This window comes from Aotus nancymaae, unplaced genomic scaffold, assembly GCF_030222135.1.
Source record: "Aotus nancymaae isolate 86718 unplaced genomic scaffold, 86718_ANA_hifiasm-v0.15.2.pri h1tg000038l, whole genome shotgun sequence".
In the NCBI taxonomy this organism is placed as follows: domain Eukaryota; kingdom Metazoa; phylum Chordata; class Mammalia; order Primates; family Aotidae; genus Aotus; species Aotus nancymaae.
In genome coordinates this window covers 6,116,159-6,403,521 of record NW_026988452.1, presented here as the reverse complement: position 1 = coordinate 6,403,521, position 287,363 = coordinate 6,116,159, and the positions used below count along the sequence as shown (strand labels likewise).

The 287,363-nt window shown below is 41.6% G+C and overlaps 6 protein-coding genes and 1 non-coding gene across 39 annotated transcripts; 2 read left to right on the top strand and 5 right to left on the bottom strand.

Moving 5' to 3' along the window:
• Nucleotides 1-55,238: 55,238 nt before the first annotated feature.
• On the bottom strand, nt 55,239-55,556 carry LOC135268155 (large ribosomal subunit protein eL36-like). The gene has a single exon (XM_064360065.1). It carries the CDS (start codon nt 55,554-55,556, stop codon nt 55,239-55,241), a length of 318 nt encoding a protein of 105 aa, XP_064216135.1.
• Nucleotides 55,557-80,509: 24,953 nt separating this feature from the next.
• On the bottom strand, nt 80,510-85,828 carry EPM2AIP1 (EPM2A interacting protein 1). The gene has a single exon (XM_012455716.3). It carries the CDS (start codon nt 85,710-85,712, stop codon nt 83,889-83,891), a length of 1,824 nt encoding a protein of 607 aa, XP_012311139.1. The 5' UTR covers nt 85,713-85,828; the 3' UTR covers nt 80,510-83,888.
• A 286-nt stretch (nt 85,829-86,114) lies between these two features.
• MLH1 (mutL homolog 1) lies at nt 86,115-142,333 on the top strand. Of its 7 annotated transcripts, XM_012455708.3 has the most exons (19): nt 86,117-86,299; nt 89,073-89,163; nt 92,076-92,174; nt 96,654-96,727; nt 99,490-99,562; nt 100,740-100,831; nt 102,927-102,969; nt 103,118-103,206; nt 105,217-105,329; nt 107,654-107,747; nt 110,296-110,449; nt 116,769-117,142; nt 119,533-119,681; nt 127,696-127,804; nt 129,326-129,389; nt 136,595-136,759; nt 137,603-137,695; nt 137,990-138,103; nt 139,813-142,333. In XM_012455708.3, the coding sequence occupies exons 1-19, from the start codon at nt 86,184-86,186 to the stop codon at nt 139,978-139,980; spliced, it is 2,274 nt and encodes a 757-aa protein (XP_012311131.1). In that variant the 5' UTR covers nt 86,117-86,183; the 3' UTR covers nt 139,981-142,333. The 7 variants fall into 7 exon arrangements, with proteins under 7 accessions (XP_064216218.1, XP_012311131.1, XP_064216219.1 ...); XM_064360148.1 differs by lacking the exon at nt 107,654-107,747 and having other exon boundaries at nt 86,115-86,299; nt 110,301-110,449; XM_064360149.1 differs by lacking the exons at nt 137,990-138,103; nt 139,813-142,333 and adding an exon at nt 137,255-137,298 and having other exon boundaries at nt 137,603-137,691.
• Nucleotides 141,295-266,701, bottom strand: LRRFIP2 (LRR binding FLII interacting protein 2). 27 transcript variants are annotated; one of them, XM_012455690.2, is made up of 30 exons: nt 266,388-266,424; nt 264,868-264,934; nt 238,980-239,124; nt 215,762-215,848; nt 214,032-214,082; nt 209,500-209,556; nt 209,357-209,401; nt 205,990-206,058; nt 202,797-202,838; nt 200,656-200,721; nt 198,095-198,169; nt 196,742-196,792; nt 196,619-196,660; nt 195,734-195,781; nt 195,195-195,251; nt 191,890-191,958; nt 190,708-190,797; nt 183,179-183,223; nt 181,065-181,181; nt 178,143-178,214; nt 169,778-169,948; nt 163,283-163,375; nt 160,712-160,804; nt 154,055-154,156; nt 153,641-153,773; nt 151,658-151,707; nt 147,101-147,221; nt 143,750-143,829; nt 143,065-143,169; nt 141,295-142,636 (listed from the first exon to the last, which is right to left on the bottom strand). In XM_012455690.2, the coding sequence occupies exons 3-30, from the start codon at nt 239,067-239,069 to the stop codon at nt 142,526-142,528; spliced, it is 2,232 nt and encodes a 743-aa protein (XP_012311113.2). In that variant the 5' UTR covers nt 239,070-239,124; nt 264,868-264,934; nt 266,388-266,424; the 3' UTR covers nt 141,295-142,525. The 27 variants fall into 27 exon arrangements, with proteins under 27 accessions (XP_012311113.2, XP_021522248.2, XP_012311119.2 ...); XM_021666573.2 differs by having other exon boundaries at nt 196,742-196,789; XM_012455696.2 differs by lacking the exon at nt 178,143-178,214 and having other exon boundaries at nt 266,388-266,425.
• On the bottom strand, nt 184,553-186,827 carry LOC105719566 (prefoldin subunit 1-like). The gene has a single exon (XM_064360155.1). The coding sequence runs from the start codon at nt 186,463-186,465 to the stop codon at nt 186,097-186,099; it is 369 nt and encodes a 122-aa protein (XP_064216225.1). The 5' UTR covers nt 186,466-186,827; the 3' UTR covers nt 184,553-186,096.
• Nucleotides 222,293-222,401, top strand: LOC135268182 (U6 spliceosomal RNA). The gene has a single exon (XR_010336463.1). It is a non-coding gene; the product is annotated as a U6 spliceosomal RNA (small nuclear RNA).
• Nucleotides 241,946-243,236, bottom strand: LOC105719565 (glyceraldehyde-3-phosphate dehydrogenase-like). Its single transcript, XM_064360064.1, has one exon. It carries the CDS (start codon nt 242,948-242,950, stop codon nt 242,069-242,071), a length of 882 nt encoding a protein of 293 aa, XP_064216134.1. The 5' UTR covers nt 242,951-243,236; the 3' UTR covers nt 241,946-242,068.
• Nucleotides 266,702-287,363: the final 20,662 nt, after the last annotated feature.

The following is a 287,363-nucleotide window of genomic DNA, read 5'->3' as shown; positions in this document are numbered from 1 at the left end:
TGCAGTGATGCGATCTCGGCTCACTGCAACCTTTGCCTCCTGGGTTCAAGCAATTCTCCTGCCTCAGCTTCCTGAGTAGCTGGGATTACAGGCATGCACCACCATGCCCAGCTAACTTTGCATTTTTAGTAAAGACAGGGTTTCCCCATGTTGGCCAGGCTGGTCTCGAACTCCTAACCTCAAGTCATCCACCTGTCTCGGTCTACCAAAGTGCTGGGATTATAGGTGTGAGCCACCATGCCCGTTCCCTCCCTTCCGCCCTTTCTTCCTTCCCTCTTTCCTCCTTCCTTCCTTTCTTCTTTCCTTCCTTCCTCTTCCCTACCTCCCCTTTCTTCCTGCCTTCCCTCCCTCCTTCCTTCCTCTCTCTCTCTTTCTTTCTTTTTTCTTTCTTTCTCTCTTTCTCTCTTAAAAGTGACTCTTTCCTTTTCCCCACAGGACAGGTGCCACAGTCAGGGATAAAAATCCAAAGTCAGAATACATCCTACGGACTCCAATGTGTTTTGTTTTTTCTTTTTTTCTTGGGGAAACGGGTACAAATGTGGGAAGAGAACAGGATTTTCTTAAGAAACTCATTCAAAATCTATCAGAAGTCCCCTAGCAAAGTGTAAGGTGCTGCACCCAAGTCTTCCCTACCCAGTGCATTTAAGTAAAACAAAACCCGATCACTTTGCCACCAGCCCGCTCAGCTGTCTCACCATCCTGCCCGAACTGACCAAAGCCCAGTAAAGCGGCCTGCACTAAACCTGGGGCATTATCAGTGCAACTTATCCTCTTTGCCCATCAACTTTAACTTATTCCTCCTTTATTTACTGCCTCAATTACACCCAACTTACATGCACATCAAAGATGTTTCTACAACCAGTTTGACCAGTCCAGCTCCGAACTGTTTTTGTAAAATTTATGTTCTGAAAGTCATTCTCACAGCAAAAAGTAAACACCATAAATAATTATCTCCCTCCCTAATATGTGGGTATGTGGGGTCTCTTGACTGCATTTGGGTGGGGTTCTTTTTTTTTGAAACGGAGTCTCACTCTGTCACCCAGGCTGGAGTGCAGTGGCATGATCTCAGCTCACTGCAAACTCCCCCTTCCCAGGTTCAAGTGATTCTCCTGCCTCCGCCTCCCAACTAGCTGGGATTACAGGCATGCACCACCATGCCAGGCTAATTTTTGTATTTTCAGTAGAGATGGGGTTTCACCATGTTGGCCAGGCTGGTCTCGAACTCCTGAGCTCAGGTGATCCTTCTCAGGTCTCCCAAAGTGCTGGGATTACAGGCATGAGCACTGCACCCAGCCGGTTTCTTTCTTTTTTTTTTTTAAGATAAATTTTATTGAGGTACAATTTACAAATGATGAAATTCACCCATATTCAGTGTTCAATTCATTTAACAAATTTACAGTCATGTAACCACAACCACAGTCATGATATAGAACACCTCCACTCCCTCACCCGCAGCTCCTGGCAACATTTTTCTAGAATTTTTTATTTTATTTTTTAAATTGACATGTTAATAATGTGCATATTAACAGTGATGCTCCGATACCTATAATGTATATAGTGTGATCAGATGAGGGTGCGTAGCTTTTCCATCGTCTCCAACATTTATTATTTCTTTGTGTTGGGAATGTTCAATATCCTCCTTCTAGCTATTTGAACTATATGTTATTGTTAACTATCCTGCAATGATAAAGAACTACTTTTAATTTTCACACATCCAACACATAGGTGCCTTCCCACTGGATCTGGACTTTCAGCATAACTCAGTCCTATGGTTCATATAGCATCTACCCTATGCTGGGCATCAGGAGTCTGATGGTGAAAGGGTGGCCATTATCCTCACCTTCCAGAAGTTCATTGTCTGTTAGGGAGATGAATATTAAGTAAATCAATAATCACACAAACATTACAGTTAAAAGATTTTTCTTCTTACAAAGAAAAAGTAGAGGGTATAAGAAAGCATGTAACAGGAGAACACTGCTTAGATTGTAGAGGTCAAGGCAAGTCTTTGTTGGAATTGACATTTAGGACAAGATCTAAATAGTGAGCAGTTAGCCCAGTGAAGAGGAGGGTAGGTGTCCGGGCCATGAAACAGCACGTGCAAAATCTCTGAGCTTTACTGTTCAAGAACTGCCAGGTGCCTACGAAGCTGAAAGAGTAGGTAATTGCTGCAGTAAGTAGATGATGGATCTTGGAGGCCATCAGAGGCTCTTGGAATTCATCTAAATGCAACTGGGAAAGCAGCACTGTCCATTACAACTTACTGTGATAATGCAAATGTTCAATTTTACACTACACAATACAGAAGCTACTAGCCACACATGGCTATTGTACATTTGCACTAGCCATATTTCAAATGTACTTCTTTCTTTTTGTATGTTTATTTGTTTGTTTAAGGGAGGGCAGGAGATGTTGGGAGTTTGGTGGGAGCAGAGAAGGGAGAGATGAGTTTAAGATTTTCTCCAATTTTCTACCACTTCTTCCATTACCATGTATTTAGTAAACTTGGGGCTACCCCTATATGTATTAATCTGGAATTGGTTTTCTCTATAGCATACATTCTCAGTGGGGCAATATTGCCCCCAAAGGAAAGAAAATGGTTTTGGGGGGAGTAAAAATGTTTATTATTTTCAAATACAAAGCACAGATACACATACAATACAAAAGAGGATATACAGTATTACCTGTGGTATTTAAATTTCATGAGTAGTGGGGAAGCCAGATTAGCTACAAGTCTGAAAACGTTGGAAAGAGCTATAATGAAAAAATGCTTGAATAACACTGCCCTAGAGGAAATTGAGGGACAGAGGAAAAGGTGTTAAAAGTAAACAAAAGATCTACTGATGAATGTATAAACAAAATGTGGCACATGCATACAATGGAATGCTATTTAATCTTAGAAAGGAAGGAAATCTTGACACATGCTGCAACGTGGATGAACGTAGAGGGCATTATGCTAAGTGAAATAAGCCAGCCACAAAAAAAAAAAAAAGTATTTTATGATTCTACTTATACGAGATACTTAAAAGAGTCCATTTCATAGAAACAGTAAGTAGAACTACGGTTACCAGGGACTGGAAGGAAGGAGAAACCGGAAGTTGTTGTTGTCTAATGAATATGGAGTTTCAGTTTTGCAAATGAAAAAGTTCCAGAAATTGTTTACAACATATTAATGTGCTTAACACATTGAACTGTACACTTAAAAAGTGTTAAGATGGCAAATTATGTTTTGTGTTTTTTATCACAGTTAAATTTGTTTTTAAATAAAAAGAAAACAAAACAAAAACCCAGAAAGGAAAGGAAAGGGAAAGGAGAGGAGAAAGAAAGACCGATGTAAATGAGTATGTTCTGGACTTGGATTTCTACTCCAAGTTGGACAGAAACATTACTGATTTTCCTTACGCACACTATGCTACACCATGATAACCAAAAGACGACAGGATATTGGCCGGGCGTGGTGGCTCATGCCTGTAATCCAAGCACTTTGGAGGCCAAGGCAGGCAGATCACCTGAGGGCGGGAGTTCAAGACCAGCCTGACCAACATGGTGAAACCCCGTCTTAAAAAAAAAAAAGACGGCAGGATATCAAAGTCTCCCTGTTCATAGTAGGACTGATTTACATGCCCACCCAGGAAAGTAAACGCATCCAAGACACTAGTTACTCACGTAGCCCCACTGACAAGATGGCAGTTAAAATATCCCCCAGCAGGCATCACAGGCAGGTAGGTTTGCAGTATTCAAAATGTAATTTCTGTGACCATAAGAAAACTATATTACACAGTAAGTGTATTTGGGATTACAGTCAAATGGTCAACAACATACAGCAACAATTACTGTGCAATATTAACAAAAAGACATAGAGTAGAGGTCTGTCACATCCCATTAGCTTGATGGGCCCAGTTTTTTTTCAACATTTTTATTGCAGCAACACATAGTATATAATGTGTGTAACATGCACTACTCTTCAGTGTTCAACTGTATACCCATATAACTCCCACCTGGATGCATATATAAAACATTTCCAGGTCTCCAGAAGGTTCCCTCTTGTCCATTCCTAGTCCAAACCCACCTTCACCACTATTCTGACCTGTAAACCATAGATGAGTTTCACCTGTTCTTGAACCCCATAACACAGTGAGTTCCCTCTTTCCTTAAAGATTATGCATGTGAGACTAAGCTATATTGTTGTCTATATCAGTAACTCCTTTCTCTTACTGCTGTGTAGTGTTTGATTGCATGAATATGCCACAATTTATCCATTCTGTTGATGGGCATTTGAATTGTTTCCAGCTTGAGATAACTGTGAATAAAGTTGTTTTAAATGATCCTGTACATGTCTTTCAGTGAGTATCTGTCTGCCTTTCTTCCCAGGAGTGGACCTGCTGGGTCACAGGGGAGTTGTGCTATTTACTTTTAGTAGAGACTGCCAGTTTTCCAAGTGGTTGAACCAGTTTATACTCACAAAAGTAGTGTTTTCAGTATATAAACTGCCAACATTTCTGAATTCTGGGCACTATGAGTCTTTTTAATTCTAGCCACTGTGGTATCTCATTGTGGTTTTAATTAGCTTTTCCCGATGACTAATAATGTTGTGTGCCTTTTACTGGTCATATGAGTGTCCTCTTTTATGAAGCTCCAAATAGAGCCAATCCTAAAAGAGTTGTTTGTTTTGTTTTTAATAATTAACCACTAGATGACAATATGCCAGGCCCATTTTAGCTCACGTTCTTGCAATATTGCTAATAGACAGCAGGAGAAAGAATGGACTCTGACCTGGACACTTGACAGCCATCATTCAACTATACAATACACAAACTATAATAAGCTCAGGAAAATAAATTCTCTTAAAATGCTTTACCAATAAATAGCTAAGGAGATTTCATTGTATTATAGTGACAGAATGGTGCCTGGAAATATTCTCGTAGAAAACTAAAAACAGGTTAAACTTTTATAGCAGATACTTGAAAGCTGAACCTTAGTAACAATTAATGATATTTACAATTTAGGAAACTCTGACACTCTACCCATACCGTTCTTGACACCTTTAAAGTGGCCACTCCTTCCTAACTGAGTCCCAGTTTTGTTTCTGTTATCTGCCTCTTTCCTCAAGCTCCTTAGACTTAAGGGAAGCCGACCCCGCCCTTACTTCCTAAGGGTCTGATGAACAAATTGATCTCCCTGGCAGAAACTGGTTCAGTATTGAGTGTGGGACAAAATTCTGGCCCCTGAAATGTAAAAAGATATTTACTGGAGGATTCTGAGAAAGTGTTTTATCATTACTCTGGATAAGCTTCTAGAAGAGAATCGCTCTATGACATGGGGCACTGTCCAGTGTGGAAGTGAAGCTGTGAATCCTGACACTGAGATGTGTAAATGTGTGGTGCTACATTTCAGCTGCATTTTGTTTCTGGTGTAAGGATGAACCCAACACTCACAGAAGAGGACATGGCCCAAAGAAATAAAGGAAAAGTGTGGGTGGGGGGAGCCATTTATCTGGGAGAATCCTGAGTCCTGCCCTATCTCTGGACTTTCACTTACTTGAGTGTATCAGTTAGGATGCCTTTGGCCGCAAATGAGGAGTGGGGCTGTGTGTAATTTTCTCACATAATCAGAGGTAAGGGAGTAAGAGTACAGCCTTCATCTCTCTGTAACACCATCTTAAGCACACCAGGTTTGTGCCCTCATGCTTGTCCCCTCAAGGTGGAAGGCTGCTGTAACTCCAGGCATCACTTTAAAGACAGGAGGAAGGGGTCCCTGCAACCACTGGCTCCCTGGCACCACGTGTTTCTTTTCTAAAAGAGGAAAACTTTCCCAAAGCCCCCAAGTGGACTTCTCTGCATCTCACTAGTCAGAAGTAGGAATCTATGAAAACAAGTATGTGGTTCTATAATGGTAGGTGGCCAGGGAAGAGGAACACTGGTAGGAGCTGCTGGATTTGCCAAACAACAGGGTGAGCCAGTGCACATCCTTGTTGTTTAAGTCAGGCTTTCTGTTACTTATAACTAAAAGCACAGCAGGCCAGGGACTGTGGCTCACGCCTATAATCCCGAAACTTTAGAAGGCCTGGGTTGGAGGATCACTTGAGCTGAGGAGTTCCATACCAACCTAGGCAACACAGTGAGACCTCATCTTTACAAAATTAAAATTAAAATTAAAAAAATTAGCCAAGCATGGTGGCATGCACCTGTAGTTCCAGCTCTTTGGGAGCTGAAGATCACTTGACCCTGGAGGTCAAAGCTGTGGTGACCATGACTGTGCCACTGCACTCCAGCCTGAGTGACAGAGTGAGACCACATCTCAATAATAATAATAATAAATAAAAGCACAGCAGTTCAGCTCTGTGACAGTTACTGTTCTATCTGGCTATTACTATTCTACCTGGAACATTCTGTCCAATATGGTAATTGCAAGGTTCTTTGAATGGACTGCACCATGCACTAAGCCATGGTAACCCCTGTGACTCACATATACACCTCCAGATGGGCTCTGGAGCCAGAAAGTCTGAGTAAACCTTGTGACATTGGACCCTGTGACCTGATTAACCGACCTTGTGACATTCTGCCATTGTTCCTGCCTCAACCCTTCCTGCCTCAACAGATGAGTCAACTGTGACACTGGACCTTGCAGTTTGTGATACCCCTCACCCACAACACCCTTGACCCCAGCTTGCAAAAACCACCCTGAACTGTTAACTTCCGTAACTTTCCACTGCCTACCCCAAACCTATACAACCAACTCCTATCCCACCGTCCTCCGCTGACTCTCTTTTCTGACTCAGCCCACCCGCATCCGGGTGAATAAACAGCCATGTTACTCACACACAGCCTGTTTTGGGGGATATATTCATTCAAAGCATGCTTAACATTTGGTGTCAAAACCCAGGCAGGGGTACTCCTTTGGGAGACCGACCCCCCTGTCCCTGCTCTCCCTCTGTGAAGAGAACCACCTGCACCTCAGCACATCAGAGCAGCCCAGCAACCCTCTCGCCACATTCAGATCGGGTAAACAGTCTCTCCCTCTTTCTCTCTCTTTTCCTTTTGAGAAAAGGAGACAAGTCTCTCCCTGTTTCTCTCTTTTCCTTTAAAGAAAAGGAGACAGGTCTCTACTTCTTTCTCTCTTTTCCTTTAAATCCTTCTTCTAGGTAGAGAAAATGAGACAAGTCTCTCCCTCTTTCTCTCTCCTTTTCCTTTAGAGACAAAGGAGACACTCTTTATCCGTGTAGAGACAAAGAAGACAAGTCTCTCTCTCTTGCTCAAAAACTCCAATGTTGGTCACAGACTTGGGAAGACAGTCTTCCCTTGGTGTCTGGTAAATCACGGAGACACCTGCCTTGATCACTTACCCACATTACAGCACAGGATTCAGTCTGGGACACCTACTGAAAACCCTGATAGCTGCTCACTCCTTCTCCTCCTCTCTACACAACTTCTCTCCTTAAAACTTATCTCCTTCGCCAGGGGCAATATTCTGCCCTCTATTCTTCTGTCTTCGCCTCTAGCCTGCATCCTAAAAAACCTAAAACCTCTTCAGCTGTCCCAGATCTGAAAGCTAAGTGTCTCACTTTTTTCTGTAACACAGCCTGGCCTCTATACAAATTAATGGTTCCAAATGGCCAGAAAACGGCACTTTCGATTTTTCTATTCCGTGAGACCTAGACCATTTTTTTCAACAAATGGGCAAATGGTCTAAGGTGTCCGATGTCCAGGCATTTTTTTATACTCCAATCCCTCCCTAATCTTTACTCTCTTTTTTTTTTTTTTTTGAGACGGAGTTTCGCTCTTGTTACCCAGGCTGGAGTGCAATGGAGCGATCTCGGCTCACCGCAACCTCCGCCTCCTGGGTTCAAGCAATTCTCCTGCCTCAGCCTCCTGAGTAGCTGGGATTACAGGCATGCGCCACCATGCCCAGCTAATTTTTTGTATTTTTAGTAGAGACGGGATTTCACCATGTTGACCAGGATGGTCTCGATCTCTTGACCTCGTGATCCACCCGCCTCAGCCTCCCAAAGTGCTGGGATTACAGGCGTGAGCCACCGTGCCCGGCCCCCTAATCTCTACTGTCAATGCAACCTGTCCCAAATTTTCCTTCTCTCCCTTCTGTCTGCCCCTTCTGCCTCCAACAGCAACTCAGAATCCTCCTTGTCCATAGACACTTCTGACCTCTCTCCTCCCCGCCTGTCCGAACCAGACCCTAATCCAGGCCCTAACCACCCCCCACAAAGCCTCCTTCCGAATCTTCCTCTGCCCACAGCCCACCTCCTTATGCCCCTCCTGTCACCTCCCACCTCATACCTGGTCTGGCTTACAGTTTAGTCCCGTGGCTACCTCCTCGCCCCTGCCCAACAATTCCCCCTTCGAGAGGTGGCTGGAGCCAAAGGCACAGTCAGGATGCACGTTCCCTTCTCTTTATCCAACCTTTCCCAGATTGACCAACTGTTAGGCTCCTTTTCATCAGATTCTACTAATTATATACGAGAGTTCCAGTGCTTAACCCAGTCTTATAACCTCACCTGGAGTGACTGAAATGTCATCCTTACTTCCACTCTCACCCCTGAAGAATGCTTAATATGTATTTTATCACCCAATCAGCCCCTGACATTAAAAAGCTACAGAAATTAGAAACTGGCCCTCAAACCCCACAACAGGAATTAATCAACCTCACCTTAAGGTGTTCAATAATAGGGAAAAAGCTGCCCAGTGGCAGCGCATCTCGGAACTACAGATGCTGGGCTCTGCCGTAAGACAAACCGCAACCACACCACCAGCTCACAAAGACGTCAAAGCGCCAGACTGCGGCGTCCAGTCACCCCTCCCGGACCTGGCTTCAAGTGTCGGAAACCTGGCCACTGGGCCAAGGAATGTCTGCAGCCTGGGATTCCTCCTAAGCCCTGCCCCGTCTGTGTGGGCCCCCACGGAAAGTCGGACTGTCCGACTCACATTGCTGCTCCCAGAGCTCCTGGAGCTCCAACCCAAAGCTCCTGGACCAAATCCTGCCCAGATCTCCTCAGCTTGGCGGCTGAAAACTGACGCTGCCCAAACATCTTGGAAGCCCCCTGGACTATCAGGGACACCGAGCTTTGGGTAACTCTTACTTGAAGGGTAAGTCCACCCCCTTCTTAATCAACACGGGGACCACTCACTCCATGCTGTCTTTTTTCCAAGGACCTGTCTCCTTGGCCTCCATTAATGTTGTAGGAATTGACGGGAAGGCCTCCAGGCCGCTCAAAACTCCCCACATCTGGTGTCAATTATGTCAGCACTCCTTTCCACATTATTTCCTAATCATCCCAAGGTGTCCAGTTCCCCTTTAGGCCGAGATATCCTAGCAAAATCGTCTGCCTCCTTAACTATTCCTGGGCTACAGCCACACCTCATTGCCACCCTCCTCCCAGAACCCATACCTCCCTCAATAGCTCCCCTTGTGTCCCCCTACCTTAACCCTGCGGGACACCACCTCCCCATCCCTTGCTCACTCACCCCTTAAGACCTAACCACGCTTATCCTGCCCATCACCAGTACCCCATCCCAGCACAAGCCTTGAAAGGCCTAAAGCCTGTTATTACTCGCTTGCTACAACATGGCCTTTTTTTTTTTTGAGACGGAGTTTCGCTCTTGTTACCCAGGCTGGAGTGCAATGGAGCGATCTCGGCTCACCGCAACCTCCACCTCCTGGGTTCAGGCAATTCTCCTGCCTCAGCCTCCTGAGTAGCTGGGATTACAGGCACGCACCACCATGCCCAGCTAATTTTTTGTATTTTTAGTAGAGACGAGGTTTCACCATGTTGACCAGGATGGTCTCGATCTCTTGACCTCATGAACCACCCGCCTCGGCCTGCCAAAGTGCTGGGATTACAGGCTTGAGCCACCGCACCCGGCCCTCAACATGGCCTTTTATTAGTTCCCACTAACTCTCCCTACAGCACCCCCATCCTACCCGTCCAAAAACCGGACAAGACCTACAGGTTAGTCCAAAACCTTCGCCTTATTAATCAGATAGTGCTCCCCATCCATCCTGTAGTGCCAAACCCCTGTACTCTCTCCAACTTCTCTAAAAGTCACCTGAATTCCTGAGAAAACTTAAACGTCCTGCTCCTGTCTATCTTGCTGCTTCACCCTCTTCCTCTATTCTGTATGCCAAGACATTTCCTGGTGCCACCCCCCGCTGCCACCCTTAACGCTCTTCTAAAATGAATAAATACCCTTCTTTTCCAAGGTACCCCATGTAACTTCTCCCCCAATAAAGTACAACTGTTTACTTTCCTCGCTGTTCTTTGTCTGCCTGTTCCTCCTGCTTCCATGGCTGCCCCACATAATTGCACCTATTATTTCCAACTACCTCAACTAAACCCTTAACTTAACCCATTCTTTGCTAAACCAGCCCAACCCAACTCTAACAAAGTGTTGCTGGCTTTGCATCTCTCTATCAGCTACAACTTATATTGCTACTCCCATCCCAGCAAAAACTTGGGTTCTTAACTCACCTAACTTATCACCCTCGCTAAAAGTCTCGCTCTGTCGCCAGGCTGGAGTGCAGTGGCACGATCCCTTCTCACTGCAACTTCAGTTTTCCGGTTTCAAGCAAGTCTCCTGCCTCAGCCTCCCGAGTAGCTGGGACAACAGGCACGCACCACCACGCCCGGCTAATTTTTTGTATTTTTAGTAGAGACGGGGTTTCATCATGTTGGCCAGGATGGTCTCGATCTCTCGACCTCGTTGATTCACCCACCTCGGCCTCCCAAAGTGCTGGGATTACAGGCGTGAGCCACCGCGCCCAGCCCTTTCAACTCTTAAATATGCAGTCATCCATCACTAACATGATCAAACATACCCTAAAAGGACTCATAGTACAGCTTCTGCACTCCTACATTTCCAGCCTTCCTCCATATACAGGTAACAACAAACCCATACACGGTTCTGTAACCACAAATACTGTTTTAACTTTTGAGGCCCCTTCTTGCTTCCAACACAATCTATCCTCCGGCCTGCATCTCGGCCACCTCCTACCCCGTCAATGCAACTTTACCTTAAAACTCCAAGCCCCAACCATCAAAACTTTCTAGTCACCCAAACTGCTTTATTTAACCAAACTGTCCACTTTACAGGACCCCCAAAAATCAGCACCACTTCTTTGTTTAACAAATAATCAGGGTTTTATAATGCTTTCTCATATACCTTGAAAACAAGACCTCTCCTTCCACATAATTACCCTATCAAACCCCATTACAACCTTTAACAGCCACGGACCTTGCTGCTTCCCTTGGTATCTGGGTACAAAACCCTAGCTCCTTCGGAACACTTTCTCACCTTTTCAGTCTACACTTCCAGTTCTGCCTAAGCCAAGGACTTTTCTTCCTTTGTGGCTCTTCCACCTACCTCTGCCTTTCTACCAACTAGACAGGCACCTGTACCTTAATTTTCCTTACTCCCAAAATCCAGTTTGCCAATGGAAATAAACACCTCCCTGTCCCCATTGTAACTCCTACATGCATTCCATTAATCCCGCTGGCTTGTAGGATTAGGAGTCTCCACTGCTGCAATCGGGACAGGTACAGCAGGCCGCACTACTTCCATCACTACATCCTGCAGTCTCTCTAATGACTTTTCCGCCAGCATTTCAGACATAACTCAAACACTATCTGTTCTCCAACCCCAAGTTAATTCCCTGGTGGCAGGTGTCCTCCAAAATCGCCGAGGCCTCCATCAATTGACTGCTAAGAAAGGAAGAATCGGGCCGGGCGCAGTGGCTCACACCTATAATCCCAGCACTTTGGGAGGCCGAGGTGGGTGGATCACGAGGTCAAGAGATCAAGACCATCCTGGTCAACATGGTGAAACCCCGTCTCTACTAAAAATACAAAAAAAATTAGCTGGGCATGGTGGCGTGCGCCTGTAGTCCCAGCTACTCGGGAGGCTGAGGCAGGAGAATTGCTTGAACCCACGAGGAGGAGGTTGCGGTGAGCCGAGATCACGCCGTTGCACTCCAGCCTGGGTAACAAGAGCGAAACTCCGACTCAAAAAAAAAAAAAAAGAAAGAATCTGCCTATTCCTAAATGAAGGATGCTGCTTTTATCTAAACCAATCCAGCCTTGTGTATAATGCCATCAAAAGACTTTAAAGACAGGGCCCAAAAGCTCATTAATCAGGCAAATAATTATTCTGGACCTAGCTAGCCACTCTCCAACTGGGCATCATGGCTCCTTCCATTAGCAGGCCCCTTATACTCACTTTTCTCCTTCTCTTATTTGGACCTTGCCTTTTCTGACTAATTTCTCAATCCCTACAAAATCGTATCCAAGCTATAACCAATCAGTCAATATGACAAATGCTCCTTTTAACAACCCCACATTATCAACCTTTGCCCCAAAATCTCTCGGTAGTCTAAATTCTTTCCCATTTTTAGGTTTCCCCGCTGCCCCCAATCCTGCTCGATGAAGCCCTGAGAAATGTCACCCACCACCCTTCTGTACCACCCCCCAAATTTCACTGCCCCCCACTTTTTCTAGTTTTTACTTTTTCCTTTATATTATTAACATAAAAAAGGCAGGAATGCAAGGTTCTTTGAACTGATAGCACCATGGACCCCTGTGACCCACACGCATGCCTCCAGATGGGCTCCGGAGCCAGAAAGTCCGAGTCAACCTTGTGACACTGGACCCTGCGACCTGATTAACCAACCTTGCAACATTCTGCCATTGTTCCTGCCTCAATCATCCTGCCTCAACTGATAAGCCAACTTTGTGACACTGGACCTTGGAGCTTGTGACAACCCCTCCCCCCGGCTTGCAAAAACTACCCTGAACTGTAACTTCTGTAACTTTCCACTTCCTACCCCAAACCTATAAAACCAACTCCTATCCCATGGCCCTCCATTGACTCTTTTCAGATTCAGCCTGCCCACACCTCAGTGAATAAACAGCGATGTTGCTCACATAAAAGCCTGTTTGTTGTGGGGGGAGGGTCTCTTCATTCAAAGCACACTTAATAGTAACCACACATAGCTATTTACATTTTTTTTACTTTTATTAGTAGTAGTATTTTAATACAGACGAGGTTTCACCATTTTGGTCAGGCAGGTGTTGAACTCCTGACCTCATGATCCCCCCACCTCAGCCTCCCAAAGAGCTGGGATTACAGGCGTGAGCCACCGCCCTGGTGCTATTTACATTTTAATTTAACTAAAATTAAATATAATTAAAAGTTTAATTCTTCAGTCAATCTAGCCACACTTCAAGTACTCCATAGTCACACATGGCTAGTGGCTATCGTATCTGTGGAGTCCGATTTAGGAACAGAAAGTCAGGCTGGTGGGACCCAGGGAAAGCAAAAACAGAAATCAGATAAGCTAGAAGTCTGCCTTTCTTCATGGTCCAGGACACACAGCCCTCCTGCGCAAATAACTTACAATCTTCCTTCGCCAACTATCACCAGACACCTGCAAGTTAGCTCACTGCAACGTCGGTGTTTTATCGGTACTGCACGTAGCATCCTGCAGCCTAAGAACCATCCTATAAAACCCCCGGGAACACTCTGTTTCCCCGCAGGCGGCTCCTCTTCTGCTGATTCTCACCGTTGCACTCTTGCAACGTATTTTCCTAGTTTCTCTAATAAATCTGCCCTTCTTCACCTACAACTGTCTTGGTAAATTCTTTTTTTTTTTCCCTTTGAGATGGAGTCTCGCTCCTTGCACAATCTCGGCTTACTGCAACCTCCACCTCCCGGGTTCAAGCGATTCTCCTTCCTCAGCCTCCCAAGTCGCTGGGATTACAGGCGTGCGCCACAACACTGGGCTATTTTTTGTATTTTTGGTAGAGACGAGGTTTTGCCATGTTGGCCAGGCTGGTCTTGAACTCCTGACCTCAGGTAATCCACCCCTCTTGGCCTCCTAAAGTGCTAGGATTACAGGTGTGAGCCACTGCACACAGCTTTAGTAAATTCTTTTACCCCCATGCCACCGGCCTAGATCGTCACTGCTGACCCACAACATTTTGGTGGCGTGTAGGAGGAACTCCCTCTGGATGGGAACTCTCCTCACAGGAAACTCTCTCCCTTCTCTCTTTCCCTTTCTCAAGTTGGCACCCTCAGAGAACAGCCTCTAAGCATGGAGGCAACTGCAGGTCTCTGGCAGGAGCTACACTCCGGTGGGACTGAGGAGTCTGTGTGGAAGCATCTGACTGCCACTGCCCGGTTAGGGTGAGGGGCCTGGGTTCACTTACTCTTTTCAGTCTTTCAGCAGCTGGCTTCGATGGTAACCATCTGGCTGCTCTCCAGTGCTGCCTAAAGGCCAAAGGGTGAAGAGGGCTGGCTGCCTTGCCTGAAGAGAAGAAGACTCTCCTATCTTTTCTGGTCAAAAGTCCCTGATCCCTACAAGTGACGTGACTGGCAGCAGAAGCTCATCCAGAGCGAATTCACACATTTTGGAGCGAATTCACACATTTTGGAGCGAATTCACACATTTTGGGTAACTCAGGCACTCTCTTTCTCACTCTACATTCTCCTGTGGGGTCAGCCGGCCATCCTGTCTTGTACATTGCTAAATCAGGTGACCTCAGACAGCCTCAAAATGGTGAGGGTTCCCTTACCCACCCCTTCTCCTGGACGGGCACCAGGTGAGATCTTCCTTTACCCTTTTTTTCCTCGGACCTGGGCTGATCACCCAGCGTGAGTACCTGGACTGGCCGTCCGGCGTTAAAACCTATAACCAGCCAAGTGCTCTTTTCTAATCGGTGGAACCCCCTTCAGAAAGTACACCCAAGTCCGCAGATGCAAGCGGAACCCTCTTTTCATCTCAACAGGACGTCCCAAGAACAGGGGAGTTAGTGTCCTCACGTGGCATGACCCCCAAGCAGCATGTTTTCCAGTCCCACCATGGGACAGTTCCATGTATCCTTCAAACTCACCTCTAGGCTACACTCTAAAGCCTTAAAATGAATTTAACTCTCAGACTGTCAAAAAAGAGAAATGTCTAATTTTCTTGTGTAACACAGCATAACCCTTATGGAAAAAACAAAACAAAACATCAAATTAGCCTCCTCAGTCTTTTACAACCAAAGCAGAATAAGGAGAATGAGGCTAAAAAGACAGATGCAGAGACAAAAAGCAGGCTCAACTGCTGGCTGCTTCACAAGACCCCAGCCCCTTCCCGTTGCCCTAAGGACACTCCTCCAGAAAACTGCCATCGAGCAAAAGGCCAGGCCACTAAAAGGGAAAGCACCTCAGCTGAATAAATGAACAAAAGCCCCACATGCTTGCCCTCTCTGCCACAAGCTCGGCCACTGGAAACAGGACTGCCCTGAGAGCTAAAAGGCCTCCGGGACAGAATCCCAAACTCCAATGGCCTTAAGCTAAAGAGACTCCTTAACAGCTCACCTCAACCAGTAACTTGCAGAGGTGAGGAAGGATTCATCTCACCCATAAAGGTCTGGGCTGCTAAGGCTCTCCCTGATGGGAGATAAACAAGGGTGTTAGGGCTGTAGGCCTCACACTATGCAGTGGCTGAAAGGCTCACAACCCCTCCTGTAAAGCTTAACCTTTTCCTCTCCATTCCTTTTTCCTTTTTCTGTTCAATCTAGGGGTCCAGATTGAAAAGATAGTTTCTAACATCCTAACCCCTGATTTTACTGTTCTCTTTAAAGCTCCAGCTGGTTACATATTATGGCCTGTTTTTGTGCATATTTTAAACTAATGGGCAAACTACAAGAAAAATTCGGAGCTCAAATGGTTAACCTGCACGATAGGGTTAAGTAGAATCTTCTAAAGTTCTCTATCTTCCTCTCTTTCTTCTTTCCTGTCTGCTTTAAATCTACTGTTACTAAGTCACTGGTGCTGAGATAAGACTGGTTATTTATGGTCTGACTAGAATGTAAACATTGGAAACTCATTTAAAATTAAAGGAAAAAAAAGGTAAAAGCAGCTCTGTTAAACAAATAATCTAGAATTTTTTAACCTTCCTTAAAAGTTAATAGAAATGGTCCAGCACAGTGGCTCATCCTAGCACTTCGGGAGGCCAAGGCAGGTGGATCATAAGGTCAGGAGTTTGAGACCAGCCTGACCAACATGGTGAAACCCCCCATCTCTACTAAAAATACAAAAATTAGCCCAGCATGGTGGCAGGCACCTGTAATCCCAGCTACTAAACTCAGGAGGCTGAGGCAGGAGAATCACTTGAACCCAGGAGGCAGAGGTTGCAGTAAGCTGAGATTGCGTCACTGTACTCCAGCCTGGATGACAAGAGCAAGACTCTATATCAAAAAAAAAATTAATAAAAATAAGTCCTACACCTCTTTTGAATCTTATTCTTTGGTTTTTCTTTTGTTTTGTTTGTTTTTTTGAGACAGAGTCTCGCTCTGTCGCCCAGGCTGGAGTGCAGTGGCGCGATCTCAGCTCACTGCAGCCTCTGCCTGCCAGGTTCAAGCAATTCTCCTGCCTCAGCCTCCTGAGTAGCTGGAACTACAGACGTGCGCCGCCACACTCAGCTAATTTTTGTATTTTTAGTAGAGACAGAGTTTCACCATGTTGGCCAGGCTGGTCTTGATCTCCTGACCTCATGATCCACCCGCCTCAGCCTCCCAAACTGCTGGGATTACAGGCGTGAGCCACCACGTCCAGCCATTGAATCTTATTCTTAAAGCTACCTTTTTATTCAGTTCTACTGCAGGCTCTCAGTAGTCATCCAACTGCCTCTCTTATGCAGCTTCACCCTCTTAATACTGAAGTTTTTATAAGGAAGGTAGTATACAATTGCTATTTGCAAGGAAACTTCCAAATTACCCCCCAGACAAAATTTCTTTCTATTTGTCCCAGTAATGACGTACACCCATCACACCACGACAATGTGCTGAGGTACTTGGTGTTAAACTGCTTTTCTTATACTCTTTACAGTCCTTCTTTTCTGTCTCCCTGAGTTTCCTGTATATTGTTATTTTCCTTAAATACGGCTCTGTTTTTATTCTTCTATCATGGCTATTGTCTCAGTGGCTATACCCAGGCATCCGCTCCACTCAGTAACGTCACAGGTTGCTAACATAACACACAGCACTAACTGCTGGATGTGCCCTCGCAAACAAGCACTTGAGGACGACATCACACTCTTAGCTGTCCCATGATCTACATAGAAGAAATTGTTTAGCCCAGTTCTCTGGATTAGACTATACCGTTTACATGCACACCAAAAGCACAGGTCTAGGAGAGGGACCTAGGCCAATCAGTCCCTCATGGCGATCATCCACCGTGACAAAGCAAATAAGAGAAGGCACCAGAAACGACCTGTAAGGCTCGCCTCCGCATCAGAAACTCCAAGGGGTCTGGCCCTTTGCTAGGGGCTTTAACACAAGCCTGTCAGGCTTCCAAGTCCAAGCCTGGCCATTATAGCCTTGGTGACCCACACATACACCTCTGGATGGTCCCCAGGGGCCAGAAAGTAGGAAGTAACCAGGTGGCCACAGAAAGAAGTGAAACAACTTGTTCCTGCCTCAACTAATCGCTCTCCCCTTGCAACCTGCAACCATTGTTCCTGTTTAGCCTTGCAAAACCACACTGGGATTTTCAAAACCCCCACCCCGTAACTGTGTAGTTTACCGTACCCTCCCCTCTGATTGCAATCAATACACCCCAACTCTTATGATCACGCCTGTTTGTAACAAATGACCCCAATCCTTGTGATCATGCATCCTGTGATGCCCTTCCTCTCCCCAAGATAGATTACCACCGTTAGCTGACCATCCGCCCCAACCTATATAACCAATCCCCTCGTCTATACCCCCTTTGCCTAACTCGTTTCTCAGACTTGGCCCGCTTGCACCCAAGCACGAAATAAACAGCCTTGTTGCCCACACAAAGCCCGCCTGGTGGTCTCTTTAGGTCACCTGCCAAAGCCCATTATAATTACATCCTTAACTATAATCAAACACACCAGGAATGGTAGCCAAACAACTCTGACAAGTTCACTGTGTACCTCTGCAGGTTTTCTCTGTGGTTGGGAAACAACAAAGTTAATGTCAGCAAAATTTAGAGTGATTTCTTTATGCCTATAAATAGTTCAGGAAATGGGATGGAATATAGAGGAACAAGGGTTGAAACTGAGCAACTTCTTAACCTCACTAATGTCTCCATCTTTTCCTCAATTTTCCCTTATCCCATTAATATTTATCTACAGGCCCAACTTCTCTTGCCTATAATAATGCTTATATTAGTTTATTTGCACCCTGTATTGTTAATGAAATATCTTGTTAGCCAGGCACGGTGGCTCATGCCTGTAATGCCAGCACTTTCAGAGGCTAAGGTGGGTGGATCACGAGGTCAGGAGTTGGAGACCAGCCTGGCCAATATGATGAAACCCCATCTCTACTAATAATAGAAAAAAAACTCAGCTGGGCATGATCGCACATGCCTGTAGTCCCAGTTACTTGGGAGGCTGAGGTAGAAGAATCACTTGAACTCGGAAGTACAGGTTGCAGTAAGCCGAGATCGCGCCACTGCACTCCAGCCTGAGTGACAGAGTAAGACTCAGTCTCAAAAAAAAAAAGGAAAAAAAAAAGAAATATCTTGTTTTGTGTCTTCTAGAATACAACAACTTCAAACCAAAATGTTGCTGCAGTAAGGGTATCAGCTACTAAAAGAACTAATGAATCCCCTTTGGAGCCAGCAGAACAAAATTTTAGGCTGCAAATGCTGTTCCCCTGTGGTCCCACAGCAACTCTGCCCAATTTATCTCCCAACCAGGGATTTAGGCCCATGTAACCTCCTGACCGACTATCAGTCCTAGGTGGGGCCAACTCTACGTCCCTGGTCAGCAAGAAGGTGAAGGTAAGACCTTCACTCACATGCCAAAGATTTGTCATCGCTCCTCTGTCAGGGGAGGAATGTGGAGTCCTAATTACAGAGGTCAGGTTGATGGGACCCAGGGAAAGCAAAAACAGAAATCAGATAAGCTAGAAGTCTGCCTTTCTTCATGGTCCAGGACACACAGCCCTCCTGCGCAAATAACTTACAATCTTCCTTCGCCAACTATCACCAGACACCTGCAAGTTAGCTCACTGCAACGTCGGTGTTTTATCGGTACTGCACGTAGCATCCTGCAGCCTAAGAACCATCCTATAAAACCCCTGGGAACACTTTGTTTCCCCGCAGGCGGCTCCTCTTCTGCTGACTCTAACTGTTGCCCTCTTGCAACATATTTTTTTACTTTCTCTAATAAAACTGCCCTTTGTCACCTACAACTGTCTCGGTAAATTCTTTTCCCCCACGCCACCAGACCAGTCGCCGCTCACCCCCAACAATACCTGACAGTGCAGATCTAGAATATCTCAATCACTGCAGGAAGTTTTGGAGAGTGCAGTTCCAGATAGAATAATAAGCCAGGTGCACCATCTGAAATATTACTTTTCTACTCAGTGGAAATTTAGCCTTCAATCCCTTGTGTGTGAGAGTATGAGGGCTGTTTCCCCGAATTTTGGAGTGCGCCAGGGGTTGGGTACGTCCATGCTCCATCCTATTTCCACCTCTGAGAGCCATGCTGTCTTCTTAGCATACACAAATCTAAGATGTGAAGATGAATATCTGCAGTCAGGAACTAAATTCTCGTGGAATTACTTCTGTGCCACATTTTGATATAGAATGTGGGGTCACAGGTTGTGGTGAGCAAACCCAGCGTGTATCTCTCCAAGCATTCCCTGATGAGTGCCCACAGTATTACAACTGGAAATGGTTTACTGCCCCACAGCTTCCCATACATACATAATTTTAAGTTTCTATCTACTTGTTCCCTTGAAAACTAGAGCAAAGACCTGCAAAACCAAGGTACACCCAATAAAACTGCCATTGACCTTGCAAAGCAAGAATAAAGAAAAATTTCTGACATGACTTCATGAAGCAACTTGTTTTTTTGTTTGAGAAGGGGATGGGGGAAAAAAGTCTTGTTTTCTACTGATTTGATCCCAACTTGTCTAGCTGTTGAGAATTTTCGATACAGCCAACTTTAAAGTCCTGTTCCCTTGACATTCATATTAGGACTTCATTCACCACACACTGACTCACTCCTGTCCCTTCGCCAACCAGTACTTCAAAAGATGTTTTTCATTAAATTCTTCATTACACATGGAACATTTCACTATGGGAGAAAAGCAGAAGCAGGACTCCTGGGGGGTTTAATTATGTTAATGCTGCTTTATGATTTGATGTTTCCAGGATTAAATTAATACAGGACTAAAATAACTTGTATCTGTGTGACCTGAGGAAACAGACACAGATTTTCAAAGAAAACCCAAGGTAATAAGAAAATGTTAATTTTAAAAAGTATATATATAATTCTCATAGGAGTATTTTTTTAAAAGCTCCTTAGAAAACATGAACTAATGTCCTTAAATTTTCAAGACTTACATGGAAAAAAACAAAACCTTACTAAAAAAAAAGTATTTTTAAAATACTAACATGTTTTTGTTTGGACAAATTCACTATTATAAAATGTCAAGTCCTCCCATGTTAATGAATTAATATATATTTTCAGCAAAATTTCAATTTATAAAAAATAAAACATTTAAAGAACTTAATGAAGCAGCTCTCAAGATTATCTAAAAGAATAAATAAGCCAGAATTGCAAAGATGTTTTTAATAAAAAGAGAAGTATCAAGAGGGAATCTTCTTCCAGGTGAGGCTTATAGGATAACGGTAAATCAAATAAAACAAAACAAAATAAAAAATTTAAAAGCAGAAGAGGGAATAAATTTGTAAAACATTAAAAAAAATTTTTTTTTGAGACAGAGTCTTGCTCTGTTGCCCAGGCTGGAGTGCAGGTGCAACCTTGGCTCACTGCAACCTCCACCTCCTGGGTTCAGGTGATTCTCCTGCCTCAGCCTCCTGAGTAGCTGGGATTATAGATGTGCACCACCACACCTGGCTGATGTTTGTATTTTTGGTAGAGATGGGATTTCGCCATGTTGGCCAGGCTGGTTTCAAACTCCTGACCTGGAGCGTTCCATCCGCCTCAGCCTCCCAAAGTGCTGGGATTACAGGCATGAGCCACCGTGCCTGGTCTGTAAAACATTACATTGTTAAAGTCAGGTACTAACATGAAAGTAAGCCCATCAATGGAACAAAATAGAATATCCAGCAATAAATATATATAGTACAAAAAGCATTAACACATTCCATGTGTGATAAAGGTGGCTTTTTAAGTAAATCAAAAAAGAATGAATCATTTGGTACAACTGGCTAACCGTCTGGAAAATAAGTTAAATTCCTACTTGACTCCGTGTAGTAGGCCAAGTAATGGATTCCCCCAAAGATATCCAGATCCTCATCCCCAGAAACTATGAATATATTACATTACACAGTAAAAAGAACTTTACCAATGTAATTATGATTACAGACCGTAAGCTAGGGATAATATCCTGGATTATCAGGGTGAATCCAATGTAACGACAGGAACTCTTCGGCTGTCGCTCGTGGCTGGAGCCAGAGAAGCTCATGGAAAGAGGAGGGACTCAGAGAAGCTCAGGGAAAGAGAGATGCAGCAGCAGATTTTTTTTTTTTTTTCTGAGATGGAGTTTTGCTCTTGTTGCCCAGGCTGGAGTGCAAGGGCACAATCTCGGCTCACTACAACCTCTGCCTCCCAGGTTCAAGCAATTCTGCCTCAGCCTCCCAAGTAGCTGGGATTACAGGCATGTGCCACCACACCCAACTAATTTTTTTTTATTATTATTAGAGACGGGGTTTCGACATGTTAGTCAGGCTGGTCTTGAACTCCTGACCTCAGGTGACTCACCCGCCTCGGCCTCCTAAAGTGCTAGGATTACAGGCATAAGCCACTGCGCCCAGCTGAGATGCAGCAGATCTGAAGCATGAAAATTAATGGGTCCATCACTGCAGGCCTTGAAGGTGGAGTGGGGAAGAGTGATGAGGAATGTGGGTCACCTTAAGGACGAGGCTCCCAGCTGACACTCAGTAAGAAAATGAGGACCTCAGTCTTACGGCTACCAGGAACTGGATCCTGTCAACAACATAGTGAGTTTTGAAGCGGAGGTCTTTGCAGACTTTCCCAGTAGGATCCCAGCCAGCCAACACCTTGGTTTTGGCAGTGTGAAACCAGCCAAGCTAACCCACACTTCTAAACTATGGAAGGTGAGATGGTAAATTCATGTTGTTTTAAGCCACTAACTTTGTGGTCATTTATTATGGCAGCAATAGGAAACTAATACACATGGTATACCACGTATACCAAAGTAAGTTCCAAATGAATAAAAAAAGTGAGTGTGAAAATACCACAGCAATAAAAAGGAACAAATTGCTGATAAAAACAGCAACATGGATGGGGCGTGGTGGCTCATGCCTGTAATCCTGGCACTTTGGGAGGCCGAGGCAGGTGGATCACGAGGTCAGAAGATCAAGACCATCCTGGTCAACATGGTGAAACCTCGTCTCTACTAAAAATACAAAAATTAGCTGGGCGTGGTGGTGTGCGCCAGTAATCCCAGCTACTCCGGAGGCTGAGGCAGGAGAATCGCTTGAACCCTGGAGGCAGAGATTGCAGTGAGCCAAGATGGCACCACTACACTCCAGCCTGGAGACAGAACAAGGCTCCGTCTCAAAAAAAAAAAAAAAAACCAGCAACATGAAGAATCTCAAAAGTTTATGTTGAGCAAAAGAAGCCAGACAATAAAACATAATTCTAGAACAGGCAAATCTAAGAAATCAGAAGAGTAGTTGCCGAAAAAGAGGGGCGCAGACTGGAAAGGGGTATCAGTGAACTTTCTGAGAGAATGGAAATGTGTATTTTGACTGTGATGGTGGCCACACAGGCGTATATGTTTGTTAAAACTCACTGAACAGTAACTTAAAATCTGTGCCTTTTATTACATGCAAATATCTCATTTTTTAAAAAGCACTGAGATCCAGGTGATGCGCACAGGTGGGAAGGGTTAGGTGCCCAGCCACTCAGTCCCACACCTGGATCTATCATCATGTAAACGCGTCTGCTGTGCTGGCAGGCAGGCCCTGTGGCTGCTGGCTGAGGGTTCTGCTGTCCTGTGCCACCCCATTAAAGTGCAGCTCCCTCCAGCCAAAAAACAAAAAGCACTGAGAAAAAGAAAAGCACTGAGAGAAAATATAGGTACAAACTTTAGATAATCAACCAATCTAGGAAGAAATTTGCCAATACCTAACAAAGTGGCGTATGCAGATGGTCTTTGATCTAGCAACTGACTCTACTTCTGGGAATGGATCTTACAGACTGACTGCATACGTGGGAAATGGCAAATGTATAAAATTATTCACTGTCATGTTGCTTGTTATAAAAAAAGACTGGGACCAATCTTAACACCCATCGACAGGGGACTGGTTCAATAAATTAAAGAGCAGCTCCCACCAAAAACAAAGTATTAATCAAGCGTTAAAAAAAAGAGTGAAGATGGTTCTGTATACTGACCTAGGATAACCTCCAAAATATATTTGAAAAAGCAAATGCAGAACAGTGTGTATATTATGTTCCCTTTTGTGCAGAAAGAAAGAGAAGGGCCGAATAAGAATATATATTAATATGTGTAATCAAGTGCAGTGGCTCATGCCTATAATCCCAGCACTTTGGGGGACCAAGGTGGGTGGAGCACTTGAGTCCAGAAGTTCCAGACCAGCCTGGGCAACATAGTGCGACCGCATCTCTACAAAAAATGCAAAAATTAGCCAGGCATAGTGGCACACACCCACAGTCCCAAATATTCAAGAGGCTGGAAGCAAAAGGATCACTTGAGCCCGGGTCAAGGCTGCAGTGAGCCATAATCACACCACTGCACTACAGCCTGGACAACAGAGCAAGACCCTGTCACAAAAAGAAAGAAGGAATATATATTTGCATTTGCTTGTATATGTGCATAAAGAAATTCTGGGCCAGATGTGGTGGCTCACACTTGTAATCCCAGCACTCTGGGAGGCCAAGGTGTTAGGATCACTTAAGGAGGATCAGTGAGCTATGATCACACCACTGCACTTCAGCCAGGTGACAGAGCAGGAGAATCTGTCTCTTTAAAAAAAAAAAAATCTGGAAGGATCCACTAGAAATAACATTATTTATTCTTATTGGGAGGGTGGGGCAGAGAACACAGGAGACTTTTCTTCACAACCTTTTCATATGTTGTTAGATTATTGAATTACATAAATTCAAAAGAGCTTTAGTGCAGTTTTATGTAATCGTCACATTTGAGGTCATTCTAATGATACCAAAAGAAGAAATCATAAGGAAAGTAACAAACATGAATCCATGAAAATTACAAACTCCTGTATGTCAAAAGGCACTGAAAATACTTTAAAGCAACATGGCTATGGGTAGAGATTCACTCACATACTGCCATGGCAGGATAAAGCAGTACAGCATCTGTCTATAGAAATGTTCAATGCTTATCATCTTAAGGAGATTTAAGACGATAAGCAGCTTCAGCAAAGTCTCAGGATACAAAATCAATGTGCAAAAATCACAAGCATTCCTATACACCAATAACAGACAAACAGAGAGCCAAATCACGAGCAAACTCCCATTCACAATTGCTACAAAGAGGAATAAAATATCTAGGAATACAACTAAAAAAGGACATAAAGGACCTCTTCAAGGAGAACTACAGACCACTGCTCAAGGAAATAAGAGAGGACACGAGCAGCTGGAAAAACATTCCATGTTCATGGTTAGGAAGAACCAATTCGTGAAAATGGCCATACTGCCCAAAGTAATTTATAGAGTCAATGCTATCCCCATCAAGCTACCATTGACCTTCTTCACAGAACTGGAAAAAAACCACCTTAAACTTCATAGGAAACCAAAAAAGAGCCCACATAGCCAAGACAATCCTAAGCAAAAAGAACAAAGCTGGAGGCATCACACTATCTGACTTCAAACTATACTACAAGCCTACAGAAATCCAAACAGCATGGTACTGGTACCAAAACAGAGATATGGACCAATGGAACAGAACAGAGGCCTCGGAAGTAACGCCACACACCTACAACCATCTGATCTTTGACAAACCTGACATAAACAAGCAATGAGGAAAGGATTCCCTGTTTAATAAGTGGTGTTGGGGAAACTGGCTAGCCATGTGCAGAAGCTGAAACTGGGCCCCTTCTTTACACCTTACACAAAAATTAACTCCAGATGGATGTAAGATTTAAACATAAGACCTAACACCATAAAAGCCCTAGAAGAAAACCTAGGCAATACCATTAGGCACATAGGCATAGGCAAGGACTTCATGACTAAAACACAAAAAAAAATGGTGACAAAAGCCAAAATAGACAAATGGGATCTAATTAAACTTAAGAGCTTCTGCACAGCAAAAGAAACAATCATTAGAGTGAATCAGCAACCAACAAAATAGGAAAAAATTTTTGCAATCTACCCATCTGACAAAGGGCTAATATCCAGAATCTACAAAGAACTAAAACAAATATACAAGAAAAAAACAAACAACTCCATCAAAAAGTGGGCAAAGGATATGAACAGACACTTTTCAAAAGAAGACATATATGATGCCAACCAACATGGAAAAATGCTCATCATCACTGGTCATTAGAGAAACGCAAATCAAAACCACATTGAGATACCATCTCACACCAGTTAGAATGGCGATCATTAAAAAATCTGGAGACAACAGATGCTGGAGAGGATGTGGAGAAATAGGAATGCTTTTACACTGTTAGTAGGAGTGTAAATTAGTTCAACCATTGTGGAAGATAGTGTGGTGGTTCCTCAAGGATCTAGAAATAGAAATACCATTTGACCCAGCAATCCCATTACTGGGTGTATACCCAAAGGATTATAAATCATTCTATTATAAAGATTCACGTACACGTATGTTTATTGCAGCACTGTTTACTATAGCAAAGACTTGGAACCAACCCAAATACCCATCAATGATAGACCGGATAAAGAAAATGTGGCACATATACACCATGGAATACTATGCAAGCCTAAAAAAGGATGAGTTCATGTCCTTTGCAGGGACATGGATGAATTTGGAAACCATCATTCTCAGCAAACTGACACAAGAACAGAAAACCAAACACCACACATTCTCATTCACAAGTGGGTGTTGAACAATGAGAATACATGGACACAGGGAAGGGAACATCACACACTGGGGTCTGTTGGGGGATGGGGAGCTAGGGGAGGGATAGCAGGGGGTGGGAAAATTGGGGAGGAATAACATTAGGAGAAATACCTAATGTAGGTGACGGGGGGCTGGAGGCAGCAAACCACCATGGTATGTGTACACCTATGTAACAATCCTGCAAGATCTGCACATGTACCGCAGAACTTAAAGTAAAATTTTAAAAATTTTAAAAAGAGGCCGGGCGCGGTGGCTCAAGCCTGTAATCCCAGCACTTTGGGAGGCCGAGGCGGGTGGATCACGAGGTCAAGAGATCGAGACCATCCTGGTCAACATGGTGAAACCCCGTCTCTACTAATACAAAAAATTAGCTGGGCATGGTGGTGCATGCCTGTAATCCCAGCTACTCAGGAGGCTGAGGCAGGAGAATTGCCTGAACCCAGGAGGCGGAGGTTGCGGTGAGCCGAGATCGCGCCATTGCACTCTAGCCTGGGTAACAAGAGCGAAACTCCGCCTCAAAAAAAAAAAAAAAAAAAAAAAAAAAAAAAAAAAATTTAAAAAGAAAAAGAAATGTTAAATGCACAGCTGAGTGCAGTGGCTCACGCCTGTAATCCCAACACTTTGGGAGGCCAAGGTGGATGGATCACTTGAGGCCAGGAGTTTGAGACCAGCCTAGCCAACGTGGTGAAACACCCCTCTACTAAAGATGCATAAACTAGCCAGGTGTGGTGGTGCATGCCTTTCATCCCAGCTACTTAGGAGGCTGAGGCAGGAGAATTGCTTGAACCCAGGAGGTGGAGGTTGCAGTGAACCAAGATCGCGCCACTGCATTCCAGCCTGGGCAACAGAGTGAAACTCCATCTCAAACAAACAAACAAACACCTACGAGTTAGAGTTACCAGAGTGTCAAAATATTCAATTAAAGTGAATAAAACAAACTGGAGAGCAACGCAGAAAACAAGTTGAAGAGCTTAAGGATACATGTGTGTATGTACACTTGATCTATAGAGAGATTTCCGACTTAAACTAGTAAGAGCAGTGATCTTTGGGGAGCAGATCTGGGAACGGGGAGAATGCTAATGAACCATGAGAGAGTACATTTTTCTATTGTTTTAGGTCATCTGATTTGTGGTAATTTGTTATTGCAGCCCTAAGAAACTAATACACCATTCTGAATATATTCACAGAATCATATAAACAGAAAAAATTTAATAAAGTGAGATGGTTAGACGACAATTTCTACAGCAAAAAACTCAAAAGCTCAGAGATTAGGGGGCCTGAGCCAGGCCACACAGTAACAAGCACCAAAAGTGAAATTCAGGCTTATCTCCTGGCATCCACCCCAGCACCCTGGTCCACACCACCTGTCAGCTGCCATTTCTGGGTAGGCAGGAAAGACAGGCTGAGATCCCAGGGTTTGCCCCTGGTTCATGACAATTCAGGTTAATGGCACATGGGCCATGGTGATCCCTGCATGTTATTTGAATGTAATCCCTGCAACATTTACAGAACCTTTGCTTTGTTTACCCAGTAAGGAGAAAATATTTGGTAAAAACAGAGCCTTAGCATTTTCCTCTTTCTCAAAGGAGTTCCCTGAAATTACTAATCAATTAAGCAGCTACAACTGAGAAATTAGGTGGGACGCGAGACCTTGCCCTACTTCCCAGGCTAAGAGAGGCTGTGAGGACGAGAGGGGAGAGGGGAGAGGGCAGCACTGTGATGTCTGGAAATGGCCCCAAGTCTTTCTACCATGATTGTTCCTTTAGGAAACAGGGCACTTGCTCAGGGTCCCTAAGAAACTCTTTTCAGCTGGAGGGCAGTGTCACCATGGTCGGCATGCTCTAGATGGCTGCTCGGCTCACTGCAAAGGCCTTCCAGGGGACAGTCAAGGAACACAGAGGCAGGCCAGGGCCTTGAGTGTGCTCCCTGGGTCTGACCAGCCAGGACAAGGCCCTTTCCCTTGAATTTCTGAACTAGAACTTTGGGAAGAGTCCCCTTGTGTTGGAAGCTGAAACGGGAGGCTCCAGAAGGTTGCAGCCTTACTTCCTACCCTGAAAAGAAGCCAACTTCTGGGGGTAAAAGAATACAATGCCTGTGCCCAGAGAGAAGAAAGGCAGAAAGCGGGACTCTTACAGTCCCCAAATTCCACATTCCATTGTCCTGAGGCCCAGCTGTTCCCTACCCCTTCCTTGGTTACTAAGCACCCTTCCAGAACTTTCCTCCTTCTGACTAAATAGTTTGAGTTGTTTTTTTCTCTCATTCATTAAAAAAGAAGGAAGCAGGCTGGGCACAGTGGCTCACACCTGTAATCCCAGCACTGGGAGGCTGAGGTGGGCAGATCACCTGAAGTCGGGAGTTCGAGACCAGTATGACCAAAATGGAGAAACCCTGTCTCTACTAAAAATACAAAATTAGCCGGGTGAGGTGGCACATGCCTGTAATCCTAGCTACTTGGGAGAATCACTTGAACCTGGGAGTCAGAGATTGCAGTGAGCTGAGATCACGCCAATGCACTCTGGCCTGGGCAACAAGAGAGAGACTCCATCTCAAAAAAAAAAAAGGAAGAGTGACCTGTTTCACCTTCTCTATAACTTCACATTAGACAAGGGTCTACAATACCAGGGGTGTCCTACCCTCACCCCACCCTGGGTACCTCTGGTCACAGTTTCCTCCCTGCAGCACCTGACAAGGCCTCAGAACCCTTTGTGCAGCATTCATTCCAGATGGCCACATGTTCACGTGCCAGATGAATCCTAGGTGCCATTCCCAGTTTACATGACAACAAAGACTTGGGCCAAAAATCAACTTGTGCATTTAAGCAGAAGCATCCAGCGTGTCCTAGCTGGGAAACAACAAGCAAAAGACACACAGTCACCTGTTCTCGAGCTCATTCCCAGCCTGCCTCCCTTGGGAGGCACGCAGGCCCGAGCACAGCCACCTCTGAGCTGGGTTCACACACACCCTCCAGAGATATCTTCCTCGCCAGGCTGGACTAATACATCATTGGCCTTTTCACTGCTCTCCCTGGCCCAGCCTCACCCAGCTCCAGCTTCACCTCTTCACCAGTAAGACAGTCCCCAAGACCATCAGATCATGTGGTATGTGTACAAGTTAAAAAAGACTCCAAGATCACCCAGGCCCCCCACCCCATCTGCCTCCCAAGGACAATTTCCACGAAGATTGGCTCTTCCCCAAGGGACTTTCAGATTCTCCGGGCCCTTCTCCCTCCCTCCACTCTAAGCCCCTGCAAACCTCATTGTCTCCCCGCATGCCCACCCTGGGAGGGAAAGAGGCCACAGTCACTGCTGCTGCTCTTAACGCATCTCTGTAAGGTTCTGCGTGTAGCTTTTACACCACTTAATTCCCTGAATTATGATTTACTCTTCTTTTGACATATATTTCCCACTCTGCCTCTATGTTTTGGGCACTGTGCTAGTCTCGACAGCTCTGTGCCAGACAGTAATTTGTTTTACTGCTTTCCCTAGCAGCCTGAATTCTTAAGGCAAAAACCAAGTCTTAGTATTATTATTTCTGCAACCCAAGGGCTCAGCATTTGTTGCATGAATAAATGATTCTCTGGCCACTTCTTATTTATCAAGGCAGATGATTAAGCTAGGAGGACTAGGAAAGGAATAAAAATCTGGTGGATTTAGTTCTGACTAGATTATTTCACTGGTGCTATTGGATTTCTGGCCGTTTCCTGTAAAGACAAGAAATATTGAACAGTCAGCTGTTCCTTGGAGAAAGATACAAACCTTTAACAAAAGCCAGCCACACTAAGTTCAAACCAGAAACAACCAGGTAAGTCCCATCAAAATAAAATCACCAAAGCTGTTAGCTACTTGGGGAAAACAATGGAAAAAGCTGTTTATTTACAAATAAACACCTATCCAGAATCTAATGGTCAGCAAACAGGGCTACATACCCCGAGAGCAATTCTAGTCCTGGAGATTCGGAAATGCTAAAAGCAAAGAATAAAACTGGAGGATCAGCAGTTCCTAGCTTTTTGGAACTGGAGAACAGTAGTTTGCACACACAAAAAAGCAAACGGGATAGGCGTGGTGGCTCATGCCTGTAATCCCAGCACTTTGGGAGGCTGAGGTGGGAGGATGGCTTGAGGCCAGGAGTTCAATATCAGCCTGGGCAACATAGTGAGATGACATCTCTACAAAAAAATTAAAAATTAGCCAGGCATAGTGGTGTATGCCTGGGTCCTAGCTCTTCAGAAGACTGAGGTGAGAGCATCATTTCAAACAGAAGAGGTCAAGGCTGCATGAGCTGTGATCATACCACGGCACTCCAGCTTGGGTGACAGAGTGAGACCCTGTCTCAAAAAAAGAAAAAAAAAAGAAATTGAAGAGAATCTAACATAGGGTTGGCAACACTTCATTTTGACAAAAAAGACCTTTTTTTAAAAGTACCATCTAATGCCCCAATAATTTCACAAAAGGACAAATGTTTTAACTCCAAAAAAAAAAAAAAAAAAAAAACGAATGAAGAGGAAGGATGAGCTGAGAGCCTCACCTACATTTGAGTAATGGACAGTGTGCAGATGAGATGGGCCTTCAAAGACAGATGATGGTTGCAACTCTCTAAAACCAAGCTGGAAAATGCTCAAGAAATACTGCTAAAGGGCAGATAGGCCAGGCGTGGCCGCTCACACCTATAATCCCAGTACTTTGGGAGGCTGAGGTAAGAAGTTCGAGATCAGCCTGGCCAACATGACAAAATCCCATCTCTACTAAAAATAAAAAAAATTAGCCAGGCATGGTGGCACGCGCCTGTAATCCCAGCTGCTCTGGAGGCTGAGGCAGGAGAATGGCTTGAGCCCGGGAGGCAGAGGTGGCAGTGAGCCAAGATTGTGCCACTGCAGTCCAGCCTGGATGACAGAGCTAGATTCTGTCTCAAAAAATACATAAATAAATAAATAAATAGCAAAGACAGATCAGTTTCAACTCCTGGGTCTGAAGTGGCATCTCAGTCATTCAACCTCCAAAGAGGACCCTAAGGCTTCCCTCCCTTTGTGCAGCTAGTGGTAGACACATGACTTCTCCTTAGTGTGCCGAATGGTTCAAGGCAGCTGCATGATAACAAATAAAATGTATTCAGCACTTACTATGTGCCCAGCCCTGTCCTAAACCCATCCCAAGCAACTTCTCATTGAATGTCCCTAAGAATGCCATGAGGTACAAATATCCCAATTCTACAGATCAGGAAATAGATTTACGATTTACACAAAATGGAAGGGACTTCTCCAAGCAAGAAACAAATCTAAGTCTGGTATAAAAATCTGTGTTAACAACACATATGAGAGAAGAGGTGCACAAAGAGTGAAGGTTATTGGGAAAATCAGAAAAGAGGCCTTTAAAATTAAAATCAAATTCCCGCAAAAGCCAGCCCCAAGAATCACCAAGAAGTCAGCATTCCACACTGTCTCAAGACAAATGATTTAGTGAAGCATCAGCCAGCCACAGGTTACTCGTACATCTTGATTCACGTATCTGTGCTAGGCCCAGACTGCCCAGTAACTGCCATATTTCCTTCATTTAGGTACCCGTTGATTATGCAGAGTGCCCCAGGAGCTATGAAGTTGGGAGTAGCCCCAAAAAGGGAGTGCACCAGGCATTCCAGTGACAGCCCTTAAACAAAGATGCTTTCTACTCAAAGGAGAACTTGGGCTTTGATAACAGCAGCCCAGGCATCTCCCCACCCAGAACCTTCTCCAAGCCTCTCTGCAGCATTTTATTTAATTTATTTTTATTTTTTGAGACAGAGTCTCGCTCTGTCACCAGACTAGAGTGCAGTGGCATAATCTCCACTCACTGCAACTTCCGACCCCCTGGTTCAAGTGATTCTCCTGCCTCAGCCTCCCCGGAGTAGCTGGGATTACAGGCACAAGCCACCATGCCCAGCTAATTTTTGTATTTTTAGTAGAGACACGGTTTCACCATGTTGGCCAAGATGGTCTCATCTCCTGACCTTGTGATCCGCCCACCTCAGCCTCCCAAAGTGCTGGGATTACAGGCGTGAGCCACCGCTCTGGCTCTGTAGCATTTTAAATGCTAATTGCCATCATTCCACCTCCCAACCCCAAGACCACGGCAATTTACTTCCTCCTCAATCCAAGGGGTAACTCAAACCCAGCAGAGAGACTAAAACATTCACTACTGCATGGGGAGGGTCTGGAGGTGTCCAAGAGCTCCCCATAAGCAAAACAATCTCCCATGGACAAGGACATCTGAAGGCTGGTCCCTTTGCAGCACTGGGAGGATCGGAGTTCTAGCCTCTGGTTCTAACACTAGTTGATATTTTCCTGATACACAAACAGGGACTTGAACTTGACCTTGAAAAAACTGGACTTTGGCCAGACTGGAAGATGTATTTATCCACACTCCCAGCCTCCAGAGTCAAAACTTCTAAATAAAACACAGAGCTGCCCAGGTGCAATGGCTCACACCTGTAATCCCAGGACTTTGGGAGGCCCAGGCAGGCTGATCAGCTGAGGTCAGGAGTTCGAGACCAGGCTGGCCAACATGGTGAAAGCCCCATCTCTACTAAAAATACAAAAATTAGCCAGGCGCTTATGCCTGCAATCCCAGCACTTTGGGAGGTAGAGGTGGGAGAACTGCCTGAGCTCAGGGAGACCAGCCTGGGCAACATGGTAAAACCTGATCTCTACCAAAATACAAAAAAAATTAGCTGGGCGTGGTGGCGCATGCCTATAGCCCTAGCTACTCAGGAGGCTGAGGCAGGAGAATCACTTGAGTCCGAGAGGCGGAGATTGCAGTGAGCCAAGATGGCAGCACTGCACTCCAGCCTGGGAAACAGAGTGAAACTCCGTCTCAAAAAAAAAAAAATACGGCCGGGTGCGGTGGCTCACGCCTATAATCCCAGCACTTTGGGAGGCCGAGGCGGGTGGATCACAAGGTCAAGAGATCGAGACCATCCTGGTCAACATGGTGAAACCCCGTCTCTACTAAAAATACAAAAATTAGCTGGGTGTGGTGGTGCGCGCCTGTAGTCCCAGCTACTCAGGAGGCTGAGGCAGGAGAATTGCTTGAACCCAGGAGGCGGAGGTTGCGGTGAGCCGAGATCGCGCCATTGCACTCCAGCCTGGGTAACAACAGCGAAACTCTGTCTCAAAAAAAAAAAAAGAAAATACAAAAATTAGTCGGGCGTGGTGGCGCATGCCAATAATCACAGCTACTTGGGAGTCTGAGGCAGGAGAATCTCTGGAACCCGGGAGGTAGAGGCTGCAGTGAGCTGAGATCTTGCCACTGCACTGCAGCCTGGGCGACACAGCAAGACCTTATCTCAAAAATAATTAAATAAATAAAAATAAATAACAAAACACAGACCTGTGTGTATACACAGACACACAAACACATTTTCCATGGCCTCTAACCTCATCTGCAATAAAGCCCAGATAGTTTAGATTCTCATTTAACACACACACACACACACACACACACACACACACACACACCACACAGAGGCTTCTACTTACCTTCCTAATATCCTTTTTTTTTTTTTTTTTGAGACGGCATCTCACACTGTCGCCCAGTCTAGAGTACAGTGGCCTGATCTGGGCTCACTGAAACTCTGCCTCCCGGGTTCAAGAGATCCTCCTGCTTTGGCCCTCTGAGTAGCTGGGATTATAGGTGCCCGCCAGCATGCCAGGCTAATTTTTGCATTTTTAGTAGCGACAGGGTTTCACCATGTTGGTCAGGCTGGTCTTGAACTCTTGATCTCGTGATCCACCTGCCTCGGCCTCCCAAATTGCTGGGATTACAGGCATGAGCCACCGCGCCTGGCCATCCTTCTAGTATTCTCTAACACTGTCTGCCATGTTGTAGCCACATGACCCCAAATTCATGCGGCCCCCTCCATTCACATGACTTTGCACAGCCGTGTAACAGGGTTGGGACTAGTTCCAGAAGGAAGATGTAAGGATATAAGTGTTTTCCTCATAGAAGAGAAAGCCCAGAAATCTGGGATCAAGTCCCACTTTTCTTTCTTCCAGGCCTGGTGTCAGGTGGTAAATTCACTTAATTTCTAGGTTCTCAGTTTCCCTACTGGAAAACGGACAGTGTCACATACATGACTGGACTTCTTGTTTCCTCAGACAGTCAACAAATACTGATTGGTGCCTACTGTGTACCAGGTACTCTGCTAGACGCTTGGGATATGTGAAAGAGCAACACTAACAAAAAAACACTCCTGCCCTTTCATGAAGCTCACATTCTAGTGCAGGTACATCTGTAAAATGGGAATTGTTCAAAATACTTATGTGGGAATTAAATACGATAATATATGAAACACATTCAACATAGAGCCTGGCACAGGGTTAAACTATTATTACTATTATTATTATGTTGATGTTTAGGGTCTAAGCTCCTTTGTTCAACTTTTTTTTTTTTTTTTTTGAGATGGAGTCTCACTCTGTAGCCCAGGCTGGAGTGCAGTAGTGTGATCTTGGCCCACTGCAACCTCCACCTCCCAGGTTCAAGCGATTTTCCTGCCTCCGCCTCCTGAGTAGCTGGGACTACAGATGCGCACCAGCACACCTGGCTAATTTTTGTATTTTTCAGTGGAGACGAAGTTTCACCATGTTGGCCAGGCGGGTCTTGAACTATATACCTCAGGTGACCCACTGGCCTCGGCCTCTCAAAGTGCTGGGGTTACAGGCATGAGCCACTGTGCCTGACCCATCGTTATTTTTAATAAGAAGCTGCTCCTTTTACCTGAATGTCCCTCTCTCCCTCCTGGCAACCCTAATCTGCCTGTTAGAAGTGCTCTTCACCTGTTTAGGTACAGCTCAAAACTGACCTCCCATACTTCTTCCTGGGAAGGATTCAGGAGCTGGGAAGTCTCTTAGAGTGCTTGCCTGCACCTCCACTAATCCTTTCCCACAGGTCTACATGACATCAACTCTGTTCTAACACCATTAGCAGAGCCTATGTCTTACATATTTACATCCTCCATAGCCCAATACAGACCCTTGGATATATCTGAGGAGCAGAATTGACTTGAAAAACAAAAAGTAAAAAGAGGTGAGAAGCGGTAAGAAGAAAGAGCATGTTAGAGAAACAGTCTGGGGGACAGATTATCAATGGCCTTAATACCTGGCCAATGAGTTCGGGCCAATGAGTACCTAGAAGTTATCAATAATTGAGCCTCCAGGTAGAATGGACCTTCATGGGCAGAGGACAAACTAGTCTAAGGGTGAGCAAAAAAAGGTTGCCCTGGTGGCCACAGCTGAACATGAGGGATGAGCCATCCCAGGTCAAGGCTGCTGTCTGAGCATTCTTGTCCCAGTGAATCAAGATCACCCAATATAGTGCTATAATTCTCTGTATTTTCTGTGTTGTCCACTACTGGCCTGGTTTCCTCCAAAATAGCATCACTGATTTTTAGGACTGGGAATATTGCCCTCTTTCCAAGTGCTACGAGGGCCCAGTGCTTAAAAAATAAAAAACATCCCAATCTAAATGTTGCTGGAACTTCAAAGGCGGATATAGCTAAACCCAGAGTTGGCCTGGCTCCAAAAGACACTCAAGGAATCCCACCAGCCCACCAGGCTCTTGGGAGCTCAGGCAAGCATGCCATGGTGAGCACAGGACAGACAGACACTGAGGCGCAACATCTAAGCAAAAGATGGAATTGATTCATGTAAACCGAGGCCAGGGTGTCTTAGGCAAAGGTCATTCTCACTTCCAGATTTCCTTATGCAATTTTAGACCAAGAAAAATGTCTGCTCAGGCAGAATGAACCTCGCTAACCAAAGGAGTGACCAAAGAAGTAACCACTCTTGGCTGGGCACTGTGACATTTTTGTGTTCCAAAGTTGCCTGTTTATCTGGTTCAATACTTTCTTTTTTAAAGTTTAAACATAACCATTCTCCCCACTATCAATCTTTGCTGTGACTGTTACAGTGTCATCTTTGTTGCCCTAAATCTTTCTTTCTTGTAAAGATTTTCACAAGGGTGCTTTTGGCCTTGGGAACCTCAGGCTACACTCCAAGGAAATTTGTTTTAAAAGCAATGAGCCTGCAGTCACTCTAAGGGCAAGGCACTGATGTGTCAGGTCCACCTCCCCGTCTGGAAAGGCAGAGGAGGGTTCCTTCCTCAAGGTCAAGAAAATCAACACCACACACTTGATAATGGCCAGAGAGGTTCACACCCAACCTCCACTTCAGTTCTTAAAACCCTCCTCTTCAGATCACTTTACCACCCCCAAACAAGGGGGCTACAGGCTCTACTATGGCTGCTAAAATAATCTTCATCCCCAAAAGCAAAGATAAAATAATGAGGCATATACCATAGAAATGGGTCTTTGGAAGTAACTTCAGGAAAACAGAACCAACCAGCAAAGGTAAGTTTAATGATTTCGCAAGGGCAGTCTCTATTTGGTTCCTGAGAGCCATGGGCTGGGAAGTCAAGAGATAAGGTGTCTAATCCCAGATCTAACACTAACTTCTTGGTAATGACTAACAAGCAATGGTCGTTCTGGGCCTCAATTTCTTCGTCTATAAAATGATCATGGTCCAGCTGTTGATTGCAGCTGTAAAATTCTGAGACAAGACCCAAAGAATCGTTTTAGAAAACTATGAATCCATGGTCTGCGGTACTGTGGCAGCATCTTCGTTTCTTCTTCCTCCAAAAAAAACACACAAACAAAAACAAAGAACAGGAGCCATTATGCCCCTACCTCCCTAGCATTCATTCACACAAGGCCCAACCGGGATCCATGCAGGAGCCAGCTCTGTGTGGATGCATAGCCAGAACCAAAGTTATCAAAAGCATCTGTCTTTGTAGATGCTACTGGCCTGAACCACACAGCCGTGTCCTACAATATTCTAATTACTCAAGTATGGATTTCAGTCTCCTTCATCTCTCCTACACCAAGTCCCCACTTCCAAAGTTAATTCCCCAGTGAAATACCGACAGTCTCCTCATTCTCTTTGAGAGTAGCCCAAACAGAACCTGCAGTTGCCCCATAAAGCGGGTCAGTCGGTCATAAAGTGAGGTTAACAATTTACGACTTGCTTTAAAAAAAAATAGAATGGGCCAGGCCCCCTGGCTCCCCGTCTGTAATCCCAGCACTCTGGGAGGCCAAGGCAGGCGGGTCAGGACTTCGAGACCAGCCTGGCCAACATGGCGAAATCACATCTCCACTAAAGATACAAAAATTAGCCAGATGGTGGCGCCCCCTTGTAATCCCAGCTACTCAGGAGGCCACGGCAGGAGAATCCCTTGAACCCGGGAAGGGGAGGCTGCAGTGGCGCTCCAGCGTGGGTGACAGAGTGAGAATCCCTGGGGGGAGGCAGAAAGAATGGAAAATATCATTGTGCCTCACCCTGTAGAAAGAATAACTATACCATGAAGCTCTTGCTACAATTTTACACTTGTGTCTGTGTGTGTGTGTGTATATATATATAATGTTACGCACATATTATGTATATATACATTATACACACATAGGTAGGTGGGTGTGGGTCTTGGTCGAAAAAAGACAGAAATCCATACATAGGCCAGTGGCAATGGGACTCTGGGATGCCACACACACCTACCCCACCTCCACCCCTACTCCCCGCAGAGGATGCAAAAGTCAACAAAGAGCACAGGAACTCAAGCACCCATCCTGCAATTCTACAAAACAGACCTGCCGGGAAAACAGTTGAAACAAACTCCTGACCACCGCCCCCGCCCCCAACACACAGAAGGTAGTACTTTTTTTTTCTATAAAGGACCAAACAGGATGCCATCCAGGTAACAGCCTTATATCAAAAAGGATCCTGGCACCCAAAACGCTCAGCACGAGGCAGCATGAGAGCAGACCTATGCTGGCAACACAAGGCCTTTGCTCCCAGCTCTTCCTTCCTGCATAAGGACTAACTGAACCAGCAGCAACTGGGCTGGAGCAGGTCGTGGGACTAGAGACCTCCGAGTCCCATTCTCCTTCTGCTTTTTTTTTTTTTTTCTTTTCTTTTCCAAATTGCACACTTCCATAAAAATTTCCCTGGGAAGCACCAAAGCTTTCGACAGCCCAGAAACACCCCCATCAGGGAGAAGAGGTGGCCCACGCTGCACGACAAAGATGGGCTCTATCTCAGCCGGGCTGCAAGTGCACAGGGCTCCCCGCAGGACGGAGACAGGGAGCTGGGGGGAAGCGCGGCGCGCCTCCCAGGCAACAGCCTCCGAGCTCAGGTTCGGAAACGGCCCGAGGCAGAAACAAGGGCTTCTAAAGACGCGGCCTCTCAGCCTCGGGTCCCTGTTACCACCTTGCCTCTAGACTCGGTGAGCTGAGGCTGGTGGACCGTGCAGCCCAATTTGAGCCAGTCCAGCAGCCCACAATCCGGCGGGCAGGGAAGAAGGCCTCCTACCGCCGGGAAGAAGCCAGCGCGCTCCAAGTTCCCCGCAAATTCCGCCCTTCCCGCCTGGCATCGTTCCCGGGCACCGCTGTGCTCCGCTCCCGGGCGCCCGCCCAACCCGAGTGCGTGCCCCGGGGGCGCGTTCGCTGGTCAGGAACATGCTGGCAGCCCCCGGAACCCCAGAGGACGTGGCGCTAGGCCCGCGAGCGGCGGGTTCGAGGCCGGGGTGGGAGATAGGCAGGCCGCGCGCCGCCGCAGTCCGGTCACAGCGCGTGTCCTGGTCCCTCCGGATCGGAAAAGCCGGAACCGTCCCCCGCGCCCGACCTCGCGCGACCGGCTCGGCTCTGCACCGAGATGGATGTGGGCCCCACGAGGATGGCCCGGCGGGCCCGTGCAGCCGCTACCTCAGGGTCGCCAGTCCCTGCGCGCGGCCGCCCCCCGCCGGGAAGGGTGGCGGGCCCGGAAGGCCGGAGGTGCCTCCGCGCTTCCCGCGCCGCTACGCACCTAGCTGCGCGCGGGTCCCACATGGCTGCAGCCGGGGAGTCCGCACCCAGACCGCCGCCGCCCCCGCGGGAAGCGCTTCCCCGTAGGCAGGGCGCGGCGGGCAATGCGGAAGCCCGAAAGCTCCCGGAGCCCGGGGCAGGGGCGGCGCGAAGCGGCAGCGGCGGTCTGGGGTCCCCGGCTCCCTGCGGCTCGGCCACCCCGCGGAGACCAGAGGGGCGGGGGCGGGAACCCCGGCGCCCGGGCGCGGTGCAGTCGCAGACGAATTCCAAGTTTCCACGTAGTTGCGAGAGCCCAAAACTGTCACGTGCACGTCGCTGCTGAGTGGGAGGGGGTGTTTGTCATCGCGCTCAGAAGGGGCGTTTCGGTGTCTCCCATCTTGCAAGCGAGGGCTCCAATGGGGTGGCTCTCGGCCGCCTTTGAAAAAACGAGTGCTTCGAGCCCTTCACCACCAGGGGCTGCGCACACACCCACCTCCGACACTCCTCGGGCAACCGAGAACTGGGCCTTCCTCGGGGGGCCACGACTGTGGGCAGGGAAGTAAAGAAAGTAATCGGCCAGCGGCCTCGGCGAGCCTTTCCCCTTCCCTCGTTCCTCCCTCCAACAAAGGAAGTATGGAGAGCCAGCCCCCTAGCTCCCTCGAAGGAGGGGTGCAAGAGTCGGGCGAATATCGAGTACTCACTGTGCGCTCGCCCCTCCACTCTCGGGGCGCTGGGGGTCCGGGACTGGAGGGGGCAGCGAGCCGCGGGCTGCTCGACGCTCACCGTCGTGTCGGTGGCGAGTAAGCGCACGCAGGCCTGGACGGGCAGGCAACCAAATGAGGGTCTTGCCTCGTCCTTCCACCTCCTGGAAGGGCAGAGATGATTGGCAGAGTTGGGGGTCAGAGAGGACCACTCAAGCTGCCACCTCCCCCGCGGTTCTCGGCCCAGGGAGCTGCACGTCCATCGCCCTCACCGCTGCTGTTCGTCTGGCTTCTCTGGGGCCGGGAGTACTTTCCTACACTCCGGAGAATCCACCCAATCAGAGCTAAGCCCGCCGCCCTCCCCCGGGGCAAGGCTTCGGCCTACACTGCATCCGGGTGTCACGCCCGTTTTTTCTGGGGGGCCACCGCACCAGGCTGCCTGGTGGTGGGAAGGACACACCACCCAGAGCTTTGGCGAGGGGAACCACACATTTGAGTGAAGCAGAGAAGCTTTGGTGACACGTGGACACACCTAAGGCACAGTGCACAGGTCTCTGCACTGGTCATTCTGAGTAGTAAACTAGTCTCAGTCTAGCTAGTGGTCTCCTTGCTTCTAGAATCGCAGAGATTTCTTCTGTGCATTGATCTTCCCCAAACATCACAATAAATCACTTGCAGCTCAAAAGCCACCAGTGGCACTCCATCGTCTCCCAAAGATCAGGTTAAGTAGCTGGGCATTTGAGATTCTTCTTCACAATCTTACCCCACATTTCCAATCTTAGCTTCCTCATGCAAACTCTATACTGAAGTGTTTCCCAACCTTAGTTACACAATAAAATCATCTGGGGAGCTTAAAACACACGCGTGCGCGCGCGCGCATACACACACGTACACGTCAATGTTGGGTTCCTACTCCCAAATTGTCTAATCTGTATGGGTAGGTCATGGGCATCAGGATTTTTTTTTTTGAGACAGAGTGTGGCTCTGTCACCCAGGCGATTCTCCTGCCTCAGCCTCCCGAGTAGCAGGGATTACAGGCACCCACCACCACGTCCAGCTAAATTATTTATGTTTTGAGTAGAGACAAGGTTTCACCATGTTGGACAGGTTGGTCTCAAACTCCTGACCTCATGTGATCCACCTGCCTCGGCCTCCCCAAGTGCTGGGATTACAGGTGTGAGCCACCACGCCCGGCCACGTCAGGATTTGTGAAAGGCGATAATGTGTGCAAAGCTGGAGAATCACTGCTAGCCTCCCAATGGTTGGGCTACCTGCTATTTCCCAGACATCATTGGTCCTTTCAGTTTCAGGAGACTTTCCATATCCTTCCTCCAGTGCTTTTCCCAACATCCTCCAATTCCATATTTAGGAAATCCCATACCGCCTCCTCTAGCATACCGATGCTTTCTGTTTGCGGTTTTTGGTTTTGTTCAGTTTGGGTTTTGGGTTTGGGTTTTTTGGCTGTGCAGGAGAGTTGGTTTTGGAGATACTTTTGGTTTGGTTTTGGGGTATTTTTTTCCTTTTTGTTTTGGGGTTTGTTTTGATTTGTTGTTGTTGCCAACTGCAAGGAGTCTACTTCCAGAAAGCCTAACCAGGTTCTTACATCAAAAAGAGCAAGGCAGGGAATTGGTGAAGGAGAGGAGGATTTAAAAAAACAAAAAAAGGTCCTTCTGCACTTTGACCACCCTTTCACAAGTTTTCATAAGTATCTCAGTATCTTGTTGTATATCTTCTTCTTTTGATATCTTCACCATAGTCCTCAAAAGTCACATCGATGTTACCTTTCTTCTTAAAATTATTTATTCTCTGTCTTCTATTTTTAGATTTTTATCAGTTTATACATTCACAGTTAAAAGGGCAGGCCCCAGCAGGGCACAGTGGCTCACGCCTGTAGTCCCAGCACTTTGGGAGGCCCAGGTAGGCAGATCACCTAGTCAAGAGTTAAAGACCAGCCTGACCAACATGATGAAACCCTATCTCTACTAAAAGTACAAAAATTAGCTGGGTGTGGTGGCACATGCCTGTAATCCCAGCTACTACGGAGGCTGAGGCAGGAGAACTGCTTGAACCTGGGAGGTGGAGGTTGCAGTGAGCCAAGATTGTGCCACTGCACTCCAGCCTGGGCAGCAGAGCAATATTCCATCTCAATTAAAAAAAAAAAAAGGAGCAGTCCCCTTTTTCCCTTCCACCTGACTCTTTCCCTAGAAACAACCACTTTCACATCTTTTAGCTGATTATTTTGATGCCTATGCTCATGTCTCTAAATAATGTTGTTTGCTACTTCTTGTTGTTAGGGCTTTTTTCCCCTCAGTTTTATGCATCATCAGGTAAAATTTTTGAGACTGTGCTTGTCTGAAAACCTTTATCCTTGATATATCTTGGCTGGGTATAACATTATCAGCTAGAAATCATTTTCTACTGGGTGTAGTAGCTCACGCCTTGAACTCCTGACCTCAGGTGATCTGTCCTCCGCCAAGGATGAATCTGCGGAGGCAGAGGTTGCAGTGAGCCAAGATCATGCCACTGCACGCCAGCCTCAACAACAGAGGGGAAAAAAATAGAAATCATTTTCCTTCAGAATTCTGAAGCTATTATTTCAGTGACTTCTAGCTTCCAGTACTGCTGTTGAGAATTCTGAAAACATTCAATCACCAATTTTTTTTTTTTTTTTTTTTTTGAGACCAAGTCTTGCTTTGTCACCCAGGCTGGAATGCAATGGTGTGTGATCTTGGTTCACTACAACCTCTGCCTCCTGAGTTCAACTATCAATCACAAATCTTTTTATAGGACCTCTTCTTTTCTTAATCTCAGGAAGCATGAAGAATCTTCTTTTCCTCCATAGTGTTTTGGAATCACACAATGATCTGCTTTGATGTGGGCCCATTCATTGAGTCCACTGGGTGTTGAGTGGGTTCTTTCAGTCTCAACACTCAAGCTCTTCAGTCTGGGAAAATATCTTGAATTATTTTATTGATGATTTATTTTCCATTTTCTTTCTTTCTTTTTTAAATCCTATTATTCAGATATTGAACTTCCAGGACTGATCTCTGTGATATGGTTTCTTAATTTTCAAATCACTTCTCTCCTATTTCCCATCTTTTTTGGCCTTTTGTGCTCTAGTTTCTGGGACAGCTTCTCAACTTTATATTCCACTTCTTATTACTGAGTTTTTTCTTTCTGATATCATACTTAAACTTTTCCGAGAGCTCTTTTTTATTCTATGAGCATTCCTTTGTTGGAGTACCCCATTGTATTTTCATGATTACGTATCTTTTATCATCTCCTTGCAGATGTTAATAGGATTTTTTTTTCCTTCTGCATAGGCTCTGTTCTCTAAGATTCTCTTTCTGATTCTGTTCTATGTTTTGTTCCCCTTGTTATGGATTTTCCTCAGATGCTTAGCTACTCATTACCAACATAGGCAAACAAGATATCCGTCAACAAAGAACTGACTGAATAAATTATGGTACATCTACAGTGTGGGAAACTATGGAGCTGTACTAAGAAATAAGAAATATATGAGCTGGGCCTGATGGCTCACACCTGTAATCCCAGCACTTTGGGAGGCGGAGGCGGGTGGATCACCTAAAGTCGGGAGTTCCAGACCAACTTAACCAACATGGAGAAACCCCGTCTCTACTAAAAATACAAAATTAGCTGGGTGTGGTGGTGCATGCCTGTAATCTCAGCTACTCCGGAAGCTGAGGCAGGAGAATCACTTGAACCTGGGAGGCGGAGGTTGCAGTGAGCCAAGATCGCACCATTGCACTCTAGCCTGGGCAACAAGAGCGAAACTCCATCTCAAAAAAAAAATAAGAAAAGAAATGAGAAGTATCTCTATGTAAGACTATGGGATGAAGGCTAGGAAATATTGCTAAGTGAGAAAAATCTAGAGGAGAACAGTGTTTATAGTATGCTACCTTTGAAGTAAGAAGAAGTGGATACGTTTATGTCTTTGCTTATGATTTCTGAAAGAAACAATGGAAAGAAAACCAAAAATGAGATACATGGTTATAAGAAGGAAAGGAGTAGAGGAGACCAGGAGGGAAGCTGGGCTTCTTTAAATATGCCTTGTTTTATAGTTTTAGCTTCATAACCGTGTAGGCATTTAACATAATTGAGCAGTTGTATTTAAGTTTTAAAAAGCAGTTCCTAAATTTGAAAACAAATTTAGACAAACTAAACTGTATATCAAGTAGATAGCATAACTACACAAAGATTATTTCAAGTGACATTAAAGACACAATATTTTGACTGCAGGGATGTACACTAAGGGAAAAATAATAACAAAAATATTAAATTTAATAGTCATATTTTTACTAAGTAATACTGATACACTATTTTTTTTTTCTTGAGAGAGAGTCTCACTGTGTCGCCCAGGCTGGAGTGCAGCGGCGTGATCTCAGCTCACGGTAACCTCTGCCTCCTGATTCTCCTGCCTCAGCCTCCTAAGTACCTGGAATTACAGGCGTGTGCCCCACACCCGGCTAATTTTTGTATTTTTAGTAGAGACGAGGTTTCATCATGTTGGTCAGGCTGTTCTCAAACTCCTGACCTCACGATCTGCCCACCTCGGCCTCCCAAAATGATGGAATTACAGGCGTGAGCCACACACCCGGCCACTGGTACACTATTTTTAAAACATTTATTTAAAAATATTACTTGGTAATATTAGAATAAGCAAATAATTATGACAATGTGTCATTCAAAACAAACATTTTCAATATAAGAGAAAAACACAAATATAAAATCAAAGAAGTTGAGGGAAAACATCTGTAATCTGAAAACTGAATTAGACATACCAGCATGGATCTTTATGTCCTGCTCTAGTCCTTCTGTCCATCTTTGATATGATGTGTTATGACTGGTCTCATTAACAATGTGCACCTCTGGTACCCAGGAAATGAACTCTGAACAACATTCTTCTCTGCAAGAAACCAAGACTCTAAAGAAAACTACTGAGTCTAAGTCTGGGGCAGAAATGTACAAGTTGAGCCTGGGAGATTTTGTTGTTCCAGAAAGTGAAGACGTTACCAAAGAGTAAAGTTACCAAAGATCCTGCAAGCAGGTTTCCTCTGTTCAAACATGAGAAATTAAGCATTAAAAAGAAACAGGCCGGGCGCGGTGGTTTGACTAATCCTATGCCTGTAATCCCAGCACTTTGGGAGACTGAGGTGGGGAGGGATCACTTGAGCCCAGGAGTTTGAGACCAGCCTGGGCAATATGGAGAAACCCCATCTCTACAAAAAATACAAAAATTAGGCCGGGCACAGTGGCTCATGCCTGTAATCCTAGCACTTTGGGAGGCTGAGGTGGGCGGATCAGCTGAGGTCAGGAGTTCGAGACCAGCCTGGCTAACATGGTAAAACCCCGTCTCTACTGAAAATACAAAAATTAGGCAGGCATGGTGGTGTGCGCCTATAATCCCAGCTACTCGGGAGGCTGAGGCAGGAGAATCGCTGGAACCCGGGAGGCGGAGTCTGCAGTGAACCGAGATCGCGCCACTGCACTCCAGCCTGGGCGACCGAGCAAGACTCCATCTCAAAAAATAAAATAAAATACAAAATACAAAAATTAGCCAGCCATAGTGGCATGCGCCTGTAGTCTCAGCCACTCAAGAGGCTGAGGTGGGAGGATCGCTTGAGCCTGAGAGTTCAAGGTTGCAGTACGCCCAGTACGCCGTAATGACGCCATTGCACTTCAGCCTGGAGACAGAAAGAGACCTGTCTCACAAAAAAAAAAAAAAAAAAAAAAAAAAAAGAAAGAAAAAAGAAGAAGAAAAATCATTTCTCTAATTGTGTCATTCTTTCTGCATTTATTAGCTGGAATTATTTTATAAAGAACTGTCCATCTACAATCATTCGGTTACCCTGAAAAATAGTTCATATAGAAAAAGTGGGGTAAATGCTTTGCTCTCTTTATTTACCAGTTTTATAATGAGTTGGTACCCTAGAATTCAGCAAAGTTTCTAAATGACTCATGGATTTAAAAAAATACAGTTGGTATACTTTAATCATTACAGTCATTTTTTTTTTTTTCCTGAATGCTCTGATTGCCCATATTCAAAAAGTGGGAGCCCATCTAGTCGGTGATTATCAATGGAGCAAAAAACACTAGGAGGAAGGAGAGATCTGGCCGGGGTTTTTTAAAATCTCATTTACCAATCCCAACATCATTAAAAGTAAGACAGCCAGATTTTATGTGCCTCCTGTGTGATGCAAAAGGAAATACACAGCAACATGAATGAGGAACTTTTACCCAAAAATATTGAATCTGAATTTAAGCAAGCCTCTGAACTAGAAGTTCTTAACCAGAAATCCATACACAGAATTTGAGAAGTCTGTGAATTTGAATAGGAATATAATTATCATCTTCATCTGCACTATTCTTTAACTGAAATTTTGCATTGCATTCAATTATGTATGTAGGCAAAAACAAATGAAAAACTAAAACTACAATAAAAGCAGTATCCAAGGCTTTGTCAACAATAGAAATCACGGATTCTTTCATATTCCATTACATTGTTGTGGATACCTCAGAATATTGTTTTAAAGTAGATTCTTATCTACTTTATAATTATTAGACCTGTTAGATCTTATTGTTTAATAGACTAATAAAGAAGACATGTCACAAATTAGTTTTTAAAAATATGTTGAGAATTATAGTTCAATATAAATAGTCTTCTCTATAATCCTACTCATTTCATTTTATGCATTTAAAAATATTATCTTGAGCAGGGGTCTATGGATGTCATCAGACTGCTAAAAGGTTCATAACACATAAAAGGTTAAGAATCCATACTCTGGATCTATCATTTCTAATTTTTGCATTTTTAATAGAGATAGGGTTTCAAGATGTTTGCCAGGACAGTCCTGATCTCTTGACCTTGTGATCTGCCTGCCTCAGCCTCTGAAAGTACTGGGATTACAGGTGTGAGCCACCACGCCCAGCCTCCATATGCCTTTTTAAAATTTAGTGGGGTTTCAGGAGGAAGAAAAAGCAAATACTTGTTTTCAATTCACCGTAGTCCTACAATATGTTTTTCAATGGTTGAAAGTCCTGCCTTTTGGAGAACGCTCAGTAATGCTTTCTCCTCCCCATTCCACACCCCCGACTCCTATGCCTGTCTATGCTTCTGCACTGTGTCACCTGGTACTGCTCCTTAGGGCCTTAGATTGCAGAGACAGATCAAAGGGTGATTTGTCTGGGCAGCTGCCTATGTTACTCACCTCTAACAAGCCCCAAAACATTACTGGAAAGATAACAAGATGGAGAAGGTTTTATCTACCGAAACTCTGCAGAGAGTTTTATATGGGATTGGAAAGAGCATTTGGAAATACCAGTTGGCTTGGGCGCTGGGGGCAGGACTGATGGAGAACCAGTCCAAAGGACAAGTTCACTAACAAATAGAAGGTCACTCAAATGCTTTCCAACAGGAGTGGGTCTTATTAGATGCAGGGTTCTGCTTGTACTAAACAGTGTGGAGTCAGGTCTGAAATAAAATTCCATGAACCACAGAGGAAAGGCTGATATTCCAGCAAAGTCTTTGTCCACTGCCTTTGCCCAGGCACTGCTCAATCTATCCTCTATAGACAGACTGAACACAAATTTTAAAGTATTAATTTCAAAGGATAATAAAATCACCCAGCTGGGCTCAGTGGCTCATGCCTGTAATCCCAGCACTTTGGGAGGCTGAGGCAGGCAGATCACAACATCAGGAGTTCAAGACCAGCCTGGCTAATATTGTGAAACCCTGTCTCTACTAAAAATACAAAAATTAGCCAGGCATGGTGGCAGACGCCTGTAGTCCCAGCTACTCAGGAGGCTGAGACAGGAGAATCACTTGAACCCAGGAGGTGGAGGTTGCAGTGAGCCAAGATGGCACCACTGCACTCCAGCCTGGTGACAGAGAGAGCCTTTGTCTCAATTAAAAAAAAAAAAAGACTAAAACTAGAAAACAGAGACAAGTTCAGAATAGGCTTGGCTGTGTGTCTCCTGGACCCTGAGCTTAGTCCATCCTGGATTCTGATGCTCAAGAATGGTGTCACTGGAGACCACTGGGATCATTATCTATTACATATGCTTAAAGGCAGACAGGGTCATACGACAACAACAACAACACACACACACACACTGAAGCAGAAGTTGTTTTCCATTTCAACGTCGGTAGAGCTGATTCTTACCCTGTATAACATTCCCAGAATGCCAATGAGGTATGTCATTTATGACACTAATCTATTCTGATAACACAGGAGGGGCAGCATGGACTATTTACAGTTCAACCTTAAGATTTACACATATATATATGCCTTCAACCCAGATATCTTCACCCACACCGAGAATTGCACGTTCTCAAAAATGTATACATACACAAAGAGTAAACGAATGAACACGCTCACTCAAACCCATGCAGCTGCAACACACACACACACACACACACACACACAACTCTGTCTTGATTTCCTCATTTTGAATGAACACAGCCATTCATCTATGAACCAGTGCTCTATCTGACCCCTGCCCTTAGCAAGAGCTGCTTCTCTCAGTCTCTGAGCCAGCCCTGACAGAGGCAGATATATAATCAGTGGCCTTCACACTCACAGTCCTGACCACCTACTACACCCACATGGATGGACTAATTCTGGTACCTCCCAGACCCTTAGAACAGTGATTCTCAACCAAGGGTGATTTTTCTCCAGGGAATATTTGGCAAAGTCTAGAGACATTTTTGGTTGTCACAATTCTGCTGGAAGGGGAAAGGGTGCTTCTGGCATCTGTTAGATGGTGGTCGGGGATGCTGCTAAATAGTTTAGAATGGACAGGTCAGTACCCCACAACAAAGAGTTACTCAGCCCAAAACGTCAGTAATGCCAAGGTTGGGAAACCTTGTCTTAGAAGGAGCAATGAGCAACTCCCTGTCCTTAGCCACCTGCTAATAAACCATCTAGGCTGCCTCCCCGAGATAAACAGCCATGAATACCACAGACGCAGCTACTTGGACCTGAGTGGGCAGGCACCTATCCCTAGGGCAGCCAATATGCAGATTATCCATCTTCCCCTGAGGCAAACTGGTGAGAAAGCTATGCCAACAGAGACCACAGCAATTTGCTGGACCAGACTATCTCTCAGCAATTTGAACTGGAGGTTAGGGGCAACCAGTAGTGGGAGCAAAAGATGAAAAACAATGGAAGAGCAGCTATAGGGGCCACAGGGCCAGATTCAGCTGAAGCCATCAGGTGGAGAAAGAGATACACAGAGTGAAGGCAGGTGGTTGGGAAAGCAGCAGGAGTGCTTGAAGCTGATGAGTAGACAGGAGCGCTGTGCTATTAGATCATCAGTAAATCTGTTAGCAAGAGTTAATGAGCCAGGCTGGGCAACATGGTGAAACCCTGTCTCTACCAAAAATACAAAACATTAGCCAGGTGTGGTGGCATGCACCTGTGCTCCCAGCTACTCAGGAGGCTGAGGTGGGAGGATCGCTTGAGTCTGCGAGGTGAAGGTTGTAGTGAACCGAGATCCTGCCACTGCACTCCAGCCTGGGTGAGTGAGACCCCGTGAAAAAAAAAAAAAGAGTCAATGAGAACCAAGCTGTCCTGGGGAAATATCCATCTTGTTCCCAAGCCGTAGGAGGCCTGGCTGCAAGGTGGTTTCTGCAAACCTGTGAGTCCTACTTCCCTTGTCGGTGCCTGTGACTTGATGATAGACTTTCCTGTGAGTTGTGTCCCCCAATAAGGATACATATAAGTCTTCACTCCCAGTACCTCAGAATATGGCCTTATTTGCAAATAGGGTTGTTGCAGGTATAATTAGTTAAAATGAGGTCATTCTGGAGTAGGGGGAGTCCCTAATGTAACATGACTGGTATGCTTATAAGAAAATGGCCGTATGTAGACACAGAGAAACAGAGAGAACGCCAGGGAAGATGGAGGCCGAGATAAGAGTGATGTATCTGCAGGCCGGGCGCAGTGGCTCACGCCTATAATCCCAGCACTTTGGGAGGCCGAGGCGGGTGGATCACAAGGTCAAGAGATCGAGACCATCCTGGTGAACAAGGTGAAACCCCGTCTCTACTAAAAATACAAAAATTAGCTGGGCATGGTGGCGTGCGCCTGTAGTCCCAGCTACTCGGGAGGCTGAGGCAGGAGAATTGCTTGAACCCAGGAGGCGGAGGTTGCGGTGAGCCGAGATGGCGCCATTGCACTCCAGGCTGGGTAACGAGCGAAACTCGGTCTCAAAAAAGAAAAAAAAAAAAAAGAGTGATGTATCTGCAAGCCCACAACTGCCAGATGTCACCGGAAGCCAGGAGAGAGGCAGGGAATAGATTTTCCCTCAGAACCCTCAGAAAGAATGAATCCTGCCAACACCTTAATTTTGGACTTCTAGCCTCCAGAACTGGGAGAGAATACGTGTCTGTTGTTTGCAGCCACCCATTTGCGGTTCTCTGTTACAGTAGGCCGAGCAAACTAATACAGACCCCATTACCCATGGTAACCCAAGTGTGTCCCTGTGCCTGATGGTATTTCAGCCCTCACCCTCAAGTTTATAAGGCTCCAGGACTCTGGGTCTCTTCTGACCATGCCCCTCCATAGGGGATGAGGACTCTACCAGCCCAAGGGAATGTGCCCATCCAGAGTCCACACCTAGCTTCTAAACCACATTCGGGCTACCTAGACCCCAACATTTCCTGCCCAAACAGCTCTAAGAGTGATTTAAGAGCCTGGTCAGACCTGGTTCTTGAGTCTGTCTTCCTGAGAGTGGGCCAAGTACCAGCGCACATACCCCCAGGTCCAAGGGTTGACCAAGGGGCAGCTGTTTGCCAGCACCTAGGGAAGCTGTGGACAGATCCTGGACTTGTGGCCTGGGGTGTCTGCACACATGTGTACCTTATTCTGTGGGACAGAGTAAGGATAGGAAGAGAAAGAGAGCAGGCTGTGGGCTCTGGATCTCCATTTGAACTCTTGCCCCAGCTCCCAGGACAGTTAGGGGCAGACCTATCACTCTTACCCCCACAGGTCAGGATTAATGTCCAAGGAGTGGGTCCTAGCGTCTTCACACATCGCTCTGTTCCTCCTGCAGGCCCCAGTCACGGGACGGGACTGTGCCTTATTTCTCTTTCTGTGCTGTGACCCATCGCCCTCTGGGTGGCGCCCTACACAACCAACTTCAGCAGCTGGGTCAACTTCTGCTCCCCCTTCCTTCTTCCCCTTCATTATCACCTCCAGAAAGGGGATCTGCACCAGATTTCTGCAGATTTCTCCAGCATTCTGCACCAGAATCCTGGCCTACTCCTGTAACTGGGGCCCCCAGATGTATTAAAACAGAGGTCACATTCAGCTGTCTATAGAGGTCAGGCAAATATCACAACTAAATGTGTCTGGCCAGGTAGGTGTAAGTGCCCAGGAAAGGTAAGGTCTACAGCAAACTGGGATAGCTGGGCTCCTTCTCAAGTGGCTCCAGCTAATTGTTGCCATGGAGTTGGTGGGCTCGGTGTCAAAAAACTTTTGATTTTCTGATAGAGACTGGAAAACTTGATTTAATTATGTGAAAGTTCCTGTTCAACTAATTCAAAATTTCGACACAGTGTTTTACCAAATAAAACTCAGCCACAGACAGGCCAGAGAGGTGGCAAGTTTCTTACCACAAATAAAACCAAATACCTCTATCAGATCTAGCTGGCAACCTGAGGAAGCCTGAAGCTATCCTACACCTGCTTTGTCCTGACCTTACTGAACTCTAGATAGTCTGAAGAACTACCGGTATTTTCACGTGTTCTTATTTTTGTGGCCTGATATGACCTTTCCACCTCCTTCCATCTGGCAAACTCCAAAAGATCCTTTATGACTTATCTTTATTATTACCTCCCATGTGTAAACCTGGACTGTCCCAGACAGACAGCCCAGCCTCCCCATTTTCACCACTTCCTGCTCAATACTCCTTATTCATGCCTCTATTGCAGCCCTTATCACATCATTTTATAACTGTTTGTCATCTGTCACTAGATGGTGAGCACCTCAAAGTCCAGGATTTTTCTTGTTCATTCTATGTTCCCAGCTCCCTGGCACTTTGCTGACACAATCCTTGTGGAATGAATGAATAAACAGCACCTATCAGTAATGAAACCAATGTCATGAAGTTACTGGATATAATTACAAATTAGTATTCATGACAACAAGTTTATCATCATAAGAGCTTTGGAGTGGAGGAAAATAATATTCAGCAGGATGGCTAAGGAATTTGCATTTGACCTGGGAAACATTCTCATAGGGAAGGGGAGGAAAAGAGGAAGAACAGTCTGGAAATGAAATTAAAGGACTAAAGGACAGAAAGCCTGCAATGGTCTCTGATGGCGAGAATGCTAGGGTGGCAAGTAAGACAACAAATGAAATAAAATAATTATAATAGGGGCCAGGCGCAGTGGCTCACGCCTATAATCCCAGCACTTTGGGAGGCCGAGGCGGGTGGATCACGAGGTCAAGAGATCGAGACCATCCTGGTCAACAAGATGAAACCAAGTCTCTACTAAAAAATACAAAAATTAGCTGGGCATGGTGGCGCACGCCTGTAGTCCCAGCTACTTGGGAGTCTGAGGCAGGAGAATTGCTTGAACCCAGGAGGCAGAGGTTGTGGTGAGCCGAGATGGCGCCATTGCACTCCAGGCTGGGTAACGAGCGAAACTCCGTCTCAAAAAAAAAAAAAAAATTATAATAAAGTGTTCTTAAAGGGGAACTGTGGGCAGAGACTTGTGTAGGGACAATTGAAGTGGTGGGATAATAAGAATAAGAAAGTGCTTCCAGGACTCTGCTGACAGCTATCTTAAACCATGGCCACACTTGTAAAGGTGTTTGTTTCCTGGGGTGATATACTTGTTGCTTCTTTTCCCTAGCTAGCTTCAGTCCTGCAGGGACTTGTTACACCAGGAGCTGCTCCTTCCACTTAGGTATGCCATCACCAAGTGGCGGGAGTGTGCAGCTACACGACTTGCTGGCAGGTTCACATTTTATCTTAACACAAGTGGATGGAAACCGTACTCAGGCTCAGCACATTTACAGATTCAACTTTAATGACATCTAAATATCATACAGAGATTTATCTTTATATTAGCTGAGATCAAGCAAAGATGACTATACACCACTCAGTTCACAATCAATCAGGCCTTCCCTCATGTCTATTCCTTTGTATTTTCCTCCTCTTTAGGGATAGAGGTTCATTCATCTTTGCTTCCTCCATAGGGCCTTATATAATGCAGGTGCTTTAAAAAATATCTCTGCTTAGTAGACTTATATAAAGATGATATAGCAAGTTCTTTTTAAGTCCCAAAACCATTTTATCACTTTTTCAGAAAAGTGAGAGTAAAAAATTGTCACCCATAATTCCACCACCCTAAAACAGTGACTATTGATGATTAGCAAACAATTCAAAAGAACTAGCCTTGGCCGGGACCAATGGCTCACGCCTGTAATCCCAGCACTTTGGGAGACCAAGGCAGGCAGATCACTTGAGGTCAGGAATTTGAGACCAGCCTGGTCAACATGACAAAACCCTATCTCTACTACAAATACAAAAATAGCCAGGCATGGTGGCGCACACCTGTAATCTCAGCTACTTGGAAGGCTGAGGCAGGAGAATCACTTGAACCCAGGAGGTGGAGGTTGCAGTGAACCGAGATCACACCACTGCACTCCAGCCTGGGCAACGGAGTGAGACTCTGTTTCAAAAAAAACAAAACAAGAGAACTAGCTTTGTTTTTACTCTCCATGGACCATTAGCCATAAGAAATTGTTGGACACTATATGATATGGAAAGAGATATATTTCAGGATATATATATATCAAGAGATAATATATTAAGTGAAGGAAATTTAAAACAGGTTAAAATGCTCTTTCTTTCTTTGCTTCAAAATGGTTTTGATACAGTTTGAATGTTTGTGTCCCTCCAAAATTCATATTGAAAATCCCCAATGCAATAGTATTAAGGGGCGGGGCCTCTACGAGGTGGTTGGGTCATGACTAATCCCATCCATGAGGGATTAACATTATAGAATGGTTTGAGGGAGTCTGTTAGTCTTGTTTGCCCTTCTTCCACCATGTGAGGATGTAGCAAAGAGGTGCCATTGATGAAACAGACAACAAGCCATCACCAGACACCAAATCTGCTGGTGCCTTGATCTTCAACTTCCCAACCTCCAGAATTATGAGAAATAAATTTCTATATTTATTTATTTATTTATTTATTTATTTATTGAGACACAGTCTCAGGCTGGAGTTCAGTGATGCAATCTCAGCTGACTGCAACTTCTGCCTCCCTGGCTCAGCCAATTTTTCTGCCTCAGCTCCCCGAGTAGCTGGGATTACAGGCATGCGGCTATTTTATATTTTTAGTAGGGACAGGGTTTTGCCTTGTTGGTCAGGCTGGTCTCGAACTCCTGACCTCAGGTGATCCACCCACCTCAGCTTCCCAAAGTGTTGCGATTACAGGTGTGAGCCACTGCAGCCAGCCTTAAATTTCTATTATTTACGGGGGACTTCTTTCGGCTTTGGAGCACCCCCCTCCCTCTGTCCCTGTATGGAGGAGCCTCTGCTTTCTGCCTTCTCTTTTCTTTCTTGCCTATTAAATGCTCTGCTCCTTAAAACCACTTCACGTGTGTCCGTGTAGTTTTATCTAAACCATCACGAGGACCAGGAACCCCGGTGTTCTCCATTTATCGGAGCCCTATCATTTTGGTGCACTGGCTGGAAGAGGAAATTCAGTCATCAGACTGGTGAGTATGGAGCAGATTTCAACTTTAAATCTGTCCTTTAAAAAAAAAGAAAAAGAAGGCCGGGCGCGGTGGCTCACACCTGTAATCCCAGCACTTTGGGAGGCCGAGGCGGGTGGATCACGAGGTCAAGAGATCGAGACCACCCTGGTCAACATAGTGAAACCCCGCCTCTACTAAAAATACAAAAAATTAGCTGGGCATGGTGGTGCGTGCCTGTGATCCCAGCTACTCAGGAGGCTGAGGCAGGAGAATTGCCTGAACCCAGGAGGCGGAGGTTGCGGTGGGCCGAGATCGCGCCATTGCACTCCAGCCTGGGTAACAAGAGCGAAACTCCGTCTCGAAAAAGAAAAACTCGATGACACCCCTTTAACATTAGCCAATGTTTACACACAGAATTTCCTTTATAATCAACATTTTAAAACTTGTTTAGGCCTTCAAAACAAAATTTTTATTTTTAGTTTTTTTTTTTTAATGTAGGTAGAAATCCACATTTTATGTGGGTTTTTTTTGTTTTGTTTTTTTTTGAGACAGTCTCGCTCTGTTGCCAGGTGCCAGGCTGGAGTACAGTGGTGCAATCTTGGCTCACCGCAACCTCCGCCTCCCAGGTTCAAGCAATTCTCCCGCCTCAGCCTCCCGAGTAGCTGAAACTACAGGCGCACACCACCACACCCAGCTAATTTTTGTATTTTTAGTAGATATGGGGTTTCACCATGTTGGCCAGGAGGGTCTTGATCTCTTGACCTTGCGATCTGCCCGCCTCGGCCTCCCAAAGTGCTGGGATTAGGGTTTTTTCTTTAATTGGGTCAAGCTGTTCTTTATTTCAGGGAGAGGTTGGGGAGGGGCCTCAGTCTTTCTTGGCAGCAGCTTTCCTCATGGTGGCCAGGACATCGCTCAGCTCCTCCTGCTTCCTCTTGGCGTGGATGTGTGTCCCCACCCTTTTCTTGATGAACTTGAGGACCTGTTTGTCCTTGGAGACCTTCAGTAACTCCATGGCATGCCGCTTGTACGGGGCAAAGCCACACACCTCCCAGATCGTGTCCCGCAGGAACTCGATGTGTTTGGTCAGAGGCCTGCAGCGGCGGCGCTGCCTGGGCTTGCTCAGGTTCTTGGTCACCTTGTGGCCCTTATTGAGGCCCACAGCCAGAAGGTAGTGAACAGCCATGGCTGCTGCTCTCCAATGACCGCCATGGCGGAAGCGTTTTCTTTTTTTTAACAAAAAGTATATTTTAGTCTCCTTACACACCTTGCACATAAACTGTTTCTTCAATAGTTTTACATTCAGGAGGCCTAATTACTTTTAAATTATAAAACAATTCTTGCATAAATTTCCTTTTATACCATTTTTCACAACTTTCACAGACAATCTTCAACTTTCTGACTGGTTGTAAACATCCCTTTCTTTAAACAGCCAATTAATTTATTTTAGGACAAGAATTTACCATATAAGATTTTTTTTTTTAAGACAAGAGTCTCGCTCTTGTCACCCAGGCAACCTCCAAATCCCAGGTGCAAGCAATTCTCCTGTCAGCCTCCCAAGTGAGTAGCTGGGATTACAGGTGTGCGCCACACGCCCGGCTAATTGTTGTATTTTTAGTAGAGATGGGGTTTCACCATGTTGGTCAGGCTGGTCTCAAACTCCTGGCCTTGTGATTCGCCTGCCTTGGCCTCCCAAAGTGCTGGGATTACAGGCATGAGCCACTGCACCCGGCTCATAAAAGATTCTTTTTACATAAATTCTTTTTTTTTTTTTTTTTTTGTCATAGATGATAATGGTTCTTTTCCAAAGCAAACTTCTTTTTCTTGGCAAGATTAGAGAACAAACAAAGCAAATTTCTTTCATGTCTGTGGACCAGACTGCGTAAGGCCACAAGATTAGAAGTTAGGATAATACATATTACATTATTAACTTTTAGCAAACTTTATAATAAAGTGTCATCCCACAATGCTTTTGGGCCATCTGAGGGTTACTGGGTTAAGGATTTTTGATAGGAAGGCTACTGGTTGTCAGTGGCCTCCGTGCCTTTGGGCAAGTATTCCTAACGCCCTTGTTTACACTGACCAAAAGTTGGAATGGCTGCTTAAGGAGGTAAACTTTCCACCTGTTGGATTCCTGGTAATTGCGAAATGAGGGGGTTTAGCCTGTCTTGAGTGAGCATTTTGTATAAGGGCTTTATTTTTAGGGCATAAGAGTCTATCCATAGACAGTATCCAACTAATCCTAAAATTTTCTAAGTTCCTGTTTAGTCTTGGCAGAAGCAAGAATATAATGCCTTCGATCTGTTTAAGTTTCATTTTCCGTTTACCTTTGCTAATTAAATGACTTGTTCTAATATTTGACTAAATAAATTTGGAGACTCTGTAAACCCTTGGAGTAAGACTGTCCATCAGTATTGTTATTTTCCACCGGAGTGAGGATCTTCTCACTCAAAGGCAAATAGGTCCCCGCTGTCCTCTGCCAACGGACAAGCCCAGAAGCCATCTTTTAAAAAGGATTGGGTACAACAGAGTTTAAGAAACCCATCACCGAGAAGACCTTCAATGATCATTCATAGGTTTTAAATATACCCTAGCTTTTAAAAGAATAGGGCCCATTGCTTTCTCTTTCCTACTTCCGTCTCTTCCTTTGTCCCCCTTTGACTCTTTGTCTATCTCTCTCTCTCTCTCTCTGACTTCCTCTGTTCCCTCCGTCAGTCTTTCTCTCTCCTCTAGGATATTTTTTTTTTTTTTTTTTTTTTTTTTTTTTTTTTTTTTTTTTTTTTGAGACGGAGTTTCGCTTTTGATACCCAGGCTGGAGCGCAATGGCGCGATCTCGGCTCACCGCAATCTCCGCCTCCTGGGTTCAGGCAATTCTCCTGCCTCAGCCTCCTGAGTAGCTGGGATTACAGGCACGCGCCACCGTGCCCAGCTAATTTTTTGTATTAGTAGAGACGGGGTTTCACCATGTTGACCAGGATGGTCTCGATCTCTTGACCTCGTGATCCACCCGCCTCGGCCTCCCAAAGTGCTGGGATTACAGGCTTGAGCCACCGCGCCCGGCCTTCCTCTAGGATATTTTTTTCTCTCTCTTTTAGAAGCTTTTACAGGTTTATCTTTCTAGTTCTCTATTTTTTTTTGTAATTTCTTGTGAATATTTGGCCAATTGTTTGTTAGTGACAAAATTAAGTTTCAGCATTCCCTGCCCAAGAGGATCCTCAAGACCTAGACCAGCATATTTTCCTGCATGTTTTCTCGGTGGGATGCGTTGCTACTGTTCCACGGGGGTCTCGAGAGGGAAATTTTTGATCGCTGTAGGAACGTTTTGCGGGGGTCGGGGGTTGTTCACGTTCCTAGGCTCCCATAGCAGCTCTACAGATCCTATCTCTTTCTTCCCGTGAGAAGACGGGAAAGGGAAGTTCTGAATATGTTTTTTTTTTTTTTTTTTTTTTTTTTTAACATTGCTCTATCTTGTGTTGAAGTCCTTTTAGGGAAGGGTACTCAGGCTGGTAGTGAGTGGGCTCTTGGGACGATTCCCAGGAGGCAGAGTTACAAGGAGGGGGACAAGGATAGGAGAAGGGTCTGGGACAGCAGCTGCTTTTTTTGTTTGTTTTTCATCCCATTATTATTATTCTAATAGTTTAACATTAGGCCTAGGGGATTATTAAGGGGAAAATTATCGTTGCTAGCTTTATCTTTTTATCCCTTACCCTACTTGGGGTATTTCCCATTTTGGAGGTAAGGCTCAATTTTCCTTACTGGAAATGTCTTGCCTTTTGGGGTGAGCTTCAATTTCCCTTACTGGAAATGTGCTGCTTTTTTTTTTCTTTTCTTTTTAGCCCCACAGACACCCTGACCAATAAATACTTCACCGTCCCCCCCCGCCCCCCCGTGGCTTCTCTTACCTTGGTACGTCCCAACAAAGGTATCACTCCCCCGCCCCCCCCCCACGACTTCTCTTATCTTGGTCTGTCCCAACCACCAAGGAAATACTTTGCCGGCTGTTGGGTGTTTGCTTCCTCGGTCTGTGCACAGCTTTGTGTGGTCCCCAAGGTATGTGAGGATCCTTTACCTTAGGTTGCAGGCCGGTCTCCACGTTGCTAAGAGTACGCGCTTATTCCTCGCACGGGTCTTCACTCAGGAGGCCGCTGCAGTGAGGCAGGTTGCGGGGGAGCCCTTCCTCCTCAGGAGAGAGAACCAGAGACCGCTCTGAAGGGGATGGGGTCTCCCTATGGGTCACCAAGATTGTTATAAGTAAAATTTTCAGTGACACAAAAGTAGCACTCGAATACAATGCCTTCAATCTGTTTAAATTCCGCCAGGTAATGAAAGTGAGTAAAGTGCCCATAACCTGGAGGTTTCTTTGTTTGGGAAAATAAAACCAGGGAACTTCATAGCCCTCCAAGGTGAATTCTTTATCTTGGCAAGTACAATTTTAGATGGAAATTACGTACCACACCACACCTGTGGGAACTGCTGTCCACACTCTACTGTTTGCCATAGGATTATACATGGTAGCACCTTCTAACTGAAATATTGGGAAATTTCCATTGCTATCGTATTTTGCTTAATTACTGCTTATAGCAGAGATAATAGCTACTGACAAAAAGGAAACATGATAGTTTTACTATCACTGAGTCTTTTACGACTTTTTGTTGGGTTTAGTGATACAGTTTTTGTTTCTTGTTTTTTCTTTTCTTTCCTTTTTTTTTTTTTTTTTTTTTTGAGACAGAGTCTCACTCAGTTGCCAGGCTGGAGTGCAGTGGCGGCGCAATCTCAGCTCACTGCAACCTCCAACTCCCTGGTTCAAGCGATTCTCCTGCCTCAGCCTCCTGAGTAGCTGGGATTACAGGCATGCGCCACCACGCCCAGCTAATTTTTGTATTTTTAGTAGAGATGGGTTTTCACCATGTTGGTCAGCCTGGTCTTGATCTCCCGACCTCGTGATCCGCCCACCTCAGCCTCCCAAAGTGCTGGGATTACCGGCGTGAGCCACCATGCCCGGCCAGTGAGGCAGTTTTAAATGAAACATGATGCTTTTGGATTAATACCTCTAATAAAGTAGAGGAAAATCTAAGGTACTTAAAAATAAAATCAAAATTATTAACAGGCTCAGGGAAAATGCTGGCTTCAGCCCCAGGTGGCTACAAGGCCTTTTTAATGAATTCCAGTCTTCCTTATGGAATTGGTTAACCCCTTTATTAAGCCATCTCTTATTTATGGCTTGTTTTGATATTTGGACCCTGTATACTCAATACTATAACTCGAATTATTTCTTCTTACCTACAAGTAATCAAACTCCCAATGGTGCTGAAAACTGAACCACACATGGACATGCCATTCTTCCAAGGACCCTTAGATAGACCCCAGGAAGAGCCCTAGCTGCTGTTCCCCATTCAACGCCCCTTTTCAGCAGGAAGTAGCCAGAAAGTGTCACTGCCCAAACCCCCTAACAGCAGTTAGAGTGGCATCTCCACAGGGGAAAATGTAGGAGTTATTAATAAATTATTTTAGGCAGATAGAGAGGAAAAGGAGTCCTTGTGAAGTTTTTGTTTTGTTTTGTTTTTTGTTTTTTTGAGACAGAGTTACACTCTAGTTGCCCAGGCTGGAGTACAATGGTGCAATCTCACGGGAACCTCCGCCTCCCAGGTTCAAGCAGTTCTCCTGCCTCAGCCTCCCCACTAGCTGGGCAGGCATATGTCACCATGCCCAGCCAATTTTGTATTTTTAGTATAGATGGGGTTTCTCTATGTTGGTCAGGCTGGTCTCGAACTCCTGATCTCAGGTGATCTACCCGCTTTGACTTTCCAAAGTGCTGGGATTACAGGCGTGAGCCACTGCGCCCAGCAAAGTTTTCATTATTTATTTATTTATTTATTTTTGATACAGTCTTGCTCTGTCTCCAGGAGCCAGGCTGGAGTGCAGTGGCATAATCATCTCGGCTCACTGCAACCTCCGCCTCCCGAGTTCAAGCAATTCTCCTGCCTCAGCCTCCCGAGTAGCTGGGACTACAGGCGCATGCCACCACACCCAGCTAATTTTTGTATTTTTAGTAGAGACGGAGTTTCACCATGTTGACCAGGATGGTCTCGATCTCTTGACCTGGTGATCCGCCCGCCTCAGCCTCCCAAAGTGCTGGGATTACAGGCGTGAGCCACTGCGCCCGGCCTAGTTTTCATTTTTTAAAGCATCTCCGGAAAAGTTTCTTGTAAAGTCCCAGCTCTTGGAGCTAGGCTGGCAACATTTGATAGGCAAATGCAGGCCATTAGAAACTGGATCCATCCAAATATGGCGATTCCTGTAGCCTTCTTGCCCTTTACTCACCTGTTCCAGGCAACAGGGCCACCACCATATATCCCCGTGTTTAGAACATCATTGTGCCCTGCATTTGCATATTAAAAGGCTAGGGTCGGAAGGCCAGCTCTTTCACAGGCTATGTGAATAGCATGCCTAGTCAAACGAATCCTCTGAACCCTATGCAAATCGGACATCACCTCCTCCATCCTCTGCATATATACCTGGCTGGGAGCCCCCACCCCCGCATCTCTGTAAGGAGGAGCCTCCTCTTTCTGCCTTCTCATTTATTTCTTGCCTATTAAACTCTCTGCTCCTTAAAACCAAAAAAAAAAAATCTATTATTTACAAATTATCCAGTCTATGGTAATTAGAAGCTTTATAAAGCCTTAACAGACTAAGATAATAATTTTATTTTTATTTATTTTTTATTTTTTGGAGACAGAGTCTCGCTCTATACCCCAGGCTGGAGTGCAGTGGCGCTATCATGGCTCACTGCAACCTCCACCTCCTGGGTTTAAGCGATTCTTATGCCTCAGTCTCCCTAGTAGCTAGGACTACAGGCACCACCACACCCAGCTAATTTTTTTTTTTTTTTTTTTTTTTTAAGAGGGAGTTTTGCTCTTGTTGCTGAGGCTGGAGTGCAATGGTGCAATCTCGGCTCACTGAAATGTCTGCCTTCTGGGTTCAAGCAATTCTCCTGCCTCAGCCTCCCGAGTAAGTGGGATTACAGACATGTACCACCATGCCCAGCTAATTTTGTATTTTTAGTAGAGATGTGATTTCTCCATGTTGGTCAGGCTGGTCTCGAACTCCTGACCTCAGGTAATCTGCCTGCTTTGGCCTCCCAAAGTGCTGGAATTACAGGTGTGAACCATGGCGCCCAGTCTATTTCATTTCTTTTGCGCCCTACTTCGTTTCTTTTTATAGCTGAATAATATTCCATAGTATTTATGTACCAAAACTTACCAAAACTTGTTAATCCATTAATCTGTTGAAGGACTTTAGGCTGGTTCCACCTTTTGGCTATTGTGAATGGTGCTACTATGAACACATGTGTACACATGCTTGTGTAAGTACATGTTTTCAATTCTTTGGGCTATATACCTAGGAGTGGAATTGTGGAATCATATGACAATTTTATTTAACTTTTTGGAAAAATACCAAACTGTACCCAAAGTGGTTGTACCATTTTGCATTTCCACCAGCAAAATGTGAGAGTTCCAATTTCTCCATATCCTTGCCAATACTTATTTTTCTTTTTTGAAAATAACTATCCTAGTACATGGAAAGTGACAACTCATTGTGGTTTTAATTTGCATTTCCCTAATAATTAGTGATGTTGAGTATCTTTTCATATGTTTATTAGTCATTTGGATATCTTTGATGAAATGGCTATTCAAGCCCTTTGTCCATTTTCAATTGGATTGTTTGGTTGTGCTGTTGAGTTGTAGGAGTTCATTATGTATTCTGGATATTAATCACTTATTCGATACATGATTTGTAAATATTTTCTCCCATTCTGTGGGTTGCCTTTTCCTTCTCTTCATAGCGGCCTTTGATACACAAGATTTTCATTTTGATGAAGTCCAATTCGCGTATTTTTTTCTTAACCAAAACGTAGAAACAACTGAAATGTTCACCAACTCATGAACAGATAAACAAAATGTGGTACATAATGGGATATTATTCAGCCATAGAAGGAATGAAGTACAAACACATACAACATGAATGAACCTTGAGAACTTTAAGCTAAGTCAATACAGTCAGATAAAAAAGAGAAATATAATTCTATGCATATGAGGTACACAGAATAGTCATTTTCTTTTCTTTTCTTTTCTTTTTTTGAGATGGAGTTTCACTCTTGTTGCCCAGGCTGGAGTGCAATGGCATGGTCTCAGCTCTCCGCAACCTCTGCCTCCCGGGTTCAAGCGATTCTCCTGTTCCAGCCTCCTGTGTAGCTCGGATTACAGGCATGTGCCACCAAGCCCAGCTAATTTTGTATTTTTAGTGGAGACAGGGTTTCTCCACGTTTGTCAGGCTGATCTTAAACTCCCGGTTATCCACCCGTCTCAGCCTCCCAATGTGCTGGGATTACAGGCATGAGTCACCGTGCCCAGCCATAGAATAGTCTTAAGGACAGAAAATGGAATAGTGGTTACCAGCAGTTGAACAGATGGGAGTTATTATTTAATGGATATAGAGTGCTTTTTTGAATGATAAATAAGTTCTGGAACTAGATAGTGGTAATCATGAATGTACTTAATACTACTGAATTGTACACTTTAAAATTTTTAAAATGGGGCTGGGTACAGTGGTTCATGCCTGTAATCTAATCCTAGCACTTTGGGAGGACAAGGAGGGAGGATGGCTTGAGCCCAGGAGTTGGACGTTACAGTGAACTCTGATTATAACCACCCAATGGGTTCACCTTGCCTGCTGCCTAGACAGAGCCAATTTATCAAGACAGGGGAATTGCAATGGAGAAAGAGTAATTCACTCAGAGCTGGCTGTCCAGGAAACCGGAGTTTTATTACCCAAATCAGTCTCCCCAAGCATTCCAGGGATCAGAGTTTTTAAAGATAATTTGGCAGGTAGGAACTTGGGAAGTTGGGAGTGCTGATTGGTCACGTTAGAGATGGAATCATACGGGGTCTAAGTTTTTCTTGCTGCTTTCTGTTCCTGGGTGTGATGGCGGAACTGATTGGGCCAGATTCCCGGTCTGGGTGGTGTCAGCTGATCCACTGAGTGCAGGGTCTGCAAAGTATCTCAAGCACTGATCTTAGGTTTTACAGTAGTGATGTTATCCCCAGGAGCAATATGGGAAGGTTCAGACTCTGGGTGCCAGAGGTTGTATGGCCCCTAAACTGTAATTTCTAATATTGTAGCTAATTTGTTAGTTCAGCAAAGGCAGACTGGCTCCCGGGCAAGAAGGGGGTCTTTAAAGGAAAGGGCTGTTATTAATTTTGTTTCAGAGGCAAACCATGACCTGAATTCCTTCCCAAAGTTAGTTTGACCTACTCCCAGAAATGAATAAGGACAGCTTAAAGGTTAGAAGCAAGATGGAGTTGGTTAGGTCTGATTTCTTTCATTGTCATAATTTCCTCAGTTATGATTTTGCAAAGGCGGTTTCATGATCACGCAACTGCACTCCATCCTGGGCAACAGAGCAAGACCTTGCCTCTAAAAAAGTAAATAAAATGGTTAAAATGGAAATTTTTACATTATGTGTATTTTAGCACTATAAAAAAAATGAAAGAAAGCTGGTCTAGCTCTATTAATATGAGACAAAACAGAATTTAGGACAAAAAAATTAGAGAGGACCACTTAATTATGATAAAAGCTTCAAGTCACCAGGAAGAATTAACATTGGTACAAAATATGTATGCATCAAATATTATTGCCTTGACATGTATAAAGCAAAAGCTGTCAGAATCACAAAGAGAAACTCACAATGCTTGCAGGAGATTTGAACAAAATTATCTCAGTAACTGATAGAACAAGCAGTGAAAATTTTTCTTTCACATCAGAACGAAAACATATATACAAAGATCTTCCTAGCAGCATTATTCATGACAGCCCCACACTGGAACCTACCTATTCATAAATATCTGTCACTAGTAGAAGAGATACATACATTGTATTCAATTAATCCAATGTAATACTGAACAGCAGTAAAAATGAATGAAATATAGCTACATACAACAACGTGGATGAATTTCAAAACAATGCTAAGCAAATAAAGCCAAATTCAATATATGCTATTTTTGTTTTGTTTTGTTTTGTTTTTTTGAGACAGAGTTTCATTCTTGTTGCCCAGGCTGGAGTGCAATGGCATGATCTCAGCTCACCGCAACATCTGCCTCCCTATCGATTCTCCTGCATCAGCCTCCAGAGTAGCTGGGATTACAGGCATATGCCACCATGCTCAGCTAATTTTTTTTTTTTTTTTTTTGAGACAGAGTCTCACTCTGTCGTCCAGGCTGGAGTGGAATGGCGCAATCTCAGCTAACTGAAACCTCCACCTCCCGGGTTCAACTGATTCTCCTGCCTCAGCCTTCTGACTAGCTGGATTACAGGTGCATGCCACCATGCTCTGCTAATTTTTTGTATTTTTAGTAGAGAAATGGTTTTGACATGTTGGCCAGGCTGGTCTTGAACTCCTGACTTCGTAATCTGCCCACTTTGGCCTCCTAAAGTGCTGGGATTACAAGCATAAATTACCAGGCCCAGCCTATGGTTTTTTTTTTGTTTTTTTGTTTTTTTTAAGTAGAGACGGGGTTTCTCCATGTTGGTCAGGCTGGTCCTGACTTCAGGTGATCCACCCGCCTCAGCCTCCCAAAGTGCTGGGATTACAGGCATGAGCCATTGTGCCCAGCAATATATGCTGTATTATTCCATTTATGTGAAGCTCAAAAATAAGCAAACTAAATTGTATGTATAGAGAAGCATATTTATTTGATAACATTATTTTTAATAAAGCAAGAAAGTTATTTCCATAAAATTCAGAATTGTGGATATCTCTAAGAGGAGAGAGGAACATTGGAATTGGAAAGAGACCTGTGGGCCAAGGGTGGAAAATGTTGACGTAGACTTCTAAGATTTTGACAAAATTTTATTTTATGACCTGGATGGTGGTTATGCTGGTATTTACTGTATTACAATTCATTAAGATACACATTTGTGTTTTTGCATATATGTGTTCTGTTTCACAATCTTAAACGTTTATTAATGAATTAATGGAGCATATCTTCGGAGGCTATAGTGAGCCAACAGAGTGAGACCATCTCAAAAAAAAAAGAAAAAAGAAAAGAAAGAAAGAGAGAGAAAAGGCCGGGCGCGGTGGCTCACGCCTGTAATCCCAGCACTTTGGGAGGCCGAGGCGGGTGGATCACGAGGTCAAGAGATTGAGACCATCCTGGTCAACATGGTGAAACCCCGTCTCTACTGAAAATACAAAAAATTAGCTGGGCATGGTTGCGCGTGCCTGTAGTCCCAGCTACTCAGGAGGCTGAGGCAGGAGAATTGCCTGAACCCAGGAGGCGGAGGTTGCAGTGAGCCGAGATCGCGCCATTGCACTCCAGCCTGGGTAACAAGAGCGAAACTCCATCTCAAAAAAAAAAAAAAAAGAAAGAAAGAAAGAGAAGGAGAGGGAGGGAGGGAAGGAGAGAGGGAGGGAGGAGAGGAAGAGGAGGAGGAGGAGGAAAAAAGGTTACAGGTGGTTGTTACTAGGAATAGGGGAGAAAAGAAGTGGGTAATGGTACTGAAGCTTTTTATTATGTCTTTCAGTATTCTCTGATTGTTCTTAAACCATCAACAGATCTGAGTACGTAGACTAACAGGGAATATTTGGTGAAGAGATCTTTCACTATGTGCACTTGCTATGGATATGTTTATGCCTGCTGCTTGGTAGGCATCATTTACTAAGTAGGCCCCTGTTGCCAGGGAAACCAGCTCTCCACTGATACCAGAGATAATGCGGAGGCCTGCTGCTCACCAAGCAATCTTCCTCGTGAGCTATGCCCCCACCCTCCTGAACTGTCTCCTGCCCCTGTGTGATGCTGTCCTGATACAGGAAGTTCACCTTTGCTATCTCTCACTTCCCTCTTTGTCACCTGTGATGCTGGCTAAGGGAGCTAGGCCAGTCAGCAGTGACCTGTTGCCCTTGGTTTATTATAAGCAACCTGTTCACAAGAAATGAGCTGCTATTTGATAAATGACATGCATCACAGCACACAGAATCACATCAAAATCACATTAGTTTTTTCATACTCGCTTCATTGACCCCAAGGGAAGAAGTGGAGAGCAAGGAGAGGACTTTCTCTTCTTTTTAATACTAATTATGTTGAGGTATAAAGAAGATACAGTAAATTCACAGACCTTAAGTATACAGTTTGATGAGTCTTGGCAAACATATATACCTGTGGAACCAACACCCGAGTCGAGATATAAATACTTACATCAACCCAGAACCAACCCTTCTTGGACCTGTCTAGTCAGTAACGCCTCATGCCCCCATTCCCCTCACCCTTGGCCTCCCTGCCTTCCCGTCTCCACTCCCACCCCTCACTGCTCTGATGCTATCACCATTGTTTAGATTCTTCTGCTGTTGATTTTCATAAAACCAGTATATTTCCTTTTGTGTCTGGTTTCTTTTCCTCAGAATAATGTTTTTAACATTTATCCATATTGTTATATGTATCAGTCATTTCTTCCAGATTAGTACTCTATTGTATGGATAGAGCTACTTTGTTTATCCGTTTTCTGTTGACAGACATTTTTCGTTCCCAGTTTTTGGTTATAATGAATAAAGCTGCTATGAATATTCTTGAACAATGAACATTTTTGTGGACATATGTTTTGTTTTTTTTGTGTAAATTATCACACATGTCACTCATGTAGAGACCAGCAGGCAGGCCTTGTGTGGGCAACAAGGCCATTTATTTCATGCTTGGGTACAAGTGGGCCAAGTCCGAGAAAGGAGTTAGGCCAAGAGGGTAGGAAAGGGGATTGATTATATAGGTTGGGGCAAATGATCTGTTAAAGGTGGTAATCTATCTTGGGGAGAGAAAGGGCATCACGGGATGCATGATCACAAGGATAGGGGTCATTTATTACAAACAGGCATGATCATAAGGGTTGGGGGGTATTTGTTGCAAGCAGAGGGGAGGGTGCAGTACATTACATAGTTACAGGGGTGGGGGACTTGAGAAACCCAGTGTCGGGGGGGAAATTTTCACAAGGCTGAATAGGAACAATGGTTGCAGGTTGCAAGGGGAGAGCAATTAGTTGAGGCAGGAACAAGTTGTTTCACTTCTTTCTTTGGCCACCTGGTTACTTGTGGTTACTTCAGACTTCCTGACTCCTGGGGACCATCCAGAGGTATACGTGTGGGTCACCAAGGCTAGAATGGCCAGGCTTGGACTTGGAGGCCTGACATAAATACCTAGGAGAGAAATTATTCAGTTATGGGATAGGTTTATGCTTAACTTTATAAGTAAACTTGATTCTTTCATTTAAAATTATGATAATATACACATAAAATTGACCATCTTAACTGATTTTTAACGTACAGTGCAGTGGTGTTAAGCACATCACATTGTTGCACAACCATCACCACCAACCATCCAACATCTGCAGAACTTTTTTTTCTTTTTTTCTTTTTTTTCAGAGATGCGGTTTCACCGTGTTGGCCAGGCTGGTCTTGAACTGCTGACCTCAGGTGATCCACCCACTTTGGCCTCCCAAAGTGCTGGGATTACAGGTGTGAGCCACCACACCTGGCCTGCAGAACCTTTTTTTTTTTTTTTGAGATGGAGTCTCGCTCTGTCGCCTGGGCTGGAGTGCAGTGGCACAATCTCAGCTCACTGCAGCCTCTGCCTCCTGGGTTCAAGCGATTCTCCTGCCTCAGCCTCCTGAGTAATTGGGATTACAGGCACATGCCACCATGCCTGGCTAAATTTTTTTGCATTGTTAGTAGCGATAAGGTTTCATTGTGTTAGCCAGGATAGTCTTGATTTCCTGACCTAGTGATCATCCTGCCTTGGCCTCCCAAAGTGCTGGGATTACAGGCCTGAGCCACCATGCCCGGCCTGTAGAACTATTTTTATCTTGCAAAATTGGAACTCTGAGCCAGGTGCTGTGGTTCACGACTGTAAACTCAGCACTTTGGGAGGCTGAAACGGGGATCGCTTCAGCCCATGAGTTCGAGATCAGCTAGGGCAATATAGTGAGACCCTGTCTCTATAAAAATAAAATAAAAATAAGCCAGGCATGGTGGTTCATGCCTGCAATCCCAGCACTTTGGGAGGCCTAGCTGGGCAGATTGCCTGAGCTCAGGAGTTGGAGACCAGCCTGGCCAACATGGTGAAACCCTGTCCCTACTAAAAATAAAAAATTAGCCGGGTGTTGTGATGTGTGCCTGTAGTACCAGCTACTCAAGAAGCTGAGGCAGGACACTCACTTGAACCTGGGAGGCGAAGGTTGCAGTGAGCTGAGATCGCGCCGCTGCACTCCAGTCTGGTGAGATGAGACTGTCTCAAAAAAAAAAAGGCAATAAAAGGCATAATATAGGCTTTAAAAATTTTATATTTATAATGGGTTTGATGTATAATAAAGATACATTAGTTATTAAATAAGGTATAAAATAATCAAGGATATGGAAAAATAATGAAAAAATAAAATAGGAAGAATTAATTTTAAAAATAGAAGTCAATGAAATAGAAAATAATACTGATATATAGGCTGGGTGTGGTGGCTTATGCCTGTAATCCCAGTACTTTGGGAGGCCAAGACAGAAGGATTTCTTGAGCCTAGGAATTGGAGACCAGGAAATATAGGAAGGGCAATATAGGAAGACCCTATCTCTACAAAAAATTTAAAATCAGCCAGACATGGAAGTGTGTGCCTGTAGTCCCAGCTACACGGGAGGGTTGCTTGAGCCCAGGAGTCTGAGGCTGCAGTGTGCCCTGCTTGCACCACTGCACTCCAGCCTGGGTAATACCTCTATCAGGGGAGACCCTGTCAGGAAGGAAAGAAGAGAGGAAGGAAAGAAATAACAATAACAATAATAATATATAAATAGAGGAGCAGGCCGGGCGCGGTGGCTCACGCCTATAATCCCAGCACTTTGGGAGGCCGAGGCGGGTGGATCACGAGGTCAAGAGATCGAGACCATCCTGGTCAACAAGGTGAAACCCCGTCTCTACTAAAAATACAAAAATTAGCTGGGCATGGTGGCGCGCGCCTGTAGTCCCAGCTACTTGGGAGGCTGAGGCAGGAGAATTGCTTGAACCCAGGAGGCGGAGGTTGCAGTGAGCCGAGATTGCGCCATTGCACTCCAGCCTGGGTAACAAAAGTGAAACTCTGTCTCCAAAAAAAAAAAATAGAGGAGCAAAAGACAAAAATAATCTGCAGTGAGCCTAATTAAGAAAAAGAGAAAGCCCGTGAGAGAGGGAGCATAACCTGAGATACAGAGAAAACAAAAATGCTAAAAATAACTCAATAAATTTGAAAACCTTACTGAAAAACTCCCTAGGAAAATTTGTTAAAATTCAAATTAATTCAATGTATTAAAGAGAAGAAATGGAAAAGTTGTCAAAGAACTACCTAAAGTGAAGCTGGGTGCAGTAGCTAACACCTGTAATCCCAGCACTTTGGGAGATTGGGGTGGAAGGATCATTTGAGCTCAGGAGTTCAAGACCAGCCTGGGCAACATGGGAGAACCCCATCTCCACAAAAAAAATATTAAAATTAGCTGGACGTGGTGGTGCATGCCTGTAGTTCCAACTACTTAGGAGGCTACAGAGAGAGGATCACTTGAGCCTGGGAGGTCAAGGCTACAGTGAGCTGTGATTATGCCACTGCACAGCCTGGGCAACAGAGCGAGACCCTGTCTCAAAAAAAAAAAAAAAAAAAAAAAGAAGCAAACAAAATGTAAAATGGCACCATTCTCATTCTTTTTTAAAAAAATTGAATTATTGGCCAGGCGCAATGGCTCATGCTTGTAATCCCAGCACTTTGGGAGGCCGAGGTGGGTGGATCACGAGGTCAGGAGTTTGAGACCAGCTTGGCCAACACAGTGAAACCCTGTCTCTACTAAAAATACAAAAATTAGCTGGGCGTAGTGGCGGGTGCCTGTAATCCCAGCTGCTCAGGAGGCTGAGGCAGGAGAATCACTTGAACCTGCGAGGCGGAGGTTGCAGTGAGCCGAGATCGTGCCACTTGTACTCCAGCTTGAGTGACAGAGCTAGACTCCGTCTCAAAAAAAAAAGCAATTATTTTACTGATGTATAATAGGTGTACATAGATTTGGAGTACATGTGATTTATAAAGTTCAAATTGGTGTACTTGGGACATCTGTTACCTTAAATATTTATCTTTTCTTTATGCTAGAAACATCCAAGCTATTCTCTTCTAGTTACTTTGAAATGGTCAAGATTACTGTAAACTATAGTCACCCTACTGATCTATCAACCACTAGGTCATATTTCTTCTATAAACCCATATGTTTGTATCCGTTGATCAACTTCTCTTCCTCCCCTCCTCCTGATACCTTGCCTGGCCTCTGGTAACCATAAATGTACTCTCTATCTTCATGAGATCCAATTTTTTAGTTTCCACATATGAGTAAGAAGAGCATGCGATATTTGCCTTTCTGTGTTTGGCTTATTTCATTTAACATAATGACCTTTAGTTCCATCCATGTTGCTACAAATGACAGGATTTCATTTTTTTTATGGCTGAATAATATTCTATTTTGTATATGTACCACATCCACATTTTCTTTACCTATTCATCCATTGATGAGCACTTTGACTGATTCCGTATTTGGCTATTGTGAGTAATGCCGCAACAAACATGGGAGTGCAGATACCTCGTTGGTGTATTGATTTCCTTTCTTTTGGATATATGCTCAGTAGTGGAATTGCTAGATCATATTGATTGTTCCAGTTTTCGTTTTTTGCAGAAACTCCATATTGTTCTCCATGGTGGCTGTACGAATTTACATTCCCACCAACAGCGTACGAGGGTTCCCCTTTCTCCACATCCTCGCCAGCATCCATTATTGCCTGTTGTTTTGATAAAAGCCATTTTAACTGGGGTAAGCTGACATCTCATTGTAGTTTTGATTTGCATTTCTCTAATGATTAGTGATGTTGAGCATTTCTTCATGTACCTGTTGGCCATTTCTGTGCCTTCTTTTGAGAAGTGTCTATTCAGATTTTTTGCCCATTTTTAAATCAGAATTTTTTTTTTCTATTTGTTTGAGTTCCTTGTATGTTCTGGTCACGAATTTCTTGTTAGACGGACAGTTTGCAAATACTTCCTCCCATTCTGTGGGTTATCTCTTTGTCGACTGTTTCCTTCGCTGTGCCGCTTTCTAGCTTGATGTCAGCCCACTTGTCTGTTTTCATTTTGGTTGCCTGTGCTGTTGAGGTCTTACACAAAAAAAAATCTTGCCTAGACCAATGTCCTAGAGCATTTCCCCAGTTTCTTCTAATAGTTTCACAGTTTCACATCTTAGACATAGGCCTTTTTTTTTTTTTTTTTGAGACAGAGTCTCGCTCTGTCGCCCAGGCTGGAGTGCAGTGACTTTATCTCGGCTCACTGCAACCTCCTCCTGCCGGGTTCAAGCAGTCCTCCCGCCTCAGCCTTCCAAGTAACTGGGACTATAGGCATGTGCTATATAATTAGCTGGCATGTGCCATGCCCAGCTAATTTTTTGTCTTTTTGGTAGAGACGGAGTTTCACCATGCTGGCCAGGCTGGTCTCGAACTCCTGACCTTGTGATCTGCCTGCCTCAGCCTCCCAAAGAGCTAGGATTACAGGTATAAGTTACTGTGCCTGGCCTAGAGTTAGTTCTTTAATCCATTGTTTTTTATATGATGAAAGATAGGAGTTTAGTTTAATTCTTCTGCATATAGTCATCCAGTTTTCCCAGCAACACTTACTGAAGAGACTGGTTTTTTCCCATTGTATATTATTGGTACCTTTGTCAAAGATGAGTTGGCTGGGTGGATTTACATGTGAGTTCTCTATTCTGTTCCATTGGTCTCTATGTCTGTTTTTATGCCAGTACCATGCTAATTTGGTTACTAGAGCATTGCAGTAAATTTTGAAGTCAGGTAGTGAAATGCTTTCAGCTTTAGTCTTTTTGCTCAGGATTGTTTTATCTATTAGGGGTCTTTTCTAGTTCCATATAAATTTTAGGATTTTTAAAAAATTTCTATGAAGAATGTCATTGGTATTTTTATAGGGTTTGCATTGAATAGGTAAATTGCATTGAGTAGTATTGTCATTTTATTTGAGACAGTCTTCACTCTGTCATCCAGTCTAGAGTGCAATGGTGTGATCATGGCTCACTGTATGATCATGGTTCACTGTAACCTTGACCTCCTGGGCTCAAGTGATCTCCCACTTTGGCTTCACAATATGCTGGGATTACAGCTATCATTTTAACAATATTAATTCTTCTAGTCCATGAACATGGAATTGTGTGTGTGTGTGTGTCCTCTTCAATTTCTTTCACGCTTTATAGTTGTCCTTGTATAGATCTTTCACTTCTTTGGTTAAATTGATCCCAGGTATTTTATATTCACTGCAGTTATTGTAAATGGAGTTGCATTTTTTTCGAGATTGTTCCCTTTTGGTGTACATAAACGCTACCGTTTTTTGCATCCTGCAATTGTACTGAATTCATTTATCAGTTCTATTAATCTTTCTGGTGATGTCTTTAGGTTTTTCTAAATATAAGATCATGTCATCTGTGAACAAGTCTGTCACCCAGCCTGGAGTGCAGTGGCACTATCTTGGCTTACTGCAACCTCTGCCTCCTGAGTTCAAGTGATTCTCCTGCCTCAGCCTTCAGAGTAGCTGGGATTACAGGTGCCCACCACCACTCCTGGCTAGTTTTTGTATTTTTAATAAGAGATGGGGTTTCGCCATGTTGGCCAGGCTGGTCTTACACTCTTGACTTCAGGTGATTCACCTGCCTTGGCCTCCCAAAGTGCTGGCATTACATGTGTGAGCCACCATACCCAGTCCTTCCTTTTTTTTTTTCTTTTTTTGAGACGGAGTTTCGCTCTTGTTGCCCAGGCTGGAGTGCAATGGCGCATTCTCGGCTCACCACAACCTCTGCCTCCTGGGTTCAAGCAATTCTCCTGTCTCAGCCTCCCAAGTAGCTGGGATTACAGGCATGTGCCACTATGCCCAGCTAATTTTTTGTATTTTTAGTAGAGACAGGGTTTCACCATGTTGGCCAGGATGGTCTCCATCTCTTGACCTCATGATCCACCCACGTTCGCCTCCCAAAGTGCTGGGATTACAGGTGTTAGCCACCGCGCCCGGCCCACTCCTTCCTTTTCAATTTTTTTTTTTTTTTTTTTTTGAGACAGAGTCTCACTCTGTCACCCAGGCTGTAGTATAGTGGCTCAACCTCAGCTAACTGCAACTTCCACCTCCCGGGTTCAAGTGATTCTTCTGCCTCAGCCTCCCGAGTAGCTGGAACTACAAGTGCATGCCACCACGCCCAGATAATTTTTGTATTTTTAGTAGAGATGGGGTTTCACCATGTTGGCCAGAATGGTCTCAATCTCTTGACCTTGTGATCCGCCCACCTCGGCCTTCCAAAGTGCTGGGATTACAGGCGTGAGCCACCGCACCTGGCCTATTTATATTTTTTTAGAGATGGGGGTCTTGCTCTGTTACCCAGGCTGGTCTCCAATTCTTGGGCTGCAGTGATCCCATCACCTCAGCCTCCTGAGTGGCTGGGATTACAGGCACACACCACTGTGTCCTGCTAGTTCCATTTTTTTCAGTAAAATTTTTTTTTTTTTGAGACAGAGTCTCGCTCTGTCACCCAGGCTGGAGTACAGTGGCGTGATCTCAGTTCACTGCAAGCTCTGCCTCCCGGGTGCAAGCGATTCTCCTGCCTCAGCCTCCTGAGTAGCTGGAACTATAAGCACATGCCACGACGCCTGGCTAATTTTTGTATTTTTTTGTAGAGATGGGTTTCAACGTGTTGACCAGGATGGTCTTGATCTCCTGACCTGGTGATCCACCTTCCTTAGCCTCCCAGAGTGCTGGGAATACAGGTGTAAGCCACTGCACCCGGCCCTCAGATAAATTTTTTCAAATCCTCTAGAAACAGGTAGTATTTGTGCTTTTTAGACAATTCAGAATACACACAAATGTAACTTTTTTTTTTTTTTTAAATGGAGTCTTGCTCTGTCGCCCAGGCTGGAGTGCAGTGGCATGATCTCAGCTCACTGCAACCTCCGCCTCCCAGGTTCAAGCAATTCTCCTGCCTCAGCCTCCTGAGTAGCTGGAACTACAGGTGTGTACTACCATGCCTAGCTAATTTTTTGTATTTTTAGTAGGGAAGGGGTTTCACCGTGTTAGCCGGGATGGTCTTGATCTCCTGACCTTGTGATCTGCCGGCCTTGGCCTCCCAAAGTGCTGGGATTACAGGCGTGGGCCACCGCCCCTGGCCAAAATTTTTCTAATATTTATTATACATAGAACATATTGATTTCTCAAATAATTCTAGATTCCTAAAGGATTTCTGTGTAAGCACTGAGAAATAACATGTCTTAGCCATTGCTAGTCAGAACCAAAGAAAATACCATGAAGATTCTGAGGTCTTCCACCAAGAAAAGTTTCTTAAAAGAAATGGAGGCAGGCCAGGCATGGTGGCTCATGCCTGTAATCCCAGCACTCTGGGAGGCCGAGGTGGGTGGATCACGAGGTCAGGAGATGGAGACCATCTGGCTAACAGAGTAACACCCTATCTCTACTAAAAATACAAAAAATTAGCTGGGTGTGGTGGCATGCGCCTGTAGTCCCAGCTACTCGGGAGGCTGAGATAGAATTGATTGAACCTGGGAGGCAGAAGTTGCAGTGAGCTGAGGTTGCGCCACTGTACTCCAGCCTGGGCTTCAGAGCGAGACTCTGTCTCAAAAAACAAAACAAAACAAAAAAAGGAAATGGAGGCATGAAACCAGTCAGGCAATGACAGCAATGACAGAATGGGAAAAGTACTGCAACAGGTCAAAAAACTGCTTTTCTTCCTGGTTCTGCTACACAATTCAGGATAACCTTAACCACCTCTCTGGGGCCCAATTTCTTTACATTGCAAAGAAGTTGGAATAAATTATCTTCTATGGACCCTTTAATACTCAGTTCCATAAATTCTGACTCAAAGGGGCCAGTGAGAACTCTGATAATTGGAGGCAATAAACTCACTGGATGGCTTTGAGTAAGACGACTTTGGTGTGCCTGTCAGTGCAAATCCTCCTATAAAGTCTCCTATCTCAACCCACCCCAACCACAGGCCTGGAGGCCTGTAGCTGTATATTATAGATCTTTTTAGGAAAAAATACCTTGCTAGTCACAACTGTGTTCTCCCTTGAAGAAAAATGAGTAGGTGAAGCTAGTGTTGAGAGAGAATGAAGCAGATGTGCAGAGATCACAGACAACCATCAGGGTAAGAAATACATCTTGCTTTACTGCTGAATTTCCAGTACCTAGCCCTAGCGGGCTTTCATGAAATAATTATTGAATGACCACTGAATTCCATTCCCTCATGTGGCTTCCATGAGATACTTCTGTATTTCTCTAATCATTCCATTTTTCCTCCCCCTTAAGCTAATGCAAGTTGCTTTCTTAAAACCAGAAAGCCCTCCCAAATACATTGTGATATTCTCCCCTTCATAACCACTACTTACTTCACTACAGGTATATGTCGGGCCTGAGGAAAGACAACACCAAAGACTGTATCACACGTTCCCGCTCAGGAATATAGAATTGGCATAAGAGATTAGGTGGGTTTGTGAGTAGCACTGGAGGTGATGATGTCTTGGCCGGTAGGCGAAATAAGAAAGCAGATACAGAGAGGAAAGTAGACAATGGTGGTTCTGAGACATCCCTATATTTTCCTGCTGTGGACTCAATGTTTGTCTCCCACACCCCCATTATGTTGAAATTCTAACCTCCAATGGTATTTCGAGGTGGGGCCTTTGGCAGGCAACTAGTTCAATGAACGTGGAGCCCTCATGATGGGATTAGTGCCCTTGATCGTGATGGTTTCACACATTTATGTCAAAACCAATCAAATTTTATTCTCTAAATATGTGCAGTTTCTTGTACTTCAATTGTACATCAATAAGGTTGCAAAAAATGTGGAGTTCAGTTATTAACTGATTTCATTTAGAATAACCAATAATGTACCAATAATAGTACAACATTTAAGGCAGTCCCTTATGACTGTGCTATTTTGGACTTAATAACAGTAGTTACTGATTTATTCCACTGCTTTCCCAACTCCCTTCACCCTCTGCTCGCAGGCTCTACCTAGTCCTCATAAAAGTGAACGATTATGAATGTCATAACCAAACTGGTAAACTCAGGCCAGGCATGGTGGCTCACGCTTATAATCCCAGCACTTTGGGAGGCCAAGGCGGGGTGGATCACTTGAGGTCAGGAGTTTAAGACCGGTTTGGCCAACATGGTGAAACTCCGTCTCTACTAAAAGTAAAAAAAAATTATCCTGGCATGGTGGTACGTGTCTGTAGTCCCAGCTATTTGGGAGGCTGAGGTGGGAGAATTGCTTGAACCCAGGAGGTGGAGGTTTCAGTGAGCTGAGATCGCACCACTGCACTGCAGCCTGGGTGACAGAGCAAGATTTAAAAAAACAAACAAAAATTGGTAAACTCTAATTCAGAATTAGTAGAACTGGGATGCAAGATCTTACACGTTCCTCAAATTTGTCAAGGTTTTGTATTTTAATCTCTACATCCCTTCCAGGAGTCAAACATCAGTTTAAACTGGGGTAACTGATTTAACATATACCAGTGTCATAGCTTATGTCAAAATTATCTACTTAGATTACAATCCCTTTTAAAGACAAGGCGACATCATTAATTTTGATTCCCAGCTTTCCGAGCACCATGTCTAGTACAGAGGAGAGTGAGAAGGTACAGGGAAAGGGATAAAGGATACGAGGTAGGATAGGTAGGAAGAAAAATGGTATATGTGCAGAGTATGTGTGGGAGCAGATTATGCAGGGCCTTGTAGTCCATGATGAAAACACTGGACTTTAGTCTGATTGTGATACAAAGCCATTGGTGATTCTGAGCAAAGTGGCATGGTCTGATTTATATACATATCTATCTATCTATATATCGATGTATACACACATTTTTTTTTTTTTTTTTGAGATAGAGCCTTGCTGTCACCCAGGCTGGAGTGCAGTGGCACAATATCAGCTCACAGCAACCTCTACCTCCTAGGTTCAAGCAATTATCCTGTCTCACCCTCCTGAGTAGCTGGTATTACAGGCATGTGCTCCATGCCTGGCTAATTTTTGTATTTTTAGTAGAGACAGGGTTTCACCGTGTTGGGCAGGTTGATCTTGAGCTCCTGATCTCAGATGATCCACCCACCTTGGCCTCCCAAAGTGTTGGGATTACAGGCATGGGCCACTGCACCCAGCCTAATTTGTATTTTAAAACAAGGATCACTCTGAATGCTATGTAGAGAATATGCTATATGAGGAAAATATGGAAGCAGGGTATATACCAAAGAGTATACCAAGAATGGGTGCACATGTTCATTGAAAGACAGATGTGATTATTTTCATAGTAACTTTATTCATAATGACCACAAGCTGGAAACCACCTAAATTTCTATCAACAGTAGAATGGATTAGTAAGTTGTGATGTAGTCACACAATGGAATACCACACAGAAGTAAAACATGAACTGCTACTACATATATTATGGATTACTCTCACAGATACATTGTTGAACAAGACACGGAAGAGTGCATATAATTATTTCACTTAGTTTTAAAACAGACAAAACTAGTTTGTGGTGATAAATGGGGTTGGCAGGGGGCCTGGGGAGCACAGGAATACCTACTGAGGTGCTAGAAATGTTCTACATTTTAACCTGGGTGGTGCATTCAAGGGCATATATAAAAGTCCACTGAGGTATACACTTATATCTGTACACTTTTAGATTTTACCTCAATAAAAGGTTGAAAATATATTGGAAGAAAGCATGTAAATGAAGACGTTAATCAGTGGTGCTGTCCTCCAAATATTTCTGGTTTTCCTCCTAGGCATATGTAAGGATTACACTCCTCCTAGAACGTTAATGTGGCTAAGTGATTTGCTTTGGCCAGTCAAAGTGCTTGAAGGGTCCTTAAGTGATCTGCCATACTCTGTTTTTTCATTTCCCAGAGTTAGCAGCCACACTCCCAATGGTATCCCGCTTTGTTAGCGTGAGACCCAGAATGAAGGCAACTTAGAGCACAAATTGGTCAACTTTTTCTGTAAAGGGCCACAGAATAAATATTTTAGGTTTTGTGAGATGTACACTCTGTGTTGTGTTGGAACTACTCAACTATGACACTGTAGAACCAAAGTCGTCACAGATAATGAATGGACAAGGCTATATTCCAGTAAAACTTTATTTAGACAGGAAGCTAGACAGATTTTGCCCAGGGACCATAGTTTGCCAACCTATGACCTAGACCAAAGTCCCTAGCCAAGTTGCAACAGAAAAGTTATGTGAGACAGTGCGATTTTGCCTTTGTTATCCAATGGCAAGCTAGCCCATGATGACACAGCAACTGGTCCCTTGTTTTTTAAAATGCTAAAATACTGGACACTAGTTTAATGGTTAGCTGGCAGGCATTCAGAAAATTGTTACCAAGATGGAAGAAATAACCTAACTACGATAATTTATATTATGGAAAAGTGAAACTCCCCTTTGAGATAACCTGAAGGGCAGATCGTCTACCCTTACTAAAGAAATAGACAACAAAACAAAATATTTTGTAGTTGCTGTTTGCTGCACTTGACAAAATGTACAAAAAGAGTCTGAACTCAGAAAAGACTGGTCAGTGTGCAGGCAGAAATGAAAAAGAATAGAGAATTCACAAATTCAAGTACTTACTGGGTAGGATGAGGCAACATTTTAATGACAGAAGGATAAAAATGAAAAATCCTTTTAAAAATAAATAAATAAGAGGAATCTTTTAGCTAAAAGGTTGATTAAAAGCCAGTTTTGCCAGCCAGGTGCAGTGGCTCACACTTGCAATACCAACATTTTGGAAGCCTGAGGTGGGCGGATTGCTTGAGCCCAGGAGTTTGAGACTAGCCTGGACAATACAGCAAGACCCGGTCTCCACATAATAGAAAAATAAGCTGGTTGTAGTCGCGTACACCTGTAGTCCCAGCTATTTGGGAGGCTGCAGTGGGAGAACTGCTTGAGCTGGTGAGGCAGAGGTTGCACTGAGCTGAGATTGCACTACTGCACTCCAGCCTGGGTGACAAAGTGAGACCCTGCCTCAGGAAAAAAAAAAAAGCCAGTTTTGCAGCAAGAACCAAATAACTAGATGACTATGATACCTACTGTTAGGATCTCTGAATGATTTAATATGCCTCAGACTAAAAGTCCAACTAAGATTATACTAGTAAATCCCTTAAATTGGACAAAATGGCTTAAGGAAATAGACTAAGGGTATGGCTTTCCCACCTACGCCTGAAAAGCCTCAGTTACCCAGAAAATAAGTTAGAGAGGCATGGGAACAAAAAGGCAAAGATATACAGCAAATTTTAAAAGTATACATTAACTAGATGTCACTTTTGGGTCATCTCCCTTTGGGTGATAAGGACATTCTGCAGGTATAAAAACAAGTGAACCGAATATATAGTGACCAGAAAGGCTGAGTCATTCTTCTATTTTGTTAAATTTACTTACTTTTAAATCCCAGAAGAGCCAAAAATCATCTGTAAAGCAAAGTAGCAAGTAAATAGCATGCCATTTTCTCCTAGTGTTGATGCCTACAAAAGGAAAAATGATTATTAACTCTTAGGTGGCATTATCTTTTTCCAATACTAAATGTAACATTTTAATTACTTAAGTATTGTTTTAGTTCACTAAATATTTGTCCAATCTTTTCCCTCTATATGTAGGTTCCTTTGAAAATAAAATAAAAAAAGACTTAAAAGATTCTATACATGGATATACAAACTTAATATAACGGATTTAGATGTGTATATCTGGTTTTGAATTCTGAGTTTACTACTTACTATATTTACTAGGGAAAACTGCAACTTCAGTTTGTTTAACATTCACATAAATATTTGAGTCACATGCTAAGCACTACACTAAATTCTGGGAATACAACAAGATCCCTAGTTACAAAGAACTTAGCTTCATTTCTCAATTAGTCATATGCGGATAGAAGTTACCCAATGGACAGTCTAAGGCAGAATGACTGTGAAGGTCAAATAAGACTGTGAAAGAGCTTCAAAAATTGTAAAACACTACACAAATATTCGTTTATCCAAACATTTATTGAAATGCCAGGCATTGTGCTAAGCACTAGAGATATAACAGTGAACAAGGCTTATATGGTCCCTGCCCTTACAAAGCTTACAGTCTAGCAGTGATCAATAAGCAGTAACAATAAAGTGTGCCAAGTGTATGCTTAGGAAAGAACAGGGTATATAGGGAATGCATAGTAAGGGCACCTAATCTAGAGGGCATCAATGAAGGTTTCCTAGATGAAGTGGCATACTGAGACCTTAAAGATGAAGGTAAGTTTGTATTGTATACTAACAGCAATGGTGTAAGCGGTAGAATGATGATATGATCAGTAAGTCTTCTGGAGCAATTTGGCTGTAGTGTAGAAAGGAATAAAAATAAAAAACAGGGAGACTAATAAGGAGGCTGTTGCTATAATTTAGGTAGGTTAATGGCCTGAATTAAAATGGTAGCATTGGAGAGTTGGGAAAAGTCATGCACAAATCAGCTTTTGGCTTGGGTAAGGACAAACAAATGAATGGCTGGTAGTGGTAATGCCATTTAGTCAAAGAGGGAACATGAGAGGAAGAGCAGGATTGGGGGCAAGATCAATGACATGTAGTGTCTGAGACAGCAAAGAGGATTTGTTAGCAATCAGATATACGAATTAAGAAAGGTCTAGAAAGGAGATATGAATCTGAGAGTTATTTGCATATAGGTGGTAATGAAGCCATGGAAAGAAATGAGATCAGCTAGCAAGATGACATAGAATAAGGCAGTCTGAAACAAATTTTTTTAAACATACAAAAAACAGATATTTAAGGAAAGAGATGCCTACAAAGACTGAGAAAGCATACCCAGAGATGAATCTCCTCAAAGCTAAAGTCAAGTGTTTCAAGGAGGGTAAGACTATTAACAAGGACTTAGTGAGCTTAGTAGAGCAATTTGAGTGGCAATACAGGAGACTGGGAATACAAATTTGTCAAGAAAACTAGTAGGAATCAGCTATAGGGCAGTAACTGGTAAGGACATAAGTTTTTTTTAAAGGTACTCATTTTAACTATATTCACTGTAACAACAGGACCAGTAACAACTATATTTATATATATATATTAGAAAAGAAAAAAAGACTGCCATGCAGTTACAGAATTACTTAATACAGAAAACAGTAAAATACACTTTTTTTTCTTTTTTTCAAACAAGACTAGTTGATAGCAAATTCTCTATAGCTAAGGGTCAATTTAAAATCCTTGGCTTGTATCTCCCCCTCAATGACTATGTGATACAAACTAATTTCATTAACACCTTAAGCAAAACATACTGGAACTTCACAAAATATACAAGATTTCAATATTTGAGGAACTGGGGTTAGAAAGCAGAAGTGGCTTTCAGGTCTTCCAGTCTTTCTCTCAAGTAATAAAGCTCTGCTATGAATATTCAAAGCTATTGGGAAAATACTGGTGGATCTGGCTGTTTTTTCGGTTTCCCACTGTTGTTTTTCCAGATATGTAAGCTTACTCTATTAACCAAAATCTCAACTTGACCATTCTTGGTAAGTACCTTATCGACATATAACTTTTTGTCTTAAATATGTATAACAAGACAGAGCCCTTAAATCGGATTCAATATTAATTACTGATTTACAAGGAATATTGTGAGCTAACAGACCTTTATCAATGCCTTTATTGCACTTTACCAGCCAAATCTGGAAGGTTAGAATTAGTCTCTCCTATCTAGTATTCTGTCAGTTTGCCCAACTTGCGCTTTTAATTTTGCTTCGACCGGTTATCTGCCCTGTCCCTTGAAATAAAATAATCTACATTTTGGGAGGGATAATTCTTCACTGTGCCAGGCTATCCCATGCACTGTAGGGGGTGAAGATCTTTAGGCTTAAATGCCAACAGACGCTCCTAAATATAACAACCAAAAAAGTGCCCCTACACATTTCTCAGCATCCTCTGGAAGGACAGGTTGCCACCTCTGGTTGAAAGCCACTGGCACAACTTTTGTTTTTAGGCCCTTATGGAATTTATTTTGATTGCCCAGACAACAATTTCATCCAAATTCTTAGTTGTAGCCTGGTTCCTTGAATTTGCTGCATTAGTAACTACAGATTAAAGTGTTTCAATAATTAAGACAGGACTTTGGAACAAGAGTTTTTAAACTGCATAATACTTGAGAGGATCTATAAATATAAATTGGATCCTGTTTACAATTAGTTTTACATAGTAAACTTAAGATTGCCTTTTCATGGTTAACAGAAGTTTGGAAATTACTGTTTTGGCACAAAGCAGATATCTTACTAGAAATACAGAATTACTGCAATCTGTGAATAAGACTGCTTTTAAATATTTCTACTTGTGTGCTGTCTTAAATATAGAATGTGTAAGACAGTTGCAAATTCTAGAATAAATCCATTTCTAGCATCTAACAAAATCTGATACTATATCATTTTAAAACAAAGTGTTTCTTTTAAGCAGGATTTTAAAAAATAAAGCAGTAACACCCATGCAGATAAGACAAAAAAGCTAAAATATCTCACATCTCCTAATCCTGGAGTGCAAACATCTTTTTTCCTCATCCTTTTTGATAGGGCCAATTCTGTTTACAGTTAAAAAAAAATTACTACCTGGCAACCATTAAGTCTATACTTACCATAGTCCTTTAATAGGCAAGCCGATAAAATAGTCCCCAGCTATTAAAAAAATTCAAGGAAAACCCCCAATAATTAGTTTTGTCTCCAAACTGCAGGAAGTCTCCTATATCAGCAACTTAAAAATGATTCTAATTACTCCCTCTATCAGTTATGTCAGTTATCACTGAGGTGGGTGATGGGGAGGGAAGAGGAAAGAAATCTGTCAATATTACCTTCGGACCCAGAAATGTTTAAAAAAAAAGTCTCAAACATTTTGATGGTTAGACAAAACACCGCCACTGTATGTATGGTCTTCCTTTTTGGAAATTTATGAACTTGCTATGTGAGTTTCTGCAAATTGGTTCAAAAGCACATTTAAGGAGTTGATAATTTAAGATATGAATCAGAATTTTAACACTCCATTAAAATAAGAGCTGAAATTTTTGGCATATATCTTCAGAACACCTAAAAAACAGACTGCAAATTCAACTCACATAATTAATACTAAATCTCTTTAAAATTAACTATATCATAAAAGACAATAACTTTGTCATTAAACTAAGTTTTAAAAAAGGTGGCATTTTCATGTTTCAGTCCCATGCTGCCATTTGAGATGAAAAAAAAGGCAACTGTCAGAATTTGAATTGTGATCAGTTTGGACGGCTGGTACGTGGTGCTTTCTCACAATCCAAATTAGTAAACTTGAAAACTCAAACCAATTTTTGCTTTTAGAATTACATTCTTGTTGAGTTTCTCAATCTTGTACTACAAAGCCTTATGGATTCGATTCATTTCTTTCTCTCACAAGATCATCCCAACCGGGCTCCATTTCAGTTGTGGCAACCCGAAACAGGGCTTGGAGATGCTCATCTGTCAATGGCTGACTCAAAGTGTGTTGGTTTCGAGTCAAATATGAAAAAGCCTTTTCGCAGATTTGGTTACTATCAAACAAGGATGCCACCTTACAGGCAACCCCTTTGATAATTGGGTAAGATTCAGCAGACAATCCAGCATAAAACTGCCCCAAGTCTTTGATTCTGTATTCATTCCAAAGATTAGTGTTTGCCTGAAGTTTTGTTAGCTCCACCCTCACTGAAATAGGTGCATATTCAGGTTTAAAGTTAAATGGATTTGAAAACAGTTCTAAGTCCTTTTTAATGAACCTGAGGTCCTTAAAATGTCTCTCAAATTCTTTTTGTAGACGACAGATCACCATTTGATACCTATCAGGATCAAATATTTTTTGATCTTCCTTATTTTGCTGTTTTAGCTCATCAACAACTTCTTTGAGGGCAGGAAAGTCTGTTAGATTTTTTTCCTCAATATGTCTTTGAAATAAATTCAGCTTAACTTCGAAAGTACAAATATGGTCAAAGGCGGCAGCAGCAAAGACCTTACTAACTCGTAATTCTTCACTGAGTACTCGAAGGTGTTCCATAATGTCTACCAAGAAGCCAAAGTCACAAAGCCATTGTTTGTCTGAGAAGTGGACTGTTGTTGCCCCTACTGAAACCAAGAACGCTTCCATCTCTTTTCTTAGAGAGAATATTAATTTTAAAGTTTTCCCTCTTCTAAGCCAATTGTTCAGACATCGTCCATTAACCCTTTCGCCATGCTCTGATTCAGATTCAGTTAGTAAAGTCTGAAATTCAGGTCGCCTAACACCTCTGGTCTTAATCAAAACTATCCATTCGGATACGGTATTTATGATCTGATTCACATCTACATCATAGGAGCTCAAGAGTTCCAAGTGAAGAAATCCTGAATAATGAATCACATTCCAACAGTTGGGGCTGACAGCCTTTTCTCTCATGTATGAGACGAGTCCTGAGTTCTCACCAATCATCCTCAAAGTATGGGTCGTGGTGAGTCCAACCATTCTCTGCAAGCTAAGCCCTGCTGTCTGCAGGGCCTCTAGGATTGCCGACATGAGCGCACCAACACTGAAATGATGAGTCAGGTTGATTATGGTCAGAAGATCTTCTTGCACCTCCAGCTCAGCGCCCACACCGCGGATAAAGACCAGGAGGTAGTTCTCATAGGCCACAAAAGCCTGGTCGTCCAAGGCAAGAGAATAGGCTTTAAAATCCCTGGCTCGGTTAAAAAGCTGACTGCGTAGATTCCTGTCAATGCTCAGGATCCTCTGCCTTGTGCTCTCCGGAGATAAGTCAATGCCTTGCAGGACGCTTACATGCTCGGGCAGTACCTCTCGCAGCAATACCTCCATGCACTGGTATACAAAGTCCCCCTCACCCCAACCGCGACCCTTCAAGGCCAAGAGGCGGCAGAGCCCGAGGCCTGCACGAGCAGCTCTCTCTTCAGGAGTGAGCGAGGCCACAGGCAATTCGCCCTGACGCAGACGCTCCACCAGGGCCGCGCGCTCGCCGTCCGCCACATACCGCTCGTAGTATTCGTGCTCAGCCTCGTAGTGGCGCCTGACGTCGCGTTCGCGGGTAGCTACGATGAGGCGGCGACAGACCAGGCACAGGGCCCCGTTGCCCTCCGGTGGCTCCACAACCAAGTAACGCTGGGTCCACTCCGGCCGGAAAACTAGAGCCTCGTCGACTTCCATCTTGCTTCTTTTGGGCGTCATCCACATTCTGCGGGAGGCCACAAGAGCAGGGCCAAAACGTTAGAAAGGCCGCAAGGGGAGAGGAGGAGCCTGAGAAGCGCCAAGCACCTCCTCCGCTCTGCGCCAGATCACCTCAGCGGAGGCACACAAGCCCGGCTGTGGCATCTCTGTTCCTATTGGCTGGAAATTTCGTATTACCGAGCTGCTAAGAACGAACCAATAGGAAGATCGGACAGTGATTTCTAACGCGCAAGCGCATATCCTTCTAGGTAGCGGGCAGCAGCCGCTTGAGGGAGGGACGAAGAGACTCAGCAACCCACAGAGTTGAGAAATTTGACTGGCATTCAAGTTGTCCAATCAATAGCTGCCTCTGAAGGGTGGGGCTGGACGGCATAAGCTACAGCTGGAGGAAGAACGTAGGCACGAGGCACTGAGGTGATTGGCTGAAGGCACTTCCGTTGAGCATCTAGACGTTTCCTGGGCTTCTCTGGCGCCAAAATGTCGTTCGTGGCTGGGGTTATTCGGCGGCTGGACGAGACGGTGGTGAACCGTATCGCGGCGGGGGAAGTTATCCAGCGGCCGGCTAATGCTATCAAAGAGATGATTGAGAACTGGTACGGAGGGAGTCGACTCGGGCTCACTTAAGGGCTACGACTTAACGGGCCGCTCCTCTTAATGGCGCGGACACACCTTGCCCTGGGCAGAGGTGTGTACAGCGCATGCCCACAACGGCGGAGGCCGAGGGGTTCCCTGGCGCGTGCCAGCCAGGCCTTCTCCCTTTCTGCCAACCGTGTGTTTCTTTACCGCTCTCGCGAGACCTTGTAAGGGTGATTTGGGGTGCGAGTGGAGGAGTATACTTACTGTCGTCTTAATGGTACCGTTAACTAAGGAAGTCGCTTAATTTAAAATTATGCAGAAGATACAAAGTTAAAAGACGTATAAAAGTTTAGAATGGGGAAAAAATCTGTTTTTCAGAGGTTCCTGTTTTCTTGCTAATTCCAGAAATCATCTGTACATATCCAAAGGCACAATTCATTTTGAGTTTCATTCAGAACGAAAAATGAGTGTTAGAACAGGCTGATGCACTCTGGGCTTGACTTCTGATTACCTTGTTACACTATTAAATTAGTGACCCCACTTAGTGTTTTCCTGTCCTTTACTTGGGAGGGCGCACTTCGAAGTACCAGATTTTATGGATCATCCGTGGATTCTGAATCTTAGAACTGTCACAAAAAAATGTGGAGGGAAGAGATTTGAAACATGGGGAAGGAAAAATGAGTGTGGACTGTAAACCTCCAAAAATCCATTCCCAAAATATACCTAAACGTTACGTCAGATCCTTTTTGTTAAAACGTTATGTCAGATGTTAGTGAAGTCCGTACATTAATAGAAAAAAAAAATGCTTCAGTGAAGAGTGGTAGGTTTTTAGAGGGATTTATTATGAAAGTATAAACTATTCAGGGCAATGGGACTGAAAGATCAGTGGATAGAGAGGACCACTGAAGGAAAGGAAGAGAATTGGAAGGTAGATGAAAGAAGGAGCAAGGAACCTGGGGATGTTTTCTCCTTTTCACTTGTAATAGTAGTAGAAGCAGTGGCAGAGTGGCTTTTGTTTCTACTATGTTAGAATGCTATGACAGAACAGCTGGGCCTTTTATTGTACTGTGCCAGAATACTGTAAAACAAAACTAAACATACTAGCTTGGTGGCTTGTAATTAATTCCTTAAGTGGAGATTTTTATATGGAGTCCAGTTATGCCCTTTTTAGTATATAAGTTGAGATGACTAAATACAACTTCACTACAGGGGCTCAAGAGAAAGGTCTTTAATATTTAAGTAATTTACTGTCTTCTTTCTTTTGCTTTTTCTTTTTTTTTTTTTTGAGATGGAGTCTTACTTTGTTGCCCAGTCTGAAGGGCAGTAGCATGATCTTGGCTCAGTATAACCTCCACCTCTCGGGTTCAAGCTATCTTCCTGCCTCAGCCTCCCAGGTAGCTGGGAGTACAGGTGTGCAGCACCATGCTTGGCTAATTTTGTAGTTTCAGTAGAGATGGGGTTTTGCTGTGTTGGCCAGGCTGGTCTCGAACTCCAGACCTCAGATGATCCACCCATCTCAGCCTCCCAAAATGTTGGGATTATAGGCAGGAGCCACCGTGCCCAGCCTAATGTCTTTTTTCTGAATAAAGAATTGTCTGTGTGGGAAATAGATAACTCTTTCTCATGCAGCCCCTGCTAGAAAATTTGTTTTCTCTAGCAGGTAGTCTGTGCTTGTAGGCTACTCTTTTGAAAGCACAAAATGTTTATTGATTTCTTTTTTTTTTTGAGACGGAGTTTCGCTCTTGTTACCCAGGCTGGAGTGCAATGGCGCAATTTCAGCTCACCGCAACCTCCGCCTCCTGGGTTCAGGCAATTCTCCTGCCTCAGCCTCCCGAGTAGCTGGGATTACAGGCACGCGCCACCATGCCCAGCTAATTTTTTGTATTTTTAATAGAGACGGGGTTTCACCATGTTGACCAGGATGGTCTCGATCTCTTGATCTCGTGATCCACCCGCCTCGGCCTCCCAAAGTGCTGGGATTACAGGCGTGAGCCACCGCGCCCGGCCTGATTTCTTTTTTTTTTTAAACCGAGTTTCACACTCTTGGCCCAGGCTGAAGTGCGACGTCTCCATCTCGGCTCACCACAACCTCCACCTCCAGGTTCAAGCGATTTTCCTGCCTCAGCCTTCTGAGTAGCTGGGATTACAGGAATGCGACACCACGCCTGGCTAATTTTGTATTTTTAGCAAACATGGGGTTTCTCCATGTTGGTCAGGCTGGTCTCAAGCTCCTGACCTCATGTGATCTGCCCGACTTGACCTCCCAAAGTGCTGGGATTATAGGTGTGAGCCACAGTGCCAGGCCAAGAAATTTATTGATTTCTTAAAGATGTATTGACTTTCTGCATTACTCTTTTTTTCTTCCCTCCATCATCATATAAAAGGGAATAGTAGAGAAAAACATTCAGAATTTTAATTTTCTTACTGACATTTTATTAGAGTCACTTAAGAACCTGAGGATGAATAAAGTTCAGGTAAAAGTAAAATTAGTTGAGAAGGGGTATGTGCCAAAATAAATCTGTTTTTAACTTCACTTGCTGTCTTTCCCAGAGGAACAGAAATAGTGCTGAACATCTATTAGAAATGATGGTTGCTCTGCCCCCTCTTCCTTGTCTCTCACACAGTAAGTGAACTCATATAGTGTATGAGCCTGTAAGACAAAGAAAAAACACATTAATGAGGCACTGTTGTATTTGTTTGGAGTTTTTTTTTTATAATTGCTTGGCTCATTAAAATATGTACATTAGAGTAGTTGCAGACTGATAAATTATTTTCTGTTTGATTTGCCAGTTTAGATGCAAAATCCACAAGTATTCAAGTGGTTGTTAAAGAGGGAGGCCTGAAGTTGATTCAGATCCAAGACAATGGCACTGGGATCAGGGTAAGTAAAACCTCAGAGTAGCAGTATGTTTGTGCACTTCATGGAAGAGGCAGGACCTTTCTCTGTTCTGGAAACTAGGCTTTTGCAGATGGGGTTTTTTTCGTTGAAAAATGTAACACCAACAATAAATATTTGTTGAGTACCTATTTTTTGCTGGGCACTGTTCAGGGGATGTGGCAGTGAATAAAGCAGATTAAAATCATATCACTTCTGGTGCTTACACTGTAGTGGGAGACATAAATAGTGTGTCAGATAGCATTAAGTGCTATGGAGAAAACTAAAGCGGGGAGGAAGATAGGAGTGTGCAAGCCGGGAAGGATGGAATTAAATTGAGTGGTTCAGGAAGGCTTCAATGTGGATGTGATATTTGAGAGACCGGTCGAGGTCAAGTAGCAAGTTGAGAGGCTGTTTAAAGGTATTCTTGGCATACAGAACAATGTAAGCAAAGACTATTAAATGGAAGCATGCCTGACGTGTTGAAGGACTGTCAAGGAAGCCAGTTTGTCAAGAGGCTGAAAAGGAAAGAGTAATCGGAGATGAGGTCTAAGTAAAAACATGTAAGTCCTTGTGGGCCAAGGTAAAATCTTTAGTTTTTTTTTCTGAATATAGTGGGATACTATTAGAGTGTTTTAAGCAGAGGTTACATGGTAGTGGTGAGTTTTTTTTTTTTTTTAATCCTTTGTCTTTCAATGTGGAAAACAGACAGCAGGACAGGGCAGAAGGAGTCTGTCCTGCAGACTGCTTGGTCACAGTAGAGATGAAAGAAGCTGTGAGATTCTGGGTTGATTATGGAGGCAAAGCTCTCAGAATTTGCTGATACAGGGTGTGGGAAAAAGAGGAATCAGGAATGATTTCAAGGTTTTGGCCTAAGTGGAAGAAAGAGTTACCACTTACTAAGATGGGAAAGACTATGGAAGAAGCAGATTTTCAGAGAGATCAGAAGTTCATTTTGGGGCATGTTCAATTTAAGATACCTGTTAGTTGGATGTTTGTGAGTTTGGAGTGCAGGGTAGAGATTTAGGTATAAATATTTGGTAGTTGTCTGCATTTTAATGGTATTAAGTCATGAGACTCACCTGAAAAGATGCTCAACATCATTAGTCATTAGGGAAATAAATAAAAACCACAATGAGATACCACTTCACACCTATTAGGATGGCTCTTATCAAAAACAAAAACAAGTGTTTGCAAGGATGTAGAGATTGGAATTCTTGTGTGTTGCTAGTGGGAATGTAAAATAGTGCAGGCTGTGGTGATTCCTCAAAAAATTAAACGTACTTATCTTATAATCCAGTAATTCCACTTCTGGGTATATACCCAAAAGAAGGGACTCAGACAAATATTTGTACGCTTATATTCGTCGCAGCATTATTTACAGTAGCCAAAAGGTGAAAGCAACCTAAGTGTCCATCAGTAGAGGAATGGATAAACAAAATGGAATAATTTCAGCCTTAAATAGAAATGAAATGTTGACACTTGTTACAAGATAAATGAACCTTGAAGACATCATGTTAAGTTAAATAAGTCAGTCACAAAAGGACAAATATTGTATGATTCCTCTTATGAGTTTCCTAGGGTAGTCATATTCATAGAGATAGTAGAGTGGTGGTTGCCTAGGGCCGGGAGGAGAGGGGAGAACGGAAATTATTGTTTAATGGGTACAGAGTTTCCTTTGGGGAAGATGAAAAAAGTCTGGAGCTGGATCATGATGATAGTTGCACAGTAGTGTGACTATAGTTAATGCCACAGAACTGTATACTTAAAAAATGGTTAAGATGGAAATTTTCTGTTACATATATTTTACTGCAATTTAAAAAATTAGATTTTTTTCCCCCTTTTTTTAGAGGCAGGGTCTCACTCTGTCACTCACTGGAATGCAGTAGTGTGAGCATAGCTCACTGTAATCTTGAACTCCTGGGCTCAAGCAGTTCTCTCATCTCAGCCAGCTAAAGTAGTAACTATAGGCGCCTGGCTATTTTTTTTTTTCTATTTTTGTAGAAATGGGGCCTTGCTCTGTTGCTGAGGCTGGTCTTGAACTCCTGACCTCAAGCAATCCTCCTGTCTCAGCCTCCCAAAGCACTGGGATTATAGGCGTGAGCCACTAGACCCAGCCCTGGAGATTTTTAATAAAGAAGTTTGTCAATTAAACAAAAGCCCTGAGACTGAATGAGATAATCAAGAGAGTATGTGTAGATAGAGAAGAGGTCCAAAGATGGAGTCTTGGGTGACTCTGATGTCAAGAAGCGGTGACATGAGTCAGACACAGCAGTGACTGAGAAGGAGCCCCCTAGTAAGAAAGGAGGAATGCCAGGACCATGTGGCATTCTGGATTCCGAATGAGGAAGTTACTGCTAATTTTAAAGCTCTTCTCAGGCTGGGTGTGGTGGCTTACACCTGTAGTCCCAGCACTTTGGGAGGCTGAGGTGAGCAAATCGCTTGAGCTCATGAGTTCGAGACCAGCCTGGGCAGTATGGTAATCTCTATTAAAAATATAAGAAATTAAGGCCAGGTGCAGTGCCTGACGCCTGTAATCCCAGCACTGTGGGAGACCAAGGCAGGAGGATCATTTGAGTTCAGGAGTTCGAGACCAGAATGACCAGCACGGTGAAACGCCATCTCTACTAAAGATACAAGAAAAAAGTAGCCAAGCATGGTGGTGCGCACCTGTAATCCCGGCTACTCGGGAGGCTGAGATGTGAGAATCACTTGAACCTGGGAAATGGAGGTTGCAGTGAGCTGAGATCATGCAATTGCACTCCAACCTGGGTGACGGAGCAAGACTCTGTCTCAAAAAAAGAAAAAAAGCTCTTCTAAGAGGATTTTCTTCCTGGATTAAATCAAGAAAATGGAATCAAAAAGATTTGGAAAAATGAGTAACATAATTATTTACTCGTCTTTTTGGTATCTAATAGAAAGAAGATCTGGATATTGTATGTGAGAGGTTTACTACGAGTAAACTGCAGTCCTTTGAGGATTTAGCCAGTATTTCCACTTATGGCTTTCGAGGTGAGGTAAGCTAAAGATTCAAGAAATGTATAAAATACCCTCTTGTGATGACATTTGCCTGTCATTTGTTAGTATATATTTCTCAACATAGATAAACAAGATTTGGTACCTTTTATTTGTTAACTGTATGCAAATCTGAACAAACTTAATGAACTTTAACTTTCTAAGATAGAATTGTTCATAAATAAACACTTTTACCTACAGAGACCTCTGATACTGTATGTCTCTTGATGGAAGTACCCAATACCACCTATGAAGTTTCTTGTCAAAAAATCAAACGCAAATCTGATCATTACATGTGGAAAATACAGGAGACAAGGAAGCATCATAAATGATACTGAGATTGGGAAACTACATGAAAAAAGACTTGTTCCCTTCAACAGATAGGCGGCAGGGGAAAAAAAGAATAGAGAAAGGAGTAAAGAACCTGTAGATTAAAAGACATTTAAAGGGAATGTGGATAACCCCCCCATATAGGCACCGAGGAAGGAGAGCTAAGGAGAACCCTGGCACAATTAGGGCTTGAAGAATATCTCAGTTTATAGTGTTAATACTCAGTTATTTCCTTTTATGTAATCCTTTATACAGTCATATATTTTATAGAATTAGGGCTTGAAGAATATCTCAGTTTATAGTGTTACTACTCAGTTACTTCCTTTTATGTAATCCTTTACACAATCATTATTAGTTTATAGAATTGGGGCTTGAAGAATATCTCAGTTTATAGTGTTACTACTCAGTTATTTCCTTTTATATAATCCTTTATACAGTCATATATTAGTTTACACAATTAGGCCTTGAAGAATATCTCAGTTTATAGTGTTACTACTCAGTTATTTCCCTTTGTAGAATCCTCTCTATATAATCATATAATAGTTCATAGTTTGAGTGCCTAAAAATATTTCCCTACATATATATATAATTATATCTTAGTTCATAATCGAAGGAATGCCTAGAGTAGACACAGTACAGAGCATGAATTAAGAAGCACCTTATAATCAGAGGAATGCCTAGAGCAGACACAGCGCAGAGCATGATTTAAGGGAAAAACAGTTATACCAGGACAAGAATCCATGTCCCGGGTGGCAGCATTCAGTATCGTAAAGATACCCGCTGTATGGCAGGCTTGGGGCAAGAGCCACTCCTCCTAAAGGAGTTGTAGGACTTTGCTCCAGTTCTCATGGAAGGCTGCCCTCAGACCAGCAATCGCACTTTGGTGACTGTGAACTTTATCAGCTCTTGCTACTGTGCTGCTCGAAAAGCATCTTCCCATAGAACTCACTCGAAGCTGCCAGCAGGTGGCGGTAACCCTGACAGCTCTGTCACTACTGTGTGACTTAAAGTATCCCCCCATAAATCTTAGAAGTAGTTTGCCCATAGATAGATGTATTGCACACTGCACCCTCTTCACTGCGCACAACCCACCTTCAAGCCTCGGTGACCTAATGGGGGTGGACCCCTTACTGCACACGGCCCTTGCCTCAATGACCTAATGGGAATGGGCCCCTTGCTGTGCACTGTCCACCTCCTGGCCTAGGTGACCTATTGGGGGTGGACCCCTTTGTTTTATTGCTCACGACCATATCACTATCCTTAAAGATGATTTGACTCACTGCCATGCCCCCAACCTATACACAATAAATACTCATGCTTCTGGACATTCGGGGCCTCGCCTGACTCCGCTCATAGGTGGCGTGGCCCCCCCAGCCCAGCTGCGTTTTCCTTGTACTTCTGTGTCCTGTCTCTTTATTTCTTGGATTCTGCGCCTCAGTACAGCATAATGGACACCCCACGGCCCTGTGGGGCCTTCAGCCCTACATCGGCATATGAACCAGGTCCAATGTATAGATCTTACCTAAACCCTGATTGAGCAAACTATTAAAAAAATGTTTTTTGAGACAAATATTTGAATACAGGTTGACCATTTGATGACATTAAGGAGAAATTATGAATTATCTTGGTATAAAAATATTGTCATGGGTATATTTGTGGGTAAAATTTTATGACATATCATAGGAGTAAATGATTTAGAAAACAGATTAAAATATTTTGAAGGCTAAAATAGGATCTTATATTTTGTGACTCACTTCCTGATGGATATCTTTCCACCCGGGAAATACAGGCCTATCTAGTTTTTAATGGCGACACAGTATTCCATTACATGTATATACTGTAGTTTGTTTAAATGGTTTCCTGTTGAACATTTATGCTCTTTGCCATTTTTTCCTGTTTAAGGTTCTTTTTTTTTTTTTTTTGAGACAGAGTCTTGCTCTGTTACCCAGGCTGGAGTGTAAAGCCATTCTCCTGCTTCAGCCTCCTGAATAGCTGGAATTACAGGTGTGCACCACCATACCTGGCTAATTTTTGTATTTTTAGCAGAGACAGGGTTTCACCATGTTGGCCAGGCTGGTCTAGAACTCCTGACCTTGAGTGATCTGCCCGCGTTGGCCTTGCAAAGTGCTGGGATTACAGGCATGAGCCACCACATCTAGCCCTGTTTAAGGTTCTGATAAGTATTCTTATTGTACACTGTGTTTTGTATAATTATTTCCTTAGGATAAATTTATAGAAATAACATTTCTTGGTGAAAGAAAAATACGTATTTTTAAAACTGTGTTAGTTTCCTGTTGCTGCCAAACATTTTCCAGAAACTTAGTGGCATTAAACAATACAAATTAATTATTCTACAGTTCTGGAGATCAGAAGATATGGGTCTTACTAGGCCTCACTAGGCGAAAATCGAGGTTTTGTCAGGGCTGTGTTCCTCTATGGAGGTTCCAGGGGACCAAAGAAACTATTTTACAGTAGTTATTTTAAGGGAATGAGAGTGAAGATGGGGTTGGACTGTCAAAGAGGCTATTACTTTTCATTTTTGGCCTTGCTGTAGTTTGAATTTTTATCATGTACATGTATTACTTTTATTTAATTTTAAAAAGTAAAAGGCAGCTGTGACTCAGTTTCTGTAATTTAGATCAATTTACACCAAACTAGGGTGGTCTCATATATCATCTTGCTCACAGTGACTGCTAGATTATTCCAAAAAGGGACAATTTTCAAGACTTGGTTTACACTGAGACTGCCCCTGATTATAAGGATATTTAGTTCAAACTCTAGGAAGGAAATTTCATTTTGGCCTTGCAGCTCCCTGGGTCATTTTCCAAACCCATGGCCTCCTGGAGTCTTCGCCTAGCTGTAGGTAATCTTTGTGGTTATTATTTCACTGTAATTATACAGGGAAGATTTATGAGGGATTTCTGTGTACCAGTCATGGTTCTCAGCACTTTGTATTAATTCTTACTCCTGACAGTAACTCTGCAGAGGTTCTACTGTTAACCAGTTTTACGTGAGGGAAACATGGCCCAAGGACATAGTTAGAAAGTGGCAGAGTGGGGATTAGAAACTAGGCAGTTTGACTCCAGAGTCTGTGCCCCATCCACTTGGCTCCACTGCTGGGGAAGAGGCCTCTGAAGCAGCAGGATCTGTTGTGCCGTGTGTAGTGGCACTCTCTCTTCCTGGTGTGTTCTACTCTGCATTTTCATGTCTTTCCTTATACAGGTCTCAAAATCATTTACTGTTTTTTTTGTTTTTGTTTTTGTTTTTTTTTGTGGTGGAGTCTCACTCTGTTACCCAGGTTGAAGATACGGGATTTCACCATGTTGATTAGGCTGGTCTCGAACTTCTGAACTCAGGTGATCCACCCACCTGGGCCTTCCGAAGTGCTGGGGATTATAGGTGTGAGCCACCATGCCTGGCCTTAACATTTTTTAATGATGAAAATTAATTCAATTATGTTAACCAGAGAAGTCCAGCTAGGACCTGGTGATCTCTGAGCCTGACCCTTGTGCCTTTCAATGAACTGAACTTGCCACAGCTGTATTTACTGTCTGCGGAGATGCTGTCACACAGACTGCATCATGGCACAGTTCCTGAGTTACACCTTTACATACTGTAATATCCTTCTTGTTAAAAAAGATACAGATTCCAAAGGGCTGAGAAACCCGTCTTGGTTATAAAGGGGAAAAATGATCATGGGCTTTTAAAATTTGTTTTGTCTTAATTGCATAATTTTAAATTTGTATTTCAAAATATATAATTGCTTATATAAAAAAGTTTTGAGTAACACTATTTGGAGTGATTCCTTTATCCATTTCTGAAGGCAAGTTTTAAAAATTACTAGATGACAATATTATTAAACATGTCTATAGTTGTACCACCTGAACACAATTGCTTATTAACCCATTAATGTTTTGGTGTGTTTTAAACTTTTTAATACATATTTTTTACTTGTTCTAGTAATTATGCTACAGATTGTTTGATCCTTTTTTTTCAACAAGTCACCAGACTGAGTGAGTGAGCAAAGTGCTCCTGGTTGCCACATATTAATACAAAATGAAAGAGGCCATCCAGATAACCTTTCCCTTTGGTGAGGTGACAGTGGGTGACCCAGCAGTGAGTTTTTGTTTCTGTTTTCTTTTCTTCCTTAGGCTTTGGCCAGCATAAGCCATGTGGCTCATGTTACTATTACAACAAAAACAGCTGATGGAAAGTGTGCATACAGGTATAGTGCTGACTTCTTTGACTCCTAAATATTCATCTTGAAATGTATTTTTTGCCTGCATTTCAGAGTAATCCTGTTTTAACACCAGTGTTACCTTTTTTGGCAGAGATCTTGGGCACATTTTCTTTTCTCCCTATTAATAAATTGATAATCCACAAGGATGATTATTAGGTGATACTCTTACTTCATGGATTTTTTTTTTTTTTATAAGATGGAGTCTTGTTTTTGTCACCCAGGCTGGAGTGCAATGGCATGATTTTGGCTTACTGCAATCTCCGCCTCCTGGGTTCAAGCAATTCTCCTGCCTTAGCCTCCGAAGTAGCTAGAGTTACAGGCGCCCGCCACCATGCCCAGCTCATATTTGTATTTTTAGTAGAGACAGGATTTCACCGTGTTGCGCAGGCTGGTCTCGAACTCCTGACCTCAGGTGATCCACCTGTTTCAGCTTCCCAGAGTGCTGAGATTACAGGCATGAGCCACCACACCCAGCCCTTCCTGGATTCTTTAAAGATAGGATATAACATATTCCAAGTGCCTAGCAAGGTGTCTGTTACACATAGGTATTCCAAGTAAATGGTAACTGCTGATATAATTTCTGCCCCTTTGCCCTTCAGTTGAGGTATTGCTTTGGACTGATTAGAGGGCTGTGGTAGGGATGCTAAAGGTTCATGTTTCCTTAGCTGGCTCCTGAGCCACCAGCTCCCAGCACCTGTGTGTACCTGTGCTGGTTTGCCTTCACACAGTGGCTGCTGGCTATCTGTTATGCTGGCACAGTTTTCAGAAGCTGATGAATGGCCTTGGAACAGAACAAAAATGAGATTCAGGATATCAAAATCACACCTTTGTTTTTATAAGCACTGGCCATTCACTAGTTGAAGACTTGTAGGAGTTCCTAATTCATGCCAAAAAAAGATAATTTTTGAAAATCACACAGATTGTTCGTAGATTAAAAGGGAAAATAGGCTGGTTATGGTGGCTTTGCCTGTAACTTTGAGCGGCTGAAGTGGGAGGATTGCTTGAAGGAGTTCGAGATCAGCCTGAGAAACAAAGCAAGATTCTATCTCTACAGAAAAATTTTTTTTTTTTTTTTTTTTTGAGACGGAGTTTCGCTCTTGTTACCCAGGCTGGAGCGCAATGGCGCGATCTCGGCTCACCGCAATCTCCGCCTCCTGGGTTCAGGCAATTCTCCTGCCTCAGCCTCCTGAGTAGCTGGGATTACAGGCACGCGCCACCGTGCCCAGCTAATTTTTTGTATTAGTAGAGACGGGGTTTCACCATGTTGACCAGGATGGTCTCGATCTCTTGACCTCGTGATCCACCCGCCTCGGCCTCCCAAAGTGCTGGGATTACAGGCTTGAGCCACCGCGCCCGGCCCAGAAAAATTTTTAAAAATTAGCCGGGTATGGTGATGCACATCTGTAGTCTTAGCTACTCTGGAGGTGGGAGGTTTGCTTGAGCCCAGCAGTCTGAGGCTGCAGTGAGCTATGATTGCACCATTGTACTCCAACCTTAAAAAATAAAATAAAAAAGGGAAAATATCTTCCACAAAGGATAGTTCTGTTTCTCAGTCTTACAGATAAATGTGTGAAGTAATGGAAGATGGAGATTTCAGAGTACACAACATTAATACTAGGGGGGTTTGACTCTGTGAATTATAATTGCCTTAGATCCATATGGACTGATAAGGTTAGAATCCCCTGTCACTAACTGAAGAGAGAGTTGTGAGTTAATGCCTTCCTAGATAGCCTAGATTGTAGTGTGCCCCTGCATGGGACCGCTAGTGGGCCCCCTTCCATAGCAGTCATCATCTTGCAACCAGCCCCTTCCAGTGTGCTCAGTCTGCCTTTCCAGCGTCCTCTCTACCTATTCCAGGCTGCCTTGTATTCTAAAGGCTCTATACTTCCATTTTTGTTTTTGCCTTCCTGGATGGTTTTTCCCACTGTCTGCACCTGAAACCATTCCTCTCTCAAGAATGATGAATTGCCATCTCTCTGGGATGCTTTAGCCCACCCTCACTCCCACCCCAGGCTAAATGGACACTTCTCTAGATCACTTAGCATATTGTTCTACAGTTAGGTAAAAAGTCTACCCCTCACAATATCAAGAGCTTTCCAAGACCTTTCTTTATTACCAGGCTTCATAGACCTGACACATGGTAGCTCCTCAATAAATAATTGCGGAATTACTAAACAGTTTTACTGTTAACTTAGGCAGTGACAAAACTATTTTTTGGTAGCTCAGAAGTCAGTAAGTAAATAGCAACATTTGCTAGAAGAATAGATATTTTTAAAAAATTCAATTCAAAGGCCAGGCGCAGTGGCTCATGCCTGTAATCTCAGCACTTTGGGAGGCCAAGGTGGGTGGATCCAGGAGTTTGAGTCCAACCTGACCAACATGGTGAAACCCTGTCTCTACTAAAAATACAAAATTAGCCAGGTGTGGTGGTGGGTACCTGTAATCTCAGCTACTTGGGAGGCTGAGGCAGGAGAATTGCTTGAACCTGGGAGGTGGAGGTTGCAGTGAGCCCAGATCGTGCTGTTGCACTCCAGCCTGGGCAACAAGAGCGAAACTCCGTCTCAAAAAAAAGTCCAATTCAAATGATTATGGAAGTGGTGGAGAAATAAATAGGAAAATGATAAATAATTAAGACAATATATAACATGGCTATATTTTAATGTATTGTTGGTATTATTTTCTTTTGTCCCCTTTGGATTACTATCTATCTCTCTACTGGATATTAATTTGTTATCTTTTCTTATTAGAGCAAGTTACTCAGATGGAAAACTGAAAGCTCCTCCTAAACCATGTGCTGGCAATCAAGGGACCCAGATCACGGTAAGAATGGTACATGGGAGAATAAATTGTTGAAAAGAAGGTTTGTTTGTATAAATATTGAAATATAAAATTGTCTCTGAGTTTTCAGGATAATAATAAAATGAATTTGCACTAGTTAATGGAGGTCCCAAAATATCATCCTCTAAGCAAGATAAATGACTGCTGGCTTTTGTGGCATGGCAGCCTGCCACCTTGTCTTTTTTAAGGGCTAGGAGATTCTTTATTGGGATAGCAAAAATCAATGACAGGGTAGTTGTCATTGAAAGACAATTAAGCTTGATCCCAGAAGGCATGGATTAGAGCCCAGCCCTGTCACTCATTGGTTGTATGTCCAGAGGCAATTTACTTAACATCCCTTAACCTCAGTTTCCTCATCTATCAAATGAAACAAAGAATACTTACCCTCAGAGATCTTGTACCAGGGTGACCACAGTGTGATTTCTAAGAACTCCAAATGATCTAAGAAATTTTGTGATTATTCTTAGTTTGAAAAATATCTTTTTTTTTTTTTTTTTTTTTTTGAGATGAAGTCTCACTCTGTCATCCAGGCTGAAGTGCAGTGGCTCTGTCTCGGCTCACGGCAACCTCCGCCTCCTGGGTTCAAGTGATTCTCCTGCCTCAGCCTCCTGAGTAGCTGGGATTACAGGCATGTGCTATCATGCCTGGCTAATTTTTGTATTTTAGTAGAGATAGGGTTTCACCATGTTGGCCAGGCTGGTCTCGGACTCCTGACCTCAGGTGATTCATCCACCTCGGCCTCCTCAGGTGCTGGCTTTACAGACGTGTGCCACCACACCTGGCCTGAAAAATATCTTTGAATGCCATGTGATATTATAATTGTTTGTCAATTTACATGTGTGTCCCACTAAATCATGTACTCTTCTGAGCAAGATCATGCTTTGTCTTCATATTTTCTGCACAAACCAAAGATTCTGACACAAAGATAACCCCCAGTACATATTTGCAAAATCAGTGAATGAATGTGGGAGGCAGGAAAAATATTCTTTAATTTTTCTGTTAAGCGGCCTTATCCCTGGCCCCAGTCAGTGCTTGGAACTTTGCTGTTGGTAAATGTGATTGGATTCACTACCTTAAGACCTAGCTTCAGCTAGGACATCTTGGGTTTTATTTTCATGTACTTCTATGAATTTACAAGAAAAATTGATCTTCTGCTTAGGTGGAGGACCTTTTTTACAACATAGCCACGAGGAGAAAAGCTTTAAAAAATCCAAGTGAAGAATATGGGAAAATTTTGGAAGTTGTTGGCAGGTACAGTCCAAAATCTGGGAGTGGGTCTCTGAGATCTGTCACCAAAGTAGTGTGTTCTAGTACTCATAAGTTGTGAACAGTTGCTGAGCTAGATGGTGAAAAGTAAAACCAGCTTACAAATAGTTAGGTAAACTGTGACGTTTATACAGGTCAAGGTTTAGTCACCAATTTTGGGCTTTCTCTCATCTCCCCAGGGAAGAGCAGTTGGTTTTTAGATCAATGAGAGCTCTTTGATGGCAGACAAAACAAACTGGCTCTAGCCAACTTGAGCTAAAAAGAAATTTGTTGGAAGGCTAGGGATTATCACATGAAGTGTGTCCAGCTGCTCCTCGGAGAGAATAAGAACCAGGGTGCCTCTGGGACCTAATGTTGTTACTGTACTTCAGTTGTTTTCATTCTTTTCCTGTCTTTGCTCTAGAGTCAGTTTCTTAACAGAGTGCATCCAGTTAGGATAGTTTAGGTCACATGATCATGTGCCCATAACTATGGGGAGAAGGTTTCTTGATTGGCAATCTTACTAAGGGTGCATCAAGTAGAATGGAATAGAGGTAGTTTCCCAAAGGAAGATGAGAGGCCGTTACCAGAAGGCGGAGAAGGGATTCAGGACAGATGAAAACAATGTTATATCCATGATAGACTTACTCTGCTGGTATAGATGGCTTCAGTATAGGCTCTCCGAACCCACATGTTGTTGATTGTGATAGGGATATGTTAACTACTTTCCAGTATTTTTTTTTTTTTTTTTTGAGATGGAATTTCCCTCTTGTGTCCCAGGCTGGAGTGCAACGGTTTGATCTCAGCTCACTGCAACCTCTGCCTCCCAGGTTCAAGCGATTCTTCTGTCTCAGCCTCCCAAGTAGCTGGGATTACAGGTGCATGCCACCACGCCCAGCTAATTTTTGTATTTTTAGTAAAGATAGGGTTTCATCATATTGGTCAGGCTGGTCTCAAACTCCTGACCTCAGGTGATTTACCCACCTCAGGCTCCCAAAGTGCTGGGATTACAGGTGTGAGCCACTGCGCCTAGCCATTTTTCAATATTTCTAAAGAAATCTAAAATGTATCAAAAATTTCCTCTTATTTTATTGACACAGGTTTATACATCAAGTTTCTTTGCTTTTTCTTGGAATTTATAAATCGATGTCAGAATATTTATTACCTCCTGAAGATAAAGGAGTTCTAGTTGACTTTCGGTTCTGGGTGTGGTAAAGTGAAATACTGTTACCTAATAAATGCATTTTACTAGACACAATCCTTCGGTTCATGGGCTCCATAGAGAAAAGAGAAATAAACAATTGCCAACCAAGAAAAGGTTGGAAGATACTGGAACAAGACCCAGGGGCAGGAAGAAGCCAGTGAGAAGGAGGGTATGTTGAGGGCTCTGAGAGAGAATAGAAGTGTGCAGGGGTTGTTAGACCTAGCTTCTCAAGATGTCCTTGAGGCAAACCAGACCTTTGAGACACCCTGAAAATAAAACTGCAAGTGAAGGAGAGATTGTGGGCTAGGCATGGTGGCTCACGTCTGTAATCCCAGCACTTTGGGAGGCTGAGGTGGGCGGATCACTTGAGGTCAGGAGTTTGAGGCCAGTCTGGCCAACATGATGAAACCCCATCTCTACTAAAAATACAAAAAAAATTAGCTGGACATGGTGGTGGGTTCCTGTAATCCCAGCTACTGTGGAGGCTGAGGCAGGAGAATCACTTGAACCTGGGAGGCAGAGGTTGTAGTGAGCTGATATCGCACCATTGCACTCCAGCCTGGGCAACAAAAGCGAAACTCCGTCTCAAAAAAATAAAAAAAAAAAAATGAAAAAAAGAAGAGATTGTGGTGTGATATCCTTGAGTCTGTCAGCAACCTATAAAAGCAGAGAGGAGTCTGTGTTTTGATTCAGTCACGTTTAGCATTGATATCTCCCTGAACTCTACTGGTTTATTTTTCTGTGGGTAAAATATTAATAGGCTGTATGGAGATACTTTTGTTTATATGCACCTTTGTTTAGATTACTCAACTCTGCTAATTTATTTAACTAAAAGGGGGCTCTGACATTTAGTGTGTGTTTTTGGCAACTCTTTTCTTACTCTTTTTTCTTTTCCAGGTATTCAATACACAATTCAGGCATTAGTTTCTCAGTTAAAAAAGTAAGTTCTTGGTTTATAGGGGATGGTATTGTTTTATGGAAAGAAAAAAGGGAATTTTTAATAGTTTGCTGGTGGAGATAAGGTTACAGTGTTTCAGTCTCAACCATGAGACAGTAAGTCCTTGTGTCTTCTGCTCTTTGTTTATCAGCAAGGAGAGACAGTAGCTGATGTTAGGACACTACCCAGTGCCTCAACCGTGGACAATATTCGCTCCATCTTTGGAAATGCTGTTAGTCGGTATGTTGATAACCTATATAAAAAAATCTGTTACATTTCTTGTCTTGATTTATCATTCCATCACATTATTTTGGAACCTTTCAAGATAGTACCTGCCTTAAGACTGAGTTTGCTTTAGTCAAATACATAGGCTTATTTTTATGCTTCAAATTTGTTAATGGAGTTCTTACTTCATGTAGTCAATACTTCCTCGGTGCATGTAATCTCCTAGATGTTGTGGCTGTAAGTCATGTGTTCTTTCAAGGTCTTAGTCTTCAAAATACAGTGTAGTAGAATTATTTATCCTCCAGCGCTCCTTCTTTTCCTTGTATTTCCATTATCATCACTTTAGGATTTCACTTACTTATCATTCAACATTTATTGCCCCTCATATTCCAGGCTTTGTGCTAGAAGTTAGGGATATAAAGACAAATAAAATATTTCTTGCCCTTAAAGACTAGATTTGTAAGTGGCAGATCTTCATTATCAAGGAAAGGATAAGAGGGGAAAGTGCTTGCATTATGGATTCCTTGTAGTGCTCCCCTCTGCGTGTAAAAACCACCATTTCCATCATAGATTCCTAGCTGTCTCAGGACTTTATAAACCCCAAAGTGCCTATGTCATAATGTGAGGGGAAGAATACTGAGACCCTTCCATGTACGGGAGGTATATGGATGAGACAGCTCCTAACTTCACATTTCCCAGAAATCTGAAAAGCAGCAGCCGTCATTTCAGTACCCAGTTTCTACTTTGAAGGACAAATAATTTATTCTTTAATCTAAACCAACTAAGGAACAACTAGTTTGCTTTTAACTTACTATTTTCCTTCTAACTTAAATGAATTAGTTTTTTAAAACTGTGCTCCTAGAGTGACAGAACTCTGTTCTACAGTGTAACTTTTCAGAGCATCTTTGACTAGATCTTAAGACTACACTTAGTTGTTATGAAATTCTAGGGACAGTACAAGATTAGAAATCCTCTAGAGCAGCATTTCCCAAAGCAGGCTTCCAGCCTGTTGAGGCATTTTGGGAAAAAGAGTTTGCTGGTTCAGTGTGTATGGGAAATGCCACAAGCCATACCCTCGATTGAAGACACTCAGAGCACATATTACTGCATGAAAAGCTTCCACCGGCCATTCAGCACACCCTTATTGAGTGCCTGCTATTTCCTGGGTATTGTACTATATGGTAGAGATACAGTAGTAAACAAAGCAGAAATGATTCCTGCCCTCAACTGACTTTTTAGTTGGAAAGACACATTAAATAATTATGCCATTCATTAGCAGATTGTGCTAGATGCCTCCCTGGAAAATAAAGGACATGATGGGAAACTCAGTAGGGTCAGAGAAAGGGGATCGTTAGAGAAGGTTCTTTGAATAAATAATTTTTGAAATATGAAGGATAAATAGGAATTAACTAGGTACCAATAGGTTAGAGGTAGAGCTTTCCAGACAGAGGGACTAGTTCTTGGGAAGGTCTTCAGACAGAAATAAGTGTGGCTTGTCTGAGGACCTCTTTTTCGCCTATTAACCTTCCCTCCCCAATAAACACTCTGAGGAACAACACACATTGTAGAACCACACTGTGGTGCTATTCAGTATAGTAAGTCATTCAGCAGAGATAAGTTCTTGGAATCGGAATCTCATCTTTGGGATTTAGTTACTAAGATACATTCAAGTTTCAGCAAAATAAGGTTTCAGACATTGGACTCAATTGTTCTATTCCAGCAATTAGAGCAGTACCTAGCATATAGCACAAGTGCTTGAAGACACTGACTGAATAGGGTGGGTGGGTGGGTGGGTGGATGGATGGGTGGATGAGAGGGTAGGTAAGTGGGTGGATAGATGGATGAACAGACAAATGGATGAATGAAGGGACAGGCACAGAGAACTTCAAATGAACCAAGTCTCTGGGCCCTCATTTCACAGTTAGTTTATGGGAAGGAACCTTGTGTTTTCTGATTCTGATTTTTGTATAATGTTTGAGTTTTCTAGTATTTTCAGAAGCTTCAGAATCTCTCTTTTCTAACCAGAGAACTGATAGAAATTGGGTGTGAGGATAAAACCCTAGCCTTCAGAATGAATGGTTACATTTCCAATGCAAACTACTCGGTGAAGAAGTGCATCTTCTTACTCTTTATCAACCGTAAGTGAAAAAGAACCACATGGGAAATCCACCTACAGGGAATTTTATGGGACCATGGGAAAATTTCTGATCAAGAGGTTTGATTACACATAGAGAAACCTCATGGCAAAGTGTGGTTTTATTGGGAAGCATGTATAATTTTTGTCCTAAGTCTGTGCTCAGCCCTCCCACATGTGCTCATTGCTGGTTCACTGTCGGAGTCTGGTTCTCACCTCTAAGAGGAAGCCCAGGAGAGGGCGTAACAGGCCCCCTGTGAGCAGCCCACCATCTTCACCTGCTGGTGTCAGAGTCATTACAAGCAAGCCCTAGCCAGAGCATTGCTGGAAGAGCCACTGTTTAAGGGCCACTGTTTGAAATTGCACAGCAGGACACAGAAAAGGGGTACCTTGGGCATAGGCATTGTCATTGAAGTAAAGAAATTGCTGAGATATTTGAGATTTTCCTATTTAAGGAATAAGCTTTAGGATACAAAGAGCAGTTCTAGAAATTATGGAGGAAATTAACTGAATTAATTAGGATTTTTCTTAAATTCCTTTACAGTTTTTATCTCTCCGCTGACATAGAGTTTACATGATTCTTATCTACTAAACAGACGCTATTTTATATTCTGCTTCTTATAACTTAATTGTGTATTACAAGGTTTTGATGGTGACCTAGCAAAAACAAATAATCCCAAACATTTTTCATTTTCCATCCAGAAATAAGATGCATCTTTCCATTTCCACGGTTTCAGTTTTCATTTTTATCTTATAGGTTGTTTATCTTTATTGTTTTAAAGGATTTCATAATAATTTTATAGTTTTTGTTTTGTTTTGCTTGTTTGCTATTGGAAATGGAATATTCCGTCTTTCCATTTATAGTGCTGACCAGCTGTAAATGTCTCAAAATATGCAAAACTGTTATATGTAAAGCTGTTTTACAGCAGTTGTTCAAAGCAATACGGAAACAATAAGAAGAGAGCCAATCATTTACAAACAAATTCTGTTAAACTGATTTTTGTTAGCAGGGTTTTTCCTACTTCATTAGGAAAGACTTAACACTTGATGCATAACAAAGCTTGTTTTAATCAAGGCTCAGAAAAAATGTTTTTTATTAGTTTTTTTCTAACCATGAAGAATAATTGCTTTGTAACGCGCATGCTGGCCGTAAAGCAGACAAAAAATTCAGTGTAGGTGCTGTCTGACCGGCCTCTGTCTGTTATTCTGTTGGGGCTGCCTGCCACAGCCTCTGCATTATGATTAGCTAATGTGTTCACAATACCAAGTTCTCAGTAGCAAAGAAAGGTCAGGTGTTTATGTGTGCCATTCCTTCGTTTATCTACACTGTGCAGGCACACTCAGTGGCAGAGACAAAGAACACTCCTTTGTCCCATCTCAAGTTCAGAATTCTCAGCAGAGGGACTCCAACTGTTCTTTTGTCAGGTGCCCATGCCTGCTCCAGACCTGTGTGGTCAGGACACGTGTTACAGAGTATAGTGACATTAATGATGGGGCCATGAATGTGGTGAACACTCAGAGAATGTTAATCTCTTCATTGAGAAAGTCACAGCCACTCTTCTTGTTGGAAATAAAAAGATTTGACATATCCTTGGCTACAACAACAAAGGACAACAGATAATCAGCAGGTCATCTAAAATCTGTCCACTGAGAAAGGAGAGCTGTGTTTCTTGAAAATATATCTTTCTCTGATTTTAGTCTTATTTTTTTCCTGCATTTATTGCTTTCTACCCTCTCCAAACCAGCCTCATTTCCTAAATTACCTTAAATATGCATTGACACTTGTACTGCCTGAAATTCTGGAAAACTCTGTGTTGCTACTCCACTGTTGAAACTTCCTGAGCAAAGTTAGTTGCTCTCTCTGCTCACCATTTAGCACACACACCTCTATAATAGTGCTGACCACTTGGGGTTGGAATTAGTTTATTTACCAGCATGTTGTCTACCAGTGCTTGGTGTGTGTAGTATACAGTATATACTTGCAGAATGAAAAGTCTGAGGGCTGATGTCATATTTCGCACTGTGCCCAGCAAGAGCACAGCTAGTCTACATGGGCTAATGGGGGCAAAGGGAAGTGAGGAGGAAGAATGTATTGCTTTATCATGATTTCTGTTACTTGGATGAAGGAAGAGAGTTTCAAGCAAATAGTAAGATACTGGGTTGGAAAGTGGCAACAGAGAAAGGTGGCCCTTTCTTCCTGGGGATGTGATGTCTTATTACTCCAGAAATGTTTTTCCTGAGGAAATTTCATGACTTTGTATGAATGTACACCTGTGACCTCACCCCTCAGAACAGTCTTGAACTGGCTGCTTTCTTTTTATTGTTTAGATCGTCTGGTAGAATCAACTTCCTTGAGAAAAGCCATAGAAACGGTGTATGCAGCCTATTTGCCCAAAAACACACACCCATTCCTATACCTCAGGTAATGTAGCACCACACTCTTCAGCCAAGACTAACAAAGAGTAGATGTTCTGTGAGGCTTCCCTCTTTGAAAGAGATGAGCATGCTAATGGCACAGTCAGAGTGAATCCTATACACCACTGGCAAACGATGTTCTGTCCCTTCTCATAGGTATGAGGTACAGTTTTCCTTCATTTATTCACTAATTTAGCAGAACGTCACTAAGAGCCTCCTATATGCCAGGCTCTGCATTAGCAACACAAAAATGAATGCCATGCCTCACCCCTTAGGAGGTGCTGACAGCTCGTAGGCAGAGTAGAAACAGATGTGCTCTGGAGTCTCTAAATACTACTTCTGCTGGGGTCAGTTGGGAAGCCACAACAGCTACTGTTTTTTTTCATAAAAGACAATCAGCCAGGTGCAGTGGCTCTAATCCCAGCACTTTGGGAGGCCGAGGTGGGTGGATCACAAGGTCAGGTGTTCATGTGACCAGTCTGACCATGAATTTTTAGTAGAGACCAAACCCTGTGTCAAAATTAGCCAGGCGTGGTTGCAGTCGCCTGTAATCCCAGCTACGCGGGAGGCTGAGGCAGGAAGATTCGCTTGAACCTGGGAGGTGGAGGTTGCAGTGAGCTGAGATACTGCCACTGCATTCTAGCCGGGATGACAGAATGAGACTGCTTCTCAGAAAAAAAAAGAAAAGAAAAAAAGACAGTGTTTTGCTCTGTGGAGGTTCTTGTCTTAACAGATACACTGTTGATTGCCCAGATGTTCATGTTATTCATGTAAATAATGTAGCAGTCATATTTTAGCAGTCATAAATAGTTTAGCACTTGGATTAAATAGACCAAACTCCATAGTAGGTGCTTGAAATACAGAATAAATGTGAAGTACCCCCTCTCTAAAGGAATTTATAGTCCATAGCTTACTTATGGAGGATCTCTTTCCATTATTTCTGCCTCTGCTACTAGTTTGTCTATTTCATATACTTAGCATTTTTATCCCAGCATGACAAAAGATCGCTCTTAGTAACAGCACTGTATTTGTATAGGACATAGTTCATACTAAAATCTCTTAAGTCTGAAGCCTTTTCACTCTGAATAGAAATTGTGTTAGAACTAATTTATCTTTGTTTTCATTTTGATTGAAAAGGGAAGAGCATAAAAATTATAGTTAAAGGTAGTTTTATTTTATTTTTTTGAGATGGAATCTTGGCCTGTTGCCCAGGCTGGAGTGCAGTGACACAATCTTGTCTCATTGCAACCTCTGCCTCCCAGGCTCAAGCGATTCACCTGCTTCAGCCTCTTGAGTAGCTGGGATTACAGGTGTACACTACCACACCTGGCTAATTTTTGTATTTTTAGTAGAGACAGATTTTACCATGTCAGCCAGGCTGGTCTGGAACTCCTGACCTCAGGTGACCTGCTCGCTTTGGCCTCCCAAAGTGGTGGGATCACAGGTGTCAGCCACTGTACTCAGCCTAAAGGTAGTTTTAGATTAAATGTTTTCAAGTTTTCCCTTGCAAAGTAACAAACTGGTCAAGTTATCACCTTGTTCCATCTCCATATTAATCAGGGTCCAAACAGGAGATAGATACTGTACAGCGATTTGAACAGAGGAATAAAGAATTACAGACAGGAGGTTAGAGTAATAGGGGATTTGATAGCAAGAGGTGAAGAGACAGGAACAGCAGATGTAAAGAACAACCCATTTCCTCCTAGGGCTGAGATAGCATCCCCTCACCACACTCCCTCACTTCTGACTGAGATGCAGACCTTGTTGAAGAGAATGTAACTGACTCACTGCAAGGTAAAGTCAATGAGGCAGTCCCCAGTACCACTCTGAGGGGATGCTGGAGAAAACTGCCCGTGAGAAGAGGGCAAGTGCTGCTGGTCACCTGTGCTAAAGAACTTAAAGTCTGATAAGAGTGCACCCTAACCTGGCATAGAAACCCCTTCCTCCTCCTGAGTCTCTCTAGCACCTTCTACTGGCAAAGTTTCGCATTGCAAGCCTCCATTATCACAGGAAGCAATGAAAGATGGACTCGGAGCTAAGGCAGTAAGTTGATAGCTAGCATAGCCTCTAAATTGACTTTTTGTATCACATTTTATTGACAGAAAGTGTTCTTGCATATATTGTTTCCTCATATAATAGGGGACTTATTCATGGCTGCAGAGGAGAAAGCAGATACTAAGAAGTTAAGTGATTTGCCTAAGGTCACATAATAAAAAATGTCACTAGTTCTACATATAGTATATGTGGCAGGTACATATAAAGCACTTGGCATGAATTTAATTCCCACTATAAACCTGTGAGATAAGTAATTCTGTTATGTCCACTTTACAAATGAAGAAACTGAGGCAAAGAAAGACGATATAACTTACGCAAAGCTACACAGCTCTTAAGTAACAGGGATAATAGTGAAACTCACTCACTCAGACTTGATCCTGAGGTTTTGACCACTGTGTCATCTGGCCTCCCCAAATTACTGGCCACCAAATACACGATATGTGGACTTTTTCTCCCCTCTCCCACTATCTAAGGTAATTGTTCTCTTTTTTTCCTGCCAGTTTAGAAATCAGTCCCCAGAATGTGGATGTTAATGTGCACCCCACAAAGCACGAAGTTCACTTCCTGCATGAGGAGAGCATCCTGGAGCGGGTACAGCAGCACATCGAGAGCAAGCTCTTGGGCTCCAATTCCTCCAGGATGTACTTCACCCAGGTCAGGGCGCTTCTCATCCAGCTGCTTCTCTGGGACCTTTGAAATGTGCCCTGCCAGACATGAGAGCCCAGATTTTTGCCTGTTACTTAGGAACTTTCTTCGCAAGTATTACCTTGATAGTTTTGACATTTTCTTCTTTGAATCTAGTTATAAAGGTATTGTGCTGTTGTTCCTGGGCTTAGAGTCATAAGGCCAGAGCTCACTTCCTCACTTTGCCTCCATCTGGAACCTTAGACCAGCTTCCTAGGAAAACGAGCTGTCTGAAAACAGAATAGGGTGCCTCTTCAGTGCACTCTTCACTAGAGATGTTCAGGAGGAGGCTAGTCCCACCTACATAGGGCACAGTGGAGGGGCGAAGCCCCAGGGAGGCTGCAGGAAGAGTAGAAAGAGTGGAGGCTCTACTGTTGGACAGACCTGGGTTACCAGCCATATGACTAACCTTCCCTGGCCTCCATGTCTCCCTCAGTAATGAAGGAATGGGGCATCCCCACATCCAAGGATAGTTACAAGCAGTCAGTGAATAGCAGATGTCTGGAAGAGCTTCTAAGTGCTTATTATTTTAAGTCACTTCACTTATCTGAGTTCTGTTTTCCTATCTGTAAGATAAGCAGGTTGGATTAAATGATCTCCTATATACTCTCCTGGTTCTGAGATAATGTGGTTGTCGGCAGGCCTTTATTCATGGTGAGAATGTTCATCATAAGCACACTGAAACTACAAAATAGAAGTATTTTCTCCATTAGATTATGCTGGGTCCTAGAAGCAGAAACTGGACTTCTGTGAGACCCTGCTTCATAGAAAACAAAATTCCCAAGCAGATGAATGCTTCTCAGAAGGACATTCACAGTTATCGACCTGGAAAGAATCTAGATGGAAGGTGGCATGGGCACTAAGTGAGATTAAACCCAGCCAGGGCAGCCCCAGCAGCCTTGGAACCCACACACTGGAGATTGTTGATGCAGAGAAGAAGGGAGTCCTCACAGCTTCCTACTGGTGACATCTGAAAGGAGTATGTGGCAGGTGGGAGGAAGAAGTTCTGTCTGGAAACCAACCCTTGTTCCTCTGTTATTGATTGACTCCTGGTACCACCATGAGCCCCAGGTCTTATAGAGGCCATAAGTCCCTATACCTTGTAGTGCCATGGACAAGATGAGACCACACACGCCCCCAGTGGGTTGACATGTCTAGCAAGGCTCTTGGAGCACTGTCTGGTACACAGAAAATGCCCAGTAACTGTTAGTTGGTTTGATGTCTGTCGTCTTTGCTCACTTCAGCTCTGTGCCCCTTTACTGCTCCTTTTATTCTGCCTCCCTCTGCACATGTGCATCCAGACTCCTCTCGGAGACACATGCTGCGTTGAGTGCCCAGGGATGCAGCATAGATGTTGCTGCCTTCCACAGAGGCGCTCATGGTCTACTAGAGAATATATCCCATGGGAGAGAAAAAAAGACTTGGGAGAATATAGGAGGGGTCCCTGTCCTGGACTTGGGCAGTCACGAAAGGGAGGGAAGAGACATGGAGGCTGGGACCTAAAGGCTAAATAGGAATTTGGTGGGCCAAAGGGGAGGGGAAATGGAAAGAGTGTTTCTGGCATAGGAAATGGCAAGGATAAAGGCCTGGAGGTGCAAGAGAACATGTGTTTGAGAATCTGAAAGTTCAGTGCAGTGGGTCCAGTGTTCTCTACCCTGGCTGCCATTAGAATTTCATGGGAAACTTTTAGAAAATTCCAATGTCTGGGCCCTCCGCAAACCAATAAATCATTCTTGGATGGTGAGGTCTGGCTATCAGGATTGTTTAAAAGCCTCCCTAGGTACTGTCCTATGCAGCTGGGGTTAAGCTGTGCTGGGGCCTGAGTATGTTAGGATGAGTGGCAGTGGTGGAGTTGAGGCTGCAGAATTCAGGCCAAAGAGAGAGATTTTCATCAGGAAATTAAAGAGTTTCGATTTCAACTTGATGGGAATGAATGGGATCTTTTTTTATTTTTATTTTTTGAGAGAGAGTTTTGTTCTCGTTGTCCAGGCTGGAGTGCAATGGCGCAATCTTGGCTCACTGCAACCTCTGCCTCACAGGTTCAAGCATTTCTCCTGCTTCAGTCTCCCAAATAGCTGGGACTATAGGCATACGCCACCATACCCGGCTAATCTTGTATTTTTAGTAGAGACAGGTTTCCCCATGTTGTCCAGGCTGGTCTCGAACTCCTGACCTCAGGTGATCCACCTGCCTCAGCCTCCCAAAGTGCTGGGATTGCAGGCATGAGCTACCGTGCCTGGCTGGATGGGGTCTTATTTGCCTTTTATGAAGAGCTCCCTGGTTGTAATATCAGAATGGATTGGAGTGGAGCAAGATGGAAACCTAATATGATTTGGGAGAAGTGGTGATGGGCTTGAGACATAGGAAGTAGCCCCATTCACTAATAGTTGAGCATGTAGAATTGCCAAGATCTGGAAATGGTTTGGCTAATGGAGAGTACATTGCCTAGCCCACAGTGATTGCCATTTGCTCTGTCCTAATTGAGGTCTAAGGGGTTTGCCGGAGATCATTGAGTGTGTGGCTCCACGGGGAAAAGAATCTCTCAGCATGCCTCCTTGTCTTATCCTGGGTTAGTCAGCTTCGTTTAGTTAGATTACATTTTATTTTCCAGTAGAACTCTGCATAAGTCCTGAGCAGTTTGTCTTCAGAGGGATCAAAGGACCTGCCTCTTTCAGTTGGTGTATGACGCCAGCTTGGTGGTCTCCTTCCTACTCCCTGTTTTCAGAGGGGTTGTCAGAATATCTTCTCTCCCTGCCAGCAGCAGGTCACACTGGCTCCTATCTTTTTGGCCATGGAGCCACCATCTTTCTGCTCTTCATCATGTGCCTTGCACTCCACTGATCTTGGCCAGTACAACAAAAGCCCTGGTTTGCAGTGAATGCGTTTGGTATGGAAATCAGGAACCCTGGGGATTCCACTCATCATATTCGGTTGCTGTGCTTTTCCTCCAATCTGTCACCATAGTAACAATCAACTCAGAAGACTTCTATGACCGCTTGTGTAGGGGTTTCTCCCCACATAATAAACAAGCAGGCAGTTCCACAGTGGACACCAGCTGGCCTCCTCCAATTTAATTCCAACACGTCTACTTGGAGATAGCATCAGATCCCACAGGTTGAGGGTGCAGTCCTTAAGACTGCCCCTAGTCTCCTGCTTCAGACACTAGTCACAAGTCCAAGACTCTAGAAGTTCTGACTAACCAGTTTCAAGTTGGGGTTCTCATGATCCCCGACTTTGTTTTTGATTAATTTGCTGGAGTGGCTCATAGAACTCAGGGAAACACTTAGTTTTCGGGATTTATTACAAAGATTTTAAAAGATGCCAATAAGGATGGGCGTGGTGGCTCACGCATGTAGTCCCAGCACTTTGGGAGGCTGAGGCGGGTGGATTACCTGAGGTCAGGATTTTGAGACCAGCCTGACCAACATGGAGAAGCCCTGTCTCTACTAAAAATACAAAAATTAGCCGGGTGTGGTGGCACATGCCTGTAATCCCGACTACTGGGGAGGCTGAGGTAGGAGAATCACTTGAACCCAGGAGGCAGAGGCTGCGGTGAGCAGACATCATGCCACTGCACTCCAGCCTGGGCAACAAGAGTGAAACTCCGTCTCAAAACAAACAAACAAACAAACAAAAGATACCAATAAATAGCCAAATAAAGAGATACACAGGCCTAGGTCTGGAAGGGTCTGGAGCGCAGGAGCTTCTGTCCCTATGTAGTTGGCTCCCAGCACATGAATGAGTTCTTGTTCATTTTCCTGTCAGCCTTGACGTGTTCAACTCTCCAGAAGCCCCAAAACACTATCTTCTTGGGCCTTTTGTGAAGACATAGTTAGGCAGGCATGATTGAAGAATGGGCAACAGGGTCAAAATATGATTGGACATATAAAGGGTATGGTCTAAACCCAGTAAGTCCTGTTTGTTCAGTGCAGTTTTCTTTACCCTGGCTGCCATTAGAATTACTTAGGAAACTTTTAGAAAATTCCAATGTCCAGGCCCTCTCCAAACCAATAATATGTTTCCCCTTCTCTTGGCCTCTCTGTGGCCATTCTTTCCTCCATGGTATGGGGCAGGACCCCTGTGGAATGGGAGTCTTATGACCCACAATCGGATTAGAGTCCTGCCTTGGACAAGTGAAAGGAACAGGTGTTATACTTATGTATATTAAGTACATACTTGTATGGTATATATATATTTATAAAATTTACACGTGGGTTTTGGGAAGCAGAAATTAACATAACTACTCTTAAAAATCTTTTAAGTCTCTTTGAAGTTAGAAAAGTCACTGTACCTTTTTGTTTCCATTGGCCCTGTAGTTCCTATCATACCCCAGCAGGAGGTGCATGATGTCTTATTATATCATTTTGGTACTAAGATTCATCAGTGGGTTCAGCTGGTGACCGCCTGATTCCCTCATTGTAAACTTACTCATCAACATTTAGCTTAATGGTTTCACCTTTAGTTGGTGACCATTACCTGAATCAGTTATTTCATTAGATTGTAAGATTATGATTTTCTGATTTTATAATTTCTTCTGTATTGACTATAATTTTTTGGTATGGAAGAACTTTCCCTTCTTATAGCTATTTGGTTATCCTGAAATACAGTTCTTACTAGAAAATAAGACTAAATGCTGAATTATATCCCTCTAGCTATCAATTTTCGAAGGAATGAATGGTGTCCTAGTAATTTCCAGTGGTATGTAATGATGTTTCCCTTTCTCCCTCTGTTATTCCTTCCCTCTCCTCACTTTCACTTTTTTGCTCTTTCACTATTTTGTCATAGCTGTTAACAGAGCAACATATTTTAATCAATTGTAGTCATTTTTCTTTTTGATGTTCAAATTATCCCATCTTACTCCAATGGAAGCAAGCCGTTGGAGCTGGTGCCCTCTACCTTTTAACCCAATTCCATTAGTCTTGATAATTGCCTTGTTTCTGACAAGACAAGATGTTGCAGTCACATTTTATACTGTCCCAGCCCAAGCCCTGGAGTAGGCCTTTTCTTTAAGGAACTCTAGTTCATTTTAGTGGGGAATGGTATTTAAAGACTATAATCTGGGATCTGGGAGTCCTCATTGCTACTGGGTAGTCATTACTTTTAGGCCTTTCCAGTGGTCAGAGCTAGGAAATATGTATATTTAAAATAGACAGTTGAGTGGTTGTTGCCAGGAGCTAGGAGGAAGGAGAAATGGGAAATTATTGTTTTTTGGAGTTTTTTTTGTTTTTGTTTTTGTTTTTGAGTCAGAGTCTCGCTCTGTCGCCCAGACTGGAATGCAATGGCACAATCTCGGATCACTGCAACCTCCGCCTCCTGGGTTCAAGTGATTCTCCTGCCTCAGCCTCCCAAGTAGCTGGGACTACAGGCACACACCACCACGCCCAGCTAATTTTTTGCATTTTTAGTAGAGATGGGGTTTCGCTGTGCTAGCCAGGATGACCTCTCCTGCTTGTGATCCACCCGCCTTGGCCTCCCAAAGTGCTGGGATTACAGGTGTGAGCCACCGCACCCAGCCGGAAATTATTGTTTAATGGGGGGCACAGAGTTTCAAATTGGGGAAGATGAAAAAGTTCTAGAGACAAATGGTGGTTGCACAACAGTGTAAATGTACTTAATGCGACGAACTCTCACTTAAAAATGGTTAAAATGGTAAATTATATATATATTTTACCATAATAAAAAAGTCTTCTACTGCTGGCCACAGTGACTCACGCCTGTAATCCCAGCACTTTGGGAGGCCACGGTGAGCGGATCACGAGGTCAAGAGATTGAGACCATCCTGGGCTAACACGGTAAAACCCCATCTCTACTAAAAATACAAAAAAAAAAAAAAATTAGCCGGGCTTGGTGGCACACACCTATAGTCCCTGCTACTCGGCAGGCTGAGGCAGGAGAATCGCTTGAACTGTGGAGGCAGAGGTTGCAGTGAGCCAAGATTGCACCACTACACTCAAGCCTGGGCGATAGAGCGAGACTCTGTCTCAAAAACAAACAGACAAACAAAATCTTCTTTTGGCAGCCCCTCGCCCAAGACAAAAATATGAGAATTTTACACTGATATTTCCATTTAAAGATAATTTTATGATTATAAGGATTTTGCTTAGTTCTTGAATTTTATACCTATAAACCTTTTATACTTCACATTTTAGGCAGGATTGCTTCTATAACAATGAGAATTATACCTCATTCTACCTTCTTTCTTAGTACTGCTCCATTTGGGGACCTGTATATCTATACTTCTTATTTTGAGTCTCTCCACTATCATTTTATTTATTTATTTTTAATACAGACTTTGCTACCAGGACTCGCTGGCCCCTCTGGGGAGATGGTTAAATCCACAAGTCTGACCTCCTCTTCTACTTCTGGAAGTGGTGATAAGGTCTATGCCCACCAGATGGTTCGTACAGATTCCCGAGAACAGAAGCTTGATGCATTTCTGCAGCCTCTGAGCAAACCACTGTCCAGTCAGCCCCAGGCCATTGTCCCAGAGGATAAGACAGATATTTCTAGTGGCAGGGCTAGGCAGCAAGATGAGGAGATGCTTGAACTCCCAGCCCCTGCTGAAGTGGCTGCCAAAAATCAGAGCCCAGAGGGGGATACAACAAAGGGGACTTCAGAAATGTCAGAGAAGAGAGGACCTACTTCCAGCCCAGGCAATCCCAGGTATGGCCTTTTGGGAAAAGTGCAGCCTTTCTCCTTTATTCTGTAATAAAACTGCCTTCTAACTTTGGCTTTTTATGAATCACTTCCATCTTCTCTTTGCCTGACTTGCCCTTTGCCTTCACTGGAATGGTGCTGTGGCCTTGTTTACTGTCTGCCTTTGACTATGGGAGTCACCCATCATGGTGTCCATTGAAATTACTAAAATGTCCACAGTTCCAAGTATGAGTTAAAAACACTTGAGATTGTGGAATAGTTGCCCAATTTAATAAACACACATACTAGAAATAAAGCAGGTTTATCTTTTATTTTTAGTAAGGAATTTTGATAGAGCCTCAACACCAGAAATGGCTAGAGAGAGAAGCCTAACATATCTGGAGGATTCTTTTTCATCCTACCCAAAGCTGCTTTCACTTTTTTTGGAAAAAAAAAACAAAACACTTTCTGAATCTAATTTATAAAACTCCCTGGCTGGGTGCAGTGGCTTACGCTTGTAATCCCAACACTTTGAGAGGCTGAGGGGTGGATCACCTCAGGTCAGGAGTTTGAGACCAGCCTGACCAACATGGTGAAATCCCATCTCTACTAGAAATGCAAAATTATGCAGGTGTGGTGGCACATGCCTGTAATCCTAGCTATTTGGGAGGCTGAGTCAGGAGAATTGCTTGAACCCAGGAGGCGGAGGTTGTAGTGAGCAGAAGTTGTGCCATTGCACTCCAGCGTGGGCAACAAGAGCAAAACTCTGTCTCAAAAAAAAAAAAAGACAAAAACTCCCTGAAGTTTCTGAGCTAGTGGTGAAAGAAAGCTGGAAAAAAGAAGCAGGAATAATAATAATTATTATTGTCATTTAATTTTGACCACTTTGGATATTCTTTATTTAATGTTTACTCATATGAAACCTGGAGCTCAAGATGAAGGAAATTTCCTAAGGCTGCACATATACTATCATGGCACTAATTAGCCATTTGAACTGGAATGTGTTACTTCAGTTTGCTCAGTTCTGAGTAAGCCCAGCAAGATGACTTTTAAGTTTTTTCCAACCAGGCTCATTGGCCTATAATCCCAGCACTTTGAAGCTTGAGTCTAGGAGTTACACACACACACACACACACACACACACACACTTACAGAGAGATTAGCCAGGCATAGGAGTTACACACAGACACACACACACACACACACACACACACACACACACACACAGATTAGCCAGGCATGGTGGCAAATGTCTGTAGTCCCAGCTACTCAGGAGACTCAGGTAGAAGGATCACTTGAGCCCAGGAGGTTGAGGCTGCAGTGAGTGGTGATTACACCACGGCACTGTAGCCTGGCTGACAGAGTGATACTCTGTCCTAAAAAAAAAAAGAATATTTTCCAGGGAATAATAAAGGAAGCTAATATTTATTGAGCATCTACTGTCTACCAGATGCTTTACATACATTATCTCATTTAATGCTCTTATCATCCCTGCAGGGAAAGTATTACATTTGTTCATCACTTGCAGAACTAAGTGATATTTACCACAGAGTAGTCAAAGAAATATTTGTAAGCCCCACATCAAATTATATCACTTTTCTGCTGAGAACATTTCCATGGTTTTCTTTGCATTTGGGATAAAACTTAAATCCGTCACCCCACCCTTGCTCCGCCCACCACTTTCCTTCTTCCATGTGATGCTTTGGCCACACAGCTCTTGTGGCTGATCTGAACTGGCTGAGCTTTTTGCCCTTTTTGCTGTTGCTATTCTCTCAGTCTGGGAAGCCTCTGGCTTCCTGTCACTCAGGTCTCAACTCAAATGTCACCTCTTAGCTGGGCGTGGTGGCTCACACCTGTAATCCCAGCTACTTGGGAGGCTAAGACACGAGAATCTCTTGAACCTGGGAGGCGGAGGCTGCAGTGAGCTGAGATCATGCCACTGCACTCCAACCTGGGTGACAGATCACAAAAAAAAAAAAGTAAGCATTGTGAGGGTAAGTATCTTATCTGTTTCGTTCATTGCTGAGTGTAGTTAGTGCAGTGTCTGATGGATGGATAGATGGAGGAATCAATGAATGAGACTTGACAAATTCAGCTCACTTGTTCAAGGCCCTGCAGCTCTATGGGCCTTGAGCAGGCAAGCTCAGAGGCTGCAGAAATGCATCAAAAGCTATACTCAAAAGTCCTGCTACATTGGCTGTGTGGCCAGCTGCTGGCATCTGATGGTTGTCAGATAAGCAGTCACCAGAGAACAGACTGATCTTCTTGGCCTGCCACCAGCACAGGTTTATCCACAGATCTGTAGAACCAGCACAGAGAAGTTGCTTGCTTCTCCAAAATGCAACACACAAAATTTGGCTAAGTTTAATAACAAAAAAGAATAGTAACGATCTGTCACTTCCTTTTCTTCATTGCAGAAAGAGACATCGGGAGGATTCTGATGTGGATATGGTGGAAGATGATTCCCGAAAGGACATGACTGCAGCCTGTACGCCCCGGAGAAGGATCATTAACCTTACCAGTGTTTTGAGTCTCCAGGAAGAAATTAATGAGCGAGGACATGAGAGTATGTAAACACTGCGGCCTCAACTGCTAGGGTTCTGGAAATGCAGAAAGCAGTCGTGTTGTCAGAATGGCCACTAGTTTTGCTGGGCAAACTCCTCTTCCTTTACTAACCCACAGTAGCATCAGCTTAAAGACAATTTTTGATTGGGAGAAAAGGGAGAAAAATAATCTCTGTTTATTTCAGTTAGCATTAATTGGTATTCTGTTAAACCATAGGAGTCAATAAAATCAGTCATTTCACCAGTTTTCAGTTTGTTTCTGTCTTAGCTAAGAGCAGTGTAATGGTCAGCAAAATTCTTATCTTGTGTACTGAATGGCATGTCCTGTTGCTGAAAGTGCACAGGTTTGGGAGGTAGCCATGAGCTTAAATCCTGGCACTACCATGTCTCTTGTGTGACCTTGGAGTCCTGACCTAACGTTTCTATGCCTCAGTTCTTTAAAAAGTGAAATTAATTTTACCCTTAAAGATCATTGTGCTGATTAGAGATAAAATAAATAATAACACTTGTTACAGAGCAAGTAGTTGATACTTTTATATCCTGAAGACAAAGTAATAAATCATTATCGTCTTTGTCAGAAATAGCTTTTGAGAATATCTGAATATAGAACTCTATCTTTGATCCCTGTTACTTCAAAACTAAAATAATGGTTTTAGGAATTAAAAGGTGAGGCTAGTCACCTCTAAGGGATGAACTAACCCAGTAATTGAGGTATATAACAGTGAATTAGCCCAGACAACAATCCTGACCCCACTTTATGAGTGAGACAGTAATGCTCTAAGTGTAGACATCATTGTCCAGGGCTCTGGTAGGCAGTTCTGTACTTGAGAATTTAGCAGTGACCTTTCTATTTTTCATCGATTATACTTTTTTTTGACACAGGGTCTCAGTCTGTCACTCAGGCTAGAGTGCAGTGGTGCAGTCATGGCTCACTGTAGCGTCAACCTCCTTGGGCTTAGGTGATCCTCTTACCTCAGCTTTCTGAGTAGCTGTGATTACAGGCATGTGCCATCATGCCCAGCTAATTTTTTTTTTTTTTTTTTTTTTTTGTAGAGACAGGGTTTTGCCATGTTTCCTGGGCTGGTCTTGAACTCCTAGGCTCAAGTGATCTTCTCACTTCTGTCTTCCAAAGTGCTGGGTTTATAGATGTGAGCCACCACACCTGGCCTATTACACATTTCTTAATTAAAGTAGTCAAATTTCAAAACTGTTACAAAGTGTATCTTAAAATATGACAATCTGGTTTAATTTTTAAAAGGAAAGAGTAGACAAGGAGCAGTTCTGTGCCTTTCCCACTAGTCCCTAACCTTTTAAAACAGCTGCTTCTGACTCAGTGGTTTCTTAAATGTTTTCTGTCTCAGTCACTTGTCTAAGCAAATTCAGAAGGCTTCAACTTGCCTTTTTACATTCATTCCCTTTTCTTAGCATTTTGGGCCTTTGTTTTCATGTGGGAAAAGACCCACAGGTCTTCTCTCCATTTGGGCAGGATACAAACTTCGTGTGACCGAGGTTCGACAGTTGTAGAAGTGGCTGCCAATTGGCTTCTGTTTTTTATTTCCATGATTTACTCCAGTTGCTCTTCCCTTCCATCATTGTTAGCTTTCAAGCTGGGAACTTTTAAAATGCTTTTACATAAAGGTGAGCTATTACTTGATGCAGTTAGCAGTCTTTCTTACAGTGGTTTTAATGGACAGACTCCCTCAGTTTGGAATTTATGAGTTTTCTTTAAGGGTCTCCCTTATGCATAGCAGGCTGGGGTGAAAGTTACAATGTCAGTTACTTTCTGAATAGTATCAAAGTGTTTTCAGTGCAATGTATTAATAAAACTAACCTGCCTCAAGTTTGGTCAGCTTTGGAGTCTTACTGAGGCTAAAATGATACATCTAAATGATTTTAAATTTTGTGTTCTTACACAGTGTCTCATCTAATTAAAGAATAGTCTTGTGAGGGAGACAGAGCAGATGCCGTTTTCTCTATTTTAAGGATGATGAAAGTGGAATAGAAAATGGAGAGGACAGACTAATTGCAACATCCCCACAATCAAAAACAGGCCCAGGTTCATGCCTTGTTGATGGTGGGTTGCTACTGGCAGTGGCCTTCATGCAGGAAGCCCAGATGTATAACCAGGTCAACAGCCTGTGCAGTACAAGCATGCCGTGTAATTCTGATTCCATCAACTGAGGCTTTTCAAACATGCTGGTGTTGGGTTTTACAGACGCATTTGTTGTCTGTGCTTTGGGGAATGGAATGGGCTCTTGCTTTGGAGCCAGAACTCCTCTGAAGCTCCCACCACCTGCACCATTCAGAGGCCAGACAGAAATTTGTTCACTATTTTGGGCGTGATTTTCGTGCTTTGTAAAATGTGCTACACTGCAGCCCTTACTGGGCTGTGGTGATGAACACTTAAGATACTATGTGTGTGCTTTATAATCTATAAGACACAGTTTAAGGGGAGGGACTTCCGACATGAACCCTACCTGCTGATAATCTGGTTGACACCCAGAGCCCCAAGCTGGGAGAAGCTGATTCTCTTTGAGTTGACTGCTGTTTAGGGATTTGACTGAGACTCAGATTTGGCGAGGAAGACCACTAACCTTAATAGACCAACAGGCTGGCTACTCCCCAGTGAAGTTCCCAAGGCCAGGAAAAATGTAAGAGACATTCCTTGTAACAGTTTTCTTAGTTGCACCTGTGTGATTATTTGATCAATGTGTTGTCTGTGCAGGGATCATGTCTGTGGAGCTCAACACCTTGTCCTTGGTGCCCAGCAGAGTGTCTGGCTTGTGTACTCAGTAGATATCTGCTAAGGGAGCGAGTCAGTGATTGAAAGGAGCAGCCTGGGAGGTAAAGCCCTAGAATCTTTATTTTAAAGGGATATCAAAGTTGAACATTCAGTTAGACAGCTCTCTTGAGTCTAGGGATTTATCCATCCATGGTGGACACACTTGCAGTTCACAAGTGAGGGTACTTTTGACAGGTTCCAGTATCCAAGCAAGCATTCTATGGAATAAGGCTCATCTCAGGGATTAGTAATGACTGAATTTACTTACTGCTAGTCCCATAATTGTGATCTGTTAATTAATGGGGTTAAGAAATGTCATAAGCTATTTGCTACCATTTAAAGTGAAAGCGCCCTTAACATTCCAGATACCCACACTTCATTTTATTTTCTTGCTCTTTGGTGAACTGTCCTCAGTCTGAATGTATATACTCGTGGTTCATTACCAGGTAACCGGTGTTTTTGGTATAAGAAATCAGTTCGGTGAACATTTGTCAAATATCTTCTCTGTACAGAATGCACAATGCCAAGCTCAGAAGTAGGAAGTTAAATGGATAAACAGTGACCCCTGCCTTAAAGAATATCATGCTGTTGTATGGGAATTGTTTAATAAAAAACTGGCTGCAACATTAGGTAGAATGAAAGAAATCCTCTAATAGAGATATAAGGCCAGTTCAGCAGGAAGCCAGGGTGAGATCTCCTGAGAGGAAAAGAAGGGTGTCTTGATTATCTCTGGCAGCAGCAAAGACACTGGCATACAGTGGCCACTGGAAGGCAGCCAGCAGGAGATGGGGGTGTCTAGCCTGCAAGTGAGCATTAGGAACTAGAGGACCAGTTGCCCTTTCTTCAGGTTTGGTTTGCCTTGCTGCTTCTCAGAAAAACATGCTGAGACTCAAGGCCTTGGTTATGAACTCAGATGGGTGTTTAGGCTTTGAAGCACAGATAGATTTTGTCCCATTTTGCTGTTCACAGAATGGCAGGGAAATGCCTATGGACCAGCACTGTGGGGACATTTAGGTTAGGGACGAAATATAGGTTGTTTAAGTCCTGCTAAGACGCTGTGAAGAGGTCCAAGAAGTTTCCCAATGCCCAAGGAAGAAAAGGCCTGTGCTTGGTGGTGCCACCTCCCTTCCCCGTCCTGCTGGCAGGGCTGCGCTTCAGTAGCTCTGGATGCGTCAGAGTAGTCTGTGAACATTCTGTATGGAAAATTTCTCACTGTTTTAGTGGATTACACTGCTGTCCCTTTCCTCCAGTGCCTCATTATTCAGGATTATTTAATGTTCTCCAGCTTTTAAAATAATCATTTTCCGCCTACACAGAACATCCTGTAGAGACATTGAGTTTCCATTGGGAACAGAGGGGAATACTTATTCTAAAAATGAAGAAAATAAACCTCTTTTTATGGAGGAAGGGATAGTATTGCTGAACTTCTATAATACTATGAGAATTCACTTGGGATGCCTAAAAAACAAGTATATTAAAACCATGATATATAATTGCTGTGCTATGACCCATGCCCTATTTTCTCCAGCCTCTCTTGTCCCCTCTCTTCCTTTTAGCTGGTGATATTTTTACTTAGTTCATGAAAAAATACATATATATGCACACATAGATATATGCACAAGTATATATATGTGCATACACACATATACAGATACATTGGTAAATTTAAAAATCATGTTTATAAAACATATGTAGCAGCTATAGAAAAACATGAACACTTGTGAGAATAGCACCTTTCCAGGAAATCAGCCATTACCATCATCTTTGAGGCTCTTATGTGCTGCTTCCCTGTGCCATCCCCTGCCCTTCTTCCTTAAAGGTGATTACTATTCTAAATTTTGGAATTATTATTTCCTTTCTTTTTATTATAGTTTTATCACCTGTATTTGTATTCCTAAAAATTTGTTTAGTTTTGCAAGCTTTAGATTTTATAAAAGTAGAATTACACTATAAGTTTCATTTTTCTGCAATTTATAAATAGCTACACATATATTCCTAAGATTCATCCATCTTGTTATGTACAGCTCTGGTTTACATTTTCTGTATAATATAGATTCTGCTTCATGAATATACAGTTCATTCATTCTTCTGTTGAAGGGCAGTGGGAGCGCTCACATGGCCTCAGTCCCTGTCTCTCCATATGCTACCCTGGTTCCCAGCTTCATATGAGTTGATCAATGGCCTGGCATACTGGATGAGAAGCTCTAGGTTATCTATTTAAGAGAGTTATTGATTGCTTTCCAGAGGGGTCATATTTATTTATATTATCACCAACAATTTACAGATGTGGCATTTGCTCTAATTTCTGTCCATTATTTTATATTGTCAGATTTTTACTAGTTTGGTGATTGTGAAACGGTATCTGATGGTAGTTTTTATTTCCATTTTCTTGGTTGTAATAAAGTTAAGTGTATTTCGTCTAGGCACGGTGGCTCATGCCTATAATCCCAGCACTTTGGGAGGCCAAGGTGGGCGATTACTTGAGGCCAGGAATTCAAGACCAGCCTGGCCAACATGGCAAAATTCCATCTCTACTAAAAATAGAAAAATTAGCTGGGTGTGGTGTCGCATGCCTGTAATCCCAGCTACTTGGGAGGCTAAGGCACAAGAGTCATTTGAACCAGGGAGGTGAAGTTGCAGTGAATTGAGATTGTACCACTGCACTCCACCCTAGGCAACAGAGCAATAAATAAATAATCAATCAGTTAATAAATAAGTATATTTCCTCAACTGGCAAGTACCCGTTCAAGTTTTTTACCCATTATTTGATGGTTTTTTTTGGGTTTTTTTTCTGGGCTTTTCTAATTAATTTTTGCAGTTCTTGATATAGTCTACATAGTAATCAGTTACATGAAAATATCTTCCCCTAGTTTAGGGATCATCTAGTAACTTTTTTAAATGAATACTTGTTTTAGGAACAGAAATTATTAGATTTAATATAGGCAGATTTTCTCAATTGTTCTTTATAGATTGGCTTTTTAGCTTAAGAAATCCTTCCTAACTTCGCGATAATTAAAGATACACTCTTAGATTGTGTCCTAAAAGACTCATACTGAAGCCTCTAGCCCACCTGGAATTGATTTTCACAGATACTGCATTTGTTACTGGTTGAAGATTGGCCCCTTCATACAGCAAGTCTGTTAATAGTGTGGTATAAACATAAGTTTTATATGCATTGAAAAACAAAATTTCACATGACTTAAAAGACTCATACTGAAGCCTCTAGCCCACCTGGAATTGATTTTCACAGATACTGCATTTGTTACTGGTTGAAGATTGGCCCCTTCATACAGCAAGTCTGTTAATAGTGTGGTATAAACATAAGTTTTATATGCACTGAAAAACAAAATTTCACATGACTTGCTTTATTGTGATATTGACTTTATTTCGGTAGTCTGAAACTGAACCTGCAATATCTCAGAGGTATGCCTGTATCTACTTGTCTTTGATACTTGTTATTGTCAGTTTGTTTGGATTTACCACATATTATTTGATCATAATTCTTTCCTGTAGATGTTTTATGATCTTCCTGAATCTTTATTGGGGCCTTTGGTGGCTTAGTTTTTTCAGGCTGCTGTAATAAATTACCTTAGACTAGGTGGCCTATAGACAATAGAAGTTTATTTCTCACAGTTCTAAAAACTGGGAAGTTCAAGATCAAGGAACCAGCAGATTCAGTATCTAGTAAGGTCCTGCTTCCTTATACACAGCGCCTTCTAGCTGTATCCTTACGTGGTGGAAGGGGATAGCTAGCTCTCTGGAGTTTCTTTCATAACAGCTAATCCCACTAATCACAGTTATGAGGGAAGACCTAATCATCTCCCAAAGGCTCCACCTCCTAATAATATCAACTTGATTTTTAAATCTGCCCGCCTCAGCCTCCCAAAGTACTGGGATTACAGGCGTGAGCCACCGTGCCCCGTATTTTTCATTTTTAGAAATTTTATGTGCTCTTTTGGAAATCTTGATCCCAGGAGATAGTGGATAGTGTCCTGCTGCTCACTCATGGTTTTAATACTTCTTGAGTATGCTGACATACTTATTTTATGTCTTTATTTGCTGATCTTTCTAGCTCCTGAAATCTGTTTACAGATCTCATTCTGTGGATCCTTCTGGATTCTAATTCATGGGGTATTTTTTGTGATTAAGTAATTTTGTAACTGTTAATTCCTTGTACTTTATCTGTGGGGAATTACTTGAAGCCTGGATTGACAAAGAATTTCTGCAGAGAGAATTTGCATTTGATTAGACTAGGAAATTGGAGGAACAGTTAGCCCCAAATCAGTTTAAATTAAAACCTCCACTTAAGGTGTTCCGGCAACCTGTTTAGCATGAATTCTGGATGCAAAAGCATGTGAAGACCAGTTTATGATTACAGATTCACGGGGTGTCATTTTTTTCTTCCATCATCAAGGCTAGAGGTGGCAATTTCGCTTAACTGCCCTTTGAGGAGCCCCCACCATGGGCATAGTAGTACGGCCTTCTTTTTCACTGGGGTGCAGCCCCTGGAGTCTCAGCTTCACGTGTTGGGGAAGTGGCCTCCTATTAGAGTTCTCCATTTGAAACCATTCCATGCTTCTGTCCTCCTTTTGCCACCTTCAGAGCCTGTGGAAACTAACGTTCATGATTCCTGAGGTTTCTCTAGTGTCTGGATAAAGTTGACTTCTTGACTTCAGAGATCTCATTACCTCTCTGAGTTCCTGCTTTGTCTTAGATTTTGATCCTTGAGTGTTCTTTAATCTTTCAGCAATTCCTTGTTGCATGTTAAAAGATTAGTTGGCCAGGTATGGTGACTCATTCCTGTAATCCCAGCACTTTGGGATGCCGAAGTGGGCAGATCACGAGGTCAGGAGATCGAGACCATCCTGGCCAACATGGTGAAACCCCATCTCTACTAAAATACAAAAAATTAGCTGGGCGTGGTGGCGCACACCTGTAGTCCCAGCTACTCGGGAGGCTGAGGCAGGAGAATTGCTTGAACCCAGGAGGTGGAGGTTGCAGTGAGCTGAGATTGCGAGCCTGGTGACAGAGCAAGACTCTGTCTTAAAAAACAAAAAAAAAAGATTAGTTATATTTAATTCTTCATTTGTGTTTGTTTTCAGCAGGAATCTCAGTTCAGGCCTCTTTGCTTATTTGGTGTCTCTCGTTCTGGTGCTTGGTGCTTTGGGCTGTGAAGTGATGTTGGTAGGATCCCATTACTTACCTGTTTTTTGTTTTTATTTTTTGTTTTGCAGTTCTCCGGGAGATGTTGCATAACCACTCCTTCGTGGGCTGTGTGAATCCTCAGTGGGCCTTGGCACAGCATCAGACCAAGTTATACCTTCTCAACACCACCAAGCTTAGGTAAATCAGTGAGTGTGTGAACAAGCAGAGCTGCTAGAACAGTGGTCCAGGGAGCATAGGCACAGAAGCTAAGAGCAGCATGAGGTAGTTGGGTGGGCACAGGCTTTGGAGTCAGACATGTAGTTTCAAATCCAGGCTCTACCATTTCCCATTTATTTGGCTGTAGACAAGTTACTTTCCTAATCTATGTCTCAGATTTCTCAACTGTAAGTTGTGATATTACTACTTAACATGCAGGGGTTTTGTTTGTTTGTTTGTGAAGGTAAGAAATAACCTAAGAAGCCTAGACCTAGGTAGTTGCTCAGTGCCCTATAAATGTTGTGAACCAGTTGGTGAGGGTTTGATGCTGCTAGAGAATTCTAGTATCTGCTGTGTGCAACAGAGTACTGTGGGTGATGCAAGAGAAAGACCTGATACCTTCTTTCCTCCCAGCTTTGAGAATGGAGTAAAGGCTTACTCCAGCCACCAAGTGAGCCAGTGGGCTTGATCAGAACAGGAAAGGTGACCCCAGCAGTTTCATTTGACTATTGCATGGCTGGCAACATTTCTGTTGATTGTTTTCAGGGACCTTGGTGGATGAGCTCCTATTGAGTCTAGAACCTGTATTAAATCTGTTCTCAAGTAGGTAATGCATATGGGAGGATGCTGCTACCTTGCATCTACTAGCCATCACCTATCTACTGTGAGACTCTCCCTCTAAGCCCTGCTGTGGCCTCAGAGTGCTTATTGGCCCTGTGAGTGAGGCAGCCACTATACATTGCTTGGAGTTGGTACATGAGATAGAAACCTATTCACCATCCCTTGAAACTGCCCCAGTTCAGAAGCTTCCTGTTAGCACATGTACCTCCTTGTATGTATTCAGAACTCATTCCTCCCAGGCTCAGAAACCCGTTTGGTGCAGCTCGGTTCAAATTCCTTGTCTGCTTTGAGAATAATTGGGCTTGTATAGTGAGCTGTCACTTTTTAATTTGTTGGGAATTCTACTCCCCTTGCTTTTTTCTTTTCCAGCATGTCTAAGGGAATGACCTCCAAGGCCCCAAATCACAGTTGCATTCATGTTCTTTCATCTTACAGATACAAATCCAGGCCAGACCCAGAGTTGCAGCTGTTAATAAATGTGGATGATCTTCCAGTAAGGAGGTAGAAAAACATAAGGAGAGAACAGGGTTCAGGATTCAGTATCTGGATTCAAGTCCTTCCTTTAGCACGTTACTAACTGACATGGAACACATCAGCTACTCAATAGGTGCTTCAGTTTCCCCACCAAAATGCAGGCATAGCGGGTACTTTGTCTGCTTCGATGAGAAGAAGTCTTTAAGCAAGTTTATGTGGTTCAGTGTGTTTTGAGAGCTATGAAGGGGTTAGAGATTTTGTTAGACTGTTAACCAGATTCCACAGCCAGGCAGAACTATTTCTGACTTATCCATGTTTCAGGGATTACTTCTCCCATTTTGTCCCAACTACGTGTATCTCAAACATGAATTCAGCTTTTCCTTAAAGTCACTTCATTTTTATTTTCAGTGAAGAACTGTTCTACCAGATACTCATTTATGATTTTGCCAATTTTGGTGTCCTGAGGTTATCGGTAAGTTTAGATCTTTTTCACTTCTGAAATTTCAACTGATCATTTCTGAAAATAGCTCTCTAAATTTTTCTAAAAATTCTTAGGATAGTTTCTGTATTGTATGATTTGCATATGGAGGTATCTTTAATTAGAAAATTTTATACTTTTTAGCAAAATAGTCATTTGGTAGCCAACTTAAACAAATGTTTATTAGTATAGAAATTAATAAATATCTACTGATACTCGGCCCGGTGCGTGGCTCACGCTTATAATCCCAGCACTTCTGGGAGGCCAAGGGGGACAGATAATTTGAGGTCAGGAGTTCAAGACCAGCCTGACCGACATGGTGAAACCCCATCTTTACTAAAACACAAAAATAAGCAGGACATGGTGATGGGCACCTGTAATCCCAACTACTCAGGAGGCTGAGGTAAGAGAATTGCTTGAACCCAGGAGGCAGAGGTTGCAGTGAATTACACCACTGCACTCCAGCCTGGGCGACAGAGCGAGACTCCCCCCAAAAAATAAATATCTACTGATACTTAATACTTGGAAAGGGATAAAAATAAACATTTTCTAAAGCCATGGTCTAAACACAACCCCTACCAACAATTTTAGTCCCTTTTTACCAAGACTTTTTTGTTTTCTTTTTTTTTCTATGCCTTTTGTAAAAACTGTCAAAGACTTTCAATGCCGAATTTTAGTTGAGTTAAAAATCATACTACCTGTTTATATGGTTTCATATCTTCTTTTTCATTTGATATACTCTACAAAAAAGACTGCTGAGATTTTGATTGGGATAGGTTGAATCTAGATCAATTTGGGGTGAAAAACTTTTGTTAGATAAATCCCTTAGTAGTTCACATTTTTTAATGCTAAATGGCATTTTTCAAAAATTTTCTTTCTTTCTTTCTTTATTTTTTTTCCGAGACAGAGTGTCTCTCTGTTGCCCAGGCTGGAGCACAATGGCACAATCTCAACTCACTGCAACCTCTGCCTCCTGGGTTCAAGCCATTCTCCTGCTTCAGCCTCCCAAGTAGCTGGGATTACAGGCATTGTGTCATCATGCCCAGCTAATTTCTTTTCAAATTTTTAGTAGAGATGGGGTTTCACCACCTTGGCCAGAGTGGTCTTGAACTCCTGACCTCAGGTGATCTGCCCACCTTGGCTTCCCAAAGTGCTGGGATTACAGGTGTGGGCTACAGTACCCAGTTTCAAAATTTTCTTCTTCTTCTTTTTTTTTTTTTTTTAAAGAGACAGGGGTCTCACTCTTGCTTAGGCTGGAGTGCAGTGATGTGATCATAGGTCACTACAGGTCTGAACTCCTAGGCTCAAGTAGCTAGGAATACAAGTGCGTACCACCACGCCTGGCTAATTTAAAAAAAAATTTTTTTTTCATAGACACAGGAGTCTTGTTGTGTTGCCAAGGCTGGTCTCAAACTCCTGGCCTTAAGCAATCCTCTTGGCTCAGCCTCCTAGAGTGCTAGGATTGTAAGCATGAGTCACTGCACCCAGCCAAAAAACTTCAATTTCTGACTGTTTATTGCTAGTACATAGAAATACGTGTAGTTTTGTACATTGAGACATTGAGGCTGTATGTTGCAACCTTGTTAAACTCACTTATTAGTTCTAGTAAATTTTTTGTAGATTGTATCAGAAAACCTGATAGAATCTACAAAAAATGATGATCATGTCTTCTGAGAATAAAGAAACTTTTACTACTTCCTGTGCAATCTGAATGCCTTTTATTTCTTTTTTTGTTTTGCTTCGTTTTGTAATGGAGTTGCACTCATGTCGCCCAGACTGGAGTGCAGTGGCACGATCTCGGCTCACTGCTGCCTCCAACTCCCGGGTTCAAGTAATTCTCCTGCCTCAGCCTCCTGAGTGGCTGGGATTACAGACGCCCACCACCACACCCAGCTAATTTTTTTTGCATTTTTAGTAGAGATGGGGTTTCACAATGCTAGCTAGACTGGTCTTTGAACTCCTGACCTCAGGTGATCCACCTGTCTTGGCCTCCCAAAGTGCTGGGATTACAGGTGTGAGCCAACCACCTCGCCCAGTTGCCTTTTCTTTCTCTTGACTGATTTCACTGGCTAGAACCTCCAATACAATGTTGAATAGAAGTGGTAGGAATGGGCCAGGCATGGTGGTTCATGCCTCTAATCCTAGCACTTTGGGAGGCTGAAGTGGGCAGGTTCCTTGAGGCCATGAGTTTGAGAACAGCCTGGCCAAAATGGTGAAACTCTGTCTCTACTAAAAATACAAAATGTAGTTGGGTGTGGCAGTGCACGTCTGTAATCCTAGCTACTTGGGTGGCTGAGACAGGAGAATCGCTTGAACCTAGGAGGCGGAGGTTGCAGTGAGCCAAAATTGCACCACTGCACTCCAGCCTGGGCAACACAGTGAGACTCTGTCAAAAAAAAAAAAAAAAAAAAAAAAGAAAAGAAAGGTAAAACGAAATGGTAAGAATGGAAATCCTTCTCTTGTTCCTGATCTTAGGGGGGAAGTATTCAGTCTTTTAACATTAAGTATGCTGTTAGCCATAGTTTTTTTTTTAGATGCCTGCTATGAGGTTGAGGAAGTTTCTTTCCGTTCCTTATTTGCTTAGAGATTTTATTTAGGATTGGATGTTGAATTTTTTTCAAAGGTTTTTTTTTTTTTTTGCATCTCCTGAGATAATCATATGATTTTTCTTTTATAGTTTGTTAATATAGTGAATTATGTTAATTTTCATGTTAAATCAATCTTTGCATTCCTGGGATGAATGCTGCTTGGTTATGATATACAATCCTTTTTATATATTACGGGATTTGATTTACTAAAATTTTTATTATAATTGTGTTTATGAATGTTATGAGTTTATAGTTTTCTTTTAGTCTTTGTGTGGTTTTGGTATCTGGGTAATGCTGGCCTCATAGAATGAGTTGGTAGGTATCCCCTCCTTTTCCATTTTCTGAAAGAGTTTGTATAGAATTGATGTTAAAATTATTCCTTAATGTTTGGTAGAATTCAATAGTGAAGCCATCTGGGCTTGGAGATTTTCTTCAAGGGAAGATTTTTAAATGCAGATTCTTTTTCTTTAATAGTATAAATCTATTCAGATTATCTATTTCTTCTTAGGTAAGCTTTGGTATTTTGTTTCTTTGAAAAAATTTTTTCCATTTAATCTAATTTTTAAATTTACTAACATAAAGTTGTTTGTAATATTTCTTTTATTACCTATGGATCTCTGGTGACATAACCTCACTCATTCCTAATGTTGGTAATTTCAGGCTTCTCTTTTTAACTTGGTCAGTCTGGCTAGAGGTTTATCAATTTTATTGATCTTCTCAAAGGACTGACTTTTGGTTTCATAAGTTTTTCTTTTCTTTCTGTTTCATTGATACCTGTTCTGACCTTTATTCTTTCTTCTTTCTTCTACCTATTTTGGTTTAATTTGTCTTCTCTTTGACATTTCTTTCTTTCTTTTTTTTTTTGAGATGGAGTCTTGCTCTGTTGCCCAGGCCAGAGTGCAGTGCAGTAGAGTGATCTCGGCTCACTGCAACCTCAGCCTCCCAGGTTCAAACAATTCTCGTGCCTCAGCCTCCCAAAGTAGCTGACATTATAAGCATGCACCACCACACCCAGCTAATTTTTGTATTTTTAGTAGAAATTGGCTTTCACCATGTTGGCCAGGCTGGTCTCGAACTCCTGACCTCAGGTGACCGCCCCCCCCCACCACCACCCGCTTCGGCCTCCCAAAGTGCTGGGATTACAGGTGTAAGCTACCATGCCCATCCTGTTTCACATTTTTTAAGTTAGAAGCTGAGGTCACTGATTTGAGACCTTTCTTCTTTTCGAATACAGGTGTTAAGTGCTATAAATTTCCCTTAAGCACTGCTTTAGCAGCATCCTACAAATTTTTATAGTTTTCATTTTCTTTCTTTTTTTAAAGAAAAAAAAAAGGAAGAAAGAGAGAAAGAAAAAAAAAGAATGAAGAGGAAGAAAAAGGAAGAGAAAGAGGGAGAGAGAATGGGAGTATTGCTTTATTGCCCAGGCTAGAATGCAGTCTAAAAATGGGAATTGAAAACCTCTTTTATGCCAATAATTGTGCTTAACAATGGAGACTGGAAGGAATAAGGGAAGAAAATAACAAACAAGCAGCCAACCAATATTTCATTTAAACCTATGAAATACTATGCAATTATTGAGGAGTGATTTACTTCCAATTATGTAGTCACTTTTGGAATAGGTGTGATATGGTACTGATAAGAATGTGTGTTTTGTGTATTTGAAGTGGAGAGTTCTATAAATGTTTATTAAGTTTACTTGTTCTGGGTCTGATTTCAAGTCCTGGATGTCCTTGTTAATTTTCTATCTCGTTGATCAGTCTAATATTGCCTTCTTTGCCTCTTTTGATCTTTGTTGCTTTAAAGTCTATTTTATCAGAGATGAAAATTGCAACTCCTGCTTTTTATTTATTTATTTATTTTTGCTCTCCGTTTGGTTGGTAAATCTTCCTCCGTCCCTTTGTATTGAGTCTTTGTGTGTCGTTGCATGTGAGATGGGTCTGGATACAGCATACCGATGGGTTTTGGCTTTTTATCCAGTTAATAAATATTTAATACTGCCATTTGATGCTAGCTGGCTGTTTTGCCCATTAGTTGATTTAAGTTCTTCATTATGTTAATGCTGTTTCCTTTTTGATATATTTTTGGAATATTTTTGGAAAGGCTGATACTGGTTGTTCCTTTATATGTGTAGTGCTTCTTTCAGAAGCTCTTGTAAAGCAGGTCTGGTGATGGCAAAATCTGTAAGTACTTGCTTGTTGGCAAAAGATTTTATATTTCCTTCGCTTGTGAAGCTTAGTTTGTCTGGATATGAAATTCTGGGTTGAAAGTTCTTTTCTTTAAGGATGTTGAATATTGGCCCCCACTCTTTTCTAGCTTGTAGGGTTTCTGCTGAGAGATCTGCTGTAAGTCTGATAGATTTCCCTTTTTGGGTAACCCGACCTTTCTCTCTGGCTGCTCTTAGTATTTTCTCCTTCATTTCAACCCTAATGAATCTGATGATTATGTGCCTTGGGGTTGGTCTTCTTGAGGAATATCTTTGTGGTGTTCTCTGTATTACCTGGAGTTGAATTTTGTCCTGCCTTACTAGGTTGGGAAAGTTTTCCTGAATAATATCCTGAAGAGTATTTTCCAACTTGGATTCATTCTCTTCATCACATTCAGGTACACCTATCAAACGTAGATTAGGTCTTTTCACATAGTCCCATATTTCTTGGAGACTTTGCTCATTCCTTTTTATCCTTTTTTCTCTAATCTTGACTTCTCGTTTTATTTCATTAAGTTGGTCTTCGACCTCTGATACCCTTTCTTCTGCTTGATCAATTCGACTGTTAAAACTTCTGCATACTTTGCGAAGTTCTTGTGTTGTTTTTCAGCTCCATTAATTCACTTATATTCCTCTCTAAATTGTCTATTCTCGTTAGCATTTCGTCAAACCTTTTTTCAAAGTTCTTAGTTTCTTTGCATTGGGTTAGAACAAGTTCTTTTAATTCACAGAATTTTCTTATCATCCACCTTCTGAAGCCTACTTCTGTTAATGGAACGCACTAGTTCTCCATCAGGGCTTGTTCCGTTGCTGATGAGGAACTGTGATCCCCTGTAGAGGGAGAGGCATTCTGATTTTGGATATTCTCAGCCTTTTTATACTGGTTTCTTCCCATCATTGTAAATTTATCCACCTGTCGTCTTTGTGATTACTGACTTTCAAATTAGGTCTCTGAGTGGACATCCAACTTGTTGATTCCCAGTGCCGAAATCTGAGCAATCCACTGCGCCGGCCAAAACAGCAGTGTTAAGATCGATGGTGCTTTTCTGCCTGGGCATCTCCTGTCTAGCTCCCTTCTTGAGTCTGTCCTTCAATCAGCTGAATAGGTGACTCTGTCTTCCCGGAGCTCCAAACAACATCGGCCAAAAGGGGACCCAGTCCCGCTTGCTCTGCACCAAGAACTGCCATGCCGAGGCGCCAGCAAAACCGCCACACCGGCCACATGAGTCGTGCTAACGACCCGTGGGGCTCCTCCACTGGGAATCTCCTGGTCCGTGAGCAACAAAAATTCGTCTGAAAGTGTGGCGTCCTCTCGTTCTCTGCACTTTCACTGAGAGCTACAATCCCGAGCTGCTAGTGATCAGCCATCTTGGATCTGTCTCCCCTTCATTTTCATTCAGTTCAAAACACCTTCTAATTTCCCTTTTGATTTCTTCTTTGACCCACAGGTTATTTAGAACTGTTATTTAGTTTCCAGTCTCTTGAGGATTTTAAAAAAATGTTAATTTCTGATTTAACATCATCTTGGTCAAAGAACATACTTGCCTTTCGTTTATACTTACTGAAACTTTTTTAATGGCCCATATTATGCTCTATGTTGATAAATGTTCCATGAGTACTTGAAAAGAATTTGTATTCTGAGTTCATTGAGTCAAATGTTCTATCAAGCTGATAGTGATGTCAGAATCTCCTGTATCTTTACTGATTTTCTGCCTATTGTATTATTGAGAAAGGGGTATTGAAACTTCCAACTGTAATTATGATTTGTCTGTTTCTCTTTGCAGTTCTTAGCTTTTGCTTTCATATATTTTAAAGCTCTGATATTGAGTGCATAAACATTTAGGATTGTTATATCCTTTTGATTAATAGACTGTTCTATTAATATGAAAAAATAATGTACTGTGGGTTTATAACATGTAAAAGTATGAGTGCCAACATCAGAAGGGGGGAAATGGAAGATAACTTAGGGATCTTATTTTTAACCATAGTTTTCGCTTTGTTTCTGCATTAGATGATTTACCTGAAATGTCATTCAATTTAACTTACTCTCTAGCCTCATCCCCCACTTTAGTCATGAGGCAGTAGAAAGGAATGATCTGCCTCATGATTTTCTACAAATATGAAAGTTGAGGCTACACAGAAGGAGAGTACCCTCCCCAGGGCTTCACCCTTCCCATCCGTTCAGCAGGCTTTTTGTCATATCTTCTCTGTTGAAATGGCCATTGACAAGGAGGAGGAGGAAAGGGGTTTTGTTGTGGATTGTTTGGGCACTTCCTTTGGGGATTATGGGGGATGAGTGTTAATCTGTGGTTTCTCACCTGCCATTCTGATAGTGGATTCGTGGGAATTCAGGCTTCATTTGGATGCCCTGTTAAAGCTTGCTCCTTCATGTTCTTGCTTCTTCCTAGGAGCCAGCACCGCTCTTTGACCTCGCCATGCTTGCCTTAGATAGTCCAGAGAGTGGCTGGACAGAGGAAGATGGCCCTAAAGAAGGACTTGCTGAATACATTGTTGAGTTTCTGAAGAAGAAGGCTGAGATGCTTGCAGACTATTTCTCTTTGGAAATTGATGAGGTATGACAGCCATTCTTACACCTCTGTGGTATTCTTAAAATAAAAGTTCTGGCCAAGGGTGGTGGCTCATGCCCGTAATCCCAGCAGAGGATTTGGGATTTGGGAGGCCGAGGTGAGTGAATGACTTGAGGTCAGGAGTTCAAGACTAGCCTGGCCAACATGGTGAAACCCCATCTCTACTAAAAAAAAAAAAATACAAAAATTAGCCAAGCGTGGTGGCAGGTGCCTGTAATCCAAGCTACTGGGGAGGCTGAGGCAGGAGAATCAGCTTGAACCTGGGAGGTGGAGGTTGCGGTGAGTTGAGATTGCGCCACTGCATTCCAGCCTGGGCGACAGAGTGAGACTCCATCTCAAAAAAAAAAAAAGTTCCAAGATGAGGACTAGACCTCCCCTCAGAAGCAGCAAGTGACATACATGACATCCTCTCCACTCCCTCTTTGCATTTCTAGGTTACGTAACTGTACTATTATCCATTCATGCCTCTCCTGTTCCCAGGGTGAAGGACCCAGACGTGGAGAGCTGAACCCCTGCAGGCCACTGTAAATGAGTAAATTATGCCATTTGCTCCCATTTCTTCTTACTTCTTGATCTTTGGGGCTCTCCATCTTGATACACTCTTTGGATCGTGAACAGATCAAAGAAAAGGTTGTTCTGCTGTGTGTCAGGATGAAAAATTCTTTTTAAGTGTTTCGCTCTGTCCCCTGTGCCCAGCCCAGTCAAGTAACATGGTCACCCAGAGTGGCAGGTATGAGGACAAGGCCTGGGAAAGCACTGGAGAAATGGGATTTGTTTAAACTATAACAGCATTATTTTTTGTTCCCTTGTCCTTTTTCCTGCAAGCAGGAAGGGAGCCTGATTGGATTACCCCTTCTGATTGACAACTATGTGCCCCCTTTGGAGGGACTGCCTATCTTCATTCTTCGACTGGCCACTGAGGTCAGTGATCAAGCAAATACTAAGCATGTTGTACATGCATGTGTGCTGGAGGGAAAGGGCACCTGACCACCCTTTGATCTGGAATGATAAAGATGATAAGGGTAGGACAGTTGAGGGCCTCCTCTCATCCTCACTAATACTCATCCCCAGCAGTATTCAGCAGTCCCATTTATAGTTTTAATGCCTAAAATGTCACACCTAGATTTTTAGCTTTAAGTAGTCTGTGATCTCCATTTAGAATGAAAATGTATTTAAATACGTACCTATTTTGAGGTATTAAATTCTTTGGACCAGGTGAATTGGGACGAAGAAAAGGAATGTTTTGAAAGCCTCAGTAAAGAATGTGCCATGTTCTACTCCATCCGGAAGCAGTACATATCTGAGGAGTCGACCCTCTCAGGCCAGCAGGTACAGTGGTGATGCACACTGGCACCCCAGGACCAGGACGGCCCCCATACAATCTTTAGGAAATGAAACTTGCCCATCTCTAAAATTTTGGGATTTCTTTGTACCCAACAAGGTTCAAACACAATAGTCAGCTTTTATTCATGAGTTTTACTTCCTTCTGCTCATGGAGAACATACCTGCAGAGTGGCCTCAGAAATTGTCAAATATAAAAACACAAGCCATCACAGTGAGAAATGGGAGGCTGAGTTAGATTGTCTGAGGCTGGAGAGTCCATATACTCCCACTGTTAGGTCTGAAGTGTGTAGCTAGTTTTCAGATTTTGGGTCAGTTGCACCAGTCTGTCTTAGCTTTTGCCTTACTTTTTATCTGACCACTGCCTTGCCAGGAAAACAGGGCTCTGTAACTCCTCTTACAGGTCAACTTGACACAAAAGGTTGTCTAGATTCCTAATGTTTCATTGACACTTTTTCCAGTCAGATGATAATGCTTTTCAAATTAACATGTATTTTGGGGGAGGTTGGAGAGGAGAGTTGAAATATTCTAAGAATCAAAGGGTAGCCCACTTTAATTAGCGTATGACCCCTGATTGTTCACAGTCATCTCCTGAGCAGTGTGAGCCAGTTTCAGATGGGAGGCTGAAGTCCAGCTGGCATGCTCGAGGATTCCAAGTCTGTGGGTCGGAGGGTGGAGATTCAGTCCTCTTGGCCAAAGCCTCTAGGGAAATTTCTCATTCCAGTGGCGAAGGCAAGCAACACACTTACCAAACTATGTGGCAACTATCTCATTTGATTGGAAATTTTACTTCAATAAAAGGAAGTACAGCTGAGAAAGAACTTTTTTTTTTTTTTTTTTTTTTGAGATGGAGTTTCGCTCTTGTTGCCCAGGCTAGAGTGCAGTGGTGCCATCTTGGCTCACTGCAACCTCTGCCTCCCAGGAGCGATTCTCCTGCCTCAGCTGGTCTCGAACTCGCGACCTCAGGTGATCCACCCACCTTGGCCTCCCAAAGTGCTGGGACTACACATGTGAGCCACCGTGCCCGGCCAAAAGAGAACATTTTCTTACACGTGAGATAGCTAAGGCTCACATGGAGGAAAGGAATAATGAGGCAGAATCATCCCCAATAGTATTTTCATTCCTTCCCTGGGGATTAGAAAACAGGACTACTTACAGAGCCCTGTTTTTCATGTAAGTTAGGTACTTCCTACTGTTGCCATCCAAGTACAGGATCAGACATTATGTTATAGCTTCTGCTACAAAAACCATTTTCTCCCTGAATGAAAATAAAGGTTCCACAGGAGACAGTCCCACAGAGCAGTGGCTTCTTTCTCCCCTTAAAAAGCTCGTGTTGGCTGGGCATAGTGGCTCACACCTGTAATCCCAGCATTTGGGGAGGCTGAGGTGGGAAGATGGTTTAAGCCCTGGAGTTTGAGGCTATATTGAGCTGTGATCACACCACTGCCCTCCAGCCTGGGTGACAGAGCAAGACCTTGTCTTTAAATAAATAAATAACAACAAAAAAATCCTCTTGTGTTCAGGCCTGTGGCATCCCTGAGAGGCTGGCCCACAAGATGCACTTCAAAAGCGCTAATAACACAGCCCATTACAAGCCACCAAGTCTTTCCAGGCCCAGTGCACATCCCATCAGCCAGGATGCCAGTATATGTTGGGATGCAGTCAGGGAGACTTATGACATCTAATGTGTTTTCCAGAGTGAAGTGCCTGGCTCCATTCCAAACTCCTGGAAGTGGACTGTGGAACACATTGTCTATAAAGCCTTGCGCTCACACATTCTGCCTCCTAAACATTTCACAGAAGATGGTAATATCCTGCAGCTTGCTAACCTGCCTGATCTATACAAAGTCTTTGAGAGGTGTTAAATATGGTCATTAGTGCACTGTGGGATGTGTTGTTCATTCTTTGTATTCTGATGTTGTTGGGAGCACTTAAGACTTACACTTGCCTTCTAACTAACTGGTAGGGTTCTTTTATATATGGTGGATTGATTATAAATAAATAGACGTGTCCTAACATAATTTCTTATTTAATTTTATTATGTATATATTGTGTCAGTTCAGATGCCTTTTAAAAGAGGTCCTGAACATGTCACAGGCTCTGATGGCATTGACCGTGGAGAAAGCTTGACTTGATCATCTAGTGTATTCAATAACCAAAGCTGATTATTAAGGAAAAAAAAAAAAAACTTGAGGAAAGGAAGAAAACAGTCCTTATTTCATCTACAGTAAGTATGAGTTGTTGTTTTTTTTTCCTTTCTTGAGACGGAGTCTCACTCGCTAGAGTACAATGGTGCGATCTTAGCTCACTGCAACCCTCCACCTCCTGGGTTCAAGCAATTCTCTCGCCTCAGCTTCCCGAGTAGCTGGGATTACAGGCACGTGCCACTATGCCCTGCTAATATTATATTTTTAGTAGAGACGGGGTTTCACCATGTTGGCAAGGCTGGTCTCAAACGCTTCACCTCAGGTGATCTGCCCGTCTCGGCCTCCCAAAGTGCTGGGAACACAGGGGTGAGCCACTGCCCCCGGCATAAGTATGAGTTAGTCATATTTATTGTGCCACAAAATAGGCAAGGTCAGTTTTGAACAATAAGAACTCCATAAACTAGACCAGGGCATCTCAGAAATGAGGTTCCATGAGCCCAGGTGGGGCACAGGCTGAGTGACCTTGAGTAGAGAGGAAGAGGGGTTTTCTGAGCTTTAAGAGCTGGGTCACACAGTATGTTGCTTCTGGCGGGGATGGAGTTCTAGAATAAACCTGCACTTTAGAAAACCTTTCCACCCACCCCCCCAACCACACAACTGTTGCTACTATTAGAAAAGGTATAGGCCAGGGCACGGTGGCTCACACCTGTAATCCTAGCACTTTGGGAGGCAGATCACTTGCTGTCAGGAGTTTGACCAGCCTGGACAACATGGCAAAACCCTGTCTCTACTGGAAGTACAAAAATTAGTCGGGCTTGGTGGTGCACACCTGTAGTCCCAGCTACTCAGGAGGCTGAGGCAGGAGAATCGCTTGAACCCGGTAGGTGAAGGTTGCAGTGAGCCAAGATTGTGCCACTGTACTCCAGCCTGGGTGACTGAGCGAGACTCTGTCTCAACAGAAAAGAAAATGTATAGGAAAATCATCTAAATTCCGGAGATTGGTATCCATATTTTTTAAATGAAGGGCTAAAGAAAGAACAAATTATTATTTCATTCACTTTTGAGTTACCTTTTTAAAGTCTAGTTTTATTATCTCATGTGCCTTTAGGTACTAGATTTTCCCCAATATGTTTTCTGTGTAAACACTTTAAAGATAAAATAATAATTAATTTCAATAAAACCACCTGGGTACTGACAGCAAAAGAGAATCAATCATAAATCCTGCAAAACAGTTGCACTCCATGACTTAAAAAAACCTCTTGGACAGGGTACCTCTAAAGATGAAACTAAAGTCTTTAAAAGTTCTACATTCCAGATTATTACTCCTTGAGAAGGAGACAAAAGAAGACAGATGTGGTTGCCATGATTTGTTTTAAAGTCTCCTGTAACAAAATGAACATGTCAGTAGCCAACTGTGGTTGGCAAAAGGGTGTATTTAATAGAATCTTCAGGCAGATTTCCGCCCTGCCCGCCCTGCCCTACCCTCCCACTTTGGGTTTGTTTGAGGTTTCATTCCACACATAAGCAGCAGATAAAATACTTTACCAGGTACAGCACAGTTGTATTGAAGAATAAAGGACCTGACTCTTACTTTAAGAGTATTAGGCCTGGACTTCACCTGCCCCATGCAATAAAGCAAGTTTTATATACACTCCCCATATTTTTTTCTAACATTTTCTTATATAAATTTAAATATTTTACAAAAAAAGGCTTTTTTCCTCCAGACATATAAATTTGAGTGAAACACAGATTCCTCACCCATGAACTTGTTTCTTCACCAAAATATAAATGTTGTCTGATATTAAGGGTAAATGTCTTTTGACCACTGGAGATCACTGTAGTCTGAATTGCACCGTGGAGAAGGCACTTGTGTTTTCTGAGGTCTCCAGCAAGTATTATCTCAGTGAGCACTCATAGAATTGCTGTCTGTCCTCCAGAATCTGTGCCAAGGCCTCCGAGTGCCCAGTTACTGAGGCAGCTGGGGGAAGATGTTAAGTAAACATGATTCTACAATTATGGAGATAAAAAATAAAAACAGCATGGACTGGTTCTTAGTCTAGAATCAAACTCCCAACAAAATCCAAAGTGTTCATTCACGAAGATTCAAACTGGCTTCATTCGCTCATAAATTATAAAATACAGAGGTGGCTGTTTTAACGACAAAACTCAAAACAGTACTAGAAGGGGTTTGTGTCAATGGACAAGAGTCAATCCCTCCAGGTAGGGCCCCAAGGAGCAGCACCCAGGTCGAAGGGTGGTCTTCCTACTGTTGGGCCAGAAGTGCTGTCCTGTTGGCCTTCATCTTCTCCAGCCGCTTGGCCAGGTGGCTGTTGGTCATCTCCATCTCCTCAATCTTGTCCAGTGCTGTTCGTAACTGGAGACAGGGAGAGTGCAGTCACTACATGTGGTCAGAGACAACATCAGTGCTACTTTATTTTCAACTTCCTGGAAAATGAAAGCACTGCTAATTGTGATGGCCTTGTGCAGGACCCACAGCCTCATTTTTTCTGTCAGGTAGAGGTATTAAATGATGATACTGAGGATTATTTATTTGTTTTAATCACAGAAAAGATGAAATTGGGGAAATAGCCCTGATCTGAAGCAAAAACAAAAACTGTCTTTTTACTTACTATCTAACTGACCAAAACATGAAAGTAGATGGCAGTCAGTATGCAGGTCAAAACCAACACAAACTAGTGACTCCACTGCTGTTTCCTTAAGTATCACATTTCTTACACAGCTAAGAATTTATTTCCAAAAGATATTTTTAGGAATGTATTTTCCAAGAAGCCTATTAAGTACCTCTCGTTGTAGCTTCCTTTTTTCTGCTTTCAGTTCATCTTCAACTTTCTCAGCATTCTCAGCAGCAGTTTTGTATCTCATAACCTGTCCCTCAAGCCGGCTAATCTGTAAGTATAAGAACACAGGCCTCTAGCACTGGGCACTAGAAGTCACCACTTTTTGGTAGCCAAGATGGAAATACAGTGTCGTTATAAATGCCAAGTAATGTAACACTAACAAGTCCCCTAAGGGTGAGTCATAGGTCCTCTCAGAACTCATTGCTATTTATAAATCAAGAAATGTCCCCAGAGAGGATTACAGCTGTAGAGTCATTTTAGGGCCAATTTCCCATGCTAAGTTTTATGATGATCATATTGTTTAAGTGCCAAAGAGACTCACTAAATGGAAAAGTTCTTAAGACTTTCTGGAATGTATACTAAGGGATTTTGTTGCAAATGATGATCTTGAATTCTCTTGAAATATCTACAAAAAACAATGATAGTTATAGTTTCCTATGTTTTTAGAGAAAACAGAAGGCCAAAATGCCCCACCAAGTGCTCCCTGCTGGCTTTTCTATTTTAACACAGAACTTTAATGGATCCAACTGCAAAGGCATCCCAAGGCAACCCAGGCACTCATGGGGCTGTTAGCCACTTAGATGCAGGAAGGACGTTTAGATCACCTGGTACTATGTAAAAGTACTTACACTTTGCTCCAAGGTGGTTATATCCTGTTCTGCTTTTGAAAGCTTAAATTTGTATTCGCTAATTTGTCTGTTGGCATCTCCTAGAACAGAAGATAACAACGAATTATCTTCACCTGTCAGAGATGGACAGTATGAGCCATCAGGCAGTGCCTTTGTGGCACCGAGAGGACCATGCAGTCTTAAGATTACAAAATACAAATGCACACACAACAACCACAGCATCTTCAGCTACAAGATGCTCTAGCACATGCGATACTACAGTATAACTTGCAGCAAGAGTCAGAAGAAAATTCATTCTTCACCCTATGATGTGTGTGAATAGAGCTGGAGAAAGGAGCCCTGCCAATTCAGCAGCAGCCCCTGCCAACCTTATGTGTAGCCTGTGGCGCCTCCATGGCCATGGGACTGGGCCCTCTGGTTCCTTGAACCCGGCCCCATACCTTCCCATCTCCCAGGTTTTGCTTCCGCTGTCCAATACCCTAAGGGTCCTTTTCTCCCACTTTTGACTTAAGTCATAAACAACTTTCAAGGCCAAGCTCAATTTTCACCTCCTACATGTCTCTCCTTAGTTAATTATAACTCTTTCTCTTGCTGTATTTTATTTGCATTTTATGACATTTATCATGCTTTTTAAACGTCATATATGTATATAAGGAGAGGGGGCCTGTCTTGGCCTTCTTAAATCTACCTCTGTACCTAGCCAAGTGCTTTGCACATAGTGTATGCTTAAATAAATATATGTTGGAATAAATGCTGTTCAGTAACATGATAATGTGTTATGGGTAGAGCTGTAAGTTATCAGACGAACATCTGACCTAGGAAGTAAATCACTTAAAATGAAAAGTTCAGAAATGATAGGGGAGGGACTTTTAAAATCCCTCCAAGAATCCAAATTTAGCAAAAACCAGTCTCTGGCATGATTAGAGTAATAACATTTCCAAAAGATAACCAAATCTAACCTACCATAGGAAATATTCAGATTATCTAACTTAACTTTGCTACATTTCCACATGACCAAGGTTACAGTTATCTATAGTCTTCAATGTGAGAGATTTTTCTAATTGGAAGGTTACTGTCACCTTAAAAGTAACAGGGTTACCATCTCCCCAAAAGCCATATCTGGTAGCGAAAGAGAACTATTCCTATTTCTGAACTCTAAAAGAAGCTTCAGGATCTGATTTTTAAATTGTTAACCTCAGCAACCTATTGATTATCCAAATGTGCTGCTTCCTTCTCACTCTCCAAACCACCTTTCCCTTCTTGTTTTCAAAAGCTTAAGTCCTTTGTCTCAGTAATTTCACTTGTGTTTTGAAATCCCATTCCAAAACACTCTCATAATAAGCAAGGCACTGTCCAGATCTGAGAGTTGCTCCACTCCTGGCCTTCTGGTCCAGGGGAGCTGCTTGCTTTTGTCTCTGCCAGCTTTCCCACAGTTCTGCAAAGCTCACCTTGTTCTACACCTCCTCCCTGGGTACTTTACCTTCTTCAAATACCAGCTATTCGACACCTACCTACCTAGGAAGCATTCGCATATAAATGCCAGCCCATTCCCCCTCAACCTGTTTCCTTTTAAATTTGCTGCATAAGGACAATCTCTCAGATCTGTCCCCTACCCTCTCTCTGAGGCTGCTGACAGCCACTGAACTGGTTCAGGCTCACCATCATAGTGGCTTCCTGACTAGTCAGTCTGCCTCTTCCTGTGTCCCTGTCCTCATCTACCCTCCACACCAAAATGGCATTTTTGAACAAAATATTCACCAGGAAATGTCACAAGTGTCCCAACTGATGTCTAACAGAGGAGATAATACCAATATCAAAAGTTAATAAGCCTTAATCCAAAAAATCTTTTCTCTCTTTTTTTTTTTTTCTCAAAGAGACAGGTTTTCACCACATTGCCCAGGTTGGTCTTGAATTTCTGAGCTCCAGCAATCCACCACCTCAGCCTGGCCCCAAGAACTCTTTACTTGGCAGCCTATCTCAGAAGATTTAGATGAAAAGTTCAGGGAATAAACAAGATTTTAATATTAGTTATCAGAAAAGTCACTATTTTTATTGGAAAAATAAAAATCTCTGTCCGAGAATTATACAGAATCACTAACAAAGGCTAACTATAAATTGCTGCTGAAATTTTCCTACCATGGAAATTAGTGTGAATACAGTGATCATTTTATTATGAGATCAAAAGTAGAAAGTGAGAAAAACTGGAAAAATCTGAGTAAAATGAATAGATGTTTATTTTGTGGACTTACTTTACATTTCATCTAATAAAGATTAATTTGGATTAATAAAAATACTGCTAGGAAAATTCTGAAACTATTCAATTTAGTGTAAAGTAGTTCCAAATATATTCCTCCAATTATAATCCAAGATAAATTCCAGAGAAAAAAACTTTAATGGGGAAGGGAGCTTACTGTATGGGAACTTAAAGATGACACATGGGTGTGGAAAAGGATAGTGCCAGGTTGTCAAAAGCCGTTTCACTATGTGCAAGAAGTTCCTGGAGATCACTTTACTCAACAAGAGTAAGAGCAATAAGCCTCATCATCCCCTGAAGCACACAGGCTGGGAGAGCCTCTATTCAGCTGTATTGCTGACTAGGACTGTTTCTCTGGACTGGCCAAGGACTAACCAATCTATGTAGCATATCTCTTAAGAAAAGTGTATTATGGCCAGGCGTGGTGGCTCACGCCTGTAATTCTAGCACTTTGGGAGGCCGAGGCGGATAGATCACCTGAGGTGCCAGGAGTTCAAGACCAGCCTGGTAAACATGGTGAAACCGGGTCTCTACTAAAAACACAAAAAATCAGCTAGGCATGGTGGGAGGCGACTGTAATCCCAGCTATTCGGGAGGATGAGGCAGGAGCATCACTTGAACCTGGAAAACAGAGGCTGCAGTGAACTGAGATCGTGCCACTGCATTCTAACCTGGGCATCAGAGTGAGAATCCAGTCTCGAAAAAAAAAGAAAAAAGAAAGAAAAATGTAAGCTGGTGGCTCACGCCTGTAATCCCAGCACTTTGGGAGGCTGAGGTGGGTGGATCACGAGGTCAAAAGTTCAAGCCCAGCCTGGCCAAGATGCTGAAACCCCGTCTCTACTAAAAATACAAAAATTAGGCAGGGGTGGTGGCAGATGCCCCCAGCTCCTCAGGACAGGGAATTGCTTGAACCCAGGAGGCGGAGGTTGCAGTGAGCTGATGATCACGCCACTGCACTCCAGTGTGGACGACAGAGTGAGACTCCTCAAAAAGGAAAAAAAAAGTGTATTACAAGACTCCAGCAGCCTGCTGACAAACCCAACTCCTGGGACACAGTCTATATATAGACTGGTACTGGCCTGTCCCCTGGTACCTACTCTGCATTTCAATGAACTGCAAGTCTGAGCCATTCTGCAGTCCTGCCAGGTCACCCACTGTGCCATCATTCCTGGAGCATTTCTGTCGTTCCTCTTCTAACTGAAGCTTCAGTTTTCTAATCTGAAATGAAAATAAAGGTTCATCAGCAAGTTCCAGTCTCTCAAATGAAGCCAATGCTTATTCTACGGCCACATCATAGAACAAAGCAGACCCTTATAATAATAGCCACACAAATCATTAATTCATTCAAAACCTGTTTTCTTGAGTGCCTAATAGGAGACACGCTGTCCTAAGTGCTAAAGATAAGCTATGAACAAACATCGAAAAGAGCAAGCCCCAGGACCAGGTGTCCCAGTAAAAGTAGCCATATTTTAAATTTGTGTCTGCTTATGGAACAGTACATCTTTGGGGTAATTTTTTGTTACTTTTATTTAAAAAGGAAAATTCCAGCCAGGCACAGTGGCATGTGCTTATGTATCCGGCTACTTGGGAGGCTGAGGCATGAGAATCACACGAGCCCAGGAATTTGAGACCAACCTGGGCAACACAGTAAGACCTCATCTCTAAAATAAAATAAAAATGTAAACAGTTAATTGATGGGATATATTCAAGGGATTATTTTTAAAAATGGAAGAGTCCATGAGCAGTTTTTTGTTGTTGTTTACTTTTAGACATAGGTTAAATTTTCTTACTTATAAAACTTTCTGTATATAAAAATAATTGGATATATCAAGATGGCTTCCCAGCTGTCCTTAACTCTATCAAAAGGGGTCAAAGAGAAGCCTCTGCACTAAGGTTAAGTTTGCTACTCCCCAGTGGGAAAAGGATGAGCTCTGTATTGCGACTATCTATAAGTAAATCTATACTTCCCAGACACCTCCGCCCTTTCAACACACATAGGGTCACCATCTTTAGCTGCCTTGAAGGAACCAGGACTAATCTCATCTCTATCATTACTATTTACGTGCCTCTTGCAAAGGGTCATGTCCTTCTTCTGCACTCTTTCTCACAAGGGTCTGTATGCCACTAACCTTATCTCCTAACCTTTCCCAATGCCTGAAACTTTTCCACTGTGCCTTCTAGAATGACCAGTCCATTATCAGCAGACCATCTGCTCTCAATCTCTTCTCTGAGCATCCTCCCTTTACCCTCATGCTCTGATGAGAACGCTCTCCCTTAAGCATCCTGCTTCTGCAGCTCTCACTTTTTTTTTGAGACAGGGTCTTGCTCTGTGGCCCAGACTGGAATGCAGCGGTGTCATCTCAGTTCACTGCAACCTCCACCTACCAGGTTCAAGCAATTCTCCCGCCTCAGCCCCCCAAGTAGCTGGGATTCCAGGCACATGCCAGCAAGCCTAATTTTTGTATTTTCAGTAGATGGGGTTTCACCATGTTGGCCAGGCTGGTCCTGAACTCCTGACCTCAAGCGATCCACCCGCCTTGGCCTCCCAAAGTGCTGGGATTACAGGCATGAGCCACCATGCCCAGCCAAGCACTGGCTTTTTACTTCCACAGCCTCTTACCACTGAACCTAAAGATGGAATAGGTGTCCTCTTGCTTTCCTTAATGTTATCTTCCCTCCTTCTTCCCTAAAAGTCCCAGGTCTTAATCTCATCTCTTCAAATTATATATACTAACTACTTATCATTGCCATAATCCCATTCCTTCATTACCATTTATTAAATAGCTCCCAACTTGCACTCCCTCTGGACTATTCCTGTCTGAATTTTTGGCAATTTCTATGTATATCTAAGTAGAGGATCTCCCTTACAAATGATCTCTCGATTTCTGGAACACCACCTCATAAGGTTTGGATTTCTGTCCCCTCCAAATCTCATGTTGAAATGTAATCCCCAGTGCTGAAGGTGGGGCCTGGTAGGAGGTATCTGGGTCGTGGGGCAGATCCCACATGAATGACTTTGCACCATTCCCTTGGTGATGAGTGAGTTCTTGCTTTGGTAGTTCACACGGTATCTGGTTAAGAGTGTATGTCACCTCCCCACTCTGGCTTCGGCTCTTGACTTGTGTCTACTCCCCCTTCACCTTCTTCTGCAATTAGAAGTTTCCTGAGGCTGGCTGGGCATGGTGGCTCACACCTGTAATCCCAGCACTTTGGGAGGCAAAGGTGGGCGGATCACCTGAGGTTAAGAGTTGAAGACCAGCCTGGCCTGGGGCCTCAGGAAACAGCTCAAAAGCTGAACAGATGCTGACACCATGCTTCCTGTACAGCTTGCAGAACCATGAGCCAATTAAACCTCTTTTTCTTTTCTTTTTTTTTTTTTGGAGACGAAGTCTCGGAGTGCAGTGGCTTGATCTTGGCTCACTGCAGCCTCTGCCTCCCTCCTGCCTCAGCCTCCCAAACAGCTGGACTACAGGTGCCTGCCACCATGCCTGGCTAATTTTTGTATACTTTTTAGTAGAGTTGGGGTTTCACCATGTTGGTCACGCTGGTCTCGACACTCAACCTCAACCACCTGCCCCAACCTCCCAAAGTGCTGGGATTACAGGCATGAGCCACTACACCCAGTGAAAACGTTTTTCTTTATAAATTGCCCAGCTTCAGATATTCCTCTATAGCAAAGCAAAAAATGGACTAACCCACCTTCCTTCTAAGGATCTTGCCATCTATCCTTTCTTACCCTCAGCTACTCACTCTCACAGTCAAATACCAGATCTCATCATTAGACAGTTGTAGTCCCTACACAATTTAGTTCCATGAATCCTCTAACCACTATTCCTCATCTTTCTAGGTCATTCTTTCTAGACCAGAATTCCAACAACCCTTCAACCACACTGGTACCACTAATCTACAGATTACATCTTTCTACTATACCTGATGTGTTCCTGCATATCTCCCAAATCCTCTTCATCCAGTTTAATCTTAAGGTCCATCATTATAATCATTTTCTTACAAACTCCCTCACCTCTCCTGCCCCATTAATACTGTCCTGGTAAAATCTAGCTCTCTACCCACGCCATGCCTGCCCCTATGCAGCAGAAAGTAGCCAGAGATACACATGTAATAAATGCATTCACACAAACGTTCTCTATCATATATTGTTTATTGTCTGATGTTTTCGTACTAGAATGTCCCTCAGGCAGGAATTTTTTTCTAAACTAACTTATTCACTGAAATATCTCAAGTGCCTAGAATAACGCATGTTAAATAGCAAAATCTCAACATTCGTTGAATGACTGAATAGGAGTTCCAAAACAGTGAACACAGAGGATATGGGAGGGAAAAAAATCATTAACAAAATCATTCAATTTCAAAAGAAATTTTCCCAGAACTAAAGAATAGGTGCTCCTAGAATTGACAAGGGCCCAGCATCACACATGAAAACTTCAACTCACATCACTATCTTCAAATTACACCAGAACACTAGAGACAGAATAGGACACAAGCTTCCACAAAGAGGAGAAAAATAGATAACAAATCAGAAAAGATCAGAACTCAAAACGTTCATGAAATCTCAATAGCCATACTTGAAGCCACAGCAGAACGAGGAAATGTCTTTTTAAAAAATCTTAAAGAGAACAATTACAACTCAGGATTCTATACCCAGCTAAACTATTTTAATCAAGAAAGAGGGCAAAATGAAGACATCTTCAGGCCTGCAAGGTCATGAAAAATTAACAACCCTCAAACCCTCTTCTCAGGAAGTTACTGGAAGATGTACCAAAATAAGAGAATAAATGAGCAAGGCATAAGACACCAGAAAAAGGAAACCCAACCCAAAGAAAAGCCCCAGATGTCAATGAAGGGTGACCATCATCTATGTAAGGAGAGAGCAAGCCATTAGTTCAGAAAGGACAAGTCAGATGCACCAAGATTCAACAAACTGGAACTGAAAGAATGCCATGTGCATCTGAAAATCCTGAGTGGGTTTAATCTACTGTTGGAGACTGGCTAAACTGATGACAGAAAACCAAGCAAATACAAAGAAAAACAGTAACGTTAACTTTAGAGGAAACTAATAGTTGTGAAGGAGATAAACTGTGATCCTCAAATGCAATCTGGCTCCACTGTGAGTAGTGTTTAGAGGGTCCTAATGACACAAGCAGACTGGAATCACACTGTTCCTTTATTAGGAGGATATGGGAGTGGGAAATAATGTGTATGTGTGGCAGGGACAGAGGATGAAACAGCTAAATCCTCATCTTCCTAAAGGGATGTCGATATAGAATGCCTGAAGCAGAACGATCAAGAAGCAACATAAGTATGTTATACAGAGATACAAGGACAGTACACAAGAATCAGCTAAAAGCACTTAACAGAAATGGTCAGGGTTGAGGACAGAAGAGCCAGGGCAGGGGACTGCTATGCTCATAACAAGCTTTGTAGAAAACTATATGACTCCTTAAACTATGTGCCCTTAAAAAATTTTTTTTAAGAACATAACAGAGGCAAAATACAAATTATCTATCCTTCAAATCTCACTTGAGTACTGATGTTTGAAATAAGCATATTTCTTTCTAATGTACATTTCAGTTAGCTAGTATTTTACCATGTAACTTCGTTAAAAATATATTACATTCCAATAAGAATGCCTTTACCTGTGACAGCAGGTCTTCCTTTTCTCCAGCAAGTTTTCGTAGCCTTACATCTAAAACAAATGAAAAAGATCGTAAACTAAATGTGACGATATAGTATATAAACAATTAAAAATTGTTCAAACTCATAAGCTAATATTATCTGATAAGCTACATTACTTACAGCTATGAATATCTAAAGAAATAAAGGCTTTGGTAGCATTACAGAACAGTTCCTAATTATCTAAAACGTACTTCCACACAACTGGTACTTGTCAGGGCACCAAATGCAACATTTGCTCCCCAATGCAGTGATTTGCCACTTAAAGACAAATTGAAGGACAAAGGAAGTCATTTCCTTGTTTCAAGTTTTCACTAGTAGACAACTCAAATGTCAAGTGTGTTCCCACAGGCTGAGCCCTTAGCGGAAGAGAGCCAAATATGTGAAAGAAGATGGGTAACAGCAGGACTGGGCGAAGGAAGCTGGAGGAGAGAAAAGAGAGGAACACAATGCTGGAGGAAGCAAAGTCCCCAAAAGCCAGTGGGGAGGGAAGGGGACCCACTCCAAGATGTGGGCAGCTGGGCCAGGCGTGGTGGCTCACACCTGTAATCCCAGCACTTTTGGAAGGCCTAGGTGAGTGGATCACTTGAAGTCAGGAGTTCGAGACCAGCCTGGCCAACATGGTGAAACTCTGTCTCTACTAAAAAAAAATACAAAAATTAACCAGGCGTGATGGCAGGTGCCTATAATCCCAGCTACTCAGGAAGCCGTTTGAACCCGGGAGACAAAGGTTGCACATTGCAGTGAGCTGAGATTGCGCCACTGCACTCCTGCCTGGGTGACCAGGTGAGACTCTGTCTCAAAAAAAAAAAAAAAGATGCGGGCATCCATGGGTGATCTGAGGCTTGGTAGCAGCATCATTAGGGCTTACTCCTGGCCTCTGGAGGGGTTGACTCTTCCCAAGCCTGCATTAAAACAGGCCCCTTCAACTGAAGAGATACCGTGGTTCAGTTAAAAAAGCAGCTGACACCTGGCCAGCCACTACCCTCTATAAACAGTTAGGGTCACAGCCAAATATAGATCCTGGTTTATTCTGCACCTTCCAAGCAGGTCTGCCTGTTTGGACCTGCAGACCAGGGAAACAGCCGCGGGGAACACCCTGGGCTGCCTATGGCCGTGTTCCCGTTCCATTCTCCAGACCTCTCTTGCTCACCCGGCATCCTGCTTTATTCAGAGTGCCCTACAATGCTCCACATTGGAGAACGTGCTCACTTTTAAAATGTTTTTCAGTTTGCTTCACACTTAACATCGCTCACTCCTCTAAAAAGCTAACACATATATGAAAACAAAATGAAAAAAGGAAAAAAGATTTTTTTAAAAAAATAAAAGCTAATAATACAGAATCTATCTGTGCCATTTTTCTTCCTCTAGAGTAGATTTCTTAGTGGGGTCAATGGATGGGCGGCTTTGGTTTCTTGGAGAGATGTCAGCAACTTTGGAGTTTCCTGGAGAGAGGTGTCAGATTCTCAAAAGGTTAAATTTAAGAGGTTTAGACTTGAGTCTGGGAAGCCCTGCTCTGGCAGTCGCACTTCTCTGATACCTATCTTTTTGGTTATCTGTTTCTTGGCTTAAGAAATGTGCTGGAAAAGAGGTACAGAACCCTGGGGTAAGTAGTGGAACGTAAAACCAGATGTTCCAAGGGCAGTCTGCCGGCCTTCTGCTCCCGTAGCACAGGTATACTAGACTATCTCTTCGCAGAAAGTTTGCAGTTAAGTAAAAACAATGTGTATAGACCCACAATACTTCCATCCACGGACCTTACAGTTACACTTATTGCCTTACAATGACTCAGATGCTGCTAATGTGCCCAGATTCTTCTGGTTAAGGATCCACTTGAGTCTCAGACAGCCTTTATGCTGTTTCTGTTTTCCAAGTTGGGATATGAAAAAGCAGAAAACCCATTAGGGCAACATTCATCCATGTCAACACAGCAACCAGTATCTTACCTAGCGGCCCTTCTCCTGCTGACTCCAAGACCTGAGCAGCTTCCTGAGACACAACAGTGATGGCTCCAACCACTGGTTCATGACTGACATCACCATTGGGAGTGCCATCGGGGATTATAACTAAGCCATGTTTCTGCAGGGGGAGGAAAAACCCACCATCACAAAAGGCCCATATGGAAGCAGTAAGCTCTGTGAGGTAATTCTGCAACAATACATGTTTGCCACAGGTAAAACCTGGTTAGAATCAGTTACATGGAATATAGCTCTGTAGAAGAAATAACTTAAACCTACCAAATCTGGATTAGGGAATAAACATTGTAGTTTGTATTCAGGCTAGGAAAGATGGCAGGGTGAAAGGAAGAAAGCCAGACTAGAGCAGCGAGGGACCTGAGGTCCAGGCTCATGCTAACATACCTCTCCCGTCTTCACTGTCTTCTGCAGGTCAGCCAGCTCCTCTCTGAGCATATCTCGCTCATTCCTAAGGCAGGCAGTGTATTCTTTCTGTTTCTCTAGGGCCTGGTTTTAGGTAGGGTAGCAAGGAAAACAATGGCACAGAAAAAGAGCAGGTGAAAGGTAGCAGAGAAGCACCTAATTCAGGTAAGCAAAGATCAAGGCATCAAAAGCGAGGAAGCAGTCAAAAGACTGGAAACAAGCAGTCGGATATGAGAGGAAATAGAGTTACATGGATATACATCTCCAGAAGAGAGTCCTCATAGAAACTGGCTCTCATGCATCAATTTGGCAAAGCATGTTTAATCAAATCAAGCAGGGAAATAAATCTTTCTTTTCCAGTCAATGAAACAAAACAAAACAAAACAGGAGAAGAAAGATGAAGACAGCAGCCAGAGTAAAATAAAACTTTCCATACTGCCTCAGTCCATTTTTATTTGGCGAACAAAACGCACATTTCATGTTTAACTAAAATAGTTTATTCAAGAATATAGCTGACTTTAAAAAAAATATTCTGGAATAAAAATAACTATTATACACAAGGTTTTCTAACTAAATACTGGCTATAGATTGTTCTCCAAGTAGTGAGGCAAAATACTCAAATACCACTTAATTTAAGATAGTTAACCTCCAAAAGGATTCAAGGATCATTTCTGAAAATTTAATTATATATAACTGAGACTCATTTGGCTTTCTGTTATACTCCCAAAATGTGAAAAACAAAACACTGACAAAATAAATACAGCCAAGTTATAGAGAGTTACAGAATACGGATTTCAGAATCAGGTTTGGGTCCTGGCACATACTTGTCCTATGCCTCAGTTTCCTTACTGAAAAGCAAGGGATAATAGCACCCAACACAAGGGCAGAGGCATAAAGTGGGCATAAATCAGGGTAATGCATTGCCTGTTATGCCTAGATAGCAGGGACAGTTCAGGAGGAGTAGGTTGGTGATTTCATTTGTAAATTCCCTGCCATTTCCTTAATCTCACAACTGTCAGCTGAGATGTTCCTGCAGAAGCAGGAACATACTTTGGTCATCAATGAAAAATAAAATCTACTATGAAAAAATAAAATCTATTGTAAAAGAAAATAACCCAGAATTAAAAATACACCCAAGGGGCTGGGTGCAGTGGCTCACGCCTGTAATCCCAGCATTTTGGGAGGCCGAGGCAGGTGGATCACAAGGTCAGGATATCAAGACCATTCTGGCTAACATGGTGAAACCCCGTCTCTACTAAAAATACGAAAAAATGTAGCCAGGCATGGTGGCACATGCCTGTAGTCCCAGCTACTTGGGAGGCTGAGGCAGAAAAATATCTTGAACTCGGGAGGCAGCGGTTGCAGTGAGCCGAGATTGCGCCACTGCACTCCAGCCTGGCTGATGGAGCAAGAATCTGTCTCAAAAAAAACAAACAAACAAAAAAACACCCAAGGTAAGTAGCCTACGCAGGAATCTGACAACTGGCTTATTTGAAAAAGCCTTTCCCCACATATTTTTGTTCACATATTTAATGTCTTCTGAAAGCATTCCCATTAACCCAAGAAGTTAAACTACAACAAGTAACTTTGCTCTCAGTTCAGTGGATTTGGAAGTGGGACAACTAACTGCTGAGTTACTGATGGCTGAATAATTGGGCAATAAAAAAATCATTATAATCCTATTTTGCAACCAAATAGGGAGCAAGTAAATAAGGGATGAGAGCAACTACCATTTGTATAGCACAGATCATATGGCAGGCACTATTTCATATAATTTCTCTCATGTTATTTTATATATGAAACCTCTACATATCCTGTGAAGTACCTGTATTATCACCGTTTAGCAGATCAGAAAATTGAGGCTCAGAGTGGTTATTTTTTGCCCAAAGTCATGGTAAGTGGCAAAGCCAGAAAATGAATCTGGTTCTTTTTGTTTCCAAAGCCCTTGTATAGTTTTTTAAATATCACAGCCCTATGAAGGCCACATTATATTCCTTTATTGTTAGCCCAGATGATGCTAGGAAAGCAGTCCATAGGACAAATCCTACTCTTCACTTATCCAAACTGCAATGTCAATGTCTGACTTCCTTTCAACAATTTACATTCACACTATACGATGTGTCTCAAGTCTGCCTGTGAATTAACAATGTGAGTTTCTAGCACCATCTAGCTAGTATTAACACTCCATTACATTAATTAATAATAAATGAAACACTGGGAAGACAAAGCACAATACTTTCCCATATGTTGAGTGTCACTTTAATCTCTATGGGTTAGGTATTTTTGGTTACTTCTATCTGCATGCATAGTTATGCCATGTGTCACCGCACATTACTGGGTAAATGATCACTGTCACAACGTGCTCTAGATAAACACCACAACTGAATATAAAAGACCTCTGAGGAACAGGCCAATTTGAAACTGGGAATTCTAGCAAATTATATACATGACATTTGCTCCTCGTCCACATCTTATTGCACTGGGTTTTATTTTTACCTTCAGGCTTTAAATTTCCTCTTCCCATAATTATAGATGGGAAAATAAAATATATCCTGTAAATTCACCCATTTCACCACAAAGTTTGAAGACTACTAAAATACCTTATAATTTGATCAAATGTATTCATGCTAACTCTAAAATCTTCCCTATTACCTGACCATATAACCACTATCCTTGTGTTTACATGCAACAATAGCTCCTAGAGAATTTTTTTAGGGTAAAAAGTACACGCTGGTAGAGTTCAAAATAATTCTTTATCCCTAACCTAACCTCAAATTCTACCATCCAGAAGCCAAAAGGATGTGTGTAATGGGCTGAACTTTTGGGCAAAAGGTTAATTCGCCACATAATTGTATTGGGGAACAAACATCTTTGGTCAGAATGGAAGTGAGTCTCTCCTGGGCCTGGGCTATAGAGACAGGCAAGTTGTTTGCATGCACTTATTCTATACATGGTCTCCAGGTGTTTAGAGCCGCAGTGGAGCTAGAGTTAAGAGCAGCACTAATGAACTGCACTTTAACCTGGGAATAACGGACATACGTCTTCATCCTAAAAATGAAGCTAGAGACAAATGATTCATTAAGTAGTCGCTGACTATACTGAAAATGTGTCTTTTAAGTCAAGGGAGGACCATTGCCCTTGTATTATAATGATAACAGATGCTGGCAAGGACATGGAGGAATTGGAACCCTTGTTCACTAGTGGTAGGAATATAAAATGGTACAGCTGCTACAGAACACTAGGTATAGCTGTTACTCAAAAAAATTAAACACAGAATTACTGTGGGGAGGGAAGGGGACCCATCCAGCAATTCCACTTCTGAGTACATACCTAAAACAACTGAAAGCAGAGTCTCGAAGGCTTATTTGTACACCCGTGTTCACAGCAGCATTATTCACAATGGCCAAAAGGCAGATGTGTTGATACATCAACAGAAGAATGTGGCATATACATAATGGAATATGACTCAGCCTTAAAAGGGACGGACATTCTGACATAGGCTGCAACATGAACCTTAAGGGCATTATGCTAAGTGAAATAAATCAGATACTGTATGATTCCACTCATATCAAGTACCTACAGGATTCAAATTCACAGAGACAGAAAGTGGAATAGTGGATGCCAGGGGTTTGGGGAAGGGACTGAATGGGGAGTTGTTCCATGGGTACAGACTGCAGTTGGGGAAGATGAAAAAGTTCTGATGGTGGTGACAGTAGCACAACATGAATGTACTCAATGCCACTGAACTGTACACTTGAAACTAGTTAAAATGGTAAATTTTATGTTATTTGTATTTTAGCACAATTTTTCAAATTAAAAAAAGAGAGTCAACTGGTGATTCAACAAATTGGACAAGTCTTGAGGGACTTATACAGAGTGAAAAGGGGTGATTCCAAAAGGTTTATACTATATAATTCCATTTTTATCACATTCTTAAAATGGCAAAACTATACAAATGTAGAAAAGGTTAGTGGTTCTCAGGGCTTGGGAGGGAAGGGGAGATAAAGGTTATGACTATAAAAAGGCAAGAGGAAGAGAAATCCCTTACAGTGATGGTGATGGAAACGTTCTATATCAAGGGCAATATCCTGGTTGTGATATTGGACTGTAGTTTTGTAAGATGTTATATTTGGGGAAAATTGAGCAAAGAATATATAGGATCTCACTGCTAAGTTTCTTTTCTTTCTTCTTCTTTTTTTTTGTTTCTTTGAGACAGGGTCTTGCTGTGTTGCCCAGGCTGGAGCACAGTGATGCAATCTCGGCTCACTGCAACCTCTCCCTCCTGGGTTCAAGTGATTGTCCTGCCTCAGCCTCCCGAGTAGCTGGGATTACAGGTGTGCACTACCACACCAGCTAATTTTTGTGTTTTCAGTAGAGATGGGGTTTCACCATCTTGGTCAGGCTGGTCTCCAACTCTTGACCTCAAGAGATCCACCATCCTCGGCCTCCCAAAGTGCAGGGATTAATGGCATTAGCCACCGTGCCCAGCCCTGTTTAATTTCTTAACAACTGCATGTAAATCTAAAATTCTGGTCGGCAGTGGCTCATGTCTGTAACACCACCACTTTGGAAGTGGCTCGTGTCTACCACCACACTATGGAAGGCCAAGGTGGGCAGATCACTTGAGGTCAGGAGTTTGAGACCAGCCTGGCCAACATGGTGAAACCCTGTCTCTACTAAAAATACAAAAATTAGCTGGGTGTGGTTGTGCATGCCTGTAGTCCCAGCTACACGGGAGGCTCAGGCAGGAGAATTGACTGAACCCGGGAGGTAGAGGTTGCAGTGAGCCGAGATCATGCTACTACACTCCAGCCTGAGAAAGAGAGAGAGATTCCATCTCAAAAAAAGAATACTAAAATAAAATAAAATATTCTCCAAATAAAAGCCAAATAATTTATATTTTGAACGGAGACATTTGAGGGGTTTCTATGGCTGGTCTAAGATTATCAGTTTAAAATACTAAGGCACTCATACAAGCTAGAAATCCTGGACATACAGATCTATGTTAAAGAAAATTATGTAAAGTCCTAAAAGAAGCCCATTCTAGGCCGGGCACCCACCTCAGCCTCCCAAAGTGCTGGGATCACAGGTGTGAGCCACTACGCCCGGTCCAAACTTTTTTTATTTTTAAAGAAAGGGTATCACTCTGTTGCTTAGACTGGGGTGCAGTGGCACGATCATAGCTCACTCCAGCCTCAATCTTGTGGGCTCCAGTGATCCTCCCACGTCAGCCTCCTAAGTAGCTGGGGCTACAGGTGCATGCTCTGCAAATTTTAAAATTCTTTTGTAGACACAGGATGGGTCTCTCTCTGTTGCCCAGGCTGGTCTCAAGCTCCTGGCCTCAAGCAGCCCTCGATCTTTGGCCTCCCAAAGTGCTAGGATTACAGGCATGAGTCTACAAACTCTTAAGAGGTAATGGGATGTGTATATTAATGACAGAGGTCCTTGGAGTGATGAAAAAGACTGGACCCTGCTGACCACTGGTTGGGCTTCAGAATGTTTGTAACAACATGCTGAGGGTATGATCCAGAGGGTTTCATATCCAGGCATGTCTCTCAGAGATGCTCTCAGGGATCTTTAACAACTATTCCCTATCCCACCTAACCTTAAGCAGAACAAGACTTTTCTTACATGTTGTTTCCTCTGCCTTTCCCTGACAAGGTAAGCCTCTGGCAGCTATGGCTAAGTGGTTCCCCTGCTGCAGAACAGAGCTCAGCCAGGTGATGGGACTGCCAATCAAAGTCCACATGAGATGAACTGGAGGGAATTTTTTCCAGCCTTTGGTGTATGTGCAAATCTACCTGCAGGACTTAGCAAAACAGCAATGAAGACATTTCATTTATCTGGGCCCTTACTTGGGGGAGTTCTGTGGTTATAATTACAGACAGCCACCCTAGGAAGTCTTACATTCCTATCCATTTCTGTAATTAAATTGATTTTAATCTCTTCCTATTTTATTCACCAAGGATTTACAGGATGCTAATAACTTTCTCCCACCTACTCTCTTCTTATCCAAATTCTTGTAACGTAAGGATATCAAGTTAACCACAGAGTTTGAACTGAATGCCTGTGGCTGCTTCTGGATAAGAATCCTATCCAAGCACTTTGGGAGACCGAGGTGGGTGGATCACCTGAGGTCAGGTGGTCAGGAGGAGACCAGCCTGGCCAACATGGTGAAATCCCAGCTCTATTAAAAACACAAAACACTAGCTGAGTGTGGTGATGTGTGCCTGTAATCCCAGCTACTGGGGAGGCTGAGGCAGGGGAATCACTTGAACCCGGGAGGCAGAGGTTGCAGTGAGCTGAGATCATACCACTGCACTTCAGCCTGGGGGACAGAGTGAGGACTCCATCTCAAAAAAAAAAAAAAGGAATTCTAAGGGAATACAGAGAAATTTCCTTTAAAAGTTCCTACTTACACATTTTACAAGCCTAGTGTTGGCTGAAAAGTAGAGTTCTTTCCAGGCACAACATCAGGTTTTCCCATGGAAGTCTCTATCTCCTGCTTGTTCATTTTTCATACTGTGTAAATGCTCGACAATAATCAAAAGGACAGGTTTTTTGAATCTCTAACTTAAATTCCATTGTTGTTAGTCCTCATCAATGAGCTTCTAACCAAAGCCCAATTTCATCTCATACCCCAATTTTTTTATCTTTCCAAAGAAGTGTCTCCTGGAGGTCAAACACCTCTTTTGTCATGGTGTCTATTTTCTGCTGCATGTGCTGCTTCTCCTGCAGAGGAAGAGGGGAAGAGAAGTAATAAAAGAGCAGAAAGAAAAGGGAGGGGGTTTGAGGGAAGAAATAAAAATAAAGCCGATAAAGAAACTTAACCAAAAGGGAAAGTCTGTGATGAACAGGAAAAGCAAAATTGGTTTGCCAAAAGAAAAGATGACATTCACAGTCTTGGCCACACGATTCCCACTGGCTTGCCCCTACAAAAGTAAGCAAAGGAACCAGGAATAACTGTTCCAACCACAGCTACGTGGCAGCAGCCCAGCTAGAATTTCTGTGTACACACAGCTCCGTATGTGTATTCATTCTGTGGTAACTGCCTTTTTTCAAACAAGAATTTACATTCCTAGAGAGGGAAATTTAGGTTTGCTTATGAACAAATGATCTTTTATCTTAGAGAACAAGCAGTAGTTTTGAATTTTATTATTTTTTTTGAGACAGAGTCTCACTCTGTTTCCCAGGTTGGAGTGCAGCGGTGTAATCTTGGCTCACTGCAACCTCCACCTCCTGGGTTCAAGTGATTCTCCTGTCTCAGCCTCCTGAGTAGCTGGAATTACAGGCATGCGCCACCACGCCCAGCTAATTTTTGTATTTTTAGTAGAGACAGGGTTTCACCATGTTGGTCAGGCTGGTCTCAAACTCTCGACCTTGTGATCCACCCGCCTCGGCCTCCCAAAGTGCTGGGATTACAGGCGTGAGCCACCGCGCCCAGCTTATTTTTTAAGCAGAACTGATCATTTTGAATTTCTGTTAGCAAAATCTATGATAGGCAAGAACACCATGAATTTGGTATTATTTTAAAGTTATTTATATTATTTTAAAGCATTTAAATTTAGCATTTAGCAATCCATAAATGACCTTTCCAATTAAGCAATGGTGCTTAACAGGTTTTCTTCTTATGCATTATTGGTAAATTATCATCTCCTACTTTCCTACTCACACATTAGGTACTTTACCATGGAATTTTCAATTGCAAAGACCAAAAGCATTATTTGTAATATTTAAAGTTTTTCAGCATAACCATATATACTAACATCTAAAAGATGTTGATTCTAAATGTAAACAACCTCTAAAACTAGTTTTCAAAATCTGTATGCCTAGCATCTAAGCTACTAAAGAAGCCACGGTGATGAACTATAGAAATCAAGCATTATATTCTTCTTAAATGCAATTACAATTAAAAACTAGAACACTTTACCAATCCTAACTTAAGCTATTGAATTTGAGAAGCAGCCCCCAAAGCAGGCTTATTTTATGAAATCGTAAAAGTGGGAAAGTATATGTTTTAATTAGAAAAAGAAATAAAAAATGGTTGGCATTTTGGCACAAAAAGATATAAGAACAAAAAGGGAAAGAATTTCACATTATTTTAAAATACTAGCAGGATACAGATTCTGGAAAATATGCTTCCTAACTCATATGGAGAAAAACTAAGAAAATTAACTTCACATGTAATCTGATAGATCCAAAAGGTTATCTGTATCTGCAGTTGAAATCCACAAATTCTGGGTATGTTCAATTATTCTTAATAATGACAAAACACCAATCTTCCAAATTTAAAAAGTCATTTCTTTTTCTCTATTAAATGGTTTTTTAAAAGTCATTTGTAGAGAGAGATATTAAGAGGTAGGTCTGAGGGGAAAGAGGAAAAGAGGGAGAGAAAAAGAAAGGCCAGGGTCTGAGTAGCCAGGAGTGTGGACAAGTGTGGTACGCGAGCAACCTCCCCTGGATCATTAACATCTATGCTTCCTGACATCTCTGGCCTGTCAACACTAAATTAACATTAGAAGCCTTTGATAGCTACACCTAGATAGTGGGCAGGATCCCCCCTCAAACTTATTTCCATATTTATGTAAAAGCATCATCTCAAGAGGGAAAAGCACATTTAAAGAAAGAAGATGCATGCAATGGAGTGGGCCTACAAGGAGGACAAATGCTGTCAAAGAGTTCCTGGTGTTCTGTGCTTCATTCCATTCCTAAGATGCTGCCAACAATGTGGGCGTCCCTTCGCCTGCAGAAACCTGAACCTTCAGACTAGCCATTCTTGACCTTTTTATACAGAAGGTATCTTCACATTACTTCTTTTTTCATTTAGCCACCTCAGAAATGTATCTACCTGAGTGAAAAATCAAACTTATTCCCCAAGAACCGTGCATTCACTAATTTCAAATAATAATGTTACTCTCTAATTTTTCCTTTTGTCCATTTCCTAAGATATCTTTAAGAAACTGTGTGCTGAGGAATAAGAGACACAAAAATTTCTGCTACCAAAGGGGGGTAATGTTTACAGGATTTATAGTATCAATTTTTAAGCATGATCTGGTTTATGTTTGAAAAATTTTAGTGTACAGTCAAATGTAAAGAGACAAGTAAACTCTTTGATGCATCTTAACTCTCCTTCCCTCCCAACACACACATCCTCATCCCATTCAGCTCATTTTTTTCAAAATTAAGTATTTCCACAGTTCACGTGCGTACCTCAATAAGCTCATCTCTTTGCCGAAGGCCTTCCTTAAGTTCTTCCATCTTATGCTGCAGCACACTACACATATGTTTCTGCCTTTCCAACTCCTGTTATTAAACAAATGATATCATTTACACAGGTCATGGCACACAAGAAATTTGAAAACATGCAATACAACACACAGGTTAAGTATGACCTCCAGAAACATGCCCAAACTCCTGATTCATAGTAACTTAGAAAAATTGTGTAATTATTTATCTGGAAAACCTGAACTAATCAATGGCAAAATTATTATAAACAAAAGATAATTTAGTAAAGTAACAGGTTATAAAATGAACATATACAATTCAATAACATTCATAGATACAAATAAAAATTTAAAGAAGGAATAACAAATGCAATATCAAAATAAAATAAATATTAAGTCAAATATATACATGTAAACTTATAAGATATATCAAAAACCTCTATGAGGAAAATTATAAAAAACATTCCCAAAAGACAGAGAGGTACAACTGAATAAATGGAAAGGCATACCATCTTCTTGGATTAAAAGTCTCACAACATTATAATAATGCCAGTACTCCCTAAATTAATCTATAATTTAATGCTGTACAAATAAAAATACCATCAGGTTTTTATTTTCTCATCAGAGTAAGGCAAGGTGATTTGAAAGAAAAACACAAGAAAAAGTAGCCAGAAAAATACATACTGAAAAAGAAGAAAGCCGGCCTTACCAGATAGTAAAACATATTATAAAGTTTCTATAATTCAAACAATGTTGTTATGGCACACGAATATAGACCAAGAGAGCAGAATAGAAGATTCAGGAAAAGACCCATTTACATATACAAATACATTTAAAAACAACAAAAATAGGAGCATCTCAAATCAATGAGAAAAGAAAGACTTTTAAATTTGTAATGTCAGGATAACTGGATATCCATTTGGAAAAAGATAAAATTGGAAGCATACCCCACACGACAGACCAGGATAAATTCCAAATCAATCAGAGGTGCACGTAAAGAAAGAAAGTCAGGGAGTGAATGGGGGAGAGGGAAGGAAAGGGAGAACAAACTGCACAGGAACTAAAAGAGAAGTAACCAAGGAGTAGAGCAATCTTACTAAGAAAATGACTCAAAAATCCACAAGCAATGAGGTAAAGCTACAATAAATTAGACTACATAAAAATAAAAACTTTGCCAGGCACAGTGGCTCATGCCTGCAATCCTAGCACTTTGGGAGGCTGAGGCAGGCGGATCACTTGAGGTCAGAAGTTCGAAACCAGCTTGATCATCATGGCGAAACCCCATCTCTAGTAAAAATTCAAAAAATTAGCTGGGCACAGTGGTGTGTACCTGTAATCCCAGATACTCAGGAGGCTGAGGCAGGAGAATCACTTGAACCTGGGAGGTGGAGGTTGCAGTGAGCAGAGATCACTCCAGCCTGGGTGACCAAATGAGACGCCATCAAATAAATAAATAAATAAATAAATAAATAACTTTGGGCTGGGCCTGGTGGCTCACAACTGTAATCCCAACACTCTGGGAGGCGAGGCAGGTGGATCCCTTGAGCCCAATGATTCAACACCAGCCTGGGCACAAAAAATCCAAAAATTAGCCAGGCTTGGTGGCATGTGCCTGTAGTCCCAGGAGTCTGAAGGCTGCGGTGGAAGAACGACCTGAGCCTGGGGAGGTCAAGGCTACAGCGAGCCATGATGATGCCAATGCACTCCAGCCTGGCAACAGAGTAAGACTCTGTCTCCAAAAAATACATACGCAAATAACTAAAACTTTTGAATGGCAGAGACTCTCTAAAACTAGAAAGAAAAAAAGCACTAACTGCATAGAAAAACAAGCTACAGAAATGGACAGTTTACAGAAAATGAAATGAAAATAACTCTGAATATGAACAGATACTCTTACTAAGAGAAATGGAAACAAACTATTTGTCTCACCAAAACACTAGTAAAAGTTCAAAAACTTGACAACATATTCCAGGACGGAACTATGGGGAAGGAAACAGGCCCTCGTACATTTTGGTGAGAATGCAATAGTATAAAGCTTACAGAGGAGACCTCGGCAGTATCTTGCAAAACTACAAACCTTTCCACACAGCAATATCACTCTTCATCATAGATACATTGGCCAAAATACAAAAAGGCCTATGCAGTATGTTATTTCTACAGGACTATTTTTAACAGCAAAACATGACAAACTTGAATATCTATTAATAGGGAACTGGTAGAATAAAGTATGGTACATCCATACTGTGGAATAATTATGCAGTGGTGGCCGGGCGCGGTGGCTCAAGCCTGTAATCCCAGCACTTTGGGAGGCCGAGGCGGGTGGATCACAAGGTCAAGAGATCGAGACCATCCTGGTCAACATAGTGAAACCCCGTCTCTACTAACACAAAAAATTAGCTGGGCACGGTGGCGCGTGCCTGTAATCCCAGCTACTCAGGAGGCTGAGGCAGGAGAATTGCCTGAACCCAGGAGGCAGAGGTTGCGGTGAGCCGAGATCGCGCCATTGCACTCCAGCCTGGGTAACAAGCGAAACTCCGTCGCAAAAAAAAAAAAAAAAAAATTATGCAGTGGTGAAAAAGAATGAGCAAGATACCTCTATACTACATTCATCATAAAGTGATAAAATATAGATGCAGAACAGCATTTATATTAATAGTATGCTACCATTTTCTAAGAAAGGAGAATAACAAATACAATATTTTGAATGATAATATATATATACACACACACATATATATCTTTTTAGATTAAAAATGGCTACCTACTATATCTTTTGAGATTTGAAAAATGGAAAGATAAACCATTAAATTTTTAAATTCCCTAAAGGAAGGAGAAAACAGGGATAAAGAGACAGAGATAGAAGATTAACTTCTTTAAATATATTTTCTTTGTTAACTTGACTCAAGATCTATGTAACTATTCTACATAATTGTAAAACAAAATTAAATTTAAAAAGCAGTTCCTAGTGGAAACAACTTAAGTGGCCATCGATAGATGAATGGATAAACATAATGTAATATATACACAGTGGAATATTATTCAGCTTTAAAAAAGAAGAAACTCTTGTCACATGCTACAACATGGATGAGCCTTAGGACATTATGCTAAATGAAGTAAGCCAGTTTGAGACCAGCCTGACCAGCATGGAGAAACCCCGTCTCTACTAAAAATACAAAATTAGCTGGGCATGGTGGTGCATGCCTATAATCCCAGCTACTCAGAAGGCTGAGGCAGGAGAATCACTTGAACCTGGGAGGCAGAGGTTGCAGTGAGTAAAGATTGTACCATTGCACTCCAGCCTGGGCAACAAGAGCAAAACTCTGTCTCAAAATAAATAAATAACATTAAATAAATAAACTGGTAATGATAAAATCAGAACATCCCATTTTGCAGCCCCTATTCAATTAAAGGATCTAAGCACTCACCTACAGCATAACAGCTAGCCACACATCTGGACCTCCTGAAGGAAGACAACTGCACCATCTTTGAAGCAGACTTTCCAAAAAAAACTAAAGTCATATTTATTAAGTCTCTATGCCTTACTACCTATGTACAGAGAATACAGAGGAAAGGGGAGCATGATGAAGACACTACGGGGATGAAAACAGACAACGTGTAAGACTGGGAAATATTAAGCAACCCAGTTTCTTCAACATATATATTATAAGAAGAAAAAAGGTGAAAGGGAACCTATACATGAAAAGAGACTTAAAATTTTATCAACTAATTCCAAGGTGTGAAACTTATCTGAATCCTGACTTTTTTAAGTGTAAAAAATAAAAATCATTTATGGCATTTTGAAACTGCTAAATATGTAATATGAATTATTGTTAATTTTACAGGTGTGAAATGGTCTTTTGATTATGCTTTAAAAGAGAAACAATGGGCTGGGCACAGGGGCTTGTGTCTGTAATCCCAACACTTTGGGAGGCCAAAGAAGGAGGACTGCTTGAAGTCACGAGTTCAAGACCAGCCTGGGCAATACAGCAAGGCCTCATCTCCACAAAAAGATTTTTAAAAAACAGCCAGGCATGGTGGCATGTGCCTACAGTTCTAGCTACTCAGGATCGCTTGAGCATAGGAGATCAAAGTGAGCTATGACTGTGCCACTGTACTCCAGCCTGGGGAGCAGAGCAAGACCCTGTCTGTAAAAATAATAAAATAAAAATATAAAACAAAATAGTTATTGTAATTCCAAGAGGCACTAAAGACATTTAGAAAAATTTTATTAATACTGTATAATAATTATTGAACGGTCCTTCTCTACTCTTACTACCTGCTTCTGTAATGAAATACACCAGAGTGCCTGACCTCTTTGTTTATCACTGAATATAACATTCTACTGTACAAAGCAATAGTTGTTTAGAACGAGAGAGCTTGGAGTAAAACTATGTTAGAAAGAGATACTGTCACAAAGTCTTCTGCAACATGGTACATGAAGCAAATTTCCAGGGTATTAAAAAGATTTAATAAATTTTAGGTTTGAAAAGTATAAGGCCCATCACGGTGGCTCACAACTGAAATCCCAACACTGTGGGAAGCTGAGGTGGGGAGATTGCTTGAGCCCAGGAGTTGGAGACCAGCCTGGGCAACATGGTGAAACCCTGATTCTATAAAAAAATTTTTTTTTTAATTAGCCAGGCGTGGTGGTACACGCCTTTAGTCCCAGCTACTCGGGAGACTGAGGTGGGAGGATCACTTGGGCCTGGAGACAGCGGTTGCAATGAGCTATACTACTGCCACTCCACTCTAGCCTGGGCTACAGAGTGAGACCTTGTCTCCAAAAACACGTACGAGATTAAGAAAAAAAAAAACTATGCATACTAAAATAACTATTACCTTCTAAAATAACCAAGAGAAAAACTAAGTTGGTTAAAATAGCTAATTATAAGGGTTTTCTTTATTTTAAAAAACGCTCAAGAGTATTTGAGATGATGGAACGATAATTCATTTTAGTACTGACCATTATATACTTAGCATGAGATTTTACTTTAGTCTGATAGAGGCAAAGAGCCAAAAATAGATATGAAAAAATGTATGGGACGGCAAAAAAAAGGAGTCCACAGGACTCTAGGAAAAGCATGATGGCTTAGAATCTCCAAAAATGGCCTATAGGGTTTACAAGAAGAATCAGAGAGGAAACCACCTTTTGTCAGCACATAATGCTCTTCCACAGGCCACTGTCAGTCCAATATGAAAACAACTAGAAGACTCCTAAATAATTTTAGAGCAGTTTTAGATTCACAGCAAAATTATGTTTAAAGTACAGAGAGTTTTCATATACTCCCTGTCCCCATACATGCACAGTCTACCCTATTATAAACATCCCACACTAGAGTGGTATATTTCATTCTATCAGTGAACCTGCATTGACAGATCACTGTCACCCAAAGTCCAGAGATTACATTAGGGTTCACTCCTGGTGCTGTACATTGGTTTTGGACTAATGTATCAATACATGCATCCATAATAACATGTATCCACCATTATAATATAATACAGAATGGTATCACTGGCCTGAAAATCCTTTGTGCTCTGGTCTATTCATCCCTCTCTCCTCCAAACACCTGGCTAACACTTTTTGAATGTGACCAAAACAGGCTGGAATGGGCATTTCTAGCCCTCAAGGAAAGAAATTCCTATAAAGACTATGGTAGTAATGCTGGCCTCTTGGAGATTATATAAACAGCTTCTGTCCCTTTGTTTTGTGCAAGTTCAGATTGTTGTTTCTAATAATTTATCAATACACGTTTCCTAAATTATTTTCTGGATTTTTTTATATTAGCAATGTAGTAGCAATCCATTTCTGGTAATAATACCCATTTGACCTCTGCTTGAACTGACATCAACACTTTAAAAAGTCTGAAACATATGCTTTTAAAAGATCCCAATTTGTTTTCTGCAGTTGTCAAAGAGCAAATCCCGGTCTTGGGCAATGAGTTTTATTCTCCATCTGCACATTTTAACATTATAGCTTATAAACCTCTAAAGAAAACATCTTTCGATTTCTAACGCACATCTCCAAATTGCTGATTTAAAATAACCGATTAAAGACATCTATCCAATTATTTAGAAAATGAATTTTCTTGAACCGTTCAGAAGTTCATAGAAAAGAATGAATCATTTTATTGAGAGTCTTTGGAGCTTTGCAGGAGTTCCAGCCACTTATAACTGGAAGAAGTAAGTAACTCACTGTAACTGACCCAATTAAGAGATAGAAAATGAAGATAAAACTTTAGTTCTATTCTATTTTCAGAAACTTAACAGAAGACATAAGCTTTTCCTCAGGAAAATAATTTTTAAAAAATAGAAAAGGAAAATATGTCAGGGCCTGAAACCTCATGGTGTTCTTTCAATTTCCTTGGGCCATTCAGTTTTGACTGAAACATCATTCCTAAGTAAGTATGCCACAATCTTCCACCACTTTATAAGTGGCAGACTTTTATTTTCTGTCCCAAGAGAAATATCAGATAAGCATTACCTTTGATTTTTCTTCATTTTCTCTATAAAATTCCGCCATCTGTTCCTCCTGCTCTTCAATAACATCCTTGAGTGTATCTACCTGGTAGATCAAATTGTTCTTCTCATTGTCTAACTGTGCATTGGAAACCATGGCTTTCTTGTATTTTTCTTCCACTTCAGACAAAGATTCCTAAATGAGAGTTGAAGTCATCAGTCTGATATCTAAAATATGCTAATTGTATATATGCAATATAACAGGAAATTATGGCACGGCCACAAACACATAAAGATGCATTTTCATAAAATACAAGTGGTTTGGGGAACTCCTCGTTTAGTAACATGCACATGAAACAGGAAGACAACAATAAGCCGATAATGCCTTTATAAGAACAGTATGTGCTCTCTGTTCCCCAAGAAAACAAAATTAAGCAGCAATATAGCTTCTGAAAGATGAAAGAAGTACAAACAACATATATCTGTAAGTCATGAAATGAATCAATATTTTCAGAAATTTTACTCTTACAGTTTTAATAACAAACTGGTGGTGTTCAGAATGCAGTGATACCACAGAATATGGCCTCTCTTTACATAAGTGAACTTCACACTCATTTGAATTTTGCCACTTTCTAGACAGTTGTTTCCAGTACTTTCCTGTTCTGCATAAAAATACCGATAAAAAGGTAAATATTTTTTCCCAGCAATTACCCACATTTCAGTCATGTTTAAATAAGCAATACAAAATGAGTATTTAAAAAAAAGCTTGGCTAGGCACAGAGTTTCATGTCTGTAATCCCAGTACTTTGGGAGGCCAAGGTGGGTAGATCTTGGGCCCTGAAGCTCAAGACAAGCCTGGGCAACATGACAAAACCTTGTCTCCACAAGAAAATACAAAAATTAGCCAGATATGGAGGGCCACCTGTAGTCCCAGCTACTTGGGATGCTGAGGTGAGAACACTGATTGAGCCCAGGAGGTCAGGGCTGCAGTGAGCAGTGATCATGCCACTGCACTCCAGCCTGTTTAACAGAGCAAGACCCTATCTCTACCAATCAATAATTAAAATAAAACAAAATAAAATAAAGAGTTTGATCTAGAGTTACAGTTTTGAAGTAAAAAAAAGAGAAAAAGGCACCATAAAATGCCTGAAATGTTATATACCTCAAATTTTTCTGCCTAAGATACACGCTTGTGTGTGTGTGTGTGTGTGTAACTGTATCTAATTTGGTAATTACTACTGCTTAGTGACTTTTTTAAAGCTAAAAAAAAATGTTTCACATAGGAAAAGTAATCATTTATGGAAATATATTTAAAAAATACTGGTGCAAATGTTTATCAATGAAATGGAATTAAGAGCCCAGAACTCTCACATTTAAAATCAGTTAATTTTGGACAAAGGGGTCCATATAACTCTATGGGAAAAGAATAAATGGTATTGGGACAAGCATGGATACCCACAAACAAAAGAATGAAGTTGGACTCCTACCTCACACCATACACAAAAATTAACTAAACATGAGCCACGGATCTAAATGTGAGAGCTAAAACAATAAAATGCTTCAAAGAAAATATAAATAAATCTTCATGACCTTGGGATAGGTAATGGTTTCTCAGACACATCAAAAGCACTATAAACTAGCAGAGTGCGGTGGCTCGCACACGCCTGGATGTAATCCTTGCAGTCTGAAAGGCCGAGGCAGGCGGATCACTTGAGGTCAGGAGTTCCAGACCAGCCTGACCAACATGGTGAAACCCCATCTTTACTAAAAATACAAAAATTAGCAGGGCATGGTGGTGGGTGCCTGTAATCACAGCTATTCAGGAGGCTGAGTCAGGATAATTGATTGAACCCAGGAGGCAGAGGCTGTAGTGAGCTGAGATCATGCCACTGCACCCCAGTCTGGGTAACAGAGCAAGACCCTGCCTCAAAAACAAACAAAAAGCACTATAAACCATAAAAAGATAAGACTGCATCCAAATGTAAAGCTTTTCTTTTGGCTGGGCACTGTGACTCATGCCCGTAATCCCAGCACTTTGGGAGGCTAAGGCGGGCGGATCATGAGGTCAGTTAGTTCGAGACCAGCCTCGTCAACATTGTGAAACCTTGTCTCTACTAAAAATAAAAAAAAAATTAGCCAGATGTGGTGGTGCGCACCTGTAATCCCAGCTACTCGGGAGGCTGAGGCAGGAGAATCACACCATTGCACTCCAGTCTGGGTGACAGTGCGATACTCCGTCTCAAAAAACTTTTTTTTTCTCAGCTCACTGCAACCTCCACCTCCTGGGTTCACACAGTTCTCCTACCTCAGGCTCCTGAGCAGCTTCGATGACAGGCACATATCACTACACCTGGCTACTTTTTTGTATTTTTAGTAGAGACAAGGTTTCACTAAGTTGGCCAGACTGGTCTCAAACTCATGACCTTGTGATCTGTCCACCTCAGTCTCCCAAAGTGCTAGGATTACAGGCATGAGCCACCTCACCTGGCCCAAATGTAAAACTTTTATGCTGCAAATGATATAATCAAGAAAGTAAAAAGACAACCCATAGAATGGGAGAAAATATTTATAAATCCTATATCTGATAAGACACATATGCAGAATAATATATAAACAACTCTTACAACTCAACAATAAAGGACACACAAATTAATTTAAAAATGGGCAAGGACCTGAATAGATATTCTCCAAAGAGGATATGCAAATGACAAATAAGCACAGGAAAACATGCTCGGCATCATTAGTCATTAGGAAAATGCACATCAAAATCACAATAAGATACCACTTCACATTCACTAGGATGGCTATAATCTATAGCAAAAAATACAGAAGACAAGTGTTAGTAAGGATGTGGAGAAACTAGGTCTCCTATATATTGCTGGTAGTAACATAAAATGGTGCAGTTACTTTGGAAAACAGTTTGACAGTTCCTCAAAATGTTAAACATAGTGTTACCATATGACCCAGCAATTCTATTCCCAGCAAACTACCAGAGAGAATTAAAAAGATATGTCTACACAAAAACTTGTACACAAATGTTCACAGCAGCATTACTCATAATAGCCAAAAAAGTATAAACAACTCAAATGCCTATCAACTGATTAATGTATTAACAAAATGCAGCAAATCCATATAGTGGAATACTATGGAGCCATTAAAAAAAAGGCTGACAGTTATTATGACATAGGTGAATATTGAATATATTATGCTAAATGAAAGTCAATCACCTATTGTATGACTCCATCTGTATGAAATCTCCAGAACAGGTGAATCTCTAGAGACAGAAAGTTAGTGATTGGGTTTCTTTTCTGGGTGATGAAAATGTTCTACAGATGAGTTGTGCTAGTTGCACAACTCTGAGTATGCTAAAAAAACACTGAATTAAAATTTTAAGTAAATTTTTATGGAATGTGAATTATATCTAAATAAAAATACATACACACACACACACACACACACACACACACTTTTTTTTTTTTTTTTTTGAGACAGGGTCTCATTCTGTCACCCAGGCTGGAACCTCCCCAGACTCAGGTGATTCTCTCACATCAGCCTCCTGAGTAGCTGGGACCACAGGCACATGCCACCACACCTGGCTAATTTTTTTTGTAGAGACAAGGTTTCATTATGTTGCCCAGGCTGATCTCAAACTCCTGGGCTCGAGTTATCCACCTTGCCTTGGCCTCAGAAAGTGGATTACAGGTATGAGCCACCAGGCCTGGCCACACACACTTTTGATTATGCTTCATAAACCAGAATTGAGTTGTCAGGCAAGATTTAAACTAGGATTAGAAACAAATTTGTTTGTTTGTTTTTTGAGATGGAGTCTCGCTCTGTTGCCCAGGCTGGAGTGCAGTGGCGTGATCTCAGCTCACTGTAACCTCTGCCTCCTGGATTCAAGTGATTCTCCTGCCTCAGCCTCCTGAGAAGTTGAGATTATAGGCTCCTACCACCTAATTTTTATATTTTTAGTAGAGATAGGGTTTCACCATGTTGGTCAGGCTGGTCTCGACCTCCTGACCTCAGGTGATCCCAGCACTTTGGGAGGCCCAGGTGGGCAGATCACGAGGTCAGGAGATCAAGACCATCTTGGCTAAAACAGTGAAACTCCATCTCTACTAAAAATATAAAAAATTAGCCGGGTGTGGTGGTACGAGCCTTTAGTTCCATCTACTTGGGAGGCTAAGGCAGGAGAATTGCTTGAACCCGAGAGGCAGAGGTTGCAGTGAGCTGAGATTGTGCCACTGCACTCTAGCCTGGGCGACAGAGTAAGACTCTGTCTCAAAAAAAAAAAATTGGCTAGGCATGGTGGCTTACATCTGTAATCCCAGCAATCTGGGAGGCAGAGTGGGAGGACTGCTTGAGCCCAGGAGTTGTAGACCAGCCTGAGCAACATGGTGAGACCCTGTTTAAAAAAAAAATTTTTTTTTTAAAGAACAGCACTTTCTAGAAGGACTTAATTAAACTTAAAACCAATAAAATTGAAGCAAGTGCATATTTCAGACCCATATATGAAATATATATTCATGTGATACCATCTATATATAAATGAGATTTTCTTAAGGTTAAACTTTTTTCTTGAATGATTCAGGTGGGTTCCTGACTAATATCATAACACCTAATAATAATAATAAACATTTAGATTTTCTTTACATGCCTTATTGTGTTTAATTCTTTCAGTAACTCCAACAGGTAGGTATTATGTATCATCATGCCCATTTTACACGAGAGAACTGACAGGGACGCTAAGTCACTTGAGGCTGGTCAGTGTCAGGAAGAGGTAAATCTAACTTTTTCAAAAATATTTTATTTATTTTATTTTTTAGACACAGGGCTTCACTCTGTCACCTAGGCTGGAGTACAGTGGCACAATCATAGCTCATTGCTGCCTCAAACTCCTGGGCTCAAGCAATCCTCCCTCCTTGGACTCCCAAAGTAATGGTATTATAATAAATGATATAGATAAGGCAAAAGTCTTCCTTGACCACGCTCCCTCCAGAGGCACAAGCACTACTGGTTTGGTAGAGTATCTTTCAGGCCATTCCTTATTTGTTTACAGTATAAAATATATACCCTTGACTTCATAGGTATTTTTAATACAAATTATATATAGGTATGGCCACTATGCCTAGCCCAGAATATTTTTAATAATTCTCAAATGTTATCTTATCATTGAAGTAACAGCTGCTTTAAAAGTACCTAAGCAGGGGCCGGGCACGGTGGCTCATGCCTGTAATCCCAGTGCTTTGAGAGGCCAAGGGGGAGGACTGCTTGAGCTTAGGAGTCAAGACCAGCTTGGGCAACATAGCAAGACTCCATCTCTATAAAAAACGTAAAAATCAGCCAGGTGTGGTGGTGCACACCTTTAGTCCCAGCTACTCAGCAAGCTTTAGGCAGGAGGACTGCTTGAGTTCAAGGTGGCAATGAGCTATGATTGTGTCACTATACTCCAGTTTGGGTGATAGAGCAAGAGACCTTGTCTCTAAAAAAAAAAAAAAAAATTTAAAGTACCCAAGCAAAACATAAGATTTTCATTGGAGGTAAAAATAAATGATATAGATAAGGCAAAAGTCTTCCTTGACCATGCTCCCTCCAGAGGCACAAGCACTATTGGTTTGGTAGAGTATCTTTCAGGCCATTTCCTATTTGTTTATAGTATAAAATATATACCCTTGACTTCATATATATATATTTTTTTCTTTTGAGACAGTCTCGCTCTGTCACCAGGCACCAGGCTGGAGTGCAGTGGCGCAAGCTTGGCTCACTGCAACCCCCACTCCCAGGTTCAAGCAATGCTCCTGCCTCAGTCTCCCAAGTAGCTGGGATTACAGGTGCCCACCACCACGCCCAGCTAATTTTTACATTTTTTAGTAGAGATGGGGTTTCACCCTGTTGGCCAGGATGGTCTCGATCTCTTGACCTCGTGATCCGCCCGCCTCAGCCTCCCAAAGTGCTGGGATTACAGGCGTGAGCCACCATGCCCAGCTGACTTCATACATATTTTTAATACAAATTATATATTCTACATTTTGTTCTATAGCTTGCCTTTTTCCAATATTATCTTGGAAAGCTTTCAATCACTATAGATTTACTATTGTTATTTATTGCTATAACTCTCTACTTAAATTTAATAAGGTATTAATTTTAATAGTTTTTAAAATGGGTTAATGGGTTTAATCCTTTGATTTACAGAATCATTAATCTTTTATGAAATAGATCACTTAAATTTTACAATTAATATTTTACTACATTTTCTGGGTAATAGTACACACGGGCAAATACTGTATTAGCAATAATAATCAACTTTCCTGATAAAAGGAAGGACGGAGGGGAGAGTGGCTGAGAGTATCCCAAAGGCAAACATAGAGTAATGTCACAAGCAATGAGCCAACATCCTTCTTCAATAGGATACATCACACCACCATGCTTGGTCACCAATCAGACAATTTTGCTTTATTTTTGTGGGGTTTTTTCCACTTCAAAGTGTCAAGGATAAATGTAATCCGAAGTCAAGTTCAATTATACTCTAGCATAAATTAGAAAAAGGGATCTCCTCTGTTCAAACCTCAAATCTAATCCGTTCTTTGGTATTCTTCAAAGAATGCAATAAATGGTACCTCTAACACGTAAGGAAAAAATGTTTTAAATAAAGTAAAATGACAGTAAGAATGCCCCTGAATCTTCAGCATGATTGCTTTCCCGATACGCTGTTACACATGTGACTTCAATATTAGCATATTAATTCAATGTACCAGATTTGTTTGATCCAAGATATTTCTAAAAGTTGTATCTCTAAAACCTTAAAAGAGAGATCAAATTCTGAAGATTAAAGCAGCAAGATTAAATGAGAACATCAACTAATTCTGTAATTCTTTTTGATATTTACTGAAAAACGCATGCTGCTCTATCAGCAACTTTCAGACTTCCCTCATGGGCACTTCCCATTGGAGGTCTCACCTTTGTTGGTCCTAAATCTTACTCTGTTTCTCATGGACCATACCACTTGCATGAAGGGGTACGATAGCTGGGCTACTTCAAATCATGCCATGGAGGATGACAAAAGCCTTGCCCATGAAGTCCATGCTTTGCCCTTTGGATATATCCTGAGTCATCTTTCTGAACGTCTTGCTTTTTGCTTTTTCAGAGGTGTATTGTGTATTTTGCTTTTTTGTTTCTGTGTGTGTTTGTTTTGAGACAAAGTCTAGCTCTGTCACCCAGGTGGGAGTACAAAAGCACGACCTCAGCTCACTGCAACCTCCACCTTCCTGGGTTCAAGCAATTCTTCTGCCTTAGCCTCCCAAGTAGCTGGAATTACAGGCGCCTGCCACCATGCCCAGTGAATTTTTTGTATTTTTAGTAGAGACCGGGTTTTGCCATGTTGGCCGGGCTGGTCTTGAACTCCTGACCTCAGGTGATCCACCCACCTGGGCCTCCCAAAGTGCTGGGATTACAGGCATGAGCCACTGTGCCTGGCGTGCAGTGTGTATTTTGATTTCAAATCAGGACATACATGTGTTCAAATAAACTGGTTTCTTCATAATAGGAGGCTTGAACTTCAGAATGAAACATACGAAAAAGAAGAGCATGATAATCAAATGCTATTTACAACCAAATTGTCTGCCTCACACATTTATACAGAAAAACATTAGTCATCCTTTCTGGGAAAAGATAAAGACCATTTAGATTTACCTTCAAATTCTTTAAGGCACTAGATCTGTGTCATCCCTTTTGACCTATAGGTTAAGAAAATCCCAGCCAAAAGAAAATACAGGCCTTATGCCTTCAGGTTCCTTCCTCTAGGGGGCATATTTATAATAATGATGTCTCAGTTGCTACTTCCTCCCACATTTAATACTGACAGTCTGGTAACAGAAATATGCAACATTTTTTCATTTAGCATGGAAGAATTTTGAGGTCCAATTCTCAATAAAAATATTCTTAGTATTTTTTTAGCTGTTTGCCCAATATAATGTTTTATGGCTAAGACACAAGGGATATGCATGTATTTTTACAAGGTTTTAAAACTGTAAAGGAGGCTGGGCATGGTGGCTCACACCTGTAATCCCAGAACTTTGGGAGGCCAAGGCAGGAGAATGGCTTGAGGCCAGGAGTTCGAGACCAGCCTAGGCAACATAGTGAGACCCTGTCTCTATAAGAAAAATAAATTAAAAGGATATCTTCTGCTGAATATTCAAAAACTGTACTACACAATTAAACATAAGCAGAGATTGAAAGTTCACCATTCCTATGCACTGCAGGTTAAGCACATGCTTAAAAGACAAACAGTGTTAGTAAAGCTATGTGCAGTAGGTTAACAGAACTTGCAAAGCCACCATTGCCAACACTTCTGCATACAGAGCATGCTTGGGCTGCAGAATGGGCCCTAATACCTTTAGTTCTTTAAGCCCCTGCATGTATCTCCCTTCTACATCCTGTATCTGGTCCTTAAGGTCATAGATATCCTGCAGGACATAGGAATGAACCATTGCATAAAACCATGCACAAACATATCTTAAATCACAAAGGATTCAGATGAAACATGACTCATTTTTGTATATTCCAGACTAAAAGCAGAGAAATCAAAATACAAAAACATAACTCCCACTCCAAACCACTGAAAGGGTCAAACAGGTCAGGGGATAGTGGGACTGGGGGAAGGTCTAGAGTCATCAATCTAAAGTTAAATATTTTCTTGGCATTAAATTTTGTTGACAACAGCATAGCAAATGGAGACAGGGCTATATATAAGGGAAAAAGCTATATAAATTATAATACTTAAAATCATGCATTTTTTAATATTTTATAAATCACTTTAAATTTTTTAGTATAATGCTTCACCTAGAACTAGTAAAATATACAGTAAATTAATAAGAGGCAGAAAATTTTAATGATTCATACACAAGTTTTAAAAAATATAATAAATAAATATGAACAAAGTTTTCTTTCAATGACTTGGTTACCGGCCACAATTAACTAGAGAGAGAGGGAGTAAAGGGAGGGCAGTTAAGCACAAACGTTTTGAACACAATGTCAAATAGATACCATTTAAATGATGAGAAAAGTACTTGCTCCAAATGTTACCATAATCCTTATAAGAAAAGGGAAACAGGTCAAATTTTAAATGGAAAATACTGTTTCCCTCGTGCCTGACCTTGTTATATAAGGTCTATTCTGAATGCTCGATTTATGTCCAAAATAACTGCACAGGGCCCTAAATAAAATTCTGCAATTATAAACAGGATCAATTATTACAGGCTGATCATACACATTTTTGGTATTAAACTTTCCCTGCTCCCTTCACTGCTTCTCCAGTAGGTTTGACTGTCTTTTACTCATTGATTCATTTAATAGACATTTATGAAGGACCTATTAGGAGGCAAATGATAGGATACAAAATATCAGTTCCTTCAAGAAGGTCATTCTCTCAAGGAAGAAAAACAAGCAACAAGTAGTATGACAAAAGCAAGCTAAGTCTAAAGCTGGAGGGCCTTGTCCTCATATCCTTTTGTTCCACTAGAATGTCGTACCTAAAGGCAACTTATTCAACTTTCCACCCAGGCACTTATGTCAGGTGCACAGTAAGAGCTAGTAGGAGCTCAATTAATACTGATACCTTCAAAGCCATGGCCATGCTGGCCGAGGTGCTCTCCTTCTCTCACACTGTTGCAAGCCTCTCCATCCTCCCCAACCCCCAGCCCATTTCCACAAGTAGCCCATTTCACAAGTCAGACTCCTTTTCCAATCTTACTGACAATTTTTTTTAAGGCTAGTCAAGTGAAGCAATGAAAGGGGAGAAGGAACAAAGAAATCTGTAACTGATTGTGATTACTTGTAAACACCACTGCACTCAGACCAGCCCCTACCTACAATCTTACTCAGTCACCACCTGTCCTACTTCGTCTACTGTGTCAGTGAAGAGGGGACCTCCAGTCCAGGCAAGCCCATCCATCCAAGCCCTGGACTCTCCTCTCACCCACTCAGGCACTTTGATCTGTCAGTTACCCTCTCTCCTTCCTCAACCTTCATCCTCTCTCTCCATTGGCTCAACTCAACCAAAGAAATAAATAATCAATCTCATATTTAAAAGAAAGCTAAAAACATTTTCTTAAATTTCTCTCTCCCTACCTATTGCCCAACCAATTCCCTGTCTCTCGTATTCAATCCAGAGCAAGTTTCTTACATTTTCTCCCCTGGCATTTTTGACTTGCTCACCTCATCCTCACTGTTGAACCACAGAGTTACTGCTCTTCTGGCCTGCAATGCTTCCTCTGACTGTGATCAAAGTTATTTTTTAAGAATACAAAGCAGATAGTATTGCTCTCCTGTTTAACATCCCATCGTTGTCAGGGTAAAACTGAATTCCTTTCAGGCTAGAATACAAGATGCTTTGTGATTTGACCCCGCACTACTCTTCCAGCCTTCATTCTTACTACTGTTCACTTCTCATCCTACCCTCTGGCGACTTTGCTATACAGCTAACTTTATGGGTTCTCTGAATGCATCTCTTCGAGAAAGACTTCCCCCTTCAATTTCTTTGCCTGGTTTATTTTTATTTTTCCTTCAAACCTTAGCTCAAAGCTGTCTTTTCTGAAAAGACTTTTGTTATCTCTTCTCCTAGTCCAATTTAGATGATGCTTTTCTTAATTACCTTAACAGCCCTATTCTTGCTACTATTGTATAACACCACCTGGTTTTGTATCAGTTTGTCTTCCCTATGAAACAGGGAAATCCTGAAGGCCAGAACATGTTTTGCTGCTTAAATCCCCAAGGCCAAGTGCTCAATAAACGTTGAATGAATGAAGGAATGCAATTTCTCTGACTACCCCTTGCCTCACAAATAGCAGGTTCTGTTACCCAAATATTATCACACTTCTATTAGTATGAAAAACTGAGAGATAACTATATTCAAGCAGCTGAATACCATCATGGCTCAAAAGACTAATAATTCCCACAATCTAGTTCTTTGTTCACCCACATATTTTCCATTTAAAACATGGCCAGTTGTTTCTGAGAGAATTACTTTTACATACATTACAAAGTGCTTTTTTTGGCATTTGCAAATTAGCAGAAATTCCAACACCATCAAATTTTCAGAAAAGGGGACAGAAAAAAGAATTAACTAATCTCCTTCCTTTCAACTCTGAAACACCTGAGTCACACTTTTTAACTGTACTAATTTGAACTGTACTAATTTTTTAAAAAAGAATCATATTCCTTATTTCTACTAAGTCACATTAAAGGTTAAAAGTTGTCATATATTACCACGAAGTCAAAAAACTGCTTTTAAAAAGAAAACCAAAAATTTCAGTTACCCGTAATTCACTTAATGAGGTGTCTGGATCTATTAAGCTGCTGGTGTCCCCACTTCCTCGTCTGGATGAGTTTCCACTTAGAGGGGTTGTTGCTGAGGCAGAATTTCGAGATGACGGCTACAAAAAGAAATATGACACTTCTAAGTCTCATTTCTTTAAAAATATGTTTGCTGTGGAAACTAAAAACAGGGCAGAGTGGTTGGGGGAAGATGTGGCCTTCAGATGAGTAAGTTATCATGTGCAATCAATGGTCAATTTAGATTGGCTTTGTGGGATGAGGCATTGAGAGAAGGGCCCAAGCATACTAAGCAAAATTTCATTAACACAAATACCTTATCAGAATCTAGAATTCATCATAACCAAAAAGAAAACAGTTTTTATGAGTGTTTATTTTCTAAGTTTATCTTTGCTATCCACTGAAGTGAGCACATCAGATTAAAGCAGTTGTATAATTTTATAACTAATATGCTAATCAGCACTTCCCCTTTTTAGTTTCTGAACTGCTTATGAATCTCTTCTTTCTCTAATACTTTGTTGATAAAGATGAAGACACTATTTGCACTGGAGAGCAGCAACACTGGATATTACTATGAATATAGACTGTTCTTCCCAAAATTAGCTTAAATGTGAGATTATGCTATTGATTAATAAACAGCATGAATCTGTGCTGTCCAATATACTTGCAATTAGCCACTGAGCACTTGAAATGTGGTTAGTCCAAATTGAGAGTATAGGAGGCATACCAGATTTTAAAGGCTTAGTGTAGAAAAAAGAATAAAATATAATAATTTTATATTTATTAGTTTTGTCTCTTTCTTTTTTTTTTTGAGGTGGAGTCTCACTCTGTTGCCCAGGCTGGAGTGCAGTGGCAAGATCTCGGCTCACTGCAACCTCCACCTCCCAGGTTCAAGCAGTTCTCCTGCCTCAGACCTCCCAGACTGAGGAGTTGCTGGGACTACAGGCATGGAACAGCATGCCTGGCTATTTTTTTTTTTTTTTTTGCATTTTTAGTAGACACAGGATTTCACCGTGTTGGTCATGCTGGTCTCGAACTCCAGACCTCAAGTGATTCACCCACCTTGGCCTCCCAAAGTATTGAGATTATACGTGTGAGCTACTGAGTCCGGCCTAGTAATTTTATACTGATTATATGTTGAAATAGTTTGGATATTTGGATTAAATAAAATATATTACCTAAATTAATTTTACCTGTTTCTTTTTACTTTTTTTTTTTTTTTTTTTTGAGACGGAGTTTTGCTCTTGTTACCCAGGCTGGAGTGCAATGGCACGATCTCGGCTCACCGCAACCTCGGCCTCCTGGGTTCGGGCAATTCTCCTGCCTCGGCCTCCTGAGTAGCTGGGATTACAGGCACGCGCCACCGTGCCCAGCTAATTTTTTGTATTTTTAGTAGAGACGGGGTTTCACCATGTTGACCAGGATGGTCTTGATCTCTTGACCTCGTGATCCACCCGCCTCGGCCTCCCAAAGTGCTGGGATTACAGGCGTGAGCCACCGCGCCTGGCCCTCTTTTTACTTTTTAAATGTGGCTACCAGAAAATTTAAACTTACATACAAGTTCAGATTTGTGGCTTGCATTATATTTCTACCGGACAGAGCTAATTTATCTTTCTTGGGTATAGCATAAAATTAATTCTGATAAATCATTTCCCTAATTGACTTTCTAAAAATATTTTCAGAAGAAAGAGACTTTAACACAAAGCAAATCCTAGAAAGGAGTATTTTACTTCAATAAACAATTTATATATAAAAGAAAACAAAGTCTCAGAGTTTGTCACCACCATTTCTAAAGAAACTTCATATTCAGTGTTTACTGGCTTCTTCTCAGGATCAATTTCTAAAGGAATGAAAATCAAAAAAGCAGACAAAAGCTAAAGAGGTGACATTCAAGGAAATAAAATGCAGCGCGTGTTTTCTTCCCAGGGCCTCACATGATTTAACTTCGAAGGAATTTTGGAGGGTCAAGGACAGGAAATAGATGAAGGGAGGAAAAGCAGCTACATCAGACCAATTGTTGTAAAATAAATAATGAACAAGTCACAGATAACAAGTTTAATTGACCTTGATAATTTCCCTTAGGAATTTATATACTCACTCTTGTATAATTTTCAGCATACTGTTTGTCAGATTTTTCATCCAACTAGAAAAGAACAAAGATAAAAATCAGGAAAGATGCTTAGCAAGCTGATTTTTTTTTAGGAGAAAAAAAGTGATCTTAATTTGAGTTTTCCAAGTTCAGTGATATTTGAAGCCTAAAAATAAACATATTAAAAATGAAATAAAAATTCCCATTTAACATAAGACAAAATGTCAGCAACTTTAATTTTTATCCTAAGGAAGACATTGAGTAAGCAATCTATGTTTATGCTTACTCAAAAGTTTAGAACTTAGATAAATTTTCTGTTTAAGATATTTAAAACACATTGAAGAAGGCTACATATAAACTTAAGTTTTAGCACTGCAAATGTTAATACAAAAAAAGCATGTACATATTAAAAGGAAAAGTCTGATAAAACCAAAAGTGAAAAAACTTTATTTCTAAACATTGTTAGGACACAGGACACATAGATAAAGACTAGTACACTCAGCCAAAAAAGTTCAGATTGGACTAAAGCATGTTAAATACGTCACCAAAATATTTTCTCTCACATCATTAAGGATTTTTTTTTCAGTAATACATGCACATGTGACCTCCCCAAAAAAAAATCAAACAGCACAAAAGGATATGAGTAGGGCTCTCTCCCTACCATGCCATACCCTGACCACCCATCTCTTTAATAGCAACCAATCCCAAAGTCTTTAAAAAATTCTAGTAAGTGTCCCATATATGTTCTCTATCTTCTTTTTCCCCTTACCAAGTCTCAGAGATTTGAGAAAGTACTTCATCTTTCTTCATAACATTTATTACTCTCTGACACTATGGTATTTATTCACTTATTTATGGTCTGCTGTCTTTCTATAATGTAAGCTCTGTATCAGTATGTTCTTTCTGTACTCCTAGTACTAAGAATAGTGTCTGGCATACAGAAGGACTCAAAATTTGTTGGATGAATAAATAAATCATACCCCATCTGTACTAACAGACTTCCCTCATTTATTTTAAACAGCTTCATAGTAGCCTGTTGTCTCACTTTGCCATCATTAAGTAAACCTATCTTCTGCTGATAGGCCTTAAGGTTGTTTAAGATAGTGCTTCAAGAAGGGAGGAACCTTAAAAGTCTAGTCCAAGATCTTGACTTTTATAATAGCTAGGGAAAAAGAAATTCAGAGGTGAAAGATTTTGCTGAAAGTTGCAGAGTTAAATCCAACTCCTAGTTTTGTAAATTTTCAGTTCAGTGTCCACATTGTTTACCTGTATATGTGTGTGTGTGTGTGTGTGTATATATATATATATATATATATGTGTGTGTGTGTATATATATATATATATATATATATATATATATATATATATATATATGCTATTCCAATTATCAGGAGAAAAAAGTCACATAGAGATTTAACTAAATGAAAATAACTCTCGGGCTGGGTGCGGTGACTTACACTTGTAATCCCAGCACTTTGGGAGGCCGAGGTGGGCAGATCACAAGGTCAGGAGATCCAGATCATCCTGGCCAACATGGTGAAACCCCGTCTCTACTAAAAAATTAGCCAGGTGTGGTGATGCGTGCCTGTAGTCCCAGCTACTCAGCAGGCTGAGGCAGGAGAATCGCTTGAATTCGGGAGGCAGAGGCTGCAGTGAGCCGAGATCGTACCACTGCACTCCAGCCTGGGCTACAGAACGAGACTGTGTCTCAAAATTAAAAATAATAATAATAATAATTCCAACTCCTACACAAACCTTCTAGTCCCAATCTAGAGACGAGATCTGAAAACCGTTCTCAGTTAATTATTAAAACATGAAACATCATTTCTGCCTCTACTCAGATCACTTTTACCTTAACTTCCCTATATCTGAAAGTTCTTAGTGTTCTTTTTATTACCCACACTTACGTTTATGAATATTTATTATGATGAAAATATTACATCAATAATATAAACACTATTTTTAGACACTTAACTGTTATTTCTTGCTGTAAAAACTCTCAAAAAGAAACTAATTTTAGTTCATTTTCTTTTTTTTAGTTTTGAATATTTATCGTCCTTGTTTTTAACCTAATTTGCACATTTACATAATTATAATGGCTGTGTTTAACAACTGGCTTGCAACCAAATTCTTAAAAATTGAATAATTGGTCCACCTGGGCTGGGATGAGCCAGCTGGAGCATACTGCTGCCCTCAGCCTCTAGGAGGCCTCAGGATTACAGCGTCCATCTTATGATACTGGCCTGAAGGAGATAGTCTTGGAGGTGCTGCTGACTGTTGAACTTCCTTTTGAAATGTATGGGAGAAGGCAGGAAAAGGAATCTTGAGGCAGACTGCCATCCAGGGACTGCTATCCTGTTCACTTATTCAGCTGTGAATGTCAGTGTTCTTTCTTCCTCTTCTGTCTACTACATGCAGGCCCGGAAGCTGAGGGGTTAGTCAAAGGTACAGGAAGGGAAAAGAGAAGCAGGCAAGAACCCATCCCCCAAGGAAGGAAGGGCTCCAATGCAGAGGGAGCAGGAGCTGAGGTGGAGATGGCCACTGCCTCTCTAACCCTCTGTTCCATCCCTCAGCTCAAGAAAAGCAGGCTTAGCAGAGTGGACACTTTTTACTGGTCTGGCTGGCATGCCTAGTGGAAAGCTCAGGCAGAGCTTCCTATCTGCCCTGGCTCCCATCTTCCCTTTCCTGGGAGTTCATCACACACCCTGAGAGGGAAGAGTGTCCTGGGCCGAGGTGGGAGGTAAAGCCAGGGTAAAAACTCCAGGGCTGGGAAGCAAAAGGGGCTCAGGGTGATGCAGAAAATGTGACGTTGCCAGGCCATCCAGATGAAGCGTCCATGGGGCAGAGGAGGAGCTGTTTCCCTGCAGACTCCTCTGCCCCCACCAGGAATGGGAGGGGCAAGAGGAAGAGCTTCCCCAAGAGACTCCCTACCGGGCCCTTCGTGCCATCGGCATCTCCCTGATGTTGTCCTCAGCTTCCTTAATGCTCCACTCCAGGTAGGACTTTTTCTGTTCTAGTTCTTTAATTTTTTCTTCTGCTATTTTTTGCGTCTCTAACAGTTGATTGTGAATTGCTTCCTTGGACTGAAGAATAAACATTCTTCCTACACCTTCATACATGTTAGTCTCATCTACCAAAGTCATGATCTCTGTATCTGTAAGATGTGTATGCTTTTTCGTTCTGTTTAGCTGCTCAATCTGTATGTCTGCCAGCTTCACCTTCTGTTGAGTGTCGATAACTTTGGCTTGAAGCTCTGTGAAGGCCTTTTTCAACTCAAGATCCACGGGGGCGGCCATCTTGGTGCACTTTAGGCCTCATTTTGATTTTTTAAACAACATATAAATGTTTCAAAGCAGGTAATGACAGTGACCGAAATGATTTTTTTAAATGTTAATTTTATTTTTTTTGAGACGGAGTCTCACTCTGTTACCCAGGCTGAGGTTCCGTGGTGCGATCTCGGCTCATTGCAGCCTCTGTCTCCCAAGTTCAAACTATCCTCCTTGCCTCAGCCTCCCAAGTAACTTGGATTATAGGCACACACACCACCACACCTGGCTAAATTTTTTTGTATTTTTAGAAGAGATGGGGTTTTCACCATGTTGGCCAGGCTGGTCTCGAACTCCTGACCTCAAGGGATCCGCCCACCTCAGCCTCCCAAAGTGCTAGGATTACAGGCATGAGCCATCACACCCAGCATGAAATTTGTTTTTAAATACTATATTGCCAATTATTGCCATAAAAAATCCTTTTATGCATCTATAGTGCATTGCCCAATATTTAATGTATTATTCTTCAAGGTGAAATAAATATTATATTTGAATAAACTGCCTTATTTTCCTCAGAATATTTTCCAACTCTTTTCTGCCAATGTATTAAAGAGAAAAGCAAGTAGTATTCAAAATTCTAAGTTTATTTGAAATCCTTCCTCATACCCACTTCTCACAAAAATGACCTCCAAACTCACCCAGTTTTTAACAGGCTGACCCTGGAATAATCTTACATTTCAGAGGTCATATCACTGAACGAATCCATCACAATGTTGACTCTATTGCTTTCACTATCTTCTGACAGATCCCAATTGTCAAAACCCAAACTGATCATACACCAAACCTCAGAGATTGTCAAACCAGCAAAAATTACCCAAAGCCACCCTGACACAGTTCTCTTATTTTGGCTACACTAATTTGCCCAGTTCTCACTTTTGAGACTTGTACTATATTATGTGCTGTCTTCCATTTAGAAAAATACCTAGCTGAAACTTGGTATTCTAAAAGCCCAAGAGGATCCAACAGCCAGGAGTTCCACATGGCTGCAATGCAATGACAAGCTAATGTTCATAATGATGATCCAGAGTCTGCCAGATCCACAAAAAAAGCTTTTAAAATGGAATAAAATTAATCATATTTAATAAATTAAGGTATAAAACTGTAATAAAGTATTTACAGTGTAGTTTCTTTAATGCAGTCATTGGATCTTGATCCTTTATTAACTTCTAATTTATATATATACTAACTTGATAATGCTACTCAAAAATTGTTTAAAAAATATCCGATTCTTCAACCACAGAAGGGAAGACATCAATCAATTTTAACAATTTCCTACTGCCAAACTGGCTAAGAATTCCATTTAGAAATGGGTTTAATTATTAACAATTGGCAAAATTTCAGTTTTACTTAAAACACATTTACATTTGTTTCCTTTATTGTAGCCTGACTTACAAAACAGAAATAAAGCCAATGAAGAAGAAACTAAGAGTCTAGAGCCACCAAAAATATTACATAGGCTTGCAGAATCATGACCTGGCACCCTTTCTCAGCACCTGCTAGCTCAGAAGTTATGAACTATAAGTTTACAAACATACTTAGTACACAATGAGGTAACCAGAAAATGTATTTTAGAATTCTGAATTCATTGCCAATATTTTAAAATCAGAATATTTCATGTTGAAATGGAGATTTCCAGCTCATCTTTTTATAAAACTGGGAGGGGAGGGGGGTCTATTAACATCAAGTCTCCTTTGTATTCATCTACAAGATGAGCTGGACTACAGCATACCCTTTAAAAGAAATACTACTAGAGAAAGTTATTTGCTCCAGAGAGAGGCCCAGAAAATATTGTAGGCTTTGCCAGGAGGCAAAATTAAGGATAAGGTACTTATATATAACCATTTAAAAATATACAAATTGCCTGTAATCCCAGCGCTTAGGTAGTCCGAGGCAGGAAGATCACTTGAGTCCAAGAGTTTGGGGCTGCAGTGAGCTATGATGGCCCCACTGCACTCCAGTCTGTAAGACAGAGCAAGACCCCATCTCTAAAAATATATATATTTATGTATGTACATATACATACATATATGTATATATAAATGTGTGTCTGTGTGTGTATACACACATACGTATAAATAAACCAGTGGCTTGAAGACTGTAAAATAACAGGGAGCTAGCCAGATTTGTAAATCCCTGCTCTAGAAGACCTTTTGCTTATGTTAAAGAGTTATATTTAACTAGTAGGGGCAGGGGGAGATTTTTTAAACTTTCAGCATTTTCACTTATATGTAATTACTAAAGTGAATCACCACAAAAGAAATATAAGAAAAACATAACTAATATAAGAATAACATAATTAATTCAGACGTTATAAATTAAGAGGCTGACAATTCAGTTTTTAAGAGAACAGATGTAAACAATAAATTTATCTATACTTATGGGGGCAGGGGCACAGAGAAGGGATTACTAGGCAACTTAAAAAGGGCAATATTTCAGGGGAATGACTTGGAATCCCGTGTTCTAACTTTGTATGCAGAGAGAGTTTCTCATTTGACCCACACCAAGATGATACTGTTGCATAGCCAGATTTGAGAACCAATGATCTGGAATATTTAAGGACCAAAAATGAAATTATCTTCTAGAATTAAAATAGTTCAGAAATAGCTATTTAAATATGATCAGTGAAATGCTAATTATAAATAATTATTTCTTCATTAAAAAATGAATGTCTAACTCTTCTGTTAAGAAATGTTGGCCAGGAATGGTGGCTCATGCCTGTAATCCCAACACTTTGGGAGGCTGAGGCAGGTGGACTGCTTGAGGTCAGGAGCTTGAGACCAGCCTGGGCAACACAGCAAAACTCCGGCTCTACAAAAAATATAAAAATTAGCTGGGCCTGATGACGCACACCTGTAATCTCAGCTACTGGGAAGGCTGAAGTGAGAAGAAAAAGAAAAGGAAGGAAGGAAAGGAAGAAAGGAAGGAAAGGAAGGAAAGAAGGAAAGAAGGAAGGAAGGAAGATGCTGCTTCTCACACCCTCCAAATGGTATAGTCTTAGTCTATGAACAAAACATCACTAATGTCATCGAGAGGAGACGTGCCACAGAGAAATCAGGCTGTTATTTTGAGATGAGCAGGTAGATCCTACGTTGCTGCCTGGAGTTCATTCATTAAGACAAATGCCCCAAGGACAACCTTTCCTAAATTTGGTTCCTGATGAATATGGAAGCAATGGATAGGCACACTTCTTCAGAACAATGCCATAATCCAAATGTTTAAAATCAATTCAGAGTCTTACAAGTTAGTACAAATTAGTGACACTTTACTAAGTAGTATATTTCATTATTCAACTTTCAAAGTCTACCTATCACTTTATAGATTCACTAAAACCAAAAAGGAAAAATAATTTTTTAAACCAATAACGAATGTCTGAATAAGGGCTAGGTATTAGATGATACTAAAGATTTACTTATTCCGTTTTCACACTACTAAGAAAAGAATAACGAAAAAATTTTAAAAAAAATAAAAAAATTACTTAGTTCATTAGTTATGATAATGATATAAAAGATCTGAAAAAATGTTCAGTTAAAGATACATATTGAACTATTTATTGGGAAATGACATGATGTGAGATTTGCTTTAGAATAATTCAAGGAAAAGAGGGAAGGGAGAAGAAATCCATGAAACAAAACTGGCAAAATATTGCTAATTGTTGCAGATGCTGATGGGTTCTATGTAGAGATATTTTCGCAGAGGGGGAAAAGGTTTTTTATAAAAAGGACATATTAATAAATCCATTCCAAAACAGAGCAAATGTATTTGATGTTAACATGTTCAAACAATTATTTCTTTTTTTTTTTTTTTTTTAGATGGAGTCTCACTCTGTTGCCCAGGATGAAGTGCAGTGGTATGATATCAGTTCACTGCAACCTCCACCTCCTGCGTTCAGGCAATTCTCCTGCCTCATCCTCCAGAGTAGCTGGGATTACAGGTGTGTGCCCTAACTCCCAGCTAATTTTTTTGTATTTTTAGTAGACACAGGGTTTCACCATGTTGGCCAGGCTGGTCTTGAACTCCTGACCTCAGGTGATCTATCTGCTTCAGCCTCCCAAAGTGCTGGGATTACAAGCAGGAACCACTGTGCCTGGCCCAAACAAATATTTCTTGAGACAATAAATCAAGTTCCCACTTTTGTTATAAACTAGCTAACATATTAGCTGTTAGTCACAAGCCTAGGACAATATAACCAAACACCCCATGCAATACACTCACGCTGGACAAATCTGGGATACTGATGTTATCCACCTCAGGGACAACACTTCCCCTACGATCGGAGCGACTAAAATAATCGGCAGCAGAAACCTTTCAGTCAGAAAAAAATGAGATGCTTTAAAAGTTAAGAAAATAAAGAAGAAAGAAAAAGATAAGAATACTGGTCAACTGGGGAAAGGTTTTTTTAAATTTTGATGTGTGATAAAGTATCAAGAAATAAAATGAGGAAACTGCTGCAATTAATAACCTACTCATCAAAATAAAAAAGAAAAGGTTCCTAAATGAACTCACAGCTCTATAATCAGCTTTTTCACTCATCTTAACTAGAGTCCTACGCTACAGAGAACACTTACTTCCTGAGGACTAGAAAATCTCTCATGTTTAAAACATTCATCACCCTAAACAGAGGCATTTCTAAGATAGTATCTACCTAAAGCCTCTACTATAATTCTCAAAACTTATAATTCATTATAGCTAACAACTGTTAAGAATATATATGCTGAATGCAGAATTATTTGCAGGGTGTTTACTGAACCTTTTCTCAGTTTACACAGTTTTCTCTTTTTATATTCCCAAAGACCAGGAAACGTAGGACAAAACAATGAAGGAAATGAACTATACTGGCCTCTTTTTGGTTTCCCAAACACACCCAGTTCTCCCTCACCTTAGGCCTTACCTTAGAAGGCCTAGAAAGCTCTTCTCCCAGCTCTTCAGGCAACTGGCTCCTCACATTTCAGGTCTCAGCTCAAAGATCAATTTCACAGAGAAGCATCTCTAATCGCCCCATCCAAAGGGTCACCCACACACATACTGACCCCTCCATGTTCCCTATCACCTTATCTGTTCTCTTCACAGTCCCTAACATTTCTTTCTTTTTGTTTCTTTCACTACTAGCTTATTTTCCATCTCTTTCACTAGGATATAAGCTCCATAAAGTCAGAAATCTAGTCTGTCTGGCTTAAAATAGAATTTCTAGCACTTAACACGGGGCTTTGAATATAACAGGTACTCCACAAGATGCACTCTCAACACATTTTATAAGGCAAATTACTTATATAACCAAATTTGAGGAATATGCTCTTTTTGTCAAATGGAAATTTCACTTCCCAACAGATTTCATGTGATCACACATTGTTGTCACTTACAACTCATTTTAAATTTTTGCATGCAAACCATGCTCACCACACTTTCCCTTCGTCCACGACTGGCACGATCAGAAGACACAATGCTTGCGGTGTCATCATTGATAAACTATAGATATTAAATGCAGATAATGAAAAATGCAATTTTGTATGATATTAGCTCATTATAAGCACATTAAGGAAGGTTTTGAGATGCATACAAGTATCTATATAAGCAGCATAATTGGAACTATTGTGCACCCTTATATATTAACAGAAAAACTGGTACAAGGCATAATAAACTGCCATTAAAAATCAGGAGACATTTCCAAAAAGCATAAATAAAGTAAAACCTTACATTTTACTTCAGTTAAATTAAATTAAAGGTAAAGTGACTCACGCCTATAATCCCAGCACTTTGGGAGGCCAAGGCGGGTGGATTGCTTGAGGTCAGGGGTTCAAGACAAGCCTGAACAACATGGTGAAACCCCATCTCTACTAAAAATACAAAGATTAGCTGGGCCTGGTATTGGGCGCCTGTTAATACCAGCTACTTGGGAGGCTGAGGCAGAAGAATTGCTGGAACCCAGGAGGCAGAGGTTGCAGTGAGCCCAGATCACACCACTGCATTCCAGCCTCAGGGACAAAGTGACACTCGTCTCAAAAAATTAAAGAAGGGGAGGTGCATAAGTAAGCCAACTGAAACCAGCTAGGGATTTCATACTTTTTAAACCTCTGGGCCCTTTGGGATCCTATCAGGGGTCAATAAATATACTTAATGTTTTGCGTGGGAGAGAAAAAAAAAGAATATTTTCAAGCACAACAGTGTAAGTCAACAACAGAACTTCCTACAACAAGGACAATGAAGTGATGATTCTTATTTTCCCTTCTTTATTCCTATGCAACTAGTGGAGATGTTGCTAATATCACCCTACATGGCTCTGTCATCTTCCTGCTTTACTACCCAAAGACTCAACTTCAGTATGTGTAGTTTATCTCCATTCTAATATCACTAAGAAACCATTCTGGCATCACTAAAATAGTTATTCTAATCCCAACCTGCAAATGAAATAGGATCTAGCCAGCCTATAAGAACAAGATCCTACACTTGACTGAAAATATAAGCTGGATACAGTAATACATATTTGCAGTCCCAGCTACTCAAGAGGCTGAGGCAGGAGGATTACTTGAGCCCAAGAGTTCAAATCTAGCCAGGACCACATAGAAAGCTACCCTCTCTAAATAAAAATTAAAATTAGACTGGGTGCAGTGGCTCACGACTGTGTTCCCAGCATTTTGGGAGGCCAAGGTGGGTAGATCATCTGAGGTCAGAAGTTCAAGACCAGCCTGGTCAATGTGATGAAACCCCATCTCTACTGGAAAAAAAAAAAAAAATTAGCCAGGATGGTGGTATGTTCTTGTAATGCCACCTACTTGGGAGACTGAGGTGGGAGAATTGCTTGAACCTGGGAAGCGGAGGCTGCAGTGAGCCAAGATCACACCACTGCACTCCAGACTCTAGGCGACAGAGTGAGATCCCGTCTCAAAATACATTTTTTATATATATATATATAAAATACACATATAAATTTTAAAAAGTGTATGTGTGTATGTATAAAATCAAATTTTATTTGCAAGGGACCACCACACTCAGGAAACTAAAAGTGCTACCAGGCCCAATAATTGCCAAGTGAATTTTTTTTTTTTTTTTTTGAGACGGGGTTTTGGTCTTGTTGCCCAGGCTGGAGTGCAATGGCAATGGTGTAATCTCGGCTCACTACAACCTCCACCTCCCAGGTTCAAGCGACTCTCCTGCCTCAGCCTCCCAAGTAGCTGGAACTACAGGCGCACGCCACCACACCCAGCTAATTTTTGTATTTTTAGTAGAGACGGGGTTTCACTGTGTTGACCAGGATGGTCTTGATCTCTTGACCTCGTGATCCGCCTGCCGCGGTCTCCCAAAGTGCTGGGATTACAGGCGTGAGCCACTGCGCCCAGCCGCCAACTGAAATTTTATTATGAGGTGGGTTAAAAGTAAACATCTTTCTTATGTGAAAAAAAGCTCTTATCTTCTTAAACATCCCTGTGTAACTTTTGTTAAACATAGCAGTGGCATTTTTGAGCAGTGCCACTTAGAAATGGTAGAACTGAGACAAATGTATATATAAAAGAAAACCCATATAGCTCGCGTATTCCACTCCACAAAGTTACCTTTGATAACTTTCAAAAAACTCCTTCAATTATTTCTCTAGTTTTGACATTATCAAGAATAACAAGGTAGCCTGTAAAGTCATCATTTGCCATTGGGAATGTAAATTAGTACAGTCTTTTTGGTAGGCAACATGGTAATTTACATCATAATTTAAATGCATATCCTCTTTGACCCCATCATTTCATACTTGCAGATTTACCCATTTAAGTACACAAAAATATACTTGGTAAGAATGGTCATTGTGTAAGTGTCTATAGTAGCAAACATATGACAACCTAATGTCCATCACAGTGAAATGACTTTTAAAATGTAATCTTATGCACTAACGGAATATATTGCCATTAAAAAGAATGTGCTGATATGAAACTATCTCTAAGAGACATGAAGTGGAAACATTAAGGGTCACAGCCTGTTTAAAATTTTTATTTAAAAAAAGAATGAAATAAATCTATAGGTGCTGATACAGAAAGCTACTTTAAAGAAAATATATTGATGAGCAGTATGTATATGAACCCACTGGCACTCAAAATAAAGAGCACTCATATATGCATAAAATATCTCTGAAGTGTTACTGAAGAACAGAGGTTACATTTAGGGTATGAAAATGGAGAAGGAGGGGTCTGGGGAATCTTGGATTTTCCTTAACTGATGTTACTTTTATAAATTAAAAAAAAAAAACACTCCAGAAAGATTAGGTAATTATAATTGTCTCAGTTTTGTCTTTTGTATAGCAATTTTTTAAAAATCAGCTTGCTTTATTTCTTCTGCTTTCACTGCACTGATAGAAGTGCTGGCAAGCAGGTGAAATGGCTCAATGTGCAGAAAGTAAAGATGGAAAGGAGAAACCTATACACTGAATTCTCATCACTGAAAGACAAAAAGTTCCACACAAATGAAAATTAAATATAAAAACTTCAAAAATTCTAATGGCACTGTTTGCAGACTCGTTTAAGAAATTACATGCTAAGTCACATTTAGAGAGAAATCACCAATTATTAGAACAAATTAGTGCTTGTGTTTGTGTTCTAAGGGTGCACCAAAATCCATGCACAACAAAGTGAATCACACCATATCCTCAATATTCTAAACGGTGAGTACAGATTAACGCAACAATCGAAAGTTTCTACAAAGCATGCAGAGACTAGACAGCTCACCACTGGACTGCTTCGGGCTGAACTTGTTCTTGATGAGTAATAACTGCATTCAGATGGCTATAAAGTTTCCAAGAAGAAAGGTTTTACAACAAAGATCACCTCCTTTTTCTAATGAGAATACATTAGTGATCATGGACCTAACTTGCCCCTGGTTCTCAGAATAAAGGTTACTGTTATCCTGTGGTTCTAGAACTCTACCTCATCCCCACCCTCAAGATCCACCAGCCCTTGGATAGAGGGAGAAAAGAGGAAGGGGATGCCCTGAGAAGTGCTGCTCAGAACTTCTTCAGGAGGAAATAATGAACAAGAAAAATGGTTTTTATATGTATTTCCCTAATACTTGAAGCTATGATTTCCAGCAGGCATTTTATCACAGCTTGGGTGAGTCACAACTGGCTAGCTGAATGCATAGAGTAATTACAGGTCAGATTAAATGACTTTTTCTTTGTGTATTTTTCATTTTTGACTTTTTCTTTGAAAGTAAACTGTGCCCACCTACATCTCCCTCCTCTTCACCACCTTCCCCTATTTAGACTTACAGTTCGAGAACCATACGGGTTATATAATCCACCATTGTACAATGATGCCTAAGGAACAAAGGAAATATCACTTAGCTATTTAACATCAAGATTGTTTTGAAAATGACTTAATGTTTTCGCAATACTTGGTACCAAAAAAGTTTTGGAGAATGGCCTAAGTGTATAGCCTCCCAAAATGAAAACTCTGAAGGCAGTAATACTCATTTATATGCACATAAATTGCTATCAACTTTACACTTCATTTTTTAAAAAACATCCCTGGTTATAGTATTTTCTTTCACCATTATGTTATGAAACTGGGAGAATTAACATGTATAAATTTATTTTCTCAAAAAAGGAAATAGAGCAGGAAAGGAAATAGGTACCAAGAGCATTTAGCCCACTACAACAATAACATTAAGTGATAAAACATCAGGATCGCGTTCACTAGAACAGGCCACAACACAACAAACAACAGCTTGAAAGCAACAAATTCCCAGCTCACACATTACACAGAGCTATTGCTTTTACTTTTCTAGTCAGCTTGCTTTATTAGAACCTAGTATCAGAGGCCAAGATCATAACTGTTCCAAAGAAAAACAGCATCATTTCTGTAAGCAGTCATCTCACAGAAGTACGTGAGTGTAGTGGGACTCAAGCAAATCTATCTTCTCTATAAAAAACTGATTCTAAGCAAGGGCTACCAACAGCCCTCTGTAAAGGGAATATACTCATTTTTAATACCCTTAAGTTTTATATTTTAAGCATAGGCAGCACATTCTGCAATACATGACATTAAAGTCATGTGTCCTTAACTATTTTGGAGAAACGCTGTCAAGCCACAGAGTTAGCACCATGACAGTTACCCCACCAGCAGTGCACACACTGGAAGAAGAAAACACAAACCAGACTGGCACTTCTCAGCAGACCAGAATTTGCAGGAGAGGCCTATGAAAAAAGTGCATTATTAAACCTGAAGAAAAGCAACTGGTAGCTCTGAAGGCAGAACATTCCTCAGAAAGTACTAACCCTGTCACTCTTAGATGTTGCCAGAGGGTCACTGTACAGGGAGGAAGACTGCTAAGAGACAAAAACAAAATAAATAAGCAAAAACAAAAGCAAAGATGAACTGGTCTCACCATCATGAACGCAGAGGACTTAAGTTTATGATTTTATACTCCATAATTCATTAGCAATTCCTGAGTGCTTAAGGTAGTTAAGAAAACACAAGAAGAAAACCTTAAGTCATTAGCAATTGTTTTGAATATCAATTTTAAGGGATAAGAAAGAAAAACAGTTGGAACAGTTTTCTATAAATTATAAACATGTTTATGTCCTATTGGTGGTCTTGGAGCGTTATTGTTAGGATATGGAATGGCAAGTAAGAAAACACTGAGGAAAAGAGAGCCGTGGCACCAGGAGCGTGGCAAACAGTGGTCACATCTCACTCACCCAGCTCCTACGATATTTTCAGCAATTTTATGACCGACTCCTAATTGGCTTAGACTGATTTTTGGAGAACGAGATAAATAAGCTCCAAGTTATCACAACAAACACTTTTTTCCAAATTGATTAGAAAAACTGTTCTTCAAAACAAGCTATGGACAAAGGGCTTTAGTTGAATGAGATAGATTGTACTAGTCAATAAAGCCATGCACTAAAAGGGCACAGCATGTTTTTAAAGGAATTAAATCTTCCTTTTTCTGATGTCATCTGAGGACATAGTTTTCAAGTTCTTTTTCACCAAACCCAATCAGGATGAAAGTAAGAGTACTTAAATTGTGTGTGCAGGTTTTTTAAACAACATTATTTTAAACGTACTGTGTGCCATATATTTAATGTGTCTTACATGCATGATGTGTTAAATGTCTTTTTAAAAAAACGAGATTCTAACATTACATAATTATATTCTTCTCATCCCATGTGTAGTTTACATTTTTATATGTAAGCTTTTTTAAAAGGGTATACCCACTCTGAAGTAAACTGATGCTTGCAACTTATTTTGAAATGTATCAAAAACTAAGATGAATTGATGGTTAGAGGGACAAATAGATAATTACATGATAAAGGAAATATAATGACTTGTATAATCTAAATGATAGGTATGTGATGTTCACTATATAACTCTTTGAATTTTTTTGTACATTTAAACATTTTCATTAAAAACAATTTTAATGGTACTGATTTATAAAGATGGTGATTCAATAGTTCCCACTGTTTAAAGAGACTCTCAGACTATATAAATAAATTCATTTATCAAAAACTAGTATATACATAGCCACTTACAGATTAGTTACAGCTAGTCAAAATGTAAAATGGGGAGATTAGAAATATGTTAAAAGTAAATCAAACACATAAAGCCAAAAAAGACTTTGGACAAACCCGAGTGTAGTAGGCAGAGGTGGGTTTGCTATGTCTAAGACTGCTATAGTTTCTCTGGTCAAAGTAGAGGCCACTCTGCAAAAAGCAAAATTATACACATTTTTCTCAGGTTAAATGTTAACAACCTAACAACACACAAAGTGAACACACAAAGGCAAAATCTGATATTGCCAAATCCCTTCTTCTCCAAAATAATGTTTTAAATTGGATCACATGAAGTCAAAGTAACAATTATTTCAAGCCCCTCAAAAAACACTGGTATTACAATTTGTTTTCAAACAAAGACATCACTTTTTAAATTTAAAAACAAGACAATAAAGCCTCAGACAAAATGGAAGGGAAACAATTTATTCTCATGTCATACTTGAGAACGTCCTTGAACACTCCTGGACAACTGAATAATTACCAGTTTTATAATCCATCTTTAAAGCCACAGAAGTGATTAAAGAGCTTTGTATTTGGTTCCGAATATTTCCTAGTCCCATTCCTTGTCAAAATAAACTGACAAATTAAATTACCAAAAAGAAAGAGAGAGTACAGGCTGGGCACGGTGGCTCATACCTGTAATCCCAGCACTTTGGGAGGCCGAGGCAGGTGGATCATGAGTCAAGAGATTGAGACCATCCTGGTCAAGATGGTGAAACCCCGTCTCCACTAAAAATACAAAAATTAGCTGGGCATGGTGGCTTGCACCTGTAGTCCCAGCTACTTGGGAAGCTGAGGCAGAAGAACTGCTTGAACCCAGGAGGCGGAGGTTGCATTGAGCCGAGATGGCGCCACTGCTCTCCAGCCTGGGAAGCAGAGCGAAGACTCCATCTCAAAATAAATAAATAAATAAAAAAAGAGAGAGAGAGTATAATAAATTCGGTTTGATATAAAACACCTATGGCAGGTTCATTTTCAATACAATGCACATAATAAGCAATAATAGTATACATTACAGCTAACTGAGGGAGAGAAAACCATCTATAAAATTCCCTTCCCAACTTTTCTAGCCACCTTTTTTACTCAAGGTTAAGCAAATTTAGGCAATCTCTGACTTAAAGACTCCACCAGTGTTGACACTGAAGTTGAGGATGCCCCTAGTCCCACCCCACCCCTACCATTCCCGGCCCTGCTGTCCCACACCACTTCTCACTCCCCACTTACACCCTCAACTAGGCACTAAGGCTCACCTTTCCCTAGACATTCCAAGATCCTACCTTCCAGGGCCTCTCATTAATGTCCTCCCCATTACATTCTCCCTTCTCTCCTCCCTTGTACCAACCAAAGCCTTTCAACCCTCTCCCAACCCAACCCATGGGAACCCTAAATTAGCAAAGAGTTGAGACTGCACTTCCTTTGCTAGTACTGTTGCAGCCTAATAGAACATGGGTGTTCCTAATGTACCAAGTGAGCATTGTGGAGACATTATTTTCCTCACAGAAATTTGTTTAGTGGCAGGACACTGTGGCTCACGCCTGTAATGCCAGCACTTTGAGAGGCTGAGGCAGGCGGATCATCTGGACAACATGGCAAAATCCTGTCTCTACAAAAATACAAAAATTAGCCAGGCATGGTGGCACATGCTTGTAATCCCAGCTACTTGGGAGGCTGAGGCAGGAGAATCGCTTGAACCCGGGAGGTGAAGGTTGCACTGAGCCCAGATCTCGCCATGCACTCCAGCCTGAGAGACAGAGTGAGACTTTGTCTCAAAAAAAAAAAAAAGAAAAAAGAAATGTTGTTTCGCAAAATAGAGAGTATATTAATTCTGCAGTTTAATTACATTATAGTTTAACGAGTTTTCAGCAAGCTAGCATGGGAACTTTGCCATTATATATTTACTGCAAAAACCAGAAAATGCATTCCAAGTTCCCAAAACACAAACTTTTAGAATGAAACCTATTTGTGAGTTTAGTTACTGCCCATAATACCACAACTAAATCAATTTGAATTCTAAAATAAAGATGAAAATCTTACTAAACCTATTCTTGAGGTATATTCCAAAGGACAATTAATAAATGAAAATACTTGTTAATGAGCTTCTTGTGATATATTACTAACTCTGGCTGCCAGGGTTTGCATATGTTAACTTGAGATTAAAACTTGCAAATGAAGGCCCGGTGCGGTGGCTCACGCCTGTAATCCCAGCACTTTGGGAGGCCCAGGCGGGTGGATCACGAGGTCACGAGATCGAAACCATCCCGGTCAACATGGTGAAACCCCATCTCTACTAAAAATACAAAAAATTAGCTGAGCATGGTGGCGCGTGCCTGTAATCCCAGTTACTCAGGAGGCTGAGGCAGGAGAATTGCCTGAACCCAGGAGGCGGAGGTTGTGGCGAGCCGAGATTGCGCCATTGCACTCCAGCCTGGGTAACAAGAGTGAAACTCCGTTTCAAAAAAAAGGAAAAAAAAAAACTTGCAAATGAAAGCAAAATTATTTTAAAAATTTCTGATACATCATGTTTCAGCAGATTATCAAGTTTCAGTAATGCCTTAGTAGCACACCAAAGCAATCATAATTCTTAAGTTTCCTAATAGTACTCCATGCACTGTGACATGTGACACAACAGAACTAACCAGTGGGTCTTTATGAGAACCAGAAGACCTCTTCTTCATTCCATGAGAGTGACTATAAGAATGATTCTGGAAGTAAATGTTTCAAGTTAACTTTAATAACTACATAGTGAAGTTATGAAAATAATTTAATAAAATTCATCTTGAAAAAAACACAAAGGTCTCTATAAGAAACACAACAGTTTACATGCAATTTATTTCCCAAAGGTTAGTAAACGATTCACTGCACTTTACTAGCTAGGCTACCTGTCCTGTCTACACATCTGCATTCCTCCGTCACCTCCCTCTGTGCCAAGCATCTGTGTGTCTGGCCAGCTAAAGAAAACTTGATTATGACTTAGAGCCAGGCAGGATATTTGTGGAGAGCTTCACACCACACTTGAGTCCCTCTGACTTCTTTCTTTTTTTTAATTTTTCAACAGAAACAGGGTCTTGCTCTGTCACTCAGACTGGGATATAGAGGCACAATGGTGACTCACTGCAGCCTAGAACTCCTGGACTCCTGCCACAGGTTCCTGAGTAGGTAGGCACACAGGCTTGTACCACTACACCCAGCTAATGTGGGGTGGGAGGCGAGTAGAGACAATGTCTTGCTATGTTGCCCAGGATGGTCTTGAACTCTTGATCTCAAGTGATCCTCCTGCCTCAACCTCCCAAAATGCTGGGATTACAGGCATAAGACACCATTCCTGGACCCCCTCTATCTTCTTTATAATGGTACGGGTAACAAGATAGTTCACTTCCTCCTATAGTCTTCCTTACCTAAAGGTCAAAAAGCAATCCTTTGGAACAATTAAAACAGGACTCAGAGAACAAAGAACATGACATTACATTGTCCCAGAGAGTACTCTTAACCCGAATTAGTGAACCCACAGTATGTAATGCTCAGGAGGAAAGCAACCAACATGGTATGGATCGCCCAGCATACCATAAATGGTCACCTTATGAAACGGTCCTTTGAAGACAGGATGGTCTCAATACCTAACTTTTCCTAGGAGTACAGAGCCAAGTGCATACAGGGAAATTAAGGCCAGGAAGACTACTAAATAAGGTAAGTTGGTAGATAAGAAATCTAATCTAGGTGCGTACTACTTGCCTGAAATAAGAGGGTGAGGCTAGACGTACCCTACCTATCAACAGCCAAAGGCAAGAGACTGCTCTAGGCAAACCACCTAACATATATACAGCTATATCCTCAATCAATGATTAAAAACTCATTTTTCTTTTTTTATTATGCATCTTTTTATATATTACTCTGAACATATTAAGAGATGTCTACATAATTTAGAAACTCAGGCAACCTATTGATAAAATAGTAACCCAAGAAAAACAAGCTATAACTTAACCTCCTTGAATAATGACATACCGAAAAAACTAACCAAATCAAACCAAAATGTTTGGACAAAACTGATGTCTTAGGTGTCCTCTAACACTATGGATGTTTTCTACCTAGCAACTTTACACCTGCTAGCTTGTGACACGCGACATAAAACAGTTTGGGCTTGTGCTCAACATGAAGACCTGTTTCTAACAGTGTTAGAATGACAATGAGTATGTGTTAGGTGAGTGGCTCATCATTTTAAGAAAAGATATACCACTACCAGCTGGGCATGGTGGTTCACACATGTAATCCCAGCACTTTGGGAGGCCAAGGTGGGAGGATCACTTGAGACCAAAAGTTTGAGACCAGCCTGGGCAGCATAGCAAAACCCCATCTCTACAAAAAGTATAACAATTAGCTGGGCATGATGGCACATGTTTATAGTACTCGCTACTCAGAAGGCTGAGGTGGGAGGACCCCAGGAGTCCAAGGCTGCAGTCAGTAAGCTATGATTGCATCACTGCGCTCCAGCCTGGTTGACAGAGAGGGACCCCATCTCTAAAATTTAAAAAAAAAAAAAAAAAAAAAAAAGATATTACTACCAATCCTAGTCCTCAATAGAGAAGAATAACTTGTATCTGATTCTGAAAAATTACTATTCATGCCACAACCACAAAACATTAGTTTTTTTGCTTTCTTAGTCACACATTTTCCCCAAAAGTTCATAACAAAGCCATGAAAGTTAGTCATATTCTATAATTAGCATCAACAGATGTTTATAAAGTAAAACTCCACATGTAACACAAAGTCATGCACTACATACTAATGATGAAAGTCTTGATGATCTATCCTTGAACATATCACACTGGGTTTCAGCAAAACATGAAAGTTGGTTTGTTTCCAAATTCAGATATACAAAGAAGAGAAGAAGTAACATTTGAGGTTATTAAAAATCCAACACTATTATAAAGAAAAAATTATTAAACATGAAAGCTAATCCAGTTGAATTAAAAAATATTCTTCCTCCTACTCTTTCCTAGTATAAAGTATTACTAAACTGTATGTGTATTCAAAACTACATATTTATTTTTCTTTTAAATAACAAAATTCATAATCAGTAATAGTGATATGAATTAATCTCAGTACACTATAGCACAAAACATCCTAAGGGAGCCTTTAAATACAAGAATTAAGCATTCTAAAGTCAAAAATGCTTTTTAAGAAAATTATCATCACTTTTAACATCATTTCCTATTGTTTGAAAAATGGCAAAAGCAAAGAATGAATAGGCAATGAGGCAAGTGCACATAACTTGCATAGTCAAGCTTACAAAAGAACAAATGCAGCACCAAGATGGGGAGCATTCCTTTGGATATGCTTGTGGACAAACACCTAAAAACGTCCTTCCTCAAGAAAATGCTCATTTCTCATTTTGGGAAATCTGGTCAACTCCACAGTACACACACAAGTGTGACACTGAAAATAAATCAAAGAAAAATATATAAAACTTATGATAAGACCAAAACACCCAAATTTCATGCAGGATCCTTTTAAAAAGTGAGATAATATGTGTAAAACCACATTGCAAATCCAGGAAAAAAAACTAAATAGTAATTTCATAGATTCATGGTTTTCACACATCATTTCAGAATGTTTCAGAAATGATGATCTATATAATATATATTATAAATGATATATGTAAATTAGAATGCTTAAGAAATATATATGTATATATACATATATACATACATTATATATATATATATATATATATATATTTTTTTTTTTTTTGAGACGGAGTCTTGCTCTGTCGCCCAGGATGGAGTGAAATGGCACAATCTCAGCTCACTGCAACCTCCACCTCCTGGGTTCAAGCAATTCTCCTCCCTCAGCCTCCCAAGTACCTGAGATTACAGGTGTGTGCCACCATGCCTGGCTAATTTTTGTATTTTTAGTAGAGACGGGGTTTCACCATGTGGGCCAGGATGGTCTTGATCTCTTGATCTCGTGATCCACCTGCCTCGGCCTCCCAAAGTGCTGAGATTACAGGCGTGAGCCACCATGCCCGGCTCTGGTTTATATTTTTTAAGCTATCTACCCAGAAAGTCAATATATAAAACAAATAAAAGCAATGAGCAAGTTCCTCAGGTGGTTTAAATACTAATTGTTTGGTAAAAAATATCTTTCTTTTCTAACTCTTACACTAAAATTTATAATTTTAAGGAATACTATCCAAAAACCCAATTTAAAGTAACGTTTTCCTAAGGATAGATTGGAACTCATCAGTAGTTTATAAAATCAACTTAGTAGGTTTAAACCAGCTTTTTCTGAGACAGAGTCTCTCTCTTTTGCCCAGGCTGGAGTGCAGTGGCTTGATCTTAGCTCACTGCAACATTGAACTCCTGCATTCAAGTGATCCTCCCACCTCAGCGTCTGAAGTAGCTGGAACCACAGGCACATGCCACCACACTCAGCTAATTTTTTTTTTTAATTTTAGGAGATGGGGTCTCACTATGTTGCCCAGGTTGGTCTCAAACTCCTGGGCTCAAGGAATCTTCCAACATCAGCCTTCCAAAGTGCTGGTATTACAAGCAGGAACCACTGTGACCTGCCCTCAACCAGCGTTTTAAAAACTAAACTAGAAGAGCAAATATTAGAGGCTGTTATGTCAAGTAGGTGCAAATATTATTTTGTGAAACTTGTTTCAATAATGTATTCTCTATACTTAAATATATGTACAAATCCACATGCATGAATCTTCAAGTGCCTACTGATTTACGGTGTAAAATGTATTTCTTGTTGTAGAGATCACAATTTTTAAAAAGCTTAAAATATATTAGAAAATCAAATTATATAATCTAATTCTAATAAGACATTAAAATAATAGTTTAGTCAGAATAAAGTCCTTCCTTTCATGCCTAATTAAATGGTCATTTACAAAAGACATTGCAGAAACCTCAAAAAATAAATTTCATAAGTATAGGACTAAGTGGTACCATTTTACCACTGGCATAAATTAATTGAAAATGTTATTGTAATAAATACCAATTTTATTGGAGCAAAATATCTGCACCTGCTTGCTTTTCTTATATTATCCTGAAACTGAGAGAAAATACAAGCAATAAAAAATGTTATTATTGCATGTGTAACAAAACCTTGTTACAAAATTTTCTATAATGCATGATAGTATGCACTTGTTAAACTGTGTAGTGGTAAAATGTCACTTACCATGGAGTGACACTTCCCCAAAAATAAAGTTCCTTCTCTATAAAAATTTCTAAATTAACGAAATATCTAACCTTTTTGTTTAAAAAAAAAACAACAACTTCCATGAACAAAACACATATTACTCAAGTCACATATTCTAGCAGATAAGCTATTCCATCCTCTAAATCAGGTAAATACACGAAAAAGAGTAGCTGTCTACTCTCTCATCAACTTCTCTGTAGCACCAGTGGCATTTTAAACAGGCATAGGATTTAACAAGCTAAATTGAAATTAACCTGTTTCAATTTTCCTTTTCCAAAATATAATGCAGAATTCGGCTGGCTTAAAAAAAAAAGTTGAATGTATCAGGTAGGGAAATCAATAATTTGGACACACCTATTGCTACTACAACAATGGGCAAACAAAAAGAATCACCCAATAAGTGTAAGTTGGCATTTATATTGTTAAAAAAAAAAAAGATTCATCAAAGGAAGTAAAATTGAAAATAGTAAGGGCTCATCTCCAAATTTTTGGTGCCATAACCACAAAGAAAAAGAATTTTTTTAACTTAAAGAGTTAAAAAAATTTCCAAATTTGCTATTTTAATCTTTTAAATAATTTTTTTTAACTGTCAAACTTGCCTGAAAGTTTTCTTTAGGAAACAAATTAGAAAGAAAGTACATACGGCAAGCAAAGTTCAGCAAGTGTCAATTCCTATTAGAATGTACCTATTACTCAAATATTCAGGACACTGAAAGTCAAAAGTGAATGCATAATACTAATACCACACATTTTCCTGGGCTACACACCATGGGATCTTTCCTTTTGGGGATACTGGCTCTGCTCCAAAGTGTCCCAGTTACATCCTTCGATGGGTTCTTCAATGGAATTAAAAAGTGCAACAGTAAATGATAAAACACAAAACTGTAAGTATATTTTAAAAATTAAATTCATTAAAATTATACCAAGGCCACTGGTATATAAACAATAACTAAATACATGCAATAGTTAGAATAGCCACCAATGAGAAAAGGTGATGTATCCCCACTGCTCTGATTCAATCGAGATTACTTTTTCTTTGTTTTTATGCTGTGGCACAATCAAGGCTTACCACAGTCTCTACCTCCTGGGCAGTTCAAGCAATCCTCCCACCTCAGCCTCCCAACTAGCTGGGACCACAGACATGCAACACCACACCCAGCTATTTATTTATTTATTTATTTTTAATTTATTTATGTTTAGTAGAGACAAGATCTCACTACACCGCCCAGGCTGATCTCAAACTCCTAGGTGATTCTGCTGCATCAGCCTCCCAAAGTGCTGGGATGAAAGCATGAGCCATTGTGCCTGGCCAAGATCACTTCATTTTCTAATTTTGGATCTCTACCTTATTGTCTTCTCATATTTCAATGTATAAAGCAGTGACCAAGCAGCTACTAATGTTCTGCACTATTAACAATCCAATCATTATACAAAACTAATAGACATAGATTGTTTCAATTCTAAATTTATAACTTTGTTTTAATCCTCCCTCCCCAGTCCTACCAATCACACTCTTGAACTACCTTTGCTGTTTTCATTTTTATACATAATGTCTATAGCACTGACACCAACATTTCCAGCCCAGATAGCTTCTGGTAAGCTACCTTTCAATAACATCATATATGAAAGTTAATTGGACAAAAGGAGAAATCAAAAGTCCTAAGAATGCAGCATAAGACCACTATATTCACCTCACATTCAGGTACTGCTAATGTTCACACATCAAATACTATGTTCAAAAAGTATTAGACCTCTTAGTACATGGCCTTAAGTTTTTAAAAATAACTGGCTGAGATATGCATAACTCCAAAATTATATAGCAAATCACAAGGAAATTTAGATCAGGGTTTTAGGCCATCACATTTATTTCTACAGAGGACAAAAGTCGTCTAGCATATTCAGCTTAAAGGAGAAGTTATTTTAAAAGCAAATAATCTGGTGAAAACTTAGAACTCTCAATATTATTTAGGTAAAAGAGAAAAAGTTTTATCTCAATTATATTTCTTTTAAATGATATTAGTAGTGAGCTTTCAGACTTGTTTCCAGGGAAGTCTAAACATTTAAACTGTGTTAGATGTACACTCACAGACAGTAATGTACAAGAATCACCTCTAGGAGGTAAAACTCTTATTAATTTTTACATTTACACACTGACTTTTTTAAACATTGGGAGTTTTATTCTATCTCATAGTAATAAGTTTTCGAAATTAACATAACAAAATTAAATACTGGAGTTATATGTTAAATTTGTTTAAAGATACAAATGCCATAAAAATAAAATCAACCTGATTAGTTTATATACATTCTGGGTAAACAGTTATTATCAGTTTAACTGCAGATTTCTTTTTTGTTTGCATATTTGTTTTAAAGGCCCCAAATGTTCAAATTTTGTTGGTTTTACCCTTAAGTTAAACAAGTATACAATCGAGTTTCCCTAAGGTCACATACAAATTTACAAATAACCAGCTTGATAACAACTGTGTGAAAATACACACTATGAACATTATAATGAAAAGCAAAGGAAAAAGCCACAAATTAAATACAAGAAGGGGATTATTTTCATAACCTTTGAGACTCAACTTTAAAGCTCTTATTGACTGACTCCCTATGATTCTTTACAAAATATTTATTTTATTTTATTTTTATTTTGAGACAGTCTCACTCTGTCACCCAGGCTAGAGTGCAGTGGCATGATCTCGGCTCACTGCAACCTCTGCCTCCCAGGTTCAGGCAATTCTCATGCCTCAGCCTCCCAAGCAGTTGAGATTACAGGCGTGACAACTACACCCAGCTACTTTTTTTCTATTTTTCAGTAGAGATGGGGGTTTTGCCATGTTGGCCAGGTTGGTCTGGAACTCTGGATCTCAGGTGATCTGCCTGCCTCAGCCTCTCAAAGTGCTGGGATTATAGGAGTGAGCCACCGCATCCGACCTTTTCAAAATACTTAAAGAGAAAAAAAACAAAGTACTATATCTCCAGGGAGAAGTATGATGGATTCACTATTAAAATTTTTCTCCTCTAAAATCATTTGTAGGCTGCCAATTATCTTAGATTTCTGTAAATATCTGTTAATATTCTTAAAATCTAAAGTTTTATAATTAAAATATTCCTGATTTAATAATTTGTTTTCTAAAAAGATAGTATATTACATTCAAGAAAAATAACCAGCCTGGAGAATTTATTTATGAATATAAACATGTCAGTAACTAGTATGCCAAAGCATACTCAGTTTTTCAGAGCCTACTTTTATCAGTTATACAAGGTAGAAAGAAAATTACAGTTGGGGAAAACAAACATAGACCTTAACATGAAAGATCATTTTAGTGATTTAAAAAACTACACGGAGGTGTACATACAGTATCATTACCAAAATGCACTTGTACACTAAAAGCTATTGAAATTAAAAAAAAAATTTTTAACAAAATGGAAAAAATATATACATACAACATTATCAATGTGCAAATTAAAAGTGCTGCTTTAAGGTTTGAATATATACTTCTTCAAGAGAGAAATTAGGGTATTGAATATACTTTGAATATATACTTCTTTAAGAGAGAAATTAGGATCTTGGCACAATATGAGGGTTTTTAAGGAGCAACTTCTCCTTTCTCCTGACCTATAACAATCCATGCAAAAAAACCTGGGATATTCTATAAAATGTTAATCAAAATGTCAAAGCATGTACATATTCAGGGAATTTTTCAAATCAGCTGTTCAAATTTTCCACATAATTATAATTAATCATCCAAGCCCCAAAACTATTTCTCATTTAATATACTGTCATTTTCTAAGATATGAAAGTAGGAAAAGCATGAACTTAGAACCAAACAAATGTTATTCTACAAGATCAGTCTTAATTATTTTGTGATACATTTCCAAAATCAAAGGTCCCTCTATAGAAAAAGAGACTAGATTCCATGTTAATAGATTAAAATATTCATGATTTTAGAGCTGATTTACTTATGATAATAATTTGGAAGAAAGCATTATTTTCAATGAAAGGTCTTTGCCAATATTTTATACTTTTTTAAAAAGGCAAAGAAATACATTAATATTGTCAGATTGTTTAGGCAACAGTATTGAAGAAAGCTCACACGTAAGTTTTGCATTGTTTAGACAAGTTAAAATACCAACCCTGTGACTGCCAAGACTTTGAATGGACAATGCATCCTCAACTCCCTGATAAAAATAGAAATAAACAGAGGAAAAGTTTGTGAGTGACTGCATTAAGCTAATGAGGAAAAGTATTAGATGCAAGTTTACAGGTTATTACAAACCAGATAAGGACGATGGTGACTGGACCGATGGGAATACCTGGCCCTTTCCGAATCTTCCTGGGAAAGGAGAAAGTACATGGAGAGTTAATCACTGAACTTTGTCAGAACAACTGAGCAAAGAGCAGTCAGTTAACATCACAGCAACAACTCCTGAGAGCAGACGGGTTTGGACAACTTATCTTTGGGGCAGCCACATTCTTTACTTGGAAAGAAAGTAGAAATAATCTTGGCAATGTTCTTATTTTATCAGGAGTATGTATGTCAGACCAATTGGAATGGTCTGTATAAGACCAAGAGAGTTTAATATACCAAGATAAAAATATGCAAGTATACTTAACAAAGAGAAGTTGAGTTCAGCATTAAAAAAAGACATTAATCTATTTTTTTCATTGTGATCATTGGTTTATGCAGGCAGGAAGAAGTGTTTACATTATCAATGATGTATTTTAAGAAGACAGTATATGGTTCTAAAAATACTTGGGTTATAATTTTGCACTTACTGTAAAGATTTCTTTTTTCTTTCTTTCACCATTCTAACTAGGAAAGAACTAAGTGAAACAGAGCCTGTGTTGTTAATATGAAAAACTATTTATACTTAGAAATAATTACATAAATATTTTAGAGTTGGTCAAGTTATCTCAAGTAATGCCATAAGCAGATTATTTTTAAAAAATGACTGCAGCCTGACAGTTGACTAAATTAAATGTAATTCTAAAGTTTTCCACATTTAGCTATTAGCAATGGAGTATTAAGGCCTATGTCATGTTAAATAAAAATGGCTAGTGCCTAGAACCTAATCATCTGAAACAGTAAGGAATTTCTCATATTTCAAAATTTCCAAGTCCAAAGTATTAAGTAATTTGCACTGACTGAAAATCTAAACCTTACTGACCAACTGGGTTCATAGCTCATCAATGCTGTATTTTGCAAAACAAATCGGTGCCTCAAAACTCCCTGGTTGACATCTGCTGTGACTGATGCCCTTGACCAAAGTTGTTCTGAAGTCTGTTTATAAGCACTACTAAGATTCAGTTTCTAATTATGTATTCTGATCTTTAGGAATTCATCACTGATTTACATTTTTTGTTGTTGTCATCGTTTTTATGAGAGTCTCGCTCTGTCACCCAGGCTGCAGTGCAGTGGTATGATCTCGGCTCACCACAACCTCAGCCTCCCGGTTTCAAGTGATTCTTGTGCTTCAGCCTTCTCAGTAGCTGGGACCACCGGCACTCACCACCACACTCAGCCAATTTTTATATTTTTTAGCAGAGATAGGGTTTTGCCATGTTGGCCAGGCTGGTCTCAAACTCCTGACCTCAAGGGATTGGCCGGCCTCAGCCTCTTACATTTTTTGTTATGCAATAGACACAGGTAGTCTGCAAGAAGCCAAGAAAATTTCTTCCCTTTCTTTATCAAGTGATACCACAAAAGTTTTGAGGGCATGTGTGTTAGCCTAGCAGAGTGGGTACAGCTTATTAAATCAGGTCTAGGTTACTTAGTTTGGTTAGTTTAAAAAACCTTTACTATAAAGATGAGTTAACTCAACATGCTCCTTTCAATATTATTTGGGGTACTAGGGTAAATATATGGTTTAATATCTAATCTTCCCTTTATTCTAGCCTTTTTCTCATTCCATCTATCACACAAGAGCATTTTCTTTTCTTTCCTTTTCTTGTTTTGAGACGGAGTTTCACTCTGTCACCCAGGCTGGAGTGCAGTGGCGCTATCTCGGCTCACTTCAACCTCTGCCTCCCAGGTTCAAGTAATTCTTCTGTCTCAGCCTCCCATGTTCAAGCAATTCTTCTGCCTCAGCCTCCAAGTGCTGGGACTATAGTCGCGTGCCACCACACCTGGCTAATTTTTTATTTTTAGTAGAGATGGGGTTTCACCATGTTGGCCAGGCTGGTCTCAAACTCCTGACCTCAGGTGATCCGCCCACCTCAGCTTCCCAAAGTGCTGGGATTACAGGTGTGACCCACTGCACCTGGCCACAAGAGCATTTTCAAAAACCTCATCTAAAAAGCACATCCCATTAAAGATGCAGCAGAGACAGATGAATTCATACTTTCAATTATGCCCCTTATATTGACAAAAAAATTATAAATTAAAATATCTTATTAAGTATTGATATGAAATACCTCTATATTTAACCAGCTTTTCTTTTTAGCTCCATTTCAAAAACTGGCCAAAAAAGACTTAAGAAAACTACAGAACAAAATATAAACCTCCATATGGGTCAGTTAATATAGACAGAGAATAACTATAGATATTTACTATAGCATATATAGTAAGCTATATAGCATAATATATAAACTATACCTTAAATAAGTGCTGTCCAAAAAAACTTTCTGTGACCATGGAAACGTTCTATATTTGTACTAGTGTAGTAGCCACTAGCCACATGTGGGTCTTGAGCTATTGAGCACTTGAAATGCAACTGAGAAACCAAATTTTAAATTCTATTTAATTTTAGTCAATTTAAATTTAATTACCTACAAGTGGTTACCATACCTGATAGCACTTCTCTAAACCTACTTGACAAATATATTTAGGTAAAACAGTAAGGCAAGCTCAAGGTAAATTTTAATTACACCAAAAACATTCAAAACGCATATTTTACTAAGAGCCTGCCAAGTAGGACCACCCTCATAAAGAAAGGCAAAACATTTGGGTCGTTTTTAATTACTTCTACCTTGAATACTTTTGCATAGTGGCAAACATGAGGGAAACAGAAGGAAACTCTTGTATAAATGACCCTGGTAGCAACTCTTTTTTTTTTTTTTTTTTGAGACAGAGTCTCGCTCTGTTGCCCAGGCTGTAGTGCAGTGGTGTAACCTCGGCTCACCGCAACCTCCACCTCCTGGGTTCAAGCAATTCTCCTGCCTCAGCCTCCCGAGTAGCTGGGGACTACAGGTGCACGCCACCACATGCCCAGCTGATTTTTTTTTGTATTTTTAGTAGAGACGGGGTTTCACCATGTTGACCAGGATGGTCTCGATCTCTTGACCTCGTGATCCACCCGCCTCAGCCTCCCAAAGTGCTAGGATTACAGGCGTGAGCCACCGCGCCCGGCCTGCAACTCCATTTTTAAGAGCTAGAAGAGTCCTTAGAGATCATCTAGTCTGATCCCTTCACTGTGCAGTAAGAAAGCTGCAGCACAGAAGAATTAAGTAAGAATCTTTAAGGTCACAAAGCTGGGACCAGCATTTAGACATTCTTACTCACCAGACAACTGAATTGTAAAGATAATATCCTACACTGGCTACATTTCCACTAATTACATAAGAAAAAGAAAGAAAGAAAATGGCAAGGTATTCTGGTTTTTACTCAGAGATTCTTCCTTCTCTGAAAGAATAAAAAGCTTCATTTTCCAGGTATTTCTGGAGTACTATTTATATTGCCAATTGGTTTCTCTTGAATAAATTATACCAGTGGACAACTAGAAAAGATTACAGCAAACTGTGTTCTTAGTTGCCAGTTACAAGGTGTATCCCCTCTATTCCATAGTGAGGAAAATAAGACATCATCATTATCCCAAAAGTCCTTATTAGTACTAAAGAGCTAAAGAATGAACAAATAGTATGATACCTTAATTTGTTCAAAATGATGCTTTGATACATTTAATGAAAATGAAATATACTCTTTGTTTTTAAAAGTTCACCTGAAGGAAGGATGAATGGTTTTATTAAAAGAAAACCACAGTCCCATGAATACACCTGGCCATCTTATCTGTCAACAAATGGTATTTATTAAGTTGAGGCTAAAGTCATTCCTTCAGTTTCAAATTAGCAAACTTCAAAAACTGTATTTACTCTTTCAGACATGCATTTACTCTTTCAAATACACCACTGATTAAGACAGATACTCAGTTTAAAAATAGAATCATTAGGTTCATGGCAAGTTGACTAAACTAACACTAATGGGAGGCCCAGGAGGACGTAGGTCCTTTTCTTCCTGGTCCTCTCACCTTCCAACACGTTAGCAGGTGTGGCACCCTCTCATACCTTCAAATACTGGTTCTGCAAAGGACTATGCAAGTTATTTATTTTATCAATTCTTTATAAACATATAAAATTGAGACAGTAATACCTGTCTTATAATATGAAATAAAAACCTATGTAAAAAGCACTAGCACAGTGCTGGTATATAGTATATACTCAAAATTGAATTCATTTCTGAGCTTCCTATCTTTTCATTTCCTATTCATGTCCCAACAGCACACTCCCACCCAAAAAGGGTATTATAATTAGAGGAAATTGTAAATACAGAAAAATTTCCTTCATTCTAGTAACTGACAGTTCTATTGTGGATTGGATTGTGTGTGTATGCATCATTTATTTTACTATAAATATTAGCCATTTATATTTTGTATTGTAACTATTACACACCAACTTCTGCTTATGTGATCACAATAAAGCAGCCAGAGAGACAAGGATAAGTTTACTTTGCAAACTATTAGTTAACGTTTTACTTCAAGACTGCATTATTTCAGCAACTGATCACAACATGCAGGACAGGCAATACTGGCCTACCAGCCACTTCTGAATCTGTCCCCATTTCCGATCAAAGGAATGATGAGAGTACTAGAAATGCAAAAGTTTCATAAACCAAACAGTTTCCATCATAGTGCATTCTTCAAAAGCGTTAATCATACACATTTTCCCTAAAGAGCAACGATAGCTGACACAAAGTCACACATTCAAAATACAGAAAACTAGTAAGCTAAATATGTTCAATAATAAGAGATGCATGATTCCCTGTATTTTGGAGAACTGTGAATAGAACTTATATTTAATAACTGCCTCATTCATGTATTTATTTATATGTATTTTTTGGAGACAGGATCTCACTTAGTTGCCCAGGGTAGAGTGCAGTGGTGCCATCATAGCTCACTACAACTTCAAACTCCCAAGCTCAAGTGATACTCCCACCTCAGCTCATCCACTTACTATTATATTTAGTATAATTTTAGGAGTGAAGCGACAATGAATTGTAACACTTCCAATTCACTCCAAGAACTGCATTCCATATTTGAAACTATACACTAGGTTAAAAGAAAATTAGCAACATGTCAAGTGTTACTGTTTTACTTGAGCTGTGACAATATAAAATATTTATATTGCTTTTTAACCTGCTCACAGAAAATTCAGCACCAAAATTAAAAGAAAATGTTTAATACTGTCCCATTGGCTTTTGCCCCTTCATACTACTACAACATCAAAAATATTATGGAAATTTTCAAGGCCAAGTCATTGTCAGAAAAGTGAAAGCATATTTATTTCCTTTTAATCAGCCCAATTACCCCACCATATGCCTTTTTCTTTTTTTTTTTTGATACACAGTTTCGCTCTTGTAGCAGGCTGGAGTGCAATGGCACAATCTCAGCTCACTGCAACCTCCACCTCCTGGGTTCAAGAGATTCTCCTGCCTCAGCCTCCCGAGTAGCTGGAATTATAGGCATGTACCACCACGCCCAGCTAATTTTGTGTTTTTAGTAGAGATGGGGTTTCTCCATGTTGGTCAGGCTGGTCTCAAACTCCAGATCTCAGGTGATCCGCCCGCCTCGGCCTCCCAAAGTGCTGGGATTACAGGCATGAGCCACCGTGCCCAGTCCCATATACCTATTCTTAAAAATTTTTTTTCTGCTTTCCTTCTGATGATAAAAGCATATTGAAAGCTTTTAAATTATAGAAGAGCATAGAAAGAAGGTAAAACCAACAATAATTCCACCACAGACAAACCACAGTATTAATAATCACTTCTTTCTAGTAGTTTTTAATGCTATATATGGATACTAGTTTTTGTAATATAAAATTGGAGTCCTACCAATTTTATTGTTTTGGTTTGCTTTTTTTTCATATTCTTACATATTTTCCTCCATTATTAAATATGCTTTAAAACTGTAAGTCTGGATGACTTTATAGTGTTTTACTATATAGGTATCATAATTCATCCAAATTTTAGGACAATTAGAGCTATGCTACACTTTGTCATCACTAAAGTTACCTTACTAATATAAAAAAGCACTCATAATACTAATAACTTATAACAATGTACATAATAACAGCTATATATGTGTTTGTTACTACTTAAACAAATACCACATTTAATTTGCTGGCACAGAATGGGTTGATAAAATGCACATAGCAGTTTATACTCTTCTCAGTGTTTCAAAGGAAATGAGATTCACATCAGAATAACCTAGCCAAGTACTGATTCTGGGGGAGACAAGCATGAAATTAGGGTTTTTCCCTCAAATTACCTCTTTCTGTTGCCGTTCCAGTTCTCTCATGCGTATATCTCTTGCTTCTGCCCGGGCAGCCCGTTTTGCTGCCAGCCTTGCCTCTGCCTGAAAAGTAAAATAAAACTCAGCTTTATACAACAAAAACAACCTGTACATCAGATTTGAAAATAAAGAACAAATGGGACTTTGCAAAGGAGATGGGGAGGACAAGACATTATCTTTCAGCAAGTTTGATTGATCGCTTCAATCAGCTCTTATAAAGTCATTTCTTTCTCAAATTCCTAAGTCTCTCCTCAAATCTGGGCCTTTACCTTTAACTTCTTGATTACACACTCAACACATTTCACACAGTTTGTTATATGCCTCTCCAAACTTGCTCTTTTTCCAGCACTTTTTTCACCATTAATTCAGTCATATAAACTAGAATTTTCAGAGCCAACCTTTCTTTCTTTTTGGAGACTGCCAATAATCAGTCTCCAAGTACTGATAATTCTCTACCACTGAGTCTCTATCAAACCCATCTCAGCTTTCTTTATCTCACTGTTCCTGCTCATTTCGGGAACTCTTCGTCTCCCCATTGCCCACATCTCTCTGTTTTAAAATTAAGACAGAATTCACATATCATCAAATTCACTATTTAAACATATACCATTCCAACTGGGTGCAGTGGTTTAAGTCTATAATCCCAGCACTTTGGGAGGCCAAGGCAGGAGGATTACATGAGGCTAAGAGTTTGAGACCAGCCTAGGCAACATGATGAAACCCCACCTCTACTAAAAATACAAAAATTAGCCAGGTGTGGTGGCACATACTTGTAATCCCAGCTACTCAGGTGGCTGAGACAGGAAAATTGCTTGAATCTGGAAGGTGGAGGCTGCACTGAGCCAAGATTGTGCCACTGCACTCCAGTCTGGACAACAGAGTGAGACCCTGTCTCAAAAATAAATAAAAGTATACAATTCTGTGGTTTTTAGTATATTCACAGGACGTATAATGATCGTAACTAATTCCAGAACATTCTCATACCCCAAAATGAAACCTGGTACCCATTAGTGCTTCTTCCCAGCTCCTGGTAACCACTAATCTACTTTCTGTGTCTATGCATTTGCCTGTTCTGGACATTTCATATAAATGGTATCACACCATAGGAATTTTTCATCTCTTGTTTGCACTACTGCAATTACCTCCAATCCATCTACCTACTTCCAGAATCTGCCTTATAATTCATCTTCTACATGGTTATATGATAGACAAATCAGCCTTTCAAAACGTATTTCTGATCATGTCATCCCACTGTGTAAAATCCTCTGCCAGCTCTTATTACTTATGGTTAAAGCAAAAATTCCACAGAACAGCACAAAGGGAAGAACAGAAAAAAGAAGAGAGGCAAAACAGAAATAGGACTCCTCATAGTCAGGTCCCCATCTTACTTCCTAGTCCAGTAGTCTCCCACTTATCTGTGGTTTCAGCTTCCCATGGTTAACTAAGGTACAAAAATATTAAGTGAAAAATTCGAGAAATAAACAATTGATAAGTTTTAAATTGCACGTCATTCTGAATAGTATGATAAAGTCTCTCAGCACGTGAATCATCCCTTTGTCCAGCACATCTATGCTGTCTATGCTACCCATCTGTTTGATAACTATCTCAGTTATCAAATCACGGTGATTGTGTTAAAGTAATCCTCACCTTAATTAATAATGGCCCTGAAGAGCAAGAGTGATTCTGCCAATTAGGTAGGCCAAGGAGAAGCCATAAAGTGCTTCCTTTAAGTGAAAAGGTGAATGTTTTAAACTTAATAGAAAGAAAAAGGAATCATGCACTGAGGTTGCTAAGATCTATGGTTAAGAACAAATCTATCCATGAAATTGTGAAGAAAGATAAAGAAATTTGTGCTTGTTTTGCTGCTGCACCTCAAACTGCAAAAACTACAGTCACTGCATGACAGCTACGATGGAGAAGGCATTACATTTGTAGGTGGAAAACATGAACAGAATCGTGTTCTGACTGATGGCAATCAGGTTTGGTACTATCCACAGTTTCAGGCGTCTGCTGGAGGGCTTGGAATGTATCTGCCATGGATAAGAGGGGACTACTCTACTTGGTTCACATGTACTGGATGCATCCCATCTCTCTCCACTCCTGGACTCTATTGCGTTCTCTTCACAAACTATTTGGCAGCAGCTCTTCTCCCTTCTCTTACCCAGTAAAATACCACCATCTATGAAGATTTCCCCCATTCCCTCTTTCATAAAGTAAGGCTCTATACCCACAGCTCTATTGTGGCTTTATTATGTTGTATTAAAATTCCATGCTTCCCTCACCCCACAACTTTTGTGCCTCAATGTCTACTAAAAAAATAAATGAAGGTCGGGCATAGTGGCTCACACCTGTAATCCCAGCACTTTGAAAGGCTGAGGCAGGAGGATTATCTGAGGCCAGGAGTTCGAGACCAGCCTGACCAACATGGAGAAACCCTGTCTCTACTAAAATTACATAATTAGCCAGGTGTGGTGGCACATGACTTTTGTCCCAGCTACTAGGGAGGCTGAGGCAGACAGAATCACTTGAACCTGGGAGGCAGAGGTTGCAGTGAGCCAAGATCACGCCACTGCACTCCAGCTTGGGCAACAAGAGCGAAACTCTGTCTTGGAAAAAAAAAACCAACAACAAATGAATTGTAGGCCATAGGTCACAGTATCAAGGAAATGAGATAAGGAAATAGCTTAGAAATCTTCTCTCTGGTTTCTATATGGTAGTGGAATGATTTTTATCCTTCTAACATTTGTCTGTAGCCAATTCTGTACAATCTATACTAAAATGAGACTTCCTTCATAAAACCCAACTTAGAGATAATTAAAATCTATTCTTTAATAAGACATTTTTAACTATGAAAAGGAAGGGAACAGAATGAACGTGGGCTTCAGAGACACAAACACCCTTCCCTCTGTTACTTAGCCAACTAGAGTTGTATGTTACCTCCCTTGGAGATTGTGTTAAAAGAGAGGCCACTAAAACCACATGCTTTAAAAGAAATAAACAGGATTTAAAACTACTTTATCTGGTTCTTTCTATACATTGTTACTACATGCTTGAAACAACATGGATAAGCAACAGTAGCAAGGAGCCAACACCGATTCCAACCTAGTAGATGAAATATATGCTCTACAATTTATTGTGATATATTTTTAAATTATTTTTGAATAGACAATTATGGATACATAAAACATACTTCAAGGTAGTTACCACTACCATTTTCACCTCGGAATATAATCAGATGAATGAGCTGCTATAGATTAAATTTTAATATACACCTCATACATACAAAATTAATGGGATATAACAATAAAGGACAACCAAAATTTAACTAAATTCAAAGTAAAGGCTGGGCGTGGTGGCTCACACCTGTAATCCCAGCACTTTGAGAAGCCAAAGTGGGTGGATCACTTGAGGCCAGGAATTCAAGACCAACCAGGTCAACATGGCAAAACCCTGTCTCTACTAAAAATGGAAAAAATTAGCTGGGTGTGGTGGTGGACGCCTGTAATCCCAGCTACTCAGGAGGCTGAGGCACAAGAATCACTTGAACCCAGGAGCTGGAGGTTACCATGAGCTGAGATTGCACCATTGCACTCCAGCCTGGGCAACAGAGTGAAACTCTATCTCAAAAAAGAAACAAAACAAAATAAAGTTGGCTAAAACACAGAATTACCATTTGATCCAATAATTCCATTTATGGTTATATACATACAAAAGAACTAGAAAGCAGAGACAACATTTTTTTATTTTGTCGCCAGGCTACCCCCATCCTTACTATTCCATTGTTGAATTAATTTACCTGAAACACTAAGGAAAAAGTGAGGTAAAAATGTCTTGAAGTAAAATGTGATTAGTTATATTCTGTGATGCCCAATACTCAAAGCATTCTTAAACTTCCTGAATTTTAAATTTGGATTTTGTTACTGCTTCAGTTAAATAAACAGAGGGGAACAGGCTAAAATAAACTTGCTGTGGCTCATGGTGGCATTCCAAATCAGAGACTCATGCACCGCCAATCAATCGTATTCTAAATTTTCCATACATCCAGTGGGTCTACAAGTAAGAAGGAACCTATTCAATGGGTTAGACAGTGCTGTTTCCCTAAAATATAATCCATAAACTGAATTTCACTTGAGACTACTATCTGGAAAGAGGGGAAGGGTATGTATATTTAAGTACTGTATGTAATGAACCACAAATAAGTGTATTTCTTCAGGATGTATGTACTCTAAGTATACAGTAGTTCCTCCTTATCCAAAGGCGATCAGTTCCAAGCACTCGTATAGTTGCCTGAAACTGCAGATGGTACCAAACCCTATCCCACTGTCATAAATCAGAGCATGTTTCTGTTCATGTCTTCCACTCAGAAATCTAGTCTTTTCCATCATAACTATACTTATCACACAGTGGCTATAACTTTTGCAGTCTGAGATGCAGTAGGAAACCTAGTACATATTTCTTTTTCTTTCTTCACAATTTGAACAGAAGATGCATTCTTGCCACAGATCTTAGCAACCTCAGCACACAATTTTTTTTCCTTACTGAGAACTTTCATCTTTTCACTTAAAGGAAGAATTTTATGGCTTCTCTTTGGCATATCCAAATTGCCAGAATCCTCTTGCTCTTTGGGGTCATTATTAAATAAAATAAAGACTACTCAAATACAAACAATATGATACCATGACAGTCAATCTGATAACAGAGCCGACTCCTGTGAGACTATTTGGCAGGTAGCATATAGAGTGTAGATGCACTAGACAAAGGGGTGATTCATGCACAGGACGATGCAAGATTTCATCATGCGACTCAGAACAGCGCACAATTTAAACAAAAACAAGGCCGGGCGCAGTGGCTCACGCCTATAATCCCAGCACTTTGAGAGGCCGAGGCAGGTGGATCACGAGATCAAGAGATGGAGACCATCCTGCTCAACATGGTGAAACCCTGTCTCTACTAAAAATACAAAAAATTAGCTGGGCATGGTGGCGTGTGCCGGTAATCACAGCTACTCGGGAGGCTGAGGCAGGAGAATTGCCTGAACCCAGGAAGCGGAGGTTGTGGTGAGCCGAGATAGCGCCATTGCACTCCAGCCTGGGTAACAAGAGCGAAATTCCGTCTCAAAAATTAAAAAAAAAAAAAAATTGTTTATTTCGGAAATTTTTCATTTAATATTTTCAAACTGTGATTGAACGTAAGTAATTGAAACCTCAGAAAGTGAAACCACATGAAGAAGAGACTACTGCACAATGTACCGTACAAGGTTTTTAAAAACAAAACGGGTACCAATTAACACTGTGTCACAGTAAAAACGTGTAGCCTATTTAAAAAACAACAACAAAACCAGGAAGGTATTTCCAAGATACATAATGTAAATGATCTGAATTACCAATGGAAAAAGTTTCTCTGTAAGATCTTACCAGTTCAGCACTTTTTTCATGATTCCAATTCTGATACTTTTAGTATTTCCACTCCTGTGCCAATGTTTCCATGACAAGACATTTTAAGGTCTTAAGAAGGCATTCCCTCCACACCCGACAAAGCCACTAATAGACTTCCCAGTCTTACCCTTCTTCTTACTTTCCCTGTGATTCTACTAAACCCTTCCAAGCCCCCACAACACACATTCACACACATGCACACCCTCCATTTCATGATGTCCTCCCTAGAACTTTGTCCCAACTATCTGATCTCTCTTCCTCATTACCCAGGCTGGAGTGCAATGGCACAATCTCGGCTCACCGCAACTTCCGCCTCCTGGGTTCAGGCAAATTCTTCCTGCCTCAGCCTCCTGAGTAGCTGGGATTACAGGCACGCACCACCATGCCCAGCTAATTTTTTGTATTTTAGTAGAGACGGGGTTTCACCATGTTGACCAAGATGGTCTCGATCTCTCAACCTCGTGATCCACCCGCCTCGGCCTCCCAAAGTGCTGGGATTACAGGCGTGAGCCACCATGCCTGGCCCAGTCTCTCGGATCTTTAAAAGGCAAGTGAAAAATCTCATCCTGGTCCAATTCTACCCTGTCTTCTCTTTACTGCTAAGTTTTTTCACATCTCCCTCCTCACTTCTCACTCTCTTCAAACGGCTGCAATCTGGCCTCTGCTCACATCACCTTACTGAAATTGCTCATTGCAAAAGTCACTAATGACCTCTAACTATCAAACCCAATAGAATTTTTCTATTCTTAACTCGTCTATCCTTTCTGGACTTCTGATATCACTAAACACAGATTCCTTCTTAAAACTCTCATCTCTTAGCTTTCCCCAATACTGGTGCCTCCTGGTTTTCCACTTTATTCTCTGATCTCTCTCCTTCAGAATTCTTCATAAGCACATTTTTCTCTTAGTATCTTAAATTTTAATATAATCAAAGCTTTCAAGCTTGATTGATCTCTTGCTCTTTTCATTCTATATTCTCTTCCAGGTCATACTGTTAGTCTGTAAATCTCTATGCCCAACCTAGAATTTTCTTCCACGATCCTGATCCAACTGCCTATAAAAAATTGAGGCTGTGCACTCAATTATGTGGCAGCACATGTACTAAAATTGGACAGATACAGAGGTTAGCATGGCCTCTGTGCAAGGATGACATGCAAATTTGTGAAGCCTTTTCTTTTCTTTCTTTTTTTAATTGAGGCTGGAAGCAGTGGCTCATGCCTATAGTCCTAGCACTTGGGGAGGCCGAGGCAGACAAATCACTTGAGCTCAGGAGTTCAAGGCCAGCCTGGGCAACATGGCAAAACCCCGTCTCTACTAAAAACAAAAATTAGCCGGGTGTGGTAGTGCACACCTGTAGTCCCAACTACTCAGAGGGCTGAGGCACAAGAATCACTTGAACCTAGGAGGCAAAGGTTGGAGTGAGCTAAGATCGTGCCACAGTGCTCCAGTCTGGGCAACAGACTGTGACTGTCTCAAAAAAAAAAAAAAAAAAAAAAAAAAAAATTGAGGCTCTCCCACTAGAATCTCAGACTCAATACAACCCTAATTTAATTTATAATCTTTCCCTTAATCTTCCTCTTTTTTATATTCCCCATCAACTACCCCATTACCCAAAATATGAAACAAAGATCATAAGAGTCCTCACTCTCTTCCATCCTCCCTCCATATTCAGTTGCTAAGTCTCAACTAGCTTCCATCAAGATTCTCTTCACTATTTCTTCTATCCAGACTTTCCTCTGTATTCCTACTGTCACTGTCTTAAAACCCGTCTCTGTAAAAAACACAAAAATTAACCAGGTGTCGTGGTGTATGCCTGTAGTCCCAGAACCCAGGAAGCAGAGGTGGCAGTAAGCTAAGATTGTACCACTGCACTACAGCCTGGGCAACAGAGTGAGACCCTGTTTCAATCAATCAATCGATAACTATAACAGCTTCCTAACTGTTTTCTGCCTTCTACCTCCTACCACTCACTCTCCACTGGGTAGCTAAAGCAATTATACTGTAATTCAAATCTGAAAAAGGATTTACCCTTTAATGGCTCCCCAAGCTTTGAAAATCAAATGTAAATTCCTCTGCACACAAATCCTTTCATGATTGGTCCCTATTTCCTCTCTAACATCACCTCCTCCCATTTCCTAACCCCGCTCCAGCCATACTGAACTACTTACTATTCTGGCAGTTTCCCATCATAGTGCTAGCTGTTTTATACACCTGTGTCTACAGAGCTCTTAGAAGGCAATACACGAAAACCCATTAAGCAAGGCTGTTTATGGTGATACATATTAAAACTTTTTCTTGAAACCAGACAAACATTTATTTGCATTTGGTTTCACTGGTTCAAATGTCTAAAAGCTGGAATAAATCCACCTGCCTCCCTTCCAGGCTCTTCCTCCAACGTGTGTTAAACTGGCCAAGTATGGCATATGCCATTGCTGATTCCTGGTTCTCCAAGGCCTAAGAGGCTCACCCCCGGGCAGGGCCCAGAGTCAAAGCAAATGCAGAAGGTGGCCACAGGTACAGTCTCAGTGGCATCAGACATTGTTTGGGCTGAGGGACCCTAAGAAGTAGCTACTGGTTCACGATCATATGATTACTGCAGGAACACCAACCCCAGCAGGTCCCAGCTCTAGCCGGTTTCCTCTGGGCAGCATATGAGAATGGGCTCCCTGCCTTTTGTTTGTTTGTTTGTTTTAATTTTTATCATCCAGATCGAGTTTCAAAGAGCCCCAAAATGTCCTTGCCACATGCGGACCTGAGAGCAACACATGATTTTTCAGAGCCATATTCTTGTTGCATTTGGACAAAATGAATCATGTCTTTCATAGGTTCTTTGTATTTCACTTCAGTTGGCAGTTGACCCAACATCTTTCCTAGTTGGTTGTTTTTTTTTTTTTTGAGACAGAGTCTTGCTTTGTTGTCCAGGGCGTGATCATGGCTCATTGCAGCCTCGACCTCCGTGAACTCAGGCAATCCTCCCACCTCAGCCTCCTGAGTAGTTGGAACTACAGGCACGTGTCACCATGTTGCCCCAGCTGGTCTCAATTTGTGAGCTCACACAATCCACCCACCTCAGCCTCCCAAAGTGCTAGAATTACAGGCGTGAGCCACCATGCTCAACCAACCCAACATCTTTGCCCTATGCAATGAAAATACCAAATACAAAATGAGAATACAAAAAAATGAAGCATTACATTTTAAAAATGTAATTGGTACAAAATATACTTAAATAAAATACACATTTCAATAAAAATGTCTACAGTGAAAGGCTCTATGCATTCTGAGAAACTTCACAACATCTAGACAGGGTCAACATTCATGGAGGATACTAAGAGCATTTGCACACAATAACAGTTTGTAGCAGGTTTCTTATTCCAATTTGCAAGTTACACTGAACACATCATGAGCATCACTTGGGCAGAAAACCAATTTTGTTTGCAAAAAGAATAAAAAAGCTCCAGCCTCAATTTTGAGTTCATTATAACTTCTAAAGAATTTCACCAACAGCCTAAACAATACGAGTTCAAAAAGTCAACATGTTAAGGTGATATAGTTTAGATGTCTCTTCCAAATATCATGTTGAGATGTAAACCCCAGTGTTGGAGGTGGGACCTGGTGAGAGGTGGTTGGGTCATGGGGGTGGATCCCTCACGGTGTGGTGCTGTCCTCACAACACTAAGTTCTCACGAGACCTGGCTGTCCCCCTTGCACTCTCTTGTTTCTGCTCCCACCACATGTCGCACCTGCTCCTGCTTCACCTTCCACCATGAGTAAAAGCTCCCTGAGGCCTCCCCAGAAGCCAAGCAGATGTCAGTGCCATGCTTGTACAGCCTGCAGAACCATAAGCCAATTAAACCTCTTTTCTTTACAAATTACCCAGTCTCAGGTATTTACAGCAATGCAAAAACAGCCTAAAACATAAGGTAAGCAGATAACTCTTTAGAAACCCAAATAAGTTTTCTTGCTGTCTTTATGTTGAATTCTCCATCTACAATGGGCAGTCATGAGGATGGTCTTCTTCAGAACAACGTGGTCACAAGACTGGGACAGTCCAGGGGGACTGAGAGGAAGAGTCAGGGGACGGGAGAGGAGGCGCTGCCTTTTGCCGCTGTTTCAAGTTAGAAACAAACTGTAACACGCAGTCCACGGGTCTGCAATCTTCTCCTTTTATCATCCAGCGTAACACTTGATGAAGTCATCTACTTTACTCAAGAAGCCCTCCTTGTCCCACTAATGATGTTCTGCAGCTTCAATATTCAGTGGATCATCAAAATTCAGAGCAGTAAACAAAGAATTAATCTCCAAACAACATCTTTAATGTTCTCATGGGAGCCCAGCCAGTGCTGTCAATCGAATGTCCTCAGTAAACTTTAGACATATCTCCCCCATCTCTGTGATGTTGGGGTAGCAGATCCTGGTCAGGCATTTCACTTTGGAAGGCACCACGTTGTATGCATCAGGAAGTCCAGTTTCAAGTTGAAATTTTCCACTCTGGTAGTAACCCTCATCTGGGGCTACGGTCAGCAGAAAGCAATGAAGCTTTTTAGATCAGGAAATACACTTTAGGGTAAATTAGCTTAAGTTCTGCAACCTTTTAACAATCAACTTGTCTCTCACAGAACCCTCTGAGTGGGGCTAGATGCTATGGCTGATGTCCCAGACCCTTTGAGACTGTTGTCACACTTCAGTTTGCTTAGAGGAGTTACCATTACTCCTGCCTTTACCCTGGGCACCCCAAGACAGGTGAGGCAGGCCTGGCACCCAACACCATACCCAGCATGGGCAGGGTTGGCAAGACATGGTCCCTCATAGCTACACAGTGGCTCCAGGTGGCGGGACCAGAAGTTATTAGAACTTTTAAAACATGAAGAGGAAGGACAAATTTTTATTTTATCACACTGATTCCTTAATAGGAGGAGGGTGAGGAATAAGCCTGGGGAGTGAAACAAAGGGCCTTAAACTTGGTTTCTGTCTCTTTCTCTCTTCCTTTCTTCCTAACATTTTAAAGAAAAGATCTGAAACAACTATGACAAAATGTTAACGTTTGTTGATGCTGGGTGTTAGACTCACAGATACTTGTATTATTGCCAAAATCTTTCTGTGTTCAGTGTTTTTCAAAAACAAGCCAGGCATGGTGGTGGTGCCTGTAATCCCAGCTACTCAGGAGGCAAGGTGGAAGAATCACTGGAGCCTAGGAATTCGAGTCCAGCTTGGACAACGTAGCAAGACCTCGTTTCAAAAAGAAAAACAAAACAAAATAGTACAGTATTACGTGAAAACACACTCAAGTGACTTTAAAAGAAGAAAATCCTCTAGCTTTAAAACTTCTGTATCACAGTGATGATGGTGCTAAAACTGCTGTTTTAAAGGAGACAAATTTACAATTCACAATTTGACAGAAATGCACTGAACTGAGCCAATGAAGTCTGGAATAGCCAGCCTGCACATATATCCATAATATAAAACCTATGCAACTGGCATGGAAAAAAGAGAGATAATGTATAATCTGGGCCTTTGTAGATTATGCCTTAATTTCAAGAAATTGAAAATATTAAATTTGAGAAAGTAAAACATCCAAAGAAAATGACTAACTAGGCTGGGCGCAGTGGCTCACACCTACAATCCCAGCACTTTGAGAGGCCAAAGCAGGTGGATCACCTGAGGTCAGGAGTTTGAGACCAACCTGACCAACATGGAGAAACCCCGTCTCTACTAAAAATAAAAAATTAGCCGGACATAGTGGCGCATGCCTGTAGTCCCAGCTACTCAGGAGGCTAAAGCAGGAGAATCGCTTGAACCTGAGAAGGGAAGGTTGCGGTGAGCCGAGATCCTGCCATTGCACTGCAGCCTGGGCAACAAGAACGAAACTCCGTCTCAAAAAAAAAAAGAAAAAGAAAAAGAAAAAAAGAAAATGACTAACTCAGGTAGCTAAGACTCAGAGTTCACTGTGTTTAATTTTGTTTACTCTTCCATGACACTCATGCCAAAAGAACACTGAAAGACAAATTAAGAGACATAATAAAAGAAACATAATATTTACTGTGTTGCCATGGTTTCCAAATTAACAAAAATTATTGCTCTATTTCCTAGCAACTTCCTTTTTCTTTTTTTTTGAGACGGAGTCTCGCTCTGTCTCCCAGGCTGGAGTGCAGTGATGCGATCTCGGCTCACTGCTATATCCAGCCTCCCAGGTTCAAGCAATTCTCTGCCTCACCCTCCTGAGCAGATGGAGTTACAGGTGCCCACCTGGCTAATTTTTGTATTTTTAGTAGAGATGGGGTTTCACCATGTTGGCCAGGCTGGTCTTGAACTCCTGAGCTCATGATCCACCTGCCTTGGTCTCCCAAAGTGCTGGGATTACAGGCACGAGCCATCATGCCCGGTCTCAACTTCCCTTTAGTACAAAATTTTTAAATTATATCTTACAACATAATTATGTTTAACCACTTTTAAGTTTTTGGTAGTTGAGGACAAATATTTAAATTTTTCTGAGCATAAACACCAACATGTAGTAGATAAAATCTTAGATTTTTTGTTTTTGTGTTTTGAGATGGAGTCTCTCTCTGTCACCAGGTTAGGGTGTAGAGGTGCAATCTCAGCTCACTGCAACCTCTGCTTCCCAGGTTCAAGCGATCCGCCTGCCTCAGTCTCCTGAGTAGCTGGGACAACAGGCATGTGTCACCACACCCAGCTAATTCTTTGTATTTTTAGCAGAGATGGGGTTTCACCATGTTGGCCAGGATGGTCTCAATCTCCTGACCTCATGATCCGCCTACCTCAGCCTCCCAAAGTGCTGGGATTACAGGTGTGAGCCACCGTGCCCAGTCAAAATCTAGGAATTTTAACTTATTGTTTTCCGATATCAAGCAACTACATCTGCCATTTACTCAGAGACATTCTGATAGCAAAAATATTCTTTTGGAATGAGAGAGGACTTTATACAACCCAATAAACAGTTTACAAAATATGAAACTTTGGATCTGCAATGACATTTTTAACCAAAAATACAAATTTGGGGCCTAATACAAATACTTTCGAGAAGGGGGAAAAAGATGTTGCTAAGTAATGTCTTCGCATTTAGGTTGACGATACTGTACTATCTGAATTTTTTCTCCAAGTCCCTGTAAGTCACAGAAATGGCAAAGATTATGACAATGAAAATTATACCAAATACTTTTCAGTCACATTAAGACAAAACTAACTTTTAGGGCTCAATAATCATTCCTTAATTCCAGTATGTCTCACAAAACAAGAGATAGTGAGATGCTGAGAATAACACTGGCTGTCACAAAAACTGTCCAGGACCAGGCTGTACACAGAAGTAGGGAATAAGTACAAGCAAAGTGCTACCCCAGTCACATCCCCTACCCTCTTCGTTCGCCTTAGTTCCAGTGTGTAAATGCAGAAAACACTGAGTCTGTACTCAAAGAAAATTGGTTGAGGGCCTGTAATCCCAGCACTTTGGGAGGCTGAGGCAGAAGGATCTTCTGAGCTCAGGAGTTGCAGACCAGCCTGGGCCACACAGCAAGACCCTGTCTCTATTTGTAATAATAATACTAATAATGATAGTGACAAATAGACAAAGAATTGGCTGAACTCATGCACTAATACCACCTGAAGGAATCCTAAATGACTAAAACCACAACTTAGATTTGTTCTTTCAAAGAATTTGTCTAATAAAGACAATAGGCACAAAGGAAGAGAATTATTTTTTAACTGAGTAGAAATGGAAAGAAAAACATTCACTTTTTATAATTAAAAAAACTCGTATTTCATATGAGTTTTTTTAAATTGTAAAAAACCCTGTCTTTTTTAAGAGATAGGGTTTTGCTATGTTGTTGAGGCTAGTCTCAAACTTCTGAGCTCAAGTAATCCTCTCACCTCAGCCTCCCAAGTAGCTGTGACTACAGGTATGCACCACTGCACCTAGCCATTTCATAATCTTCTATGAATTGTTGTTTACCACCACTGAGAACATGAGCATTTTAAATAACAGTAATTCTGCCTCCTGTGGAGTTTCTTTTCAGACAAATCCCATTTGCTGAGAATAACCTGAACCAAACACATCGGATAGTATCACTGAATTGTACACTTAAAAAAAAAGAAATCCGGGCTGGGTATGGTGGCTCACGTTTGCAATCCCAGCACTTTGGGAAGCTGAGGCAGGTGGATCACCTGAGGTCAGTAGTTCAAGACAAGCCTGGCCAACATGGTGAGATCCCATCTCTACTAAAAATACAAAAATTAGCTGGGTATGGTGACATGCGCCTGTAATCCCAGCTACTCAGAAGACTGAGACAGGAGAATCGCTTGAACCCGGGAGGCAGAGGTTGCAGTGAGCTGAGATTGTGCTGCTGTACTCCAGTCTGGGAGACAGAGCGAGATTCCATTAAAAAAAAAAAAAAATCCAAATCCAAATGTTATAGCAAACACAAATGTGAAACAGCCATGGAGCTTCCTTTCTTACCTCTTATAAGTAAATTTGCATATCATATTTTTAATTTTTTTTTTTTTTTAATATTTAGAGGTGGGTTATCACTCTGTTGCCCAAGCAGGAGTGCAGCAGCAGGATCACAGCTCAGTGAAACCTTGAACTCCTGGGCTCAAGCAATCCTCCCACCCCCGCCTGCTGCGTACCTGGGACTACAGGCACATGTCACCACCCTCAGCTAAACCAAATATGTTTACATGTAAATTCTGCTCAACATAACAATCTCTGGACACTTTTTACTAGACTTCAATTCTTATTATCCTATCCTGAATGAGCTCAGGAATTAGAGACCAGCCTGGGCAACAGAGCAAGATCCTGTCTTTATTAAATATAATTGTTACTTAATAATTATTATAATCATAGTAAGAGGTTAAATGTACAGACTCTGGAGCCAACCTTCATGAGTTTGAATCCAAGCTCTGCTATTTCCTAGCTATGTTACCTTGGGGAAGTCACTATTGACTTCCTCATCAAGATCCTATCCTCTAATCTAGAAAAAATAATCATATGTCTGACATTCATTCTCTAGATTTAACAGAGCTGTGCATATGGACATCAACCTTCTTTGGGTCTTGAACTTTGGAAGAAATCACAGAATTTTAGAATCAGGAAAAAAATCACAGATTATCAGGTACAAAAATCAGCAACATTCTTGTGGCTAGGCATGGTGGCTCATGCCTATAGGCCAAAGCGGGCAGATCACCTGAGGTCAAAAGTTTGATACCAGCCCAGCCAACATGGTGAAACCCTGTCTCTACTAAAACTACTAAAATTAGTTGGGTGTGGTGGTGCATGCCTATAATCTCATCTACTCAGGAAGCTGAGGCACAAGTAATCACTTGAACCTGGGAGATGAAGGTTGCAGTGAGCCAAGATGGCACCACTGCACTCCAGCCTGGCTGACAGTTAGACTCTGCCAAAAAAAAAAAAAAAAAATTCTTGTGACTTTCACTTAAAGAAATATGCATAAAATGTATTTTCTTCATAATTTCAGCTCTTAAACAAGGGAAGTGATAATACTCCAGGTTTCCATGATGCCTTTAAGACTTTGCAAACCATTCAAGAAGCTTCAATTTCTTCTCAAAAGGAAACTCACCATTAACACTCATGAAACTGACTGTGGTAAGGCAGCTTAACTGGCTTTCACTCTACTCTCATCATTCTCCTTTTGAGAGGCTAGGTAACTAAGGGTCCCCAATTTGATACACCAGGTATGTGCTTTCAGACAATTTTCATTGAAAGTCATCTCTCCAATTGCATTTTGTCTATGAAAATATCAAAGTCAAACACACACAAAAGGTAAGCATTCAGATTGGTCTTCTGAAACCCTAGGGGACTTGCTAGTGATCCCTTCCAGCGTGTGCTCTTTTGAGATCTTCCTACAGATGTAACAGCTTGAGCTCCCAGAGCAAACAGCAAGATGCCTATTACAGACGTGACAGGACTTATAAATCTACCCACATTCCTGCCTTCACAGAATAGTCTTCAAATAATTCAATATCTTTTAAAAATGCACTCAGAGGAGGCCAAGGCGGGTGGATCACTTGAGGTCAGGAATTCAAGACCAGCCTGACCAACATGGTGAAACCCTGTCTCTATTAAAAATACAAAAATTACCGGGTGTGGTGGCAGGCACCTGTAATTCCAGCTACTCTGGAGGTTGAGGCAGGAGAATTGCTTGAACCTCGGAGGCAGAGGTTGCAGTGAGCTGAGATGGCACCACTGCACTCCAGCCTGGGCAACAGAGTGAGAGACTGTCTCAAAACAAAAACAAAAATAAACCATACACACTCAGAGGCCAGGTGTAGTGGCTCATGTTTGTTATCCCAGCACTTTGGGAGGCCAAGGTCGGCAGATCACTTGAGGTCAGGAGTTTGAGACCAGCCTTGCCAACATGCAAAACCCTGCCTCTACTAAAAATACAAAAATTAGCTGGATGTGGTGGTGCACATCTGTAGTCCCCGCTACTCAGGAGGCTGCGACAGAAGAATCTTTTGAACCCGGAAGGCAGAGGTGGCAGTGAGCCAAGATCACACCACTGCACTCCAGCCTGGGCAACAGAGACCTTGTCTCAAAATAATAAATTAAATTAAAAATAAAAACGTATTCAGGTTTTTCAAGATGAAAAGCATTCTGTATGTGGATGGTGGTGGTGATGGCTGTGCAACAATGAAAAGGTACTTAATGCCAGAGAAGTATACCCTTAATGGTTAAAATGGTAAAATTTATATGATGTTTATTTTACTATGATTTTAAAATGCACTCACTTCCACATTTTAGCATACAAACTATCCAGTTTGTACATCATTTTGCTTCTTTTCCTTTTTATTCAGATTATCTGCTTTTTGGCCAATTGAGAAGCATGGAAACCTGAGCAAATACTAAGCAGCAAGAAGAAAAAGAGGCTATTTTTCTTTATTGATGGCATTCCCTGTTCACTTCAAAAAACAATCTGAAATTAGGAAAAGATAAATTAAACTCTTCAGATTTAACAACAACAACAAAAAAGATTAAGCAGATTGTCATTTTTACTGTTGTGGCAATTTTGTTAGTTTTTCTTTGCTTCTAACTTAAGGCAATGTTTTTGGTGAAAGGGATAATCCTACTGTAGAAAATGAGGATTAGGAACCATATGTGAATGTCAACCATCCAGTGTATGAACAAACAGTATATGAGTGTATGGCTATGAAAACTTGAAAGGCAAAAGAGAGACTAAGAAGGAACATATGAAAGAACTATTAAAACAGCTAAACATATTTCCTCTGAAGTTTTACAACTACTGTGTCACATATTAGGTACTCATCATGCAAATAAAGTCTTGAATCTTAACAATGAAAACTGGTCCTTTCAGGTTTCAAGTTAAACTTGAGCCTTTTTATCTTGTTACTAAAGTTGCCATATGCATGTTCAGAGTTCTGAAGATAGAAATAAAAACTAGAATTATTGGGTTTTTAAATGTCTTTTTATAGTAATATTTTTATTATTACAGTATACATTCCTAGTAGAATAACTATTAAACTCAGTTATTTCATAAAAAAATAATAGCATAAAGGAAGGAAAATAACCTGGAAGTATTAAAAACTGACCATTCAGGATAGGATCATCTGTATATTTTGGTTCATGGTCCCCAAACCTGGCTGGCCATCAGAATCTCACAGGAAAGAGGGAGAGGGGGGGAGAGAGAGAGAGAGAGAGAGAGAAAGAAAGAGAGGGAGAAGGAGAGAGAGAGAGTGTGTGTGTGTGTGTGTGTGTGTGTGTGTGTAAATACAAATTTCTACCTGGGTGGTGTGTGTGTGTGTGTCTGTTTAAATACAAATTTCTACCTGGGTGTGTGTGTGTGTGTGTGTGTGTGTGTGTGTGTCTGTTTAAATACAAATTTCTACCTGGGTACAGTGGTATGCACCTGGAGCCCCAGCTACTCAGGAGGCTGAGGCAGGAGGATCACTTGAACCCAGAAGTTCAAGTCCCACCTGGACAACATAGCAAGACCCATTTCCTTCAATCAATCAATCAATCAAGATTTCTGGGCTCAACTCCTACAGATTCAGATTTAATAAGTACGGGGTACAGCTTGGGAATATGTACACTAATAAGGCTCCCTGGGAGATTCTGATGATCAGTCATGCTTTAGAAAACTTAAACTAAGTTTCTTTTGCAAAAAGAGCCTGTTTTACCTTTCTACCAGTCTTCTATTATCACTTTCAATTTCTGCTTTTTAATAAGCAACAAATAGCCTACTGCAAGCCTAACACTGTTCTAAAGGTTCACATACATTATCTCCTCTAACCATCACAACTCTGTGAGACAGGAAAATAATATTATTCCCATTTTACAGACAAGGAAACTGAAGTCTAGAGAAGTTACTTAACAAAATTATTTAACCAGCAACTAGTATAGCCAGAATTCAAAGTCACACTACTAAGACTCCAAAGTCCACCTCTCCTGGAACATGAACAATGACTTTAAATGGCAGAATGTTAGCCTTGTTTCTGATACATTTTAGACAGTCATCTAAACATCGTCTGTTTACTCAGCTGTAAACATGGCTAATGATAACACCTATCCTACTTAGCTCAAGACTTTTGGGAGAATCAAGATGTGAAACTGCTTTCAAAGTCATGAAAAGTTACTGAAAACAACAACAACAACAAGCTATTAATGGTGGAATTAGAGAAGACTGATTGAGAAACAACGTGGCATAGTAAGAGGTTAAATGCACAGACTCTGGATCCAAACTTCAGGGTCTGAATCCAAGCTCTGCTATTTCCTAGTTATGTAACCTTGGGGAAGTTACTTAACTTTTCTGTGCGATGGTTTCTGCATCTGTAAAATGCGGATGGAAAAAAAAAATGATTGCAGAATTTTTTGAGGATTAAATGAACCAATGTATGTAAAATGCTTAGAAGACTGTTTACCACATAGTAAGCACTCAACAAGTACTGGATGTTAAATACTACACATTTTTTAAAGAAAGCATCACATTAAAAACAAAAAGTCAAATACTTAGTGACAACACAAACAGAGACATCCTCCCTTACAGAAATCTGGGTAAATCTCTCCAATTTTGAAAGAAAACATTCTGGATAGTTTCAATTTTCAACTATAACTATGTTGCTTCAAAAATGCTTCATTTGTGCAAATACTTAAGATCACTCACTATAAAGTAGTATCTACTTTTTCACTTTTAAATATCTTTCATCTTTTTTTTTTTTTTGAGACGAAGTTTCGCTCTTGTTACCCAGGCTGGAGTGCAGTGGAGCGATCTCGGCTCACCACAACCTCCGCCTCACGGGTTCAGGCAATTCTCCTGCCTCAGCCTCCTGAGTAGCTGGGATTACAGGCAAGCGTCACTATGCCCAGCTAATTTTTTGTATTTTTAGTAGAGATGGGGTTTCACCATGTTGACCAGGATGGTCTCAATCTCTTGACCTCGTGATCCACCCCCCTCGGCCTCCCAAAGTGCTGGGATTACAGGCTTGAGCCACCGTGCCCGGCATCTTTCATCTTTTAACTGAAAAATATCTCACTGGTTTTTATTTCATTTTATTTTAAGTTCTGGGATACATGTGCAGGACCTGGAGGTTTGTTACGTAGGTAAACATGTGCCATGATGGTTTGCTGCACCCATCAACCCATCACCTAGGTATTAAGCCCCACAAGCATTAGCTATTTATCCTGCTGCTCTCTCTCACCCCACCACAACCCCCCACCACAGGCCCCAGTGTGTGCTGTTCCCCTTCCTGTGTCCATGTGTTTTCATTGTTCAACTCCCACTTATAAGTGAGAACATGTTTGATTTTGTGTTCCTGTATTAGTTTGCTGAGGATAACGACTTCCAGTTCCATCATGTCTCTGCAAAGGATAAGATCTCATTCCTTTTTACGACTGCATAGTATTCCATGGTGTCTATGTACCACATTTTCTTTATCTAGCCTATCATTGATGGGCATTTGAGTTGATGTAAAACGCAAAACTATAAAAACCCTAGAAGAAAATCTAGTCAACGCCATTAAGGACATAGTCACAGGTAAAGATTTCATGATGAAAACGTCAAAACCAATTCCAACAAAAGCAAAAATTCACAAATCGGATCTAATTAAAGAGCTTCTGCACAGCAAAAGAAACTATCATCAGAGTGAGCAGACAAGCTACAAAATGGGAGAAAATTTTTGCAATCTATCCATTTGACAAAGGTCTAATATCCAGGATCTACAAATAACTTAAACAAACTTATAAGAATAAAACAACCCCATTAAAAAGTGGGCAAAGGACATGAACAGATACTTCTTAAAAGAAGACATGTATGCAGCTAACAAACATGAAACAAAGCTCAACACCACTGATCATTAGAGAAATGCAAATCAAAACCACAATGAGATACCATCGTGTGCTAGTTAGAATGGCGATCACTAAAAAATCTGGAGACAACAGATGCTGGAGAGATGTGGAGAAAAACGAACACTTTTACACTGTTGGTGGGAGTGTAAACTAGTTCAACCATTGTGGAAGACAGTGTGGTGATTCCTCAAAGACCTACAACCAGAAATACCATTTGACCCAGCAATCCCACTCCTAGGTATATACTCAAAGAACATAAATCATTCTATTATAAAGATACATGCACGTGTATGTTCACTGGAATACTATTCACAATAGCAAAGACATGGAATCAATCCAAATGCTCTAATTGATTTTTAGAGTCATTTTGTTATAGTAATATCACAATTTTTAAATCAGGTTTTGTATAACTTTTCTTTGCTTCCAATAGCCTCCTACAGCATTTGAATTCTAATTCAAAAGCTAACCAAGTAGCTTCCAATAAGAAAATCATAACAATGAGCTGAGTCAAAAGACGGTGTAATGTGTCTAAAGGAAATTACGTTATTCCTAAATGAGCTATTTATTAATAACAAAGAAGAAGTGATAGGGTAATAATTCTCACCAAAAGAATATAATTTAATAATCCTCTAAGCAATTCTTTTTTATTTTTATTTATTTTTTTGAGATGGGGTCTTGCTCTGTTGCCAGGCTGGAGCTCAGTGTCACGATCTCAGCTCACTGCAACCTCTGCCTCCCAGATTCAAGTGATTCCCCTGCCTCAGCCTCCTGAGTAGCCAAGACTACAGGTGTGTGCCACCACACTCGGCTAATTTTTTTGTATTTTAGTAGAGACGGGGTTTCACCATGTCGGCCAGGATGGTCTGGATCTCCTGACCTCATGATCCGCCCACCTCAGCCTCCCAAAGTGCTGGGATTACAGGTGTGAGTCATCCCGCCCCGCACAATTCTTATATCATATTAGTTCATGGTCAGTCTGCAGTTGCAGATCGAATCTGAAACAAAGTTGGCAATTCATTAAGAAATCCCAGCTAGTAGTTATCTTAAATTTCAAATACACAACAGGAAATGTTGCCAGTGATTCAACAGGTAACACGCCTTCCTTTTTTCTTTTTTCTGAGTTACAACAAACTGAAACAAAATTGTCCCAGAAGCTGTTACCAGGTAAAAGAATTGAACATAAAAATTCCACTGCAATGTTTCAAAAAATAAAACACTGAATCTGGACAGGAAATATTGTTTCCATCAACATTTATACAGCACATCTGAAACATATCAACTGCATAGCCCAGTGAGTATTTCTGTAATATAGTCATCGTATCTTCCATTTCTTTTTTTTTTTTTCTAGAGACCGGGTCTCGTCGGATGTCCACAGCGGAACTGCAGGCGTTGCTTGTGGGCGTGGTCCCACCGCTGCCCAGCATGGGGAGTTTGACCTGCTCCGTGTCGGGCCTGGGCCTGGTCCCCCACTCCTTAGACAACCTGGCACCCGCGGGCTCCCCAGGGAGCCCCATCTTGGTGCCAGGCCCGGTGCAGACGCCTGCTCTACACAGCGCCGCAGTCCCGAACTCCCGAGCACCCACGATCCGCCGACCTCAGCCTCCCGGGGAGCTGGGATTACAGGCGCCCGCCACTGTGCCCAGCGGTATCTTCAACTTCTAATTATCCTAAGTTTACATCCCAAAGATTAATTATAAATTTCAGTACACTAGAACAAGTACATGGAACTCAAGTAACTCACAAAAATATAAAGAAAAAATAATTTTTCATGCATTGGATATTGTGAAAATTGATTATATAAACTGGAATTATCAGTCAGGCACAGTGGCTCATACCTGTAATCCCAGCACTTTAGGAGGCCGAGGCGGGTGGATCACAAGGTCAGGAGTTGGAGACCAGCCTGGTCAAGATGTTGAAACCCCGTCTCTACTAAAAATACAAAAATTAGCCAGGCACAGTGGCGCACACCTTTAACTCAGCTACTCAGGAGGCTGAGGCAGGAGAATCACTTGAACCCGGGAGGCAGGAGGTTGCAGTGAGCCAAGATTGCGCCACTGCACTCCAGCCTGGGGGACAGAGCGAGACTCTGTCTCAAAAAAAAAAAAAAAAAATTCCAATATACAGCAGGAAATGTTGCTGCCTTTTTCTTTTTTCTGAGTTATAACAAGCTGAAACAAAATTGCCCCAGAAGCTCTGCTACCAGCTAAAGAATTAAACATAAAAATTCCACTGCAGAGGCCGGGCACGGTGGCTCACGCCTGTAATCCCAGCACTTTGGGAGGCCGAGGCGGGTGGATCATGAGGTCAGGAGTTCAAGACCAGCCTGGCCAAGATGTTGAAACCCCGTCTCTACTGAAAATACAAAAATTAGCTGGGTGCGGTGGCACGTGTCTGTACTCCCAGCTACTCAGGAGGCTGACGCAAGAGAATTGCTTGAACCTGGGAGGCGGAGGTTGCAGTGAGCCGAGATCGCACCACTGCACTCCAGCCTGGGTGACAGAGTGAGACTCTGTCTCAAAAAAAAAAAAAAAAAAAAATTCCACTGCAATGTTTCAATAGAATTTTTAACTATAAGGCTCTGAATCTGAACAGACACGAAATATTGTTTCATTTATATCAGCACATCTGAAGCATATTCACTGCAGAGCCCAATGAGTATTTCTATAATATAGTTATCATATCTTCAACATTCTCATTATGTTTACATTCCAAAGATTAATTACACATTTCAATACATTAGAACAAGTAAGTGGAACTCAAGCAACCCACAAAAATATAAAGAAAAATTAATTTGGATGCATTGGATATTGTGAAAATTGATTACATAAATTGGAATTATCTTGTCATACCCAATTAAATTAGAGACCAGGGGGAGGAAAAGGAAAAGAAAAGCACTTAGGGCACAAGCACCTGCCCAGGGATTATCTGGCAAGCCAGCTGCTGAAATAACCTGCTATAACCTTAAGACCAGTTTTACTTAGTAGCTGTGGAAATGAACTGCAGTAACTCTAAGGCTAGTTTAACCTACCACAGTCACTAACCAATCAGAGTATGCCGGCTCCCAAAAACTTTGCTAGTGGCGATGAGTTTTCTTTCAAAACAAAAGATAACATTTCTTTAATAAAAACCCAATCTTTTCTTTGTTCTTTGGACATACCAAAGACCAAAGCAGTCCGTGTGTATGCCCAAATTACAATTCTATTGTCTCAAATAAAACATGTTGTTCAGAGATTCATCTCTATATTTGATTTCTTTTGATAATATCCAACTATATTTTATTCTAATACACTATTTTAGAGACCAGCTATAATATCTTGCTCTTAATAAACATCCAAAACTAGTTAAATGAGTAAATGTCTGTATCTCTGTCCCCTCAGCATGTTTACAGTACCTCTGTGCAACTCAGTGTTGTGGGGGGGCTTACCAAACATACCTCTCTGGCAATGTTACTCAAAGCTTCATCTTCTGCAGAAAATCGGTCTTTCACAGGTGTTCTTTTCCTTCCAGAACCAGGGGTCCCCATCTTGTGTACTTAATAGCCTTTTAATTTTGACAGTGATTTAACTGTGTTTTCAGCCCTGAAATAAACAAAAACATAATAATTTAGGATATTTCTCTTTGTGCAGTTTTCATGCTCATTTATACATTCACTTTTAACAGAGAAATTATCTTTCTTCTTAGAGAAAGTAGTCACCAAATACCTCTCTTCCTACTACCAAATTACTCCAATAAATTTTAGAATATTTAATTTTATACTAATTATTAAACCTCCTAACTCTTTTGACTATGCTACCCACAGCAACCTATGAGAGTGTATTATAATATCAGCCTCAGAAAGTTGACGTCAGCAGAAATTCTACTAAACCATTTAAAATTACCATAGCTGGGCAGCCTAGTCAACATGGTGAAACCCTGTCTCTACCAAAAATACAAAAATTAGCCGAGCATGGTGGTGCATGTCTATAATCCCAGCTATTCTGGAGGCTGAGGCAGGAGAATTGCTTAACCCCTGGAGGCGGAGGTTACAGTGAGCCGGGATCGCGCCACTAAACTCCAGCCTGGGTGACAGAGAGAGATTCCATCTCAAAAAACAAAACAAAATAAAACCCACAACTGTATAAAAGAAAAAATGAAGGTTTATTATTCCGCAATTAACAATAACCAACACTGTCCGTGTAACAAACACCTGAGTGTCTGTTGTTACCAAGTACTATAAGAGGTACTAAAGGTGCAATGATGAACAAAACAAATGTAGTCAAATGATTAAGAATATATCACTGGGCGCGGTGGTTCACGCCTGTAATCCCAGCACGTTGGAAGGCAGAGGCAAGTGGATCATCTGAGATCAGGAGATCAAAATTAGCCTGACCAACATGGTGAAACGCCATCTCTACTAAAAATTCAAAATTAATCAGGTATGGTGACGCATGCCTGTAATCCCAGGTACTTGGGAGGCTGATGCAGGAGAATCAATTGAACCTGGAAAACAGAGGTTGCGGTGAGCCGAAATTGCGCCATTACACTCCGGCCTGGGCAACAAGAGTGAAACTCCATCTCAAAAAAATAAATAAATAAAATAAAAAGACTTTATCTATGAACCTGTTACTATTACTTATTAAACCTATTTTAACAAAAGGGAGAAGAAAAACTCATCTGCCAGGATTAAATAATAAGGATGAAAAAGACCATCTAACCTTTCTAACACACGGTATTTGAGATTGAAGATTAATTACCATGAAAGAATGCAATGCAAATCTCATGACCTCTTTTCTTCTATACACATTGCTATAAGCATAGCTCATTTAGCTAAATATTCCATAACTTAAAAATTTTTGACTTGCTTTACCAAAATAAACCAGCAAAATTTCATTACAGTATGAATCACAAAGGAATTCTCAAGTAAGTCTGCCCTAACAGAACTGGCTATATTGAAACTCTAAATAACTTTAATGCACTGGAATTTACTTCATTCAGGCAAAATAAAGCAGAATTACTCTACCAAAATGTTTTCTCCAATAAAGATTCAAGACATTCCCAACTTATCTGACACCATTTCTCATTGATCAGAGCTAGCCTGTTATTCTGTCCACCCGAATAAAGACTGATGATGCTTTACTACTTTACTATAAAAGACATATCTAGATCTGATTAAGAACTCATTTAAAAATGGAAACACTGGTTGGGCGCAGTGGCTCACACCTGTAATACCAGCACTTAGGGAGGCCAAAGCAGGCAGATCACTGGAGATCAGGAGTTCGAGACTAGTCTGGCCAACATGGCGAAACCCTGTCTTTACTAAAAATACAAAAATTGGCCAGGTGAGGCCAGGCACGATGGCTCACACCTGTAATCCCCACACTTTGGGAGGCCCAGGAGGGTGGATGACGAGGTCAGGAGTTTGAGACCAGCCTGGCCAACATGGTAAAACCCCGTATCCACTAAAAATACAAAAATTAGCCAGGTGTGGTGGCAGGCACCTGTAATCCCAGCTACTCAGGAGGCTGAGGCAGAAGAATTGCTTGAACCCAGGAGGTGGAGGTTGCAGTGAGCTGAGACCATGCCACTGCACTCCAGCATGGGTGACAGAGCGAGATTCCATCTCAAAAATAAAAATTAGCCAGGCATGGTGGTGCATGCCTATAATCCCAGATACTCGGAAGGCTGAGAGAGGAGAATCGCTTGGACCCAGGAGGTGGAGGTTGCAGTGAGTTGAGATTGTGCCACTGCACTCCAGCCTGGGCAACAGAGCAAGACTCTGTTTCAAAAAAATAAAAAAAAGAAAACACACAACAAATGTACTTCTTAATGTAGCAGCGGATATATCCCAGACACAAATCAGAACAACTCCTGAAGAAGACAGAAGAGGTTTCTCAGAAGTCTTCAATCATCTTCAGCATAATTTTAAAGATTATTCACTTACTTAATAGTAATAGTGTATACATTGCTGATGCGAATGAAAACCAGTACAACCACTATGGAAAACAATATAAAGATTTCTTTTTTTTTTTTTTTTTTTTTTGAGATGGAGTCTCACTCTTTCACTCAGGCTGGAGTGCAGTGACCCAATCTCGGCTCACTGCAACCTCCACCTCCTAGGTTCAAGCAATTCTCCTGCCTCAGCCTCCCGAGTAGCTAGGACTACAGGTGTGTGCCACCCTGCCCGGCTAATTTTTTGTATTTTTAGTTGAGACGGGGTTTCATCATGTTGACCAGGATGGTCTTGATCTCTTGACCTCGTGATCCACCCACCTTGGCCTCCCAAAGTGCTGGGATTACAGGCATGAGCCACTCTGCGCCTGGCCCAAAGATTGCTTTTTTTTTTTTTTTTTTTTTGGGCTGAGCACAGGGGACTTTATTGATGGTACACGACAAGGTGGAGCTCCCTAGGCCCCTCCCTCTTCAAGGGGTCTGCATGGAAACTGTGAGGAGGAACAATTCAGTGTGGTGGGGGACTGTGTGGCAGGGACTCCCCAGCAGTGAGGGCCTCTCTTCCCCTCGTGAGGGGCTGGTGGTCCAGGGGTCTTACTCCTTGGAGGTCATATGGGACATGAGGTCCACCACCCTGTTGCTGTAGCCAAATTCATTGTCATACCAGGAAATGAGCTTGACGAAGTGGTCGTTGAGGGCAATGCCAGCCCCAGCATCGAAGGTGGAAGAATGGGTGTCGCTGTTGAAGTCAGAGGACACTACCTGGTGTTCAGTGTAGCCCAGGATGCCCTTGAGGGGGCCCTCTGACGCCTGCTTCACCACCTTCTTGATGTCATCATATTTGACAGGTTTTTCCAGACGGCAGGTCAGGTCCACCCCTGACACGTTGGCAGTGGGGACACGGAAGGCCATGCCAGTGAGCTTCCCGTCCAGCTCAGGGATGACCTTGCCCACGGCCTTGGCAGCGCCAGTAGAGGCAGGGATGATGTTCTGGAGAGCCCCACGGCCATCACGCCACAGTTTCCCAGAGGGGCCATCCACGGTCTTCTGGGTGGCAGTGATGGCGTGGACGGTGGTCATGAGTCCTTCCACGATACCAAAGGTGTCATGGATGACCTTGGCCAGGGGTGCTAAGCAGTTGGTGGTGCAGGAGGCATTGCTGACGATCTTGAGGCTGTTGTCATACTTCTCACGGTTCACGCCCATCACGAACATGGGGGCATCAGCAGAGGGGGCAGAGATGATGACCCTTTTGGCTCCCCCCTGCAAGTGAGCCCCAGCCTTCTCCATGGTGGTGAAGACGCCAGTGGACTCCACCACATACTCAGCGCCAGCATTGCCCCACTTGATTTTGGAGGGATCTCGCTCCTGGAAGATGGTCATGGGATTTCCATTGATGACAAGCTTCCCGTTCTCAGCCTTGACAGTGCCATGGAATTCGCCATGGGTGGAATCATACTGGAACATGTAGACCATGTAGTTGAGGTCAATGAAGGGATCATTGATGGCGACAATATCCACTTTACCAGAGTTAAAAGCAGCCCTGGTGACCAGGCGCCCAATACGACCAAATCCGTTGACTCTGACCTTCACCTTCCCCACGGTGTCTCAGGGATGTGGCTGGCGTTGAGAGGCAAGAGACGGCTGTCTGTCGAACAGGAGGAGCAGAGACCCGAAGATTTCTTAAAGAACTAAAAGTAGAACTACTATTTGATCGAGCAATTCCACTACTGGGTCTCTACGAAAGTTATTATGTGAAAAAGACACATGCACACACATGTTTATAGCAGCACAATTCATAACTGCAAAGAGATGGAAAAAACCTAGTGCCCAACAACCAATGAGCAGAAAAAGAAAATGTGTTATGTATACACCATGGAATACTACTGAGCCATGAAAAGAAATGAATTAATGTCTCTTGCAGCAACTTGGATGGAGTTAGAGGTCATTATTCTAAGCGAAGTAACTCAGGAATGAAAAACCAAGTATCATATGATCTCACTTATAAGTAGGAGTTAAAATACACAGACACAAAGGCGTAAGAATGATATAATCAACTTTGGGAACTTGGTGGTGAGGGCAAGGGCAGGGGGTAAGGAATAAAAGACAACATACCAGGAATAGTGAAAACTGCTTGAGTGACGGGGTACACTAAAATCTTAGAAATCACCACTAAAGAACTTACTCATGTAACCAAAAACCATCTGTACCCCAAAAACTACTGAAATAATTTTTTTTTTTTTTGAGACAGTCTCGCTCTTTCTTGCCCAGGCTGGAATGCAGTGGCACAATCTTGGCTCACTGCAATTTTACCTGCTAGGTTCATGTGATTCTCCTGTCTCAGTCTCCTGAGTAGCTGGGACTACAGGCATGCGCCACCATACCCGGCTAATTTGTATTTTTAGTAGAAATGGGGTTTCACCATGTTGGCCAGGCTGGTCTTAAACTCCTGACCTCAGGTGATCCACCTGCCTCAGCCTTCCAAAGTGCTGGGATTACAGGAATGAGCCACCATGACAGACTGAAATTTTTTTTTTTTTTTTTTTTTTTTTTTGAGACAGAGTTTCGCTCTTGTTACCCAGGCTGGAGTGCAATAGCGTGATCTCGGCTCACCACAACCTCCGCCTCCTGGATTCAGGCAATTTTCCTGCCTCAGCCTCCTGAGTAGCTGAGATTACAGGCACGCGCCACCATGCCCAGCTAATTTTTTGTATTTTTAGTTGAGACGGGGTTTCACCATGTTGACCAGGAGGGTCTCGATCTCTTGACCTCGTGATCCACCCACCTTGGCCTCCCAAAGTGCTGGGATTACAGGTGTGAGCCACTGCGCCTGGCTCCGACAGACTGAAATTTTTAAAACATAATCTTTTTAAGTGGTAATGATGTATACAAATATTAGCCACCTACTAAAAAAAAAGCAACATGCAACACAATGTTCCTTTTCAGACTAGGGTTGACAATTTAGCAAATGCATTGTGGTATCATCCAATACTTATCCATCAGCCAGCTTTTCAAGGACACACTGAAAGACATTTCACAGAAGCAAAAGACAAAAATGTAAGCATTTTCTAAATCCAGACACATAAAAATAATTAGAGAATAAAAATAGATTTGGCTGGAAGTATGTCAATAGTTTACCAGTGGTTTTGTTATGAGGTTAGGATTATGGATGCATTTTTTCTTAATTCTCTAAAATTTCAATAGCATTGAGGAAAAAGAGATAGTTTCTTTTTTTTGAGACAGAGTCTTGCTCTGTGGCCCAGGCTGGAGTACAGTGGCATGATCTTGGCTCACTGCAATCTCTGCCAGGCTCAAGTGATTCTCCTGCCTCAGCCTCCCAAGTAGCCGGGACTACAGGTGCGCACCACCACGCCCAGCTAATTTTTGTATTTTTAGTAGAGACAGGGTTCACCATGTTGGCCAGGATGCTCTCAATCTCTTAACCTCATCATCCATCGGGCTTGGCCTCCCAAAGTGCTAGGATTACAGGCATGCGCCACCACGCCTGACAAGATGCATTTTTTAAAAACTAAAACCAGGCATGGTGGCTCACGTATAATTATCCCAGCACTTTTGGAGGCTGAGTCAGGAGAATTGCTTGAGCCCAAGAGTTTTAGACCAGTCTGGGCAACATGGCAAAACCCTGCCTCTACGAAAAATTGTTATAAATTAGCCAGCCATGGTGGCATACGCTTGTAGTTACTGCTACTTGGGAGGCTGAGGTGCAAGAACTGACTGAGCCTGGGAGGTTGACACTGCAGTGAGTCATGATCACTGCACCCCAGCCTGGGTGACAGAGACCCTATCTCAAAAAATAAATAAATAAAAATGAAAACGTTCCAATCCAAGGCTCAAAAAATAAACTAGCCCCCAACTGGATTACATCCAAATTAAGCATAACATGCTATACTACTGAGAGGCTCCTCTGAAACCACTGCTGGTAGCATTCTTTTGAATGTACTTCTTTCTTTTCTTTCTCTTCTATCCCCATAATCATTTTTCTTTCTTTCTCAACTAACATTGCCTATGCCTTAGACCTGCCAGAGTACTACTGGATCAGAGATTTATGTAAAAATTATTCTTTCTTAAAATTACTTCCAAACAAAATGGTTTAACAGCTCCAGAACAGGCAGCCCTGAGAAAGATATGACAGTAAAAAGCAGCACAGGATAAGCAGGAAATAGGAACAACTTCCTTTCTATCTTCCTTAGCCTTCTTGTAATATCTGCAGAAGGCACCTAGGTATTTATATGACTGATTGGCCAGTTCCTGTCATCTTTTTCAGTTGCACATGATGCAGATCAAAGACTACTTAGTTCAAAGGATAACCCAGTACTTTTAAAAGAACTGTATTATTTGTACCCTGTAGCCAGGTATCCTTACCAATATTAGAAAAGTGACCAGCCTGGGCAACACGGTGAAACAGTGTCTCTACAAAAAATTAAAATAATTATCCAGACATGTTGGCACACACCTATAGTCCCAGCTACTTGGGAGGCTGAGGTGGGAGGACTGTGTGAGCCCAGGGAGGCCAAGGTTATGGTGGGCCATGATAGAGCCACTGCACTCCAGCCTGGGTAACAGAGGGAGACCCTGTCTTTAAAAAGAAAAAGGGGGAAAAAAAAGAATTAGAGGTTTTTCAGTTCTCATGTAATCTATTTTCTAGTAACTCCATGTCCTTCAGTATCAGTGACGAAGGAAACCTTGAAAGAAGATTCCTAACACAGCCAATGGAAAACTTTTCAACAAAATGATAAATATGAGAATGCAGACGCAAAGGAAACCTTAAATAGATTATTTTGCTTCTAATCCTAAAGGACTTGCAGTACATTTCTATCCCAAGGTTTCCTCAAGAACACTTTTCTTCAGGAGCATGTGAATTTCTTCCACTGTTTCCTCGGTGGTATCAAACAACTTAAAGAGTTAAAGCTTTTCCTCAACTGATAAGAACAAAATTGCCTGTATTTTTGTCAAGTCCTTTACCCACACAGTGTCAAGTTGATTTTCCCCAGATGGTTTTGCCATGAAGTATTTGTCTACTTAAGGAAAAGAAGGAAAGTATCTTCAGGATCTTGTGGAATATAAACCTTCCAAACAGACAGATATTTCAATAAGGCTTTCTCTTCTCCAATGAGCTTCTCATGTAATACACGTCTGAAACAATAGGCATTTTGCCACAGTAAAAGTGGCACTTCAATCATGATATTGTCCAGTTTCTTAAGAATAGAATGTGCATGTAACATCAGTATGTCACATTCTAAATATAGGATACTTAGAAAGTTCTGTGCCTAATATGGATCCTGATATAGTTCCTTTATATCTAAGTATTGCATCATAGAGAATTCCAAAATATTGTCCTAGTATGTCTTTGCATCACAGCTGTCATTACAGTGAACACTAGTCTGCATAAGAAAACATTTCATAGTTATGCATAAACAAATCCCAGTATGCGGAAGGGTCTCTGAACTAAAGACTTAGTGTGACTGGAGTTGTTACCACTCGACAGAACTTAGAATAAGAAGATCCGGCCGGGCGCGGTGGTTCAAGCCTGTAATCCCAGCACTTTGTGAGGCCGAGGCGGGTGGATCACGAGGTTGAGAGCTCGAGACCATCCTGGTCAACATTGTGAAACCCTGTCTCTACTAATACAAAAAAATTAGCTGGGCACGGTGGCGCGTGCCTGTAATCCCAGCTACTCAGGAGGCTGAGGCAGGAGAATTGCCTGAACCCGGGAGGCGGAGGTTGCGGTGAGCCAAGATCGCGCCATTGCACTCCAGCCTGGGTAACAAGAGCGAGACTCCGTCTCAAGAAAAAAAAAAAAAAAAAAGAAGATCCAAGTTCAACTGATTGCACTACCACTTGTTGTGTTACCCTTCCCACTTTCTAAGCCTGCATCTCTTTATCTATCAGTTTCATCTATCTAACATGGTTAATGTGAGGCTCAAATGAATTTTTTAAAAATGCAAGCATTCAATAAACTATAAATCACTCCATAAATATTTAAAGCATTTTGAATTAACTACCTGTTTTGCATATTTAGCTTGTGAATTTGACAAAAAAAGCAATCCTGGCCTTTATGATTTCATACTTTTAATTAAACAAAAATATCAAATTATTTCATCCAGCATGCACTGTGTAACAGCACTAAACCAAGCTAAGAGTTTCTGCTAAAGTACAGAACAATTTGGAAAAAATAAATGCCTTGACTATAATCATTTTGCTGTCTAGCACATGCATATAATAAAAACAAAAAAGGAGAAATTTTTAAGGTACTTTGTGTTATTCAAAGTTTATTTTTGAAACTGCAAATGAATATCCAAGTTTTGGGAGGGCAGCCTTATAATGGTTATGCTAGTTCTCTCAGTAGAACACAAGTGACTTGAAAGGAAACAGAAGACAGAGATCATTAAATGGTATATTTTAAATCTTTGCATATTGTTCGATGTAAATTTTACCACAAAAGAAAAAAGTCCTCTACACAAATATTAAACTCCAGCCAATCATGTGCATGCTAAAATACTTAGGGTTGAAGTGTACTGAGATCTGATACTTTAAACTGCAACAACAGCAAAAGATAAAATGATGGAATCCAGATCGTAGGTACATGAGTGTTCACAGCACAACTATTTCGGTTTTTCTCCATGTTTAAAAAAAACTTTTTTGAGACAGGGTCTTCCACTTTGTCTCCCAGGCTGGAGTGCAATGGCGTGATCTTGGCTCACTGCCACCTCTGCCTCCTGGGCTCAAGTGATTCTCCTGCCTCAGCCTCCCAAGTACCTGGGAATACAGATATGCACCACTGTGATTGGCTAATTTTTGTATTTTTGGTAGGTGCAGGGTTTCACCATGTTAGCCAGGCTCATCTTGACTGCTGGGCTCAAGCAATCCACCTGCCTGAGTCTTCCAAAGTGCTAGGATTATAGACAAGAGCCACCCCACCCAGGGTATGTTTAAAATTTTTTATCATCAGCCAAACACAGTGGCTCACACCTGTAATCCCAGTACTCTGGGAGGCTGAGGCAGGCAGACTGCTTGAGCCCAAGAATTTGAGACCAGCCTGGAAAGCAAAGTGAAACCCTGTCTCTAAAAACAAAAATTTTTAATTTTTTATAATAAAATGTTGGGGAAAGAAGTAACTGCTTAAGAAGTGTGGAAGACTAGGTGAAAAAAAGGCAAGGGGATTAGGAATTGCAATTAAAAATCTTGAGTGAAAAAGAAAAGGAAGGCAGAGGTAATCACAGAACTGAAGAATGCCAATAGTTACATACATATTAAAAATAAAGATTATGGCCAGGTTGCAGTGTGCCTTGATCACACCACTGCACTCCAGCCTGGGCAACAGAGCAAGACTATGTCTCTAAAAAAAAGAAAGCAGAAAACAGGAAAAAGACTAGAAGTACTAAAAAGAACAATATAAGCCCAGGTAGCAAAGAATGAAGATGAAACAAAATATAAGGAAAATGGGAACACATGTAAGAAGGATATGCTATTTCAATATTTTAAAAATGCAATTAATATGAAGGAGGCTCTAAAATTAAATTTTCATAAAATAAAACCTATCACATACCTTTAATTTTTCCCTTTCAACAAATATCCACTGAGAATTCGCAAGTTACTATTTATATAGCACTGTCATTGCCTTGTAAGTAGGCAAAATAGAACACTGGGTAAATAAAAGTGGTAAAGAGACCAGAGAGAAGGTACTTATACCATCTCTACATATATTTCCTGGATGGTGTTCTCTGAAGCACGAAGTGTTTGTTTTGAAGAAGACCAATTTATCCTTTTCTTTCTCTTGTTGCTTCTTTTGATGTCATATCCAAGAAACCTACCCCAAGGCCATGATGATTTATTTTTACATTTTCTTCTAAGCATTTTACAGTTTTACCTATTATACTTAGGTCTATGATCCATTTTCAGTTCATATTCATATATGGTGTGAGGCAGGGATCCAACTTCACACTTTTGCACAAGGATACCTATTTGTCCCAGCACCATTTGTTAAAAAGATCACGCTCTCCCACTGAATTATCTTGCCACCCTTGTCAAAAATCAACTGACCACAAAAGTAAGGATTTACTTTCTGGACACTTAATTCTATTTCATTAAACTAAATGTCTATCCTATGCCAGTATTACATCATTTTGATTAACATGGCTTTGTAGCAAATTTTTAAATTGGGAAAACTGAGTCCTCCAAATTTTTTGTTCTTCCTTTAACACTGTTTGGCTATTCTAGGCCCCTTGCATTCCTATATAAATTTTTGAATGAGTTTGTCACTTTCTTTTTTTTTGACACAGAATCTTGCTCTTGGCCAGGCTGGAGTGCAGTGGCATGATATCGGCTCACTGCAACCTCCTTCTCCCGGGCTGTAGTAATTCTCCTGCCTCAGCCTCCTGAGTACCTAAGATTACAGGCATGTGCTACCATGCCTGGCTAATTTTTAGTAGAGATGGGGTTTCACCATGTTGGCCAGGCTGTTCTCAAACTCCTGACGTCAGATGATCCACATGCCTCTGCCTCCCAAAGTGCTGGGATTATAGGTGTGAGCCACTGCATCTGGCCTGAGTTTGTCACTTTCTTAAAAAAAAAGAAAGAAAGAAAGAAAGAAAGAAAAAGGGGGGGACGGCAGCTGGAGTTTTGATACAAAAATTAGCCAAGTGTAGTGGTTCACACCTGTAGTCCCACCAACTATTTGCAGGGCTGAGGCAGGAGGATTGCTTTAGCCCAGTGAATAAGCCCTAGGCAAAAAAAAAAAAAGAGAGAGAGATCACTTAAAAGTCTTTATATGAAGTAGTTAGACCTCCAGGTCCCCTTTCCATTGATTGGTATCCTGGGAAATAGGAGATGAAGCACAGATAGGCTACTATCTCAGCTTCAATTTCATCTCCTATTCCTCAAGACGCCAGAAGTTCCAGAAGACAAAAGGGACTCTGGGGAAGGGCAGGGTGAGCAATGGGAATAGGGATGAAGCAGGAAGTGTGGGCTTAGGTGAAAGCCTGCATTTTGAAATGTGGGACTGTTTCAGCCCCCTTTAAATCACCCACACTGCTCCCAAAATATAAACTCCTCTTCAAGGGAGGTCAAAATTGACCAATTCCACCTATTCTCAAATCAAGAAGTCTGCAAAAACCCACTAACTCAAAAGAATAACTTAGTGAAAATAAACTACGCAGGGAGAAGAAAACTTCAAAAATATTCATCACTAGTATCTTCGGAAAATGAAGGCAAATTATAGCTATGAAACAAGAACCAGAGGCTATTAAAAAATTCAGACAATAGGGCCAGGCGTGGTGGCTCATGCTTGTAATCCCAGCACCTTGGGAGGCCAAGGCGGGCAGATCACCTTAGGTCAGGAGTTTGAGACCAGCCTAACCAACAAGATGAAACCTCGTCTCTACTAAAAATATAAAATTAGCTGGATGTGGTGGCACAAGCCGGTAATTCCAGCTACTCAGGAGGCTGAGGCCAGAGAATAGCTTGAACACGGGAGGTGGAGATTGCAATGAGTTGAGATCACGCCACTGCGCTCACGCCTGGGCAACGGGAGCGAAACTCCGTCTTAAAAAAAAAAATTCAGAGAATAAATACAAGATCTTGGAAATTAAAATATAATAGTAGAAATTAAAAACATAATAGAAATCAGCAATTCTACTCTTAGGTATATACTCAAGAGAATTGAAAACTTATCTACACAAAAACTTGTAACTGAATGTTCACAGCAGCATTATTCCCAATAGCCAAAAGTGAAAACAATCCCAGTGTCCATCAACTGATGAATCGATAAGCAAATGTGGCATATCCATACAATGGAGTATTATCCAGCCATAAAAAGAAATATATTGGGCCTGGCATGATAGCTCATGCCTATAAGGCCAGCACTTTGGGAGGCCAAGGAGAGTGGATCATTTGAGGACAAGTTTGAGACCAGTAAGGCCAACATGGTGAAACCCTGTCTCTACTAAACAAACAAACAAACAAAATAGCCAAGTATAGTGGCATGCACCTGTAATCCCAGCTACTCGGGAGGCTGAGGCATGAGAATTGCTAGAACCTAAGAGGTGGAGGTTACAGTGAGCCAAGATCACACCACTGTACTCCAGCCTGGGTGACAGAGCAAGCCTCTGTCTCAGAAAGAAAAAAAAAAAAGAAATAAAGTATTGACCCACGCTACAACAAGGGTGAATCCTAAAAACATGAGCAGTGATAAAAGCCAGACACAAAAACTGTATTTTGAATAATTTCATTTATGTAAAATGTGCAGAACAGGTAAATCCATAGGGACAGAAAGTATAACAGATTAGTGCTTTCCACAAAGTCTAGGGGAAAGAGGAAACGGAGAGTGACTGCTATGGTATGGTTTCTTTGTGGGGGTAATGAAAACCTTCTGGAATTAGCACTGATGCTGCACAACTGTGACTACACTAAAAAGCCACTAAAAAGGTCACTACTTTAAAGGGCTAAATTTTATGATACATGAATAGTACCGCAATAAAAAAATTAGTTTTAAAAAACTCAGGTTGGGAAATAAAGTTCAGGAAGTCTTACGGAAAACAGAAAAAAAAAAAAAAAGACAGAGAGGTAGAAAATAGGAAAGAAAAATACATAGGGTTAAAGTATCAGTCCAGAGGGACCAACATTCAAATAACTAGAGAAAGAGAAAACAGGCTGGACGTGGTGGTTCATGCCTGTAATCCCAACATTTTGGGAGGCCGAGGCAGGCAGATGTCTTGAGCTCAGAAGTTCGAGCCTGGGCAACATGGCAAAACCTTGCCTCTACCAAAAAATACAAATACTAGCTGGGCATGGCGGTGCACATCTATAGTCCCAGCTACTTGTGGGGGCTGAGACGGGAGCATCGTTTGAGCCCAGGAGGCTGAGGTTGTAAGCCATGTTCACGCCACTGTACTCCAGCTTGGGTGACAAAGCGAGACCCTGCCTCAAAAAAAAAAAAGAGAGAGAGAGAGAGAAAGAGAAAACAAAAATAAATTATTAATAAAATAACATCCCAGAAGTTAAGGACATGAGTTGCCAGACTGAAAGTGCCCAGAATGTTCAACAAAAGTCCTGTGTTCACACCAACGTATATCTTAGTAATTTTAAACAATGAGAACAAAGATGATTTTACAAGCCTCCAGAGGTGGGAAAGTCAGGCCACATATAAAGGATTAAGAATGGCTTGAAGCCGGGCGCGGTGGCTCACACCTGTAATCCTAGCACTTTGGGAGGCCGAGGCGGGTGGATCACGAGGTCAAGAGATCGAGACCATTCTGGTCAACATGGTGAAACCCCGTCTCTACTAAAAATACAAAAAAAAAATTAGCTGAGCATGGTGGTATGTGCCTGTAATCCCAGCTACTCAGGAAGCTGAGGCAGGAGAATTGCCTGAACCCAGGAGGCGGAGGTTGTGGTGAGCAGAGATCACGCCATTGCACTCCAGCCTGGGTAACAAGAGTGAAACTCCGTCTCAAAAAAAAAAAAAGAATGGCTTCAAGACATTCAGAAGTAATTCCGGAAACAAGAAGATGACAGTGATGCCTTCAAACTCCTGAAGGAAAATTACAGACAATCGATAGGCAGCCTATATCAGTCAAATCCCTCTATTCTCATACTTAATTATTAAAGACATTTTCACACATGAAAGGTCTCAAAAATTTACCTCTTCTACATTCGTTGTCAGTAAGTTAGTAGAAGAGAGGCTGAATCAAGTAAAAGTGAAAAACCAACAGAGAAGGAAACTTAGTATACAGGGAATAAATCAAACACAGAAGAGGGGCAAAAGGGGAACTCCGGAAGAATAATAGATGTCTCAGAAAGAAGGCTACAGATTGGAGCAATATGATTCAAGAGACGTAATGAAGGACTGTCATTACCAAAATTCCCACAGCCTTTGGGACACATCCATTTAACATAAGATGTGCCTAGTCCAGGTTTTCACTGGAATTTAGTTTGTCTTGACCCGGTATGGATAAAGTTGCTGGTGCCCAGATGAGCTGAAGACTTATTTCACAGCACAGAAGTATTTTGCTTTTCCTTATTCCTGAGAGCTAGAGCATGATGAGCTTAGTTTAGAAGCAAAACCACATACAGCAATCTATTATCCCAATCACGTTTCTTCTAGATATTTACTGTAGTATCTTGTAAACACTTTAGTTGTGCCAGATTCCCTGACTGTGGTAGCCTGTGTTTCTCCAGACTCAATAACAAACTTTCCCAATGACTCATCCAGAAAGGATCAAGGAAGACTCTTCAGCTTACCTTCTGGCAGCCTTTGTCTAATAACAGCAATATGCACCTTTCCTTTCATAGCCTCAGTTGATGCTTGCTATTCAATTTTCCAAAACAAAACGATATACTTCTTAGGGATACATACTATGGCAGAGATTGGCTTATTGTTCACTAAGGCGTTTTCCCTTTCCTTCCTTGCAGTTAAGTGTAGCCATCTGACTCAGTTCTAGCCAGTGGAATGTGGACAAAACTGATGTATACCACATCCTGGCCTGGCCCGGCCCATCAAGCTTTCCATGCACTCTCTCTTTGTCCTTGCCTCTGCCAGCCAGATAGAGGAAACTCAAAGTCTCTGAGGCCCCAGAAGGTGGTAGAATCACTAGTGGAAAGCAGCCTGAGTCCCTCAATGACTCTGTGGAACACACTACCACTCTGTCACTGCTTTTCAACTCACAGCAAAGATGTGAGAAATTTTGTGCTAAAAACCACTGAGGTGCCGGGCGCGGTGGCTCACGCCTATAATCCCAGCACTTTGGGAGGCCAAGGCGGGTGGATCACGAGGTCAAGAGATCGAGACCATCCTGGTCAACATGGTGAAACCCCGTCTCAACTAAAAATACAAAAAATTAGCTGGGCATGGTGGCGCGTGCCTGTAATCCCAGCTACTCAGGAGGCTGAGGCAGGAGAATTGCCTGAATCCAGAAGGCAGAGGTTGTGGTGAGCCGAGATCGCACCATTGTACTCCAGCCTGGGTAACAAGAGTGAAACTCTGTCTCCAAAAAAAAAAAAAAAAGAATAAATTACTTACAAATAAACTTAATTATAAATAAGTTTACTTGTAAGTAATTAAAAATAAAAATAAACTTTTTTATTCTATCAAAAAGAACAAATTACTTACAAATAAACTAAGGAGACAAAAGACTTATAAACTGAAAACTATAAATCATTTTTAAAAATTAAGGAGACATTAACAGAAATACATCCCATTCTCATGGATTAGAAGACATAATACTGTTAAAATGTGAATATTACCCAAAGCAATCTACAGATTCAACGCATTCCCAGTCAAAATCCCAATTTTTTTGCAGAAGTGAAAAAAAAACCCACACTAAAATTAAAATTCATATAGACTCTCAAAGGAGCCCAAATAGCCAAAACAATCTAGAAAAAGTTGGAAGACTCACACTTCCTGATGTGAAAACTTACTACAAACTACAATCATCAAAACAGTGTTACTAGAATAAAGACAGATATATAGACCAACAGAATATAATACAGAGCCCAGAAATAAATAGAGGTATAGTCAAATGATTTTTGATAAGGTTGCCAGTCAATGGAAAATGGACAGTCATTTCAACAGATGGTGCTAGGAAAACTGTATATCCACATTCAAAAGAATGAAACTGGAACTTTACCTTACACTAAGGGTCCCCAACCCCCAGGCCACGGACTGGTAGCTGTTAGGAACCAGGCCACAGAGCACCTGGTAAGCAGTGGGCAAGCGAGCATTACCACCTGTGCTCCGTCGCCTGTCAGATCAGCTCTCAGAGGAGCACAAACCCTATTGTGAATTGTGCATGAAAGGGGTCTAGGATGCACGTTCCTTATGCGAATCTAATGTCTGATGATCATCTGAAATGGAATGGTTTCTTTTCTTTTTTATTCCCCGAAACTATCCCCTTACCCACCCTACTTCTGTCCATGGAAAAATTGATTTCCACAAAACTGGTCCCTGGTGCCAAAAAGGTTGGGGACCACTGCCTTACACCATATAGAAATCCAGTTAACTCAAATTGGATCAAAGACCTAAACAAATGAGCAAAAACCATAAAACTCATAGGAGAAAATACATGGGAAAAACTTCATGATACTGGATTTGGCAATGATATCTAGGACATTCCAAAAGCACAAGGAACAAAAGAAAAGGTAAGCTGGATTTTATCAAAATTTAAAACTTTAGGCAGGGTGTTGTGGCTCACATCTGTACTCCCACCACTTTGGGAGGCTGAGGTAGGAGATCACTTAAGGTCAGGAGTTCAAGACCAACCTGGCTAACATAGTGAGACCCCATCTCTATTAAAAATAAAAACTGGGCCGGGCACGGTGGCTCAAGCCTGTAATCCCAGCACTTTGGGAGGCTGAGGCGGGCTAACATAGTGAGACCCCATCTCTATTAAAAATAAAAACTGGGCCGGGCACGGTGACTCAAGCCTGTAATCCCAGCACTTTGGGAGGCTGAGGTGGGCGGATCACGAGGTCAAGAGATCGAGACCATCCTGGCCAACATGGTGAAACCCCATCTCTACTAAAAATACAAAAAAAATTAGCTGGGTGTGGTGGCATGCACCTGTAGTCCCAGCTACCCGGAGGCTGAGGCAGGAGAACTGATTGAACCCGGGAGAGGGAGGTTGCAGTGAGCCGAGATCGTGCCACTGCACTCCAGCCTGGCGCCTGGCGACAGAGCAAGACTCTGTCTAAAAAAAAAAAAAGATTAAAAAATAAATAAAAATAAAAACTGGGCTAGGTGTAGTGTCTCATGCCTGTAATCCCAGTACTTTGGGAGGCCCCGGCAGGGGGATCACAAGGTCAGGAATTCAAGGCCAGCCTGGCCAACATTTAGTAACCCAGCTCTACTAAAAATACAAAAATTAACCAGACGTGGTGGTGCACACCTGTAATCCCAGCTACTCAGAAGGCTGAGGCAGGAGAATAGCTTGAACATAGCGGTAGAGGTTGTAGTAAACCAAGACTGTGTGGCTGCAATCCAGCCTGGGACAGAGCAAGACTCCATCTCAAAAAAACATAAAATAAAAACTATGTACATCAGAGCACACTATCAAAAAGTAAAAAGACAACCCATGGAATAAAAAAAAATTTGCAAATCACATAGCTGATAAAGGATTGATAAAAAGAATTCCTACAACTCAGTGACAACAAAAACCCAATTAAAAAGATAAACAAGGCCGGGCGCGGTGGCTCAAGCCTGTAATCCCAGCACTTTGGGAGGCCGAGGCAGGCGAATCACGAGGTCAAGAGATCAAGACCATCCTGGTCAACATGGTGAAACCCCGTCTCTACTAAAAATACAAAAAATTAGCTGGGCATGGCGGCGCGTGCCTGTAATCCCAGCTACTCAGGAGGCTGAGGCAGGAGAATTGCCTGAACCCAGGAGGCAGAGGTTGCAGTGAGCCAAGATCGCGCCATTGCACTCCAGCCTGGGTAACAAGAGCGAAACTCCGTCTCAAAAAAAAAAAAAGATAAACAAAAGACAGAAGTAGACATTTCTCCAAAGAAGACACACAAATGGTCACATGAAAAGATGCTTAGCCAGGCATGTGGGCTCAACATACGTAATCCCACCACTTTGGGAGGCTGAGGCAAGAGGATTGCTTGATCCCAGGAGTTGGACACCAGCCTGGACAATGTTGCTTGAACCTAGGAGTTAGATACCAGCCTAAGCAACATATCTCTACAAAATATATATAAAAAAAAAGGCTGGTCCTGTAATCCCAGCACTTTGGGAGGCCAAAGTGGGCAGATCACCTGAGGTCAGGAGTTTGAGACCAGTCTGACCAACATGGAAAAACCCTGTCTCTACTAAAAATAAAAGCCTGGAGTAGTGGCGCATGCCTGTAATCTCAGCTATTCCGGAGATAGACTGAGGCAAGAGAATCACTTGAACCCAAGAGGCAGAGGTTGTGGTGAGCCGAGATCGCCCCATTGCACTCCAGCCTGGACAAGAAGAGTGAAACTCCATCTCAAAAAAAAAAAAAAAAAAAAAAAAAAAAAAGGCCGAGTGCAGTGGCTCACACCTGTAATCCAAGCACTTTGGAGACCAAGGCGGACGGATCACCTGAGGTCAGGAGTTCAAGGCCAGCCTGACCAACATGGTGAAATCCCGTCTTTAAAAAATAATAATAAAAAGAAAATCAGCTGAACATGGTGGTCCATGCCTATGGTTCTACTCGAGGGGCTGGGTTGGGAGGATCACTTTAGCCCAGGAGGTCGAGGCTGCAGTGATGCAGTGAGACAGTGATTGTGTCACTATACTCCAGCCTGAGTTCCAAAGCCAAAAAAAAAAAAAAGAAGGAAGGGAGGGAGGGAAAGAAAAGATGTGCAATATCACTCATCATCAGGGAAATACAAATCAAAACCACAGTGAGATACCACCCTATTAGAGATTTTATTTTAAAAATAATAGACTTTTGTTGTGTTAGAAAACAGGGCCAGGCACAATGGCTCACACCTGTAATCCCAGCACTTTGGGAAGCCAAGGCTGGTGGACTGCTTGAGCCCAGGAGTTTGAGAACCTCCTTGGGATACATGGTGATACTTCATCTTTACAAAAAATACAAAAATTAGCCAGGCATGGCGGTGCACACCTGTACTCTCAGCTACTCAGGAGGCTGAGGTGGGAAGGATTACTTGAGCCCAGGAGGTCAAGGCTACAGTGAGCTGTGATCAGGCCACTGCATTCCAGTCTTGGTGACAGAGTGAGACCCTGTCTCAAAATAAATAAAAATCAATCAATCAATCAATTAAAAAAAACAGAAAATAACAAGTGTTGGCAAGGATGTTGAGAAATTGGAACCACTGTGCATTGCTGGTGGTAATATAAAATGATGCAACCACCGTGGAAAATAGTACGGTGGTTCCTCAAAAAATTAAACATAGAATATTCAAATAAAATTTGGTAATTATCATTTCTGGGTACATACACGAAAGAACTGAGTGGCGCTTGAACAGATACTTGTATACTCATATTCATGGTGGCATTATTCCCAAGAGCAGAAGGAAGGAAACAACCCAACCATCAACAGATGATTAGACAACATGGTATAAACATCAAAGGAATATTATTCTGCTTTAAAAATAAATGAAATTCTGATACATGCTATAACGTGCATGAATCTTGAAGATATCATGCTAAGACAAATATTACATGATTCCATTTATATGAGGTACCTAGAGTAGACAAATTCATAGAGTCAAAAAGCAGAACGATGGTTACCAAGGGCTACGAGCATGAGGTGTTATTGTTTAATGGGCAGAGCTTGTTTGGGATGGTGAAAAAGTCAGAAGACGGATAGAGGTGATAGTTACACAATAATGTAATTGTACTTAATATCACCGAATTGTACACTTAAAAATTGTTTAAATAATAAATTTTATGTTACATATACAGTCATGTGCTGCATAACAATGTTCCAGTCAACAGTGGACTACACATTTGACAGTGGTCCCATGAGATTAAAATGGAACTGTCCTATACAGGTGTGCCCTTTTTAAGAGATGGGGTCTCACTGTGTTGCCCAGGCTGGTATGCCATGGCTATTAACAGGTGTGCTCACGCTATGGCCTAGAACTCCTGGTCTCAAGTGAGGCCTCAGCCTCCTCGTACCTGGGATTACAGGTGCACACCACCATGCCTTGCCTATTTTCTAACCTTTTATATCATATTTTAACTGTATCTTTTCTATGTTTAGATACACAAAAACTTACCATTGTGTTAATTGTCTACAGTTACAGTATTCAGTACAGTAACGTGCACAGGTTTACGGCCTAGGAACCACAGACTATAACATATAGTCTAGGTGTGTAGAGGCTACACTGTCCAGACTAGCTAAGTACACTCTACGATGTTTGCACGAGAAAATTACCTAATGATACATTTCCCAGTACATATCCCTGCCATTAAGCAACACATGACTGTATTTTACCATAATAAAAAACTTTTTTTTTTTGAGACGCAGTCTTGCTCTGTTGCTAGGTTGGAATGCAGTGGTACAATCTCAGCTCACTGCAACCTCCACCTCCCGGGTTCAAGCAATTCTCCTGCCTCAGCGTCCCAAGTAGCTGGGACTATGGGTGCGCACCACCACACCCAGCTAATTTTTGTATTTTTAGTAGAGGTTTCACCATGTTGGCAATAACAAACATTTTTTAAAAAGGTCAACAGAGTAAATTTTGTTATCTATATTTTACCACAATTTTAAAAACAAAACAAACTTTATTTGGCTTGTGAAGGATGAATTTGGCAAGACAAAGAGAACAATGCCCTCTCAATTCCTTGACTGTTCGCCTAGATACAGCATTATTTGTGACAAGGAAAAAAACGTCTAATCCAAAGCTGAATTTGTTTCTCCCATCCAAGTACTAACCAGGCCCAACCTTGCTTAGCTTCCAAGATCAGACGAGATCGGGCGCGTTCAGGGTGGTATGGCCGTAGACAGCTGAATTTGTTTCTATATTTAGTCTATAATCCTTGGGTCACCTGACTGGAACATTTACTTTTTAAAAAATGACAACGCTATATATTCAATTTGTTCATGATTTAAGCCATTTAATAGGGAAATACATATTTTTAACATCCTAATCCTCTGCACACAGTACAGTATACTCTAACTTACAAAACAGAAAGCCAAAAGATTGCTCCTAGCTGTTAATATATTTCTACTTAGGAAAGTGGGCATGTAAGGAACAACAACATGTTCAGAACCGTAACAAAAATTAATTTGCTTCCCTAAAGCAGTAAAGATATCTGTTATATCAAAAGTAGTTAAAAATGTGGTGTTCGTAATGAAAGAACGTTAAGATATAGAGGGTTCAAAATGCAAACAACAGAAAAAGATAATCCATGATTCTTTAACAAAGGTTTTAATATTCCACCTCTGAGAAAGCATCCTGATATGTATTCCAAGGCTTTTCCCAGTTCTTTACCACTCTCTCTTTCTCTGCTGTTCTTTATTTATTTATTTTCTTTTTCTTTTTTCTTTTTTTTTCCCCCTGAGGAGGAAAGGAAGGCTGAGGCAGAGAAGGGAAAATAAGATAATGGGAATAAACTGATAAGGAAAAACAAAAATACAAGTTTATTTTTTCTCCTCATACTGAATCCTAAATACAACATCATCATCATCATCATCATCATCATCATCCTCATCATCATAAATGTGAACAACCCCAATTACTGAGGGCAAAGGAAATCTAAATTTCCTGCAGTCACAACCTAATCTAAACAAAAAAGTGGGGGCCAGAGAGAACAATCTTCAGGCTTGCAATTGTAAATTCAGTTTGTGTGCCGGATTCTCCAAACAGTGTTGACTGTAATACAAAGCTGCAGCTGAATGTGGTGACATGAACCTTGGTCAAAGGGTGGAACACTAAGTTTTTTATCAGCTTCCTAGCCTAAGAAGTGACATCAGTTAAAGAACTTTAAACTCAAGTGTTTCGTTCACTAAGAATAAAAACATCAAGGTTTTCGTAAGACACCACATAATACAAGGAGGCAACTACGCTAGGAGAGAGCACCTGGTAATAACCAAGAGTTTAAAGACATGACTTCATGACACTCTATAGTACCACAGGAAAAACAGAATGACAACTTGGGAAGAAGTTAATGTATCTATCTGAACTCAAAATCATCCTGTAAAATAGTCCATTATTCCAAGAGTCCTTTTGACCCTAATGGCAAGTATGAAGGGCTCTGAACTGGACTGCTATTTTAACTGGGGGCCTCCCTATGCCAGTAACAATAATGCCTTTTCCCTGTTGTAAAACATTTGATTGATTCTTGGCAAACACTCTCATATAACCAGAAAATAACATCAATGCTGGCACATTTTCTAAAAACTTTCTTGTGGACATTTTTTAAAAAACTTTCCTACTGGCCAGGCGCAGTGGCTCATGCTTGTAATCTCAGCACTTTGGGAGGCCAAGGTGGGAGGATGACGTAAGCTCAGGAGTTTAAGACCAGTGTGGGCAACATGGGGATACTCTGTCTCTACAAAAAAGGCAAAAATTGGGCCCTGTGTGGTAGTGCATACATATAGCCCCAGCTACTTGGGAGGCTGAGGTGGGAGAATCACCCGAGCCCAGGAAGTCGAAAATGCAGTGAGCTGTGATCTACCACTGCACTCCAGCCTTGGCATCAGAGTAAGACCTATCTCAAAAAAAAACAAAAGACCTTTACTCCTTAGTTTTCTTCAATAAGAGGAAGAAGTAGGGGAGGAGGAGATGGCAGCAAAAAACTTGGATCACAGGATATATAGGCTAAGTAGATGTTCACTCCAAAACTTAGCCTTAATCTTCTGCAGGCAAAATGTTCTTTATACCTCCCCCTTCTGTGGTTGCCAATGATCCTAAACCGCAGGTCTTCCTGACGTGCAGCAGACCAGGCTAGATTATGGTTATGTGGTAGGTTCTGTCAGGCAAGCTTTGACAAGGTCTCAAAATAGACCCTGGGTACAAGCCAGGGAAGCTGCCACTCACAGGCTCCGACTCCAACAAACTGTAGCCCTTCAGCGTGTAACTTTTTTTCTCTGTGTCTCTCATTTCAAAAGGAAAAGAATCCTAAACCTCCTCCTGACCACAAGTAACCTGTATAACATCAAAATGTAAAACTTAAGCCTCCTTTATTCTGTTCAGAAACACTTTGCAGAATAAAGATTGAATCTGTACCTACTTCCTGTCTTGAGAAAGTAATCCATCAATAGCACCCTGGTTTGCAAAAGGATTTTTGGATCTCAAACTCCACAGAGGTTTATTTTATTACAAATAGAGTAGGAGGTGGAACATAAAAGAAGAGAGAAGGTAGATTATTTACTTCTTTCCTGACTAATAACATAGTAGCCAACTCATACAGGGCAAGAAGTTAAATTATACACAACGCTTTTAATTGATACTGGTCATAAAATTCTGAAACAATCAACCTACTATAAAACTATTACCAAATATAAATGCCTTCTATATGACAGCACCAGTCTTCAAACAATAATATTTCTACTTTTACCAGTACGAATAAAATTAACCACCTGACACTCAAATGTTTTTAAGTACTTTATAAAATACATTTGCAATATTTTTTTAATGGAGAGATGCATAAAGAATACATAGTAATTAAGAGCTCCTTTCCCCTTCCACAAGCCCAAGAAATAAGTTAAATTTCATTATAAATAAAGCCCAATATAGGATCGAGATAGTTTTATTTTTTCATAACTTCAGTCCCAATCTTACAGTCACACTTTGAAAATACATTCTATATACATTATTAACTAGCACAAAGACTTATATATGAATTGTTCATTATAGCAGTGTTTGTAGAAGGCTAAAAACAACCTAAATGTCTGTCAATAGAAAACGGTAAAATAAATAATGGAAAATGAATAAATTATGGTTCATCTACACTAGGCAAGACTTGCAGTCTTTAAAAAAAAAAGTGAGATAGAAATATGTGCTAAATATAGAAAGATCGTCATATGTCAAAGAATGAAAGACACAGTATATTTCTCCTAAACATATGTGATTGTATATATGATAGAAATTTGGAAAGAGATACACAAGAAACCATTAACACTGGTTGCTTGGATTGAGGGTGGGGGTAAGGAAAGGGTGAGAGTTTGTGGTGGAAAGCAGACTTTCTTTTCATCATACACCACATTTTTTAATGTTTTATCAATTTTTAAAAGTCCCATAAACATCTACTAAACCTATGAAGTAAGCATTCTCCTTCTACAATGCCATTTCTTCCCCCTCCTTAATCATCTCTACTTTTATCTATTGTTCTCCCTACCACTAGGCTAAAACAAATGGATACATATGTTCCCTATGAAATGGAATTATCTTATTTAAAAAAAAAAAAAAAAAATGGAATTATTTCTTGACCTCCCCATAAAAATAAATAATGGAACAAATAAAAAAGTATAACATATGATCAACCCAGTTTTTAGCCTAGTGTTTGACTCCTTTGAAGTCTAGAATAATTTATTATAAGCCAAAAAGTTCACAAGGTAAGTTTTGCTCAACTCCCTCCTTCTGAAGTTTTAAAAGTTGAGTTTTATTTATCTTTGAGACAGGGTCTCACCCTGTCTCCCAGGCTGGAGTGCAGTGGTGCTTTCAGGGCTCACAGCAGCCTCAACCACCCAAGCTCAAGTGATCTTCCCACCTCAGCCTCACAAGCAGCTGGGACTGCAGGCACAGACCACCAGCTAATTTTTTTTGTAGAGACAAGGTCTCACTATGTTGCTCAGGCTGGTCTTGAACTCCTAGGCTCAAGCATTCCTTCTGCCTTGGCTTTCAAAAGTTGGGGTTTAAATGATGATCATAGATTCTATTCTTTATTTGCAAACTGGATAAAGTAGTACACTTTCCTGGGTAAGGGACCATCTCTCCATTTAGGTTTTCCAGATAGAAAGCAACTAGTTAAAAGTAAAAAGCTAAGAAACAGCCTCTATTTTGCAGGTGCAATGGATAATGATCCTAAGATAAAGACAGAAGAATTTTCTTTCCTTTTGAATGATCCTCATCAACATTCCCAGGACACTGCAAGAATTATTTTTTTCTATATATGATCAACTCTGTTCCTTCTCACACTAGGAACAGGGTAAACAATCCACAGAGTTCTACAAGAAATTGTTCCCTCCCTCTTGCTAAATTCATTTCTAATAAAGACTTGTTTTTGTTTTGAGAGGCAGAGATAATTTGCCAAATATATTCTCCATATCACCTTTTCCTTTCGTTATGGAGATATTTAAATCCCGACGTAGGAAGGTTTCCCTTGCATATTTACCTACAAAGACTGTCAGTTATGGTAATTTCCACAAGGGATTTTCCAAAAGGGAATCTCTGTTTACAGGGAACTGAAACTCTTAAGTCACTATTAGCTGGACAAAAGTCAAAAGCAACATTAGGGAACACTCTGAATATACTGGATAGCCAAAGTAAAAAAAGACAGCAAAATTTAGTGAAAGAAGTAAAGGAATTTAGTAAGCTAGACCAACAGGACCGACTTGGCATTACTTTATCACTAGCTAAAGTTCTTTACAAAGGAAAATCAAGATGAAAAGCAGGTGAACTCCAACAGAAGGAAAAGAAAAAACAAGGCTAAGGGTATCAAGATAATTCTCTGATTTCAACCTTATTTTACTTAACCTTTTTAAAGTGAAAAATGATCAAATTACATTTCAGCAATAAAAAGTTATTTCTGGTTTAAAGTGAATCCATTCCAATCACAACTTCAATACACACTTTCTTCTAGATCAGAACTCAAATAAGAACTCAGCGTAGTTTCATTCTACATTTTAAAAGATGGAATCACAAAAATAGGTGATACTTTCCACTCAAAAGACTATGTTGCATAGTGCAAATTCTTTCAGTGAACATTTTCATACCTTAGTGACGGCAGCTCTCCTTTCCACTGACATTTACTTCTAGACCCCTTCATTTATCTTCCCACATCTGGCAAAAAAAAAGAGGGGGGGCAGTAAAATCACAGCAATCACTTAAAAACTAACAAACTATTCTAAACTCGAGCACTCTGCAAATACTTCAACTTTTATTTCATTACCATTCTTCATGATGATAAATATGAAGCAACAGACCTAACAAAACATAACACCACACTTCCTATAAAATGAGTAAAAAACACCAGCTCATTAGGCAGACATGAACTTAGCTTTCCTCTATTTCACTTTTCAGATTCATAGCAATGATTCACAGAGTGACCTAACTTCGAAATGAATCACACTTTCCGAAATTCTTATTCTACATGGGTATATTATAATACTAGGTCATTATCTCTGTATCTGTTAAACAGAGCATGATGTTGGTTAAACAGGGTTAGTACTGCAAGATATTCAAACCACAACAACCTTGGAGTCCCTGCCAACTAACTCTATTTGCAACACAGCATTCTCCAATAATTGCACTTTTTCACGCAGATTTATCCCCAAATTAAAATGTTATCTTGAAAAAATACTATTTTAAACACTGATTAAGAACTTACCCATCCATACCCTGCTCTCTCTCTCGTTCCATTACTGCACCCATATTCTCTTCCCATTATCACAACATAAAAAAATTAAGAGCCACTATTATCCTTACGTATCATTTTTAGTCAGTCAACCCACTCTACAATTTTTTTGTTTATAGTAGAAACGCTGAATCATTAAATTGAAGCTCAAAGAAAACCAACTACTAACAGTTAAAGTTTAGGATTCAGTATTTATCTAGCTAGCCATGTCTCAGTCAGCAGTCTGTATTTGTATCTCCCACGGTGGAAAAAGTAAAGCAAACACTTGAACATTTTCCCTCTAAGAAAGAAAAAGTGGGCTTCATTAGGTCCTCCTGCATCCTGCTGGTAACTCACAGGCAGGGCTGACTGGAGCTCAGTAACTTAACAATCCAGGTGTCAATAACGCCTCATATTAGTCAAGTATTAACCCAGCAAGCGCCTGTTAAACCTGCGCTCCAACTAGGGTCAAGGAGGAAGAAGTAAAATTCCCCCAAAAATGTTACCCGCTACACCGTCCCGACACCGTTCCCTGGGGTGCTCGTCCCGGGATAGAACCGGAGTGTGGCGTCTGGGGAGGAAGAGAAGAGGCCTTGGGCACCCGAAACGGAGGGACAGCTGCCCAATTTGATTTCTCGGACAGTGGGAGTAACATGTACCTTTCCCCAGCGCGGAGGAAGGGTGAGCGTTAGAAATCAGACTGGATGCCTGAGAACGCCGCAGACAGGGGGCGACCCCAGCCCGGGAGCCCGCCGGGGGCCGGCCAGTCCGCAGGGAAGCCCAGCCCCCTAGCCGAGGTCAGAGGCGGCGCGGATCCCACGGGACTGCGGAGGCCGGGAAGGAGGCCCCCAACTCCCTGCTCCCCGCTCCCACCGGGCCGGCGGCAGGAGCGGCCCTTACCTGTGTTTGGGCGCGGGCTGTGACTGCGTCGCTGTCCGGGAAGGGCCGAAGCGCTGCTCGCCCGCCCGGCGCCCGCTGGGGCGAGGGGCGAAGGGCGCGGCTGGACGACTCACTCCCGGGTCCCCGGCAAGGCGGGCAGGGATGGGCGCGGCAGCTCTCGGCTCCGGCAGCCGGCTAGTTGGTCACGCCGATGTGCCTTCCGCGCCGAGGCGGAGACAGCGGGAACCGACAGCGGGAACCGGCCCCGGGAGGAGCCGCAGCCTGAGCGGCCGACTAAGGAGGCGAAGGATGGGCGGGGCCACGGGGTCGACGACCCGCTCACCCGGAAGCAGTTGTGGCCGCGACTGCCCAAGAGTGGCACTACCGCGGGCAGGGCTCACGCCCCGCTGGGCAAAGTACCCGGGGCGGTCACACGGCGAACTGAGCCCTGGGCCGCCGGGTGAAGTTCCCCAAGCGGCCATGCTCCTGCCTCCCTGTTCCGCCATTGCGAGCCGTTCGGGCCAAGCTGGAGGGAGGGCGGCGAGGCGCGGCTGCCGGTAGGGCGGGGCCGGGATGCTGGTGGGGCGGAGGCCTGAGGCGGCCTTGGCGGGGTGGCTTCTCTAGGTCCCACGGTTCCTGCCCTGTCTCTCCGAACCAGTACCAGTGCCGGTAATGTGAACTGATAAGTGTGCCGGTTCAAGGCTGCCCCTGCCCTGGTCGCCTCTAAACCCTGCGGCCTGGTGGGTGTGGGAAAGTGGACTGGAGTAGCCCTGTGTTAGAAAACGAGTTTGCGAAGGAGGGAGGGTGGGTGTGGTCGAAATGCCAAAGCCTTATCTCAAAAATGAAAACGCGTGACCTTAAAATTATTTCTAGTGAAGAACGCTTGCCCGAGAGGTGGGGGGGCGGGGAGCGGGATGGAGGGAGGACTATGGAGTCTGCTAAAAATCTGAAAGACACGGGCTTGTCATTTATTCCGGAAGTATCCATCGAGGCCCACCAGGTTCAAGGCACTAGGGGAGGACCAGAGTCGTGCATTTGGAAAGCTTATCTTCGAATGGACAGACGGACTAAAGCAAATAAACAAGGTAATCACAGGTGTAGTAAGGCTTTGCAGGAAACCGAGAATGACGAAAAAGATTTTGTGGGCGAGGCCTCTTTGGCTGGATAGTAGGATGGCTAGAGAAGACCTCCAAGAGGAAGTGATAGTTGAGGAGCCTCCTGACAAAAAAAGGCATGAAATACACCTAAACAAGACTTTACATATAGGGACTGCAGATTTCAGAACCCCCTGAATAAACCCACTAGGTCCGTGTTGAGTGTCTGTCTCTGAAGCCTTGTAAGGGCTGTTTCTGTGCTGTCCACTTCCCAGAAGGCTTGATCACTCTTACAGGTTATGTTATGGGGTCTGGCGTTGTGGTACTAATGAGAGAATTTCTAGAGACAGGGCATTATACCCATCAGCCTTGAAAGACAAATGTTTTAACCTTTCACTGTTTCTATGTCCCTATTTTTCTCAGAGCCATGAGTAAACATTAAAACTATGATTTTTACGTTGACATGTTATGATCTGAATAAAATGATTAATGACATCTTTTGCCAAATTTGTTGAAGACAAAATAAAGGGAGAGGGATCTATTCAGATGCAGTGCCTGAATAATACCAACAAACCTAATATATATTAAATATTAACTGCACAATTAATTAAAAAATTGTCTAGATAATACATTAGATTCTCTTGCCCTTTTAATTTTACTCCTTTGCCACTTGTTTTGATTCATGCAAACCAGCAGAAATATTTTGCATTGTGTTTCTGGGAAAACTGGGACTGAGAGGAAGCTAAGACTTACTGATCACTTTCTATTTACGCAGCATTGTGCTAGGAACTTAAATATCTCTTCCAGTATTAGGACTAACCTTGAGATATGGGTTTTTTTTTTTTTTTTTTTTTTGAGATGGGGTTTCACCATGTTGGTCAGGCTGGTCTTGAACTCCTGACCTCATTGACCCACCGGCCTCGGCCTCCCCAAGTGCTGGGATTACAGGCTTGAGATACAGGTGTTATTATACCCACTTTAGTAACAAAGACATTGAGGTTCAGAGAGATTGCGATATAGCTATGGTAGCAAAACTAGTAGCTGGAAGAGCCAAAATTTGAACTCTCTCTGGCCCTACTAAATGCATCACCATGAATTATTTCATGGGCAATCTTTCCCTGCACATTAAGTGATTTTTTTCTGCCAAGAATATGTGTTCCTGTATCTTTTTGGAATATTCTGACATGGGAATGCCTCCAGGTCTGTGAGGACTGATTTCTCTGGGGTTGTATCAATAGATGAAGGAAAATTTTGGAATTGTTTGTACAGTTTGGGGGATGAGGTAGTACGATGTGTACATTTTTGTTCCTTTCATAACAAATTCTTCACAGTTTTTATTGATGAGGCCAAGAAATAAATGTTTTGATACCACTTTTGAAAGCCTAATATTTTTATTAGTGAAGTGTGTCTAGGTCAGGCATAATGGCTCACACCTGTAGTCTCACTCCTTTGGGACTCCAAGGCAGGTGAATTGCATAAGCTCAGGAGTTCAAGACTAGCCTGGGGAACATGGTGAAACCTTGTCTCTACAAAAAATTAGCTGGGCATGGTGGCATGTGCCTGTGGTCTCAGCTACTTGGGAGACCGAGGTGGGAGAATTCCTTGGGCCCAGGAGGTCAGGGTTACAATAAGATGTGATCGTGCTACTGCCCTTCAGCCTGGGTGACAGAGAAAAACCCTGTCTCCAAAAAGAAAAAACAGTGTGTCTGTATGTGTGTTAGAAACATTTTTCTAATATTATTTAACTCCTTACAAGCCTATGGAAACCTAGCAATATAACTGTGTTTGACTGTGTATATTTGTTTTAAGTTCTCCTGCTAAAAGTTCTCATCTAGATTTCTATTTTTCATGTTGTTATTTTTTTCTTTTTTACTTTTTATTTGGAAATAATTATAGACTCACAAAAAATTGCAGAAATAGTACAGAGGTCCTCTGTAGTATTTGCCCAATTTCCCCCATTGATATCTTACATACCTATAATACCTTATTAAAACCAGGAAAGTGACATTGCTGTCTTCTTTAGGTTTTTAATTTCCTTTTATGCTTAATTATATAAAAAAGTTTCCATTTTGCAATAATTCGTTTCTATTTTATTTGACTTGGCCTTTCCTCTCCTAAATTAGCAAATGTTAATAAGCTTTTCATCTTGAATTACAATTTTATTTTTATAATTTTCTGGGTCAGGCTGGGCACGGTAGCTCATGCCTGAATTCCCAGCACTTTGAGAGGCCAAGGCGGGCAGATCACAAGGTCAGGAGATTGAGACCATCCTGGCCAACATGGTGATACCCTGTCTCCACTAAAAATACAAAAAATTAGCCAGTCGTGGTGGTATGCGCCTATAGTACCAGCTACTCAGGAGGCTGAGGCAGGGGAATCACTTGAACCCAGGAGGCGGAGGTTGCAGTAAGCCAAGATTGTGCCGCTGCACTCCAGCCAGGTGACAGAACAATACTCCATCTCAATTAAAAAAAAAATTATCTGGGTCAACACAATTGAAAGTGATTCATTTGTAAGGTTGTTGGTTTTTCTGGTCATACTGTTCCATGTCATCCTGCCCTAATAAACCTGCAAAATTATACAACTTGTGTGTGTATATTTTAATACATCTTCTAACCACTGCAGTTTTTTCAGAGATTGTTATCAAAACAGGAATACAAGACTCCTCATTTGACTGGATTTGAAAAAAAGTTTCTAAACATCTAAGTGTCAAAACAAGAATACTGGGTAGGCATAATGGCTTCACGCCTTGTAATCCCAGCACTTTGAGGGGCCAAGGTGAGCAGATCCCTTAAGCCCAAGAGTTCACGACCAGTCTGGGCAACATGGTGAAACCCTGTCTCTACAAAAAAAAAAAAAAAAAAAAGCAGATTGTGGTGGTGCACACCTATAGTCCCAGCTACTCCAGAGGCTGAGGTGGGTGGATCACGAGTCCTGGAGGTCAAGGCTGCAGTGAGCCATGACTACACTGCAAGCCAGCCTGGGCGACAGAGCAAGATCCTATCTCAAAAAAAAAAAAAAAAAAAAAGAATGCTATGGTTTGTTGGTTACAATGCAGAATCTCAGTTATGGCTAATTCTGGTTCTACATGGATTCTCCTACCCAGGGCAGTCATCCTTTACTCCGCTAGTGATTATGAATGCCTAATCACTGATTATAAAGTAATGGTTTTTCTGTATTATATACTTACTATAAATGAGTAATAAAACATCCTTCTTATTATAGCTTATTTGGCAAACATTTATCTGGTGTGTATCAGGCACCCAATTAGGTACTTAACACAGAGGCAAAACAGAATCCCTGCCCTTAAGGAGCTAGAATTCCAGAGTTTCTGTTGATACATATTTTTTAATTAGTGTTAAGCTCTCACTATGTGCCAGGTAATTTGCAAATGCTAGGCATCAGACAGGAAGCAAAAACAAAGCTGTTTTCTTTTTCTCATGAAACTAGTAAGGGAGACAATCTCACAAAAGTACCTTTACAGTCTAACAGATATTACAAAAGGTAGGTATGTGCTGCCATGAGGGCATAAAAACGTTGGGACTTCACCTAAGCTGAGGTGTCAGAAATGCCCTCTCCTGGGAAGAGATGTTTCAAGCCCACATTTAAGAGTGCTTCAGACAGGAGAATCACTTGAACTCTGGAGGCGGAGGTTGCAGTGAGCTGTGATCTCACCACTGCAATCTAGTCTGGCAACAGAATGAGACTCCATCTCACAAAAAAAGTGCCTCAGAGTATAAACTACATGCAGAAGTGGGGGAAAGCAAGAAAGAGCGTATGTGGGCTTCATGATGGAACCAACAAGAGTCCCAGGGACTGAAATGAGAAAATATGAGATGAGTCTGAAGAGCTAAGGGTCCATCATTCAAGACCTTATAGCTACTCATTCTTTAAATAAATGCATCCTGAGGGCCTGCTATGGACCAAATCCTATTCCACACACAGAGGACACGGCATGGACAACAAATTCCCTATCTGTGAGCATCTTACACACAGTATACAAATATGTAAGATAATAGTATTGTAAGAATATTTGAACAGGGTGAGAATGAAAGGGTAGGGTGAAGTTGCCATTTTATTAGCCTGAACCCTATGAAATTACTGATTTTTTTTTTTTTTTTTTTGAGACAATCTTGCTCTGTCACCAGGCACCAGGCTAGAGTACAGTGGCACAATCTCCGCCTCCTGGGTTCAAGGAATTCTCCTCCCTCAACCTCCCTAGTAGCTGGGACTACAGGAGCATGCCAACACGCCCAGCTAATTTTTGTATTTTTTTTAGTGGAGACGGGGTTTCACCATGTTGGCCAGGATGGTCTCAATCTCTTGACCTCCTGATCTGCCTGCCTTGGCCTCCCAAAGTACTGGGATTACAGGCGTGAGCCACTGTGCCCAGCCAAAATTACTGATTTTTAAAAATAATTTTTGACCTGAGAATGACATTAGGTTCATGTGGTTCAATCAGTTGTGTGACATTAGGATCATATGGTTCAACTTAATACTTAGAAGAGTCAGAACTAATGAGATGATCTAAAGAAAGAGAAGCCAGCTGTGTAAATACCTGGGAAAAGAGCATTTCAAGCAAAGGAACAGCAATTGCAAAGGCCCTAAACCAGAAATGTGCTTGCCATGTTTGAGGAGCAATAAGAAGGCTGAAGAGTAAAGGACAAGCGGGAAGGATAGTAATAGGATGGTAATAGAGACCAGATCAAACTGGTGACCATGGTAACAAATTTTCTCCTTTTTTTTTAAAAAAAAAACAAGGTATCACTTTGTCATTCAGGCTAGAGTGCAATGGCATGCTCATAGCTCACTGCAGTGATCTTCCTACCTTAGCCTCCTTAGTAGCTGGGACTACAGGCATGCACCACCACGCCCAGGTAATTTTTTTTTTTTTTAAGTAGAGACAGGCCAAGTTTGTGCCTGTACTAGTAGTTTCAGCTACCTCGGGAAGCTTGAGCCCAGTCCAAGGTTACATTGCAGCACAATTGTGCCTGTGAATAGCCCCACACTCCAGCCTGGACAACATAGCAAGAATCCCATCTCTTAAAACGATCAAAAAACCCCAACCAGCTCGTCTCCATATTGGCTTTATATGCAGACTTCATCATGTGGTAGCAAGACAGTTCTCAAAAACTTTAGTTCTGTATTCACTCCAGTCCAAGTCCAGCAAGAGAGAGATCTTTACCAGTAGCTCCTAGATTCACTGAACCAATATGAATTACCTTCCCATCCTCTAACAAATTACTGTAGCAAGGAAAATTCTGTGCTATGATTAGCCAAATTTAAGTCATATGCTTTACCTCTGGTCAACCCAAAAAGCATGGATTATATGACAGGAGAGGTTCCCAGAAGAAAAAAATGGAGTATTGTCACCAAAACATGGAAATAGATACTGATGGTCAAAACATAATACTTACTACACCAACTAACTCAAAGGCCTTTGCATTAAGCTTTTAAAAGAAGTTAGTTGTTGCCATGGCACTCATTTTGAATCTCTTCCAGTTCCACACACAATACTGCATTTTCTTCCCCTGAATCATCAGGCTTTCATATATTTAGTTGGCACTGATGGGTGAACGTCATGAAAAGTAAATGCATGATTATGAAAGTTAACCAGCCGGAAGGGTCAGTATTTCAGCACATTGCTTTTTAGGACACTCCCATCTGGTATTGCTTGTCCTTATACTTCTTTCCTATTGTCAGCCTACCTGAAACATATTTATTTGTCCTTGACACCCTAGAGGCAGGGTGGCTGATAACTAACGTGCCTGGGAAACACTTCAGAAGCAAGAGACGATGAATTTGCTGAAGTTCGTCTTCTAGAAGGACATTTACATTGTAGAATCTGGAAAGGAAAATTTATCTACAAATATGTCTTTTCAGTTTCCTTGTTGCACTAACAAGTTATTTTTCCCATATGGCATTTAATCGACCTCACATGACATTTTTAACATTTTAGTTCAAAATTTGCTTCAGAAAATGGATGACTTTGGTGTGAAAAGATTGTTGGCTCTATTATTCTAGAATTTGGGATGGTTCCTCTAGTTTGCTGCTTCCTTAGACACCAAACATAACATTCTCTGTTCTAGGATGTGCTTCAAGTCGGTCATAAGACTGGCAGAAAATCAAACCAAACTAAATGAATGGTTGTTGAAGTTAATCTCCCATCCTAGAGCTGTGCGTGCCATCTAGTAGCCAGCTTTTATTAACAGGCACAATCCTGATCAAAATCACTGCTCTGTGGTCCTGTTCATCAGAATTTCATATTATGGAAACTAGATTTGGGCCTGGTTTCTTTAAAAATAGATGTGATAATGAAATAATCGTATATTACAGCCATTACAATTCCTATTGTATGAGAAAGTGGATAACATATGAATGTAAAAGAGTAGGTTACTAAACCATATGTTCTAGATGAACATTTAACATTTTTGTTTTAATTAGCCAGGCATGTGTGGTGGCCAGTGCCTGTAGCCCTAGCTACTCAGGAGGCTGAGACAGGAGGATTTGCATGAGCCCAGGATTTCAAGGTGAGCTTTGATCACACCACTGCACTCCAGCCTGGGTGACAGAGCAAGACTCTATCTCAAAAAAAATAATATAAGCATAGAAAAATACTAGAAAACACATGCAAATGTTAACCTTAAGGAATGGAATTATCAGTGATTTTATTTTTATTTTCTAAATACTCAAACATGAAATGTACTACATCTGCAATCAGAAAAATTAGTTTTTAAAGAAAAATAGGTGTGGTGGCTCACACCTGTAATCCCAGCACTTTGGGAGGGCAAGGCGGGTGGATCACCTGAGGTCAGGAGTTTCAGACTATCTTGGCCAACATGGTGAAACTCCATCTCTACGAAAAATACAAAATTAACCAGGCGTAGTGGTATACACCGGTAGTCCCAGCTACTCGGGAGGCTGAGACAGGAGAATCGCTTATACCCAGGAGGCAGAGGCTGAGATTGTGCCATTGCACTCCAGCCTGGATGACAAGCGCAAAACTCTGTCTTAAAAAAAAAATTATATTACTGCTATGGTCTGAATGTTTGTGTCCTGCCAAAACTCACATGTTGAACTCCTAACCCCCAAGGTGATGGTTAGGACTTCAACATGTGAGTTTTGGCAGGACACCTCGGGGCCTTCCTTAGGTGATTAGGCCATAACAGCAGAGCACTCATGAATAGGATTAGTGCCCTTATAAAACAGGCCAGAGAGACACCCTTCCCTGGTCCACTATGTGATATTAGAATGAGAAAACAGCTGTCTATAAGGAAGCAGGTCCTCCCCAGATGCCGAATCTGCTTTGCACCTTGATGTTGGTCTTCTCAGCCTCCAGAATTGTGAGAAATAAATTTTAGTTGTTCATAAGCCACCCAGTACATATTTTGTTATAGCAGCCTGAATGGACTAAGACAAATACCAATACCACAGAGTCAAAATAAAAACTAAAAATTCAATCTAGGCTGGGCGAGGTGTCTGTAATCCCAGTGTTTTGGAAGGCCAAAATGAGAGGATCACTTGAACCCAGGAAATTGAGATCAGCCTGGGTAACATAGGGAGACCTCATTTTATTTTTTATTTTTATTTATTTTTTTTTTTTGAGACGGAGTTTCGCTCTTGTTACCCAGGCTGGAGTGCAATGGCGCGATCTCGGCTCACTGCAACCTCCGCCTCCTGGGTTCAGGCAATTCTCCTGCCTCAGCCTCCTGAGTAGCTGGGATTACAGGCACGCGCCACCATGCCCAGCTAATTTTTTGTATTTTTAGTAGAGACGGGGTTTCACCATGTTGACCAGGATGGTCTCGATCTCTTGACCTCGTGATCCACCCACCTCGGCCTCCCAAAGTGCTGGGATTACAGGCGTGAGCCACCATGCCCGGCAGGGAGACCTCGTTTTAAAAAAAAAAAATTTTTTTTTTAATTATGTGGGTATGGTGGCACGTGCCTATAGTTCTAGCTGCCTGGGAGGCTGAGGCAGGAGGATCACTAGAGCCCAGGAATTCGAAGTTTCAGTAAACTGTCATCATGTCACTACACCACTCCAGCCTAACTAAGCAAGACCCTGTCTCAAAAAAAAAAAAAAAAAAAAACTAATTATGTGTCTCACTGCTCAAAATCATGGTAGATTTCTCTCCTGTCTTGCATACATCATTAATTCTTTCATTTTGAAAAGAAGCCTGTACAGTGGCCAGGTGCGGTGGCTCATGCCTGTAATCCCAGAATTTTGAGAGGCCGAGGCAGGCAGATCACCTGAGGTCAGGAGTTCGAGACCAGCATGACCAACATGGAGAAACCCCATCTCTACTAAAAATCCAAAATTAGCTGGGCATGGTGACATGCCCGTAATCCCAGCTACTCGGGAGGTTGAGGCAGGAGAATTGCTTGAACCTGGGAGGCAGAGGGTGCAGTGGGTGGAGATCACACCATTGCACTCCAGCCTGGGCAACGAGAGGGAAACTCCGTCTCCGTCAATCAATCAATCAATCAATCAATCAATAAAGCCTGTTCAGGGCGGGGTGCAGTGGCTCACACCTGTAATCCCAACACTTTGGGAGGCCAAGACAAGTGGATCACCTGAGGTCAGGAGTTTAAGACCAGCCTGACCAATATGGTGAAACTCTGTCTCTACTAGAAATACAAAATTAGCCAGATGTGGTGGTACATGCTTATAATCCCAGCTACTCTGGAGGCTGAGGCAGGTGAATCGCTTGAACTCAGGAGACAGAGGCTGCAGTGAGCTGAGATTGCACCATCATACTCCAGCCTGGGCAACAAGAGCAAAACTCCATATCAAAAGAAAAAAGAAAGCATGTACCAATGCTAGGAGTAAAAGAAGTATACAGACGTGGCTCCTGCCCTGCAAGAACTAACTGTCGTCTACTGGAGATACAACAAGTAAGCTAACAGAAACAATCCAGCATGTCACAGTCAATAACAGGATTTTATGTATCCTCCATCAAAATGCCTAAACCTTCTTTTACAAATCAAATGTTGGCTTTGATAGCCAAGCTATCAAGCAAGCAGAACTCACATACAGCGGCACTGACTGTCATTGCTTCAGTTTAAGCAGCATCCCTGTGGTTGTCCACATGGTATGGTAGTGTCCAGTTATTTGAGCAGTGTTCAATTATTGGAATATTTATTTGCTCTTACTTTATGAAAATGCAGATGCAAATACTACTTATAGGAAATGTAGGTCTTATAAATGTAATTTGAATGACATAAAGATGATAGAAATCATTAGTAGGTTTGCCAGAAGTTGTCAATCTTTAGCCTCAATCAGACACCAAAAATTCATTAAATAAAGGCCAGTACACTGGGTAAAGGAAAAGGAGAAAATCGGAGAACAAGTAGAGAATCCCGGAAATATTGTTTAAGTATGTTTAGATATTTTGGTCTTATGTTTCAGTTCTTCAGGAAAGTGTTTCTCTTTAAAACAAAGTAAATTTATTGTTAGTTTTTTTTTCTTTTTTTCTTTTTTTTTTTTCTTTTGAGACATAGTCTTGCCCTGTCACCAGGCTGGAGTGTAATGGCACAATCTCAGCTCACTGCAACCTCCACCTCCCAGGTTCAAGCGATTCTTCTGCCTCAGCCTCCCAAGTAGCTGGGACTACAAGTGCATGCCACCATGCCTGGCTAATTTTTGTATGTTTAGTAGAGACAGGGTGTCACCATATTGGCCAGGCTGGTCTCGAACTCCTAACCTCGTGATCTGCCTGCCTTGGTCTCCCAAAGTGCTGGGATTACTGTGATTACAGACGTAAGCCATCACGCCAGGCAGATTTTTTTTTTTTTTTTTTGAGATGGAGCCTTGCTCTGTCACCCAGGCTGGGGTGCAAAGGCACCATCTCACTGCAACCTCAGCCTCCCAGGTTCAATAGATTCTTCTGCCTCAGCCTCCTGAGTAACTGGGATTACAGGTGTTCACCACCACACTCAGCTAATTTTTGTATTTTTAGTAGAGATGAAGTTTCACCATGTTGGCTAGGCTGGTCTGGAACTCATGACCTCAATTGGTCCGCCTGCCTCGGCCTCCCCAAGTGCCAGGATTACAGACATGAGGCACCGCACCTGGCCTATTGTTAGAGTTTTATTTTATTATTATTGTTATTATTTTAGAGAGACTGGGTCTTGCCATGTTGTCAAGGCTGACCTTGTAATCCTGGGCTCAAGCAATCTTCCCACCTCGGCCTCCCAAAGCACAGAATGTATTTTAAATCACTTATCACATCACTGATGTTAAAAATCACAACTTCGGCCGGGCGCAGTGGCTCACTCCTGTAATCCCAGCACTTTGGGAGGCTGAGGTGGGCGGATCACGAGGTCAAGAGATCGAGACCATCCTGGCCAACATGGTGAAACCCCGTCTCTACTAAAAATACAAAAATTAGCTGGGCGCGGTGGCACGCGCCTGTAGTCCCGGCTACTCGGGAGGCTGAGGCAGGAGAATTTCTTGAACCTGGGAGGTGGAGGTTGCAGTGAGCCGAGGTCTCACCATTGCATTCCAGCCTGGCTCCCAGCAACAGAGTGAGACTCTGTCTCAAAAAAAAAAAAAAAAAAAATCACAAGTTCATAATGATACCAAGAAAATAAATTCAGGCCAGGTGCAGTAGCTCACCTGTAATCTGAGCACTTTGGGAGGCTAAGGTGGGAGGATTGCTTGAGGCCAGGGGTTCAAGAACAGCCTGGGCAACATAGTGAGACTCTGTCTCTACAAATTCTAAAAGGAAAGAAATTCACTACTCACCTATAGAAGTTGCCATGGCAAGTTGCTAATTATATGGTAATTTGTAAATAAAGAGAAAGAACCAAACATTTGTTCTGCCTTTATTGTACAAACTGTATTTCAGTGTAGCCAATGAATTTTAAAGGAAAGGTCCTTTCGTATAAAATATTTCCAACTAATAAATGTAAAATAAATGATAGGCTGGGTGCAGTGGCTATGTAATCCCAGCACTTTGGGAGGCTGAAGCAGGTGGATTGCTTGAGGTCAGGAGTTCAAGACCAGCATGACTAACATGGTGAAATCCCATCTCTACTAAAAACCCAAAAATTAGCCAGGCATGGTGGCAGGTGCTTGTAATCCTATCTACTCAGAAGGCTGAGGGAGGAGAATCGCTTGAACCCAGAAGGTGGAGGTTACAGTGAGCCCAGATCGCACCATTGAATTCCAGCCTGGGCAATAGAGCGAGACTCTGTCTCGAAAAAATAAGATACAAATAGAAAAATCATCATTTCAGAAACTACTAATAAAACAATAGATTTAAGAAACAATCAGCAATGGCTGCTAAAATCATTAAATGAAAAATTGGTGGGTAGAGTTAATGGATGGATCAGGCTGACAACACCCAGATCCACTGATCAATCTTTACATCACTAAAATCAAACAACCATAAATCATATGCATCCCAATGTAGTATAATTTAAAATACATGAACCATCTATGAAGTATGTTTGTCCCCCTGCAGAAAAACTTTGAATTTGAATCCAATCAAACCTTTAAATCTAACTACCAATTTTTGAGGAGAAGAATGAATGATAGAGGAAGGTGTCAAACCACACCAAAACTACAATCAACTAAACCCAGAATGTGAAGAGCCCTATAGACAAATAACAGGATTTCTTCAACAAATACGTTACTTAATAAATTAAAAGAGATTTAAGAAACATAACGATTCAACATAGTATGTGGATCTTGACTTCATAATCCAATTATTTAAAAATTTCTCAGACAATGGGGAAATTTGACTATAGGCTGGATATTAGATGATATTAAGGAATTAATTGCAGATTAATACTTCTGTCAATGTCATAATGATACTGTGGTTGTGTTTTTGAAAACAGTTCACCTGGTGTGGTGGCTCATGCCTGTAATCCCAGCAATTTGGGAGGCTGAGGCAGGTGGATCATTTGAGGCCTGGAGGAATTCAAGATCAACATGGGCGCTGTAGGGAAACCCCGTCTCTACAAATAAAAATACAAAAATTAGCTGGTCGTGGTAGTGCACATCTGTAGTCCCAGTTACTCGGAAGTCTGAGATGGGAGGATCTCTTGAGGCTGGGAGGTGGAGGGTGCCCAGATGGAACCACAGAGCAACAGAGTGAGTCCCTGTCTCAAAAAAAAAAAAAAAAAAAAAAGTCTTTGTCTGTTAGAGACATATACTGAATTATTTAAGGATGAAATTATATGATCTCCAGTATTTCCTTCAAAATACTTCAGAGGAGAGGAAGTGGCAGCACAGAAATAAGATTAGGAGAGAGTCAGTAAGTATTAAAGCTCGGTGATGGATACATGGGAGCAGGGGAGAAGCCTAATATTTTATTTGTATGTTTGAACATTTTCCTAACAATAAGTTAAATTTTAAATAAGTAAATAAATAAAGGCTTTAGTGCAGTGTATGTCTCCACTTGGCTTATGCCCTGGGGAAGAGACTGAGTGAATGAATCTAAAGAACTGTGCTGTTGAGATCTCTGTACCACTTAGTTTTGAGTGCCCTTGTCTAAATGTGTAATCCTAAGGAAAAAGGCATCTCCCTTCCTTTCTTAGTGGAAGCCTTGAAGGAATGTGTATCAGTATCAGCCAGAGTGAGGACACAAATCTCAATCCAAGTCATTTCTTTCAGATGGCCTATGTGTCTGCAAGAGATCACAGTATTGGTAGCTGGAACTTGGGTCTCAGATGGGCTGCAATTATTTATGACTGGAGCTTCAGTAGACATAAGGACACTGTGCTGAAATCCCATAGGCAGCAGTGGAAGCTGACAAAGGCATGACTTTTCAAGGGTATAGCTTTGACAAAGGTATTGCTTTTTTTTTTTTTTTTTTGAGACAAAGTCTCACTCTGTCACCCAGGCTGGAGTGCAATGATCTCAGCTCACTGCAACTTCCAACTCCTGGGTTCAAGCGATTCTCCAGCTTCAGCCTCCCAAGTAGCTAGGACTACAGGCATGTGCCATGGTGTCCGGCTAATGTTTTTTTGTATTTTTAGTAGAGACGGAGTTTCGCCACGTTGGCCAGGTTGGTCTCAGACTCCTGACCTCAGGTGATCCACCTACCTTGGCCTCCCAAAGTGCTGGGATTACAGGCTTGAGCCACTGGGCCCAGCCAGTATTGTTTCAAAACATTTCAGAATCAACAATGACACCAGGCTCTTAGCTTCTGCAGCAGCTAGGGTGATACCTTCCAGAGCAATCAGCTGTGGTTGTGACCACTGTGACTCCTAAGCTTATCAGGGAAGGAGGTCAAGCTAAGAGGAGAGAAGGAAACGTCCAGATTTTCTGCTAATCTAGGCACATGGAGCTTGACTTAACAAACTAAAGGCATCCTTATGGTGAGATGTCGTGTGTTCTTCAGCTGGTGAAGAAGGATTTACTCATTACCCTGTTCTTGAATTGTATGATTGTAGTATTATATTTTATGGAAACAACTTTTGACTATGATTCAGAGGTGTGACTGGAGTATTTCTCCCACATCCTTGTCACTTGCATAAACTTGGACAGGTTGATCTTCTTTAAATTAGGATAATAAAACCTTGCCTATCTACCTCCAGGTTGTTGTGAGGATCATAAGAGATAATATATAAAACTATATTTTTTGTAAACTAGCAAATGCTGCATAAATGTAAGGCATCAATATTATTGTAAGTGACTAAGTGATTTATATCTTACAGCCCCTTATTTTCCTTGATTTTTTTTTTTCAGAGAGAGTTCCGCTCTTGTTGCCCAGGCTGGAGTGCAATGGTGTGTTCTCAGCTCGCCGCAACCTCCACCTCCTGGGTTCAAGCGATTCTCTTGCCTCAACCTCCTGAGTAGCTGGAATTACAGGTATGTGTCACCATGCCCGGCTAGTTTTGTATTTTTAGTACAGATGGGGTTTCTCCATGTTGGTCAGGTTGGTCTTGAACTCCTGACCTCAGGTGATCCGCCTGCCTCAACCTCCCAAAGTGCTGGGATTACAGGCATGAGCCACTGCATTCAGCTATTTTCCTTGATTCTATATTAACAATAAATGTTCAATTGTATTCTATAAAATTAGTGCCAAAACAACTACAAATAAATTTAGTATATAGTATGATCTTTCTATATTCTGCTACGTTACAGAGGAATTCCTGGGAATAAGAAAAGCTTTTTCCAGTTAATATTTTATAGTTATATCCTTGAGTACATTCTCATCAACTTAGGAGACAATTAAGTTGCTATTTATTCCATAAATAATGCCAACTACTTTATCATCTCAATTTCATAAGTCAACATTTCTTCTGTTCAGTAATGTATAATCAGGCCAGGCATGGTGGCTTATACCTATAATCCCAGTATTTTAGGAGGCTGAGGCAGGTGGATCACCTAAGGTCAGGAGTTCGAGACCAGCCTGGCCAACATTGCAAAACCCCATCTCTACTAAAAATACAAAAATTAGCCATGCACGGTGACTCACACCTGTAATCCCAGCATTTTGGGATGCTGAGTAGGGTGGATCACCTGAGGTCAGGAATTCCAAACTGGCCCGACCAATATGGCAAAACCCCGTCTCTACTAAAAATACAAAAATTAGCTGGGCATGTTGGTGCTTGCCTGTAGTCCCAGCTACTTGGAGGCTGAGCCGAGATTGTGCCACTGCACTCAAGCCTGGGCAACAGAGTAAAGACTCCATCTCAAAAATAAATAAATAGATACATTAATTAAATAAAATTAAATAAAGGGCTGGGATCGGTGGCTCACACCTGTAATCCCAGCACTTTGGGAGGCCGAGGCTGGCGGATCATGAGGTCAGGAGATTGAGACCATCCTGGCCAACATAGTGAAACTCTGCCTCTACTTAAAATACAAAAAAATGAGCTGGGCATGGTGGTGTGCACCTGTAGTCCCACCTACTCTAGAGGCTGAGGCAGGAGAATCACTTGAACCCGGGAGGCGGAGATTGCAGTGAGCCGAGATCACACCACTGCACTCCAACCTGGCAACAGAGCAAGACTCTGTCTCAAAAAAAAAAAAAAAAAAAAGCCTCTCTGCCTAACCTGTCTCTTTCATCTTCTCTGTTGAGAGGTTCATGCATCATGAGGAAATACCAGCTGCTCTAAATGATTTCAAATTTGTCTGATCCAAATGAGTTGCCTACCAGCTATAGATGTCAGGACTTTGTCAGTTATAAGCAACAGAAACCTGAGTAAAACCAGCTCAAGCAGAAAGAGAATTTTTTGATTCAGATAACTGGGAAGGATCCTGGGCTAGTTCAGAGGGTGGAAGGAAGAGCCCAAGAATCTAGGGCCTCAGAGACTTGAACTCTGGGCTCACGGTCAACCGGACTCTCTCTCCATTCAGTTCCCAACACAGTTTGTCACAACTTTTTTGGCATATTCACCTTTTCCTCTCTTACTGCAAACAGGACTTTACAACACTTTTAATCTCGCCAGCAGCCTAAGTTACATGCTGTCGTGCAGCTGGTCCAGCTTGGGTCAGGTCCTCACTGCCCTGTTCCATCACTGGGTTGGTCCTGGGGGGTGATGGGAGGGGAATGCCAGCAGGAAGAGAGAGGTCTGTGTATTGCATCCCTGGAAGAACACTGATTAGTGCTGCCTGGATCTCATACCCATTTCATGGTCCAGCCTATAACAGACAGTCAATAAATACTCTTGAATGCATGAGTAAGGCTCTCATGAATAATATGACAGACACAGCTCTCATTGTTGTAAATTAATACACTTTATGTCTATCTGGAGATGCTGGTTCATGTGCACTTGCTTCTGAGACGATGTCTGCTGTCAGTGTTTTGAGGAAACAGTTTCTGAGTCTGCAAGACTGAGAGCTTTGGTAAATTCAGCAAGGTAATTAAATGCCACCCTTGGAGGTTTCCTGGATAACAGTCTGTTCTAGATGACCACCTAGACTATGAGTGTTGATGGAGAATGCCTTTCTCTACTTGAATCTACACTGAGAACTTATTAATGAAATGTATAGATTTTTCAAACTTATGTTTACAACATCATAATGAGGTAATTATAGCCAGATAAGCTTGTATTGTCTCCATTTAATAGCTAGGAAGGTCGAGGCATATATTGGGTAAGTCAGTGTTTTTCAAGGAATGTCTTCTAGAACACAAGACCCCTAGGTGATTCATGAAAAGGGGTTGTGTGGTAAATTATGATTGGGAAGACTCTGAATGATTTCCAATATATGTTAGTATGTTAAAGGTTCTGAAGGAAGCAGTTAAGAACTCTATATGGGGCAGGTGCAATGGCTCACGCCTATAATCCCAGCACTTTGGGAGGCTGAGGTGGGAGGATCACTTGAGCCCAGAAGTTCAAGACCAGCCTGGGCTTGTAGAAACCCGGTCTTTACAAAAATAAAAAAGTTAGCCGGGCATGGTGGTGCACACCTATAGTCCCAGCTACTTGGGAGGCTGAAGTGGGAGGATCACATGAGCCCAAAATTGAAGGCTGCGGTGAGCCAAGATCACGTCACTGCACTCCAGCCTGGGCAACAGAGCGAGATGCTGTCCTTCAAAAAAAAGCAGCAGCTGAAGAAAGCTACATGAGCTCAAATCTGTTTAACGTTGATCAAAAGGATTTAGCAAAATTATTGGACCTTAAACCTCCTGTTTCTGCATATATCTTCTCTTATTCTCTCCTGTTTTCATAGAGGATTTGTCTCTTTCCACCTAAGGCCAATCTCTACATCTATACCTAGGACCCTATCTCCCTCTCCCTCCATTCTTAGGAATCTTCTATTTCTCAATTCTCTCCCTCCTCATCCTAGGACTGACAGCATCTCCCTGCTTTTGCTAATCATCCCGTTTGATTTTCCAGTACCTATATAATTAGATTCCCATCCTGGTATGAGTTATGTTTTCCTGATTTGACCCTGACTGATGATGATACATGGAAATATCAGAAAATGGAGAAAAACGGGAAGGAGAACATTTGAGAATCAGGCAAATTCTACTTGACTTGGTAGATGACCTTGAAGTCAAGGTACCTCGGGGAAAGTAGTGGAGATCAGGAGGCAATTGCCGTACATTGGTGTCTATGAGCTCTTACCCAGGCATCACTGTTTCCTGTGAAAGCAGATGTCCTCCACACGAGGGGTTGTGGGGAAGTCGTATGAGTAGAGAAAAGAGCAGGTTACAGAGGAAAGCCCATCTCCCTGTATATGAGCAATTCTCTCTGGTTGTCAGTAAGTCACAAATAAGCCAGTGCTGTCATCTAGCTGCCTGGGGTGGCGGTCAGAGGACTTGCCCCACAGCAGAAACCTCTTCATCTGGGAGCAAGTTGGGCACAGCTTCTTTTGGCTGCATCTGTAACCTGTCCTGGGTTGGGCCAGCTGCTGAGTTGTCACAGTTTGTGGTTGGTGCCTATTGTTAAATGTCAATATTTTCACAGTCATCCCACACTGCTATGCTATGGCATTTGTCCCTTGACCCTAGGAGGACAGGCAATTCTTTCATACATAATAGGAAAAGATAGAAGAGAGACTGTCTTTTTCTCTCAAAGAGGGTTCAGGCCAGTAGCAGGTCATTGTACTCTGAATAATGCCCTTTCAAATGCAGAAAGAATATAATTCTCACACACACACTTCTGGGACCATTAGAGACACCAGTTTACTGAGCGTGACTTTTGCAAGATGATTCTGTAATGAAATGTAATCCTCAAAGTCTGAAATAAGTAAAATGTGCTTGAAGTATAGAAAACACTCGGTCCAAAAGTGCTGGGTAGACAGGAAGTTGCACATGTAAGAATGTCTATCAATTGAGGTGTCTCTGGAGTTCTCTGGAGGTTGAATCTGGATTGACCAGTTCTTGGGTGTGCCCCGTTGAGCTAACTGGTGCGGGAGCTATCTGGGGTGAAATCACTACTCCTGAGACAGAAAGTCTCTCCTCCACCTTTCTCAGGCTGAAAAGACAGCTTGACTTGGGGGTGGCATGGGTGGAGCTTTCAGCTGCGAATAGAGGCCCAGCTATCCTCCTGGTGTGAGGAGAAGGTGACCCTACACTCTTTCTGCTGTCACAGGAACCGTGGAGTGCAGCTGTTGGGGATGACCCCTGATGGAAGGAGGGCATAAATGCTCACTCTCCTCTGAAAGTCTGTAAAGTGCAGTCATAAACATCCCAGACTCTCGAATGTAAAACACTTGTCCTTTCTCAACTGGGTTGAAAAGTCAAGCCTGGGCCGGGCGCGGTGGCTTACGCCTGTAATCCCAGCGCTTTGGGAGGCCGAGGCGGGTGGATCACGAGGTCAAGAGATCGAGACCATCCTGGCCAACATGGTGAAACCCTGTCTCTACTAAAAATACAAAAAATTAGCTGGGCATGGTGGCGCGTGCCTGTAATCCCAGTTACTCGGGAGGCTGAGGCAGGAGAATTGCCTGAACCCAGGAGGCGGAGGTTGTGGTGAGCTGAGATCGCGCCATTGCACTCCAGCCTGGGTAACAAGAGCAAAACTCCGTCTCCAAAAAAAAAAAGAAAAGTCAAGCCTAATTCTTTCTTTTAATAATGCCCCAATGCCTTGAACTTCATCTCATCTATTCCTATAGGAGCCTAGCACCCCAGGGGAAGGAAACCTAGCACCCCAGAAACCCTGCTTAAGACAAATAATCCTCAGCTGAAATTGGTGGCTAATGCCTGTAATCCCAGCGCTTTGAAAGGCAGAGGTGGGAGGAGCACTGGAGGCCAGGGGTTCAAGACCAGCCTGGGCAATATAACAAGATTCCAGCTGAAGAAAGAAAGAGACAGAGAAAGAAAGAAAGAGTGTTGTAAAAATCCTTAGTGTTTAAAATAAATTTCCATGGCTAGGAAAATGTCAGTAAAAAGTCTTTATTTATTATTATTATTATTATTTTTGAGACAGAGTCTTGCTCTGTCTCCAGGTGCCAGGCTCGTAACTTCCTTATGACAATTGCCTCTCCTGCACGTGAGGACAGGGTTCAGTAATAAGCATTGGAATGGAAGATTGGAGAGGTGGGGCAGAGAAAGCTCTGCTTCAGGAGGGAGAGACAAAGATTGCCAAAGTCCCTGTACTGGGTAGAGAAGACCTGAGCCAACCAAGGCCAAAGTCTGCATGGGGAAGATCAAGACAGCACCCAGAGGTCAGCAGGGAGAGCTGTTTGGGGAGAAAAGATACTTTAGATAAGATTATTCTGGGTAAATACTGTGTGCTGTACGATGTAGAGTATGCCCTTGGTTCCTTATAGAAAACCTAGACTCTAGAAATTCTAGATTCAAGAGTAAAATATCTGTTTTCAATAGTGTGTGGAGTCTGTTTTCTTTTGGAGATTTGGTTCCAAGATTGAGAGAAAAAAGCATAGCTTCTGCCCTTGGGTCCCAGCTACATGCTGGCTACAAAAAAGGATTAAATTCTCATGGTAAAATTTCAGAACATATAGAAACACACAAAGTGAAAAGTGAAATTTTCACCCCCCCTTCTGATTAATTACATTTTTCAGATTAACCTGTCCACAACTCATAGTTTGGTGCTTTAATGTTTTTCCTAAGCATTTATGGACACATATGATTGAATATTTGGCTCAAAAAGAATTCAAGGTTGAAACTAATTTTCCTTTAAAGTTTTGATGGTAAAGGTCCATTGCCTACTTCTTCTTTTTGAATAGTTAATACATGCTTGGGGTATGAATTCAAAAGGTTAAAAGGATATAAAATGAGTCTCTTCATCACTGATCCTGCCATCTGCATTTTTTAGGAGTGAAAAATGCATCCAATTTAATTCCTTCCGTCCCCCACCACCGAAAGATATCAACCTATTACCCAAATACTCATTTAATCTTTACAGGAACTTTATGGTGGATACAATTATATGTCTTTATTTTAGAGATGAAGACACTGAAACATACAGAAGTTATTTTTCCCAATCACAAATAATAAATGGCAAAGCTGGGATCTGAACCCAGTCAGTT

What these genes read in the sequence shown, in the direction of transcription:
- LOC135268155 (XM_064360065.1), bottom strand. Translation starts at nt 55,556, where the DNA reads ATGGCTGTTCACTACCTTCTGGCTGTGGGCCTCAATAAGGGCCACAAG.
- EPM2AIP1 (XM_012455716.3), bottom strand. Translation starts at nt 85,712, where the DNA reads ATGTGGATGACGCCCAAAAGAAGCAAGATGGAAGTCGACGAGGCTCTA.
- MLH1 (XM_012455708.3), top strand. Translation starts at nt 86,184, where the DNA reads ATGTCGTTCGTGGCTGGGGTTATTCGGCGGCTGGACGAGACGGTGGTG. An exon ending in AAAGAGATGATTGAGAACTG is followed by an intron (nt 86,300 to 89,072) that starts GTACGGAGGGAG and finishes TTGATTTGCCAG; the next exon opens with TTTAGATGCAAAATCCACAA. An exon ending in TTAGTTTCTCAGTTAAAAAA is followed by an intron (nt 102,970 to 103,117) that starts GTAAGTTCTTGG and finishes TTTGTTTATCAG; the next exon opens with CAAGGAGAGACAGTAGCTGA.
- LOC105719566 (XM_064360155.1), bottom strand. Translation starts at nt 186,465, where the DNA reads ATGGCCGCCCCCGTGGATCTTGAGTTGAAAAAGGCCTTCACAGAGCTT.
- LRRFIP2 (XM_012455690.2), bottom strand. Translation starts at nt 239,069, where the DNA reads ATGGGGACCCCTGGTTCTGGAAGGAAAAGAACACCTGTGAAAGACCGA. An exon ending in GTCACCATCGTCCTTATCTG is followed by an intron (nt 209,402 to 209,499) that starts GTTTGTAATAAC and finishes TATTTTTATCAG; the next exon opens with GGAGTTGAGGATGCATTGTC. An exon ending in AGGGGCTTAAAGAACTAAAG is followed by an intron (nt 169,949 to 178,142) that starts GTATTAGGGCCC and finishes ACTCTCATTTAG; the next exon opens with GAATCTTTGTCTGAAGTGGA.
- LOC105719565 (XM_064360064.1), bottom strand. Translation starts at nt 242,950, where the DNA reads ATGGTCTACATGTTCCAGTATGATTCCACCCATGGCGAATTCCATGGC.